The sequence below is a fragment of the Corylus avellana genome, chromosome 2 (assembly GCF_965113065.1).
Source record: "Corylus avellana chromosome 2, dhCorAvel1.hap1.2, whole genome shotgun sequence".
In the NCBI taxonomy this organism is placed as follows: Eukaryota; Viridiplantae; Streptophyta; class Magnoliopsida; order Fagales; family Betulaceae; genus Corylus; species Corylus avellana.
Window position 1 is genome coordinate 8,355,295 of NC_142491.1, and position 264,784 is coordinate 8,620,078.

General features: G+C 34.4%; 25 protein-coding genes and 1 long non-coding RNA gene across 38 annotated transcripts; 13 read left to right on the forward strand and 13 right to left on the reverse strand.

Moving 5' to 3' along the window:
* Window positions 1-32,122: 32,122 nt before the first annotated feature.
* LOC132166471 (uncharacterized) lies at window positions 32,123-33,569 on the forward strand. Its single transcript, XM_059577291.2, has one exon. The coding sequence runs from the start codon at window positions 32,374-32,376 to the stop codon at window positions 33,316-33,318; it is 945 nt and encodes a 314-aa protein (XP_059433274.2). The 5' UTR covers window positions 32,123-32,373; the 3' UTR covers window positions 33,319-33,569.
* Window positions 33,570-40,141: 6,572 nt separating this feature from the next.
* On the reverse strand, window positions 40,142-43,326 carry LOC132188457 (putative purine permease 11). Its single transcript, XM_059602915.2, has 2 exons — window positions 43,117-43,326; window positions 40,142-41,458 (listed from the first exon to the last, which is right to left on the reverse strand). Exons 1-2 carry the CDS (start codon window positions 43,121-43,123, stop codon window positions 40,368-40,370), a joined length of 1,098 nt encoding a protein of 365 aa, XP_059458898.2. The 5' UTR covers window positions 43,124-43,326; the 3' UTR covers window positions 40,142-40,367.
* A 3,097-nt stretch (window positions 43,327-46,423) lies between these two features.
* RAB6A (Ras-related small GTP-binding family protein) lies at window positions 46,424-51,904 on the reverse strand. Its single transcript, XM_059579286.2, has 6 exons — window positions 51,602-51,904; window positions 50,857-50,927; window positions 49,591-49,679; window positions 48,547-48,658; window positions 47,442-47,532; window positions 46,424-46,784 (listed from the first exon to the last, which is right to left on the reverse strand). The coding sequence occupies exons 1-6, from the start codon at window positions 51,716-51,718 to the stop codon at window positions 46,638-46,640; spliced, it is 627 nt and encodes a 208-aa protein (XP_059435269.1). The 5' UTR covers window positions 51,719-51,904; the 3' UTR covers window positions 46,424-46,637.
* A 4,717-nt stretch (window positions 51,905-56,621) lies between these two features.
* MTACP-1 (mitochondrial acyl carrier protein 1) lies at window positions 56,622-60,606 on the forward strand. Its single transcript, XM_059605253.2, has 2 exons — window positions 56,622-56,877; window positions 60,138-60,606. Exons 1-2 carry the CDS (start codon window positions 56,671-56,673, stop codon window positions 60,312-60,314), a joined length of 384 nt encoding a protein of 127 aa, XP_059461236.1. The 5' UTR covers window positions 56,622-56,670; the 3' UTR covers window positions 60,315-60,606.
* A 3,959-nt stretch (window positions 60,607-64,565) lies between these two features.
* Window positions 64,566-65,339, reverse strand: LOC132167063 (putative invertase inhibitor). Its single transcript, XM_059577957.2, has one exon. The coding sequence runs from the start codon at window positions 65,212-65,214 to the stop codon at window positions 64,681-64,683; it is 534 nt and encodes a 177-aa protein (XP_059433940.2). The 5' UTR covers window positions 65,215-65,339; the 3' UTR covers window positions 64,566-64,680.
* Window positions 65,340-68,134: 2,795 nt separating this feature from the next.
* On the forward strand, window positions 68,135-73,196 carry LOC132167779 (TRIGALACTOSYLDIACYLGLYCEROL-like protein). The gene is made up of 5 exons (XM_059578804.2): window positions 68,135-68,670; window positions 70,176-70,425; window positions 70,717-71,098; window positions 72,321-72,637; window positions 72,875-73,196. Exons 1-5 carry the CDS (start codon window positions 68,399-68,401, stop codon window positions 73,070-73,072), a joined length of 1,419 nt encoding a protein of 472 aa, XP_059434787.2. The 5' UTR covers window positions 68,135-68,398; the 3' UTR covers window positions 73,073-73,196.
* Window positions 73,197-73,763: 567 nt separating this feature from the next.
* Window positions 73,764-76,971, reverse strand: LOC132188474 (10 kDa chaperonin 1, chloroplastic). Its single transcript, XM_059602937.2, has 7 exons — window positions 76,833-76,971; window positions 76,658-76,716; window positions 76,417-76,467; window positions 75,415-75,480; window positions 75,260-75,307; window positions 75,036-75,065; window positions 73,764-74,057 (listed from the first exon to the last, which is right to left on the reverse strand). Exons 1-7 carry the CDS (start codon window positions 76,912-76,914, stop codon window positions 73,989-73,991), a joined length of 405 nt encoding a protein of 134 aa, XP_059458920.2. The 5' UTR covers window positions 76,915-76,971; the 3' UTR covers window positions 73,764-73,988.
* Window positions 76,972-80,088: 3,117 nt separating this feature from the next.
* On the forward strand, window positions 80,089-83,599 carry LOC132167344 (ferredoxin-like protein). The gene is made up of 2 exons (XM_059578289.2): window positions 80,089-80,362; window positions 82,852-83,599. Exons 1-2 carry the CDS (start codon window positions 80,281-80,283, stop codon window positions 83,439-83,441), a joined length of 672 nt encoding a protein of 223 aa, XP_059434272.2. The 5' UTR covers window positions 80,089-80,280; the 3' UTR covers window positions 83,442-83,599.
* A 1,173-nt stretch (window positions 83,600-84,772) lies between these two features.
* Window positions 84,773-87,231, reverse strand: ATL4 (TOXICOS EN LEVADURA 4). The gene has a single exon (XM_059578288.2). It carries the CDS (start codon window positions 87,032-87,034, stop codon window positions 86,027-86,029), a length of 1,008 nt encoding a protein of 335 aa, XP_059434271.2. The 5' UTR covers window positions 87,035-87,231; the 3' UTR covers window positions 84,773-86,026.
* A 3,421-nt stretch (window positions 87,232-90,652) lies between these two features.
* Window positions 90,653-93,554, reverse strand: LOC132185501 (small ribosomal subunit protein uS17). The gene is made up of 6 exons (XM_059599270.2): window positions 93,446-93,554; window positions 93,081-93,121; window positions 92,873-92,973; window positions 91,432-91,576; window positions 91,122-91,211; window positions 90,653-90,984 (listed from the first exon to the last, which is right to left on the reverse strand). Exons 1-6 carry the CDS (start codon window positions 93,455-93,457, stop codon window positions 90,894-90,896), a joined length of 480 nt encoding a protein of 159 aa, XP_059455253.1. The 5' UTR covers window positions 93,458-93,554; the 3' UTR covers window positions 90,653-90,893.
* Window positions 93,555-95,065: 1,511 nt separating this feature from the next.
* LOC132166253 (ALG6, ALG8 glycosyltransferase family) lies at window positions 95,066-100,558 on the reverse strand. Its single transcript, XM_059577042.2, has 4 exons — window positions 99,064-100,558; window positions 97,135-97,341; window positions 96,496-96,733; window positions 95,066-95,489 (listed from the first exon to the last, which is right to left on the reverse strand). Exons 1-4 carry the CDS (start codon window positions 99,763-99,765, stop codon window positions 95,086-95,088), a joined length of 1,551 nt encoding a protein of 516 aa, XP_059433025.2. The 5' UTR covers window positions 99,766-100,558; the 3' UTR covers window positions 95,066-95,085.
* An 826-nt stretch (window positions 100,559-101,384) lies between these two features.
* On the forward strand, window positions 101,385-107,327 carry LOC132167725 (ATP synthase subunit delta', mitochondrial). The gene is made up of 2 exons (XM_059578751.2): window positions 101,385-101,774; window positions 106,752-107,327. The coding sequence occupies exons 1-2, from the start codon at window positions 101,508-101,510 to the stop codon at window positions 107,094-107,096; spliced, it is 612 nt and encodes a 203-aa protein (XP_059434734.2). The 5' UTR covers window positions 101,385-101,507; the 3' UTR covers window positions 107,097-107,327.
* A 4,503-nt stretch (window positions 107,328-111,830) lies between these two features.
* Window positions 111,831-112,911, forward strand: LOC132162540 (senescence-associated family protein (DUF581)). Its single transcript, XM_059572786.2, has 2 exons — window positions 111,831-112,210; window positions 112,413-112,911. Exons 1-2 carry the CDS (start codon window positions 112,089-112,091, stop codon window positions 112,609-112,611), a joined length of 321 nt encoding a protein of 106 aa, XP_059428769.2. The 5' UTR covers window positions 111,831-112,088; the 3' UTR covers window positions 112,612-112,911.
* A 2,164-nt stretch (window positions 112,912-115,075) lies between these two features.
* Window positions 115,076-119,399, forward strand: LOC132176227 (uncharacterized). 3 transcript variants are annotated; one of them, XM_059588389.2, is made up of 3 exons: window positions 115,076-118,498; window positions 118,579-118,646; window positions 118,857-119,399. In XM_059588389.2, exon 1 carries the CDS (start codon window positions 115,193-115,195, stop codon window positions 117,824-117,826), a length of 2,634 nt encoding a protein of 877 aa, XP_059444372.2. In that variant the 5' UTR covers window positions 115,076-115,192; the 3' UTR covers window positions 117,827-118,498; window positions 118,579-118,646; window positions 118,857-119,399. The 3 variants fall into 3 exon arrangements, with proteins under 3 accessions (XP_059444372.2, XP_059444366.2, XP_059444358.2); XM_059588383.2 differs by having other exon boundaries at window positions 115,076-118,646; XM_059588375.2 differs by having other exon boundaries at window positions 118,579-119,399.
* Window positions 119,400-119,615: 216 nt separating this feature from the next.
* LOC132176247 (putative serine/threonine-protein kinase PBL19) lies at window positions 119,616-126,346 on the reverse strand. 5 transcript variants are annotated; one of them, XM_088514018.1, is made up of 6 exons: window positions 126,084-126,346; window positions 125,612-125,714; window positions 124,485-124,913; window positions 122,032-122,292; window positions 120,771-120,893; window positions 119,616-120,314 (listed from the first exon to the last, which is right to left on the reverse strand). In XM_088514018.1, exons 3-6 carry the CDS (start codon window positions 124,833-124,835, stop codon window positions 119,766-119,768), a joined length of 1,284 nt encoding a protein of 427 aa, XP_088370144.1. In that variant the 5' UTR covers window positions 124,836-124,913; window positions 125,612-125,714; window positions 126,084-126,346; the 3' UTR covers window positions 119,616-119,765. The 5 variants fall into 5 exon arrangements, with proteins under 5 accessions (XP_088370144.1, XP_059444400.1, XP_059444384.1 ...); XM_059588417.2 differs by having other exon boundaries at window positions 125,620-125,783; XM_059588401.2 differs by having other exon boundaries at window positions 125,612-125,783.
* An 11,617-nt stretch (window positions 126,347-137,963) lies between these two features.
* Window positions 137,964-147,731, forward strand: EIF4G (eukaryotic translation initiation factor 4G). Of its 2 annotated transcripts, none has more exons than XM_059578989.2 (10): window positions 137,964-138,093; window positions 138,198-138,418; window positions 138,640-138,794; window positions 139,024-139,173; window positions 139,321-139,394; window positions 139,522-139,578; window positions 139,876-141,309; window positions 141,408-144,580; window positions 146,829-147,023; window positions 147,111-147,731. In XM_059578989.2, the coding sequence occupies exons 2-10, from the start codon at window positions 138,255-138,257 to the stop codon at window positions 147,439-147,441; spliced, it is 5,733 nt and encodes a 1,910-aa protein (XP_059434972.2). In that variant the 5' UTR covers window positions 137,964-138,093; window positions 138,198-138,254; the 3' UTR covers window positions 147,442-147,731. The 2 variants fall into 2 exon arrangements, with proteins under 2 accessions (XP_059434972.2, XP_059434971.2); XM_059578988.2 differs by having other exon boundaries at window positions 137,964-138,075.
* Window positions 147,732-148,748: 1,017 nt separating this feature from the next.
* On the forward strand, window positions 148,749-155,934 carry LOC132177718 (zinc finger BED domain-containing protein RICESLEEPER 2). Of its 3 annotated transcripts, XM_059590159.2 has the most exons (6): window positions 148,749-148,908; window positions 150,645-150,753; window positions 153,538-153,882; window positions 155,044-155,172; window positions 155,270-155,579; window positions 155,677-155,934. In XM_059590159.2, the coding sequence occupies exons 2-6, from the start codon at window positions 150,700-150,702 to the stop codon at window positions 155,781-155,783; spliced, it is 945 nt and encodes a 314-aa protein (XP_059446142.2). In that variant the 5' UTR covers window positions 148,749-148,908; window positions 150,645-150,699; the 3' UTR covers window positions 155,784-155,934. The 3 variants fall into 3 exon arrangements, with proteins under 3 accessions (XP_059446142.2, XP_088370145.1, XP_088370146.1); XM_088514019.1 differs by lacking the exons at window positions 148,749-148,908; window positions 150,645-150,753; window positions 153,538-153,882 and having other exon boundaries at window positions 153,892-155,172; XM_088514020.1 differs by lacking the exons at window positions 148,749-148,908; window positions 150,645-150,753; window positions 153,538-153,882; window positions 155,270-155,579 and having other exon boundaries at window positions 153,892-155,172; window positions 155,677-155,774.
* Window positions 155,935-169,170: 13,236 nt separating this feature from the next.
* Window positions 169,171-174,826, reverse strand: MC1 (metacaspase 1). The gene is made up of 5 exons (XM_059590148.2): window positions 174,266-174,826; window positions 170,678-171,008; window positions 170,009-170,129; window positions 169,643-169,855; window positions 169,171-169,465 (listed from the first exon to the last, which is right to left on the reverse strand). Exons 1-5 carry the CDS (start codon window positions 174,633-174,635, stop codon window positions 169,406-169,408), a joined length of 1,095 nt encoding a protein of 364 aa, XP_059446131.1. The 5' UTR covers window positions 174,636-174,826; the 3' UTR covers window positions 169,171-169,405.
* Window positions 174,827-179,710: 4,884 nt separating this feature from the next.
* On the forward strand, window positions 179,711-182,085 carry LOC132183867 (large ribosomal subunit protein eL43z). Of its 2 annotated transcripts, XM_059597338.2 has the most exons (5): window positions 179,711-179,815; window positions 180,915-180,954; window positions 181,482-181,570; window positions 181,664-181,746; window positions 181,841-182,085. In XM_059597338.2, exons 1-5 carry the CDS (start codon window positions 179,813-179,815, stop codon window positions 181,902-181,904), a joined length of 279 nt encoding a protein of 92 aa, XP_059453321.1. In that variant the 5' UTR covers window positions 179,711-179,812; the 3' UTR covers window positions 181,905-182,085. The 2 variants fall into 2 exon arrangements, with proteins under 2 accessions (XP_059453321.1, XP_059453313.1); XM_059597330.2 differs by lacking the exon at window positions 179,711-179,815 and having other exon boundaries at window positions 180,909-180,954.
* Window positions 182,086-185,116: 3,031 nt separating this feature from the next.
* On the forward strand, window positions 185,117-189,876 carry LOC132185427 (uncharacterized). 3 transcript variants are annotated; one of them, XM_059600972.2, is made up of 4 exons: window positions 185,117-185,246; window positions 185,370-186,406; window positions 187,242-189,236; window positions 189,367-189,876. In XM_059600972.2, exons 2-4 carry the CDS (start codon window positions 185,407-185,409, stop codon window positions 189,510-189,512), a joined length of 3,141 nt encoding a protein of 1,046 aa, XP_059456955.2. In that variant the 5' UTR covers window positions 185,117-185,246; window positions 185,370-185,406; the 3' UTR covers window positions 189,513-189,876. The 3 variants fall into 3 exon arrangements, with proteins under 3 accessions (XP_059456955.2, XP_059455495.2, XP_059456204.2); XM_059599512.2 differs by having other exon boundaries at window positions 185,393-186,406; XM_059600221.2 differs by having other exon boundaries at window positions 185,393-186,397.
* A 2,641-nt stretch (window positions 189,877-192,517) lies between these two features.
* Window positions 192,518-196,980, reverse strand: LOC132168046 (uncharacterized). The gene is made up of 3 exons (XM_059579115.2): window positions 195,554-196,980; window positions 193,749-194,010; window positions 192,518-193,140 (listed from the first exon to the last, which is right to left on the reverse strand). The coding sequence occupies exons 1-3, from the start codon at window positions 196,636-196,638 to the stop codon at window positions 192,964-192,966; spliced, it is 1,524 nt and encodes a 507-aa protein (XP_059435098.1). The 5' UTR covers window positions 196,639-196,980; the 3' UTR covers window positions 192,518-192,963.
* Window positions 196,981-207,804: 10,824 nt separating this feature from the next.
* LOC132185916 (putative casein kinase II subunit beta-4) lies at window positions 207,805-214,124 on the reverse strand. Its single transcript, XM_059599732.2, has 5 exons — window positions 213,509-214,124; window positions 211,308-211,526; window positions 210,474-210,583; window positions 210,208-210,373; window positions 207,805-208,359 (listed from the first exon to the last, which is right to left on the reverse strand). The coding sequence occupies exons 1-5, from the start codon at window positions 213,762-213,764 to the stop codon at window positions 208,229-208,231; spliced, it is 882 nt and encodes a 293-aa protein (XP_059455715.1). The 5' UTR covers window positions 213,765-214,124; the 3' UTR covers window positions 207,805-208,228.
* Window positions 214,125-217,154: 3,030 nt separating this feature from the next.
* LOC148587275 (Cox19 family protein (CHCH motif)) lies at window positions 217,155-220,465 on the forward strand. Its single transcript, XM_088513833.1, has 3 exons — window positions 217,155-217,321; window positions 219,662-219,738; window positions 220,048-220,465. The coding sequence occupies exons 1-3, from the start codon at window positions 217,231-217,233 to the stop codon at window positions 220,093-220,095; spliced, it is 216 nt and encodes a 71-aa protein (XP_088369959.1). The 5' UTR covers window positions 217,155-217,230; the 3' UTR covers window positions 220,096-220,465.
* A 1,820-nt stretch (window positions 220,466-222,285) lies between these two features.
* On the forward strand, window positions 222,286-228,882 carry LOC132167420 (cytochrome P450 714C2). Its single transcript, XM_059578388.2, has 5 exons — window positions 222,286-222,738; window positions 223,972-224,198; window positions 225,497-225,738; window positions 226,220-226,589; window positions 227,979-228,882. The coding sequence occupies exons 1-5, from the start codon at window positions 222,447-222,449 to the stop codon at window positions 228,402-228,404; spliced, it is 1,557 nt and encodes a 518-aa protein (XP_059434371.2). The 5' UTR covers window positions 222,286-222,446; the 3' UTR covers window positions 228,405-228,882.
* An 11,627-nt stretch (window positions 228,883-240,509) lies between these two features.
* LOC132172691 (melianol synthase CYP71BQ4-like) lies at window positions 240,510-242,967 on the reverse strand. Its single transcript, XM_059584245.2, has 3 exons — window positions 242,613-242,967; window positions 241,931-242,481; window positions 240,510-241,127 (listed from the first exon to the last, which is right to left on the reverse strand). The coding sequence occupies exons 1-3, from the start codon at window positions 242,965-242,967 to the stop codon at window positions 240,510-240,512; spliced, it is 1,524 nt and encodes a 507-aa protein (XP_059440228.2).
* A 7,258-nt stretch (window positions 242,968-250,225) lies between these two features.
* Window positions 250,226-251,760, reverse strand: LOC132180441 (uncharacterized). Its single transcript, XR_009440153.2, has 3 exons — window positions 251,656-251,760; window positions 250,446-250,517; window positions 250,226-250,304 (listed from the first exon to the last, which is right to left on the reverse strand). It is a non-coding gene; the product is annotated as an uncharacterized LOC132180441 (long non-coding RNA).
* Window positions 251,761-264,784: the final 13,024 nt, after the last annotated feature.

Sequence of the window (264,784 nt, forward strand, 5' to 3'; positions counted from 1 at the left end):
AGACACGGATGCATGGCCGCCCTCACCAAAAAGATAGCCACACATACCAAAGTAGACAAGAGGAGAACGTGCAAAAGTCGGTGAGAAAAAAGATCTTTAATTATATATTCATTTCACACAAAAACTGCCTATTATCATACGTAGAACAGAAGGTTTGGTTGAGAGTAAAATTTTGGCGTCTGAGTTTTGAGTCATTTTATCTTCAATATTTTTTGAGTTCCATCTTTAGAGTATCTTCAGCTATAAACATCCTATAATTCATTATATATATATATATATATATATAGATAGATGCTACTCAATAGGTAGGGAACCAAAAGAATTTTTCTATACATTATTTTAATATAAATATTTTACTTTCATCTTTTTGCCTTTCATTGGAAATTGTGAGGATAGGTATGACCGTATGAAACTTGTATTTTGTAAACAAATAATATTATAATGGTATAGGGAAATGGAAGAAAATCTATTGTGAAGTATATTTGGATAGGAAAACAAAAAGTAGTTTTGTTCTCTAAACTTAAAAATCAAAGGGAAGTTGAAACTAATGCTCTAAAATGCCTAATTAAAAAGTGCATTTTTTATTTGTTTTAATTATTATTTTTTATACAAACTCCAACAAATTTTCTATTATCTTCTTTGTTTTCTTTTAAATATTATTTTTTTACATTTTTTTAATTATATTCTTAGCCACACTCGTATTTTATTATATTCCTACTCATTGAATTAGATGTTAGTGAATATACATGACTTTATTGCATTTGTAATTGCGGTGGTGATCAATTGCAGTTGCATCTCTATGTAATCACAAGGAGACACATGTTTTCTCCAAATTGGTTTGGGAAAAATATTCTTTAACATATTTTAATAAGTGACAAGCATCATTCAACTTGTTTGAATTTATAAAATATCAATGTTTGAGTTTTTCGGTTAGTAGAATGACAATAAATGATTGTTAAAAATATTAAAGAACACATGTGAGAGATAACACTTGGTACTTACTAAACTAGGTCGGACGAAATTTATGTCCATAACATAGAAGCAAGGTTAGCCATCATGGTTTTCTAGATAATAACACTCAGAAATCTGAAGATCATTGACTGTTTTCCTTAACCTCAACACCGGAATAATCGAGAATCATTTGTGGTATTTAATGCACACAAAGATATACATAGAGAATATTGAGTTATCTTCTTCTCCAAGAAGCAAAAACAAATTCTGTTGAGAATAAACATGCACAAATTAGAGTATATATACGACGCAAAGAATTTATAATCTGCCTCAAGAATCATTTTCCGTCATTTTTAGCATCATTTTTCCAAAAGTACATGAAAAATATTACAAGCATGTCATTTTAAATATTACAAAAGCTATCAGGAAAGAATCATCAGGCACAAATCCTTAAATATACCTAAAATATTTCAGAAACTTCCATGGAAGAATCATCCGGTGCAAATCAATACAAAAAACGCAGAATAAACATAACTCAAACATGTTTTGATTCGTCCTTCAACTCTCAGGATGGAACACTCCAAGAGTTCAGAGACCCTTATCCCAAAATCCAAAAGATGAAAAAGAAGGTTAAGCAAAAATTCATTGCATGGTTCGGATCCCAAACCCAAGGGATCGTTTATTTTTGTTTCAGATTTGATGGCCTGCATTAACAGAAAGAAGAGAAAAGAATGAAAACAGAGTGTATTCGATGAAATGAAAACTTGATTATTACAAACTAATTACAGTAGTGTATTTATACACACTGAAAGTACAGCTAAAATATCACACGTGCTTAACTGAACTTCTATCTCAACTAATCAACTAACAAGCTTAACAAACTGAACAAACTAATTAACTAGCTTAACTAAATTACAGCTGTTAAGATATAAAATATATATACACTTGATATGCATGCATGCATGATTTGTTAATAGCTGAACGTATCTAGTCGTCCATAGCATGCATGCGGATGCAGTGATCAACCGCATGCCACTTGACGACTCTCTTTTAAATATTTTTGTCCATGCATGTATTTGTGAATACTAGCTTAGTGGGGTAGCTATATATAAGGTCTAATTAATGAATAAACAATCTTCGTTGTGGCGGCGGGGGGAGGAGTTGTCAGAGAGGGTTCAGTATGGAGTACCATCTTTGTCGTTGACCTGTAGAAGGTGAGGCTGGTATGGTCTCGGCGGAAATGTTGAGGTGCAGTGTGCTGGGATGCACCCCCTTTCATTATAATAGGATCTTAGTTATGGTGGAAAAGTATTTTTGTTTTTATTTTTATTTTTTGAGAAGACAAAAATACTCATCCACTATAATTAATTGAATATTCTCTATAGTCGTAATTCCCTTCCATTGGGATAAGGTCTTAGGGATAGTGGCCTTAAGATAAAACTTGTAAAATGCTTAAGACACTTGTAAAATATAATGTAACAAACCACGAATATCTTCTAATAAAAATAAAACACTTATTACAAATTACTATTCTATAAATAAAACACAAGATTTTTCTTTAAAAATAACTAGACATAGACTTAGATTCTTTCCAAATGTGAAAGTAGCTTTTTTAAAATCACCAAGATATTAAAATTAAATAATAATTATTTCAAATTCAACAGTAATTTTAAAAATCACGTCACATTTGAAAGAACTCTAGATGACTTATAATATTACTCTATTTTTTAGAAAGGAAAACGAATCCACATTGGATCAGGATCCACAACAATTTTGAAAATTGCCGGATCGAGAATGTTGACAATCCAGGCCATTCCTTCCATTGAACAGCCTAGACTATGGCAAGTGTATAAAATAAAAAATTAAAAGTTTCACACAAACGAGAGTAATCGATTTGGTAGGTACAAAAGACCTGGGAAAATCCTGCCCTATCTCTGAACCCAGTAGCAGTACACATCAAGAGTGCATGCAAACTTTAATTATAGGTGCTTGGACCCAAAACTACTCTACCAAAATGATAAAATGGGCTTGAGAAGTTATTTGTTCCAAAATAAGGCTTGCACTTAACCTAAAACCCCAAATCAAAAGAAATTAGCCAAAGTTCTTTACTGGACTGATCATTGTCATCACACGCAAACAACTAATTAGGTGGCGAAGATGTCAAAATATGACCCGTTTCACTAAAAACTGCCTCTTCAACGGGTATTGCTGGAAACAGGGCATGTTTCATAGTGCAACCGGCTAGCAACAATGGTGAATCACAAATTTCATAGTTCAACCAGCACAAGCATCACCACTGCTTCAAATCAGGTGGCGACATATGTCTTCCTTCCACCACTGATCACAACTATATCCAGACATGTCTTGAGTTTCACGGAGGAAACCCTATATGTTAGGGTCCAAACAAAAATTTCACAAAAACAAAGGGATACCTATCAGGAAGTCAAAGCATTTTGAGTTACTAATTTATATAACTTCTAACTAACAAACTAATTCAGTTAACTTAGTTGCATTTAGTTAATTGTTAGTTAAACTTATAATTAGTTAGTTAGATTAGTTTATGTCTTATATAAACTCCCTTGTAATTACATGAATCAAGCAATACGAACAGAAGCTCTCTCTCAATTTTTGAGTTTACAAGTTTTCATTCTATCAGTTTTCAATTCTTGTTATGGTATCAGAGCTCTTTACGAGTTTGTGAAGATTCATCAATGGAGTCTATTCCATCATCCTCAAGTGGCATTCCTTCTGTTCCTTCTTTTGATCATTCTTCAGCTAAATCAAGTCCATTCTTTCTCAGCAATATTGATAATGCAGGCATTCTGCTGGTATGCACACTACTGTCTGGAGATAATTACAATTCTTGGAATCGATTTATGCTCATGGTTCTCAGTGCTAAGAACAAGATTGGATTCGTAGATAGTTCTTTGAGAAAACCAATGAACACAGCCAGTATTGAGTTTAAAATTTGGACTCGTACGTTGCAATGATCTGGTTGCATCATGAATTATGAATTCCATCTCCAAGGAGATTACAATTTCTCTTATCTACATGACTAATGCTAAAGATATTTGGTTGGATTTGAAAGAAAAAATTTTACAAAAAAATGGTCCAAAAATTTTCCAGTCGAAATCTCTTTCCACTCACAAAAATTGAGTACAAGTACTTTTTGTTTTATATCCTGTCACTATATATGCGAATCCTGACAAAGAGGATCTATAAAATGCAGAACCACGGTCCACTTATATTGAAATATATGAGAATGAGAAAAGGCTAGCTGGACATGCCAACCAAGAAGGAAACATGTACAGAAAACCCTCAGGACGTACACCAAAAATACCATAAAAAATTAAAAATTAAAAAAAAAAAAAAAAAACCCTCTAAAAGCAAAAGTACATATTTATCCAATCCTACCAAATAACAAGAATTCTTATTAATCCACGACAAACCCTATTGCTATTGATCACTGGCCGGACTGCTCTGGTTGAAACTCTAATTCGCCTCCACGTCAATCTCCACGGCGTCGGCATGTGGGAAATTAGCAGGTTCATGTTGGGCAGCGGCTGGGCCTGAGAACAGTTGGCTCAACTTGGTAAAGACGTAAATTGCCACACTCTTGACGATGAAAGTAATGGCCACGGTGAAGATGATAAGAACCGCGACCACGGCAAGGGTGCGAACAGGGGAGCTAAGAAAGTTATCTGGGCTTATGTGTGCAGTATAGACTGCCATCTTTGTCGTTGATGTGGAGATGGTGATGGTGGACCGGCGGTGCAGTACTGGTTGTGGACGGTTAATGTATGTATGGTATGTTAATTAAGGGATATTTATAACTTTTTTTTCCAGAGCTAATAGATTGTGGCAAGATTGAACCAATTAAAGAAACAAAAGGTAGTTTCCCCAGCTTGGGGAAGTCATTGGGTCGAGACTACATGCATAATTTAATCAGAGTACGACAGACAAAAACTAGTGGGACTCGACAGACAGAAACTAGAGGGACTCAATCGGATTAACATTATTTCTGATAAGGCAACTAGTTTCTGTCTGTCGAGTCCCACTAGTTTTTGTCTGTCGTACTCTGATTAAATTATGCATGTAGTGACTTCCCCAAGCTGGGGAAACTACCTTTTGTTTCTTTAATTGGTTCAATCTTGCCACAATCTATTAGTTCAATCTTTCATGTGATGTTGAATTGTGCTTTTCATACCTTTTTTTGACAAATGAAAGGGACATGTTTTTCCTTGATTTTGAACATCATTTTTGTTGACTAATGTCGTCAACTATGCGAGCAAAATTTTATTATAAAATCAGATATTTCTCAATGGATTTATTAGAATTACTACTCGTCATAAGCCACATGCACTAGTATTCATAAAAATTAAAAACGGAGATGAAAAGAGTTTGGTTTCCAAAAATTGCAGAAAGAAACTGGGTCAGTGGCATCAATACGTCAGTCCAAACCAATATATATATAATGATTCAAGGTATATATATATATATAGATAACTCTACCATGCGTGTACATATATACCTCCGTCAGAATGCTATATATATGAAAACCTGTAACTTTATATGTGTTGATATATTTTAAGGTACTATATATATATATATATATATATATATATATATATAGAGTACGGAAGAACTTAAAGTATATATATAAAGGAGTACTACTAAATAAAATAAATTCTGAAAATTTTATGAGAAAACATACCTAAATATCTAAGTAAGTTCATTCTCAATTGATTATCAAGCTAACTCATAATAGTAGTAGAATGTTTTGTTGTGACGTGTATGAGGGTAGTAATGTGTTTGTATTTCCTTCAGGAGATTAGTTTGCAGTCAGAGAAAAATTTTATTGCAGTCAAGAGGTAAGTGAATTTGTTATCCCTTCCAAAAAAATTATCATGTCATGCTATTTATGCAATTTTGTTTTCAATGGCAAATGATTATTTTGTTTATACTATGGAATTTTGCTACATGCATGACAAGTTTGAGAAAAAGAAATATTGTGAAAATAGTGATGTTTATAAAGAGATTTTTGAGAAAATGATCATAAACCCTCCTACATGTTGCCCTAGAGAAGTACAAGAAATGAGAAAAAAAAAGTGTTATAAAATGAGGGCACATGTAGGGAGGACTGTATTTTTGGCCCAAGAGAAACAAGAGAGAAGCTCGGTACCGATGCTAAGGATGGAGGCGCAACCGCTGAAGGAGGCTCTGCCAGAAGGTGGTTCCCTCATAGTTTTATTTTTACCATGCTGAGTGCACCCAGAGTTAATCGGCTGGCCAGGGGACGGGGCTGCGGCCACAGTATCTCATCATAGGTCGCAAGGACCACGCAACCCTAGTATATGGGGGTAATAGTATACATGGACCCTAGTATGAGATAAAGACTATCAAAAATTTTATTGATGAAAATATATTTTATTTGCTTTCTGTTTTCTTTAAAAATATACTGGGAACATATGTAGTTATGAGTTCCATTTTTCAAAACGGGACAAGGAGTAAAACTGCTCATGGTTGTGGATTTCACTTACTGGGCCCCCTTTGGGTTCATCAGTTTTTATTTCTTGTTTCAGGTGATGACCAGGCTGCACTAGGAGGCCGGAATGGGGGTGAGCGTATTTAGGATTTCTTATGATTTCATATTAGTCAAATTAATAAGTGCGTTGACACATTTTTCTTTCAGAGATTGATAGATTTATTTTAATAAGGATCTCTATCTCGTTGTGAACATATTTCTGTTAAACAAGAATATTTCAGTTTAGTTATTATTTTTAGACATGATATTTTAGACTTTCATGCATTCATTGTTATACTAGTATTGTTTAGTTGATAAACGTTATGGATCTTTGCGAGTAAGAAAATCATTAACTAACCTAACCCTAACGGGCTGGGGATGTTACACCTTATGTGGTTCTTACACTTGTAATTAGGGTTTGTAAGTTTCATGAGATTTATGACTCTTGATATACTCATTTTGCCTTTAAAACTGCTTTATGTGGCCCCTTTGAGAGGACCGGGCTAATTATTTAGCCCATTTCCTACTTTGTTACTGTTACCTGTACTGGTAATTTCTGTGTTTGGGTCTATTGTAGGGGAGCCCACCCATTTTTGGTATTTTGATCACTTATAACATTTTCCCTATTTGATTAGAAAATATATATATAATTTGAGATGAAAACGAAAGCCCAATTTTTTTTTTCAATTATTCCAACTAAGGCTCCGTTTGTTTCGACGTAAAATGATTCATATAAAATAATTCCCTATTTTTGGTGTTTGGTGCGACGTAAAATAATAGTCAACGAAAAATATTTTCCGTTTGACCCAAAAAAATTTCTTTAATTTTCATAAAATAGTTTTCTTTTTGGAAAATTGTAAACCATTTTTCGAGTTTGAGTATTTAATTCTCAAATCTATAAATCAAGTTGAAAAGTTGCCGAGACCCGCCAAGGACCTGACCAGAATCCGTCCTGAATTCAACCGGGACTTGACATAGACTTGTTTAAGAGCCCTCCGGGACTTGCTCAAGACTAGCGACGGGACCCCACCGAGACCCGCTCAGGATGTATCCGAAACCTTGTCATGACACGCCCAGGACCCCTCCAAGACTCACCCAGGACCCGACCATTGACCGCTAAGGGATGAGAAATTTTAGTGTAGATTCCTGCTTGAGAGAGAAATTCATAATTTAAAGAGATACGAGGTCGTCGTAGAAGGAAATTATTTGCTAATTAGCTTGGTACATTATTGCCCCAACTGGCTATATGGGGGTGATTGTATTAGTCTATTAGATGATTATTTAGTATTTGTTGAGCGTTACTTAAGACTAGGAAATGAAGCACTTCAAAAAGAGATTTTGTTAATTGCCTCATCAGCATTATTGTAGTCAAATTTTATTCAAAAATGACATATGATAGAATTTAATAAAAACTCTATATTTTACTCATAAAAATTCATGTGGCAAGATGCCACATCATCCCTTTTTTTTTCTTTTCTTTTTTTCTTTTTTTTTTCTTTTTTTTTTTTTTTTCAATTTTGTTTATTTCCTTCCACTAAAAATAGAGATATGCTATAGTGCAATAAAAATATCATTTTTTGTCCATAAAAGTCATAGATAGCAAAATGTCATAGGCTTATCAATAGACGGGGCTGTTAGAGATAATGCAAAATGTGTTCCTATTACTTAGCTTGTTTGTTGAGTAGTGGGTTAGTGGTTCTTATTTAATAGCTTGTTATTTATTTCAGCATTATCTTAATTGTATGCACGTTGAGTCCTTAAGTCTAGGAGTTTAATTACTTAGTGCTCCATGTTATTAGTAGTAGTTAAAGTGGATCCTTGTTTTTAGGACTAAGTGGTTTAATTGCAGTCTATTTAAATGTTTTATATTAATGAATTATTACATCAGCTTTATCCAGAATATATCTTTGTTTTACCTCTCTCATCCTAATAGTTGTAGAGAAAAGACTATTGCTTGTGCATCTATCTTTTTTTTATTTCCAACAGGGGCCACAGCAACTATAGATGAGGCCTATGATCTCTTGCCACCTAATACTTTTATGAGCAAAAAATAATCATTTTATTGCATTATATCATTTCTCCTAAAAATATGATGTGACATCTTGCTACTTAAACTTTTATGGGTAAAATGTGAATTTTTTATTATATTCTAACATTTTTCTTAAAAAATTTAAGAGTTAATTGTCACGTCAGCATCAATAAGATGTTGACACATGACATGTTGCTCTTAATATAAAAATATAAATATATTAAATATATACAAGTAAAAAAAAAAACTAAAAAATAATTTTGAAAAAAATAAAATAAAAAAAAAAACCCGAAACTACCATGGGTTTTCAATATAGCCTCCGATGTTTGTGCGGCAACTGGCAAGAGAGTAAAGTTGTTTGCGAGCTTGGATGGGAAAGGATCCAGGGTGACGCAAGGAATGTTAGGCAAGTGAGCTCGCTTATGGAAGGCTGCCGGTGGTGGTGGCTGGAGGAGTGCCGGAGGGCTGCCGGATAGTGTCCGGTGGAATGCCGGATACGGTTAACGGAGGAGGCTCCCAGGGAAATTGGCCGGAGGGACGCTAGCTAGAGGGCTGCTGGAAACGGTCGTCGGAGAGAAGAGGCGCCGGAGGGCTACAAGAGGGGTTCGCCGGGGGGATGCCGGAAGGGTTCGCCGGAGGACTGCTGGAGGGGTTTGCCGGATAAATTCCGGAAGACTGTCGGATACGGTGGACGTAGGAGGCTTCCAGAGAAATTTGCCAGAGGGACGCTAGAGGGCTGCTGGAAACAGTTGTCAGAGAGAAGAGGCGGTTGCCGCTGGAGGACAGAGGCTGTGGAAGGCCGGTGAAAGGCGGCCTCTGTGGGCCTGTGGCATGCTGAGCTGAATTGAATGGGAGTGAGATGAAATGGACCGCTGATCGGAGTACGGTGCTTTTCTGTCGAGCTTGTTGGAGAACTTCTATTTGGGTTGGACAAAAGAACCAACTCTTGTCCAACCTCCTCCTGGCCGACCGGAGGTGGTTGTTCCCGGAAAGTCTTAAGCATGGCTTTGAAGCATTTCAACATAATGCTAAAGATTAATTGACTAATGATACCCGAGACGATCCCAGTTCCCATTTCCTTTGCAATATTGTACCAAAGAGAGCTATTGCATACAGAGGCCGGAAGACCCGCCAGAGGTGGAGTTGGGTTCCGAAGGCCTTCCATTGCTGAACGTGAAGGTTCATTCTGAGGCAAATCATTTTATAGTTGATAATTACATGAACTGATAAGTACGTGAACTTATCAAAGACGACGCCGACACTGATTATACGAAACCTCGAACCCCCCATTTTTTTTTCTATGAATGTTGGCCGCTTTCTCGGAAATTTTGTAGATGGGAAAAGATCTAGATCTTCCCTATATATTATGTCCAATATATATAATATATTGGACATAGAATAACTATATATAATATATTATTAATTCTTCCTATATGTAAGATTCTATCTGTACAGATGATCATCATTTTTAAACTTCTCTCCAAGAAGATGATCATTATTTTACATGTTGTTGAGCACACGTGAGCTATTGTATCTCATGTTATATATCCTTAAGTACCTTAAACCGTTAATTTGCTGAATCTGATTAATTAGGCGTTGACACTCTAATATTGTAAATATTGTCTTTCAATTTTAATGTTAAGACAACTCATCCTTTTACATTAAATGAATATTTTATATTTCAAATGAAATGGAGAGAATCATATTCCCTTGATGCTTTTGTCAGATTAATTGAGCTAGTTCGTCTCTATTAAGAACCAATTAGAGGTGATAGGATGATGTAGATCGAACAACATTTACCTATATTTTCGGTAAAAACAAAAATAAGAAAAATGTCAAAAATAATATTGGAGTAGCTCTGCTTGATCAGAATTTTACATGTTGTCACAATTACAATTTCCAACTGATTGTCAATTATATTTGATTTTCTACTTTAGATTCCAATTTTATTTGTAGACAATTTTATTTGATTGAGTCTTTATTTCTTTTCCTTACTATGATTAAATTTACTTTAATTATTTTATTTCTTTATTAGGATTAGGTTTACTTTATATATATATATATATATATGAGAGATATGCTAGAATCTAATAAAATCCTCACATTTTGTCCATCAAAATCCTAGGTGACAAAGCGTCATTTGCCATCAACTTGAGCCATGTGCACTTACCTAATTGATATTTTTGAACTTATAGTTTCTCAAGCAGAGGTGAAGATGCATGGTTATGTATGTTTACATCACTTTGGCCCCGATTACTTTAACATCAAGATCTAGATTTGGAGCATAAAACTTTCACAGTACTGATTGAACGGTGATGCTGTTTAATGCCCAACAGAGAAGCTTGGCTTGGAAATTGGGAAGTGTAATGATGTTGTCATTTGGGATGATTGTCTTACACAAGCATCCCACTGAAAATGTCAACAATTGAGAGCATGATTAAAGATGATTTCCCTTTAGGGTCTTGTTTTTGAAAAAGATTTATTTTATGAAGTCATCTATTAAAATTAGAATCGAGGTTTGGAGGTTATTTGAAGTTAACTTTATTTTCCTTCTTAAGCAGTAATTTTGTATCGTGGGTGTTGGACGAAACAATGCTTAATATTTTGCTTGTTGGAACACAGTTTTGTAGAAGATGTAAGATTCTATATATATATATAATCGTCAATTTTAAAGTTCTCTACAAGAAGATGATCATTATTTTACCTGCGCTGTTAGCTCGATCTCTATTTTGATATTTCCATTTCATAGCATTTTAGTTATTTTATTTTTGAAAAAAAAAAAAAAAAAAAACTGAAGCCTTAAGGCAGCAGTTGTAAATGTTCTCTTGATACATGTTATGGTTATTTATTTACTAAATACATCTAAATGGGAATTACAATGGGGATCTAGGTACACTTGGAAACTGTTTTCAGCATCCGCCAAAGTTTGACTTGGTAATTATATTTCTATTATTTTTTCAGAATGCATTAAGATATCTAAATACAATGCTTTCTATTGTGATCTACTTATGAAGATATCTAAATACAATTAAAATATAATTGTAATTTAATGATTTTTACAAGAATATAAAGGTCATTTTACCTTTTGATCATCTAATTAATTTAATGTCAAATCTTAACCGAATGGGCAAAATTACGGAAAACTAAAAGTTCTGTAATTTAATGATAATTTTGTAATTTTATAACACCTATAAGAATATAAGGGTTAGGTTACCTTTTAACCATCTAATTAATTTAATTTTAAACCCTAACAAGGAGATGGATGAGATTTTCCGTAAAATAAATCATTTGTAAACAACCAAACAAAACTTAATAATAAAACACAGTACTTCTTCGTTAAATACAATAAAACATAAATCCCAATTCATCGATATATAATTAAGTAGCATAGATAATTAGGATGAGCTAACTCTCAATATATAATTAAGTAGCATAGATAATTAGTTAAAGCTAAGTAATGTTTCACAATTCAAAACGCTGTGACTGTGAGCCAAACAAATTTCACAAAATAATATATATATATATATATATATATATATATATATATATATATATATATATATATATATGTTTGCAAAGAATTTATCCAGGCCAGGTCACATGATAGCTAGGGAAATCGCCGTTATACCACAAAGACATCAATTATCATCGACCAAGGATAATTGTATATATGCTCACATATTTAACTTTCCATGCAAAAACTCAACAAACCATAACCAAAAACAAAAGAGAAAAGCACTCCGGTCGGATATTGTATTAGGTTTGAAAAGGTGAGTTGCTGGAAAGGAATACTGAGACGAGAATATATAATATTATTAATTCTTCCTATATATAATGTATTGGACATAGAATAACTATGATCAAACATGAAAACATAAAAAGGGTTGTTACACGTTCTAGCTAGCCCACAACATGCAGCAGCTATTCGTCTGGGAAGGAGCTAGGTTGAAGGAGGGGTAAGAAGTGGACTGGCTTATATGGAAGTGCTCGCCCGTATTCATATATGGACGGTCCATCAAACAGCTCCCAACTATTTCTAAAAACCCTAATTTTTAGGGTTTTTTTTTTTTTTTTTTTCAATTAAGGCACAGGGAAGAATTCTTAACATACCTTCTAATTAAGAATTCTTATTCATTCACAACATACCTATTCAATGGCAAGACTGCTCAGATTGACATTCGGAAGCGCCTCCTCATGAATCTCCTCGGGTTCGGCAGGTTGCCATTCCCCATCAATCTCTTCCGGTTCGGCAGGATGCCATTCCCCAACAATCTCCTCGGGCTCAGCAGGTTGCCCAGCTTCTGGGATCTCCACGGGGTCAGCAGGTTGCCCAGCTTCTGGGACAGCAGGTCGGCGAAACAGTTGCCTCAACTTGTTAATGACGTAAATGGCCACAATCTTGACGATGGCAGTAATGGCCAACGTGAAGATCGTAAGAAGCCCGCCCATAGCGAGGTTGCGACCAAGGGAGCTAAGAAAGTTATCTGGGCTTATGCCGGCGGGAGGAGTCGTCGGCGCCGCTGCAGTATCGAGTGCCATCTTTGTCGTTCAAGTGGAGAAGGTGATGGGTATGGTGTCGACATACTGTGTGATTATAAGTCAAAAAGGTAATGGTGTGGTATCCGGGTAATTATTTGGTGATAATATGGCTTATTTTAAATAAGCCTGGATAACTTTTGATAAGATTTGACTTATAGTCACAGAGTGTATCGAGATTAATCTTCCCTGTGTCTTTCGTCGTGGTGATCAACTACAATATTAACCACAAAAGTTAATATTGTGGTTGATCACCACGACGGAAGGTGCAGCGCGTGCACAGATCCCCCGCCAGTACTGCTCCCTTGGTCGCAACTAATTATGTATGCTACTTAATTATTGAGAGTTAGCTCATCCTTATTTCTTTTAAATTTTTCAGAATAATTAAGGAGATGGTCCCTCAAGAACTTGAGATCGATACTCAGGTAGCTGAAATCTGAATGTTGGATCGAAGTGGCCGGGTTCTTGGAGTCTAATATATATACAAGTACAGGATGTTTCAATCAGTATATATGTCGGAGTGTTTGTTATTTGTTTTGTTGGATTTTGAAACTTGGAATAATTGTAATATACATCTAAATATATATATTGGATAATCCAGATTATGCTGCTGGCCTGGGAATATATCTTATATAAGTGTGTTTATGTTTGGGATTTATGTTTTATTGTATTTGAGGAAGAAGTGTGTTTTATTATTAAGTTTTGTTTGGTTGTTCACAAATGATTTATTTTACGGAAAATCTCATCCATCTCCTTATTAGGGTTTAAAATTAAATTAATTAGATGGTTAAAAGGTAACCTAACCGGCCCTTATATTCTTATAGGTTTTATAAAATTACAAAATTATCATTAAATTACAGAACTTTTAGTTTTCCGTAATTTCGCCCATTCGATTAAGATTTGACATTAAATTAATTAGATGGTCAAAAGGTAAAATAACCTTTATATTCTTGTAAAAATCATTAAAATTACAATTATATTTTAATAAAGGTAAAATAACCTTTATATTCTTGTAAAAATCATTAAAATTACAATTATATTTTAATATTTTTAACCATATCCATTAATATGAATTAACAGAAACTCCCATGTTTGAGATTAATGTTGCCCATGCACTTACATGTGGTTGGTGTGCTTTTCACATGCTTAAATGACATATATATGACACATTTATAGGAAATTCTTACAATCCAATTTGTAAGAATTTTTTTTTTAAAATTCCTTGGAGCCATAAAAATAATTCCTAATAGGAATGACTTAAAAGGCAATTAAGGATGAAACGTGAAAACTCATAGTAAATTTATCTCATAATTTGTATTTAATATATATACTTCATTGTAAGAATTGCTTACCAAATTCTTCAATTCCTATTATATGATTAAAGAAACAATTTGATACTTTTGGTAGAAACAATTAGAAGAAGGTTAATTTGGACAGAAACAGAAGTAGGCTGTGTAAATGGGCGTACATGCATGAGTATGAGAGAGCACATGCCTTGAAAAGAATGATTGCACCACTTTTACGCTCGGTAATATTGACCATATATAAGTATATAACCTCGATAAAATTAACTGTAAAAAAAGTCGATGGCCTAACGCCTTGGAAGTTGGAAGCAATAGCAACATATATAGGCTATAGCATAAACTCAATGTGAGAGAAGCAGGTCACTTTTGGTTGAAACAATTGTTTCTTTGACAGACCAAAGTAAATAAATTAAAATGGCACATGACGCGTTGGCAGTCTATTTTAATTCCTTTGATTGATGGAAGTGGGTTTTTTGTTATAAAATTATAGTTTGATAAGGTCAAGTGTCACAATTGGTAGTTCATGAAAAAAAAAATGTCAATACATTGTAGTTCATGGGGGCAAAAGATAGTTTCCGCCGAAAATTTTGTCCCCATACTTGTGAGTTGTGGTGGGATATGAGAATCCCTTCGTAAGATCGGATCCGCAATAGGAACTGGAGTCTCATATAATATTAAGGAAAAAGGACCATCGATTATAATTAATGGTCAATGGGATGAGATTGAACAAATCCTTACAATAAAATATAATAACAAAAAATAAAAATATTATAACATAAAAATAAATAACTTATTAAAGAAAATATTAATAAACCTAATTTTAAAAATATAAAATATTCCAACAAAATTATGAATTTCTTGCCCAAGAAGGTATCTACACCAAAATTCTCATCCCATTGACCATTGTAGTCCACAGTGCTTGCTACATATATAGCCACTTTTTGCTCACGTGATCTCAAATAACAAATCGAAAATTTCAAAACAAATTTTATCCAACCGCGTGGGACAAACATGCATGCAGGACAAAATCATGGTCAATGATCAACGTCCGGTAATTTACTGCCATTTCATTAACGATGAGAAAGATTAATACTAAAATTATAGTAATAATGCGCAATAGCTCTTTCTTTTGATTTTTCAGAACTAAACTATTTTTGCGTTTTTATTCAAATAAATCTTACAACATATTTTCTTGTCATTTTTTTTATACCATTTAGATATTCTTTCAAATAAATGTTAAAAAAAAAAAAAAAAAAAAAAAAAAAAAGGCCTTTTCATACTAATTAAATGGAATTTGGTGTTTTAATTTCTAAAGGAAGCAAAAAAGCTTCCATTTCTTTAATTAGTGTTTTCTAAACCTACGAAATACCAAAAGAATATATATGTTAGAAGTGATTTGGTGTTTTCTAAACCATCGAGACCTTGCCAGGACTCGATTGGGACCTGTCCGAGACCCCGTCGAGACCCGCCCGAGAGACCAAATTTGGACCTGACTAAGACTTGTCCGAGACCTAACCGGGGCCTACCCAAGACCTAACTAGGACTCGATTAGGATCTCTGGCGTGTCCCAGTCAGGTCCCGGCAGGACTCGGTTAGGATACCTCCAATTCCTGGTCGTGCCATTTTTCGTAATTTAGAGTTTAATATGATTGAATGAAAATATATATAATTGTGATTTTTCGTAAGCGCCAAACCCCGTAAAATGTTTTCCAGTAAATCATTTTTTAGAAAAATGCTTTCTGCTGAAAACATTTTCCGACGGAAAATATTTTACGTTGAAACAAATAGAGCATAACTGTAACTATTTTACCTTAGCGTGAACAAAATAATATTTTCCCATTGAAAGCCGCATAAAAGAGGCTTAATCGGTAAGAACCGTATGCTAATACCCAAGGCGACAAATACTAATATGATTGAGAATTCTTATTTCAAAAGTCAAACTCTCATCCTAATATTTATCCATTCACTTGAAATTTTTTTTGACGCTACTTAACAAGGGGTGGAACCACCCCCAAGCCATAAGAGCATTTCCAACAGTAGTAGCTACTTTACCTATTCAAAATGCAACTTTTTTTTCATTTTAGCTACTAACTTTTTATTACCAACTCCAGCAGACTATTTATTCCACTATCTAGTTTTTTTAAATACTATTTTTCAATGTTTCTTTTATTATTTTTTTAACTCTCTGTTTTCTTCTTTCTCTTTCGTCTCCAACCATGTTTTATCAGCAACCATGGCCAAAAGGAAACCAAGCAGAACAAAAAACTAAAATCAACCAAAATGTCCTCAAATTAACAAAATCTATTCACCCAATCGGTTGTATGGGGAACCTAGTGAGAAAAATCATCCCAAAAGAAATTTTCCTTCAACACCCATGTTTGATAAAGGGAAATTAGCATAAAATTGGTACTAAAGCTTCATATACTTTCGGCATAAACCTAAAATTAAGTTTCAAGACCGAAAATCAACCCAAACCCCCATGGCTTGCCTCTGCAACCCTCTCTTCCTTCTCCTCTCTCTCCCTCCACACCACCAAATCCACCCCACTCAAGCAACCGAAAGGAAGGTTGAACCATGGATATTGGCACATCTTTTGTGATAAAAGCTTTGCTTCCAACTCTGGATGTTTACAAAATAGTTGGCTTACAAAATCCTTAGCATGGGGAGCAAGTCTGTGTAGATGGAGCTCTCGATTTGGCAATGAATGGTGAGAAACAATCATGGCAGATGGCGTCGTCTTGTTGAGAAAGTGATGGAAAAGAAGGGAAGCAAAGGAGAGGGAGGGAGCAACTGAGGGAGAGAGAGAGAGAAAAATTATACAATAAAAAGTAATCATTGAAAAATAATAAAATAATCATTTACTACAGTAAATAATAAGATGATGTTATTTACTGTGGCAAAATATCCACTTTAACTACTATAATGTTAGAGACCGAAAAAGCTAAAAATAATTAAATATAATTAATATGAACCCTTTAGCTAACCTACCGTGAATGCTTATGTGGTTAAAAAAATAATTTTTTTTTAAATTTTACCCCAAACAAAAAGTTTTAGTTCGGCATATGCACTTAACCGTCACCTGTCACCAACTGATAGTCACGTGGCACGTGGTTGCTTTTGGATGGTGTAGTTTATTTTTGTTTCAGACGTCATCCATGACCGTATCTCAGTTGGTGGACTATAAAGTCAAAAGTTCTAATAAATGAACGAGACTTTGATGATCCTGCAGCCAAAAGAAATATTTATTAAAAAAAAAAAAAGGTTAAACCTTGGGCGTCTCCCGACGACCTAAACCCCTGGGACTGGGAGACTTCCCATTGGCTTAGATCCTGCCAAAATAAATTGTAAATTAATAAGATCGACTTTGATACAATATTTTCGAAAAATTTAAGATAAGAGGAAAAAAACACAACAACTTGCATTTCATTGAGTTCTTGATTACATTTTAATATTTTATTATTATTATTATGAGTTTAGTTTATAGAAAATCCTAACGAATTGGAGAAAATGAAAGAAAATCAAAATTAGACACACCAAAATGAGAGATTTTAAACTTTGAAGGAATGTGTGCAAAATGCGCATAATTTTGAGTATGACTCCAAAAAAAACTTAATGAGTATGACTAAAAAAATTAAGAATAAGATCAAAATTTTTTATTGGATAGGCTAACAATTTAAAAATAGAGTCAAAATTTTTTTTTAGGAGAAGGGGATCGAGCCCAAATGACTAAAATTAAAACTTTACTTTATTTTTTTTTATTTTTTTTGTTTTTACGTAATATATATATATATATATATATATATATATATATATATATATATTTTACGTAAAAACAAATGCAAGTATGCAACAATGGCAAACTACCCAATACCAGGCTCAAGCCCAAAGCTTAAAGCAGATCTGTGGGTAACGCTGATTTTAGAACTCTTCGTATTTCATCTTTGTACAGCCCACTCTCACAATATATGGGCCTCTTCTCAACTGTTTATGATATATGCATGTGTGTTTTTTATTCTGAGCAGTACATGGACGAGATAGGGATTCGGGGGAGCTTATGATATGGGCTTAATAGTACAAAATATATATACCCTTTTTTTTATTAAAAACAATATACACCCTTTTTTTTCTTCGTAAAAGATCTCCAGCGATATCTTATTAGAGGTAACCCAAAATCATAACCGAATAGGCCTTGTTGTTCAGGCCCAAAAAGGCCTATATGGCCCTTCAGGCCACTCCATGGCCAGCCCACCAGAGAACTGGGTTCAATTTGGTTGGTGTGAGCCTTGAGCTGGGCCTTTGATTCGGGCACTACTAACAATCATTTGGTTGTACGTTTAATATAGGTAGATGTTCGTGTATATATATACATATATAGAAATTTTCTCTCGAGGAAATATCGTTCAATCCATTTAAAATAGTATCAAATGTCTATAAATAATTAAAACGTTAGTCTAAGTTAATAAACTGCTATTAATGACCTTAAAAATTTAATGTGCATTTTAAATATTTATAAACACTTTACACTATTTTAAATGGGTTGGATGATATTTTCTCCATACGAGAAAATTTCTGTCTATATATATATTATTAAAAAAAAAAAAAACAATCAATTTTTCTAGTAGGATTCACTTTGGAAAAAAGACATTATATATAGAGAGAGAGAGAGATTATTTGCTAGATTATGCCGCCATGGGGTTTAATTATAGAATAATTATCATCATGGACAATGATTAAATACTTTATTTGGGACAAATAAGACAAGAAGAAGTGACAAATTAGGTGCTAATTAATACAGATGGAAATCTCTTTTTTATAATTGTAAGATTAAAAATGCTTGCAATTATGTCAAGCTTTACACTTCCGACTTTCCATCTCTTTCCTTTCAAGGATTTCTACCTGCAGGACCATCACTGCAGCAGAGATAAGCCGCTATCAAACATTAAGAACTCATAGTTCTCCAAAGTCAATAATAAAAAAAAATAATAATAATAATAAATAATAAATTATTATTATTATTATTATTATTATTTTAAAAATGGGCACTTATCTGAAACACTTAAGTTCATATATAAAAAATAATGAACTTAATCATTTGAATTATTATTTTAATACTTCTCATTACGCATAGATTCAAACTCCCCTTCAATAACCGATGTCCAACACGTGAAATACTTAACTGAAATAAGACACGTACAACATCATGAATGAAAACAAGAAAACCTACGATCCAAATTTGATCTAGAGATTGATGTATCGCCTTCTTTGCTAATCTATAGGTAGCCATATTAATTTGCACTCCTCCTTACGTGTCACACATCCCGGAAGCATAATCCTCATTATTTATAAAAAAAAAAATCATCACCTAAGAAAGGTTAAACTTAATCATTTAAATTAATATTCTAAGACTTTTTCATAGCAACCGAGCCTACATATTCCATTTTGAACCACGGGTTGCTATTATAAAATGATAACTTATGGTTTTGGCTTTTTCTCTTTTATTGGTTTTTTTGTTTATTGTTTTTTTTTTTTTTTTTTGAGGTAATATAGAATGACTTAACGTGATTTGCGCCTAACACAACATTTATTTTGGTATTTTAATATTGCTAAAACCACACATTTTCTTGGCACGTCTCTTGAATAATCAACAGTTTGTACATCACATATGATCAGTTTCGGGTTAAATTATCAACATTTAATTAAGTTAAATGTCCAAATCAAAAAAAAATATTAATAATTTATCTGTCTATTATACAGAAAACGGTCCACCTAATTGGTCTCTTAGACAAAAACACCATATCTAATTAATTATTTGTTATTATCTTATTTATTTATTTATACACTAAAAATCCTACTTTCAAGCCGGAGCAAATTCCAATAGAGAGCCCCTACCATGCGGATGGGCTGCAAAAGTGGTGTTTTGCAGCATCCAACCACCTTGTGACACTTCATCCATTTAAGAAAATTGCAGAAAACCAAAATGAGAAAAAACACAGCAAATCACAGTGAAAAAAATATCAAAAATACCCCTGGCCGCTGAACCCAGCAGACCTATGCCGTGGGTCGCGAGACCCACTAGAAAACGCAAAACCAACCTCAAAAATTGATTCTAATGCCTTAAAACTTATTTTTTGATTCAAAACTAAATCCTAGAGGACAAAGTTAACCATTTAGGAATTTTATCATCCTAAAGGGATCACCTTTAAGCCGCTGCTGTGACCCAGCCGTGGGTCACGGCCATCGTTTCAGCATAAGGAAGAAGAAGAAATGGGAGAGGAGTTGTCGGCACGAAGGAAGAAATGAGAGAGTAGAAGAAATGGATAGACGAAGAAGAAATAAGGAAAATCTAGTGTTTTAAGCTGTAGAATAATTTTGTGCTTTTTTCCTATGTGTTAATCTCCTATTGGTGGCTGCAAAAGTGGTCTTTCGCTGCCCATCCGCATTGATGTTAAACTCATTCCGACATAAGCAAACGGGCCCAGTGATCTTAACGGTCCAAATTGTCAATTACCATCAGAAGATGAAATCATCATCCTTGATTGAGATGGTCAGGTTGAAAGTTCCATTTACGGTTAATTAATTAAAAGAAAACAACAACAAAAGCAATAAAGATAGTGACTAGAGAGAGATAAACTGGGACATATAAGAAGATTTGGTACATACTAGGGCCGAAATAAATTCGTATATATATATATATTTAGTTGGATTAATTTAACTTTGTAATGAAAATATTTGAAGTAACTAAAAAGATAAAGAGAAAATTCTCGTCCTAATGTGATAAATATAAGTTGAATTTGTGAGTTTGATAGATTCAAGTGTTTTTGTATGGGTATAATGAATGTAAATACATATTATAAAACATACATATGGACTCCATAATAGATTGTTCAATATTCAAGTTAATTTATCTAATTAACTTTAATGATTAAATCTTAATAATAATCAATTAACTAATAATTAGTATAAATTTATAAAAAATAAAACAATCACAATATTTACTTTATAAAATGTATGAATAAATTTATTGTCCAGCTCGTAAACAAGCTCGAATTTGTTTTAAAAAATAAATAAATTGAGTTTGAACAAATTATCAAACTCAGTAAACTTGATGATAAGCTTGAATTCGGCTCGTATTCGAACAAAGTTAAACAAATTGAACTTTAACATCTAATATAAAATGACTCGGAGTGTAGAAAATCATTTAACTTGCATGATTTGCACTTAACCCAACATTTGTTTTAGTATTTTATAGCCAAAACCATACATTATAACAGAAAACGGTCCACCTAATTGGTCTCTTAGAAACAAACAGCATAACTAATTATTTGTTATTGTCTTTTTCTTTTCTAAGTCGAGAGCTATTATAGTTGGATGTGACCCATAGTTTAACCTAGATTCACTAAATGATCAATTAGATCCAAAACGACTAACACTAATCAGGCTAATATAAAAATTCTTATTGCAATATTCGAATTCACGTCCTAATTTGTGTGCCCAACCACTTTGAAAGTTTTTTTTTTTGTGACCACTACTAGTTATTGTCCTATTTATTTATACACAAATACAACAAGTTGATGATGGAGCAAATTCCAAAATAAGCAGTAAAAATGGTCCAAATTGTCAATTACCATCAGAAGATAAGATCAACATCCATGATTGAGATGGTTATGTTTGAAAGTACCATTTATGGTAAAATAATAATAAGAAAAGCAACAATACTCAGTTTTAGTAAACTGGGTCATATAAGATTTGGTACATATTGAAACTTGAACACATTTTTTTATTTGTTCTTTTCCAGATTTGATGGCCCCCATGATTTGTATCAAGTCTCATCACAAATGTAGTTGTCCATTGCATGTGTCCAGTGAGAGCCCACAGGAAAGTATGGACAACCTCTTCTGTTGTAAACATTTTTTGTCCATTAAATTCCAATGTCATTTCATGCTTCCACCTAATTAGGTCATCTCAAGAAACCCCCGGAATATTTGATAAATGTGCATAGAAGGGTCAAAAGAATTTTTGAGAATTGACATATTTTAAAGGGAAAATTATATTTATCACACACTATTTATCAGTATTTTTTTTTAATTTTTTTTTTATATGTTTGCATGAAGGAAAGAAAAGAAGAAGAGAAATTCAAACTAGTGACCTTCACTTCATAAGATGTGATTATTAGCTCAATTTTATCAGTATTTTTTTTTTTACATGTTCGTACAAGGAGAGGGAAAAGGAAAAAAATTCGAACTAATGACATCTGTTGTATGAAGTGTGATTAGCTACCACTTAGAAACTATTTATTAGTATTCTACTATGTTTACATGGCAAGTGTCAATTTATTTTTTGAATTTTTTTTTAAATAAAGACTTATTAAAAATTGATTGACACTGTTACATCAATATAGTTACTACAAAAAAAAAAAAAAAAAAAAGGTTTTAGTGACGTGGCAACTGTTCATTAGTTATTGCCACGTTAGTATATTGTGATGTTTGAGTTGTCGACACGTTACAAGAATGCTTACTAACGTGTCATTTTCCACATGTCACCATTTGGTGACGTGTGGAAAATGCCACGTTACCATAAGATGACGTGTTAAATCAACGCGTCATCTTATGGTAACGTGTGCAATGGACACGTTATTAAATAGTCACGTGTCACGATGTTACGTTACCATTTTTGTAACGTGTTAAATTGACACACTATCAAATGGTAACTTGTCAATTTAACACGTTACCAAAATTGTTAAAAATTTTAAAAAATTAAAAAATAAATTGTTTTAGAAATTTGATGATAAAAAAATATTTTCAGTAAGAAGTACTATTTAGTGATTCCTTGCATTATTTGCTAGATGAGAAGTATTTTTTGACGGGTCGAGATGTATGAGCTCCGAGCTGGAGGTGATGACTATCAGGACTCCGCAAGACGCGGAGTCCCCAACCTGAGTATATATATACTTAAAATAATCTACTTAAAATAATCTACTTTATTGTTCTTGGTTGGTTTGGTTGTGGTTGAAACTTTGCATATTTAATCTTACCATATATGTTAAAGCCGCCTCATCGAATAAATGTATATATGGATGTATATGTGTTTGTGCATAAGTCGTGCAAATATATATGTTGAGGTTGTTTATGTGACAATCATTCGATTTTTTGTATCATTTACTTGGGCGTTGCTCATCTCTTAGGACTCGATAAGATTCCGTCACAAGTGTCAATTTGCTAATTGATTGTTTGTTTTATCATTTGCAGCTAGTGCAGAAATGTTCTTTCGGGAGATAATAATCATGATGATGTTCACTCGGATTTCGTCGGAGTAGTGTTTGTTTGATAGATTTTTGTGTATAATTTAACGCTTAAGCTTTTTGTAAGACGTGTACAACGTAAGTTGTATTGTCTTTTACTATTTTCTACGTTGATGTGTATATATTTAGAGTTGGATTATTTGTGTTAGTTGGATTATTTATATATATAGTTGAATTACTATATTTAGATTGATATTGGATTGATAGATTATTTACATATAGATTATTCGATTATTGGATTTTGGATTAGTTGGATTATATAATGTAACTCGTATATCAGGTGCCGATCGGAGAAAATTCTAGTATAACGAATAAAAATAAAATAAAAATTTCCTGCCAAGTTTACTAATGTATCAATTATAACACATTACCAAATGGTAACGTGTCAATAATTGACACGTTACAAGGGGGTTGCAACGTGTCAATTATTGACACGTACTAAACTTGAAATAGTTACAACCAATTTTTTAACCCGTCAAACACGTTACCATAGACACGTTACTAAACTTTAGTAACATGTTAACACCATATACACGTTACTAACAGTCCGTAACCAAAAAAATATATTCTTGTAGTGAGTTAAATAATAATAAGATAGCGGTGTGCTATATAGCATTATTGATAAGAGTGAATGCCAAACGGAATTGATAATATCTATTTCATGATCATGATTTAAAGTTAGTATATTTAACTGTGTATATAAAGTAATGTTAGTACATCTTTTAATTTATTTATTTTAATAATACAGAATCATGTATACTGTTAGATACATTAACTTTAAATCTTGACCATAAAATAAATACTAATTCAATTTCATTTAAAATAAAGAGAATCGTTATCCGGGTCTCAATGTGGTGCATATGAATTAGTTAAGCCATTACTTCTTAAAAGATTTAGCCTAACTTGATTAGGATTCCATTAAGTCCTTAATCCTAACTTTTATAATCTTTTCAAAAACGTTAAGCAACAACCCAAAGTAAAGGCATTTGAATAAATTGTCTAAAAAGGAATCACTCAATCGATTCAATATAAAAACAAACAAACAAAAAGAAAAAAGAGAAACACCAAATTGCAATCTGAATATTTAAGAGAAAGATATACGGTTAAACTAACAAGTAATTATGTGATATTATAATAATAAACAATTTTAATTTTTAATGGTCCTGCGTGAACTCCATCCACATCCACATGTAATGCGTGGGGCCCTGCACCCACATTGTGTGGCAGCAGCAATGGCTACGATTGACGCCGCCACGCTTTAGCACGCGTGCAGTCCACAATGGGGAAATCAAATGCCTTTGTTTTAAACATAATAATGGGTCAATAGGTTGTTCCACTTTTCTTTTCTTTTTTCTTTTCCTTTTTTTTTAAAATTTAATTTATTATTATTATTTTATTTATTTAATGAAAAAGGGTTGAAATTATATGTAGATTACTTGGATTACACCATTATGCTTAAAGTTATAGAAGTGTAAATACGGTTGTAAGAGTGAATGAAAAGAGCACGCAGCGTGCTCAGCACGTCAGTGCAATTTTATTATTTTTTTTTTGCATTAAAATATTAAAAAAGTAATAATTCCTTCACGATGTGCTGCACGCCATGTACTCTGAATCACGGCCCCGGTTGCAATTGTGGTTGCAGTCATTTTAAAAAATATATTTTTTAGGATTTTTTGTTTTTTCTTTTAGTTTGAAAAAAAATATATTTATATGACATAATGAAGAAAACAAATTGGAGAAATGTTTTCTAGAGGGTTCTATATTTCAGAAAATATTTCCATAGAATGAAGCGTTACTTGTTAAAAAAAAAGGAAATTAAAAAAAAGTGTTTTTTTTTTTAAAAAAATTTAAATAGAAATCATTTTAGTCTCATTAATTGATAAAGAATCACGAGCATAAAGTTCTAACATCATAAAGCAAAAATTCTAAGAAAATCATAGCCGAAACTATAAGGTTACAAGTCATAGATACATACATACATAACAATATGACATTCAAGACCTATCTATGACATCAAAATCCGCTAACCCATGACTAATCTTCAGTTGTAAAAATAATCAGTTCAAACAGACTCAACTCAATATATAAGTAGCTTATATTCCTTGACCATGGGAGTAGAAAACCCCAAGCCGAAACTCAAAAGCCAAAAAATTATTTACATCTACAGTCCAAGCGTCTAAACAAGTGTTTTTTTTTTGGAACAAGAAAGACAATTTTGTGTTGTTTTTAAAGTTGAAGATATGTTTGTTATATTATCTGTTTGGTTTAGATTTTATTTATTTATTTATTATTATTATTATTATTATTTATTTTTATTATTTGGTTTTCCCACCATTTGAGTAATATCCAAAATGAATAAGCTATTACTTTGGTTTTATTCTTATGTTAATTAAATAGGTTTGATAATAATACTTAACAATTAAGCCATATGCTCTTCGTGTGTAATTAAATTGCAATATAAGAATGATCCTACTTTTAAACCTCAACCCACCTTTTTTATTTATTAGAAAATTGACTTATTACTCTTCACTTTTATTATTATTATTATTATGTTACAACTAGACCCGGCAATAAATAGGCCCAACCTAAATCCACCTGCCATTTAACATAAAAATTGATTAGTGTCATGGGTATTTACTGTTTTTACTATAAGATTATATATATATATATATATATATTTTTTTTTTGAAAAAGATTATTAATAAATTGATGTAACCATTTGTAATTAAAATAATTAGGCAAAAAAGCTGATATGTTAATTTAATTAATTAATTAATGATTACTTCAATCATACACTCTTAATTATTTTCATTGATTATGAACTGCAACATTAGTTTGTATGAAGATTATTGTAAAAGTTACAGTACTTCAAACATTTTCCTACCCAAGCATTAAGTAGATTAGTTACGGGTCAAATTTGCTCAATCGAAACCGAAATTTAACTGACCCAACCAAATTTATTTAATACTAATTCTATGTTATCATTAAGATGTTGAAGAAATCAAAACAATCTTCTTTCTTCCTTGTCTTACTTTGGGGAGGTGGCTCTCTCAGTCTCTCATCCTCAATTTGACCTCATCCACACTAATTGAGAGGGAAATATCTCCACAGTACACGTGATGCTTGCTACAAAATTTGACATTTTTGTTATCAGTAGACTTTTTCACTTTTGAATTAGATTTCTTTGAAGGTGGCAAGATTCAATGTAAGAGAAGCAACCTCCTAATACCTTTCATTTGCAATTTATTCACTCACTATTAAGTGAAATATTTTGTTGAAATGAGGTAAATTATAGAGTAAGGGTTTGATTTCGAAACTTTTCGAATCTCGACTCAATATCAAGTGAAATATTTTGTTGAAAATTATAGAGTCAAGGTTCAATTTTGAACCTTTCCGAATCCCGACTCACTAGCAAGTGAAATAAGTTGAAATGAGGTAAATTATAGAGTCAGGGTTCAATTTCGAATTTTTTCGAATCCTGACTCATTATCAAGTGAAATATTTGGTTGAAATGAGGTAAATTATAGCACTAAGGTTTGATTTCGAACCTTTGCGAACCTTGACTTCTAAACCGCTAGTTATTTTATAATTATTTAAGAAGTTTAAGTTCATAAAAAAGGTGAAATTAATCATTAAATTAATAATCTAGCACAAGCTAACAAGATACAATTATGATGGATATGATTTTTGCGTGTAAATATCCTGCCATTTGCTTTAACACTTGATGACATGTTAATGGCTTTGCTGGTTACCACAACAATGGGGCCAAGTTCCAATCCCTAACATGTGCACTAAGGAAACATAACAAAATGGGGTTGAGATTTTGTAATTATAGGAAACAAAAAGACTTGTGACCACTAAGGATAGGTGGTCTTTAATGGGACTTACTTGGCCCTTGTTGCCATTATATTTGACTTAACTAACTTCTACTAATGATGATTCAAAAACCTTTTCCTTCCGAATTTTGACTCGGATATTGTAGTTTTTTCAACGGTTTAGATTTAATCTCAAAACATTTTTATAAAAAAGAGAAAAAATAAAATAAAATTTGGACCGTTGAAAAAAATAAAACACATATGTTGTAATTTTTTTTTTTTTTTTAGTGGTACCCGACCTAAATCCTTTCCCACTATCCAATTCTAAAAGACAAGCAAACTAATTTTTGATCCCCTAGGAATGAGAACTTGCTTGAAATGAGTATTCACCGTTAGATGCAATAAAACAATATATCGATCATAAAATGGATTATTATTATTATTATTATTATTATTTATGAAATGGAGAGATTGAGTTATATATGGTGCCAATATTATTATTATTGAGATAATCACATTTAAAATGTGTATTTGGATTTATCCCAAGTACTAAAAGTGACAAGTTTAACTTGTACACTTGGTGCTAATAACATTATGAGTCATGATTCAGAGCACGCCTGGCTAAATTTTTTTTTTTTTTTTTTTTTTTTTCAAAAAAATTAAAATAATAAAATAATAATAAAAAAAAAAATCACGGCCGGCGTGCTTCACTGTTGAAGCACGCCGGGCGTGCTCAATATCTTTACCCTAACATTATTGAGATAGTGACATTTACAATTATCCATGTCAATTTGTCTAATAATCTGTTATATATATATATATATATATATATATTAAAATTTTAAATAGAATAATTATCTTCTGTTTGACCATAAATTGATGGGTTTACAATGGATCTCCTAACTTATTATTTTATTTTATTATCCTTTGAAATAATAATAAAATATATCAAATCAAAATTATTATTTTTTACCAGCATTAAAAGGGAGATTTCAAAGGTATATATATGCATATCGAAATGTCTGTATTCAAAGTACTGCAACCGTGCAAATTCATTTTCATGCATGACTCAAATGCATCGACGTCGTTTTGTGGGGGTACGATATTGAGTAATGAGTGGCGTGGGAAGATATGGGCCAATTTGGTGGCTTGTGATGCTGAAGATTTTTTTGAAAAGCCCATAAAATAGATAGAATTACAAAGTGGCCTCAACTTTCTTTCATATTGTAGATTGGAATTACCAGCTCCTCTTTGACAAGCCATATCCACAGGAAATGCCTTCATCCATCTTATAGTTTACAAGTAGGGTAACGTGGATTTAATGTAAAGTTTCCTTTCACTTTCAAATTGAAAGTTCAGGCAGGGAGTTAAATTGAGAGTTTTTGAAATTTATGGAGATCTTTTCAAAACGTGCGGTAGTTTAGAGGTCTAAAGTAAAATTTCCTGTAATTTTTTTTTTTAATAGTTTAGATTTAATTTCAAATTTGTTATAAAAGACCAACAATGTGTGAAATTAAATCTGGCTGACACCTAAGCCAAATCTGAGTAATATTACTCTTTCTTCACACTCATTCTACACTAGCTGACACAACGTGTTTTAAATGACTGACATGAAAATCCATTTAAAATACGACACGTTAACAAGTGTGAAATGACTCAATAAATGAGTGTGATTATTGAGAGTGAAGAGTAGCGTTTCTTGTATGAGTATTTGGCAGCCAATTTGATAAAAGATCATATTAAACTTAGAATGTCAACAAAATTTAAATTTCTTAATCAATTGTTGACTTATTTTTCGATTGTAATTATGGTGAAAAATTAATATAAAGGCACATAACAACTCTGTAAAGAGCCTTTTTTATGTTTTCATTCAATTATTTTGCCTTACACAATTAATTAGACAGCAAGAAAACCATAAATCTTACAAGTTAATTAAAGTCCATTGTCTAAGAATAATGATGTTGAGCTTAGCTTCACAAGTCAATGAAGACAACCCAAAGTAATCGGCACTCAATGGACTTCACAAGACAATTTAGTTGTTTGATTTATTTATTTCCTTATCCTGTTTTCGTCTTTATTTGCCTTATTTAGCATAAAACTCACATGTTTAAATAAATTTTACTCCGATGATCCTCTTATTTGAATAAATACACTTCGGACAGTAAATTATTGGGATCGGAATCTATGTTTTTCATGTCTCCGCTTAAAGTATTAGTTGAAACATGTTATGTAACGTGGAAGAAACAACACAAAAGATCAAAGAAGAGGAAACTTCTTGGATTTGACAAGGCATGCAAATGAGATTGTAATATTTATTGTGTTGGTTGCTCAAAAGATATATTAGGTGGTGGAAATTACTTATGTAAGACGTCAAAGGTAGCGGGGCCAATTCCTCGCCCGACCATTTCAAATGAACCTACCCTACGACGGTGGGGCTTATTAAGGGACAATAAACACCAACTTGAACCTACGAACAAGTCATAGCATTGGCTGTCAAAATACCCCACAATTTTTATTTATTTATTTTTTTTGGGGGGGGGGGGAAACACTACTTAAAGCTTAAGGACATGTTTGGGTTTTTTGAGTGTTAACGGCACTTTTAAGCTCGTTAAACATACACGCACTACTTAAAGCTTAAGGGCATGTTTGGGTGCATGTTTAAATTTTTTGAGTGTTAATGACACTTTTAAGCTCGTTAAACATACACGTGTATGTTTAACGAGCTTAAAAGTGCCGCTAACACTCAAAAAACCCATTTGAAAAAAGAAATACATGTTTGGTTAAAAAAATTGAAATCGCTTTTAAGGGTTTAAAAAGCCAAAAAATGGGCCAAATGGCCAAAACAAACTTTATGCTTTTACCAAAAATCATTTTTTTGACTTAAAAGCTTTATTTCTCAAATACAATCCCGAACATGTTCTAAACCTAATACACTCGATGTCCTTCCCATTTTGTAGGGGTAAAAATTGTGAAAAATTTATTCTTGCTCCTTTTGTTTTGGTTAAAGGTACATGAGAAGTGACTTTTTGTCCGAATAGGGAGCCCGCTGCCCGTGCCCTGCCCAAGCTCCCTTTACAATTTTTCATATCGTAAGGAATCTGAACTCACTTGTTATGGAAGCTCCAATGCGATGCCCCCACATAATTTATTTACTTTTCAAACTAAAAAAAGAAAGAATTTTAACGTGAACATAACCTTTTTTTTTTTTTTTCAAATTAGACTCCAATTTAGTTTATGAAAATGTCACGTGTCCTCTAAGCATACGAATAACATTAACAAGTTGTTGGAGAAAATTTTATTACAAGAAATACGTGTTTTTTACGTGCCAAAAAATACGTGACATTTACATAATTTGTGTTTGAAGAACTCCTTCTATCCTAATTTGGATGAAATTTTTGTCTAATCCCCGTAAATCAAGCAAAAGTCATTGCTACCCAAGAGCCATGGCCTGGCATATCTATTTCAAGTCAAGAAGTCTTGACTCTGCCCTAAATTCCTAATATCACGTTAGACTAATTCCTTTACAAATTAATATATAGTGGTCAAGATTAGAAAAATAAAAAAAATAATATATAGTTGTCAAGGTCAAACAGATCACTGTCAAGCTCTTCGTTTCTTACTTTTTTTTAAAAAAAAAAATTTATTTATTACAAATATTAATTTGTAAAGGATCACAAGTCAAAATTATCCTAATGTTGCATTAGGCAATAGGAAATAGATGCATTTGTTGGTATTATTTAAGCCCAAATATGTTAAAAACATCATTGCCTGTGGAGTGAGGGATTTAATAAGGCTTCGTTTTTAACATTCATGCCCCCTTTCTGTCAGGCTTTTGGGTTGTACGCAAAAAGTGCATAGTACTGTCAATACATAGACCTACATCTTGTCCAATGGATATTCATGTATAATTCTCCTTCATTTTATACAATTTTTTTTTTTTTTTTTTTTTTTAGTAACATGGTATTAAGGTTGTAATCATACCTTCAAACCCATTTTCCAAAAATAATAATAAAAAAATTTAAACCCACATATAATAAGTATTAAATTTACTATTTACTATCGGTTTAAACTTTTGAAATAAGTTATTTAACTTTTTTTTTTTTTTAACCATCTTCCAATTTACATTCTTTAGCACATGTTTTTGGATTGGGGTTTTAAATATTTTAAAATCAAATCGTGTCTTCATCTAGAGTTGATGATTAAGGATAAATAATAATAAAATAGAGTTACTCATTTGTACCATTAATTATTACAACCTGATTTTCAATTAAAAATATATATATATTAGGAGAAAAAAAAAAGGGGGGGAAGAACCAGTCAGGCTCCTCAAATTTATTGGTCTTTAATAAAGTCCCTTATCCGTAGAAAAGTTCAACGACTCCAGTCTCGGACAGTTAAAAGTAAAAAGAGTAAATTAGGAAGTAAACGAAGAAAAGATAAAAAGGTAAACAACGACTTGTTAATTAATCACTCACACCCCTAATCATTACAAATCAAACACAAGTCAATTAACTGGAGTTACTCAAAAATAGGTGCCTTTTTATGGTGATATTAAGTTTAACCCAACACCAATTGTTTTTTACGGCCTGCTTGCCTTTTTCTTAATTCCTAACATACCCCTGCACACCGTGGCCTTCAATTTAATACTCATCATCCCTCCTCCCCCTCCAACGCCCTCGCACAAGTACTCCTCCTCTATCACTTCTTTTCACATCTCTCTTTCCTTTTTCCTCTCAGAAACTACGAAGAAGACAAAGCTTTCCCCTTTGATTTCCTCTTCAAAAGTCTTCGGTTTTGCACAACGGTTAACACCCATATGATCACCTACTAAAAATACATATTTATTTATATATATATTTTTATATATATATATATATATATACACGTAAATTTGTAGATATAGTTGATAGTGTTAAATGAGGTGTAAGAAACATACCGCCGATTTCAGCGGCACCGTCGGCGTCTGCGCTTCCTGTCTCCGGGAGCGCCTCTTCGAACTAATCGCCAAGCAGGCGGAGGCACAGCAGAAGGCGCAGCTGTCGCGAGCGGAGTCACGCGCCTCTGCTTTGACGGAGGATCCCAGGAAGTCCGACGCGGCTCTGCCACAGCCGCCTCCGCTGTCCTTCCCTCGGTCCGTGTCGCCCTACGTAGCTCGGCGCAAATCGGACGAGTCTACGTGGCAGCACAACACCTGTTCAGACCGACGATTCTACAGCACTCCGCAGGTGGGTCCTACCTACGCGGCCAACACCTTTGCCACCGTTGAGGCTTGTAGGAAGAAGAACGGGGGGAGGTTCTCGCTGTTGACGAGACTGTTCAGGTCCAGATCCGAGAAAATCGAATCGGATCCTAGGGTTTCGTCTCAGGAATCGTGCGGGCCCTCGTCGTCGGGGACGATCGCTTCTTCTCCCCAATGGTTCTCCGCGATCTTCTCCGGCAGCCGGAGAAAGAATTCGCGGCTCTTCGTCGTAGAAGAACCCTCTGCCGCCGAGAACAGAAAGTCTCGCCCGATAACCGATCGAGGAATGTCTCCGGTGAGGACGGCGGATTCGGACAATGAATGCGATCGATCTCCTTCAGCTAGCGGGTACTCTTCGGAGTCGTGGAGGTCTCCGGCGTTCGCGGTGCGCAAGGCGCGGCAGGGACACAGCCGGAACGTGCCTGGAATGGCGTTCTGCCTGAGCCCGCTGGTGAGGGCGAGCCCTGGCCGGCACTGGAGCAAGAAGGGCTTGCCGCCGGATATGGCGGTCTCCGGAGAGGCCAGGGCTCCGATGAAGCCGCATCTCTCCACGGCAGCGTCTTTTTGCAAGAACCGGTCGAGGAAGCTCGCGGATTTCGGGAGAGTCCACCACAACCGTTGATTCTATTGACCGTTGACATTTCCCTCGCCGTTGATGGTGCTCTCACGTAAAATTACTCTTTTTACCCCTATATTCCTTTACGTTATTCGTTTTTTTTTTTTTTTTTTTTTTGGTATGGTTCATAATTTTAAATTACAAATGAGAGAAAGAGAGAGAGGATTGCGTGTTTCCTTCATACGAATGTTCATTATCACAGACAAATTATTATTTTTTCTTTAATGTGAATATGTGATTCTTTCTAAATTACCTCATTACCCTCCTCTTTTTCACATCTATTATGCTTTTTGATTCCGACCGCCCAAGGCACTCTATGGTTGAGAAAGTATTCGGTACGTCTCAGGAAGCATAGTGGCTGATGCTCCTCTTCGCCTACTCTGAATAATAGTGGTACCCAGAACCTTAAGCAAAGATAAATTTGGGGGGTGGGGCCAAGTGGTTGAAAATTGATCTGAGTGGAACTAACAATGAGGTGGTGGCATCCTGTCCGTCAACTGTGTTTGAAACCTTTCTGGCGTACAGTGGTGGTGGGGCCTCCACAAATTTAAGCGTGTCCTGCGCAACAGGGAATAGTATTGCCTTTTCACATTTCCTTCCGTGTTTGATCATTAATGGGGTGGAGGCTGTGTGTCTGATGGGGCAGCGATGCAGTGTTACACAGAATTTAATGCTCCCACTGTGTCCGTTAGATCAGAATATCATCAGATGCTGTTGGTGTTATGAGCGTGTGGTGCGTGTGTGTTTTCGTGACGATTGCTGGGACCCGATCTAATGGACCAGACAAGATCTTCTTTATCTAACGGTCAGGAAAAGTGGGGTCAAATGGTCTGGGAAAAATGGGTTCTTTGTTTGGTCTAGATCTTCAATTTAAAGGGCTTGTGGTGCTTCCTAGGGAATGGGAATTGGTACGGCCTTTGTCCTTCTAAACCGTTAGATTCTATGACTCTTTTTTTCTTTTTGCACTTTTTTTCAAAATAAATTTAAAGGCACAATCTGGTTTTTTGAATTTCCTGGGGATTTTCTCTTGTGGGGGCATGGGTAAAGTTCTAGAACTTATGGGTCTTTTCTTCTTTTTCTTTGCAAGAGATGGGATTTATGGTCCGCCTTGGACTTTGAAATTTCTAGCACAAGTGAACTTAAATGTTGATACCTATATATTCTAGCCTTTCCATGTGCCATCATTCATTGTTCTTTTACTACATTATTACGTGGCCAACTCTTAGCGGCCAATTTGGTTTCACTTTTTCCCTTTTTTATGTGTAGATTAATGTTGCTCTCTACTCTCATTTTATATAGACCGATGTAACATAATATGTTTTAAATATATATTTATATTAATCGTTTAATAAAAATCACTTAAAACATATGACTAGTACCCTGAAGTTTATGACACTTAATACACGCTGCATTCCCATTACTCACAATTTGATTTGGGAGACCATATAATTTTTCAAATAAGTAATAAAAATTGATAGATGTGATAACAGATAATCTATCCTCTCAAAACTTGGAATTAGTCTTTCAAATCGTACTGCAATTAATGGCTAGGCTAATTTCCAGCTGGCAAGATGTGTGGTCCTAGGGAAGCCAGGTATGATAATTGATAAAAAAAAAAAGTTGGTCAAATTGAATTATGCAGCATTTAACACACTTATAATGTTTGAATCTTAGCTCATTACACCCTGTAGTCTGTATGTAGTCTGTATCAACCATATACCAACCCTCATGAATATATTTTATGACAAACTTCTGTATGCCCACTATCTGTCTATTTTGGGTTGCATTTTTTTAAAACGGAAATCTATAGATTTCATTTATAAAAAATAAAGATTGGTTTGCAAGTGATTAGTTTTTGGTAGACCAAGTTCTAATTTTGAGAGAAAAAAAAAAACTACCAACCAGGGAGGTTTATATGTTGTAACTATAGTTTTTTTTACTGCACTTAAGCCAAATCTAGTTTTTCTGTGGGGGTAACACTCTGGTTGATTCCCTCTATGTGCCTAAGGGCGGATCTATGCGTTGGGTTGGGAGGACGAATGTTCCCCAAAATGTTTAAAATTATTGATAAAATATCCATATTTTAAGAATTCGTCACCCCAAAATGATATATTTGTCCCCCCAAATTCAACATATTATGAGTTTTTCTGTTTCTCTTGCATATATATATATATATATATATATATAACAAAAGTGTAGAATATGATGAAAATATCTGTTTTTTTTTTTTAATTTATTTTTCTGAGTGATTATTATACAGTCATTTGGGTTCACAATATTTATTTTTTGAACCATTTTTCTTGAACCTCAAAGATCATATTTAGTTTATTTTGCTAGTTGTCTATATTATTGTGTGTTTGTGACGCCATGAAATTAAATTTAAGACTTTTATGCTTTTATTTTATATAAACACACACGTATATATATATTTGAATGTGTGTGTTCCGTCCCCCACACCAAAAATCTTGGTTCCGCCCCTAATTTTTTTTTTACAGCAATTAGGTCAAATCAAATTTTTGCGGGGGATAACAACCTACTTGGCTCTCTCTCTTCCATAAGCTTCCATAGATCATATATAACCAAAATGCTGACTGATAAGAACGAAATGGAATCATTTCATCACCAAAAATAGAATCTCCTACTATTAATTTGAAGTCTTGATGACTATTCTCATAGCAGCAACCGCCATGAGATGACATCTAGAAAGGGAGAGCTATTTTTGTCTCTCATCCTCCTCTAGAAAACAACAAAAGGAAAACAATAGGGCAATCCAAGCTTAAAGGCAATCGGCATATCCTTCAAGGCAATTGTCTTTCATATCTAAAATGAAATTATTCCATTATCTATATATGGGACATTTGTCTTTCTTCAATTGATGGCAATATCTTTTTGTCAAACATTTAGGTGAATGGTTTGTTAGGAATTTGTTTGTCTTACATGGGGGTGGGTTAAAATAATTTAACCAACTTACTCAAGCACTCCATTGATTTCATATGGTAAGAGGTAGACACCATACAAGTGCATTGTCACCTAATCTTGTTGTCTTTCTCAACTCTTCTTCTTATTCTTCTTTCCTTCAAGTTGAAACTTGAAAATTTTAAGAAGGGTCCCTTATCATCGGCTTAATGATACAGCTATTGTAGAATGAACGTTGTTAGGGAGTACTATAGCTTTTACTACAAGCCCCTTACAAATTGACATAGCAGTTCACATGGTACTTACCATGTCAACCACTAAACATTAAATTTGATTTTGTTTGTAAGTCCGTGTGACACTTAGAGTATGTTTAGAATTGTATTTGAGAAATATAATTTTTAAGTTAAAAAATAATTTTTGGCTAAAGCTTCATTTTTAAGCTTTTGCCAAAAGTGCATTTTAGCCATTTTAAAGCTTTTTAAACCCTAAAAACCGCTTTCAATTTTTTTTTACCAAACGGATACTTTTTTCTTCTACCAGACCTTTTGAGTGTTAAACACACTTTTACACACCCAAACAGACTCTTACTACATCAGCTACTAAAATAATTAAATTTTATTGTGTTTGATGTAGTAAATGCCACGCGGACATCAAGTCAATGTGGGTTACCCTTGTTAAATTTGCGAGGTTTAAAAAGAAAATATAACCTAACCCAATATATAATAAGCTTCTTGCATTGATTCGAGGAACATTTACCATTCCATTCATATAGTTATTTTTTTATTTTTCCTCATTCCTTTATTCTTTGATGTTGTGTCTTTCCTAGGAAAATGTTCTTAAAACCTTTGTTTAGAGACAATCACGGATTAACCGGTTTGGACACCAAGTCAATGTGGGTTAGCCTTGTTTAAACAATCTAGGTAAATCAGGAGTTAAGGTAACAATATAATTAATTGCCATTTAACATTGAAGTCTTCTTTTTTTTTTTTCTGGTTTATTTATTTATTCATTAATCATATGTTTATCCAAATCCCAACATTTACGTAATAATAATAAAATAATAATGTATAGAAAAATAATAATAAAGTCAACAGAATTAACAAAAAAAAAAAAAAAAGGATTAAAATTTACCGACAAGCCTTAACGGCTCAATTTTTTTTTAAGTGTTTTGAACTAATGATGTTAAAGAATTATAATATGGCTTTTGTTTTGTCAGCCACGAGGCTCTCGATTGATCAATGGTAGTGAATTTGTTTGTTAATGATTTTTTTATTTGTTGTTTTTAGAATAAAATATTGATAAAAAATTCAAAATACAAGATGTTTACATATTAAAGCAATACAAATGAAGTTACTGTATATATATATATATATATATATATATATATATATATATAATTTTATTATGACTGACTTAATAAAATATATTCCAATTACTTTACAAAGCTAACCTGAAATGTTAAAAAAAAAATTGGTAAATTGGTTCATGTAGTTTGTGGTTCTGACAAATAATTTCGTGTTGGTTTAAAAGTGAAAACTATCTCCATGTGATAGATATGGTCAACTTGTGGAAGACACTAAGACAGTTTTACGTTCTTTTGCTAAATGGGAATGCCTTCATGTATGTCGCCAATCTAATGGGGCGGCACATGGCTTGACCAAAGAGGCTTGTAAACGTTTCATAAAGAAGACCTGCAGGTTTGAAATCTTAGGAGTTATCCGTGATATTGTATTGATGGAAAAATCTGTCTCCGTCTAAATTTTATTCAATGAAATTGAATTCCTTGTAAAAAAAGAAAAAGAAAAAGAAAAAGAAGAGTACCCAACAATTGCTAATTTCATACAAGAGAACAAAGTTTTGTCTACAAATTCATTTATTGTCAACAAAGAGAATGCGAGACCGCAACCACTGCAAAAATATATTAATTTCTTTTTCATTGACTTATTTGTTTTCCCTCTATTCCTTAATTCCCCTATCCCTTTTTGCACGCAATTTTTTGCATTTCCTTATCATAAGAAAGAAAATCTAAAACCAGTCCATTCCATGTAATTTATCTTATTAGTAATTAACTTTTTATTGTATCAAAAATGTACTCAAAAGTCTTAGAAATATGTTAAAAAAATAATTTAGTCTCTACAGTCAAATTCGGTTTATTAATTTAACAGATTTCGTTAGTGTGACACTAGCTTAAATAAGACAAATTTCACAATTTTATTGGCTATGACGTTTCACGCTATTAGAATATGTTAAGTCAGTGAACGGAATTTGATTATAAGGATTCAATTATTTTTTTGACACACCTCAAGAACCTCTAAACTCATTTTAATACCATACAAAGTTAATTACAAGTCAGATAAATCACTGATATTTTGCATTTTTCCCTTATGATAATGATACTGAGAATCCCTCCTGTTTGGGAATTTATGGGTTTTTCTTTTCCTACCTCAACAATAAAAATCAAATACAAATTCCCCAAAATTTCTTACACATTTAAGAATGAATTAATTGCAAACGACAAAATGTAAGCAGGAATTGTCTGAGTCAAGCATAGGAGTTGATTTACTTCTGCTTTCACATGTATTATTCTTCATACGCACACCAGTTTAGAAAGAATATTCTGTGATCAGTAAATCACATAAATTTTTTTATTTTGCATTTTCATGTAATATAATATAATTTACATGAAAATGGTTAAATTCCCTTTAATTACCTAACCCTTTAACTTAATCCTTCTATTATAATTTTCATCTCACTTTCATAAAAAGAAGATCACACGCGCAATACGCGTGACTCAAAATACTCATTATATCCATGCGTCATATAAAAAATTCGGGAAAAAAATTTAGTCGTGGGTCTCTAAACCATTGGATCGATGGCCAAATAAGCCTTTTTTTCTTTTTCTTTTTTAATAATATGAGGGTATAATTGTATTTTCACATATACGATAGATAACGTGATTAAGTAGAAACCAGATTAATTAAGTAGCATATCATACTCTAGGGAGCTTGGTCAACTTATCCGATGGTCTAGATTAATTGCAATTTTTCATAGGCTGCCATCTTTGAATCTTCTAGGGCAGATCCATCATCAAATGATAAATATCCAAAGCTCGATTCTTAAGTACTCTGATGTAAGTGATGTTACTTTGCATCTCCTTAAATATTTAACTTGTAAACCATTATTTTTGGCAGTTGGTGAAAGAGACTTTACGATAGAATACTGGACAAATGCTTCTTTCTTCTAGAAGGATAAATTCTTCTTTGTTCTAGATGGATACAATGATACAAATCTTGTATTTGAAATACAAGATTTAGTGATATGAGGTAGGTCCAACTTGTTTGTGAGGCCGATATAACGCGAGAGGAGAGCACGGACTCGGGTACCCCATAATTTGGGCAAAAAATGCTAAAAAAATCCCAGTTTCGCTAGGATTAGGGTTTCCTAAAATTCGGGCAAAAAATTTCAAGAGACCCTGGTCTGATTAAATTGTATCCTCCCTTCCCCAGACAATAAATTTCCCATTAATCTGTCAACAAAACCTAAATTCCGACTAATTCATACCATTATTATTATTTTTTTTTTTAATTTGGGAAATAAACCCACCATCTCACCCTCTAGAGAAAGAAAAACTCAATTCTCTCAAGAAGAGGACTGGAAGAATCTCTATAATAGATCTACCCCCACAACTGTAATGGCCAGTCATATATTTACTAAAGACTTTGGTCATATTGGTTGAAAGTTTATAGAGCTGAGGATGCAATTTCAACCAACAAAAATACCAAGTTAGCTTCACTTGCACTCATATCAGAAATTGCATCAGCTTCTGTGTCCTGTTGATAATGGTCAATATCAGAGAGAAAGAGAGAGAGAGAGAGAGAGAGTTCATCAAAGTTGCTTTCAAATGTACCAATCATAATTCAATGGGAATCTAATAACTTCATTTCGATGGGGTTTTCAAAATATACAAAAAAGATAAATAGCTGTTAACAGGATAATTTCCCTAATCCTAAAGAACAGCTACAAAGCAATAAACCTGTGAGCAATATGCTTCAATGTGAGGCTGGCATCAGTTGCACCAGGGGACAATTAATCAAAGAACAGCCACAATATTCAGTTTCTGGGCAGCCTTTCCCAATTCATCAACATGAAGAATTATTCTGAGATTCACTAACATCATTTCGTGCTCTTCTTGCCTTAGCATCATCAATATAATTCTGGTAAATATAAGATGCAAAACCCCAGAAAGCCAAAAGCATAGCAATTACCTTGACGCCATTCATCTTGTCATGGAAAACTATCACAGAAGCAATAGGAGTAACAGCCAAAGAGGCAGTACTGATAACATTGGAGAAGAGAGATGACACCACAAAAATCAAGCCCACAACACCAACAGCACAAATCTGCCAAGTCACAGCTGTCCAAACCAAAGTCATTACATAAGAAACTCTTCCTGTACCAAAACCCTCCATTTCCCCATGCAAACTGTTCCATTCTCCACTTGCAAAAAGACCCACAATAGAAACACAAGTGGCAACAAGTGATGTATAGATTTGCATTTCCAAAACCACAGAAAATGTTTCCCTTTTTAGAATTTTTTGGAAGGAAAGCTGCATCAGGGAAAGCAAAAGAGAGTAGAGTGCGGAAGCTGCAAGGGTACAAAGGAAGCCAATGATATATTTCCACTTGGAAACTCCTGACGGTCCTTCAGAGTCATCATTGACTGCAATCAGGGCAGCAGATAATGAGAGGACAACCACAGAGTTCAGAATTAACATAGTGAACTTCTGGGAATTAATGAAGTAAGAGAAAACAGCATTAAAAGCTAATTGGGATGCACATGTGAGGGAGTAAGTAGAGGCAGAGAGGTACAAGAGTCCAACAGAATACATCATGTTATCACCAGCTATGAGCACTCCAAGAGAGAAGTAGATCATGGCAAGAACCTTGATAGAGGTTGGGGTCGAAGAAGTTGAAGGCTCTTTAGAGGAAGGAATAAGAAAGAGCGGGATAAAAAGGACTGGGAAGGCCGCAGTTTGGACAAGAGTAGCCATCCATTTACTATTTCCACCCTGGTCATAATAAAATCTCCCAAGAAGAACAGCAGCAGATTGGCCCAAAATGAGGAAGAAAATGTTTATTGCAACCAAAAACCACCAGTGCCACTGGTTGAGTTTTCTCAATGGCAACTGGTTAGTCGAGGGTTCATCTTTGAGCATCGGTTCCTGATTATCTGTAGTTGGGTATTAAACACATAAACAAGTTTAGTACCTTTGTAAGAAGATGGATTTCATCAATCTACTACAAAAATTTAGAAGTGGGAGAACTACTCAAACTTAAAGGGGTCAATCATAAAATATTGAATCAAGTATAGAAATATTTATACAGATTCTGCCCACAAACTTGAGGTTTCTGATACACCAGGTACATAGCTAAAACCACCATATCTAATATAAACTATTGGTTACTTATCAAAATAGTTTGACATGAAGAAGACCTGCATCAAGATCTAGTAAGAGTATGATGTGGCAATATGGTTCTCCAGTGGAGAAAATATCTCATACATAAGATGCTCCTCTACTTAAAATTCTGGCGAGTATATTCTTCCATAATCTTTAGAAAAGATTACATAAAAATTGCTAATGGTAAACATAGTCGGATTTTTTTTATTATATATATATATATATATATATATATATATATATATCAAATATACAAGATGTCTTCTTAACAAGTTGCCTGCGTGCAAGCATCTATCAGTTTGACCACCCAGAGTAATGATACTCAAATATAGCCTAGAGTAACATGATGGTTTATCCAAAGTAAGAACTACAAAAGGAAAGCAGAGAAGCCTTTTTAATCTTTATAATCCCAGAAAACTAGATGGGAGTACTTGATTCATACACACACACACACACACACACACACACATATTTAGTCTCCAAATCGCATGGACAAATGGTGAAAAGCAAGCAGTGCTATCATTCTAAATAACACGGTAAAAACTGACACTTTCCACTTGTAGCCATTTTTGTGATCATCCTTGTATCATTGACAAGATGCAAAATTAGGGTCGTTCAAGGAATAACCAAAGAGCATGCAAAGAACCTCATATGCCTTAATTTGATAGGATAGAAAAATTCACACACATGCTCTCTATTAACTGAAAAGAAAACAAAAACTGTTGGTATATGGCAATGACAATTAACTACACTCTCAATTTTTTACTTTTATTTCTATTTCTAAAAAAAAATGCAAGGCGTTTTTTTTTCTTACGCTAAGTTAAAAGTGTGCAAAACAACACTAAAAATCAATTTAATTCAAGAGAGGAGTAAGAAAAGAGAATATCTAATCTTACAAATAAAGAAGATTTTTATGATTGTCAAGATTCCAATGCGTCCAAAACTAAAGAGTTATACTAGCAAATCATAAAAGTTGAGCCTTCTCTCCGCTTAAAGACAAGAACAAGGTAGAAAAATGAGTACCAGATACAGGACTTTCTGATTTTCTGCGGTACCAAAAAATTAAAATTATATTTTCTTTGCTTTTTGCATTCTCTCAGCAACCAAACAGAGCATTGAATATGATTCGATGACAACCCAGAAACATATAGATTAAAACAAACTAAACCCATCTCTACTTTCTGTTCCAAACATTGAAATCCGACTACAGACTACTTACGTCAAATTAATTGATATAACAAGTAACAAAACGAGAGAGAATTGGCATGGTGATTGGAGCATCATATACTGATTTGGTGACGACCCAGAAACATATAGATTAAAACAAACAAAACCCATCTCTAATTTCTCTTCTAATCGCTGAAATTTCATAACTTGGTTAAAATTACTTAATATGACAAAAAGCAGAGAGAGAGAGAGAAAGAGAGACCTGTCATGGTGCTTTGAGTCACTGGGATTTAGGCCTCCAAAGATAACGATTAAGATTAAATTAGAGAATAGCGGAGCTTTTAAGAGGGTATCGCGTAACACTGATTTTATGCGATTCCCACTTCTTTTGTTCTTTTAGGTTTCTGGAGAAGAACAGAGTTGCGCTGGTTCGTGGGCGGGCTCCCAATGATGACAGCTGAGAAATTGGGAGCCAACGTGCACACACCTCCACAATTAGAGTGTGCCACGTTTAAATATGGTCGAAGCCTGAAGAGTGGGTAAACAGAAACCAAAAAGCACTCAAAAAGTGTACGACCAGCAGTAGAAACCTTGTACCAACTTTATAATGATAAAAAGGGTATTGTTGGGGTGAATATTTTCTCATAATTTATTTTCTTATCTTTTTTTTGTACCTGTATAAATATTCTTTCAAATAAATATTATAAGAAAAAAACGAATGAGAAAAGCTTTTATCATCAAAATATGATGGGAGCAGCAAAAGTAATATCCTAAATCTAGGGTCGCAATTTTTTTATTCCCTTTTTAGGTTTACTTTGGTATAAGAAACACCGATGAAGTTTATTGTAGCATGCAGGTAGGGGTGCGTATCCGTTCGGTTCGATAGAGTCATTTTCGATCAATTAATTAAAATTATTGGTTAAATCAGTTAATTGAAATTATCTAGGGGAGTCAAGGCGGTTACAATAACCGCTAACCGTAACCGCCTTAACGGTTAGTAAATTTCATTAACCGCTAACCGCTTTTTTAAAATTGGGCTTTTTTGGGGCTTTTTAATCCTTTTTCGGCTTTCTTTAGCGCTTTTTGGGCTTTTCTTTACCCTCATTTTTTTTTGTTGGTATTTTTAGTGTTTTCTTGGGCCCAATTGCTATAAAAATAGCCCATATTGAAAAATAAAAAATATTTGACCCAAAATTTACATTTACTTGTACTTTAAAAAAATTTCCTTAAATATTAAATCATAACTGGTTAACTTTTTTTTAAAAAAATAAAATAAAAAAATAAAAAACACAACATATAAAAAAAAAGTTCAGAATTCAGACAACTGTCACAACATATAAAAAAAGTTCAACACAAAACATATAAAATAAATTCAAATAAAACATTAAATGATACAAATAAAACATTAAAACTTCATCAATCATCTCATTTAGTCCTCTAGCAAATCCTGCGGACATCAAAAGAAAAAAAGTTATAAACTTAAACATAATAATATTAAGGCACAAGCATGTACACATATCAAAACGTGCTTAATATAATTGTATTGTAATTAAAATATTATGACAATTCAAAAAATGATAACCTTCGTTACTAACAAACCTCTAAGCAAAAGATGAAGCAGCACTTGAACTTGAAGATTGAGTCACATCTATGAATAAATAATTAGAATAAATTAATAAATAATGAAAACTAAATGAAATTGCAAATAACTAATTTATAAACATTTACCAAGCTTATCAAATTCTGTCAAAAACTCCTCCAACTTGCCATCGCTTAGGTGGTTCTTCATCCAGTTGTGTGTACAAATCAAGGCTTCAGCGGTAAGCGGAGACAATGAACTCCTAAAGCAATCCAATACTCGCCCACCGGTGCTAAATGCGGATTCATAAGCAACAGTGAAAATAGGAATGCCAAATACATCACGAGCTATCTCTATGAGGATAAGGTATTTGGACGCATTAACCTTCCACCAACCTAAAATATCAAAATCTTTTATTGTTTTTTCACATTCATTCAATGAATACCGATCAAACTCCGACTTACATGCCAAATCATCATCTTCCTCAACGTGTTGGGAAAATATATAAATTACTAAAATTATAATGATAATACATTAATAGTTAAATTGCGTTTATAAGTAACACATTAGTCATTATTTAATCCAATGTCAATTACTGAATTTGATATTATACGAATCATATCATCATTGTACATTAATAATATGATTCACTTGAAGTCTTTAATAAAGTATTTAAATTGTCATTTAATCATATGATTAAGTATTGATATTATACATTTTTATTATTCATATGCATATGTAGACTTATATAGACTTATAACATATATAGACTTATAAGTTTATAACATACATTAGAAATAAGTTTCTAGATATTTAATTGTTGTATTAGTATGAATTGGTATACTTATGAGTTATGTCATATTATATATGTATAATTTGTTATTATATAATCAAATGATTTAATGATCAATTGATCATGTGATATAATCATATAAATTATAGTGATAATATATTAATACTCAAATTGTGGTTTAATTATTTAAAAAAAAATTGTGATTTAATGATCAAGTGATTATGTTATATGTATAAATATTTTTATAATTATAATTATAAAAATATATTATATAAAAAGGTGGTTAGTGGTTAGCGGTTACGGTTAGTAAACCCAATAACCGCTAGGCGGTTATAGCGGTTAATACGGTTAAGCAGTTAACGGTTATAGCGGTTAGCGGTTAAAAACCGCCCGCATTGACATCCCTAAAATTATCGGTTAAATCAGTTAATTTACCGATTATATTTCAATAAGGATTTATTTTGAATGTTTTGATTAAACGGATATTTCGGTTAATTGGTTAACCATGAGTTTGTTTAATTAGGCCAAAAATTGATTGTTTTGGGGTCCCAAATTGTTTTTTTTCGGCTAAAATAGTTGATTAAACAAAACAAATTTTAAATGGACCCATTAATTAATACAATAAGAGTCTACCATACATATGTTCTACACTCCTACTAATAAAATAGTCATAGAATATTTATTATTGGTTAATTATATTTATTATTAGTTAATTCGGTTACTTATCGGTTAAATGATAAAAAACTATTTATACCGATTAACCGAACTGAATTGACGTCGGTATAAAAATTCTTAACCAATTACCGACCGACTTCTGGTGGTAGGCGATTAATGTCGGTTCGATTGCAGTCGGTAAGCAGTCTATAGGCGGTAAACGGTTAATCTGCCACTCCTTCATGTAGGGGGCTTTTCAAGAGATTTTGTTGCTACTAATCTAAATTCTAATCCACCAGTTATTTTTTTTATTTTTTTCAAGATTTCTGAAACTAATCTAGCCCAACTTATATTATTATTATTATTTTGGTTGATAAAAGCAAACATAAATATTTATATTCACCCACTTGTCAATGTCCTCCTTCCATTTGTTAAATCTTAAAAAAATGGGTAAAAGGTGTTTCCCATCGACGTGAGATATGCAAACAAACAAACACAATCGCTTTTCATTTAAGAGTTCCAAAAATGGACCCATACAACTAGGGCACACAATCGCTTTTCAGAGTTCCTGAGTGGTTCCATTAATTTTCGTAAAACGTAGCCAAATGGGGCCTAAATCTTTTAACAATCAACCAAACAAAAAAGTCCGACGCTACAAAAAGGGACAGCTAGAACTTTACAGACACCTGATATGATTAGAAACGCATCAAGGAAATCCAGCAACAAAGTTGGAGCTTCGATAGATCCAAGCTGTGTATCAACAAGCACATCCGCTTGACGCTGGTTGTGACTGCGTCCCTGCCGCATTGCTTGACTTGAGATTGACGTCAACCATGTCTTCTTGCTTGGTCGAAGAAAGTGTTTCCATTCCAGGTAAGGCTGCTGCAATCTTCCGAAACAGTGCCTGCAAAGGGTTTGGTAATGAAGACTCAGTAGGTTGCACAACAATGAGATTTGTAAAAAAGTAACGTTATTTAGTAAGCTATTACACAACTGCCATACAACTGAAATAATATAACAGTGAAATCAGTATTTGAATCAACAAAGGCTTCTAAAAAATAAGAGCTAATTTTTATTACCATATCATCCTAATTGTATAACAGTCGTATAACAATCTATTTCTCTCCAAAAAGAAATATATAGACAATCAGAAGTTAACATAATCTAATTTGCACAAAGATGGTGCTTTTCTTTCTTTCTTTCTTTTTTGGCTGGCACTCCCATTGTGTTAATTACATTATGCCAGCTTAAATGTTTGGCAGAAAACAAACCAACTTCATAAAATAATTTCAGAGACCCCAAATTCTCAAAAGCATAAACTACTTTGTGACCACCTCGGCCGATGAACTGTTGTCATCTAGAAAATTCTCCCAATCCAAAAAGAGACCAATCAAATGATTTTAACCCTCTGAAGAAAACAAAATCTTCAGGACCTTTGCCAAAAAGGAAGTCAGTAGTATTTGGAGTGCACCCAACTAGAATCATGAGCATTTAACATTCCATCATCAAGCCATAACATTTGTATAAACAGCCATCCAATTAAAGAATATCAATAGCTTACCTTTATATTGAAGCCAGCCTTGGCACTAGTTTCAATAAACATAACATTGAGCTCACGAGCTTTGGCTTCTCCTTCCTCTATAGAAACTTGCCTGTCCAACCATTCACATGATGTCCATGTCATAATCACAAAAGATGGCAACATATATTTAACACAAACAAACTAGCATAATTAACATTCACACACGATCTATCGGAAAACTTTGAACAGAAAGTGATCTCTGTAGCTTACATGTAGGTGAACAAAATATTCCCCATTACCTAATTTATACAGTTGTGTAAGTTTTCAATTTTCCAATGGTAGTTCAGAGTTAGCCATGTAGGAAATAAGGTAGAGCTCAATTTGGTGAAGCATGGATATGAAAAATATAAGAGCACAAATTAGTCAGACATATATATAAAGACGTCCTAAGGCAGAGTTGCAGAGAACGTAGAGCTCAACATTAGCATGAAGGCCACCTTTTGCAACCTTACTTTTTGGCACTGACAAAACGTTTTCCATTTTTTCTCTCTAGCTGACCTCACTTCTAAGTCGTTTCATTAGATCTACAGAGTCTATAGAGAACCATGTTACACCATTCACATCTTAATAAGAATAATAAGTAATACCATTATGATAAGGAAGCAACAGTTATTATGGAAAAGGGGTTGTCTTTGAAAAATGGGAGAATTTTCAATGCATGCTTGCTATTTCCTCCAAAACCACTGGAGAACCCATTTTTGAATTAAAATAATAGAATTTTTCCAATTACTTTTTCAAGTTCACATAATCCATGACATTTGACGAACATCTTCTTCTTATATATATATATAAATAGGCTGTTAACAATATGTACTGGATATCATACTCTTCAAAAGCATGAAACTATTATTTTGCGTTATCACACCTCTATCAGAAATGGTTAACCACTTTCAATTATGGGATTCAATATAAATAGAAGAGGTCTGTTAATGTAATTCAAAACTATGTACTATCCATGTAAACACCTAGCATTTGTCACTTTTTTAAGAAAATTTCTCACTTTTGATGGCAACTAAAACTGCCATTTAGAAAAAAGGGGCAACTAACATTATCCATAACTGTGGACAAGGCAGTATATCATTACCTTTTTTCCACAAGATCTGTTTTGTTGCCAACAAGTACAATGATAACATCACTTCCACGCTCTGTGCGAACCTCTTCAATCCATTTGGAAGTGTTTAAGAATGACTGTCTGCCTAAGGAAAAGATATGCCTAGATTTTTAGCTTGATTATGCATATAAAGCCCAATTAATCAATTTAAATATAGTAGGTGCAAAACTATTTGGGGCATGTTTGGTAAACTTTTTCAGAACTCTGGTTTTTATAGGTAAATTACACACGCACCCGGTGGGACTTGAACCCACGGCCTCATCCTCCACTTTGCTACAAAGAGAGGAAGTATCTTCACTTTTCAAACACTGAAAAACACTTTTCAGATAATATTTACCAAACAATTTTCATATGCGGCCTCCACTACAAACACTCTTCAAAACAAATCCCAAAACACTTCTTTGAAACGTTCTCACACGAAACTAAAGGAATATTTTGAAAACATGTGCTTTTTTTTTTTTCAAGTATGGAGGCTAACTTAATACTTGTAAAATAAAATAAAATAATAATAATAAAAAGAGTTGGTCATGCGATTACTTCCAACAGAAGAGAAGCGGTGGTCGTGCGGCGCAGCCACCCTCAACCGGAGAGAGGGGTGGCCAGCCACCCTTGATTTTTCGCTTTTTTTGGTTTTGTTTCTTTCAATTTTTTTAAAACACCTCTCATACTTTTTTATTTTCAGAAAAACTTTTCAGTTTACCAAACAAATTTTCTTCAATGGACCCCCACCACCAAAGGCATTTCTCAATTTTCACCTTTTCAAAAACTCTTTTCAAAACATGGAACTCAAAACACTTTTCAAAAACTTCACCAAATATACCTTAAGTTTCTGAACGAGCACCTGCTAAGTCAATACATTTTAGGCTCATAAGATTGACATATTAGCTCAACAGTTGTATTTGTTCAAGAGGCTATGATTAAATCATTCTACAGGATGCATGAACAAAACATGGATATGCAAGTGACTAATTGAGACAAAATTTTCCACAAGAAAGAAAACAGAGTATAAGAACGTACTTGCAACATCGAATACAATGACCGCCACAGAGGAATCCCTGATATAGCTTGGAATGAGACTCCTGAACCTTTCCTGCCCAGCAGTATCCCTGTCATACATTTCAAGATTCGATGTTTCAACCATGGAAATGAATTAAGTTTAAAGAAAACCATTTCCAGAATCTATAACTGCACTAGATTTATGGAAATACTAGACATGCTTTTCAGTAAAAAAAAGCAACGAATATACAAGTTCACAAAGAATAGCAATTAAATGCTCTTCCGCTCTAACAGGAGGCATTTTAGGATTACCAGTTTGTTTAGTGGAGGCTTTTAAATCTTGACAAAGTTTCTACCTTGTGGGGATTTTTTTTCTGGGGGGTGGTTAAAGGAGTAAAGTTCCAAAAGCAAGTGCGCCTACTACATCATATTTTTCACCCCTGAAAATCCACATCACAGTGTTGAATAATAATGTTTAAAGCATGGAATGAGTGCTAACCAAACACAGTAGTTAGAAAAAGAAACAATCCCATGCTTCCCATTGAAAAAATAAACAGAACCAAGTTTCCACTCACCACTTCCTAACCCTTGACATACATACTCTATAAGATCATGTTGCGCTTGTATGGGACCGGTTTCAAATTCTGAGGCAGGTAAGTTGGATTTCAAAATTTTTTGAAAGAATTGTATCCAGTAGCAACGAATTAGAGCTTTCATTGAGATGCTATGGGACATATATGACCATACAATTTTTTAGATTACACAGTGGCGGAGCCAGAATTTTTCTCATAAGGGGAGCCAAACTAATGAAATAATACTAGTAGAAATAAAGTTCAAATATTATATAAAAGAAAAGGTTTCAAAACATAAACTTTTGTTTCAATAATGAAAAACTAAACATCTTATAACTTGAAAATAAATAGTAAAAAAATAAAATATCCAAAAATATATGAGAAAATTATGAAGGCTTTGCTAAGGATAAACCAACACCCTTTATGTAACAATCCCAAACCAGATGTCTCTAATACAAAGTAGTCTGAGCACAAGAACAGTACAGCTGGATATATTTTTTTGGATATATATATATATATATATATGCATGCATGTACAAGACTTTTGTTCGTTTATTGTATTTTCCCTAAAAAATTGGTCAACATTAACAAATTAACACAAGACTTACAACCCCTTTAAATTCTTTATCATCATGGAAGGGGATTGAAAACAGAAATATAAATAAATTTTTAGTAGTACTATACGGATATAAAAAGTCAATTACTAGAATCTCACCAGAGCTGCAACCGGACTGTTCGATCTTCAAGGTACATAGTCTTTGACAGGAAATCGATACCAATTGTAGCCTGGTCATCAGTAAATGACAAATATAAGCTAAAAAAAAAAGTCTAACTGATGAAACTTATACTACACACAGAGATCTCAAATAAAGCAATTGAAAAAAGAGAGTATTATCTCTCAACTAAAATAAAAGGCAAGTTTGAAACCTTCATGATATTTAACTTGAATGAGAGGTATAGGGGTGGAATTAGAGTTCGATGTTAGATTATCTATTCTGATATTAAATTAAATTACCAATTATTCTAAAAGTTTAAGTTAATAGGAAATAGTAAACATAATTGCTTAGCCAGTGCCTCCAACCTGGTAGAATAATGATTAAATGATTAATTCACCATTTCTCATCAGCTTAGCTGCAAGCAATCATAAAGAGAGGCGTCGTTAAGCACCTTGATTTGTTATTCTGAGAAATTTCCTTTTAATTGCTTGTTATCTAAAAGACTCGACTATTGAATTATGATTCAAATATAGTTCCTTCAATCTCTCAATTCATAAAATCTACACACAATAATATAACAGGGGAAAAAAAGCCTCTTCAAGAAATTCAGTTAACAGTTAACACCTAGATCAACTATAACACAAAAACTTATACATCACACAAATCTAAATTGAATCACAATAAAACCTAAGAATCAACCAAAGCCAATGAGATCCAAAATTTCGGGTTAAGAACAAAATTTACTTGATAGGTGTTGTCGAACTTGTCATACATGAAGCGCGTGATTATGCTGGTCTTGCCCACGGACTGGTCCCCCAAGAACACGAGCTTGTATTTGGCCAAAGCCGATACGGGAGCCATTTCGGATCGGATCAGGTTCGAGGTCGAGATCTCGGCGGGGAATTATCAGCGGATTTCGGCCGGAGAGTCCGAGATTCCGGTGCCTCAGCTTTAGTGTTTTTGGTTTATATTAATTACGCGTTTTGGGTACGTTTTTACTTGCTGTCTTGAAGAGCTCGTGTGTTTTGCGCGTGAAATGGTTTTGCAGAGACGTCTGCGCTACGAAGTTCCCGGGTTGTGTGTTTTTATATTATATTGGATTCCCCATAATCTACTATAATAAGACAAATGTTATATCTCGCGTATTTTATTTAATATTTTAGTAGTTATTTATTGTCATTTTATTAACATAGAAACCTAAATATTAATTTTTTAGAAATAAAAAAATATTGAATGACACTTATTACAGTATGCTGAGTGAAGGAAATTTGTTTCCTTTTATAGCTGTGTGTTTTTATTTTCTCAAGGAAAAAATGCAAAATTAATCCTTGTGACCTGATTTACAATTAACTCCATATGGTATCAAAATGAACTCAAAAGTCCCTGAGGTATGCCAAAAATATAATTTAGTCTCTAAAATCAAATTCCGTCAACTAATTTAACAAATTCCTTTAATATGACACTGATTTAAATAGTACAAGTATCACAATTATATTGGCTATAATGTTAAATCAGTGAACGAAATTTGACTATAGGGACTAAATTATTTTTTTGGCATACTTTAGGAACTTTTGAGTTCATTTTGATACCACAAGGAGTTAATTGCAAATCGGGTAAAACACAAGGACTGAATTTACATTTTTCCCTTTTCTCAAAGATAGGTGCTAGGTCTATACAATCTTTTTTTTTTAAAAAAAAAAAAAAAAAAAGACAATTACAAAGTGAGGTGACAAAACATGATTGAATTTCTCAAAAATTGGATTTATTTTCTTCTCAATCATGTTATGCCATATTATTTTGTAAAATATTTTGTAAGTGTAGCATTCATCTTTTTCAAAGAGAATGAGTACAAAAATTTCTTCAAATTTACTCTATTAAACTAGTATCTATCATTACAGGAATGATAAAGTTCTTGCAATTTTTATGTTTGTATTGTTAATAATTTTAAGGGTTAAATACTTTTTTGATCTTTGTTGTTTAAAAACTATATTTTTTACTCTCTTGATTTCGTTTTGTATCACAGATGATACCTCAATAATAATTAAAAAAAAATGGTTAAAAATGAAAATGGTACTTCCGTCTAAAAATTTACAGAAATCCACGTCAATACCATTAAAAAATTGACATATGCCCATATACATAATTAAAAATTAAAAAAATTAAATTTTAAAAATTAAAATGATTAAAAACATTAGAAAATTAAATTTAAAATAAAATAAAATTGGCCCTTGGTGGTGGCCGAAACCACCCCCTAGAGCTGGTCTGGCCGGCTAGGGGTAGCCACCCCCATTTTGCAAGTTAAGGGTGGTCGAACCACCCCAAAGGTTCTTGGGGGCCGGCTAGGAGCCAGTTTTTTTTTTTTTTTTTTTTTTTTTTTAAATTTAATTTAATTTTTTAATGTTTTTAATTGTTTTAATTTACAAAAAAAAAAATTATTTTTAATTTTTAATTAGATATATGGACATGTGTCAATTTTTTAGGAGTGCTGACGTGGATTTCCGTCAATTTTTTGACGGAATTTAGACTAAGGTACCATTTCTGTTTTTAACCATTATTAAGGTATCTTCTGTGATACAAAATGAAACCGATGGAGCAAAAAAATAAAGTTGTTAAACCACATGGGGCAAAAGAGTATCTAACCCTAATTTTAATAACAAATATGCGAAAATCTTTATAGGGTACACATGTCTGAACAAATCTCGAACAGTCAGCCTACTTGCTCCAACTAATAGGAACATGAGCGCTTTCTCATATTTGTTGTCTAGACCGTCCGAACAACAAATTATTTAGAATCAGGACAATCGAATAACTTATGTGCATTTTAAATAAAGCACGTGATTCTCATTAAATAAAACATATATGTGAAAATCATATGTTGTAAGAACAAATGTCGGTTTAACAAATTGGATCGAGAAAATTTTCTCATCCAATTTGAAAGACAATTTTTTCTATTAAAATGGCTCACCTTCAATTAAAAGTCTCCCATTGACCCTCCTGGAGAAGACTAACTCAATAAATAGTGATTCAAAATCTTAATATCACGATCCTATTTTTTATTTTTATTTATCAAACGTTCAATTTTTAATGCATGCATTCCTAAAACATTTTATGAATATTTAAATCAAATAAGCAATAGTTATGACTTATGGCTAGTATCTTATGATATCATGCCATTAAAATTTTAATAGTAATTAGAGAATTAGAATAAAAAAAGAATTAATAATTAGAGATTTACATCACAGCAAGAGCCCCCAATGATCAATGACTATTAAAAGGTCTATTTTTTTAGTCGAATTTTTTATTCCCATTTCCATCATGCATTGAATTTTCTAGAATAATTTGTTTGCTACCAAAGGTAGTTATTATTACACCATATTATGCTGCCACTCATGTTGTATTATAAATTAGAGATTTATATCCATTATCACCAAGAGATCCGTATGATTCATACACAAAACTTTATACTATACTTATTTTTTGTTACCAAAGTTCAACCAAAGGTCACTATTAAAATTAAGCTTAGGCTCTTTATTATTTCTTTATATATATATATATATATATATATATATATATATATATAAGGAAAAAAATACCCTTTAATCATTCAAACTATCACTATTTTGCACTTACACTTCAAAATTTTTAGTGAAAAATGCAAAATCAGCTCATATGGTTTACCTGATTAGTAATTAACTCCATGTGGTATTAAAATGAACTCAGAGGTCCTTGAGGTTTGCCATAAAAGCAACTTAGTCCCTACAACCAAATTTCATCCACTAATTTAATAGACTTTGATAGCGGAAAATGTTAAAACCAATAAAATTGTGACATGTGTCATATTTAAATAAGTGTCACACTAACATAATTTATTAAGCCAATGGACGAAATTTGGTTGTAGGGACTCAATTGATTTTTTTGGCATACTTCAGTAACCTCTGAATTCATTTTGATACTACATTGAGCTAATTATAAATCAGGTAAACCACGGGGGCTAATTTTATATTTTTGTCAAACTTTTAAAAGTGACATCGAATCCTCCCATAATACCGTTGCATGTCGAAAACACAAAAAATGTGGCTTGTAATGAGCAACATAAAAGTGTTAGCCACATCACTCTATCACCCCAAAATGATCAGTTAATTTGAAACTTTCCTATAATTTTTTATAAAGTATAGTTTCATATAGTAACTAAACAATGCGGAACTTAGTACTTATGACTATTTTTATAAACCACCCACTTTATGTGGGTTATTTCTCATATTACTAATATAGGACCAAAGTGTTGCATGGCCCTTTTCATATTAGCCCCCCCCCCACCATTTTTTTTTTTTTTTTTTTTTTTTTTCATATGACTATTTTTATATATTTGTTAATATCTTCAATAATATTTTGGAGAGAAAAAACAAAAGTATATAATTTAACACGAGATGGTAGAATGAAGGACATCGACATCACTCTTTAAAGTTTAGAAGCATATTATTCATAAGCCAAAGTATATTTTTTTAAAGTTATCAATACTCCATAAGGTTATAATAGTTATCAAATAGTTCATTTTGACTAGAGACAGAATTTTCCTCCGAACTAGGTTGGCTAAATTTTCTCTAACTCAATTTATAAAAATTACATGTGTCATTTGAACATGTAAGATGCACATATTTTTTTAATAGCAGGGATACAGTTGGAATAAATAATATTAAAAACTTATGTGCATCTCACATGTTATTAAAAAAAAGAACACATCTCATTTTTATAGACTGGGTTGAAGGATGTTCCTCCAACCCACTTTGGAGGAAAACTCTTTCCTTTTAACAACCTTCCATTAAACTATTATCAGTGTCGTCATGCCATACCTAATTAGAGGGCGAAATTTGTCATTTTTAATGAAAAATAAAATTATAAATATAAATATAATAAATAATAAAGAAATAAAGAGTAATGCTAAAAACTATATTTTTTTTCTTATGATGATGAGGTAGCATTCACAGCCAACCCTTGAATCAATCGTTATTAAAAAAGAAAAAGAAAATTAAGAATTAGTTAGAATTACGACATCATCATTACAGGATGATTGTGAAATACAAACGTAGTATATAATATTACTCAAAATAAATTAATAAATAAATAAGTTTTATGGGGTTAGTCGAACCACCCCAAATTGGCTAGATAGGGTTGGCCGAACCACCCCATGCTTTTAAGGGTGATTTTGAGCACCCCTTTTGGCCAAATAAGGGGTGGCTAGAGGGGGTAGCCGAATATGGGAGGTGGTCGAAACACTGTTAGAAAATTTTATTTTTATATAAATTTATATTTGTTTTTCTTTTTCTTTTTTATTTTTATTGGAAGGAACATGTATCTCTTTCTAATTGGGTATAACATGACAACACTATAAGAGATTTAATGAAAAGTTGATGCAATGATCTATTTGATAAATGTTCTAATCTTAGAGGGTAAATTAAAAACTTTTGAACCTTATAGAGTGATTTGATGAAAATACACTTCAAAAGTGCGTTTTAAAACAAAATCGCAAAGGTATAATGTTTGGAAATGTTGACAAAAAATGGAGCAAATCATAGATATAAAGGTGAAAAATGTATGATTTTGAAGGCTAAATCATAATTTTAAAAGTTGAATGATAATTTTTCCAGATACTTTAACTCATTAATTGCATTTTAAAATTGTGCAAAAAAAAAAAAAAAAAAAAAAGGTAGGGGGTTAATCAGCACGTGCGAATCACCTGGTTCTGTTGTCTTATTTTACTGTTCTGTTTCATTACCAAGAGAGTGAGCGTGTGTGCGAGAGTGAGAGAGAGAGAGATGGCATTGAGGGCAGCCATACTTCGCCACGTCCGAGTGCCAATCCAAACCCTAACCCTAACTGGACCGAAACCGCAGGTACGGGGTCCGAACGGTGGATCCCTCCGCTTCCTGTCATCGCACGGCGACGATCATCTGACGAAAGGAGAGGTCATCGACAGAGTGCTCTCCGTGGTCAAGAGCTTCCCCAAGGTCGATCCCTCCAAGGTCTGCTCCGATTCCCACTTCCTTTTCCATTTTTCCGCGAAAATGCCTGTTTGGTTCTTGATAAAATTCACGAGTTGAGAAAACCCGGTCTAAATTAGCTCATCAATTCGTGATGTTTTCATTCGGCTGCGTGAGCTGAAATCTATCTTGATTATGCTTATTTTTTTTTGGCTAATTGATGGTATTTTTGTGGAGAAAGTGTATGTATGTCTGGTTGCTGAGAATATGTGGGAAAAAGTAGGAAGTGAAATTGCTAATGAATCGTATTCTCTAATTTGCTTATCAATTCGTCAAATTTTCTTTTGGTTGTGTAGAGCAAGCTTAAATCTCTCGATTAAGCTTAGTTTGTTTGCTAATCATTCGTATTTTTGTGGAGATAGCTTCTGTTTGGTTGCTGATCGAATGTGGGAAAAAGTAGGATGTGAAATTGGTAATGGATCGCATTCTCTAATTTGCTTATCAATTCGTGATATTTTCTTTCGGTTGTGTGGAGCAAGCTTAAATCTCTCAATTAAGCTTTTTGGTATTTTTGTGGAGAAAGTGTTTCTCTGATTACCGAGAAAATGTAGGGAAAAGTAGAAAGTGAAATTGCTAATCTATCACATTTTCTAATCTAGTCATCAATTCATGATCTTTTTATAGAGAAAATGTTCGGCTGCATAGCCTGCATAGAGCAAGCTAATATTTCTGTCTATTAAGCTTAATTTGTTTGCCAGCCGATCATATTGTTGTAAAGAAAGTGTCTGTCTGATTTCTGAGAAAATGTGGGAAAAAGTAAATGAAAGTAAATATTGAATCCTTTAAAGTGAAATTAAAGCTTGACTGAGGTGGATTTACAGATATTATGGAATATTTTCTTGATTTTTTCCATTTATGTTCTCAGCAACCAAAAATAAGTGAGTGGCATTGTTTTGTTTGATTGCTGTGATATATTTTCTAATTGCTTCTGAGGATGTTTATCTGTCTAAGATCTTACAAAGTGAAAAAGTTTTTGTGATTGTTCAGCTAATTTGATTCCTTACCCAAAACCATTTCTAGATGTGCTTGGTATGAGAACGAGTTCAGAATTTCCTTGCTATTATATTTGGTTTGGGTTTCATATCCTGATTGCAAAAGAACCAAAATCTTGTGTTTTATAGCTAAGTATAAGCAAAACAAAGAAAATAAATTTGAAAAATGCAAGGTTTAGACTAATCAATTAAACAAGTATTTTTAGCTTAACTTACCATAATTGCTTAGAGCATTCCCAATGGAAGAGCCAAATGTTACTTTTATCTAAAATAGCTTTTCAAATGTTTAAAAAACCTCCTACATTGGATTAGCAAAAAAAAAATGTAAAATAGATATTTGATTGGAAGAGCTAAAAAAAAAGCTAAATGTAGTAGCACTTTTCAAGAGAGCTATTTTATTTTTCATTGCTTTTCTCACTTGTTTTCTCTTTTTTCCAAATCTTTTCCTACTTTTTCTCTGCATGTTCTCTTTTTCCCAATTTTTTTCTCATTTTTCCTCTCACATGTTCTCTTTTTCCCAAAATTTTTCTTACTTTTAATAATATTTTAATAGAATAGATAGAAATATAGCTAATCGGATGTAGAGACATTTAAAAATGGCTTATCTAAACTAGATAAAAGTGAGTTTTGAGAAGCCATTTTACATAAAAATATGGCTCCTCCATTGGGAATGCTCTTAATGGGTCATGATTGTTTGTTCGGAATAATATGTCATAACTCTGGACTTACCATGTGATGAAGAAATGCTAGTGCATTGCTAAACCTAAATTCGAGTAAAATTCTGGTTTTCTTTGTGGAGAAGTTGCTCTATCAGTTTTTTGTGCTCAAGAAAGCCTAATATTGGAGAGTTCACAACCATGTTATTGGATCAACATCGGTTTTAGGCCCTGTCAAATGCTTAAGCAAAAAGATATACATACCACTTTTTATTTACTTGTTATTTTTTCCTTCCTATTTGATTGGCATTTCTTTTCTGATTAGATTTCATTGGTATATGTCATTGTTCTCTTTCTCCACCTCATATAATTTTGAGAAAACATTTGTGTTACGATCTAGAGAAAACACTAGCTATATTTGCATTATTACTCTAAAAGGACTAATCAAAGTTACAATTAGAGCTCCCTTAAATCGTTATAAAGTCTAGTTTCACTTACTAAATAACCAATGTAGGACTTTTCATTCATACACCGCTTTTACAATCTACCCACCCAATGTGGAACTATCTTTTTAGGGTGTCACAGTCTCTCTTACAAAAATGCTTAACCTCCTCGACAAGGTCCACATAATGTTGTAGTGTCCCAGCACAATATTGTACTATTAGGTTGCTATGATACCATTTATCACGACTAGGAAAATGTGTTAACCATTTGCACTATTACTCCAAAAAGATTAATCAAAGTCACAATTGAAGCTCTCTAAAATCAATTATAAAGCACAATCTAACTTAGTAAGGAGCCAATGTGTGATTTAGCACCCATGCAACACCTCAACATTCATCCAATGTGGGACTAACTTTATGGGGTACCATATCTTGAATCTTGTGAAACCTAATTTTCGCACAAATATGGTTTTGAAGGTTGTGTTGCTTAAAGCACAGACTTCATTGTATTCTGTCCCTGAATGAGAGATTGCTCACTGTTGTAGCTACAATTGAGCGCGGATTAAATTCAGAGAGATGCCTCAGTTCAGCATTGTCCTGTCTCACACCTTGACTATCTCCAAAAACTATTTTTATCTTGTTATTTGAACTTTTGCTGTCTCTACTTGTTTTTGTCTATCACTCGGTACTGTATCGTGGTTATGTGTAGTCCTAGATGAATCTCTAGATTATGGGTTGGGAAGTTCTGTATAAAATGAATCAGTCCATTGTGCTCCTTTGTGTTATATTTGGCACATGATTGATGTCTTGGCTTGGTGGTAATCCGTGGCTTCCATTAAATGGATGCTGTGGTTCAAATCTGTCCTTTAACAAACATCCCCACCCAAACACACAAAATCTTTGTAAAATGTAATGGACCGATTTTGTTTCCAGGGGATTGCGAAAAGATACCCTAGCTTTAATTCTTTTAACATAATCTTTTCCCATCATCTAAATATAAATGTCAACTGATGCTCCTCTTCTATCTAATCTGAGTCACTCTTTTTGTTATTTTCTTTCTAAGATCAGCACTGTTATTTCTTCTACTTAATTACAGTCACAATATCTTGGCTACTGTATTGCTGGGATTACAATTTTGCCTGCATCTGCAGGTGGATCCTGATGTACATTTCCAGAAGGATTTGGGCTTGGATAGCTTGGACAATGTGGAAATTGTAATGGCTCTGGAAGAAGAGTTTAAGCTGGAGATTCCAGACAAGGAAGCCGATAAGATTGACTCATGTCTTCTTGCGATTGAATACATCTATAACCATCCAATGGCTGGTTAACTTGTCTGAAGCAGCGGGTTCTCTTTTTTCTCATTGAACTACATGTAGAACAGTAATCTGTTCAGCTTTTGTTTTGTCTGCTCTTTGAGTGCCTGTAGAAATTTGATCCCCAGATTGTGGTGGAAAATAATTCGAATCTTTTTGAAAAAGAGTAGCCTTTTCAGGACTGAGCTTTGTGATGCTTCGACTTTAAACAGTAAGGGTTCATTTCCAGCAAATATCTGTATGATTGTGTTCTTCACATGAGATGCCTAAGATTTTCCCTTTTTCATGTCATTGGTTCATATTTTCAGTACAATTGACGTGTTTACATGTCTCATTAATATATATATATATAAAAGGGATATTTCAGTATTATGATTTGTACTAAATATTGGTCGCATCCATAACAGTTGTCTATAAAGATTTATGCACCATATTGCTATTCAACCTGTCTATTTGTACTAGGATGGAAGATCTGAATTTTAATTTTATCATAATCAAGATTCTTTCTTATTTTGGTATAAATCTTAATACATTCTAGATAATTTTAGTTGTGTGTAGCATTCAAGCCCTAGAAGCTAACAAAGCATCAATCACGAATGACTCTTCCTTTTAAAGTTGCTCCAAATCACACCAACTTCCTTAATGATTGTTGCCCTTGCAAAAATTTCTTTACATATTTTTTTGCTTCCAAAATTTATTGGATCAAAGAGTAAGATGGCTTCTGTATAGTAGTACTTTTTCCCCTTTTGGTAAGACTTGTAACACTAAGACAAGATTTCTAACGGAATAACAAATGACCTATTAAATATATCAATTTAGGAAAGTTTGAAAACATGAAAAAGGTCAGAAAAAAAAAAAAAAAAAAAAACTATACTATATGAGGAGGTTAGTTGATCGTCGAGTCCTAGATCAACAATGCGTGCAAGGTAAGGAAAAAAGAAATGTAAAGTGACTTATCGGTGATCCAACAGGAAGTCACTTCAATGCTTAAATCTATGAAGGGCTTTGAGAAGGAAAGTAAGCAAAGAAAATATGAGTGTTTGGCAAGAAGAATGAGGGTACCTCTCTATGATCCATTCCCTTCCCTTTTATAGAGTGTTTTCCGTGCACAGTCAATTGAAGGAGAGACTTGAGGCTAACAAAATCTAATTATGTGGCCCCTATTCTCTTAGTTCATACTTCTATCATTTTTTAGTTGTAATAGAATGCCAGTAATTCAAGTGATAAAGGCCAAGATACTATGAATACATCTTCTCTTGATGCTCTCTGCACCTGCTTTTTACTTAGAAAAATGCTAAAGGCCCAACTTTTTTGCCCAACAAAAGTCCAACTTTTACCCTTTATTTTTTTTCTAAAAAAAACAAAATGAAAAATGGAAAAAATGTCTGAAGCAACCCTATCTATTTTTTGCCTTTCTTTTATTTAGTATTTTTTTAAAAATGAAAAATAGTATTTTTCTTCATAATAATGACATTTTCTTGAAAAAAATGACATTATTATGAAAAAAATACCAATTTTCATTTTAAAAAAAATACCAAATAAAAGAAAGACAAAAAATAGATAGGGTTGCTTCAAACATTTTTTTCATTTTTTATTTTATTTTATTTTTTAAAAATAAATAAGGCAAAAGTTGGACTTTTGTTGGGCAAAAAAGTTGGGTCTCTATCATTCCTCACTTACTTATTACAAATCTGGTACAGCCGACCTATTCGAGTTAGGTTCAGCTAGCCTAGAGCCTAGATTAAGTCAAGTTTGGTTGGTCTAACATAAATGACATTTGGCCGGCTTGAATGTTTTGTTGCCAATAGGTTGGGCTTAATTAAGGTCTTATCGAAGGTAGGCTGGTTTAATAACAGGGAAAGATTACTCTCAAGGGTATATGGTACACCACTATATATATATAAAGCATATTCTTATCTAAGACCCATAATTGTTATCTCTATTCTTCAATAAATAATATGGGTCTTAAAAAAAATTAAATTAAATTAAAAAAAAAAAAAGAGAGAGAAAATGAATAATATAAAGAAACTATAACACCTTTCTTTTTCATGAATACATCTTGTATTGAGATTTAGACTAATCCTTCAAGGGAAGTTTGAAGGTGGGGTAGGGACGACATCCAAATAGAAATGAAAAATCAAATCCATCATTCATTTCTTGGGCACTACATTTCTTTCGTTATCCCATCTTAATCACTGTTGTGAAGTCCACAGACAGTCAATTATTTTGTTATTGAATATGACTTTCTCCCAATTTTTTTTATTTATTATTATTTATTTATTTATTTTTTATGGCATTCTTTCGTTATCCCATCTTAATCTTAAGCTGTGCAGTACATTGGCTTTCAATTATTTTGATCTCGAATAAGACTTTTCCCCACTTTTGTTTTGGTCTATGTTAGTAAGGATTGTTAAGTCTATTTATTAGCAATCTTTCTGACGATGGGTCTCCCCTTTGTATTTTGTCTTCATGTAATTTTTCTAGTGGAGAAACTTTACAAAACCCTCGTGCAACTTTCACTCGTTTTGACCTTTTCCTCTAAAGTTTAGAAACTCTCAGTTAAAGATATCGAATTTTTAATTTTTTTCAATTATCCCCTTCCGTTAGGCTTTTTCATTAAATCTTATCAAAATTTCAAAAATACCCAATTTTTTTTATTAAAAAAATATACCTTTAATTGAGAGTTTTTGAACTTCAAAATACTGAAGATTCAAAAAATAAAAAAAAAACAATTATATATATCAGTTACATATCTATTTATTTATTTTGATAGTGCTTTCGTATTACCAGTAAATTAGTTATTGTTTGCTCTTTCCTTATGCTTCACCATAGTCATCATGGAAATATTATGTTTTTCTTCACCTGCTTATATACAATTAAGCACTTTTTGTCTTCTAACAAAACAAAGCAAGAATAATTAAGTTCTTACGTCATCTTGCCATTATTTCATCCGCAAATATTGCATCAATGAAAACGAAAGACTTTCTTACAAAAATAAAAATAAAATAAAATAAAATAATCTTGGCACCGCCATTTTTATTAAGAACATGATCTTCTCCGGTTCAAATGAATTAGATAATATCCCATTAGATATAGTAAAAAGGTATTTTTGTCTTTTCACCTTTTAAAAGAACAAAAATACACATTCACTATAACTAATTGTATAGTACCCAATTTAAATAAAATTGAGTAGGATCATAATTCTTTCCGTTAGGTTGAGCCATTTCAATAGCATAGACACAGTGTCTTCATCCTAGCCATTGGATTTGGATAAAACACAAGGCCAAATCAATCATATTAGGTTGCGATTGACTTGTCCTCTCACATTAGGCTGTTCATTAGCAGTAAGACTGTTGCTAGTGATGTTACAATTGCCAGGCATGAAAAGGACACGTGTGAAAATGATACTATAACTTTTATTATAAAGTTAGGAGAAACTTCATTAAATTCTTTTAAAATTCTACTTGTTTTGACACTACTCCTACAAAGTTTAAAAATTTTTCAATTAAGGCTTAAAAAAAACTCCTCAATCTTTACAATTTTTTATATTTATTTTTTGTAATAAAAAGTTAAGGGTATTTTAAAAATTTTTACAATATTTAATGGAATTGGGTAATTAAAAGAAATTCAAAGTTCAATACCCTTAATTCAGAATCTTTGAACTTTTTCAAATGGTACTTTCAAAACGAGTGGAAGTTTATGGGGGGTTTATAAATTTTTCTCATAAAGTTATTTACAAATTGATATGATGATCACCATAATTTATCAATTATTTCACTAATTATAAATTATTAAATTAATTTTTAAATCAATTTATAATAAAAATTGTAGCACCCAAACAGTTCCCTTAGGAAGAATATTAGGTGAATTTGGAGACAAAGAAACATGAACCTACTTTTCTTTACTTGCATGACAGAAAAATGTGCTAATGGAACTTACTTTTTCTCTTCAAGGCATGAGGAGAAAAAGGGTTGGAAAGGGGGGGAGGGATCTAGAAGCTTATATTTTAATTACAAGATAAATATTTCATATAATTACAAGATTAATTAGAAGACACTCTTTCTTGAAGTTAGCTTCAAAACAAAACATTATACTTTCTTTCTTTCTTTTTTAATTTGATGAATAAGCTTTATTAAAAGAAGAATAAAAACACATGGAAGGGCTATACCAAAGCAATAAGTCCCCACCAGCCTTCAAAGGGAGGGAGAACGTACAACTTGGCCATGGCCTACAACATAGAGTGGCAGCCTTAAAATAACCTCCTAATTAAGCATAAGAAAAATCACTTATATAATTTATATTATCAGAACAAACCTGACAACAAAAGAAAATTAATTAAAATCAACATGAAACAATATTTATGTAATCTACTAAAAGAATATTAACTTAGCATATTGATAATCGAAAGCGCGATAGCAGAGAGCTGAAAGGTGTCATTATTTCTCTTTGTTAACGGCGAAACGATGCCGTCCTGTTCACTGAACCCGTCTTCGCAAGTTGTGGCAGCGTCGATGACAGAACTCACAGCGATGTTGGCATCTTGATAGCGCTTACCCTTGTAAGCTTTCAAGGCCTTTTTTAGAGAAGGAATGGCGTCTGAATAAAGTTCAAAGCAGTCATTTAAGCACCCTTTAACAAAAGGGTCTAAATTTTTCTTCTCCAAGAGCTTCTTGATGCGGTGCCTCGTCGCTGTAACGTTCTGCTTCGTTAACTTGATCGAGATAGTGCCGAGATGGCGGAGATTGGCGCAGCCGCTCTTCGGAACCGCTTGGAGGGAGGTTACGCAGAAGTTGTAGCTGAGGTTCGGATCCTTCTGAGCGCACATCTTGCAGGTTTCATGGATGAGATTGTGGCCGTTGATGGCGTGGAAGAAGAAGAAGAAGAAGAAGAAAAAAGAGGTGCAAAGAGGCCTCATTATCTTGTTGTGGGGTATTTTCTTGGCCTTATTACTTAGGAGAATGAAGGATTTATAATTGTGGAGGTATGGGTAGTTGATGGCAGTTTGGATAAAGCTTTCAAAAGATGTGGGAAAGAAGTGACTTTGTGCTTCCACAAACTGCTTGAAATTTTGTATAAATATCACCGAGCGTCATCTAGTAGATCCAAATATCCAATGAGGAAGACGTTTACGACACATATAAACATGGGCCCCATGTATGGAAAAACCAAACATATCATCATGAATATGGTTCACGTTAATTGTTTTTTCTGGAATGAGTTTTTGGAAGCGGAAAACACAAGGGTTTGTTTGTGTATGGTAAGTTTTAAGAAAGGGTTTTGGAGATTTACCCATTTTAAACGAGGCTTCAAAAAGAAATTGAAAATCAACCTTTATATATCAAAATTTGTGAGAAGTTTTTCTCGGAGAAATTTTTTTCAACTTAATCTATAAAAGTGACATTTGTCCTCTGAACATGTAAAAAATACATGTTTTTTTTTAATAACAGGGACAAAATTATAATTAATTTTATTAAAAACTCATGTACATCTCATACGTTATTAAAAAAATGGATATATGTCACTTTTATAGACTAGGTTGAAAAAAATTCCTCCAATTCAGTTTGGAGGAAAACTCTATCTTGGAGAGAGTTTTCCTTCAAACTGGGTTGGAGAAATTTCCTCCAACACAATCTATAAAAATGACTAGTGTCATTTGAACATATGAGATGCACATATTTTTTTAATAGCAGGGACAAAGTTGGAATAAATAATATTAAAAACTCATGTGTATCTTACATGTTATTAAAAAAAAGTGACATATGTTATTTTTATAGATTAGGTTGAAGGAAAACTCTGTCCTATTTTAAGAGTCCTACTATTTAATAAACTATGATGATGTGACAGTAAAAATGATAGTGTTGAAAATGATATAAACCTTGAATATAATTCACCCTTAAAAACCCGCTTGTAAAGAGGGAATAGGAGAGGAGCCCGTTAATGTTAAAAGACGGGCAAAATTATCTTAACATCAAAATTGAGACAATTTTGCTCCTCATATTATTTGCACTAACGGGCTACTCTAAATTCATATAAAATTGAGATGATCATTCTCCTGTAAAAAGAGGGCATCAAAAAACTTATATACACATAATTAAAATTGTATTTAAAGTATAGAGAACAATTATCGTATAACTGAAAGTATTCCTTTTTCTTTTTGGGATTACGAATTGTTCTGCACGAAACAATTCATTTCTTTTAGAGTAATATCTTCATCTCTCTATCGACAACAATCAACATACATCACACAATTGAACTAGTGTGTCCTATGTTTTTCTTTTTTTTTTTTGTTTTTTTTCGGACAGCTTAGATTAGGACTTGAAAAGCATATTTGGAAGAGGACAAAGTTTTTATTTTATTTTTTTCCCTAAGCTGGTCGGATGAATTTTCTTTTAACTCAGGTCTATTCAACTGATATGAAATCAAAATACATGTGAGTATTTCGAGAAATGATTTTTTTTTTTTTTTTTTCTCCCATTGATCATCTTCTCTCCAACAATTGCTAATTCACCATTAAATTTGTAAGACCCAGATGAATTTGATGAGGGTAGGAGGAGGACCAACAACATGTCTCGAGTATTTCTCATAATGCATTTTTTTTAAACCCAACCTATTAAACTGACATAATAATAGTCCTTGTTATCCTATAATACTGATGTGGTAATCCCAATTAACCTTTGAATCAGTCATTTTTTTAATAATAATAAAAAAAAAAAGAAGAAGAAGAAGCAAAAATCAAAACAAAACATTGGTTGGAACTATCACATTAACATTACATAATTGTGGGATAAACAAGTAGTTTCTAGTGTGTGTATATATATATTTTCTAATTGAAGAGGAAAGAGGATATAAGTGAGGATCTTTCCCATTCTTGATTCTAATGGAAGAAAGAATAAGGGATCCTATAGGAATGCAACAAACACTAGGTGGGTATAGCGGCCCATTTTGCTAAAGCATGTGCACGATAATTGGCACATCTAAAAACTTTTAAAGCATTTCAGCTTTAAAAGGAAGAGAGCTCAAGTCTCAAATCAGAAACAATAGGAGCAAACTACCAAGTAGCAAAAAGATGAGGCTGATTCACAACTAAAATAATTAAGAGAGCATCCCCTATAAGCATAAAAATCCTAAAGCCGGAAGAAACTGCTAGTCGGGAGGCAAGGAGGGCAGCAGAAGCTTCTCCTAAAAGAACATCGGGGGAGAAAAGCTTTTGTGTAAAAGCAACAATAACTTTCCCAGAAGGGTAACTAATCATAGTTGCTGCCACAGCAAAATTTCCACGGATAGCTACATCAAAATTCCCTTTAACACTTCCTGGCTGAAGAGGAGACCAAAGAGAGGAACAGGTTGAAACCTGCCAAGCCGAGATATGGTACTCATTAGTACGTAATCTAGTATTACTCTTTGAAATTATGTCTAATAAAATGAGGAATGCTACATACCACACAAACATGTCACAAATAAGCACTAAGAGTTTGAGATATGGAGACTACACAAAAGTTTAATAGGCTGGGTTTGAATGCGATATAATGATAGACAATTTTTTATATGACCCGTAAATGCCGACATAAACCCAATACAGAAGTAGAGGGTTAGGGTTGAAGTGTTTAACCCGTTTAATTAAATGTGTTAGGTTAAAGTTAACATATATAATCTTATATACATGTTTCGACACAACTCAAATTTATCACGTAAATACGAATTGCGACCTCTACTCGAAACACAAAAGCCCATTTAAGTCTTATTTACCTTCGACTATTTTGTTGCAATAACACTAATAAAACAAAACTCCCCATAGAATCATCTTCATCCCATTCCCCAAAATACCACCAAAGCAAAATGCCAAATCTGATAAACCCCTAAAACAAAAAGGCCACCAAGAAAGGCATAATTGATAATAACCCTAAAAAATGCAACAGATACAAAGGAAACAACCCAAAAACCCCAGCCAAAACCTCACCAAAAACCCAAAACAACAAAGATAAAGGAAACAACACAAATCGTTTCAAAAAATGCAACACAGATAAGGAAACCCACTAAACACCAAAAGCCTCGCAACTCAAACAACCAAGCCAAACAGTAGAGCGAGAGAGATAGTCCAAATGGCGAACCTAAGGACGGCAATGGACTCAACATTCTGGGACCTGAACGTGTCCTCGCCGAGGACCCTGGAGGGCGCGGCCCGGACCGTTCCAGGCGAGCCGTTTCCGCTGGACGGGGCTCGAGCCAGCCGAGCCCTCCGGATTCAGCAGCTCTCGCTGCTGGGAAATGGGTTTCCTCTGGGGATTATTCCCTCCTATGGCCCCGCTGCTCACAAGGAGTTGGGCTCGTTTTCTCTCCAGACTCTCTTGCTCAAACACGCAACTTCTAGGTGGTAAGTGGTGTGATGAACCTCTTGTCTCTTGGGTTTTGTTTGGTTTCTGGGAAAATGTGGGGAATGAGAAAAGGTATTAAAGTTTTAATTTTTAGTTGAGTGGGTTCTTTTTTTCTTTTCTTTTTTTCTTCCATTTATTATGATTTTTGAGAAAGAAAAGAGTGAAGAGATAAGAAGTGGAAAAGTTCTATTATTTTCGGCTGTTTACTCAGTAAAAACATTATCACTCTGCTTTCTTTGGAATTTGTTTTGATATTTTGGCTTAACTTGGCTTAGTTGAATTGGTTGTTTTAGGGGGAAAGAAAACATAATTCTCACAATGTTTTGAAATTGGATGAATAAGAAGTTTCATTCAACCAAACTGAAAAAGTACATGAAAGCTGTTGGAATTTGTTTTGATATTTTGGCTTAACTTGGCTTAGTTGAATTGGTTGTTTTAGGGGGAAAGAAAACATAATTCTCACAATGTTTTGACATTGGATGAATAAGAAGTTTCATTCAACCAAACTGAAAAAGTACATGAAAGCTGCTTCAGCTGTACAAATCACAAGCAGCTTAATGTGTGTAAATCATAAACATTGGACCAGAAATTCCATAAATCGCATAATACAGATGGTCCTGACTTTCCAACCTGCTTCATCATAAACTGCATAAAATCTCTCCAGTATAGCCGCTGTTTGCTTTAATATCCCTTGTTGTAAGTTTGGTTTTAGAAGCTAACCATCTAATAAACTGTATACTTAGGGATATTTTTTTCTTTTTCATACCAATGAAGTTTCATAGATTGACAATGGGCAATTGAGATGAAATTACCTCCTAATTCGTAGTGCAATTATGCTTCCCTGTAATCAAAGGACTCCAAATAACTGCATCATCTTGTCTTATCTGCACTTCATGGAGTTTGCTTTGAATCAACACTAAATCTTACAACCTTTCTGGAGGTAGAAATTGTAGAATCAGTTGCCATTCTAATTTTTTAACAAGAGTCTATTTGGATTCCGATCTCCCCTTATAATTAAATTCCGCAATAGTGTTACTTTTGTTTCCATTAAAATTGAAAAATCTTTTCACCAATGACTGCTTTCAATTGATCCTTATCATTATGTTCACTGCAATTAATCGTCTTAGTTACAGTATATTGATGTTTGAAACGTATTTGAAAATTCAAAACGATCGAATTATCTCATGATCTTGTCTTGACCTTTTCCACTTTTTCAATTCATTGTTCTTTGCTCATAATTTCTTATGTTCACCTTGACACATTTTGTCTGCATTGTTTTTTAGAATTTATTTGTCAATGATGTAAGTTTTTGGAAATTGACATCCTCATTCCTTGATCATTTCTCCAAACCAAGAGATGCATCATGAGTTAGAAATGACGATCTGAACTTGTTAAAAAAATTATTATCTATCAATTTTGTCAACTAAGGATATCTCTCCGCTCCTTGAATTCCTACATTTATTGTATTACTAATAGGCACCTTACATAATAAATGTCTGCACAGGTGGCTTGGATTAATTGGGCAGTTCCGTCCAAAGAAATTAATTTCTTCTATTAAAGCTGAATTTTCTGATATTGATGATTTGGAGTTCCCCGGATTCAAGGATGTGGCAAAGCATTTCATTGACAAATCACTCTATTCGTTTGGATTATGTTCACAGCTTTCCTTGACCCCCTCATCATCCTTATTGTTGAGCACAGAAGGACATGGTGAGAAAAATGGACGCCGGCACAAAATGATGCTCTTTCAAAAGGCACGAATAGCAGCCATCTTTTTATATTTATTTCTTAAATTTTATAAAATATCATACAGAATCGCTCAGTTTTCTCTTTCAGTATAATAGTCTAAGTTATTCCTCTACCTTGCTTCTAGTAGTCTGTGTCTTCTTTCTAAAATAGGTTTCCCTAATCAGGGATATATATATTAATATATACAGGAGCTATTGAGTTTTTGGACATTGTATGGCCTCTGTATAGCAACCTGCTTTAAACATTCTTAAAAAACTTGTAACCATTTTTTCTAAAACTTTAATGTACATTTGCAGCTCCCTCTTCATGATCTTACCTTGGAGGCGGCATGGCCTGAGTTGTTCATTGACCATAAAGGACGATATTGGGATGTGCCTGAGTCCATATCATTAGATCTGTCATCACTTGTTTCTAAATCTGGATTGCGTTACCGCGTTGGTTTACACAAAAATAGTGGCCATCCCAAGGCACTTAATGCCACAGATGGTGAGGCACCTTTATCTCTAATGCCTGGATTATGTGCAAAGGCTGCATTTTCATATGAGAAGAGCCGGGACTTTTGGAGAGAGGAGGAGAAAGAGGAAGATGTCACAGTAGAGACAGAAAAGGGTTCATTTTGGCGACCTTCATATGATGTGCGCCTCAGAGAGCCACATTCAGCTATATCTGGAATTATTGGTATTTTCTGCCCTAAGATGTTTCTATTTTTCGGGTAGCGATAAGTTTATAACTGGTTTTACTTGTTTTGCGATATAAAATGAGGTGCAACCTTTTATCTTTATGATGCTTTTGATTACCAAATATACACTCCAGTATCTTTTTTCTATTTATTTTTTTATCTAAGAAAGTAGCTTGGTGAACATTATAAATGGGAAAGAATTACTACATGTTATTGATAATGGAATTGTCATAAACAGAAGATAGAATGCACTATTCAATGATATGGTGAGAACTGTAAAAAATGTTTGGTTACTTAGTTAATCCAAGTAGATACATGTGCTTGTGTATTTGTTGCTTAAGATACAACTAATTTAATGCATGCAATTTGAAACGTGTAATCATTTACCACAGTCAAGTGGTCTCCAACCCCGCATGCACGGATTTCAATGTTTCTGAAATGCTATTGGGCATGATTAAACTATTTTGTCAATTCAATGTTGGAGATTATGAATTACTAGTCAGATCAGGAAAACTATCTTAGAAAAGAAACAAAAGTAACCACTTTCTTACCCATCAATCAATTTCTAAACACTGGGCTACCATTAGCCAAGAATTTATCTTGAATTAAGATCTTTTGGCTCAAATATTTCCTGGCTTTGCCAACCATGCCATCTTTTCACCCATATTTGATCAAAATACTTGGAGTTTCATGCTTTTGTATTAGATTTGGTAACTAAGGGACTATGGCTGATTGATATAAACGCACAGTCATTTAGATTGTCTGTGTTGTTGTCTAACTTAATTCCACATAACTCAAATCACACAAAACATTTTACTTAAAGAAAGCCAGTTTCCCATTAATTAACTTTTATAGCACTACCCCATTGATTAAAAAGGAAAAAGAGAAAACTTTGCCCCTTTGCTTAGGTTTTTATTTTTATTCTTGCCCCTAACTGTCTAATAGGGACTTAAGTAAATATAATACTGATTGGATAATCATGGCCTCATGATATGGCTTAAAATCTGAATGAACAATTATATAATTAGACCCTTTTTTTTTTTTTAATTAAGCACGGTGCAGAATACGACAGAATCAAAAGTAAACAATAAAGTGCACGTAATTAATAGCAAGTATTAAACCATGGTGCTCAGATTACCATTTTTTTTTCTTTTATTGTTAGTAGAGAAGCTTTCTATGTAACCTTTTACTTGTTTTCTATCTACTATTAACACAACTTAGGTGGCGCCTGTGCGGCCTGGTTTGGGGGCAGAGAAAGCTCAGTGGTTGCTGCATCAAGGGGAGATGATGACATTTCTATAAATGCTAAGAAGAGAAGTCCATTGAGCGCAGATTTATTTGGTTCGGTTTGCTATACTTTCCAGCATGGAAATTTCAGAAATCTATATGGTGACCTGACCAGGGTAGATGCTCGCTTGGATATTTGTTCAGCATCAGCTTTTGCTTCAAGGGTTCTCAATGGCTTGAAGAGGTCTTCCGTTGATAGCGTAGAAAATCCGGCCTCTTCCCCGAGGCTCAATTTGATCTTTCAACAGCAGGTATCCCAACAATCCCAAATCCCAATATTTCCAATCCCACCCCTAATTGGTTAAACACACAACATCCGGATACCTTTGGCAAATTATTACTAACACATATGATTCATGGTAAAACATTGAAGCCAACTCTATCATTCTCAATAAGTAGCTCAGCTTGAAGCCAGTTTTCTATGCTAATTTTTGGTTGAACAGATTGAAGTCAATCAGACAATTCTCATTGAGACTATGTTTTTGCAGGTTTACGGGCCAATCGTCTATCGAGTAGATTCTAGGGTTTTGCTGGATTATTCATCTGGGAGGCGTGGCCCACATGTAGAGGATTTCATATGCAGCTTAAGTTACTCATTGAGGCTTCTAAATTCGGGAAAAGTTGTTGCTTGGTATTCTCCAAAGAGGAAAGAGGGGATGATTGAGTTGCGCCTATTTGAGTTTTAACTTGTATTTTTTTTCTTTGCTTAATGGCTCTGGCTGCTTGGCCTGAGAAACTAACATTTTCAGCCGGAAATTGACTGCAGAATTCTCAAGCAAATTTTCTTCTATCAATTTAATGTTGCCTCTGCATGTAGTGTGTGTGCATGCTTCTGCTCGTGCACGACAAACCAAAGCTTCCTTAAGGACACATTTTCTCCAAATTAGTTTCGAGAAAATTTTCTTCAATCTATTTTAATAAGTACCAAGTGTCATTCAACATCTTTAAATTTATGTATAGGTTCCTAGGTTAGTAGAATACACTCTTATATATATATATATATATATATATATATATATATATATATAACACTTGTTACTTGAAATAGGTTGAAGAAAATTTCATTCAAATTGGTTTGGACGAAATTTTTGCCATTTCCATAATTTTGGATAACCACAACTCTCACTCGTGCCTTTAATATTCATTTATCCTTCAACATCACTTGCCTATAAATGCAAATTGCATTGGGAAGTAGAATTTTTAAGGTCAAATAGAACTATTTAGAAGAAAAAAAGAACTTCAATTTTAAGGTTTTTTTTTTTTTCCCCCAAAAATACGTTTTGATCAATTTTAGAATAAAAAAGTCGAAATTTTTTTTTGGTCTAGCATAGCATTCTAAGTATTAAAAGCAACACAATCTCAAACATGCTTTAAAAGTTAGGTTCCAATCATGATCGTCTTTCATAGCACAATTATGTTCCACTGCAAGGTAGAATTCTCATAAGAAGGCCAAATTTTGATTTCCACCCTGCATAAATTACAGTAGTACGAAATTCAACATGCCGGATAATTCTCTCCTACAGGGTGTCAAAGAGATTGATATGCAAGAAGAAAGCATCAAACTTAAAAGAAAGTGCACAAGCAGAGAAATCTTAGAGATTGCTACTCAACCACAGCCAACAAGTCACTTGATCTACAAAAGCAGTGCTTAGCATCCGTTCCCAAATCCACCTGAAATAGCACCAAAGATTTTTTTTTTTAATTTATGATGATAACACTAATTTTTTGATTGGTAAAATAACCACACATCCCATGATAATGCTAAAGGTGACAAAAACTTCAACAACAACAACAACAACAATAAAGGAAAACGGACTATTGGTATATGTAGGCAAGTTTGCCTATGCCTACACATGACACCATTAATAGATAAGCTGCAGATAACTGGACATCAATGTCGGCGAATATTCACGACATGGCTTATTACATAGTTATCTGACCAAAAAACACTACTGTGACTAAATGATCATGAGCAGTCAAAATTGGACAGGTTATCCAAATATCAAAGCCAAAGGATTAAGAGATGCTGTGATAGTTGATACCCAAATTTACTCTAAATCATGGAGATAAAGGCAAACAGATGATTTCGCCAGAAGGTAGCAAAAAGCAACCGCAGCATGTCATATGTATTAGATTCTCAAAATAATTTCAGGCTAGACCAAAAGGCTTCCTGCATTGTGATTAAGAAAATTTACTGTCTGACAAAATATGATCTAAAAAACTCTCTAATAATCACAACCCTTTTCCCCTTATCCTTAAAATCCATATAATTGGTAATCTCAGTCTTTAAGCTCCAAGTAGGGTAGAAGTAATAAAGTGCTTAAAACAAGGATTAAGAAATGCCATCAGCACATGTCATGACAACTCATTGCAAAGCACCATGCTATAAAGCAGAATCAGCACAATACGACCAGTCTCTACAACATCCATACTCTCCACATTTCACCATTCTCAAAATGAGTAGACAAGAAAACCTAAAATTATTTAACAGCACAACAAACTTTGAATTGAAAATCAATGACAATTATAAGGACTCCAGTTTTTGTTCAGAGCACAAACATAAGAAATAGTACAGTTGATGAGAATTGTTTCCTAAGTATATCATTTGCAAAGGGACATATGATAACTTCACAGTAAAATAATACTAACCTCATAGGCATTTATATCTGAGAAAAGAACCTGCAACAAAATGAGCATCACCCATTTAGATGATAAGGCAACCAACCAAACATTTCTTAGAAATGGTATAATTAAGCATGGGAAAAAGTTCATTCATCAGAAAGTTTAGGGCGCCAGAAGCATCAATGTTGTTTCTGGCTACAGCTGCTCGCTGCATAATCATTACCAAAACTGAACACGTTTTGATTGCTTACCTTCTTTCCAGCCTCCACTTCCCCAACCTCAGCACCAACAGAGAGAATCTGAAACATATATTAAATTGCTCGTCAAAACATCTAGAGAAACAACTTATTTTAAAAACAAAAAGAACAAGTTTTCACAAGACAGCATGGGCCGGCATTTTGCTTACCTCTCCCATAAGATACTGCTCAAATTTAACAGCTGATTTGGGCAGTAAAACCCCACCAGATGATTTCTGTAGCATAAGACATTTCATCCATCAACATGACAGCTTACAACAGATCATACATTAGTTGCTTATTTATACAATGCAGTACTGTTGGCAACCATTACTTGCAAAGTACCATATGACAACCAATCAACTCACAACCCTGTACAAGTATTATGGTCACTATGTGAAATTTGTTTATTTTTTTCGTATCCCCTAGGCAAAATAAATATCATGGACTGAATGATCAAAACCCAAAAATCTTTTGTTTTTCTATTCTTCCCTTTCTCTACCGAAATAATACCAGCTCATACTAGGCTAATGGCCAAGAGATCAGGTCCAGATCAAATTTTGCAAGAGATGCTCTACATATCATATATTGGAATTTATCCATACATGCAAGCTTAGCCCAGTCCATAATTGAGAGTTCAATTTCACTGGGAAAATTAGATAGGAAATCAACTCATTCACCTCTGGCCATAAAAGGATGACATACAGAGCTTATTGCACACTACTTTAAGTTGAATCAATCAGTTTCAAGTATAAACACTTAGGGGCCCATTTCAAGAAGCTTGTGTCAGCACCAAAAGCACAATCTCTGTGCACTTGCAACACACATGAAAGTTCTTCAGCGCCAAAACAGGTTGCCACAATTACTAGAACTATCTATTAAATCCCACATTGCCATAAATCACTGATTTTGCCGTCATATATTTTTCGACACAACACAAGTATGGGACTTTTCAATAGTATTGTGGACATTAGGTGATGGATTTTTAGTAGTCTTGTCTCTTCTGTTGTTCATATAGAGGTGTTATCTTTGTGATGCTTTAGTTCTTTTCCATATTAGTATCAAATTCTCTCTTCTTGTGTGGAAACTCTACAATTATAATAAAACTTTTGCAGCGATAATCTCAACAGAAATCACACAACAAAACATAAGCAGTGAAAGAGAAGGCAAACCTCGGGCAGCTGCTCAAGACGAATGAGAACTCTATCAGCCTGTGGAACCACCTGCAACACAAAGTTACCACCACTAAGTATCAAATTAAAAATCCATATAATTTTTAGCAGCAATAAACAAAACTCAGATAATTTACGACACAAATATTCTATCTTTGAATTCAGCACAGAATATATATAAGCCTCTTTTGTGTATAAAAATTAAGCAAAAAAAAAAAAATTATAAATGAAAATAATAAACCTTGGAGGGCTCCCATTTCTTGGAAATTGCGTTGACTCTCAGAGAGCTTCTCCGCAGACCTGTTCATGACCCAGATAGAAAAACATTCAAAAGGAATTCTAGAAAGGAAAATTCCCAAGAAAAAATGGGAAAAAAAAGAAGAAGAAGTGAAATTTCAACGGATTTAACGTGGTACCTAGTAGTCTCTGGTTAGAGAGAGAGGGGCTGTTGGTTTTGTACACAAAGGGTTTTGGTACAGTGACGAAAGTGGAAGCCATGGATGATGGATAAGAAACGCAGAGAGAAATGGAGGCACGCAGGTCTGAAGTGTTGGTCTGGATACTTCGGAGGGCGCAAGCGCAAATACAAAACCTTTAACTACGCACGCGTAGGCTCAACGTGCACGTGACAGTAAACTAATTGCTGGGTTAATTTTTTAAAAAACATTTTTGTATTATCACATAATAAATGTATAAATAATAAATTAAATATAATAAAATTCGGAAACATTTGATGGTTCAAAATATATTAGACCTATTGTCCCAGTGTTCAAGAGGTAGTTCAATTCGCTGATATCACACCCAATGAAGCAAAGGTCACTAGTTCGAATTCTCCTCTCCTTCTTGTGCGAACATATCAAAGAACTATTGTCCCAATTTAAATAATTAATTGTTTAAATTAAAAAAAAAAATGTTATAAGATCATAATTTAGAATGATAAAACTTTTTTTTTTTAACTGCAATTTGCATTAAATCACCATTAATTGTATTGCCTATTGGATGAAGTTCACTCTCACATGGTTTGAATATAAGAATTAGTTGCAATTCACTGACTTAGTTACAGTTAATTTGGTTAGTCCATAAAGTAAATGATGGATTTGGATCAAATTCATTGGGCCTGTACAAGAATCCATTCTTAAGGGGTAGTTGATCCAGGACTAGCTTGGCTTTCCGGCCCATCCCAACCGCTTTACCCAACAAGGGTACATGATTCTTCCTACTACCAAGAAAATGAGAAAAGTAATTATCACATCCGTTGGATTTTTTAAAGTCCACGGTAATAAATACTCTCCTCACCGTCAACGGAAAAATATTCAGTTAGTTATATTTAAGAATATTTTTATTTTTTTATATTTTGATGAGACAAAAATAGCTTTTTAATACAACTAATTGGATATTCTTCAATTCATTTAAACTTGAAAGAGGATTCTAATTCTTATCAACAAACCAGGTGAAGCATTAAATGCATTTCTTACATTCCTAGTCAAAGAAGCATGTTAAGGCATTTAACGCCGCCTAACTCACGGTAAAGAGAGAGACCAAGAACATCCTCTTGTTGAGCCAGTAAGCAATCCCCGAATAACTGTTACAAGCAATCCAATCGAGAGATGAGCATCCGTCTGATTAGATAGGTGAGCAGAGATATAAGAAGGTAGGTAAACTCATGTCCAATTTACAACACATATCTACATGATAACGCTAAGGGCTACTTAGGCATCGAAAGTATTTCCTGCCAACTCACCCTGAAAGCCCTATGAACTTTTCTCATCTTTGTCTTTGCAAAAATAGCGCACGTAGAGCAGCTTTGCAAATTTCGGCACTATTAGAAGATAAGTGTGAGATCTGCTATCAAGACATATCGACTTTCTACTTGCCCAAATCGATTGCAATTCGATTAACAAATTACAACCGACATGATTTGGTAGATTAAAAGTCATGAGTTCGAGTCTTATTGTAGGGGGTCACAAGACTTTTTTTTTATTTTTTATAAATTAGTAACTTTCATTAACCAACAACTAAACACTTTACAAAGAAAAGCTAAAACACTTAGCTAAAGCTAAAAACAACTATACAAGCAAAAAAAACTCCCCACAAGATTAAACCAATATCACATCTATACCCCAAGCATTACAAAGAATATCATTTCCTCTAGTCTTTTTAAATATACATTTTGTAGCAAACCAGATCCTCACCTCCCATCTAATACGTTGAATAAGCTTTTATTCAGTGTACAGATTATTGTTATGTCTCAAAGCATTACGATTCTTCCAAATATTATATAATATTGTAAAATCAAAAACTAGCCGATACAAATAAGTCTTCATAGTTTTGCCCCTTCACTTCTCCAACCCAAAAGGAACTACATATTCCTAACAAGTAGGCAGGTTAAGCACGCTACATAAACTCATAACTTGCTACCAAATTCTGCTACTATAACCACAAGCAAAAAATAAATGATCTTTATCCTCAATTACATGTCTACAAAAAATGCATTTCACATCCCCTTGAAACCCCATATCAACAACTTCCTCCCAGTGGTCAAAGCATCCCTCATTGCTAACCAAGTAATGAAAGCTTGTTTAGGAATTGAAAAAGGAAACCAAACCAAAGCCCATCAATCCACAACATTTTTCTTAACCTGAATGGAATCCCAAGTATCTGAGCAAGAAAACTTACCAATTTTTTAAGCATTCCACTTCGGCTTATCCTTATCACCACTAGGAATCACACACAACCTACTTTGAATATTAACAAGATGATCCAAACGAGTAGCAGGCCAATACCATTGACCAATAGGTCACAAGACTCATGCCTATTATCAATATCCGTCGGTTTCTCACCATTATACCTTCAACTGAACAGTAGTAATTTATATAATGTTGATCTTCCCCTGGTTTTATGTATACTAAGGCATAAGAAGGAGGAGGAAAGCAACTAATCCTTGAACAATGATTTACTACATGCTGCAAACGATGGTCTTGATTGGAAAGAATTCTTATTCACCTGTATTTGTGCTAATCAGATATATTTAACTTTAAACCCAAGGCTAAATGAAAGAAGATATGACGTCTAAAGGTGTTTTGAGAGTTGGGATCACTTCTTTTTTTTTTTTTTTTTTTTTTTTCTTTTGGGTTGACATATTGAAACTATTTGTTAAGTAAATAAATTTTACTTTTGTTTTATGCGAGAATACAAGGGTTCTCATAATTTTTTGTGGGTGCAACTATTAAAAATGTTCTTATAATTAATCCAACAAAGTTTTTTAGTGGGTGTAATAATAAGAAAAAAAAGTTCATAAATTTATAATACACATACCCAATTTATATTAGTTGATATATTGTGCTTTAAAAAATGACTAATATTTTGAATTTTTTAAGTGATAATTCGATATAAAATGAGTATAATAATTGGATTTGAAGATAAATGTTGTTTTCAAACCTCGACTTAAGGAAAAGGTGTAGATGTGGTGTGGCATCCATATTTTGCCTCATCATATACCAATATCTTCCAAGAAACACGCTCATCTTGCCCTACCAAAGTTCTGTCAAAGCTGGGCCCATTAGAGTTCTATGTTTTGAAATCCGTTCAATTTCTAAAGAAAAAGAAATCCAACAACAGTACACACAAACGGCTACCTGGGACCACCGCTTGCCCATCTTTTGTCCTCAGCCTCTGCAACACTCAATCAGTAGTCACTCACTTTCCTCCCTACACTTTTTTTCCTGGGAAAAAAAAATTCACCCCATTTTCCATTCCCACCAAGCAAACACCTCCTATAGAAAAAGCATACCCTTTTGTTTTCCTTTCCATTCTCTCTCAGATACCTTGTAAAGCAAAACCCACTTTAGCTCACATTTAGTGATAATGGTGAAGAAGCTCTTTTACTGTGAGTTGATAGTTCTCTGCCATCTGCTGCTAGCAGCTGCTGTGGCCGCCAAGAACCATGGTAATGTAAATCTGCAATCGCCCTGTTTCTTTGTTTGGTGTCAAAGCATTTATCTGCCTTCTACTCTGTTTTTTTCTGGCTGTTGTTTCTGTTTTTGGCAATTTTAATTATTCATGAGGAGGTGTAGCAATTAGCATCTAACAAGTAACGCTCTGTGCCTGTGTATTATGTTACTTTTCAAGTGTAATTAAGGTACTTGAAAGAATTATTTGAAATGGTGTTGGCTAATTGGAGTAGATTTTACTCCTTTTGAGGTTTTATGCTCTGTTTTGTTGTCAAAAAATGTGTAGGGAAAGGATGGACATTTGTACTTTTGTCTCCTAGTTTTCAGCTATCTGTGACCTGATAGGAAGAAAGCTCCTAGAGTCAGTTGACACACACAGAGGCAACATATTGGATTGTCCTGGTTCCATAACAAGATAAGAATACTATTCTTTTTAGGGAAAGTGAGTAGGATCCTTCAGGAGTACTACAAATTAGAGCGATGTGAGGCCTCAGTTAGATGTTGCAATGGATATGGCTACTTATACTAAGAGTCGTCATGGAGATGTGTCGCCTTAGTCCCAAATTGGGAAGATGATTAGTCTGTATGAAGGAGCTCATGAGTGCTAATTGCTAAGTCTCACACTGGTGCTTTACTAGGTGAGACGGGGCTTTGTAAGCGTTTTTAGGGAGCTCCAATTGCAACTTGATTAGCCCTTTTGGACTGATGCAAATGTTGCTAGCGCTTTAAACTGCTCCAGAGAGACCACACTACGTTCGGATCTCTTGGACTCTTGCCCCTCCCCTTACATTTCTCCAAATTACCTTAGGATACCTCTTTAAATTGGCTCTGCTACCTCATTACACAGCCTGACATGACAAATAAATGGAGATTTGATCCCTATTTACTTCACCTACAACTTCTTTAAATTTGGAGCAGAGACATGGCTGTTATTTTTGCGGGGTCAGAACATTTATATGGGCATCACCATACTGTTTCCATTTACTTTAAAGATCGAACCATCCACATTTTGTATAGAAATAGACAAGCCCTCCCTTGATTCAAAGTTTATTCTGAGTTATGGGTATGATTAAGTGACCCCTTTCTGTGGTAGCAGTGTCAATGTCGATGTCACTGCAACGTTCATCGATATCAAATCAATCGAACAAACTTCTAACACTTGTTCCACTTTTGAAAGACCTTGTGTTATATCTCTAGATCTCGATTTATCATATATAAATGTAACTAACGTATCTCCTTCGTAAAAGATTTCTCCATAATGGCAATCAAATACAACTTCACATCTCCAACTTATTTCCAGCCATGCTTCTTATACTAATAGTCTATGACCCTCAACCTTTACCATGCTAGGAAAGTAAAAAGTACTTCAATCAATCTTCAATCAATCAATCTTCAATCTTCAACCTTTACCATGCTTTAAATTTTTTTTTGCTTGTGTTCTATATTTAGTCTTCTCATGGATATAACCCATCTTTTTCTGTGATATTTGACGACAATTCAATGTAGTAGACTAGTAGAGCCTATTGTATATTCCTTCTGAATGCTATTATAATCCTGAAAGGAAGCCTATATAGTGGCTACTACATTGTTCACAATGCTACAATGTTATGTTGCTTTATCTTTAAATTTTATGTAGTAATAATTCAAACCTACTTGAACCATTTTCTGTTTGTTTGATGAAGGAAATTAGTCATTTGAGGAGGCAAATAATATTAAGTTTTTGGGTCAGTTGTACTTTATACAGCTTTGGTCTTGGGTGATTATGATTTATTGATCAATTTTGATTCATCTATTAGGAACTTTTTAAATGCTTATTGTTAGAACAGTTTATGGTACGACTGTGTTGAGCGTAATCTCCCTTCGATGCTCAAGTAAGGTTTCTGGAAAGGTGTTGTAATCTCTCAGATAATTCAGCGTGTCATTCATACTTGGGGTTCGGCCTATAAATAGGCTAATAGATTCACCCGGATTACACCTCTTCCTTTGATCTTATCTGAGCCTTGTGGTGATTTTATCCGAGTCTCGTAGTTTGGTTTGGACTGAGAGTAGCAGCCGTATGCAAACTCTAACATGATCTTTATGATATTTGGATAATCATAAAAGGGAGTCCGTAACTCAATGAGACTCAATCCCTGCGTCTTAGAAGTTGGTTTAGCCACTGTATCTAATTATAGTGATGAGATAATCCCCGGGAAATCAAGGGATTGGCAGCCCCCGGAAATATATTCCCGGGTGATCCATTCCTGGGTGACCGTGTTTTGGTGATATCTTTCTTCCTTTCACTGATGACTTGGGCCGAGCCTTCATCAACTTCGGGTTATGTTAGTCAGGGCTTAACCTACAACTCTGTTATTGGACTATGATCTTAGAGCCCACCGGGCATAAGAAAGAAGGATATTTTCCCAACACTTATATCAAATATGCATGCTTATATTCACCCAAACATTTTCTTAACTTACATTATTACTTGCTGTTTGTCACACAGGAAATCCTGCAAGCGATCTTGTGGACATCATCAACAACAATCGAACTGCACAAAAGCTTTCACACCTAAACGACAGCCCTGGTCTTGGGTGCATGGCCTTGCAATATGTTGAATTTTGCAAGGATAACTGCACCAGCAACAACACTGTAAACTGCAAACCCTCAGAAGACGACTTCACCGAAGTTTTTGCTCCCAATTGCGGGGTGGAGCTACCGACTTTCGATATCCTAACTGGCCACATTGTCGGTTGCCAATCAAAGTATCTTGAACCATTGGTAGCCTTTTCCAATGTTCTTGTCAAAGACAATAAATCATTATCTCTTGTGAGGAATAAATCACATACTGAAGTGGGTGTGGGCATGGTTGGGGTCCATAAAGGGCACTTCTTTTGGTGTGTTTTGTTCAGCAGTGGACAGACAAACTCTACATTTGTTCTTGAAAATCATGGCTTAGGGATCAAGCAAAAGAAAGGGTGCTACAGTGGAAGCAGTATTCCTTGCAATGGGGGGCACAAGATCAGCTCCGTGTTTTTGATTTTGAACATCATATCCATGGGCTTTTTGTTTCTTTTCCTGTTGCAACATTGGTAACAATTTGTTTTGTGACCATGAAAATCTTCATCAGACAATGCTCGGAAGTTTTGTCACATATTGATTTCATTTAAGAGTAGTAGTAGTAGAAAAATTTCGTCATCCAAGCCGAAAATTCTTTCCACTTTAATCCGATATGATTTTTTAGGTTATTGGTTTAGTGTTTCTCTGTTGAGTTTGAGTTGATGCAAAGAATAAATCTATGTTTCTTGATTGGATGACATGACCTGTTAGGTTGACCAATTGTATTCACTGCGTAATTCAAGCAAGAAATCTTGGAAATCGTCATTTGGTAAGAGAGAAGGCCAAGCCAAAGCTGGAATTATTAAACACTTGCAAGTATAAATACATACTGAAAAATTATGTATATAGGATTTGAAGTCTAATTATTTTGGGAAAACTTCACAAAGGGTTCATGAATTATCACGCGATTTAAAAAACCTTCTCAAATTTTAAAACCTCTTAATTTTACCCTCCGAACTCTCAATTTGATGCAATTTACCTTCTTCCGTGAGTTTTTGGATGTTAAAAGTGATGAAATGATTTTTATATCCCTAAAACTTTTTAGAAGTTTTCGTTTGGGTTTAACGAAAAAAATTGACGAAATTAGGTTAATTGCATCAAATTGAAAGTTCAGATGGTGAAATTGAGAGTTTTTTAAATTTGTAAGGATCTTCTCAAAACGTATGGTAATTCAGAAGTTCTAAGTGAAGTTATTTTAATTATTTATCTCCCAAACACCCCCACAATCACAAATGACCCGATTGGACGCCCACAAACATTTGAGCAAAAGTAGATTCTAAAATCATGTGGAATATTAACACAAAAGTTGTGTGTAAATATGATATGGAGACATCATACACCAACAAAGTTACAGGAAATGTAAAAATACTCCTGTGATCAGAACATCTTTTCTCAATTCTATCATTCTTTATTCAAAGGAATTCTCACTTTTTTAAATTTTAAAGGAAGAACCGAAGGAAAGAAAGGCAGGGAGGAAAACGTTTTGGAGTGAGAGGAAGGAGAGGGGCAGTTGAAACTTAATTTTTTTTTTTTTTTTTTTTAATCTTTAAGAAGCAATTTTACTAAAAATTTGATTTTGGCCAATTATATTTTCATCTTGTGGGGTTTATAATTGCTATGAAAAACACTTGGGTTGTCTTGGTCCTAAGCACACTAGCTGGGCTTGAGCATGGGTTGTAGCTTAGGGTAGCTCCACCCCAGACAAGCCCAATTTTTCATACCTCTAAAGTTACAATTTACATATTACCCTACTATTATCATAACAATAATAACAACTATTTTATTAGGTAAAGAGAAACCCACCTCATTCAAAGCCTTTACAATGTGACAAGACAACTAACTAAACATGTTACAGTAAAATGATTAAATTCATTCACTTTAGAAAAAGCGGTAAACACGACATCAAAACAGAAATCATAAATTCAAATCATCTGTATAATTCACCGCCTACTATATCAACTTAAGCTTATTTTGAGATGAATTTATACAACACCTCATAACTTGCCTCAAAACTCATACAAATGTGAGATAAAAACTGATTCAGACAGGATGCCGTAAAGTAATTGGATTAACAAACATCAGGCGCAAAAAGGAAAGGAAACCAAGAACAAAGTTTTAAAAGTTGCCCTAACCATTAACCAATATTAGAATCTTTGAAAGCTTTAATTCCAGGAATTCACTTTCTCTTTCTCAGGAAACAACTTCAGCAAGCTAGGAATCTCAAAAGAAACAGCAAAAGAAACGATCCGTACCCATAAATTTGTTTTGTGTCAGGATAAATAATCAGCAAAAAAGGGATCAAAGTCAACAAGATCAATTGTTTTTAGATTTTTTTTAAATAATAAATAAAGATTTTAAGGGATTGATAATTAAGGTTCTAGAAGTATTTCCAGGCTTACGATAGAATCTGTGAGATTCTGAGTGACCAAATCAAGTCATCAAATTGGTAAGCTCCAAACTAGCGTTACCATTTAAGTTGGTTGGTGATGTTACTGATGTACCATAAATGAGTGCAGGAAACACCGTACGCCATCAACCACCAGATCATAAAAACCCACATAAATAGCACCGAAACTCACCGTTTTACCTTTCTCTTAAGACCACTGACAAAATCAAGGACGTCACCAAAAACAGCGCCAAAAGCCAAATTCCAAAATCATTTACTCACAAAATATGGTTTAAAAACAGCGCCTATTGCTAAAATCACAGTGCTAATTAATATTTTGCTAGAATTTCGAACATCCAATCACAACCGTGGACCTTACGAAAAACAGAAACGAAGACCGTCAGATTTTTTGAAGAATAATTTCCTAATATTATGTGACAAAAATGGCATCTTCGTAATATAATGACAAATCCCGTTCAATACTGAAGATTTTCTTATTTTCACTCAATATTTTGCTACATCCACTCCAAATTTGTATTACCTCTGTCATAACTACGGAGCGGATATAGCAAAAAAAAGAGTGGAATTAACTGTTTAAAAAAATCAAAAATTGTTTTTTTAGATGAATAAGCAAAAACAAATCAGAATTGTCCTAAGAAAACGTTGTATTTACGATTCATACCCCTGAGAGCCATCGGAACATCTCACTGATCTCTTCGCCGACTCGATTGGCTTCGAGGTCTATTTCTCCGGCCCCGGTGATATTGCTCCGGCGACTGCTTCCGGAGAAGAACCTTCCGGAGCTCCGAAATGACAAGGCGCGTGACGAGAGAGAGAATGAGAGCCTATCGACGTACTCCTTGAGCCAGTTCCTTCCGCCGCCTACCTCAGAAGCCAGACTCGCCTCCATCGTCTCTGGCAAAGCTCCGCTCTCCTCCTTATCTGACACGCTCCACCGGTGCGCGTGGCTCATACTGATCTCTGAGTCTTCATCCACAAGGTACTCAAACGATCCGATGGAATAGGACCTCCGCGCTTCGCCGGATTCTCCTTCGGCTCTTCTCCTGCTCACATTTCCAATCTCTAGGCGGAAACTCTCGCCGGCAGCGGCTCCGTTAGACGAAGCGAGCGAGGCCTTCATGAGGTCGGACTCCGAAGCAAAAATGGCCGATCGGCAGAGCGGACAGCTCTGATTGGATTCGAGCCAGGCATCGATGCAGTGCGCGTGGAAGGCGTGGCAGCAGAGAGGGAGAAACCGCAGCTGGTCGGTCGGCTCGAACTTGGACAAACAAACCGCACAGTCCTTTGACGATGTACTTGACGAGCGTCGAGTGATGGAGGAGAAGGTGAAGAGAGGGAGGGAATCGGCGATGGAGGTTCTAGCGATTTCGGGGGACACGCGGCGAGCGGAGAGAGGGTGAATGTCGGCGGTAGTACTGACAGTGGCGGTGGTGGTGGTGGATGAAGAGGACGCGTGGCGGAGGCACCGGCGGTTGAGGTGGCGGAGGAGGAGGCAGAGGGAGATACAAGCAACTATGGTGATGAAGAGGATCAGTACGATGATGAGTACGCTAGGGTTAACGGATGATGAAGACGATGCATGAGGCGGCGTGGAGGAGTCGGAGGGGATGTAGGTTGTGAGATCGCTCAGGAATGGAGGCGGTGGAGACGAAGAAAACGACATGGAGATTGGAGAGGATTTTCAGAGAGAGCTGAGAGAGAAATGGCGCCGAGGAGAGTAAAAATGCGGAGGGGGTGGGGGGTCATGTGAGAGGTCACGTGAGCGTGAGGAGGTCTACGGACCGTGAGTTTATGGTCCTTATGGAGGAGGTGAGGCTGGGTCCGGGTCCGGGTGGGTGAACAGAAACTCATTGATCAGTGTGGGTGGGTTGGCTATGGGGCTGTAAAAACTGCTGCTGCTGTTGGTTTAGTAACTGTTTGGGATTCGTTAGATAAATATAGTTTTTAAGTTAAAAAAAGTTTTTAAACAGAAATTTAAGAGTGTGTTTTGGTAATTTTTAGGTTTTTTTAATCCTTAAAAGTACTTTTAATTTTTTTTACCAAATTAATATTTTTTTTAAAACAATTTTTTTAAGTGTTAAAAATATTTTTAAGCTCTTTAAATACAAATATGCTCTTAGCTGTGCTTAGGTGGAGGTTAGTAATGGGGTGGGTGGCCACTAGCTAGCACTGGAGGGTACCTTACTCTTAGCAAGGTGACTTTCTTTCTAACTGTTTCTTTGTGTTTTTCTTTCTTTGCATGGGAAAACTGAAGAGTTTGCTGCGTGCATGTCCTTCGCAAGCATGGACTAGTGTCAATCAAACATTTTGATTAATTAAAATGGATCTCTTTTTTTTTAAATGGTTTTAAAAATGTGTTTTGATTTTGGGTCCAAAAAAATGTTTTGATATGATCAAGAAGTGTTTTAAATTGTTGGTATTTTTTATTTTTTATTTTTTTCGGAAACTTCACTTTAAACCCTAAAATTATTGCGCGTTTTGAGAAGACCCTCAAAATTTAAAAACTCTCAAATTACACTCCTAAACTTTCAATTTCAATCAATTTACCCCATCCATCAGATTTTAAACGTTAAAGGTAATAAAATGATGTTTATACCCCTTACTATTTTATAAAATTTCAAATTTACTCTTAATTTTCTTTTAAAAAAAAATAAAAAATTGAAGGGTAATTTGGTATTTTTAGGCATTTCCGGCTAAAACTAATGGAGGGGGTAAATTGATTGAAGTTAAAAGTTTAAGGGTATAAATTGAGAGTTTTTAAATTTTTGAATATTCTCAAAACACGCAGTAGTTATAAAGTGAAGTTTCTCCTAATTTTTATTTATTTTTTACCGTACTTAAGTCAAATTCATGAAACAATGCATGTACCTATTCACAATAATTGAAACTAGACTATAGTTAAAATTGCCATTTTATTTCGGGTCGTTAAATAATTAATTTTACCTGTAATACTTTATAATTTTTTTTTTCCTTTTATCTTATTTTACTATAAACATTGTGTGAGGTTAAAATGAAAAAACAAAAAAACATTTGACCTAGATATGTGAAACCTATTAAAATTTGAAAGTCAAAGAAATTCGATACACTAAGAAATAGAAAGGCAACATAATTGCTTGTGTGAATGATAGGAGATGTGGCAAAGCCATATAATCTCTAACATTAAATTGAGTTTTTCGATAAACCGAGCCGCTAATCTATTTGTTATTATTAGTTGACCTACTAAATTATATATTTTCAATGCTACAAAGGACACATAAGCAATATTGGAACATTAAATAAATAATGTACAATTGGATAAGAGTTAGGTGGTATACTAAATGGAGACGCAAACCAACAAGATAGGCGGTCCAATGTTATTCCATAATAATATAATATAAGCATGTAACTCTCATTATCCCCCTATTAAGGGTAAAACAAAGTGGCATGACCATGTCATTATTCTCTTCCATTATGTTAATATTATTATCTTGTCGCATGATCATCATCTCTCTCTCTCATGCATGCATGATGCATGTGTGCCGGGGTACTTGCTTTCTTGACAATCTTGGTATGCTCCGAAGACAAAGAATCCTTTTTTGTGCCAAAAAATAGCAATGGTTGTTGAGTTTACAAGTGGTGTTCCTAATCCTCAGAGAAGAAAGAAAAGGGGAATAATTAGAAATGCTTTGAAATATAGAGTGAAAAGCGGCTCATTTAATAATTAAGTGTACTCGAGAATTGGCACATCTTGAAACCTTTGAAACGGTCCAAAAAGAAAAAGAGAACCGGAGGTGATTCTCTAAAGTATAAGTAAATTTGTAATCATAACCTTGAAGTTAAAAATTTTGTGGTGTCGGCATCTCAAGTTTTGGCCTCTTTTAATTTTAACAATTTATGTTAAAATGTCCAAAATGCCCTTTTAAAAAATAATAACAGGGTAAAAATTCACAAAAAGAAAACCAAAGCGTTTCTATTTTTATCCAACTTAATGCTGTTCTTATAGAGATGATCTAACAAAAGTAGTGAGAATTCCATATATAAAAAGGGCAAGGTGGCACAATATTTATTCCCAAAAAAAAAAAAAAAAAAAAAAAAAAGACAAGAAGAAAGCCCCAGAAGACTTTCAAAAGGACAACTCCTAGTTATGAATGTATATAAACAGTGAAAAACTTGAATGCTAAGATCAGTAGTTCAGAGAGAGAGGTGGGTGATGGTTTTAATTGAATCAGGTGAGCTGCAGCCACTGCCCTAAACAAAGCATTAAACTTTGGGGGATTGAGAAACTGCATCAAAGGTGAGGAATGGGCCACCTGGCATGGTCATTAAAAAATGCAAGTTTCTTTCTGTTGAACATGAACATGATAAGATGGTATTCAATGCAAGTCATCCACCTCTTCCCACTTTCTTCAAACTTATAATTATTGAAAAAGCTGTAAATACACAACCCAATACCATGTAATATAATAATAACACCCCCATGATTTAAAAACACAAATAAATAAATAAATAAAAGTAACAGCCCTTCTCTTCTCTGTCCCTCTGTCTTTGCTTCCTTTGGTCTCCTGGCATGCTTTCCAAAGCTGTGAATGTTGGTCTTGTTTTTGTGAATGAAAACTGAAAAGCTCTCCTTCTTCTCTTTGTTTTTTCAGTACATGTTTATTGTACTTGGGATAGAAAGATCCCCAGAGACAAGGGGTGACACAGGCACCCTTTTCTGTGTTTTTTATTTTTTTAATGTGGTTTGGTCGACTTCACTGCTAAGTCATGGTTATAAAAAGTTTACTGCAGTGTGCTCAATTAGAAAAGAGGCATGCCAAATGCCAATGCAATCATGGTACTAGATTTTTGAGTTTGGCTTCCTTCCACTGAAAAATCACCGAGTGTTCCTGTAAAAAAAAAAAAAAAAGGGGGTAGAGATTGTTTCCAGCAAGTCTTCCCTAATCATCTTATTTCCACCGTTAATTTAATAATTTTGTAGTGGAAACAAGCCAAACTCTTTTCTTTTATGCATTTACTCACTTAACCAGCAGCAAAGACTTCATCTTGTACTAATTGTTTTTTTCCCTCTCCTCAGAAACATTAAAAAATAATTGATATTTGTATTTGGTTTTTCTAACGTTAAAAAATTACAGAAGATCTCGTTCTTTTTACGGCACCTAAACCAAATCCATCAAACCAAACCAATATCAATGCAGAAGTTGGTTCATGCTTAATCCCCACATCAGACGAGCATTGCAAGTATCAATTTATTGTGTTCACATTCTAGAAACGTCAAAGGCAACTTGCAAATCAAAATAATCACTGCGAAAGAAAATATTATTATTTTTAATCCCCCTAAACATGTAATCAAGAAAATACATCTTATCCATAAAAAATCACTCAACCAAGAAGTTTCAGGAAAAGTAACATAAGATAGATTTCTAATCCATCCATCAAAAGTACTGAGAACTACCAAAGATATAGATAGAAATCGATGGAGAAAAAAAAAAAAAAAAAATCGAGCAAATTCCTACAAAAATTTAATCCTCTAAGGACCAAACTCTTCACAATCCCGTGAATGCCTTCTTCCCACCACCAGAAGAGCCAGCTGGAATGACTTTCAACACATTGAACCTCACTGTCTTTGACAATGGCCTGTAAAATGAATGAACATTTTAAAATATTAAGTTATAATAAGTACAGCCTGACCGGAAAAGAGTAATATTGGAACACAAGAAACCAGTGGAATCATTTTAAAGGGGGGAAGAATAGGATCAGCGGTTAATTTAAACCTGCATTGGCCGACAGTAACATGATCTCCTTCTTTCACACGGAAGCATGGAGAAATATGTGCTGGAATGTTCGAGTGCCTTTTTTCATATCTGAAAAGCAATACCAGAAAGATGGACGATGTAACTTATAGAAAGAAATTGAGAATGGAAGATACGGCAACGAATCCAATATTACGATCATGCATTAAGAAAACTTCTTTTTGCAAGCACAGATTTATCACTAGTCTGTTAGAACAGATAACGAAGAAATGGATTTTGAAGATGAGAGACCATGGTATATATATATATATATAAGAAGTTATGTTCATGCCTTTGATATTTCTTGACAAAGTGAAGGTAGTTCCTTCGAACAATGATGGTCCTCATCATCTTGGCACTGTTGCAAGTGCCAGCAAGAATACGTCCTCGGATAGAAACATTGCCAGTGAACGGGCACTTCTTGTCTATATATGTTCCTGCAAACAAGCGACGCCATCGGTTGCAAAAATCATTCTTCAAATGGGAATTTGAGAAAAATCGTGAATTCTTAATCAGTACCAAATTGGCGTATAAGAATATGGAAATACATGCATGTGTATCGGATGCCAATGAGAAAATTACAGAGATTTAAATATTGCAAAAAAAAAAAAAACACTGCTGCCTTTGTGCGAGCAATGGCCATGTGTGTAAATTAGCTATAATGAGACAAGTTCGGCTCAAGTTTACAATTTATAGATTATGATTGAAGAACAGGATGGAGCCATCAAATCTGTAACAATCTTAGCTCACATTTGATCTCATAGAAAAATCCATTAGGCTAGGTCCATCAGTAGTTCTCCAAAATTATATTGTGCTAGTGCTTAAATTAAGTCATTGATTACATATGAAGCTGCGAACTTAATTAGACATGAAGAGAACATCCAATTTGGAAGCCTAAGACTACGGGCACTACAACAACGACGAAGAACTTTATTGTCCGGAAACAAATACCTTGCTAGTTGATTAAGTTGTTAGTATCTTATATTGGTTTATGACCCTTGTATCATTGCACACATAAGTGTTAGGGCTGGTAATTTTGACACAATCTGAGAACTCGACATGAACCTAACATGAAATTAGCAAGTTAGAGTTAAGAGATATGCATGTTTAATTAAATAGGTCAGGTTAGGATTGACCTATATTGTCTTATACCCATGCCTTGACACAACCCAAACCCGACACACGGTATAAAGGTTTGCAATTTTTTATACAACTCACGAACCCAATATGAAATTAGCGAGTTAGGGTTGAAGGATCTGACCTATTTAGTTAAATGGGTTGGATTAGAATTGACCTATATAGTTTTATATTCATACCTCAACACAACTCGAACCCGATATGCGAATACGAATTGTCACCCCTAAGTGCATTTTAAGATAGCCTAACTAATCAACCAATTAGCATAACAGGAACAGTTTTAGGATGTGGATTTACATCTTTTTTTTGGTAAGTAGGTGTCGATGTGGATTTACATCTTAGGTGCTAAGAGTAAAAATTATGTTACCATCAAATGCTCAGAATAAACCTTAGATACCAACGAGTGTGGACTTTGGCCTATGCATGTGCAGGTGTTCATACAAGCAGATAATGGAGTTTGATCTATCTAAGAACAAGCATTGGGAAAGGCAATCTAAAAATCTTTAATCAAGTTCTTTCACATTTGGAATTAGTTTGCCCACAAACAGAAACTTATAGAGAATAAACATAAACCAAATCTGACAAAGCAAGCAAACCTTCAATTGCCTCTCTGGGTGTCTTGAAACCCAACCCAACGCTCTTCCAAAAGCGGTTCCCACCCTTTCCAGGCCTCTTACCCTTCCCAGATTTCTTTGAGCTAAAACCAAACACATTCCCAACAAAATCAAAAACCACCTCAAAAAAAAAAAGACAAATAAACAAATAAATGCAAGGTAATGAAACCTAAATCCATTTTTTCAGTACCATAGAAACACCTTGGGCTGCTTCAGAAATGCCTTCTCAGTCTGCACTAGTAACACATAAAATAAGCATCAAAGCAACACTTTCACTTAAAAGCTTGGGAAATTGTAATATCTTAGCCTCAGCCTATAAATATCTTCTCAGTTAGATACCAAGACTCAATATATATTTTACATTTTCTAGCCAACCAAACAGTGCATAAACACCCAATATTCAGTCTATTACAACAGTACATGAATAACGCCGCAAAACCTAACATGCCATAAGAACAGCAATACACACACGGATATATATATATATATATATATATATATATATATATAGAGAGAGAGAGAGAGAGAGAGAGAGAGAGAGAGAGAGATCTGAACCTGTTCAGCCATGGTTGAGAAGACTGGGAGAAAGTGAGAGGAAGAGTCGACTCCAGAAGCAGAAACCCTAAAGGAAGCCAAAGGAAGAGACAGCAGCTTGTTTAGGAGCTTTATAAGTGGTCTCTTATGTGGCACTTTAGTTGGACGGTGGCCAAATGAGTTGGGCTGTGACATGGGATTTTTTTTTTTTAATGGTTTATAGATTTTCTAGTTAATTAGGGTTCTTAAAATCTTAATTATTATATTTAATTAAATACTTTGAATTTTACATTTTTAAATATAATAAAAAAACATTTAATGAATTACAAAACTTGTAGGATTCATCTGGTACATTAGAATGATGATTACCTAAATACGTATACAACAAACTAGAATGTAATGACGATTTATATTTATTTGTTTGACAACAATACAAATTTTAACCAAAAATAAATAAAAATACTGTTACTTTAAAAAATAACTTAGTGTCCTAGTAATGATGACGCAACCAGATAACAAAATAGCTATTTTTGGGTCTATTATTGCCTACATACAAATAAATGCGAATCATTTACTTAAAAGCAATAACTATAATATTAATATATTATAATCTGACTTAATAATATTGGTTTGTGATTGACCTACTAGGGTTCTTGTTGATACCTTTTTTTTCTTAAAAAAAGAAAAAGAAAACCATGTGTAGGGTTTGGACTTTGATGCCCGAATTAGTTTTATATTATATTTGAGTATGTTTAAAATGGTGAAGAACACACAAAGGCAGTCATTACTGTCCCAAGTATGATCATAGTAATTTCATTTTGGACAAGGTTATTTATTTTAATTATTTTCTTCTGTAATTTCGTTGAGTAGACCAACTTCCATACTTATATGCCCAATTGCCCATGGGCTTCATGTTTCCTGAATAACGTAGGATTCGTAGCATGTCAAGTTCTAAAAAAAGTTCTTCGCTATGCAATGAACAAAGCCTTCTTGTGGGCGTTATTCCAAATAAAGAGAATCAAAACACAGTATTAGTATATATGGTCAGAATGCTATAAATTTTGCCAAATTTAGTGATTAAATACAACACCATAAATGGGAATAGGATCCTCTCTGGTTCAAATGAACTGGATAATATCCAATCAATTATAGTGGATAAGTAATTTTGTCTTTTCAATTTTTAAGGAAACAAAAATATTCCTCCACTATAACTAATTAGATATTCTCCAGTTCAAATGAAATAGAGAGGATCATAATTCCTGTAAATGATAGTCAAGAATTTATGGACAAGACAGTAATTCATTGATGAACCTCCAAACAAGAAGATGATTTCCAATTATAGAACCCAAATATGCAAGACATTTGACAATATCATATTGCCAGATAATCTTCCAGTGTCATAACTGCCAATGATATGTTGACATGCCATAGACTAATGTATAGTGCTTTACTTTTGTCATTATATATATATATATATATATTGTGAATCAGAATGGTAATAAGTAACATGAGACCCAATAAAATGGTGGAGGAACTTGTATTTCTTCCAAATTTGAGGATGAGTTGTGTTTCCTAAATGGGACTTTATCATCATCAATCCATTCAACATGGAAAATGCACCTTTTTGAATGTCATATTACAAGCAATCCAAACACAAGAAATTATATATTGGGGGATCTTATGATCCATCTCAATTGCCAAATCCAAGAGTACATGATCCCTAATCCAGAATATATAGAAATCAACATAAGGGGTACAAAAGAAAGCTTATCACCAAAAAGTAAGGGATGCAAAAGCTGGCCCCATATCTCGACCGCCAAAAGACCTACCAAATAACTCTTCTCAACCCCTCCTATAACAAACCCTCCTCCTCTCTTGGCAGTCGCATTGGAACTTCTCTTTAAGTCCAATTGATCAACTTTTTTCTTTATAGGTGCAGTTTCTTCCTTAGTGAATTGTGCAGAAAATGCAAGCCACATTATAATGGAGTGTAGCAGCAGCAAGAGGACTTTTATTGGGTATTCTTGGGCTTCAAACAGAAGAGGGAACAAGGAGTAGCAGGATACTGCAAAAAAGAATAAACGCATTGCACAAATTACCGTACAAGTTTGAAACCCCGCCCCACGGAAAAAAAAAAGAACTGAAGGAAAGGAAAAAGTGAATGCAGGAAAAGCTATTTAAGGAGGACAAGTATATTAATCCATGCCATACAATGTCCTAAATTATGAATATTGCATCTATTTAATTGTTTCCAAGGTTCTAATTTAAGTAATTCAGAAAAGCTTCACCGCATCAAAATGTGTATTATTTAGACACTCCCATCCATAAAACTTACACAATTACCAAAAAAAAAAAGAAGGAATTTTCAGGATTTTGCTTTGGCCTGATATAAGATTCAAAATGCTGTCTTTTTCTTGCCAAATCTATTTGGTAATTAAGCCCAACTCAACACAGCCCAAGCAAAGAACTATACCATTACTTGTTCATGATTCCCACTCAATTCAGTGCTTTAATTTTCAAGACTCAATATTTGACTGAAATTTTAGACTCTAAGTAAGGGTAATAAGAATAACAAGTGATGATTCACAAAAAGAAAAAAAAAAGAGAACAAGTGATGAGAAACTATGCAGTTGGAAATTTATCCATAACAGCAAACAGTAAAAGGAGTTTATGGACAAGGCAACATGGTGAGAGCAAAACATAAGTAATGTGCCCATGAAGGTAGTCTGGGGTTAAGGAGACAAAAGCCCAAAAACAGAACTCATATATGATGCTAGTTCTACCATTTTTAGCACACACAAGAATCACGCTAAGAGGTTATGATTGTTCAGAGAATTACGTAAATCCCAAGAGCGGTGCACAACCAAATTTCAAACTAAAGACAATTTCTAAAATCAGAAAGACAAAAGAGACAGCAGAAAGCAAACACTGAAATAAAACTGCAGCATCTAGCAAAATCCCAGGTCAAAGCAAATGCATCTTAAAGTATAATAACCTAAACAGAAACAAAAGGACCCACAAGTAACCCCTAGTAGCTTGTAAAGAGATGGCACAAGCAGGAAGAAGCTTACCTATTGATAGCAAGAAATAATGCCTTGCATTGTCCAAATTTTGCACCGCAACAGTGGCAAGGGGAATCACAAAGTGGAGAGATGCTTTCTCATGAACATGCCATCCAAATAAGAAACCACATGTGTAAGCATAGGCTACCCATCTAGTAATCATCCCTGGCTGGGGATCTCTCCAAGCCTTAATAAGACAAGGAGATAAGGCAAGCAGGACCATTGCAAAGGTTGTCAAGGGGGTGATCTGCCATTTCATTCATTCAGATATAGAAATGAAGTCTCACTGACATTTAGAAATTAATTTAGATAAAAAGCAAAACCAAATTTCATCAACCGACCTCCATGCTGAAAGAACAAAAGGTCAAATCCTCAATCAATAATCTCTTACAAAGTAACCAGCTCACTACATGGAGACGGTTAATAATTAATTAATGAGCTTCCCTCCTATGGCTAGCTTATATTGTCAATAAACTAGAACAAGTAACACCTGGCAGTAGAGCCAAGGAAATTTTTTTCTAAACACCAAATAACCAATGCCAATGAATTTAACCATCTTTGATCAGTTTGGTAGGTTTACAGCATCAGGTTCAGTCTGATTACTGCCCAATTATGTGCATCTTAGTCAAGCTTGCCTTATAGAATTACCTGAGGTAGTATAGCGAAAGGTGAGGAATCCCCCACTAGCCCACCAGTGAATGAAGCTGCTGGTATCTGAATGGCAAACCCAAGCTTTTTAAGGAAAAAGGCAAGTCCTTTATCTAAAATAATATAAAATGTCCAAAAATTTGGAGCCCAATATGCATGGCAAAGTCCTCTGCCGAAAGGAAACATACGGCGAAGGACTTGTTGTATCTGCAAGGAAAGAATTAAATTATCAACACATATTTAAGAATAATACAAAGTAAGGAGTGATGGCTTTCAGCTGTTAGTTGTTAGGCTAATCTGCTAAAACATAAGCTTTAGGCAAATTGTTCCAAATGCCATTATCATTAATTGTCCAAAGGGCAGCATACTTGCGTTACATAGATCCCATAGTAACTCTTTCAACAAACTTCATTTGTTTCTCATAACTTGACTAGAGATGTCATAGGCTTGATGAGTTCCACATTATATGATTAAGATGTGGGTAAACGTGAGAAACTGATGCAATGTTCAACAGGAACTTAGAAGTGCATCAAGCTATCCTTTAGTGAAGACTGCCCTAAATTATGTGAGCTCGTGCATTTCCTTTCATACTCCACCTTTATTTATTCTTTAACCATCTAAACTAATGATTGTTCAAATCCAATTCATATTCACATAAATCAAGGGTAATTCAAGAAAAATATTGAAGAAAAGATGCATTCAATCCTATTGAAAACCATTTCATGTGATAAGTACATAATGTGTCAAAAATACGATGTGCATAGTTAAAAATAAGATTGGCTCATAAAATATATATATATGATGTGGCAAGTACCCAATACTACTTTGAACTAGATGTGATTAATACAAATTAAGATCCTTGCAAGTGAAAAAAAAAAAAAAAAAAAAAAAAAAGAAAAAAAAAACCCCACTAAAACAGAGACATTCATTCTGAACAGTTTTCCAACTGCATCAGTTAGGTTTCTTATGTTGTGGAATAAGCCTTCCCAAACCCAATCAAACATGTTAGAATTGTATAAAACATATATCCATGTGTAATTATTAGCGCAAACAATGATTGGTTCTTCATACGAAAATTTGTTATTTGTACACTTTAACACTATAAACAAGTGCGTTTTCTTTTGCTTGCCTACAAAAAAATAACTTTACTTGAACAATAACAAAGAGAAGCTTCAGTTAGTTTCAATCTAAAATTCAAAACATAATTAATAAATAAACAAATATAAGACAAAGAAACCTGTATTTCTGTCATAGAGGTTCAAGATCAATGTTGACTATTTGGAACAGAATAGTCTAAAATATTAAAAAACCATGAAAGAGATGGAATATTTTGTTCCTCAAATTCTTCATAAACGCATTCATTACTGAATCTTGAACTTGTTGTACTTGCACCTTCAGGTTCTTAAAGCATTTTATGTGCAATGAAGATTCCTATACATGATTTCCATAGTTTATTTCTCTGAACTAGAACCCAGTAGAATAGGAATTCAAAATGTAGTTAAGAGACAAACTATTACTTTAACTTAAACACGCTGCATTTAGACCTACCTACAGTCACCTTATGGGAAATGTTTTTGTTCAAAAATCATGACTTCAGCTCTTTCCTCAAGATAATTTCTTAACTGAGAACTTCCAAGCCAACTCCTTGGATTCACATTAACAAAAGGAAAAAATAACTTATTTCTCATCTAAAAAGGAAAAAATTACCAAAATAACATAGTACATTAAACAAAATTACACACCTATACATCATTTTGCAAGGTTTCACAAATATAAACTCAAGTCCAAGGATTGAATAACTAGCCACAAGAAAGGGTTACTATGATACAAGTTTTTCCAACAATGGCAAAGATAAGAGAATGGCACATAAGAGCAACATTACCACCTAAAACAAAAGCAGCATAAAAAAAAAAATGGGAGTTCATTCACCTGCCCTTGATAGACAAACGGTGCATACGCCGCTGCAAAAACCGCTACAACCACCGCCCCCAAAACCGAAAGCCGCCTGAAGCCCCTCAAAAATCCGCCCCAACAGTAATGCCGCAACAAGTACACAAAATAAACGGGCCCCGCCACCGCAAACAAGTGCTTGAAGCACAACAGAACCGCAAAAACAAACCCGCCCATCAAGTCTCTCCTTTCCTCCAAATACGAAAGCGACATCAGTAAGAGCCCCAACAGAAACCCATTGTACTGGAAATGCATATGGTCCACAATCACAAGCATCGGGGACCAAATGATCAATACCCAGATCGAAATTCGCCTCCTTGAATCCAATTCCTTGGTCAATCTATAAACCCCATATAACAAGCACAAATCAGACAAGATCACAGTGATTCTTTGGAACAAAACCACAGTGTCGGAGCTATAGTTGAGGCCCTCATGGAGATGAACGATTTGGGTGTCGATGAGGTTGGCGAAAATGGAAAGAACGCGCTCGAAGTAGGCGAAGAAGGGAGGGTAGTCGAGGGTCCAGGGGCTGGTCTCGTCGGAGTACCATTTGGAGAGAGGGAGGGAGTGGGTGAGAGCGAGCCAGTGGCGGTGGACCTCGAAGTCTGTGCTATGGTAGGATGGGATGAGGAGGAGCTTTACGCAGGCTGCCACCCCGAAGAACCATAAAAGCTCTGACATAGATGCAGGTTTGTGAAAACCCCAGGAACTCTGCGTTTAACGAAGCCAAGTAGCCAAGTTTCATTCAAGCATCCCATCCATCAAACACCTTGAGAGCGTGCGAAAAGTTGCAGCTCCATGTATACCTTAACTTCTCAAAGCAAACTAAATTCTTTAACTACTAAAGGCCCCTCTCTTTTATTTTGCCTGCTCAATTTTAAATTTTAATGTAAACTCAGCAGATTATTTATTTTAATTTCTAGTTTTTATTTTTTATTTTTCGTTTTTTTCTTTTAACACCACAAAAATCTTCATCTATGGTCTCTCTCCATTGTTTTGGGGATGAAACCTCCGCAAAAGAACCGGCAATGTTGAAAGAGCAACCCAACAAAATCAACCAATACAACTCAAGAATACTCTAAACCGAAAACCCAACCCTGAAATTTCAATACAATCAATCACCTATTCAGTCTAAATCTATAGGACGAAGGGGGATAGAGAGGGAGGAGAGAAAGGAGCGTTTGAGGAGAGAAGCACCGGATTGTGGGCGGCGGCACTGTTGGTCGTCGTCCTAGGGTGGCGTCTTCGATCTGGGTGGACGTGGCGTCGCCGGAATCCGAAGGAGTGGGGGTGGGGGAGAGAGAGCACAGATGTGTATGGTTTTGGGGAGAGAAATTTTTTTCCTTCGGAGGCTGAAGGAGATAACGACAGGCCTGGCCAATTTGGCCGCCTACTGACTTTCGACCACCTATCGCCGACCGATTTCTACCGACACCGATTAATCAATCGGCGGGCAAAACATTTATTTTCTTTTTCCAACAAATTCAGTTTGGTAAACGAAATAAAATTTGTTAACCAAACCGAATTTACCAACCGACTTCGTCGATAATTTTCAATTTTTTTACATACCGACTTTACGGACCTCCTATCAGTGTCAGGACAAAAATTTGGCGAAATAAGTCGGTGAAATTTTCGACTTTACCAACATTTTGACGAAACAAAAATTTTTCTACCGACACCAACCGACGCCCAGCCCTAATAACGTGGGTCTATGTGGGAATAAGCTGGTGCAGATTTTGGTGAAAGGACAAAACAAACCGAAATAAAATCATTTATTCCTCACCATTTGAATGGACAAGTCAAATAATAAAGGGTAAAATTGTAATTAAACACTTAAGGGCTTTGCCACTTTTTATATATCTTTAGGTAAAGATATCCAACAAATTGCATGGCTAAATCGACACTACAACCATCGAGAAGGTGGTGGTTCAATAGTTTAAGAAAATTCTCAAATGGTCGGGGTATATATTAGGGCATGGATTTGAATTTCTACAATGAAGAATCATCGTATATGCCTAATTAGTATTAGCCGTCTTGAATTCTTATTAATGTCCTGATGAGGCTGGATATGACTCAATCGGACTTGAGGGAGCATATGTAGTTCCCACCATCTAGGCCCCTACTATGCGGCCCCCAGCAGGTAGGTAGGTAATATTATGGTCATGTCCAGCTATAATATCCACAATTGATCTCTTCGGCTTACCTTTCTTGCTTTTTTAAAAAAAAAAAAAAAAATCCACACTCCACCCCAACACAAAAAAGGCCAACATCTGCAGACTTCAGCTGCCAAACAGCCCAAGAGCCCACAACTACAAAGCCTAACCAACCAAGCCATCCCCTTCCCCATTTCCACACGGCACCCCATAGCCCCCAAACCCCTCTCTCCGACACTGCGAGACCCGAGCGAGCCCCCCGAGCCCACCATGTTCCGCCGAGCCACCGGCCTCCTGGCCCGACCCCTTCTCTCCTCCGCTAGAGCCAGGGCTCGACCCTTCTCCACCGATCTCCCGGTGGCTCCAACCGCGGACGAGAACTTCGTGGAGGCGTGGAAGAAAGTGGTACCCAACTTGGAACCTCCCAAGACCCCTCTCTCCTTCATGCAGCCTCGCCCTCCCACTCCCTCTTCCATCCCTTCCAAGCTCACTGTCAATTTCGTGCTCCCCTATGCCTCTGAGCTATCAACCAAGGAGGTCAGTCTCGCCCGATTTTGCTTCCTGGGTTTGGTTTATTTTGATTTGAACTTTCCCGATTCTATTTCCTGGGGTTGGTTTAATTTAGCGTAAAATTATGTGGGTCGGGTTTATTTTGATGTGAATTTAAGTGGGTTTCGTTTTAATTTTGATTCTGACGTCGATAGTACGCTTTTTTTGTCAATGTGAGAGATTGTCTTTTGTGGTTTGTTTGTTTTTTGTGAGATTTCAAATGGGTTTGCAATAATTTTGATTTAAAAGGTTTAGCATCTCACATTTGTTTGTCTATAAGTCGCAAGCTCATTCACTTAATCTAATCAAGTGATCATTGTGGGAAATTGGGTTTCTGCTAGTTTTGACTTTGAGTTTAGATTACACATTGTGCTCTATATGAAACACAGTCAATTTCTCACTTTTAATAAAGTGACAATGTTGAAAAATTGACATGCGCCTAGTTTGATTTTGAGGTTGGATTACGCATTTCGATTCTCATAGGGCTTATCCCGAGAGAAAATGGTAGTGGGTTGGGACTTATCCAAGCTAAAGAATGAAAGATATAAGAAAAAGAAAAGAAGGTAGTAGCTTTGGTGTGAGCACCTGCATTCCTGCATGTCATAACGTTTTCTATACCTGTTTGGCATTGGGGTCATTGGGGTTCATTACTTATATAGAATTATCTGGAAATGTTTTTTGTTGGCCACCTTTAGCTGAAGAACTACATTGTTTCTCATGTATGGATTTTGGTGGTCATTGTATTATCAACCATTTGTTTTTGTTTTTTGGATGAATAACATTTCTTTTCTTCTCTCTATTAATGCTCCTTTCAGGAATCTTCTTGGTTGAGATATTTGGGATCAAAAAATACATAGCTGTTAAAATCAAATCAGTTGTCCTTTATCACGATGGCAGTCTGTACGAGTCAGTAGAGTTGCCTAAGCATACAACCAATTTTGATAATTTTGAAGTCGTTAATTATAGAAACAAAATGGGCACATTATGCTGATTCTATAGGCAAATAATTGACCAGAAAAAGGTTTATCCATTTGGCACCATTACTTGCTGCCCCCATAACTTGGTTGGGATAGAGCTCTTGTATAATATGGTCCTGCTTACCATAGTGCCTCTATTTTGCAAAGATGCAAGCAATATCTGATATAGGTTCAAAGGGTGGCATTGAAGAGAAGATTTTGAAATGATCAAGAATGTATCAGTTATTTTTCAAGCAAAAGTCAGAGAGAAAACTTTCATTTAGAGACTGAAGTACGCAAATGATGTCTGAAGTGAGTTTCAAAGAATAATTTTGTTGAAAAATTATGCTGCTATAGCCTATAGCTGGTGACTGTCTAGGTTTAAGGTTTTAAGTTATGTTTCTTAAACTTTTTGTTTTTTGTTCTCAAAACAAAAACATTAACAAACAACCCAATACACAAAATACTCCTAAAAACACAAAAACAACTTTCACCTTTTAAGTCGCAACAAAATCCATTTCAAACCAAAAACAAAAAGCACCCTCCAAAACACATTAACAAACATCTATTTGAAAGAGGACTTTTTAATTTCTTAGACTTGGAGCAGAATCATAGCTCCAGTAAAATCTGGCAGAAGAAGGCTAGGCTGAATGTAAAGTCATCTGTTTTTGTTTTTTGTTTTTTGTTTTTTTTTAAAAAAAAAAAAAATTCTGTATTGCTTAGACATGACAATGTTATTGGCTAGATTTCCCTTAGAACAAAAATCAAGTTCTCTTTCCACTGGTTGTTGTGCTTTATCAGTCTGGATACCAAGAAAAGCCAGCTGTGAACTTCTCCCACCAGTTACAAAGAAGTTCATTATAAATCAATACTAAAAGCAATCTCAGGCTAGCTATTTACACTGGTTATTATAGTAAACTAAAAAAGAAATGTACTATCTAGCCACACACACAATGGAAGAGGAAATTTTTCCTTGATTATCGTGTTGTTTTCATCATTTTTTTCCCCTATAAATTAGAACTTGCTAGGTGTCTACACTCTAGATTATTGTCTTCTGATACTAATGTCAATGTGTTATTTTGGTATTTTGTTTGGTAAGGCTCACGAATTGTGGAATAAGCACTCCAAAGTGAATTGTGGCTTAAATTAGTAAATTAACTTTGCTTAACCTTTTTTTCGTTTATAGCACATAACACTAAAATTTATTGAAAACATGGTTTTGACTATCAGCTTAACGCATTTCAGTTTTGGTGGGTTCCATAGAAAATGAAATGAGATGAAAAGCTACCTTAACCTCTTTGATTTGTCCAATGAATATGGATCCCTTCGAGAAAAGGGAAGTTTGAGGTTCGCTCTTTTTATAGGAAGCTTGCCTCCAAAGAATCCAATCACTTCCCTTGTAAAAGTATTTGGCGCACCAAGGCTCCTTCGAGAGTGGCCTTTTTTGTGTGGTCGGCCGCCCTTGGGAAATCACTCACCCTGGATAATGTTCGGAAAAGAAGTATTGTAGTGATTAATCGTTGCTATATGTGTGAATCGGATGGGGAGTCTGTGGATCATCTCTTTCTTCATTGTGGGGTTGCACGCAAGTTGTTGGATGTTATTTTCTTCCGCTTCAATTTGTGTTGGGTTATGCCTAGGGTGTTAAGGAGATGTTTGCCAGTTGGTGGTCGGGCGGTAGAACCCGTAGCGCCGTGGTTTGGAAGATGGTTCCCCTGTGTCTTTTATGATGCCTTTGGAAGGAAAGGAATGCGAGATGCTTCGAGGATTTGTCGAGGAACTTTGAGGACCTTGTTCATTTCTTTTTGTACACGCTTTTCACATGGACTGCAAGCTGGCTTGCTCCTTTAGTGATTAATTTTCCTGATTTTCTCTTTATGTTCTCTTCTTCTTTCTCCCTCACTTAGTCGCTCTCTTGTATACTTCCTGTATACTTGGGTTGCGCCCCTCTGCGCTCTTTAATGCATTATTACTTATCAAAAAAAAAAAAAATGAATATGGATTTAATCTACTCTCAGTTGATCTTATTGAGTTTGGGCTACAGATATTGGTTTTGGTGAGGCATCTTCTGCAAGAAGAATCAAATTTTAGGTTCTTTTTTTTCTTCTTCTATATATATAACTTTTGATTCTGGTGAAAAGGATCTACTTTTGGTTTATGTAGATTGTACCTTGGTAAGAATCAAGGTTTAAGCCTCTGTTGGCAGTCATGATCAGGTGGCTGCCAGTCACTACAGGCAGGTGGAATTGGGTGAGTGAGCATTAGATAGACGAGAAAGATTTAAGAAATTTTGTGGCAATAGATAGTTGTTGCCCACAAATCCATAGTTACCTATCATTACAAAGATTGTTTACACTTTTCTATTGTAATTCTACCACTTCTTTCTATTTTTTAAAAGAGAGTCCTTTATATAGTTATCAACGGGGAACCGCATATTCCTAGTATTTCCTTTAAGAATTGGTATTCTGAAAGTGGGACTGTGAGTAACTTTCTTGTGGGTTCTGTTGGGTGTATTGAAATTCCTTTGTCTTCCATGCAAGTCGTGATCCTACAAATTTTCCCCATGAGACAAACATTCTGTGTGTTTTCTGCTTTCCTCTGTTGAGGGTTAAATAATCTGCAGCTAGGTGTTAAAGATATTTTGGTACAAAATTTCCTCTATTAATTTCTCTTAATAAGTAAATTGCTAAAGTATGCTGTAACTATAATGTTATACAAATCCTAGTTCGTATTAACACTATGAATCTTGGTAGAACTAGTCCTAGCATATTATTTAGGCTTAGGATTTTCAAATTAATTTCTTGGGACCCCTGAATTTTATATCTCTACCTTACTTACATATAGAAAAATGTGGTCTTCCCACTCCTATTTTGCTCATCTTCCACCCTGTCTATAAAGGGGATGTTGATGATACTTATAGTGCAATTTACTTCCATTGTGCCTTAATTTCAGTAGTTTTTAGCAAACCATGGAGGTGAAGGAAGAAGTTTGTTTGAAAGCTGTAGGTCAATGAACTCAACTCAATGAATCCTCTTCCCCCAGAAGAGTTAATTGGAGGGTGTGTCATAAGTTTCAAATCCATTGGGTGCATGTCTAACATACCAATCAGGGAAAAGAGAAGGAGAAGAAGAAAAGAAAGTGTGCTTGGAAGATGTATGATTTAATGAGGGAAGGACCATGTTATGAAAGAGTTATATTGGCATCAACCTTCCTTTTTTTTAATTCTCGTCTCTCTTCTCTCCTCCCATACTCTTAACTATAGTGGAAAAGACCTTTGCCTTTCTTCTGTATATGCTTTGAGGAATGTTTTTTCTACAATCTTGCTTAGAAGAACAAAGCTTTGTTGTATTATACATGTATATATATCCTTTTAGTACGAGTGACCACAAAATGTTCTTTATTCATGCATGCATTTCTGAAATAGTTCACTAGGATGTTGTGTCTCCCATTGTTTGGTTCTCTTCTAATTGAAAGGATCTTGTATTGAACTTGTTTGGATTTGTAACTTGTGAAATTAAATCTATTTTAATTTTTCCGCTTGAAGCTCTTCTGGCTAAATCGCATTTGAATTATGATGCACACCTATTGATTACACTTATTATTTTGTTCTTTGGAGAGCAAAGACTGCGTACACCTTTATCTCCTATCACATAAGTCGAGAATTTCCAACTAGCATTTTGGAATTTTACTTAGGATTCAAGTGGTTGCTTAAAAGTGAAATAAATTTGTGGGGGCTTTTAATAATGAACAGTTCAATAACCATAGCTGATGATTGGCCAGTATAATTATATTGTTCATGGTATAGAATCATGTTAAATGCTTTGAACAGCAACATGACCCATTTCAAATGCCATTAAACTCTGACCAGAATACATGCATTTCAACATGTTTAAGTGGATGAAGTATATATTAACACTTACTTGGAGTGCATAATACTTTTATAATGCACCTGAAGGAAGCTTTCTTTCCCCCCATTATAACTTACTTTTCATGATTTTTGTGTGTACAGGTCGACATGGTCATAATACCAGCAACTACTGGTCAAATGGGTGTTCTTCCTGGACATGTAGCAACAATTGCAGAGTTGAAACCTGGTGTTCTGTCAGTTCATGAAGGGAATGAAGTGGTAAAGTATTTCGTCAGCAGTGGCTTTGCTTTCATCCATGCAAACTCATATGCAGATATTATTGCCATTGAGGCCGTGCCGATTGACCGAATTGACCCGAGCCTTGTCCAGAAGGGGCTTGCAGAGTTCACTCAGAAGCTGAGCTCTGCCTCAACTGACTTGGAGAAAGCTGAAGCTCAAATTGGAGTTGATGTGCATAGTGCTCTCAACGCTGCTCTCACAGGCTAGTGTTGCTGATCTAGCCATTTTCTCACTTTTTGCTTCTTTAAGGCTGCCCAGTGACACTTTGATTTGTCTCCTGGAGCCAATGTTACTCAAAACATTTTGTTCTTGTATTTCTGTGTTGAATGTGAAATTGGTGGAAATAATCTCTGAAATATTTATTCTGGCATTCAGAAAGTTGGAGCAGAACTTCCATGGAACAAGAGATTTTACCTCTATTCTTTTGTTTTGTTCTCATTTTGTGGGCAACTCATTGATTAATTAACCTGTAGAAGTATCATCCTTATCTTTTTTCTTCCTTGCTTCTATTTTATCTCTCCTAAAGTTGACGTGGCTTATCAATAATCAATCTCAGATCAAATAGTGATTTTTAAAATTATATCAATTTTGAAGGATAAAATGATGATTATATAGCATTACTGATAAATTAAACTTCATGACACGCGATTTGCTACCACGATCCTTTCAAACTACCCCATAATTTCAATTTAAAGTGTAATTGCCATTTAATATTGTCAACTACTCAATTCAACAGTAGCTCATGTAAAATCTGATCGATTAATTCCAAATCTGTCACTTTCAGGTGGTTGTGTTTTCTTTTTTTTTTCCTTCCTTTTGGCCAACCGTCCAAGTTTGAGTTCCTTGTTGCCAACAAAAACTTGGAACAATCAAGTATTAACACGTTTAAACAGGACACAACATGACATGATGCTTTCTAATTCTAAATTATGTGTTTGTTATGATTTTACACTTGTTTATGTAAATAAATAACATAAAAGAAATTTACAAGCTCACATAAGTCTCAGCTGTTACTGTCATTAGGCGTTTCATACAAGGGAGATGATAGTTATAGTTTGATTAAATATTACAAGAAAAATAATATTACTATATTCACAAAATAAAATATAAGGAGATTATTTTACAAAGGATATAGTTTTCTTTTGAGTTAGAAATCTAATAAATATGATTCTCCCGTTCTCCCGTGTATTTTTTAAAAAATTAACAAAGTATGTTGCATCTGTTCTTAGAACACGTGATTCTCATATACATTGTATCTACTCTAGTGACAAATGTCAATTTAATAAATTAATTTATAAATTTTTTTTTTTTTTTTGGTTGTCATTTTACACATCCAGATTAAGATATAGGGTAAAATATTTAACAATGAAATCATGATGATATGTAATATGCCAGAATCCTAAAAGAATTTAAAGAAATCTTATGCACATGTCTAAATTGATTTCCTTTGATTAAATAGAGGAAAGGAAAACCACTAACTTTAAAAACCATTGACTAATTTTTCGTAAAACAATTAGGGGGCCATCTCACTAAAATAAATACCATCAACATGTAATTATAATATAAATAGAAAATTAGTAGTAAAAAAATAATATTAATATTAATATTAATTTTCCCATTGCATTATTATTAAAATAAGACCATCACAACCGGTCTACCGTGGCAAAATCTCAACTGTAGATGCCACTAACCTCGTAGGGTGTGCCAGCTCCAACAACATAGATCAAGGAATTTCGTCTTTTTTTTTTTATTATTATTATTATTATTATCAAACAGTTGCCACGTCGCACGTGCAATAATTGTGTGTGCTGCGCTGGCGCAGGCAGACAGAACGCACGTGTGGCACGCACTGAGGAAGAGACACGTTAGAAGCTGACCGGGCGACACGGGCATTGGCCGTGGGTCCGCAAGACAAGGACCTATAATGGGCCCACTGTCAAAGTAAGAGCCAGCACGACCGTGCGTCAGGTGGGTCCTACTTTGGTGGTTTCTGAGTGTTGTGGGTCCCGAACCTACTCAGCTCCAAGGTTGTTTTTGGAATTTTAGTTTGTTTTTCTTTTGTTTATATTGGGGTTGTGGGGCCTACGGATTAGTTGGACACTGAATTGGGGAAAGTATGGGCTATGATGTGGTCCGGGGACCGGGACGTTGAGTTGTGGAGAGATCAGATGTGAGTGGGTGTAATTAATATTTTTGTTAATATCAAATTTATTATTTTTAGTAAGTGATAAATATATAATAAAAATATTTAAACGATAAATATTATGTTACTGAAAGTATTATAAATTTTAATAAGGGACAATATAAATATTTAATAATCGTCTTATTATGAAAATAAGATATAAATAATTTTAAAATATCTTAAATTTTTTAAAATATCCCAGATTATTTTTCATTTTATCTGGAATCTTCAAGAGTAATATATTATTCTCATGAAAAAGTAAAATTCAAAATTATTATATTAAACTTAACAATTGAATTATCGATTTTTATTATTTTTTTCCCATTTTGTTGTGGGTACTATTGTGATTTTTTCATCTTTTCATAGATATCCCGGAGGATTTGATAAAACTCATTTCCTGCCCACAATGTTTATCATATTTCAGTTTTTGACACGTGTTTTCATGTTTATTGTTTAACATCTTCGGTTGGGTTACCTTTCTTAAAGTAGCCGAAGATGTAATGGAAGCACATGTCTCTCCTAGATTCTCCACTCGTGTTACTTTAAAAGTATTACTTGGGACTTGCGTTTGTTTCCTCAATTTTTCTTTGTAAGATAGATAACATTAAAGGGTCGATTTGTTTAACATCTTAGACAAAGTAATATAAGTTGACACGTGTTGAAGCAGAATGAGGACGGTGAGGTCGGTGATGGAACTCCTTATGCAAAACAAGTGAGAAGTCGTCAAAAAGCCCTCGGTCTCGAAGGATCGGGAGCACTCCAACATTCAAATTAATAAGGGCTCTTTTTTATAAAGTAAAGCTAAATAAAAATGGGTAAGTATATTTTTGTGAGTACTTGGTAAGGAGCCTTCCCTCCTTTTTAGATTTGTCGCTTCCATCATTACTCTCTAGAGTTTTAAGAATTCCCACCAATAGTTTGTTACCGACATGAATATCCCTTCGTGATAATATTAGGGATGTGTACTTGGTGTGAGTAGGAAGTTGAATAAGCTAGCAATGTGGGAATTGATTATAAAGTGTTGCACCTGAGTGAGGGTGTACTCAAGTCTGAAGCTGCTGGACCGGTCAATCAGTTTTTGTTTTAAATTTGTTGGTATGGGCATTTTTTAAGAGTTTTCTGAACTTCTTAACAGTCAGGCCTTAAGGGGTTTATCCACGTTTATTTAAAAATACAATTAAACGTTTAGTAAAAACAAGGTTCAACCTTTAAAATTTTGTGTTTTTAAAAATATTTTTTATTACTTATCTCACAAAAATGTGAACTTTTTTTTTTACGTTTTCAAACTATTATTTTTTTAAAAATGCACTTTCAAATAGAATACTTTATACGATTTTGTTTAAAAATATGTGTTTGATAGTGAGATTGTGGAATCAAACAAACTCTAAGACAACTCAAAAGACCACTAGAAACGCATTGACAAGTTAATAATTATAGTTTGATTATTAAGAGTGGAGATAAAAGGTGAATACAAGAAGATTCAATGAAGTTTCCAATACATCCAAATGGGCATGACAAAGAGGCTTGCTACAATCTCTATGCTCTAGCCACATCCCACATGCTAACTAGGTTTAGGGTAAACATGCCTAGGAAAAGGAAAAGATTCCCCCTCTATTATTCTTTTCTCCTTTGAAATTAAAGAATGCTTAGTCCTTTAATCTACATTAATCTATGTAAAAGAGCCTAGAACAAACAAAGGAATCTTGTGAAAAGAAAAGGTTTTACCATCTTTCAAGAGAACCTTGTAGTTACAAAATCCCATTCATCGAACAAGGAAATGGTTGTAGGGAAAACCTTTCCTAATTCCTAGACATTGTACATAATTTTGCCGACAATCGAACTGCCGAGAGATTTAGTAATTCCAACAATAAATATAAAATAATTAATAAAAATAAATATACTTTAGTCTCCTCAACTAATAGTCATTTTTTATTTTGCCCTATAAACGGACCGATGTGATACTTACATATATCAAATTATAATTTTGTTGCAATTAAGTAATTTTTTTTGTCATCCTTTCAAAAATACCCTAATTTTCTTAAAAAATAAAATAAAATATTAATTAAAAAACTAATATCAAAAATCAAAATTTCATGTAAATTCTTTCTATACTAATCGAACTTTACTTTATGTATTTTAATATTTAATCAAAAAATTTAAAGAAAATTAAGGGTACTTTGGAAGAATGACAAAAAAGTGGTTAATTGCAACAAAATGGTAGTTCTATGTACCTAAGTGTCACACTTGTTAGATCATAAGACCTTTTTTTTTTTTTTTTTTAAGTAACTGATAGTTCAAGAGAGTTAAGTATATATAACCCTAACTAATATGAGTCTATATGTCCAAACAAATTTTAGGTTACAGGTTAACCCTATATGGCTATATGGCTACAATGACTTTCTTGCTATCCAAACAATAAATTTACTGAAAATCCTAATCTAAACTAGAAAGTAGTCCAGATGAAGCCAACCCAATTAATATATAGAGACCATAAAAGGAAATGCCAAAGTTCATGGATGTACAACAAATACCCAACACAAAAGGGACCAATTCTGAAAATCACTGCAGAAAAGGGAAAAAGACAAAGACAAAAAAGCTTTTTTAAAAGAGAGATGCATGTACTTGAGCCAATAGATTCAATCCCACTGGATACTAAAACCACTAGTGGGCTTCAAAAAAAAAAAAAAAAAAATCTTTGTTAATGCTCATAATTGTAGTAAGAGCTTTTTCAGGAACTCCCATGAACCACAGATTCAACCAATCAAATTATAATATCAAGAAAAATGCTTGCATTTAATTGGAGCAGCCCACAATTCCACAGTAACCCAAGAAGCACCTGATTCTGCCAAGTCAAGAGAGCCAAGTCTTTTTATATATATGCCTGCTCTGCTTCTTCACTCTCCTCCCTCCTACACATTAACGTTCAACTCATCTCTTGGAAATTAAGCCTCTTCGTCCGTCTCAGAGCTGCTCTGGAATCTTCATCCCTGTAGTTTTTTTTCTTTTTTTTTTTCATTATGAGATCAAGCATGATCCATTATGTGGGATGTGAAGATCATTTCAACGAGCCCCACTTTCTTGAATCTTGTTTTCTTTGCCGGAAACCGCTTGGAAAAAACAGTGACATCTTCATGTACAGGTGAGCTTCTATGTTTCTTGTTTGTTTGATTGTGATTTTCCTACTGTTCTTGATGAGAATCAATGGTATCAGATCCACTTAAAGATATCTATTATTATAGAAGTATGAAGATCTAGAAAATGGTAATCCTAAATATATATAGATTCGATTTTGGATGCTGAGATTACTTGGATTCTGATGGGTTTTATGGGAAATTTTGCAGAGGGAACACACCTTTCTGTAGCAAAGAGTGCAGGCAAGAACAGATAGAGATTGATGAGTCAAAGGAGAAGAAAAGCTGGAAACTTTCTTCCTCTTCTTCATCATCTTCTTCTTCTTCCAATAGAGCCAGCAGAAAACAAGACACCAAGGATTCTACACCAAGCAAGACTGTACGGTCGGGTGCTGTTGTAGTGGCCTAGTTTCTACAAGGTGGCTGCAGAGGATTAATTAATAGTGATCTTTCCATTTTTAAACAGGAAGAAAAGAACTTTCATGTAAAAAAAAAAAAAAAACAAAACAAATATGGGGGAAAAAGTGGGATGGATCTTGTAAAGGGATGAAATGAAGATGGTGGATGGTGGTGGGCATGCATGAGTGTGTGAAAAAGAAGCCCATCTGTAGAGAGTTTTGTTTTGTTCCCCTTGGTGGATGAAGAGCATCCAAGTGGGGGGTGTGGGCTGGTTTTGTGTAATGAGAGATCTTTGTTTACTTTTTCCTCTTTTCCTAATAGTTTTTGGCCAATGATGCATCAAATAGATTTTGCATGATTAATGATCTTAATCTGAAATTTTATGTTTCTTTTTTTACTTTTTTTGCCCCTTGATTCCCCCATTTATAGCATAAAAAATTAAGATCGGGATTGGTTGCAATTCAGATCATAGTCAAGGCAGCGTTCGGACAATTCGAGACCTATTCGAACATAAGATTTTGTTGTGGCATACGAACAATTTGAAATTTATTGTCTGAGTCTTGATTGATTTCCTTTTGTTTCTTGCTTCAATAATTAGTATTAGAGTATATGATTAGCTTTCGTTGTTAATACGAGTGTCTTAATTTGACACGTTTGGTTTAATTTTATCGCTTATGAAAAATTCAGCTTAAAAGAAAACGACACACATGGATTATCTTTTGAGTTACTTTTATGTGAACATCATTATTCAACTCAAAAAGGGTTGGCAAGAAAGAAGAAAGAAATGGAAAAATAAATAGAGAGCAAAAAGTCTTTTTCTTTTTTTCTTTTTTTGGTTGAATGGGGGAATAAAGGTAGGCTACTTCTTCAAGCGATGGAGCTTTGTACAATTGTACTGCATACCCACTTTTGGACGTATTGACGACGTGTCGTACTTTTCTTTCTTACAACCTCGATACGATAATCAATGATAGATAAGCAGCCGCAGTAGACCTAAAAGTCTCATTTTTCAATGCACTTGCCCACCTAACCAACGTCACTTTTGCTCTACTTTGGCTGCTTCTGCCGTTGAGAAATGATTTTCTTTTACTTTTTCTTAATTTTTAAAATTATTATTAAATTTGTGCGACTAAAATTCATCCCCACATATTCAATAATAATTTTAAAAATAATTTTAAAAATTAGAAGACTAAAGAAAGATATATACACGTCGTAGTTGCCGTAGTAAAATTGAGGTATGTTGTACTAGGTCTGGTGGCACAACCTTGGATAATTGCCCTCAACAAAATTATAGGGGGGTTGCGTACGTTAAAAAGTGTGATTTTAAATAAAATTATAAAATGGGTGTTTGTATTTTTTAAAAATTATGATTTAAAAATGTAAAAAATTATGCGTTTTTCAGTCGCAAGCAATTGGGTGAGTCTTTAAAAACACATGATTTTAATGGTCAAATTACAATTTTAAAGACTAAATCGTTGTTTTACCATGTACTTTAATTGTGTTTTTAAAAATTGTGTTTTGAAATTACAAATCCAAACAGACTTTTGGAGGCCGAATATGGCCTTTAAGTAACCATTAAGGGTGATGGTTCAATGGCCTAAGAAAATTTTCAAGTGGTCAGGTACTAGGATGTGGGTTTGAATCTCCGCAATGGAGAATTTTCACATATGCCTAATTAGTATTAGCCACCTTTGATTTTCATTAATGTCCTGATGGACCTGGCTCCGGCTATGGCTTAATTAGACTTGAGGTAGCGCATGTGTTTCTCACCGTCTAGGTCCCTCCAGTGCAACTCCCAGCAGATAAGTCACTTCTGGTTATGATAGCCACAATTGGTCTCTCAGGCCTACCATTTAAAAAAAAAAAAAAAAAAAAAAGTTTGGGTTTGGTTGCTTATAGACTTAGGGTCTATTTAGGATTATGTTTGAAGGGTCTAAATGTGCTTTTAACACTCAAATAGCCTGTTTGAAGAAAAAAAAAAATTCGTTTGGTAAAAAAATTAAAAGCTATTTTAAGAGTTCAAAAAGCCTATAAAAATGGTTAAAAAATATTTTTAGCAAAAGCTTAAAAATAAAGCTTTTGCCCTAAAGCTTCATTTCTCAAACTCAATATCAAATATGCTCTTATAGTAGTGAAAGATTGATACCAGAATTCTTTAGGGGAAGTCAAAATATGAATGAAGGGATAAGTATATAATTTTAATAAGGATTAAGTCTAATTTTAGGTTTAAAAATATAATATATTTAGCTATATATAAGTATTAAACAAAAAAAAAAAAAAAATCAAAACTAAAGGGGCTATGAAGTTTAACAAACTTACCCTTAAGCTTTTTTTTTTTTTTTTTTTAATCTGTTTTTTAAGTCATGAAGCTCGAGTAGTTAAACACCAACCCATTTAACTGTCTGAAGAGGCCCAATTCCAGCCCATTTAACTGCCCAACTCCCTCCCAGCATTTTCAAAAAGAAAAAGAAAACTCTGCAACTCTCCCCGGCTATGCACGGTGCTACAATGCGCCGCCGAGTCCACCGCTCCCATTTCCCTGAAAAAGCATAGAAAAAAAAACATCTGCGACCGCACTCTGGCACCTTGGGATGCCTGCTAAAATACGCCGCGTGGTGCGCTACACTCTACAGGTACATTGTCCCTCTCAAACCCTAAACCCTAAGCCCTCACTCTCTGCCCCCTTTGCTTCTTCATCTAAACCCTATAACTCTCAGAAATTTGATTTTCTCGAACAATTTTTGCCGCTTAGCACTTCGAGTTCCAGTAGTTTTAGCAGAATTAATTCAAATGAGCGGCGAAGAATCGTCGTAGGGTTGTCGAAGATGATCAAAGAGCGAAAAGGCTATGTATTGAAGGGCTTTTCGCGGAATTTTTGCCCATTTTTCTTAGTACAGATAATGAAACTGTTTGGAACCCGAGAAACCGCGTATGCGTTCTTTAAACTCGCGTTTAGGGACGGTTCCGAGGGGACCGTCCGGTCGTGTTGTGTTGCCGCGCATGTTTTAGCGGCGGAGGAGCTTCGGTTTCTCGCACAAGACGTGGTTTCGAGGGTAATTGGGAGGATTGGGGTGGGTAGGAGTGAGGAATTGGTAGAATTTATGTGGAGGGGTCACCATGAATACGAGTCTGATTTCTCGGTTCTCGACACGTTGATGCGTGGTTTTGTGAATGTGGAAATGGGGAAGGAGGCATTGGGGGTTTGGGGTAGGATGAGGAAGGTTGGACTGAGCCCAAGTTCGTCGGCGATTACGATTCTTTTCAAGTTGTTGCTTAGAGTTGGTGATTATGGTAGTGTGTGGAAGTTGTTTAGGGATATGGTTCGCATAGGGCCTCGCCCTTCTAATTGTACATTTAACATTATGATTCTTGGGTTTTGTAGAAAAGGCTTGGTTAGAATTGGGGAGAGTTTGTTACATGTTATGTGGAAATTTCAGTGTGAACCGGATGTCATTTCGTATAACATTGTGATCAAAGCATACTGCATTAGGGGATGGACATCTGATGCACTTAGGTGGGTGTATTTGATGATTGAAAGGGGTTGTAAGCCTAGTGCTATAACATTTAACACAGTGCTAAATGCCTTGTGCAAGGATGGAAATGTGGTGGAAGCCAGGAAGCTCTTTGATGGAATTCAAGATGTAGGTGTTTCTCCGAATACCATAATCTATAACACTTTGATGGATGGGTATGTTAAGGCAAGGGACATTGTTCAGGCAAACATGCTTTATGAAGAAATGAGGAAAAATAGTATACCTCTTGATGGGGTAACCTTTAATATTTTGGTCGCTGGGCATTACAAGTATGGAAGGGAAGAGGATGGTGACAGGTTATTGAGGGATATATCTCTATCGGGATTGCTTCCGGATCGTTCACTGTATGATATTTCGGTTGCAGGGCTGTGCTGGGCAGGTCGGTTGGATGAAGGCATGGAGCTTTTAGAGGATATGCTTGAAAAAGGAATAACTCCAAGTGTGGTTGCTTTTAACTCAATTATTGCAGCTTACAGCAGGGCAGGGTTAGAAGAAAAGGCCTATGAGACCTATAAAATTATGGTTGAATTTGATTTAACTCCTTCATCTTCAACATGTAGTTCTTTGCTTATGGGTTTGTCCCAGAAGGGGAGCCTACAAGAAGCCAGAGAGCTTTTGTGTAAGATGATAGAAAAGGGTTTGCCTATCAATAAAGTGGCTTACACGGTGCTTATGGATGGATATTTCAAGATAGGGGATCTGGAAGGGGCTCAAAGTCTGTGGAATGAGATGGCACAAAAAGGGGTATCTCCAGATGCTGTTGCCTTTTCAGCCTTTATAGATGGACTTTCTAAGGCAGGTCTGGTGGAGGAGGCATATGGTGCGTTTCTAGAAATGTCGAGGAAAGGGTGTGTGCCAAATAATTTTGCATATAATTCTTTGATTCATGGATTTTGTAACCAAGGGAAGGTGAATGAAGCATTGAAATTAGAGAGAGAGATGAGGCAGAAGGGACTTCTTCCAGATATATTTACCACCAATATTATCATTAGTGGGTTATGTAAACAGGGTAGAGTGAAGTCAGCGATTGATGCCTTTATAGATATGCAGCGGACTGGGTTGAGCCCGGATATTGTCACATATAACACTTTGATTGGTGGTTTCTGTAAAAATTTTGACTTGGTTAGTGCAGATGATTTTGTGAATAAAATGTATGCCAGTGGTTGGGACCCAGATATTACAACTTACAATATTCGCATTCATGGTTTCTGCTCCAGTCGAAAAATGAATCAAGCTGTGATGATGTTGAATGAGCTTGTTTCAGCGGGTATTGTTCCAAATACAGTGACATACAACACTATGATTAATGGCGTTTGTAGTGATATGCTGGATCGTGCTATGATTTTAACTGCAAAACTGCTGAAGATAGCTTTTATTCCGAATGTGGTTACAACCAATGTGTTGTTGTCTCACTTTTGCAAGCAGGGGATGCCTGAGAAGACCTTAATGTGGTGTCAGAAGTTGAGTGAGATCTCCTTTGATTTTGATGAAATTACCTATAGAATAATGGACAAAGCCTACCATAATATACAACAACAAGATGCGGAACTTTTTAGAGGAACATCTGCAAAGAGCCTGTTTCTGGATTTCCTCATGTACATTACATATGATTATTTGCATAGAAATAATCCTCACAAAGAAACAATCCAGAATCCTCTTAAACTAATTGAAAGTGGTTTTGGTGGGCCCTGAAAGTTGGCTTAAAGATAGCAGTTCAATTCTTGTGATCATAATCTTATGCAATCATGAGTGTGGTACATGCATTCTCAAGGAACTAGGGCTTTTTTATGAATTTTGTGGTGATGAGAAGTTAGAAGCAGCGTCAATTAGGGAAAAACATTGGGTTTAGATGGTTTCAGTGGAGAGTAACTCCACTACAACTGGTTGCACTACAGGGAGAAAGGAATTGCCACTAAAGATGGGGTAAAGACAATGAAAAAGACGGTGGCTGGTGATTTACAGATGAATTGGCCCTAGATAGAGTAGAGCAATTGAAAAGAATTTATCTGACCAGCAAAAATGTTGAAGGATAACGTCTTGTTCAGTTGAGTTGTTTTGGTCTATTGAAGTACTAGCTGGTGCTTACCTTTTCCTGTTTTGGTATTGGCCTTTTGTCTGGTACTCTCTCCATTGTGCTTTTTGGCCGGTATCCCAGCCTGAATTTCTTATGGTTGAATGCAAAGGGGAGTTCACTAGTCTAGTTTGAATGGGAAGCAAGAAAGTTCAATCAACATGGAACCACAAATGAATTACAAAGTCTTAGCAGGCCCTCGGAGCTGATAAACAACAATGGGTTAAAGTGTTTTTTTTAGCAAATGGCCAACTTTACAGCAATGAACATTGCTGCTGAATTATTCCTCTTAGGTAAAATGGTGGTATATTTTTGGAACTAGCAAACAGTCAATTAACATTGCACTTACATTTCTTTGCCTGATTTACTGTAGTTGTTTTTCGGCATGGAGGGGGTTATTATGGGAAGTTTGTTGTCAAAGTGGTGCAGAGGTTTTGCGTGGTAAGTAGCTTATATGACTGATAGAACTTCAACATGACCTTTTGTCCAGCCAAAAGAAGCTGACATATTACTAACATTTTGACTTGGCAGAGTATGATACACTTTATAGTTTGTGACATTGATTTTTTTTTTCATGGTTCAAACTTCAAATTGCTTGGGAAATAAGTGTTTTGACATCCTTGTCTTCAAATGACTTTGTGTATTGAATAGGAATCTGAATATTGAACACCTTTCCCTGAAGTGCACCAGCTATAAGCTTACAAGCTTCAGATCATGATTAAACTTAAATTTTGAATTTGCAACCACCCATTTCCTTTGTGCAATGGCTTGAGAACTTCCTACTTTCTTCTTAACCCCAAGATTGAAAGTGACCATGATTTCAATTGTCGTTTACTCAATTGAAATGATAATTGGGAGGACTTATGTGGCTTCTGAATATTAAGAATTGCACTGTGGACCATCATCTCCTTCATTGCGTTGTAGCAGAGAATTATGGTCATCGGATTTATACTTATTTGGTGCACATTGGGCGATGCCTCAAGATTGTGATAGTTGGGGGGTTCCTCTGCGCATTATTTGAACAATTTGATGAAAGAGAAGCATCCTACTTTCAACGGATGCAGAGCTGAATGGAGTCTCCCGCAATACCATTTTCTTATGTTATGCTCTTTGGAAAGCATAGAGTATCATTCTTTCTTAGATTTCAATTCTCTTTCGAAATTTATTGTAATTTGTTGAGAGGATGTATTTCAATCATCTTGTGCACAAATTCTTTTTTCTTCTAATAAATTTTGTTACTTATCAGAAAAGGACAAATGTAGCACAAAGGCAATGTTCTTTCACTTTGATAATTGGATCTTCAGGCACTATTTTCATTCATATTAGTTTTTTCTTTCTTTTTACTAATTCTCGCAAAACAATTCATTAATAATGATTCAGAAAAGCATATCATATGCCGAAGAAGCTATGGAAGAAGAAAAGGAAACATAAGCCTGTCATAAAAATGTCTCAATACAAAACCTGTACAAAAAAAAAAAAAAAAAAATTCTACCTTACTAGCAGTGTCTCCCTATGACTTTGCACACCTTCATAAATGAAACATTGCAAGGCGTACAGCTATTAATTCACTACGGCCCTCTGCATGATCATAAATCTTCTTCTATTTGCACCCTCCACATTCTCACCCAGTTTTTCCAGTTGGTTCATCCGCCTTTTCCACGACTCTGCAGGCTCTATCTTTTTCGTCGTCTTATCCGAGTCAACCGTCTCGTTTTCGAAGGACTCCGGACTTCTCTCAGACGGGTTATCTTCTTCGGATGGTTGGATTATCTGCTTCAATCTCTCTACCACCTTACTCATCGTTGGCCGTTCTTTTGCGCTCTTTAGTAAACAATTCTCAGCTAACAGGGCAATTTTTCGAGCTGCACCGCTAGAATACTGGTTTTCCAGTCGAGGGTCCATCATCAAGTTGAACTTTTTACCCTCAGCAGGGTACTGTTTCACCCATTCCAAAAGCTTCTGTTCTCCCTTTGGGCGGTTTCTTTCTAATGATCTCCTGCCTGTAAGAACCTCATACAATACCACACCAAAACTCCACACATCACTCTTACTTGTCAGATGACCCGTCTCGATGTAATCTGGAGCAGCATACCCGTATGTTCCGACCACCTGATCACCAAAAATTTCCTAATGAGCACCACAACAATCTCCCATTTTTTTAGTTCAGTTGTTCCAATGGAACCTGAATTTTCTTCTAAAACCATTAGTATCTTCAAAATACATAAAAAGTTTTGTGCTTAAAACAAATCCAACATGACAAGATAGGTTTCTATAAGGTATTTTTAATTCTCTCAAACACACCTTGCTGGTCTCACACAAATTCATTCTTGAATTTTACACGATCATTTCCACTTCAATTACAGAAATTTTAATCCTTTCCTGTATTAAAAGGATATATAACATGATTTGTAGTATTATCTACTAGGTTTTTTCTCCCCTTTTTTTCCTGTTTGTCTGAGCATAGTGTGCCCTGATTAAAGAAACAATTCTATGAAGTGATTTTTTTCCTTGTTATTAGTGATGCTACCTAAAATGCTAACAAAAACAAGTGCACACAACACTTACAGCTGTTGAAACATGAGTTCTCCCATCCACTGGTCCCTCCCTAGCAAGCCCAAAGTCCGAAAGCTTTGGTTTGAAATTCTCATCCAACAAGATATTGGATGCCTTGAAATCTCGAAATATTACCTTCAGCATGAGCATAATGCATGTTAGGTTGACAATGATGAAGAGCAAAGTTGAATCTTGAACACGGCATGTTGTGAAGGTGTAATAGAAGGCATGAAGTAGAATTGATTGGGCAACAATGCTTGCCACATACCATCTTTGAATGCTCCTTCATGACTGAGCTCTTTATCAAATATTTTGAAATTTCTATTGCAATAAATGATAACATCATCAAAAGGCAGTGAGGGATGTAAAAGCTGCTAGCTTTTGCAATCGACCAGAAAAAGTAACCTGTATCAGTCATCAAGTTTTCACTCACATCCACCAAGGGTAATTATTATATAGATATGGGTTCAGAGATCTAAAAGCTAATTGGTCAAGATCTTCTCTTAGAGCATCTCCAGTAATGTTATGCATTTTAGCTAATAGAAAAGCATCATTTTCTACTTTATCTGCTACGCATCATTTTCTACTTTATCTGCTACTTTTCAATACAAACTCCAACAGAATTTCTATTACATTCTCTATATTTTCTTGAAATATTATTTTCCATTATTTATTTTTTTATTGTTTTTTTAAGCCACCAAGAGAGAACAGAGAGAAATTATTGTAGCAAAGAGAGAGAGAGCAAAGAGAGAAATGATTAAAAGAAGAATACATAAGCTATAGTGCTTGCCTAATCAAAAAGCAAAATATGCTTTTTAGATAAGGAAAAGACAAGTTGATGGACGTGATTTTCATATTAACTCAATATGGAGGTTTGAGAAAGCAAACTATAATTTAAATGTATACAATAACATTCTATTAAAAGGCATGTATTTCCAAGTGTCTCTATGAAGTGATTTTCTCCTTTTAGCTAGGTGTTTCTCTTGTATACTTCTTATTGCGCTTTTCGCTTTTAATTTCGATTACTTAAAAAAAAAAAAAAAAAAAACTGCTTGATTGGAAACAGAAAAAAACATACAGTTGACAAGAATGGTAAACTAAGGTGATACTGAAACCATCAAAATGCCAAGAAGCTGCAGCACCTATAACATCAGGCTAACAGGTTGGGGAGTGCAAAGAACCAAGGTTATGTTTCAGAGGAAAAAAATTGTATCACTATAGACATTTGTATGGAATAACTAAAACAATAAGTGGAATTTTTTCAGAGCAGAACCTGAACTTCCAATCCTTCATGCAGATAAAGTAGTCCTTGAGCTGCTTCCAGTACTATCTGTAATCTCGTTTTCCAAGAAAGAGCTGGATATGCCTTGTTGAAAAGATGATCGTCTAAGCTTTTGTTCAGCATATATTCATATACAAGCAATCGCTGGATCCCTCTTTCACCATCAACAGCACAGTATCCTATGAGTTTAACGAGATTTGGGTGCTCCACAACACCAAGAAATTGAACTTCTGACACCCATTGTTTGTGGCCCTATATTGGCAAAGAGAGAATTATAGAACATTATCCATTCAGGAAATCAAAATCCTTATAATCACAGTTAAAATCAAGGAAAAATAACTGCGATTATAGAAAGAAACAACAAGAATAAGAGAGAGGAAATAAGATCTTTCATCAAGTTCAAGCACAAACAGGCTTTTTTTGAAGTGTGTTTGCGTGCGGACAAATAGATGGTTCTTTTTTCCTTTTTCTTTTATTTTAAATTTTGAGGTATGGCGTCTTGAGAAGGAAAATTAAGGAAAAAGGCTTGCTAATCACACATCTCATTCATCTCATCACATAATTTTTCACCCTTTAGTATTGTTAAAATATTGATTAAATAATGAAATTTACTTCTTCCAATTAGTTTAAACTTTTGGGACAAGCGGTGATTTAACATGGTATGAGAGTCAAATGTCTTGAGTTTGAACCTTGACTCCATCATTCACCCCCCATTTAATTAAAGTATTCCATGTGTTGAGCCTCACCTATTAAAAGGAAGTTCGAGCCCACATGTAATGGGAGTGTTGAAGTATTGATTAAATAATTAAATTTACTTCTTCCTATCAGCTTAAGCTTTTGTGACAAGTTATAATATAAAAAGTATAATTAGTAAGTAAACACAACAGTCTATGGTTCTAAAACCTTTTCTGCTAGCTGAATACTGTGTTTCCGAAGATGTACAAAATGATAAAATCTGAAATAATCTGCTTTACCATGTGATTAGAGCTACTTAAATACATATAGAATCCTAATTCCAAATCCTTCATTCTATACACCAATCAAATTTTGAAACCTGTATATGTACCAGTTGTCCAAAAAGAGACAATCGTTGGACTTCAGGAAACCTTCCTCTTGGAAAATAATTCAGGCTTCAGTTCAGTAGATCAAGAAGCAGCATTATTGCCTGAAAAGGAATCCTACAGGCCTTACTAGAATAGAAGCACTAACTGATAATGAGTTGTGTCTCTGACTCTCTGGGACTCAAATTGAACCAGTTTTATAAGATTTTTTTTTTCAATAAGTAATCGAAATTTCAATGTAGGGGAGTCTTAAAGTGGGAAGAAAAAGAAAGCAATAAGCCTTCTAAGTTACACAGTTGCAGGATCAATGGAGAAACATTTACAGTGGCAACAATGCTGACAAACCATTTGGACAACCAGCAAAAGAGTGGATCAGTGGTAAGGACAACAGACAAAGAGCAGCGATGGATGTTATTTAGATACGGTACGATATTGAAGTTCGTGGTCATGGAGTGCTGCTATGTATCACTTATGGAGACAAAGAAATGACATTCGGCATGGCAATCAACCAAAAACATAGGAAAGGCTGATACAGAGGATTGTCTGGGATGTGAGGTGAGAAGCCGAATTAGAGGTAACGGGAAGTTTAGGAAAAATGATTTGAATGTAGAGATTTGTAGTAAATGGGGGTATAGTAAAAGAATTTATAATGCAGAAATAATAAGACACAGAGATATGTGTAGTTCGGTCTATGACCTACATCCACAAGATCAAGCCCTAAGGCTGCATTAAGCTCTTATTTCTCTGGATAATATTTACAATATAACATGCTCCTATTTATAAGATAATCATGTTGAATACAAATAGACTTCTACTCTAGCTTGGTTAGCTGTGATATTTTTCAACTGTAAGTCAATAATAGTCTTATACTGTGACTATTATTCTTGAACTCCATGGTATACTCTAACATATAGTACATAATGTTTTGTATTGATAGGGAAGTTAGGTTGGGTTTGTTGCTCTATTTTGATAGTTTACTGTCATTGTTTTGTTAAAGTTCTCACATTGCTGAGGAAGATAGAATGTGGTTAGGTTGATTTAGTTGTTGTTGTTGTTTTGGTTTGTAAAGCTTTTATTGTTCCAGTTGGCTACTGGAGTGTCGTGTAATCCGAGGTTTTGTGGTGATACAATATTCATTCATCCAATATATATACATTGAAGTTCATGTTATCCACTACTGCCCTTAGGTCTATGAAAAAACAATCAAAACACATCCCTATAGAATGTGTAAAACCAAGTCAACAATATTTCAACATTATTCTATAGACCATTTGATCATTTATATTGAGCATGAACTCAACAGTCAACACTATTCTTACACGCATTAAAAGAATATACCTCATCATATTGTCAAACAATATTCTTAGAAGTCCAATCTCATACCTGTAAGCCATCTTTATTGAGCTTTTTAATGGCAACCATAATTGGATCGCCATTCCCCTCAGCAGGCTTGATTGAACCTTTATACACATTCCCAAATCCACCTTCACCAATCTTAAGCAGCCTATTGAAATTATTTGTCGCCTGTCTGAGCTCTGAGTATGAGAAAACGCGCAAATTATGAGCCTTCTCCTCATACAGTTCCGGTATACTACGCGTGGAAGAGACAGACCATGAAGACTTAGTGACCCTATCAGCTCCAGAATAATCAGATTTTCCTTGCTCTTTCAACTGTGGTGCTGATCTTCGTTCCCTGCCTCTGGATTTGTCCTTAAAGTAGTAGAAACACTTCATCTTATGGAATTTAACAGCAAGTTCCTAAATTTAAATGTTAACTTTTTTTACTGCCATTGGATCAACCGTGAAAAAGGACTGCAATTGAATAGACAAAAATAATCACAAAATATCAGTATCCTGGGCTAATTTAAACATCATAAGAGAGAGAGAGAACTAGAACAAGGAAAATTTTGATAAATAAATGAAAAACCAGGGAAAGTTGGGAGATTTGGTGAATAATCTAGAAAGAGAGGGGGGGGGGGGGGGGGGAGGGGGGGGGGGTGGAGCAATGGAATCAAAGAGAGAAAATCAAATCCAAAGAGATGGCTATTCAGCAGGAAGAAATCAAAACCAAGGCAGGGAAGGGAAGCCAAGGTATAAGGGAACTGTAAAATGGAAGCAAACACGTAAATGCAGAAGGAAGACTACGAATGGTACAAAAAATGAAGCAATCAAGGAGGACAAAGAACAGCCAGATAGGCAAATTGAAGTTGCCTGAGAGAAGAAGGATACCAAAACTGAGAAAACCCAGATGGGGAACCCAGTAAAACAATAAACTTTACAAAGATTACGATAGATGATGCAAATGTAAATTGAAGTTCAAGGAAGTCAAAGGGTGACCCAGATGAGAAAACATAAGCAAAATCAAGCAAGCATAAGAAACACAAGCAAAACATGATAAATAAGAGAGACAAAAAGTCCAGAAACTGCAGTATTTTTGTATGAGATGAATGAAAGAAAGAAAAAACACAATACAAATGCAAATAAAGAGAGATGGTGATCATGTAGTTTACCTATGTACCTATGGTGTCGAGGCAGAGTTCCATAGATTTCTTCTCTTGCTTTGCTTCTCTCTCTGACTCTCTCTCTCTCTCTCTCTCTCTCTCTCTCTGTAGACTACGAATGGTACAAAAAATGAAGAAATCAAGAAGGACAAGAACAGCCAGATAGGCAAATTGAAGTTGCCTGAGAGAAGAAGGATACCAAAACTGAGAAAACCCAAATGGGGAACCCAGTAAAACAATAAACTTTACAAAGATTACGATAGAAGATGCAAATGTAAATTGAAGTTCAAGGAAGTCAAAGGTGACCCAGATGAGAAAACATAAGCAAAATCAAGCAAGCATAAGAAACACAAGCAAAACATGATAAATAAGAGAGAGACAAAAAATCCAGAAACTGCAGTATTTTTGTATGAGATGAATGAAAGAAAGAAAAAACACACTACAAATGCAAATAAAGAGAGATGGTGATCATGTAGTTTACCTATGTACCTATGGTATCGAGGCAGAGTTCCACAGATTTCTTCTCTCGCTTTGCTTCTCTCTCTCTCTCTCTCTCTCTCTCTCTGTGAAAACCGAATTAATGCTCTCTCTGGGTTCTGTTCGGCTTGCAAATAAAGATTGGTGGAGGAAATACTGTAGAGATATTTATTCAGACCCTTTTTTATTCTTACACTTTTATCGAAGAATTCAACGAAGGAATAGAAAATCAACATAAAAGTTTGGCTCTTTCAGCTCAACGTGCCAGACGAAGCTCGCTTCTGTTGGAGAAGTCCTTCGAAAATTGGACTTTTTTATTATTATTTATTTATTCATTTTTTATTCCCCGAATAAGATATCTCTCTCTCTATATCCCCAGTTGGGGAATGGCAAGGACATTTGCAAGTGAAGTTTGCTTGTTCAATTTCAACCAAAATTAAAAATTAAAAAGAAAAGTGACTTCTTCCATATATAGGAGTAAGAGTTCCAATATTCCACGCGGCATTGTAAATTTATTATTGATTTTTTCTTTTAACAATGATTAATCTAAAAGTTGATCTAGTTAATAGTTAAATAATGGTGTAATATATAACACTACTTTACGAGTAATGTAACTATTTATATGTATTTATTACACTCATTTCACATAAATTGAAGTGGCGTGTTTTAAGTAGTTTATCTCATATTAGATTATTAGTCACTTAAAAAAAAACAAAAAAAAAAAATTACTTAAAATACGCTTCATTAACCAGCATAAAATGAATATGAAGAATAGTAATATGGATTCCATATAAATAGACAATATTGTGTTTTCTACTCGCATCAATATAAATAGACACATACATGTAGAGCTCATGTTCATGCTTTTGGGTAGGCATGAAACTAAAAATTTAGAATAATACTATTTTTTACGCTAAATTTTGACATCAACTTCAAACCAGATTTTAAGTTGCGAATATTCTTAATTTGAAAAAAAAAAAAAATAGAGTGGCAAACATAGAAAGCATATTAAAATATGCCACATTGATTGTATGAGGAGTAACATTACTAAAAAAAAAATAATAATAAATTTGGACGGTTCTGGCATCATTAAAAAAAAATTAAGGGGTTATTATTAATAAAGTAAGAGAAAAAACTTAAATATATTTTTTTAACAAATCTTTTAGAGATTAAATTGAATTCAAGGTGGAGGGGACTTCACCTAGGGGTGTAAATGAGCTGAGCTTGAGCGAGCTTTCTTTATTTGGGCTCGGCTCGTTTAAATTTTACTCGAGCTTGAGCCGAGCTTAAAGACGAACAAAAAAAATCGAGTTCAGGCTCATAATAAGTCGAGCCAAGAGCTGGCTCTTATATTTAATTTATTTTTCTATTATAAATTTAAAGTTCAAGTACTCTTAAACGGCTCAAGAAGCCAACTTGTATATGAGCATTTGCTTAGCCTTGTTAGCTGAACATGGAGCCTGAGTTAAGACAACAAGACACTTGGTTTCGAAGAGAGAGGATATGCATCATTTTATGATAAAATGATGCTATTAGGAAAAAAAAAATCATCAATTTTTAATATTAATATGAGCAACTATGTGAACAACTACTAATTCAAACCTTATATGAGCTGCTCAGAGTTCAACGGGATCGAGCTGAACTTACTTTGTTTAATATTGGAGCCAGTATTTACATTCACGAAACGCCTCATTTAATAATCGAGTCGAGCACAAGCCAAGCTTATCCTCGCTCGCGAACCACTTGCTCGTTTAACACCCCTCCACCCTCGCCTCTCTTTGCCTCTCGCTGCTTCTAATTGTAGGAGTAAGAAAATCTACAAAAAGCTAAACGTTTGGAAATATTTAAAAAAAAATAAATAAAAATATTAACAAATAATTAGAACATAAAAAAACTCTTAAAAGTACAAAAACAATTTTTATTTTTTGTTAAATCATAACGCTTATTCAAATTAAAAACCATAAAAAATAAAAATAAAAAATAAAAATCCAAAATAAATTAACAAATAGAACCTTCTACAAGTATTTGTGTCCCAACTTTCACGTGATCTTATCTTTGTGCATTTAAGGCATGAAACCTACCCTTCATTATTATATATTTATATATATAAGAGTTAATGAAGAGTCAATGAATTAGGAACTTTGGAAAATATTAATTATTCAGAATAATAGGAAAAAAAAAACTAAAATTATGGGTAAAAGGTAAAACCAAAACAAAGACATTTGAACTACCATACATTTTGAAAAGATTTCTTCAAATTTCAAAACTTTCAATTTAATATTTTTAACTTTCAGTTTGATGCAATGCTCCTTTTGTCAAATTCAACCGTTAACCCCTAACGGGCAAGATTAAAAAACCAAATTACCCTTCAATTTTAGTCTTTAATTTTAATTTTTAATTTGAAATTAAAAGTAAATTTGCAATTTTATTAAAAAAAAAAAAGTTAAGGGTATAAAATGTTATTTTATCATATTTAACGTTTAAAATCTAACAGAGAGAGTACATTGCATCAAATTAAAAGTTCACGAGCTAAAATTAAGAATTTTTAAAAAAATTTAAAAATTTACTCAAAATGCTTGATAACTAACTAATAAAAAATAAAAAAGGCTCAAGGGCATTGACTTGACCCGTGATAAAATTTGAAAGAAACAGTTGAGAAGGCAGGGAAGCTTCTAAAAAGAATGAACAAGACAAAGAAGGTGTCAATGTTTGACGATTCCTTCCCATGCAAAATTGACATAACATGGCTGGGTTGACTTTTGGCATTAACTATGAAGACAGACACATATGACAATTGGAGTTATGTTTATCCTCGCAACATTAAAATCATCAACACTTGTTACACAAAGTCAATGAAATGTTGGTATGGAACTCACTTAGTCAATTAAAATGTCGGGAAAATTTGACCTACCCTTTTTATTTTATTAAAAGGTTATTAAATTGGTTGGGTCGGTTCTTTACTTTTCGGAGAATGTTAGGTGTTATTTTTTTGTTTTCTTAGTAATTTTTTTGGTTTTAAGTAAATATTACTTTCTAAAAAAAAAAAAAAAAAGTGATCATTATTTTTCTGACTATTTTTTTTTTTAACAAAATAATATACACCTAAAATCAGGAGAACATAAAGAGAACACCTAGCATTTCTCCTATCTCTCTCACTCGTTTTTTAGAAAATAATATCCACTTAGGATCAGAAAAACACCTCCCTTTAAAGTTTATAAACTCTTAATTTAGTGCACTAAACTTTTAAGTTTTTGCAATGTCACTATTCCATTAGTTTTTTTCGTTAAATCCTAACGAAAATGTGTCAAAATTACTAAAATACCATTTTTTAATTTTATTAATTCTCATATGCTTAAAAACACATAATACTTTTAAAAACTGAATTAAATTTTCTTTCTACGACTCAATTTCTATTTGATGGAGTCAAGTTGGTCAAGTTGTGTACCCTTTGCCACGAATTGAACACAATCATGAGAAGGAAAAATGGCAAAATCCTGTCCCCTATAAAACAGTGTAAGTTTCAGCATCAAACAGGACTTTCCAAGACCTTTAATTTGGCCATTTCTATCAATATTTCCTTCTTTTATAATGAATTAATTATCATCATCAAATAACTTACAAAAAAAAAAAAAAATTATCATCATCCAATTTTGTTGCGTGTGGCCAAAGACAAGTCCCCATCTACATTTGAACTTTGAAGACTTGTGATCAAAGTCATTCCTGCTGTAACCTAATCCTCAATTCTTTGACTATACCAATCTCACCCCCCCAAGTAATCCTCTATACCATTGTCAACACGGTAATCCTGCTTTGCACGCTAACCCTATTATTGAGTAATATTATAAATAGGACTTTCTTTTTTTTTAATCGTCTCAAAGTTACGTGGCTTTTAAAATCACTATTCTCTAATGTTAACACATGAATAGTGAATGACGCCTCTTGATGTCGTCTTCACAAAACGAAGCCTTTTTAGGGCGTCGTTAATAATCCAATTTTTTGTAGTGACATCACTTTTGAGGATATAATAAAGTTCTACTTATAGCATGATTCCCTATTATTACCAAGAGTCGAGGGGCAATTAAGAATGGCTTGATTATAGACACATTTAGTGTTATGAAATTTATCATTTTTTATCAGTTTAAACTTTTGGGATAATTTATGATATCATAACATGATATCAGAGTAAATGTATGATCCGAATAATGCCTTTGTAATTTACCTCACATTTTAATTATTATTCTATGTGTTGAGTCTTAATTATTAAGGGAAAATGTTAAATATTAATTAAATTATTAGAATCATTATTATTTTTTATTAATTTAAGCTTTTGAGATAATTAATAATTTAATACTTAGTATAATTATTGGATTACAAGTACATCCATTTCCAGATTCCATATAGGAAGAGCCTCAATGAGGGACAACACTTGCATATATAGATATCCAAACAATTAACTTTCAATGTTTTCTAGTAGCATAAGTCAAACCCTACCATAAACAATGGAATTAATAAATTAATAAAAACAAGATATAAGCATTTGAATAATCCAACCAAAAAAAAAAAGAAAAAGGGTAATTAATACTTACCCACAAAAAAGAAAAAAGAAAAGAAAAGGTGTATAAAGAAGTATTATGTGCAGCAGAACTGTTATTACTTGTCACATATTGCTTATATTATCAATTTAGTTTTGATTAGTGTATTTCAATTGGCTTAAGCTTCTTTTCCAATCACATGCCTCTTTAACAACCTCCACATGGTTAGTGAGCTGCCAATCTTGAAGGCTTCTCCTTGCTCCGTGCGTATTAACAGTTCAAGTGCTTTCTTTATGGAGGTGTTGATGTCATACACTTGATGTCATCCTCTTGATTTTTTTTTTTTAATGTAAAATTATAGTATTTCAAGTGGTATTATATTAGTTATCACCAAAAGAGTTAGAATAACTTTTAGATTAATGTTAGGATAAAGTCCACTTAACCCCCTCAAACTACCACTCCAATGACAATCTACCCCCTAAACTATCAATTGCAACAATTTACCCCACAAACTACAAAAACAATGACAATCTACCCCCAATTTTAACAAAATGACAAAATTACACTTACTAAAACAAAAACAAAAATACTAAAATTTATTTTTATTTTTTCAAAAATTTAAGGGTATTTTTGTCTTATTAAAAATTTTATAGCGGTAATTTCATCATTTTGCTAACATTGGGGGGGTACATTGTCATTGTTTTGGTAGTTTGAAGAGTAAATTGTCGTAATTGATAGTTTTGGAGGTAGATTATCATTAAAATGGTAGTGTGAGGGGGTTAAATAGATTTTTCATACTCATTTATCACACTTATTTTATATTGATTGACGTTACGTATTCTAAGTAATTTTTCATATCAGTCATTTAAAAAAAAATCATTCAAAACACGTTAAGTCGATATAAAATGGGGTACAATAACTCTTTTTATCTTAACTGAAGTATAGGAGAGATTCAAAAAGTTTGTTAACTTTTTTTTGACAGTTATTAAATCTATTAAATCATTAACTATTTCAAAAACTCAAGTTAATAAAAATTAATGAATTTCATCATTTAATTACCATTCTAACATTAAAGCTTGCAAATAATTATATAAATAAAGAGGTGGTATTTTCAAGTTTAGAATTAAATATTTATTTATTTTCCTAGGAGAATTTGTACACAATCAACATAAAAATTAATTGAACCAAGAACACATGAACCCACAAATTTTGTTGGGGTTGCACACTACTCTTCAAGACCAGAATTTCTTTGAACTTTTTTTTTTTTTTTTTTGAAAAAAGGCCAGATTAGTTCTTAATTAAATAATTGCCTCTTGTGTTAATAAAAAGGAAATGACATATTCTTCACTATTCAATCTTATCTTCCATATGGCATGAGTTAACAATTCAATTTTATATGTGGAAATTGCACTTATTATTATTATTATTATTATTATTATTATTAAATGATTAGGACGAATATGATAAAAATTTGAAACTCTTTTTTTTATTGATACTACCTTTGTCACGTCTCTAATTTCCGGCCTACATTCAGAGAGCCCAATGATGTCAACCGCCTCTCACCATCTTTGCACTAATGAATAATTTTATTCATTAACCTTTCTTTTATCCCTCTCTTGATTTTTTTAATTAAAAAAATTAATCTCTATACACTAAAGCTCCGTTTGTTTTGGCGTAAAATATTTTTTGTATTTTTCGGTACACCGTCATGACTTCACCAGGACCCGGTCGGGACAATATCATAATTTAAAGTTATAGATATATATATATAATTTGTGACTTTCCTTACGCATCAAACACCAAAAATGTTTTCAAGGAAATCATTTTTCAATAAAATGCTTTATGCTGAAATATTTTTCGATGGAAAACATTTTACATTGGAACGAACAGAGCCTAAATACTATAAGAGACCACGACACATGGGTTTTGTAAGAATGAGAGGAGAATAAAAGAGTGATGTATATGATAACTCCATAATTATGCATACGAGGAGTAGCAAGAAATTTAAAACGTGTTGCATACAACATCAAATATTTGGAACGGGATCCTCTCAAGTTTATTTGTACTAGAGAGTATCCCATTAGTTATATTTGAAAAATATTTTTGTCATTTTACTTTTTAAAATAATAAAATTATTCTTCAAATATAACTAACTGGAGAAAATCTTAATTTCAAATGTTTTCAAGTGCCTGTTGGTAAGATATTAATTGAATAATAAATAATGTTAGTTGTGAACTAGAGCCTAGTAGTTGAGGATGTCATAAGTTCAGTTGGTCAGTTGGTCCCAGCCAGTAATGTTGCATGCAACAAAACAAAGCTTTCCAGCCAAGTCCAAGACATCAAAAAAATGTACTTTCAATGGACTACTACAGTATTTTTCTTCGGCTTCAATCACTTTCCAGTGGTTGTTGCTGATTCCTAGCGGGGGTCCAGACTACTATTGGTTGTTGCTAGTTTCTAGTCAGTCTGGACCCCTTTTGTTTTTGTAGCCGCCTTGAGCGGCCCATTGAGATGACCGGGTCATTTGTTTGACCAATTTCCTATCTTATGTAATTATTGTTGCACTGTTTTAGTTTGTTTTGAGTTTGTTGTTGGGGTACCCACTCCATTTTCGTTTTTTATATCTCCTACTTCTTCTTCCTTTCGAATCATGAGTGGTAAAAATCTTCCCCTTCAATAATAATATGGCATGGACAAAAGTACTCCAAATTTACCTTTATATATGTATATACATATTAGAGAGAAAGAGAGAGAGAGAGAGTATTTGGAATAATTCAATAACCTTTATGGTCCAACTCGGTCTTCAAATTTCGGCCCCAACTCGGTCTTCAAATTTCGGCCCAAACCGATACTGGACTCAAGCGCCCAGAGGAAAAAGACAATAGGCCCAACCACATTGTTGGATTCTTTTTTTGTTTTTGTTTGTTTGAGGTAACCATATATTTTGGATTTGCTTGAAGAATCTGATCGTCCAAAATTAGCCCTTTTAATATTCTCGCCAAAAAGTTATGCTTCCATTGCCACGGCCCACGAATCTTTGATGAATTTCTTGAAAAAATATAATATTTAGCATACTGCTGTATAATTGAAATGATATGACAGTAAAAGTTAATCTTTAAATTAACAAGGGCATGTAAAAAGAATAATTCAAAGGCTAATTTTTACTACTATGTCATTTCAATCGTATAGCAATATACTAAAATACCATTTCACTTTTTTAAATTAATACAATTATCCACAATTATGAGATGAAATAAACCGAAAAAAGGATTAGTGCTACTTAGTAGACCATTATTCGATTGTTATATAACTGAGATAATGTGGCAGTAAAAATTAACTATTATTTTTTTGTTTTGTTTTTACAAAGTGTTAATCTAATGACAAGATTTTTACTTCTACAACACCAAGTTATAATAGTCTACCAAATAATATTACTAAAAAAAAAAAAAATTATATCATCTTTTACTGCTTGGTTTTAAAGAATAAAGATAACATTTCTCTACAAATTCCATTCATTTTGAAGAACATGTTAGCAGACTGCCGAAGTTACTGCCCTAAAAGCTTAAATTAATTAAAAAATTATAAATTTAATTATTTAAATTAAAATCTTAACTAAAACGAGCTTACACATTGAAGTGTTTTAGACAAGGAAAAAAAAAACAAATAAAGTTGATGTTACTTGCTTTGGTTAGCAAATGGGTTATACTTAATCCCGCCTCTAATCAACCATGTTCACACAAGGGAATATGAATAAAAACAAACAAAGAGTAGCCTGATGTGCATAGCCAGATAATGTAAACTTTGTTGGCATAATAATATGATAATGGATGTAAACTTTAAAACTTCTTAGAGTTTCTTATGAGGTCTTAATTATCGTCTTCGGTGATTTATTCCTGACCTCCTAAAATTGAAGCCTCAATCCCTCCTCCACCGCTTTGGAACTCCCTTGGTTTTCATATTCGGTTTTTTCAAATCTTCATTTGTTATCCTCCATTAGCTTCTCCCACCAACTTCACTAGCCTCTAGGCCCCTCGTTGCCGCCTTTGCTTAGCTTTCACGCGCCAGCTCGTTCCTGCCGTCTTTGTCGTTGGTGTTGCACAATTATGGGATTGATGATTTATTTATGTTATTTTCTTTATATTTCTGTGGTGTGTTGTTGTAATACCCACAATTTGAAAACTTTTGTGGTGTATTGGCATAATAATATGATAATGAATGTAAACTTGAAAACTTCTTAGTGAAGTTTTCTCTCCAACTAAGACTTATCTCGCAAGTCGCCTATTTTTGCTTTGTTTGGAAAAAAGGAATAACTTACCCCCCTTTTTTGTTTTTAATTAAGATTTATCTAAAGGTGGATTGAACATGCCAGTAAATAATGCAAAATAACATTTTTCTTATGCAATTTTGTTTAAGATAAATGTCATTTAATGGACTATTATACAACAACCATGTAATTGAAATGACTTGATAGTGAAAATTAGTTTTTTATTTTTTAAACAAATTGATCAAAATACCGCATTGACAGTCATATAGCAATCTAATAAATATAATTTTTATTTATTTTAAAATATATATTTTGCTTGTAAAATCGCATTGCCAAACGCACTACTGCTCTCCTTTGTAAACAAAGTAGTTCTTCTACTACTTTTTGGAAAGGTATGCTTGACTTTTGCCTGACACAATTTAGGCCAAGGTTTTATTTTATTTTATTCTATTCTATTCTATATATGTTTATTCATTTGATGTGAACTTTAGACTTATTTCTCCCTAAACAAAATAAATAAATAAAGCCACGCCAAGAATCATCTCCATTTATACATATGGATATGATACATTTAAACCTAAACTCAATTTCAATCTTAATTGACACCAACCCACCAATACAAAAAGAAAAGAATCCAAATATAATTTAATATTGGTTGACTCTCACCTCTATTTTAATGATAAAAAGGAGAATTATGATTAGATTATAATAAGTATCTATAGTGGACTTAATCATTTTACTTCAAATAAAAACAAGGAATACAAGTAGTTAGTTAAATTGGATTAATTTATGTTAATCTAAAATTAAATATTGATAAATATGATAAAAGTGGAATAACATATCAAAAATAATAATAATGGGTGCTTTTGTAATTGTAACACAATACAATTTTCGTAAGCCTGATTGCTTATGTGATAATAACTATACTCCAATTAAGAACCCAAAATAAGAATTTAGTAGGGAGATGGGTTTTTATGATATAATAATGGGAGCAAATATGGTCATATAGTAGATAGATTTAAGAAGATAATGTGTCTTTTGAGATTTCGCAGAATTGAACATGTTTTAGCTAAATAAGCTATTATTTATATCATATTGATAGTGTTTGGATCGAATACATTTTCTATTGATCATTAATTTATCAATAAAGTACATCTTATGTTCAAAAATAGAAAAAAATAATAATTAAGAACCCAAAAATGAATTTTGTTAGAACAATTTTATGTCTAACAGTTTTCGGTATGATGTGAATTGCGCATTATTTGGGGAATCGGGGCGTTCTTGATCTTTAATACGTCATTCGCGTTCCCACAATCGCTTCAAAATAACAAGAGCGTCAAAAGATCCACCAACGTCAGCCTAAGTGAGTTTATGAGGGAAATAGTTCAGTTTGCCCAATGTACAATAATTGAGCCATATTCTGTATTCTTGAGTATAAGAGTTTGAGACTGTGAAAATGTATTTTTATGCCTTGTGTGAGTTAATTTGGAAGTTCTAAGAGCTAGAATTGGACATGGTCTCTTACTCCAATTAAAACCTTGAATAAACTTCTGTAGCTAGATTCTCTCAATAGAACCCCACTTGAATTATATCTTCTGCTATTTAATTAATAGCTCTGAGCCTATCAATGACCTCGAGGCCCAAAATCTAATGGGCTTATAGTGCAATTTATTCCCAACAAATTTCAACCTAATATAAGTTGTAAACCTTGTAAATAGCTACACATGTTAATTTTCATAGAGACAATTTTTTATTTTATTATTATTATTATTATTTTTTTAAGTTGGGTTAAAAAAATTCTTTAAACTCAGTCAATTAAACTGATATATGCCTTTAAAATCAGTTAATTTATTAAAAATACATGCCATAATCACATGCCCTAACGACATATATGAATTGAATAAAGTAAGTTAAAATAAAGTATTCCAACTCAATTAAAAATAAAACTTTATCTTTTTCACATATCTAGTTGCTTTTAAGGTAAGAGGAACCAGTTAAATACTAGCGAGTATTAGAAACCCAAATGACTTTATGGATCCAACTGCCTTACAACTTTGATTGCTTATCAAGATGGAAAAACCTAACTTTTTAAAAGCTATTTCTTTTGGTTGGGTAATAACCAAGTGTGCCATCCTTGGAAATTGGTCCATGTGTTCGACGGATATATAGTTCTTATTGAGTTGTACCTTGACTTTTGCCTAATCATAATTCTGGTTTTATCACATTTTATTAGGTTTAATGCTGTTGAGGTATTTGTGGTAAAGTCCATTATCAAACGATGGCATTGGTTTCAAAAAGTATCAGTAATGGTACTTGTATAAATTCAAGAAACATAAATGATATTTTCGTCTATAAAATTTACAATATATCCCATATAGCTTATTAACATCATTAAAGAGGCACCTCCACTGCCTTTGGCCTACGAGTATCTTAGCCATCTCTGGGGTCTCTCTCAGGCCATTCTCAGCTTTTAAGGGTGGTCTGTGAGCTACCCTTAGCCACCCGTGAAATGATTAGCCAATCATAAATGAGTCATAGGAGGTGGCTGAAAGCCTGAAACCACCCCTAGATGGCACGAGAGTGAACCTTCGGTGGATATATAATATTTTTTTGAAATCGAGGCTAACACCAAAAAAGTTATTAACCTTATTTTATTTAATGACCTTTTTTTTTTTTCTTTTTTTTTTTTCGGATGAAAATGGAGAAGAGGGGAACTAAAAAGGGGGTCTTTTCCTATTCTAATGCAAGTTTAATTGTGTGATTTGAACTCTAATCAAACTCATAATTTATTTACATAATACATAATTGTACAATTTAGTTTCCCAATCAATCTCTTATTCGGAATAATATTCCAATACAAGAAGTACCATAATTAGGTGGGCGACGCAGTAAAAAAAAAAAAAAAAGCATATAAAAGAGCGAGAAGAGCTCTGCGATCTCCTAAAAAACCTGGTCAGTTTGTTACCACATCACACCCCCACAAAGCTCTCTCTCTCTCGCAGTAAAAACAAAATTCCATTTAGTTTTCTTTATTTATTTATTTATTACCAAATCACCCTCACCCAATTTCCCTTATTGCTCTCCAATTCCCTCTTTTCTCTTTTATCTCTCTTTCTTTCTCTTTCTCTCAGTTTCCGTTTTTCACCTTCTCTGATGAGCGTCCAATAAACCCTAACTTTCGCTACACTCTCACTCCGCAGGTGCTTCACTCTCTCTCTGTATGTGTGTGTGTGTGTGTGTGTGTTTGTGTTTGTGGGAGATTGTGTTTTGGTTTGGTTTGTTGTGGCGGGTTTTGATGTGGTTGGATCTTGTTTGGCTGCAGAGAAAGTTGGTAAGGGAAAGAGAAAGCAAAGGCAAGGGAATCTAAGGGCTAGGATATATGTCCTACAATCAATCAAGGTCGGACAAGAACGATTCGACACAGTACCGGAAATCCGATAGGCGATCCACGAGCTCCAACCAGCAGCGGGGCTCCTCAGGCGGTTACGTTAAGGGCGGCGGGCCCGCCCCTTCTCCGTCATACGGGTTATCCTCCAGCCGCGGGTAAGGATTCCTGGGGTTTCGGATTTCCAATCTTTTTGGTATGTTTTTGGATTGTGAGGGTTTGTTAGAAGTTAGGGTTTTGATGGCTGTTTTGCGGTCGATAGGGGAATTAGGGTTTGGTTTTTTGTTTGTTTTGGTGGTTTGTGATTTGGGTTTTTTTTTTTTTTTTTTTTTTTTTTTTTTTTTTTTTAAATTTATTTTTTTATGTGTGCTTGTTTCAGTTTTAAGAGGAATAACAATAATGCACAAGGAGGAGGGCAGTCTAGGGCAAGCGTGCCCACTGTGAATAATTCCTCTTCGTTGGAGTCTAGTAATGTGTCGACGCCACGTAGTGCTGCTGTACAGAATGGTTCCCATGTGCAGCCCCAATTTCATGGTAAGATTGTTTTTCTAAAAGAGTTTAATCAAAAGAGAAAAAAATTGTCTTTTAGAGTTATGGTTTGTTGCTTTGTGAATTTTGTTTGAGAATGTTGATCCATTTTTTTTGTAATTGAAGGAAGCGAGTTTTATGATGGATATTGCCTGTTTGATTGGGATGTAATTTGTTCCTTTTTTGTTTTGTTTTTTTGTTTTTATATGGCGTTTGTTTTTATGGTGTGTGGTAGGAGCCTCTGATATGCCGATTACAAGCCCAGCTGCCAAGCCAGCTGAGTTGCCGGCTCCTCAGAGAAGCAACCGGACTGTTCCGAAGGTTCCAACTCCTCAACCTAGCTCCATGAACTCTGACTCGGCAGCTCCCAGAACACCTATAAAGGGTATGACTAGAAACTTTGGATATATTTCCACTATGCATGAATTATAAGAATTTTGTTATAATGTGGGAGACTATTTATCTTGACATTGACTTGCAGTAGTAGAATAATATAACTAATGATATGCTTTTAATGGTTTCTACGGATCAGCCACTGGAGATGCGTCTAAGGCGTTCTCCTTTCAGTTTGGGTCCATAAGTCCTGGTTTCATGAATGGGATGCAGGTATGCTTATGGTCTCACATTCACTAAATGTAAATTGTGAATTTTTTTTTTCTCTATAGAATGGCGATATACATTTTTCTAACCTTATTTAAAGATTCAATTGGTTGTGTGATTTTCGTGTTTGTAGGTTCCTGCTCGAACTAGCTCAGCGCCCCCAAATTTGGATGAGCAAAAACGGGACCAGGTCTGTACTTAGTTTTTTTTGTGTCTCGTCTTCTGGTCTGCTTGTTTATTAAAAGTCTGTCACTTAATGGTAGCACCCTCTGTCCTCCCTCCTTTTCGTCTATTGTTTCAGGTACTATGGAACTTTGCATGATGTACTTTTCAAACTTGGCATATTTTTTTTGTACCGTTTCCTTTGTGCTTGGTCAGATGGTGTTAGGATAATTCAACTACTCAGTTTGGGATGTTGGAAATTTATGGCGCTTGGCATTTATATTTTAATAATATAAGAAACCTTTGTGTGATTTTTGATCTGCAGGCACGCCATGATTCTTTTAGATCTGCTCCTCCATTGCCAACTCCTTCTGCTCCCAAGCAGCCGTTACTGAGGAAGGATGCAGGTGCTGTTAATCAACCTAATACTGGGGAGGCATATCCAGTGCCCAAAGCCAAAAAGGATGCACAAGTCTCACCTGCACCACCAGTGAGCCAACAACAGAAGCCTCCTGGTCTTCCTATGACTGGGATGTCCATGTCAATGCCGTTTCACCAGTCACAGGTATCTGTGCAATATGGTGGCCCCAACCAACAGCTTCAATCCCAGGGTATGACAGCCGCCCCTTCGCTTCAAATGCCGATGCATATGCCTTTAGCGATGGGAAATCCGTCCCAAGTGCAACCATCTGTGTTTGTTCCAGGTCTCCAACCCCATCCTATGCAGACTCAAGGAATTATTCATCAAGGCCAGGGCATGAGTTTCACCACTCAAATGGGTCCACCTCAGTTGCCCCCTCAGTTGAGCAGTATGGGAATCACCATGTCCCCACAGTACCCCCCTCAGCAGGGAGGAAAATTTGGTGGTCAGCGTAAAACTACTGTCAAGATTACTCATCCAGACACACATGAAGAGTTGAGGCTTGATAAACGGGCAGATTCTTATTCTGATGGTGGGTCATCTGCTCCTCGGTCTCACCCTAATGTGGCTCCTCAATCCCAGCCTATTCCATCATATGCACCTCCTCATTCTCTGAGCTTTTATCCTTCCAATTCTTACAATGCCAGTCCTATATATTACCCACCTCAGAGTTCGGTTCCTTTAACAAGTAGCCAGATGGCACCCAGTTCCCAAGCGCCAAGATTTAATTATCAAGTTGGCCAGGGTCCCCAAAACATGACGTTCATGAATCCTGCTCTTAGTTCCCTACCTGTTAATAAGACTGGGACCCAAATGCATGGTGTGGCTGACCTAACAAACTTGGAACATTCCCGTGATGTACATACTATAATCTCCTCTGCTCCATCAACAACGATACCAGTTACAGTTAAGCCAAGTGCTGGTTCTATTGGAGAAAAGGTTGCAGACTCAATGCGGCCAAGTAGCTCACATGGTGTTGAAAAGGGTGAATCTCCTAAACATGTGAGGCCATCTGGTGAAGCTAGCTCAACACATCCTCAAAGGGATTCGGAGATTTGTTCAGAAAGCTCTTTGCAGCAGTCTAAACACGGCACTGAATCATTGGTGTCCAAGTTGTTGCCGGTGGTTACTAAACAGTCAGCAGTGTCTGCGGTTGTTTCTTCTGAGGGCCTGGTATCCAATCCATTATCCTCTGCTTCAGTTTCTCCATCTGAGGAATCTACAGTAGTTGTGCCTAATAATGAGGGCAGAAGAAGGGAAATCCTTGGTAGATCAAACTCTATGAAAGATCATCAAAAGAAGACAGGCAAGAAAGGACACATCCAATTACAGCATCAGGTACTTTTGTGCTGTATTACCCTTTCTTTTAATTATTTTCCAATTTAGTTTAGCCCTTTTTCTTTAATCTTTATGCAAAAATTTACACTTTTCTACAGGTTGGCTCCCAATCTACTTCATCCTCACATTTGCATTCTCGGGCTCTAGAGCACAGTATATCTTCTAACAGTGGAGTTCCTGGAGCTGTAGAAGCTAAACCAGCTCTTGCTACACCTACAACTAGTGAAGGTGTTTCATTATCCGGGCAATCACTGTTAACAGTTGGTGGTGCTACTGATGCTTCTGAATTAAAGGTTGAAAGTGTTGGAGAAGGCTCCACCAGTGTCTCATCTGAAATTCCTGGTCCTGGAATCATTGTTGATACCTTTGAGACTGCTCACCATGCTAAGCTAGATGAATCATCATTGCAAAATGAAGAATTACTAGATGAAACTGTGGGAAAGGATGAACAAGGAGAAAGCAGATTGCCTGAAGTGGGTTTGAAACAAGATGTTAAGAGTAGTGAGATATCATTGGATCCTATTTCGTTAAAATCCTTGGAACATATTAAACATACTGAGGGCAAACAATCTGGACAGGATTCGGATCTGAAGGCAATAACTATAAGTGATGAGGTCCTAACTTTAGAGACTGCACAGATAGAGATCACTGAACTTGTGGACTGTCATGCAGAGATGGATGGGACAACTGATTTCACAGATGTTGGAAGTTCTATTGGTGAGAAGACCTCAACTTCAGATGTTCCTTCAAGGAGTGATAGCATAGACAGTAAAGATGTTGTTACAATGTCTGGTATATCAGATCAGCAGTCTGCTCCTATTTCGACTCCTGATCTTCTGGAAGCAACTTTAAAACACGAAGGGGAAGGTGCAGAGAACTTTGGCGGTGATTTGGTCTCTTTTGCAGCATCAGTTTCGAAGGATAAGCCAAGCCTTGATCTTAGTAAGGCAAAGAGTAGTACTAAAGGAGGAAAGAAGAAGAGAAAAGAAATTCTTCAGAAAGCCGATGCTGCTGGGACCACTTCTGATCTTTATAATGCATATAAGGGCCCGGAGGAAAAGAAGGAAACTGTTGTGTCTACGGATAGTACTGAGAGCACTTCTAATAGTGCCGATGTGAAGCAGGCATCTGCTGATGCTGTCGAAGTAGATGCTATAGAAAGTGAAAAGGGTGGGATGAGCAAAGCTGAGCCTGATGATTGGGAAGATGCCGCTGACGTATCTACACCAAAATTAGAAGTTTCAGATAATGGACAACAGGTTATTGGAAGACTGGATAATCATGACAAAGATGAAGAAGTGATTACAGCCAAAAAATATTCCAGAGATTTCCTCTTGAAATTTGCAGAGCAATATAATGACCTTCCGAAAGGTTTTGAGATTACATCTGATATAGAGGCCTTGATGAGTGCTAATTTCAATATCTCTCATCATGTTGAACGTGATTCATACCCTAGTCCTGGGAGAATAGTAGACAGGCCAAGTGGGGGATCTCGAATTGACCGTCGTGGTAGTGGCGTGGTCGAAGAAGACAGGTGGAGTAAAGTATCTGGTAATTTTAGTTCGGGGAGGGATCCACGTCCAGATCTTGTTTATGGAGGTAATGCAGTAGGGTTTCGACCTGGACCAGGAGGCAATTATGGTGTTCTCAGGAACCCACGTGTACAGACACCCATGCAGTATCCAATACTGTTGGGGCCATCCATGGGTTCTCAGGGAGGAATGCCTAGAAATAACCCTGATTCTGAAAGGTGGCTGCGTGCTACCAATATTCAAAAGGGTTTAATTCCTTCTCCTCATACTCCATTACTGGTGATGCACAAAGCTGAGAAGAAATATGAAGTGGGTAAAGTGACAGATGAGGAACAGTCAAAGCAAAGGCAATTGAAAGCTATTCTAAATAAGCTTACTCCACAGAACTTTGAGAAACTTTTTGAGCAAGTGAAAGCAGTTAACATTGACAATGCTGCCACTCTAAATGGTGTCATCTCACAGATCTTTGACAAAGCTTTAATGGAGCCTACTTTCTGTGAGATGTATGCTGATTTCTGTTGTCATCTGGCTGGGGAGTTGCCTGATTTCAATGAAGATAATGAAAAGGTAACTTTCAAGAGAGTGCTTCTGAACAAGTGCCAGGAGGAATTTGAGAGAGGGGAAAGAGAGCAAGAAGAAGCTAATAAAGTTGATGAAGAGGGTGAGATCAAACAGTCTGCAGAGGAAAGAGAAGAGAAGAGAGTCAAGGCTAGAAGACGAATGTTGGGTAACATTCGATTAATTGGGGAGTTGTACAAGAAGAGAATGTTGACTGAGCGAATAATGCATGCATGTATACAGAAATTGCTGGGTCAGTTGCAGGATCCTGATGAAGAAGATCTTGAAGCTTTGTGCAAATTGATGAGTACTATTGGGGAGATGATCGACCATCAAAAAGCTAAGGAGCATATGGATGCATATTTTGATAGAATGAAGACATTATCCAATAACATGAATTTATCTTCTAGGGTCAGGTTCATGTTGAAGGATGCAATTGATTTGAGAAAGAATAAATGGCAGCAGAGGAGGAAAGTTGAAGGGCCGAAAAAGATTGAGGAAGTGCACAGAGATGCTGCTCAAGAGCGGGCTCAAGTTAGCAGGATGGGTCGTACTTCGAGCATAAACCAATCGGCAAGAAGGGTACCTATGGAGTTTGCTCCAAGAGGGTCAACAATGTTGTCTTCCCCAAACGCTCAGACAGGTGGTTACCGTGGACTGCCTACTCGTGGTTATGGTGCTCAGGATGTTCGGACAGAGGAAAGACCGTCTGGCCCCTTGCCGCAAAGACCTATTGGTGATGATTCTATTACTCTGGGACCTCAAGGTGGTCTTGGGAGAGGAATGTCAATTAGAGGATCGCCAGCAATGTCAAGTGCACCTGTGGCTGATATACCTTCCGTGGCTGCAGACTCCAGAAGAACGGCAGCTGGTTTGAATGGTTATGGTACTGTATCAGAGAGGACAACTTATGGCACAAGGGAGGATCTCAACCCAAGGTATATTCCGGATAGATTTGCAGCTCCAGCTGCATATGATCAAATAAGTCCTCAAGAGCGAAATGTGACTTTGGGTAACAGAGACTTAAAGAATGCAGATCGAAGTTTTGATAGATCTCTTGCAACTTCATCACCTGCACGAGGACAGGGAACATCTTGTCCTCAAAATGTTCCTTTGGAAAAGGCGTGGCCTGAAGAGCGCCTTCGGGAAATGTCCATGGCAGCAATTAAAGAATTCTACAGGTATCATCTTGTTTTGTGCATGCATTAATCATCCTGTTATTCTTGTCATTTTTACATTTTAGTTTAGAAAATTTTGCATCATCTACATTCTAGTGTATGGGTGCTTACATTAAAACCTCTGTGCATTTATCTAGTACTGATGTATCCAAAGAATATTAGCTTAAAATGGAAAGTAAGGCTGAACAGTGAATCTTCAATAAAATTTGATGTGTGATTTTCAACTTCCGTAATCTTAGATTGCTTGATTTAAGTACAGAGTAGTCTGCGTATTATATTTTGCAACTGATGTCCCTAATGCTGCATGTTGTCAAATAAAATAATCGAGCAGACTATGGGTCTTTTTGCTTCTTTGCTTTGAATAGTCAATTTTTCTTGGAGTGGAATTAGACAAAGACGGGCTAGAATGTTAAATTATGCCCATGTTATTTGTTTTGAGGCATTTGTCGATGAAAGTGGTGGCGAGTGTGTTTATGGCTTATTTATCTGGTACTGTGTTGGTGCATGCTTGTCACATTTGGACCTCAGGAGTGTGGAGTAACAGATTAATAGCTTTCTTAAAAGTTGTAGGTGTGCTTCCCATTTTTTGGTCTTCCATTTTATTGTTTTTGGAACAGTGCATTTCCTTGGATTATTTAGACTTGGAAATAACTAATTGTTCTGACTTGTACTACTAGTTATTCTAAGAGGTTTTTTTTTTTCCGACTTCATAACAAATTATGGGATGTAGTACTCAATCAGAAGATGGGCCTTAAGAAGTCTATGATTTAGGGTAATTTACTTCTTCTGTGAATTGTATTGTGGAATTCATACTTTGCTGCTTGTGTCACCAGCATTTTTTTTTTTTGTTAATTAGTTTTAGAAGAATAAGAGAACTCTTAGCCTGCTTTTAGGGAAAGTAACTTTCAACATGTAGATGTAGGAAATATTAATTAGAGGGTATTTTATGCTTTTGGTTTAAAAAAGTGTTATGACATGACATAAAAGTTAAAACTGTTTTTGTGCTTTTTTTTTGTTGTATTTTTAATTGTTTGTTCATGTATTTTTCTTGAGAACATAAAATAAAAGACAAAAAACAAAATTTTAATAAACATGGCCTTAGTTTCTTTCGGTGTCTTTGGGTCGAGGGAATTGGGTGAAACTTGTTAAATCATTAATTGTCCCTAAAGCTTAAGTTGATAAAAATTATAAATTTAATTATTTAATTAATATTTTATAATACACTTTCTTACATGTGAGCTTAAACTCCTTAACAAATGAAAACACAACACGTGAAATATTTAATTAAAATAGGTCTAAACAATAGAGTTAGGGTCTGATTTAAGACCTTTGCTCTGATACTGTATTAAATTACTACTTATCCCAATAGTTTGGGTGAATTAATTAGTGTTCTAACAAAACTCCAATTTGAACAAGCCGAATTAGATTTTATTAGGTATGCCCAAGGTTTTGGGAATCAACCTGGTTAATAGTCTATATATATTTTTTTCTATTATTTTGTGTTTAGTATTTTCACCCTTTAATTAGTGGTGCCATAGTTCAGTGACTTGATGAAGGTTTTATTCTGATACTATTGTGGTAATGATTTCTCATCTTGTTGGATTTTTTGAAATGATCTAGATGAGACTCGTTAACAATGTGCTTAATTCATATTATCTGTGGTGTGGTCTCCAAGGGTTTCAGTGTGTCATTTTTGAAGCATTTGTTGCTTTCAAATTAGAAAGAATGAATAAATAATAGATAGTAGTTGTTCAAGAATTAGGTTGGTGGCAAAAGGTGAAGGTCATTTATTACTTTCAAGGAAGACATTTGATGTACAAGAGTGAACAGCACAAACTGTGTTTCATGAAGGGGTGTATTTAATAATGCTTAGGCAACAACCAAACAACATGATGCTAGGCCTTTTCAGCTTGTTTTTGAGAACTCTCTTTCTTTTGGCTGTATAATAGGACTCTTGTCATTTAAACTGCTTTGTGAGATAATGATGTGGGGGTTAGTACCTCTTGCACCTCAGCCAAGGCACATCGCAGAAGGTTTAAGGTGCTTGCCTAATCCAATTGAACTGTGATTGTGTTGATTTATTGGGCTGAGGAATATACTTGAATTCATCTGTGTATTTGTTTCTTGGTATCTACCTGCATACGTGTAGTTTTTGCTGTTGGGATAGTTGTGATATATGGCTGTCAATAATAATATAGAGATTCCATACTTGTTTATCAACAATACTTGATGGAAGTTATTTAATTTTCAGTGCCAGAGATGAGAAAGAAGTCGAATTGTGCATTAAAGAGTTGAATTCCCCAAGCTTCCATGCATTGATGGTATCCCTATGGGTCACAGACTCTTTTGAGAGGAAGGACATGGAACGGGATGTTTTGGCGAAGCTTCTGGTCAATCTTACAAAATCTCGGGATGGTGTCTTGAGTCAAGCCCATCTCATCAAAGGGTAAAAGACATTTAACAATAATATCCATTGTTGTATTGGCACACTAAAAATTTATTTACATTCTGCTGCTTTCCTCCATCTGGGCAGGTTTGAATCTGTTCTGACTAATTTGGAGGATGCTGTAAATGACGCCCCAAGAGCTCCGGAGTTTCTTGGTCGTATATTTGCCAAAGTCGTTACAGAAAATGTGATCCCTTTGAGAGAGATTGGGATGTTAATACATGATGGAGGAGAGGAGCCAGGTCGTCTTCGAGACTTGGGGCTTGCAGGAGATGTTCTTGGAAGCATTTTGGAGATGATAAAATCAGAGAAAGGGGATTCTGTCTTGAGTGAAATCCGTACAAGCTCCAATTTGCGTTTGGAGGATTTTAGGCCTCTAGATCCTAACAGATCAAGAAAGTTAGAAAATTTTATTTAGAGGAGGGATATTGGTGCTCATTGGATCTTCTTAGGAAGAAAAAAAATGAAAGGAAGAGATAATTCGCTAGTGTTCTTAGGGTACTTATTAATTAATTTGCAAATGAATTATTTTTCTTTGGGTGGGTGGGGATTTATATATTTGGGTTGTCCTCCTCCTTGTCTTAATATTATTCTTCAAATGTTAACTGCAATTATGAAAGGTTCAATTGAGCATCAGAAATTTTAGGTCTCCCAACTTAAATTTTCTTGGTCTTGTTGCGTGAGAATGAGATTGTCAGTTCAGAGTCATATCAGTTCTCATTATTTTATGAATAATGTTGCTTGTTTCCATTTTTCATGTTAGGGATGACAGTATGACACTAGCTCTTCCAAACCCGAACTTGTTATTAACAATTCATGTGATATCAAATAATATATTTTGGACTTTTTTTTTTAAAATTGTTTTAATATTAGGAGATATAGTTGTATTTTTCACAACTTTAGATTCGTGAGTCAGATCATCAATTTCTCTAAAGATGTTAATTAGTTTGATGAAGAGAAGGATTTTGACATTCAAAATTACTTTTTCTTGGGACAAAGATGAAACCTGCCGAAATTAGTGACATTATTAGTTCGACGAATGAAAACGACTGTCGATGAGAAATTTAAAATGACTTTTGACATTCACTAGACTATTAACAAACGAATATTTTTTTTTATTCAAACAGAGTTTTTGAGTATTAAAATCACTTTTAGGCCTCTTAAACGTAATTTCAAACAAGTCTTTAGTATTATAGACATCGCTGTATTGCCTCTCACATATTGAACTACTTATTTGTGACACTTTCCTGTGAGATATTCTCTGTTGCCTAAAGTTAAGCATACAAAAACACAAATCTCCCCCAAAATCCCAAGCAGTAAGAAATTTTAATTTGCTTTTTCTGGTTCTTGTTCCCTGAACAAGAGAACAACTTTTTTCAATCAGTCAAGACCTTCTTTTCCTTTCCCAATTCCCACCACAACTGCAAAAATATCAGCTAAAATTGAAACTTATGACTAGATAACCAGCCAGCAAGATTACCATTTTTATCAACTCTCAGTTAAACAACAAACATGAAAACTGGAATAATAGTTAAGAAATAAAGACGGAAGGTGAAACATGGAGATGCGGGGTATCGATCCCCGGGCTAGAAAATGAGTATCCAACAAAATTGAAAAAAGAAAAAAAAGAAATTCCTACTTTTATTACGCTTATGCCATTGCCAGGTCACATCACCAGATAACTCATCGAAAACATTTTCCCCCTATTCTGTTTCGCCAAAAACTCTTTCCCCCCATTTTGTTCCGCCAAAAAACTCCTTCCCAAGTCGTGCGACGCCTCACTCGCCGACAACCACCGTACGCCACATTCGCTGTACGGCGCCGCCAACATCTACTTCCAAATCGTACGACGCCAAACATCCACAACCACCATACGCCCCCTTCTGTAAGTGTGATTTCTCATATTTCTCAGATTTTTCCTAACCTACCTCTCTTTCAACTTTGCAACAAAAGTCGTAGAAGCCTTATTCGGCAGTGAAAATTTTCTAGGCGGTTAGCTGTGATTTTTTTTTGTGTGTGTGTGTGTGTGTGTGGGTTTGCAGCGTTTGCTTTAATTTTTATTGTGAAATTTTCCTACGCGCTGGTTTGTGACATGATTAGAGTGATTGATCGTTGAAAAATCTAATGAAAGTTCATATGAATCTTGGGTTTGTTGATATTTTTTGTGGGCTATCTCTGTTAGTCTGTAGTGCTTTTTATTGTGATCTGAGATGCTGAGAAATGAGAGACTATGAAAATGACTGTTTTATGGTTCATTTCCTAAGATCGACATGCCACTACACCTCAAAATGTGAATGTGAATTATTGCCTCAATTGATGGTCCTAATTACTACAGTAAACAGTGTGTGCCAGAACTTGAAGTTGCCATTTCATGCATCTTAGTAGAGTAAGAATCTCGAAGGCTTGTATATATACGAATGCTTCTTGAGGTATCAAGGTCCTTTTTTTACCCTCTTTGGTCTACCCCTAATAAGACTTGCCAAAAGATAATCCAAAATCAATGTAAGGAGGATGAAAAACAAAAAAATGGTCAGCTGAAAAAACATGTATGACCGTTGCATTTAATGAATGCATAACATGCATAAGTTTTAGCATGTGGCAAACTGTTAGGAGGGACAGAGGCAGAGCCAGCTTGTGTTTGCGAATGCATATTTCTCCATGAGCGTGCATATCAGGAAATAATATCATATTACCATGTTTTATCCAACATTTAAGAGCACTTTATGACATTTGTTAGATGTTTGTTGTCTTTTATATCTAAGATGGGGAAAACATGCATAGTGTTGCCACATATCTTACTTTACTTTTGGTAAAGGCTTCATTTACTTTATAAGCTTTTTTGTTTGACATATTGGAGTTGGAACCAAAATTTGGTATCACATAATAAAGAATTTGAGAATGCAATATGTAAAGTTTCATGTTCGCATCAATGATTAATCTTTTAAGAAGCAATATCTGTATATGATTCTTTTGTGAGGAAGAGAAAGTCAGGAAGTTTAGTTTATTTAGTATTCAAATTAGTGTTGTCTATGCACAAGAAGCTGCAAGGAGCTAAAAAAATGGGACTAAAAACCATGTATGTATAATATATGTACTTCTGAATTCCTATCGATGTTATGTTAAAAGGTTTTTTTTTTTTTTTTTTTTTTTTACGTATTTTACGATGAAGACAAACCAACTAGTTGTTTATGTATTGTTGATGTACAAGTATGGGTATAATATTTGTGCATGCATTTCCTAGATCTATATCATTTCCCTATGATTAGTGAGGGTTCCTTTTCATTAACTGGATATGGTAATTTATTTTACAACAATGTTAGATTGGTGTTCTAAGATGTTGTTTTGATTAGACATTGTGATCGATATGGATGCTTAGAAAATGTTCAGAGGGGAAAGGAACTTAAATTTTTATATTTCATTATTTGGGGCATGAGAGGATAAACATTTTTAAGTTTTCACAATTCAAGGATAAATATTTTTATATTTCATTATTCGCTCTTATTGTGACTTCATAAAGATGCTGCTGCTTATGCTCATGACAGCCAGCCCCTGTTCATTTATTATATATGCTATGGATATCATTTTAAATAATGATTTTTGATGGATACATTTTTCTTTCAGTGGTTCCTCCAGCACATAACCTGTTGTTACCCATCCAGTGGACCCACAAGAAACCATGTCTGAAGAAAGCAATGCATCTACTGGATGTTCATATTGTGTAAACTTCAAGGTAATTTGTGAATTTTATCTATCATCTTTTTTTTCTTTTTTTCGTTGGTAATTTGTTTTTTGTTTTTTAAATTTATTTATTTTAAATTGTGACTTATTAGAATAGGTGTGAAGCTGCAGCATAATCATTTTTTTTTTTTTTTTTTTTTGGATTGGATTGATCTCCCTATATAGGGCTGGCAATTTTTAACAGACCAGTAAACTCGACATGAACCATCATAAATTAGCGGGTTAGGGTTTTGTATAATTAGGTTTGATCAATTTTGGGTTAACTAGAATTAAATTGTTTAATATATGGGTCAATTCCAGATCAACATGCTTAACCCATGGTTGATCCCCATAACCCTTATAAAATATAATTTAAATTAGATTTTATTTATATTTATATTTATTTTATTATTATTATTTTTTTTTACAATTAAAAAACAAAACCTTAATTAAAAGAGTAAAATGCTAAAAGTTGCAATGCTTTCGAGTTCTCACCTCTGATTCTCAATCTCATTCTCTCTTCTTTGAGTTCTCTCCCACTCTATTCAAGTGAAGGCTAAAGTAACACCAACTGTCCAACACCTACCGACCACCGTGACCACTCAGAAGAAAAGAACAGCCACCCTAAGTTCGTGACGGTGAAACCCATATATTTCTGTATAGTCCACGAGGTCTAATTATCATTCTCTTTTTTCTAATCTTTTTTGTTCGTTAATTTTTGTGTTTGATAGCTAAGGGGACAATGTTCTCATTCTATGTTTTTTCTAATCTTTTTTTGGTTATGTAATTTTTGTGTTTGAGAGCTAAGGGGACGGTGACGATTCTTTGTGATTAAGGTCTCTGCGTTTTTTATTGATAGGCTTGCATTACTTGTCCTTGTGCTCTAGTGTTTGCTCTATTTGGATCTAGCGTGATTGGCTTCAAGCTAACAGTATGTCCTCATTTCTTTTTCACCACGTCCCTTCCCTAAGCTTTTCTAGATTTAGTAGTACTCTTCGTCAGCAAAGCTTTGGAGTTGTTTGCTGTTGTTGAAAAGTGCCCATGGGTTTAGAGGTCCCACTACAAAAAACCTTTGTGTTAGGGACGTTTTGGAATGGGGTCGTTTTAACAAAACAACCCCACGAAGGGTTATTTTAATAGTAAAATGAACCCTCTTAGTAGGGCTAGCAATTTTGACACGACCCGCGAACCTGATACGAATTTAACAGGTATTGGGTTTGGGCTTATCGGGTTGACCCGATTAAGACCTGGTTAACAATTGTGTCTGGCATGTCGATCTGACGGGTAAACCGGGTGACCCACCAGACTCCTTTTCTTTTTAAAAGAAGAAAAAACCCTAAAAACTAAAGCCCCTAAGTTCCTAACCCTAAACATTCACTGCACCAGGCTCCCCCCCCCCCCCCCCCCCACCAAAACCCATAGCCACTCTCTCTCTCTCTCTCTCTCATCTCTGAAATTCTCTTCACCGTCTTCTGCGCCTCTCTCTGTGCACTCTATCTTTGAGTCTTCGTCTTCGATATCACGATTCACGCCTTCATGGTATGTCTCTCTCTCTTAAACTGGAGTTCTTAATAGCTTGATCTACGTTTAGAGGCCTTGGTCTTGGGGTTTGCTCCCTTGAAGATCCAAGATTCAACACCTCATGGGTGCAAATAATTCCTTGGAGTCACACCCCCTGGTGAAAAGCCAGCGATTTAACTAGTTCCGTGTAGCGAAACTTTCGAAGGCGCAGTGCACGAGACCAGGATTTACTTTGCATGTGTGGGTCTGAAGAACCCTGCCTTGGAGAGGTTCCCCAACATCAAAAAGTAAGACCCGATTAACAAACTGGAGCCACGTTTATCATGATTCATGCCTTCACCACCGTCTATTTGAATCAATTAGTTCCTATTAATTCTGGAGTTCTTTTGTGCTATTTGTGAAGTATTGGTTGGTTGGGAACTAGTTGCTTTGTCTTGCCATGATTTTTTGTATCAATTAGGTTTCTCAAATCTAATTGGACATTTTTATGTGAAGGCAGCATACATCTGGGTCGTTATTTTTTCAATCTTATGATTTCCACTTTGCTTGTATGATTGAATGCTAGAATAATATTAATAGCTTTCATAAATCTATTTTGAAATTTTTTCTTCCACACTCCGTTTTCTTTATAACCAAATGGAGTGTGTTTGGCTGCAGTGCCTAAGATTTTGGTTTGTGATAGAATTTTCTATGTGGTTCCCTATAGGTTAAAATGTTAATTTATTCAAATTAATATGTTTCAAGTATTACATTTTGTTTTTGTTTGGAATTAAGATAAGATAAAAATTTCTGGCATGCCCAATAATGCAACAAATCATTTTTGTTAAATTTTTCGTACTAATTGGTTGGTTATCAAATGGATAGAGTTGAATATACAACTTTGAAGCCAATATGCTGTATATTCCCATGGATTATTCAATCATTTAGATATGAACGATTGTGTTGCTGGGGGAAAACCTGCCAATATAACTTTTGCCTCCAGCTATTGGCACTTGTAAGTAAGCCATTATTGTTGTATACTTATGGAAAGAAGTTAGTTAATGGGGAAGAAAACAGTATATATTTGTGCTGTTTATTTTCTCCAGATTATATCTCACTTTGTAACAAATTACATTTACCTTTAAGTGCATTTTGGTTTGTCTTTCCTGAAGCTTTCTTGACTTATTTGATTGCATCATTTTTAAATCTTGCAACCTGAATGTTGTATAGTCATTGAATCTCATTAAACTAGTTGATACTTGATAGCATATATTTTAACTAATGATTATGTGTGTAGATGAATAATGAAGAACTTGTTGAAGATGCATTTGAGTCATTCGAAATTGACGATGATGTGGTTGAATTAAATTCACTAGAAGATGACTCTATTTCTATGGGGAATAGGAAAAAGACAAAGAAGCGTAGGAAGACTTCAATTGTTTGGCAATATTATGATATTGTTCCTAATATTGATCCGAATGACTCAGAGGTATGGGTAAAATGCAAGACGTGTGGTAATAAATATAGGGCTCGAAGTTCATATGGAACTGAAAATTTAAGAAAGCACAGTAAAGTTTGCGGGGGGAGAAACACTCATGATGTTGGGCAAATGCTCTTAGCTGGAAAAGCAGAATCTCTATCAGTAAGTGACTCTAAATTTGATCTTAAAAGATATAGAGAATTGTTGGTTGCTTCAGTTATTAAGCATGATTTGCCTTTTTCATATGTTGAATATGATGGTGTAAGAGAAACACATCAGTACTTGCGTGGTGATGTACCATTTATCTCTAGCAATACTGTTAAGGCTGATTTGGTTCAGATGCATCTGAGGGAGAAACAAATGGTTAAATCTATGTTGAATGTTTGTCCTGGGAGAATTTGTTTAACATCTGATTGGTGGACTTCTTTGACAACTGATGGGTATATGTGCCTTACTGCACATTTTATTACCAAAGATTGGGTATTAACTAAAAGGGTGTTAAACTTTTCATTTATGCCCCCACCACATACTGGTATATCTTTGTCTGAAAATATATATAATTTGTTACAAGAGTGGGGGATTGAGAACAAGATTTTCACTATAACATTGGATAATGTTTATTCCAATGATCTTTGTGTTGGGTTATTAAAACAAAAATTGAACATTAAGAAACCCCTTCCTTGTGAAGGTGAGTTCTTTCATCTGCGTTGTTGTGCCCATATTGTTAATTTGATAGTGCAAGATGGATTGAAAGAGATCAATGATGCTATCCAAAAGGTTCGAGATAGCGTGAAGTATGTTAAGGGATCACAAGTGCGAAAAAAAAAATTTCTTCAGGCTGTGAATCAAACGTCATTGGACAGTCATAAGGAGTTAAAACAAGATGTGCCAACCAGATGGAATTCTACATATCTTATGCTTGAGAGTGCTATTCACTATCGGCGTGCTTTTAGTTATTTGGAGATGACTGATAAAAACTATAAGCATTGTCCTACTGCACTTGAGTGGGAAAAGGTAGATAATATCAGTAGTTTCTTAGCTTGCTTTTACGAAGCTACATGTGCTTTTTCTGGTACAAAGTATCCCACTGCCAACTTATACTTTCCCGTAATTGCCATGATTTATGTGACCTTGAAGCAAAACCTTGTGAGTGAAGATGAGCATAAGAGCTTAATGGCAACTCAAATGATCTCTAAATTTGAGAAATATTGGTTAGAATTCAGTGAAGTGTTGGCCATAGCAGTTATCTTAGATCCTCGTTACAAGCTTCACCTTGTAAATTATTACTATACGAAGATTTATGGAGTTATGAATTCTGTACAGTTTGTGAATGTTCGTGATAAATTAAGGAACCTTTTTATGGAGTATAATGCTTCTTCTATAACTTCAAGTTCAAGCTCCATAGCTGTTCAGCGGCCCCAAGTACCTCGAGTAACACAAGCTTGGGAAAAGGTGAATAATATTATTAATTTATTATCTTATTAGTAACTTAGTATATAATATATATACTCTTAATTATTTATGTTTATATTTTCTCTTTTTTATGTAGGAATATTTAGCATTTTGTGCAGTTGATGTTAATTCACAAAAGAATCAATTGGAAATTTATTTGGAGGAACCTAGGTCTATGGATATGGATGATTCATTTGACATCCTTTCATTTTGGAAAGGAAATGAATTTCGCTATCCTAAAGTAGCTGCTATGGCTCGTGATGTTTTGAGTATTCCTATTTCTACTGTTGCTTCAGAATCCACTTTTAGTATTGGTGGACGTGTGATTGATCAATATAAGAGCTCACTCAAGCCTGATATTGTTGAGGCATTAGTTTGCACTAAAGATTGGTTATATGGAGATCAAGGTAATATTAGTTATTTGCATATTTAATTTATTCATTTACTTATATTATTTTTTTACTACACTATAATAGTACTAATTCTTTTTATTTTTTGATATAGAACTCACACAAATGAAGTTGGATAGCAAAGAAGATGTTTTGACAACTGATGTTAATTTTTGTGACATTCCAAATTCAGTTGGAGCACAATCTATTAATATTTTTTAAAATAAGCATATTTGTAGTGTTTTATAATTCATATATTTGATTGCATGGGATGGATTATGGATCCTTCAAGTGGACAACACTAGGCATAATGGCCCATGGGAACCTAATTTGTAATGAATCTAATGATGATAGAGTTTTGCTCTTTTTTTTTTATTATTATTTTGTTTTTGTTAGCTCTATTTTCTCTCTCTTTTTTTTTTTTTTTTTTTAATAATTTTCTTTATTGCTATGATGGAAATAGATTATCTAATATGTATAGAGTTGAAAATTGCTAATTTTTGTGAATGTTTTTATTCAATGGCAATTTGTTATTACATTATTTTTTCTATTTTTCATTTAGGGTTTTTTAAACGAATTGTGTCGGGTCGTGTTACTTGCTAAGAACACGGGTTATGTCGGATTATGTCTACTTGATATGACTCGGTTATTTTAAACGGGTCGTGTTTGTGTATAAGTTTATCGTGTCTACTCGTTTACTCGTTTTGCCAGCCTTACCTCTTAGAGCATTTCTAGCAAGAGTAACTATTTTAGCCATTCAAAATACCACTTTTTTTCATTTTAGCTGTTACTTTTTCAATTAAAACTTTAACAGATTATTTATTCTGGCTATTCTCAATGTTTTTTTATTGATTTTTATCCCAACCGTTTTTCTTCCCTTCTCGTCTCTCTTGTCTTTCTCTCTCTACCAGCAATGGAATACTGAACCAAACCATCAAATGATGAAGAACCCAAATGAAGAAAAACACAAAGCATCTCCAAAAAAGAAAAAAACAGATCGTGAAGAACCCATATGAAAAACCCACACCAGGCGAAGAACCAATATGAAAAATAAAAATAAAAATAACAGATTGTGTGAATCCATATTCATTAGATCAGTTTTCCCTCCAACTAGATCTAACCCAAACCCATCCTTTGTTTCCACCAAGCCACCGGACTTCATAGCCAAACACCCCCTTTTACCAATCGACCAAAAAAAACCAGAAAATCAACCCTCCAAAATCACCTTCTCCGATGAGTTTTGAAATTTTAAAAACGAAAAAAAAAAAATCAAACAGTAGGCGAAATTTCAATGAGAAGAGCAAGAGGGAGGGAGAGTATCAGAGGGAGAGAGAAAAGGGCTGGGTTGTTGGTATTGGAGCGAGTGAGAGAGAACAGCGAAAGGGATGGAGAAAGAAATGATTACAAAATTTTGTAGTTGTGAACAGTGAATAGGCTCTTTTGCCTATTTACTGTTTATGTTTGAAGAAAGAAAAAAAAGGCTGAGTTGGCTACTCTTATGGAGGTGAAAAATCACTCAAAATAGGAAAATTTAGCTATTATCACCCATTTGCCTATATAGTTAGAGATGCTCTTATTGTTGAAACAACCCCTTTTAGAAGGAGGGGTCGCTTCAACAGTGACGTGTGTTACTGATCTGCTCGAAACCCTCCCCTCCCTCAATCAAAACCTTCCCTCGTCTGCACTCGCCCTCGCCCTCCCTCTTTCACTCAGCTCTCTCTCTCTCTCTATGTATATATAATATGTTTGTTTAGTTACAAATTTATATGTGCATTATTTAAATTGATATACATATAAAATGATTTAAAGGACTTATTAAATTGATTAGGATTTTTTTTTTTTATATATGCATTTAATATAGGCTAGAAGGACTTACTAAATTGATATGCAATTAAATTTAAATGCATTTGTAATATGTTAATTAGATTTTATACTAGATTATTAGATTTGTAATTGCATGCAATTAAATTATTATTAAGTTTTCTTTTTGTTTTTTATGTTATTCTTTTCTAATTAACCTTTATTTCATGTCATGAGCTGCTTGAAATTTTAGAGAAAACTATCCATTTTGTCTCATTTTTTCTAATTTGGTAATTAATAATAGTATAGGGTTTTAGTTTTTCAATCATGTTATTTTGTCCCATTTTCTATCAATTTAATTTATATAAAAAACCATGTAAAATTAGGGCTGGCAATTTTGACACGACCCGCGAACACAACACGAAGTTATCGGATTTGGGTTTGATCTAAACGGGTTTCACGGTTATTTCGGGTTTGGTGGGTCAACCTGTGGGTTAAGCAGGTTGACCCGTCAGACTCGTTTAAAAAAAAAAAAAAAAAACCCCTAAACTAAAGAGTAAAGCCTAACCCTAACGTGTATCACATCCCTTTCTCTTCACTCTTCAGCCGTTTTTCAGACATCTACACCTCTCTCTCTCTCTCATCTCTAATTCTCTGTGCCTCTTGTTCCCTCTCTTCTCTTCACTAGTTCACTCTCCTCTTTCTCTCGCATCTTTGATTCTCTGCGCCTCTGCTCCCTCCCTCTCTTTTTCTCTCTCTCGGACCCTCGGCATGTACAAATCGCTACACTCTCTGTCTCCAATATGTCTTTCTATCTCTTGCTCTGAATTTGTTTTTCATTTTCTGTAATATTTTTTTTTCATTTGAAATCATTGGCAATTGCTTGTGGAACGAAAATGAAGTTGTGACATGTTTTTATAATTATCAAGCGTATTTTTGTCATTTATTTGCACAAAAGGACCCCAATAGTAATTTGAGAGAACATTGCAATAATTAAAAAGTCTAGAAATAATTGCAAATTGTTAGAGAGGATAAATGTGCTTTTCCCAAAATTTAAGGAACCTAAGAACTAAGAAGAAAGGTGGAAGAAGGGATAATCAGATTAATCAGTGGTTAGAGGGAAGTAGGAGATGTGGCAAGGTAGGAAAAAAGTGAAATTGAGGTGAAGTGAAATTGAGGTGAAGACTGAAGACTCGAAGAGTTCACTAGGCCTTTAAATAAATAAATTATTTTTTCTTCTCTATTTAAATAAACCTCATATTAAAGCCCTTTTACATTAAAATAATGTTAAGAAGAACAAAAAAATGCTACCCCAAATTTAGAATAACATTTTTAATTTCCTAGCTATTCTCTTTGATTAAAGAACACCAGTTGGGAATCATTTGGCTGAGACCTTCGTAAACATAATGAAGGCAGAGAATTTTTTCATCCATGAAGTCAACCCCTATTTTAAAATGTATACACATGCCTCGCACTATATCCTTCTTTTAGAAATGGAGCCATCATTAAAATATTAAATATGATATCTTCTACAATAATTATATTTTTTTTTGACATTTCATTTTGATTTGATTATCCAAAATAAGTAGCTTTATGGAAGTATATACTTTAACTAATGATTATGTGTATAAATGAATAAAAAAGTACTTGGGAGAGATTCGATTGAAGATGCATTCGACGACGATGTCATTGAATTAAATACACTAGAAGAAGATGTTTCTATTTCTATGGGGAATAAGAAAAAGGTAAAGAAGCATAGGAAGACCTCAATTGTTTGAATTTTTTTTTTGATATCGTTCCTAATATCGATCCAAAGGACATGGAGGTACAGGCAAAATGCAAGTTGTGTGGTAATCAATATAAGGCTCAAAGTTCATACGGAACTAGAAATCTAAAGCGGCACATTGAAGTGTGCGGGTGGAACAACACTCTTGATGTTGGGCAAATGCTTTTAGTTGGAAGTAAAGGGTCTCTGTCAGTAAGCGCCTCTAAATTTGATCCTAAAAGATATAAAGAATTGTTGGGTGCTGCAGTTATTAAGCATGATTTGCCTTTTTCATGCGTTGAATATGATGATGTAAGAGAAACACATCAATACTTGTATAGTGATGTACCATTTGTCTCTAGAAATACTGCTAAGGTTGATTTAGTTAAGATGCATCTGAGGGAGAAACAAAGGGTTAAATCTATTTTGAATGTTTTTTTCTGCGAGGATTTGTTTAACATCTGATTTGTGGACTTCTTTGACAACTGATGGGTATATGTGCCTTACTGCACATTTTATTAACAAAGATTGTGTATTAACTAAAATGGCGTTAAACTTTTCATTTATGCCCTCATCACATAATGATATATCTTTGTCTGAAAATATATATAATTTGCTACAAGAGTGGGGGGTTGAGAACAAGATTTTCACTATAACATTGGATAATGCTTATTCCAATGATGTTTGTATTGGGTTATTAAAACAAACATTGAACATTAAGAAAGTCCTTTGTGAAGGTGAGTTCTTTCATCTGCGTTGTTGTGCCCATATTCTTAATTTGATAGTGTAAGATGAATTGAAAGAGATCAATAATGTTATCCAAAAGATTCAAGATAGTGTGAAGTATGTTAGATGATCATAAGTGCGAAAACAAAATTTTCTTCAAGCTGTGAATCAAATGTCATTGGATAGTAATAAGGGATTAAGACAAGATGTGCCAACCAGATGAAATTCTACATATCTTATGCTTGAGAGTGTTATTCACTATCAGGGTGCTTTTACTTATTTAGAGATGATTGATTTAAGCTATAAGCATTGTCCTACTGCACTTGTGTGGGAATATGTGAATAATATCAGTAGTTTCTTAGCATGCTTTTACCAAACTACATGTACTTTTTTTGGTACCAAGTATCCCACTATCAACTTATACTTTCTCATAATTGCCATGATTTATATGACCTTGAAGCAACACCTTGTGAGTGAAGATGAGTATAAGAGCTTAATGGCAACTCAAATAATCTCAAAATTTGAGAAATATTGGTCAGAATTCAGTGTAGTGTAGTGTTAGCCATAACAGTTATCTTAGATCCTTGTTACAAGGCTCAATTTGTAAATTACTACTATACTAAGATTTATGGAGTTATGGATTCTGTAGAATTTGTGAATGTTCGTGATAAATTAGTCCAACTTTTTATGGAGCATAGTACTTCTTCTAGAGCTTCAAGCTCCATAGTTGTTCAGCCCCAAGAACATCGCAAAAAACTAGATTGGGAAAAGATGAATAATATTATTAATTTCTTAGCTTGTTAATAACTTAGTATATAATATATATACTCTTAACTACTTAATTATTTATGTTTATACTCTCTATTTTTCATGTATGAATATTTAGCATTTTGTGGAGTTGATGTTAATTCACAAAAGAATCAATTAGAAATTTATTTTGAGGAACCTAGGTCTTTGGACAAGAATGCAACATTTGACATCCTTTCATTTTGGAAAGGAAATGAATTTCGCTATTTTGAAGTAGTTGCTATGGTTCGTGATATTTTGAATATTCATGTTTCTACTGTTCATTTATAATTCACTTTTAGTATTGGTGGACGTGTGATTGATCAATATAAGAGCCCACTCAAGCTTGATATTGTTGAGGCATTAGTTTACAATAGAGATTGGTTATATGGATAACAATGTAATATTAGTTATTTGCATATTTAATTTCTTCATTTATTTGTATTGTTTTTTGACTACACTATAATAACACTAATTCCTCTTATTTTTTGATATAGGGCACACACAAATGAAGTTGGACAACAAAGAAAAGGATATTTTGACAATGGATGTCAATTCCTATGACATTCCAAGTTCACCTGGAGCACATTTCTGTGTTTCATAACTTTGATTGCATGTGATGGATCATGAATCCTTCAAGTGGACAACATCGGACATAATGGCTCATGAAAACCTAATTTGTAATGAATCTAATGATGATGGAGTTTTGTTTCTTTTTTCTTTTTTCTTTTGTTTTTGCTAGCTTTTATATATATATATATATATCCTTTTCTTAATATGATTTTACCTTGGTAAGTGATTTGTTGTTTTATGGGTTTAATTTCAAGAGATGTAATTGTTATTTGAATAAACAATAGATACATAGCCATAGGTACATACCAGCGACCATTCAGGATTTGAACGGCCATGGTAATGGCGGTAAAATATGCAATTTATAAAGGTGCAAAAAATGAACAAGAAGAAAAATAAGCCATCTAGAGGCAATTTCAACGTGAAAAATGTTATATATCACATTTTTATCTATATTGACCATACAATACTGATATGATACTCTTATTTGATTCTTGTTTTATTTAACCATGATTAATCTAATGAATTGTTGGGAGCATCACATCAGTATTAAAAGATGAATGTTTGATATAAATATTATCTAGCATTACTATTAATTTAAAGATTAGTTAAAACAGCTACATAACTACGTCAGTGTAGCATTACTCAGAACAAAATCATGAAAGAATAAATATATTATTCACTCATTTTATTACGAGTAATACTAAATACTTATATTTCATCTCACTTTTATACCATTGAGTCGATATGATATTGTTCAATAACCTTTTTTTTAAAAAAATAAAAATAAAAAATTGATCAATGAGTTGATGGACACCGTCACATTAGTCCCGACGCATTATAGTGAGATAGAAAATGAGTAATGGAACAAAATTGAAAGAAGTCAAGAACACTAGGAAAAAAAAAAAAAAAAATGCTAGTTTTATTACGCTTATGCCATTGCCAGGTCACATCACCAGATTACTCGTCCGAAAACATCTTCCCCCTATTTTGTTCCGCCAAAAACTCTTTCCCCCCATTTTGTTCCGCCAAAAACTCCTTCCCAAGTCGTGCGACGCCTCCCTCGCCGACAACCACCGCACGCCACATTCGCTGTACGGCGCCGCCAACATCTACTTCCAAATCGTACGACGCCAAACATCCACAACCACCATACGCCCCCTTCTGTAAGTGTGATTTTCTCAGATTTTTCGTAACCTCTCTTTCAACTTTGCAGCAAAAGTCGTAGAAGCCTTATTTGGCAGTGAAAATTTTCCTACGCGCTGGTTTGTGACATGATTAGAGTGATTGATCGTTGAAAAATCTACTGGAAGTGCATATGAATCTTGGGTTTGTTGATATTTTTTGTGTGCTATCTCTGTTATTCTGTAGTGCTTTTTATTGTGATCTGAGATGGTGAGGAATGAGAGACTATGAAAATGACTGTTTTATGATTCATGCCACTACATCTTAAAACATGAATGTGAATTATTGCCTCAACTGATGGTCCTAATTACTACAGTAAACAGTGTGTGCCAGAACTTAAAGTTGCCATTTCATGTATCTTAGTAGAATAAGAATCTCGAAGGCCCCTTTTTTTTTTTTTTATTGACTTTACTTGTGCTTGAAACAACGCCATCCCCAAATAGAAAAACTAGTTAATTGAAATGCTTGTATATATACTAATGCTTCTTGCGGTATCAAGGTCCTTTTTTGACCTTCTTTGGTCTAAAGATAATCCAAAATAAATGTAAGGAGAATGAAAAACAAAGAAATGGTCAGCTGAAAAAACATGTATGACCGTTGCACTTAATGAATGTGGCAAACTGTAAGGAGGGACACAGGCAGGGCCAGCCTGTGTTTGCGAATGCATATTTCGCCATGAGCGTGCATATCAGGAAATAATATCATATTACCATGTTTTATCCAACATTTAAGAGAACTTTATGACATTTGTTAGATGTTTGTTGTCTTTTATATCTAAGATGGGGAAAACTTGCATTAGTGTTGCCACATATCTTACTTTACTTTTCGTAAAGGCTTCATTTACTTTATGGGCTTTTTTGTTTGACATATTGGAGTTGGAACCAAAATTTGGTATCACATAATAAAGAATTTGAGAATGCAATATGTAAAGTTTCATGTTCGCACCAATGATTAATCTTTTAAGAAGCAATCTCTGTATATGATTCTTTTGTGAGGAAGAGAATGTCAGGAAGTTTAGTTTATTTAGTATTCAAATTAGTGTTGGCTATGCACAAGAAGCTTCAAGGAGTTAAAAAAATGGGACTAAAAACCATGTATGTATATATGTACTTCTGAATTCCTATTGATGTTATGTTAAAGGCTATTTTTTTACGTATTTTAGGATGAAGACAAACCAACTAGTTGTTATGAGGCTGTTGATGTACAAGTATGGGTATAATACTTGTGCATGCATTTCCTATATCTATATCATTTCCCCTATGATTAGTGAGGGTTCCTTTTCATTAACTGGATACGTTAATTTATTTTACAACAATGTTGGATTGGAGTTCTAAGATGTTGTTTTGATTAGACATTGTGATCTATATGGATGCTTAGAAAATGTTCAGAGGGGAAAGGAACTTCAATTTGTATATTTCATTAATTGGGGCATGAGAGGACAAAGATTTTTAAGTTTTCACAATACAAGGATAAATACTTTTATATATTTCATTATTCTCTCTTATTGTGACTTCATAAAGATGCTGCTGCTTATGCTCATGGCAGCCAGCCCTTGTTCATTTATTATATATGCTATGGATAAACTTTTAAATAACGATTGGATAAATAATGATTTTTTATGGATAAATTTTTCTTTCAGTGGTTCCTCCAGCACATAACCTGTTGTTACCCATCCAGTGGACCCAAAACCATGTCTGAAAAAAGCGATGCATCTACTGGACATTCATATTGTGTAAACTTCAAGGTAATTTGTGAATTTTATCTATCATTTTTTTCATTGGTAATTTGTGGTTTTTTTTAAAAAAAATTGTGACTTATTGGAATGGGTGTGAAGCTGCAGCGTACTCATTCTTGTGTTTTTTTTGATTGGATTGATCTCCCTATTTAGGGCTGGCAATTTCTAACATGACTAGTCAACTCGACATGAACCAACAAGAAATTAGCGGATTAGGGTTTTGTATAATCGGGTTCGATCAATTTCGGGTTAACTCGAATTAAATTGTTTAATAGGGTCAATTCTAGATCAACACGCTTAACCCATGGGTGATCCCCATAACTCGTATAAAATATAAATTAAATTAGAATTTTATTTTTTTTTACAATTAAAAAACAAAGCCTTAATTAAAAGAGTAAAAGGCTAAAAGTAGCAATGCTTCCCAGGTCTCACCTCTGATTCTCAATCGCATTCTCTCTTCTCTGAGTTCTCTCCCACTCTATTCAAGTGAAGGCTGAAGCAACACCAACGGTCCAGCACCTACTGATCACCGTGACCACTTAGAAGAAAAGAACAGCCACCCTAAGTTCGTGATGGTGAAACCCGTATATTTCTGTATAGTCCACAAGGTCTAATTCTCATTCTCTTTTTTCTAATCTTTTTTGTTCTTTAGTTTTTGTGTTTGATAGCTAAGGGGACAGTGTTCTCATTCTCTGTTTTTTCTAATCTTTTTTTGGTTCTGTAATTTTTGTGTTTGAGAGCTAAGGGGATGGTGACGATTCTTTTGTGATTAAGGTCTCTCTGCGTTTTTTATTGATAGGCTTGCATTACTTGTCCTTGTGCTCTCTTGTTTGCTCTATTTGGATCTGGCGTGATTGGCTTCAAGCTAATAGTATGTCCTCATTTCTTTTTCACCACGTCCCTTCCCTAAGCTTTTCTAGATTTAGTACTACTCTTCATCAGCAAAACTTTGGAGTTGTTCGCTGTTGTTGAAAAGTGCCCATGGGTTTAGAGGTCCACTCATTCAGTTCAAGTCGAGAAAAGGCCAGAAGCTGGGGGGTGTAAACTTAACTCGGAGTCTCAGATCTACCTTGACTCTTGAGGACTCAGGGAGTCTGAGAGTGGGAGATAGCAGAGTGCTTGATCATTTGGGCTAATGGGTTTGCGTTTTTTCTAGATGATATGATAGAAGTGTGTGCTGTTAGAGCTGGGTTATTGCTAGTTGAGGCAATGGGTATTGTGTATCGATTCCCTTAGTGGTGGAATGGATGTCAAAATAGTGGGTTCACTTGATTACTAGAACTAAAAAGCAAAATAAAAGTTATTTCAATCTCAGCCTGTGTTGGGTTTCCTGGTTGTGGATCAGTCAAAAATTGTTTAGCAGACCATGCATACCTGAAGCATAATTTCCTTCACCAGCTGGCCTAATCTAATAGGTAATGACCTTAACAATAAATCCAATGGAGTACTGTTGTATGAAAGTCTATGTTGTTCTCAACCTGAAATAACTCTTCTTTTTCATTTGGTTAGAAGTTATTGAAGGTTACACATTCTTTATCACCCTTATCTTTAGTAAATGTCTTCCATGCGTGCTTGTTTCAGTCATGAAGGTTGCTTGATTTGCATATATGTTTCAAAACCATTAAAACCTACTTGTTTGGTATTAATTGCCGTGCTTAAAATGTTTGCAAAGTGTCACCAATTATACCTTTTTGACAAAAATGGCTTTCGGCTGCAAAGTGTCACCAAGGAAACCATGCTTCACACATTCTGCCGTTAAGGTTTCCTTCTTGGGAAACCAAGGTTTTCTCATTCTGCCTCTCATGTTTGTGATTCTCTCTTCCATTAACTTCTCTTCAAAAAATGGTGAAGAATCCTTGGCTACAGTGCCCTTTGACAGGGTGGTTGAACAAGTCTTTTTTTTTTAAGAAATGATGTTTCATTTTGGTTAGCTTCCTTTACTTCCCCTCCGCTCTTCACTCTTTCCATATTGTTATGTTATTGTAGTCCTTCACAATTTGTTGATGTATATGCTTCTCCTTTTCTTCATATTATTGTGTATAAAATTCATTTTTGTTATGTAATGAATGTTATATCATCAATTGTAGCTGAATTTAAACATGTCACCACATTGTTGGTTCAAATTTTGCTTATTATGTTTTTCTCCTTTTTCTCCTATTGTATTCTATTTGTTTCTGTTGAATGGATCAATCAGCTGTTTCTTTTCTTTTTTATTTATTTGGGGGTTTGGGGTGGGTGCCAGGTCATTTTAATGTTGTTGATCTAAATAGGGATGATGAGTTTAGATCTTTTCATGGTTACGTATTGATGTGTGCAGATGAGTAAAAAGAAGGCAAAGCGTAAGAAGACCTCAGATGTTTGGACCTTTTTTGAGCCCCTTCCTATGGGTCCAAATGACGACAAGCCATGGGCCAAATGCGAGTATTGTGATGCTACATTCTTGAAAACTTGCACGAGGAGAGACACACATGATGTTGGGCCGTTGCACTTATCTCAAAATAATGAATCTTTGTCAGTATGTGCCTCTAAATTTGATGCTGAAAAATTTAGAGAATTGTTGATTGCAGCGGTTATTAAGCATGACTTGCCTTTTCCATTGGTTGAGTGTGCTGGTCTAAGAGAAATATTGCAATACTTATGTAGTGATGTACCACTTATCTCTAGAAATATAGTTGAGGCTGATTTGGTTAAGATGCATCAAAGGGAAAAACAAAGAGTTAAATTTATGTTGAATGCATCTCTTGGGAGAATTTGCTTAACATCTAATTTGTGGACTTCTATGATGACTAACACGTATATGTGTATCACAGCACATTTTCTTGACAATAATTGGGTCTTACAGAAAAGGGTATTGAACTTTTCTTTCATTCCCCCACCACATAATGATATATCTTTGTGTGAAAAAATTTATAGTTTGCTATGTGAGTGGGGGATTGAGTACAAGGTTTTCTCTATAACCTCAGACAATGCTTCTTCCCTTGATGTTTCTGTGGACTTGTTGAGAACCCGATTGAACATTAAGAAAGCCCTTCCTTGTGATGGTGAGTTCTTTCACCTTCATTGTTATACATATATTCTTAATTTGATAGTACAAGATGGGTTGAAAGAGATTGATAGTGCTATCCAAAAGGTTCGCGATAGCATTAAATATGTTAAAGGATCACAAGAGAGTAAACAAAGGTTTCTTGATTCTATGAATGAAATGTCTTTGGATAGCAAAAAGGGGTTGACACAAGATGTCCCAACTAGATGGAATTCCACCTTTAGTATGCTTGAGAGTGCTCTTTATTATCGGCGTGCTTTTTGTCATTTAGAGTTTATTGATTCTAACTTTAAGCATTGCCCTACTGCATTTGAGTGGGATAAGGTGGAGAAGATCATAACTTTGTTGGCTTGTTTTTATGATGCTACATGTTGCTTTTCTAATACTAAGTATCCCACATCCAACTTATACTTTCCAGCAGTTTTTCTGATTTATGTGACCTTGAAGCAACAAAATGCGAGCGAAGATGAGTATAAGAGATCAATAGCAAATCAAATGCTCTCTAAATTTGAGAAATATTGGTCAGAATTCAATGTAGCGTTGGCCATAGCAGTTATCTTGGACCCTCGTTACAAGCTTCAATTTATAGATTATTGCTTTAAGAAACTTTATGGCGTTGATGGTGCCATAAAGTATTTGCATGTTCGTGCGAAATTATTCTCTATTTTTATGGAATATAAAGATACTTCTACAATTTCAAGCGACATTGGTGTTGAAAAACATGTTGATAGCCAAAAATATCCCAATTGGATGGAGGTAAAATTATATGTTTATTTAGTGAATTTTGTGATATTTTTATTCTTTTAATTAGTAAACTATGTTTATATTCTCTCTTTTTCATGCAGGAGTTTGCTACATTTGAAATGAATGATCTTGGTCCACAAAAGAGTCAATTGGAAGTTTATTTGGATGAACCTAAGCTGAAGAGTAATATGGATTTGGACATTCTTGCATTTTGGGAAGCAAGTAAATTTCGTTATCCTGAAGTAGCTTGTATGGCTCGTGATATTTTGAGTATTCCTGTTTCTACAGTTGCCTCAGAATCCACGTTTAATGTTGGTGGGCGTGTGATTGATAAATTTCGGAGTTCACTCAAGCCTAATATTCTTGAGGCATTAGTTTGCACTAAAGATTGGTTATATGGAAAGGAAGGTAATATTATTTTTATTATTAGTTATTTGCATATTTTGTCTTCATTGACTTGTATAATTTTTTGACTATGCTATATAATAACACTAACGCCTCGTATTTTTTGATATAGAACACACACAAATGAAGTTGGATGAACTACCAGAAGATATTATAGCAATGGATATCCACTCCAATTCCAAGGACATTCCAATTTCACTTGGAGCCAAAGCCAATTCTGTTAATATTCTTGAACATGATTAACTTGAATACTTGATGCAACTTGAAGTGTAACTTAATGTATTAAACTTGAAGTGCTACCTTAAATTCAGGATTTGAAATATTCCATAACAATTCCAAATGCCAGAATCCAATTCCATAAAGATTGGATAGCTTTTTTTTTTTTTTTTTTTTTTTTTTTTTTTTTTTTTCTGTTCTGGTCCCAGTGCTCGAGTGGGTGATGTAATTCATGGCTGATGCTGACTAAAGTTTCTAAAGATTCTCTTTAAAGTGGCCACATTTCTTCTTTTTGTTCGATCAACATCCTCCATTTGGGGAAAGAATTCTTATGCACTGAGAAATCCCTTCAGGAGGAAGACAATGCTCGACAGAAATTCGTTTGCAGAAGAGAAGTTTTCTTGTACTTAACCCATTGGGAGTTCCAAATCTTAGGCATGCAATGGAAGGTACCAGTTATGCTGCAGCTTTTTGATGTTTAAGAAGATGAAGGCCAAAGTTATGCTCAGGATTTACAGGTAGAAGTGGGTGTGTTTTATATGATTGTTCTTTTTGTGGACTATTTTCTGTTTTTGGGCATATTTCTGTAGGGGAAAATAAGGTGCATCCTATGTATTTAACCATCTGGGCTCAATGACTAGCAATTTGCCAAATCTGCTTCAAGCAATCTAGCCATGTCTTTTGTTGACTGTATAAACCATGAATGTCATGTAGTGAATATGGGGTTTGGAGATACAAAACTTGTTCCACACCAATGCAATCCATCACATATTCATATCCAATGGGGTTTCAACAATAAAGAGAATCCCTTTCTTCAATATAATTATTTATTTCTAACTCTAATTAATCCGTAAATAGAATATTAAAAATCATAGGGAAAAAGGTCTTGAATACACATCAAATGGCTGGAAGGCGGTCAACTGTGGTTCCTGTTAACAAACACAACAAATGAATGGAATCAGTCCAACTACTAAGGCAGTCAACTGTGGTTCCTGTTAACAGGATCATTTTTTTTTTTTAATTGAAGAAAAATTCCCAAGGGAACAGGCCTGAATCATAGAGTAGAAATCATATACAGAACTTATAAAATACCATGGAGCAAATACCTGTCTTAGTCCACCACTAAGAGTACTGCCTCCTGTCAAAAGCATGGTGAGGAGAGATGTCACAACACCACCACCAAGGTCATTACTACCCGTGCTTCGAAGGACAGAACGCATCGAATTTAGCATGCTCCCATATGTAGACGCATGTCCACGTTCAATGGCTTGGATAAAGCAGTAAGTCATGGCACCTGTTGATGTGATCTTTGATAAAGCCTGTCCCCATAAAAGCATCACATTTCATAACTATTACAGTTGTTGTGGTTGATGTTGGTGTCATTTCTTTTATCATCATGTATTCTAAACTCTTAAGAATACTAGTGCTGTAGAACTGTACCAAAAATTCTACTTAAATTTTCAGAAACTTACAGAAGTATCAGCGGAGGTCTGATCGTCGTCACAACCGCTAAATGAAATAGCTTCTCCACCATTTGTACCTTTCCATACACCTGATCGAGGGCGATGATCCTCCCATACATATTGTCCAGCCCTATTACCAAGAAGTAAAGTATAAGTGCAGCAAAAAATAAAAAGGGAACTCTGGGTACTTAAGAAGAACCAACTGCAAAGAGGAATAATTTGGTCATCGAGATATATCAGAGTGATATTGCTAAACACAAATAAGAAGGGGAAAAAATCACGAAACCAATGGAACTACAGAATAATTAAGGAAATGTTTACAAAATTTAGGTTGAGAAAAGAAAACTGAACTCAATGAAAATATTAAATATGTACGCAATCACTTATATTTAGATCCTACATGATACCACAATACATTCAGATAACCCATAGTGAAAGACTGCATGTTAATATAGTTTTTCTTTCAATACTTCAGAAACCATTATCAGTGCTCCACCAAGGTTCAAGCAGTTGGTAAAAAGCAAAACTGGATGTCCCTCTCATTGGAAGTTCAAGATTTCTGATCAGTCTTTGGTCCTCCCATACGCCATTACCCCATGCTAAGTGCCAACAATATAGTTAAACCGCAAAGAAAAACAAAACTGTTTATTTATAGACACGAATTTAATAAAAACTAACCTGTTCATCCGGCAAAGGAATGGCAAATCTAGTACAGTGCCACTATGACAAGCATCTATTATTGCATGAAGCTTAACACCCTGAGGAAGAGGTCTGACAATTGTTGCATTAATCTCATCATCAACAATCATACCCTGAGTTTCATAGTCCAAGGGACATAAAGTTTCATCATATCCATCAACTTCATCACCGTTGTAGTTCCTCTGTTGTGAACCATGGCCAGAATAGTGAAACAGCAAAGAATCTCCTGGTTGACAACCTTGTACAAGCCAATATAATGCCATCCTCATGTTGTGTTTAGTTGGAATTCTGTATGGATCAGTTTCTTCTTCTGCATTTTGTATTTCAGGTAAGAATTTCAACTAAACAAGTTTTACAATAAAGAATAAAACATACTCTGCCTAATGGCTCCAAAAAGAGAATAATAATGAGAAACAAAAAAAAAAGGTTGCTGTTAGAGGCAACAGGCATGTGTCATTCCATGATTTCTATTGAAAAGGCAAATGACATTTTAGCAAATTCATTTATGAACCTTGATTTCTAGTTTGCTTCAGTCTCATTTGATTGCCAGGAAAACTTGAAAGAAAACCATTTACAAATTACTTTTACTTTTAGTGAAGACATTGGGGATTGTACATCAGCTGCAACCCCTCCTTTCTGCTCCTTTTGGTGATAGAGAGCACGAAGTAACAACAGGAAAACTATTTCTGATGATTCAGTGTTTGAATTGATGAATAGTAATCCTAGGAAAAAAGAAAAGCAATCCTGATAATGAAGCCACCCACCAATCTTAGGTTGCAGTTCATGACTATTTGAAAAGCATATTGCAAAAATTGAATCATAGCAGGACAACACCTATTTGCAAAGTCCCTGCCAATGTGTACTGAGCCATGCTTTATACCAGGTTAATTGTTCATACAGCCTTGTTGGCTAGGGAGAATATAGACATGGTGTTTTCTCTTTAACCTAAATGTATGGGATACCTTTGGGGAGATTCTCAAAGGTTCTTCAAAAAAGATAAAAACAGTCGTGCAACCATATTCAGTTAAAATGCTACTAGCGTGAGTCACAATTAGAGACAACAATAGTAATTGGTTTAACTTGTATCCTATGTTCATTTAAAACAAACATTCGCACAAGATCAACCTGGAAACTAACACCTTCACATGGAAAAATAAATGCCCGAACACCCTCCATATATAGCAGATATGAACCTCAGTAATAACTTTCAAACTCCAATAATATGTATAGGATTTATTCATTAGATTGATGATAAGTGAGACCATGATACAGTGATGATTTGTATTAAGTATTAATACAGCTGACTTGATTGCCTCTCAGATTTTGAACCAGTTATTTGTAGTACTATGCAGTGAGATATCCATGGATATTCCCTCCTGAGGCCTAAAGTAAGCATAAAAACCCTGCAACTCATGCCATTAGTAAAACTCCAAGAAAATTTACCATTTTCTGCTTTCATTGCCAAAACATTTTATGTGGCATAAATACATGCAAGTGCACTTTGATAATTAAAGAATATAATGAATTCTGAATTGCAAAAGCCTAACGACAACATAATCATATCATATATGGAAAGAGAGCTAACTAGTGGTTCCTATCACATTTTTGTGTTTTGTTTAAATAGGGAAATTGAATGGACAATGAAAGACAGTACATTATTGTATTTTTATTATGTGGATTTTGCACCAAATGTGATGATAAAACATAGCTACAAGCAAATCATAATTTACACATGCATCTGGTGGATGAACCGATAACCTCACCACCTGTCCCATTCTTATTGGGAAAGGAGGTGCCATTAGAGTTAGAGCTTATTGGAAAATATAAGATGATGATAATGATGGATGGAAAAACCTTGGACTTAACAAAAAAAAAAAATTATTGAAGATTATACGTGCATACTATTGGTTTATAACTAAACACCCTAGTAGTTATTACTGCAATTCTTCAAACATTTGATACTAAAAACTAGGAAAACTTTATATATACACAATCTAGCACGAAGTCCTAGGTGACATGTGTTCAGCCGGTTAGGATCCAGGCAAGCGGGTAGTGGACAAACCTACATCATAATGAAGGAAAAAGGGAACCAGATCAAAACACAAGCCTTTCACTCAACTACTGTTCCCTCAGGTTTAGACATTTCAAACTGTTGGAGCATGGAAGCAGACTGCTATTGGGACTTCTCCAAACAGAGCATAAGCAACACTACTCTAACTTCAAAAACTATACACACTTCATAAAGACATCATTTAAGGGGGTAATCCATCCAATTTAGACTACAGAAGAACTAAATAGCAGTCAGTACTTTTCTTTCCTTAATTAGGACTTCGATTTGATAAGACCTCTATTCTCTTGCATATAGAATATTTGCCTTCCCCATCTCGTAGAATAGATACTTCAATGGCTCTACTGCATTTCAGTTCTCTCATTGATACCCATTCATAAAAGGGAGAAACTTAAGCCTGGCATCTGCACAAGGCTTACAATTCGATCGATAATACAAACACAATTTCCTGTTGTTACCCCAAGTAGTCAGTCATTTTTATTACCTATTTTCCGGATCTTCTTCACTGAGCAAGAGTATAAAACTTTTTTAAATCAGTCAAGACTTTCTTTTCCTCAAAACAACTCCCAAGCACAACCTTGCAGATGCAGCTCTCTTTAAAACTTACATCTAAAGCTGAAATCTCAGAGGAAACTTTTTTAAAACTTTTTTCGTGAAACTTCTTGCTTGTCCAGCAGATGTAAAAGGAAAAGACATTAATCAACATCATACGGATCTGAAAAACATCCAAAACCCATATCACAAATGGTAGAAACTACATTTGGAATTTGCTAACAACAATGACAACAACTATAACCTAAAATAACTAAATCTGGACACATACAAAGTGATCTTGAAATCAAACAAAAATATTTGCTTAAAACAAAACCTAAAAAGCAAGCAAATTCAAAATTCATATACATTCATACATATACACATACACATCCATATTATACATATAACAAAAGAGGTCTTGTAAATAAACCAAACAACCCCTCAAACACAACTTAAAAAGTAATCACATTTACACATGCACATGGATCAGGATGCTCTAATTTTCTTAAATAACTCCACTGCAGAGCTCTTAATACCTCAACTAGTTCAATTTTTACATCTCAGTAATTTACCGTTAAACTGGACATAATAAATAAAGAAACAAAAAAAAAAAAAGAATCTTTTAAAGACAGTAAATGATCAATTCAATTTAAAAATAATGATTATAATTTTAAGAACTTCGGCCTAAGATTTTAATTCTGAGTTAATGCGTCGATTAGGTATTTCAGTAAGTACATTTTTTCAAATTAAATCATAAAAAAATTTGTAAAATTTATCATATTTATCTCTTTCTTATCGTTGTTATAGTAAAAAAACGACATGATCAATGATGATAAATATAGTAAATAACGAAGTGCTAATATAATATGACAAAATCACGGCCATTTAATTCGAAAGCAACGATCGAGACGCGAACAAATCTAATCTTGATCCGCGCAAATACAATTACCCACAAACGAACGTACCGGTGAGCATGAGAATGGAATCCGGTGGAAACTGGTACTTGTTGATGAGGAGATACTTCATGCACTTGGCGTCATTGATGCACCCTTTGAGCTCGTGCCGCGAGTACTTGTACGATATCCCGCATATCACAGCCTTCTTCCTCCCGTGCACGTTCGGCGGCGGCCCCGGCGGCGCGTGGCTGTACGGAGACGGGGCGAGGGGCGCCGGCGGCGCGGGTGAGTGCGACGGCGCTTGAGAAGGCGGATGAGGGACACTGCGCGGGTCTGCCACGTTGGTGACGGCGTGGCAGATGGCGCAGCGGATGGACTGCGCGCCATGCGGGAGCTGCAACTGGGTGCGGCAGCTGGAGCAGTTGATGAGCATCAACATGGCTGGATTGGCAAACTTGGTGGAGGGTTTAAAGGGTGGAATTGGGATAACGAATTTGTGATCTAGGGGAATGGAATGGGTTGGGCGGGGTGTTCCTCCGGATAGCCGGTTGGACTTTCGAAGATGTCTACGGCCGAAAACGAGATTGGAGAAAGGAGAGAGGAGAAAGCGTGTTTTGCTTAATTTTTGTATGACGTGGAACCAATATCTGTATAATAAATTAATATTTACTCATTTTCTAAACTTTAATAATTCATTTTTGGGCTTATATCATTTTTAATTTTTTTATTTTTTATATAATTTTTTATCATATGCCGACGCGGTCTCTGCAAAGTATCATAATTCATAAATGTTATATGGGGTGGGGTCCATTAATTATTGGAGGTAAAAAGAACTTTTTCCTATTATTGGAGGTAATTATTTAGTTCATGTTATATCTAAAAGCTTCACGACGTTTGATCTTTCGGAACCCGTTTGAATTGCGTTTGAGAAATATAACTTTTAAATTAAAAAAAAAAATTAGAAAAAAGCTTAATTTTTAAGCCCTTGCCAACAGGTTTTTTTTGTTGTTGTCATTTTTACATTTTTTAGATCTTTAAAAGCACTTTTAATTTTTTTACCAAATGAATTTTTTTTTTTGACATGACAGGGAAAAGGAATTCGAACTAGTAATCTTCACTTCATTAAGTGAGTCCCAGTCGATTGAGCTAACTTTTTAAATGTTAAAAGCACTTTTAGATCCTTCAAACACAATCTCAAACATGCCGTTAGAAGCCGACAAATGTCTTAACTGTCATATCAAAATTATTTAAAATTTTCAAATTAAAAAAATAAAATAAAGAGGAGAGGAAAATCTTCCTCACCTGCCATCGGTGGGGAGATCCTCAATGGGTGGTGGAGAACCCACCCGAGGAGTGGGATCCTTTTGCAACCCACCCCGCTAGTGGGTCGCACGGTAGGATCCTACCCTGGGTGGGTGGCGAAGAACCCACCTAAGGGAGGAATCTTCCCGCGGTAGGTCATGAGGGACATCTCTCCTACTACCCACTATGGGAGATCTTCCATGTGTGTAGGTCACAAGGTAACCTCCCGGGTGGGATCTCCCTCGTGTTATTTTTTTGTTTGTTTGTATTTTTCATTAATATCTGATGTGGTACCGTGTGCTAATTCAATGGTCATGGATGGTCCTCCGCAAGGCCCTTCTAAGTTCTATCTATCATGAAATTTCTTTGATGTTTGTTTGAGATTAAAATAATAACTTCATATAATTCTTCAACTATCGATTAATTTGATATATATATATATATATATATATATATATATATATATATATATATATATATATATTTTTTCAAATATTTTTTACATTGCTTTTTAAATCATATATAATGATATTAGGTGAGATTAGGTGAAAAGTGAGAGAGGCTAGTTCGAGGTAATTGTCTTTTTTTTTTCTTTGTAATTAAGCAATGTAATTAAATTACTTTAAAAAAAAAATACTATTATTGGACCATCTTTTTAAAAAAACTGTAATAGAAATGAGTAATGTTAGAAACCATCTTTTTATTCTTTTAAAGTTGATGTGATTTTTAAAATCATCATGTATAATTCATCTAAAATTTAATGGTAATTTTAAAAGTCACATCAACTTCAAGAAGATAAAAAGAAGATGAAAATATGATATCTAGCATTATTAAATAGAAAGTGTCCCTATCGGGGAAGGAGCTTGGAATTTCCATGTCCTTGTCTGATTTTATTGAATTTAATATTTTGTCTTAATAAGACCAACAACTTTGGAAAGTTCTGCTTTGTCTAGGGGTGTCAACGACGGTTTCTAACCGCTAACTGCTATAATCACTAACCGCTTAATCGCATAATTGTATTAATCGCTAACTGCCTAACCGCTATAACCGTCTAGCGGTTAGCGATTAGCGGTTAGAGGTTATTAGGTTTAGTAACCGTAACCGCTAACCGTCTTTTTATATAATATATTTTTATAATTATAATAATATTTATACATATAACATAATTATTTAATCATTAAATCACACTTCTTCTTTTTTTAGATAATTAAATCACAATTTGAGTATTAAATGTATAAGATCAATACTTAATCATATGATTCAATGACAATTCAAATAATTTATTCAAGTTAATCATATTATTAATGTACAATGATAATGTGATCTGTATAATATTAAATTAAGTAATTGATATTTGATTAAACAATGTGTTACTTATAGCCACAATTGAAGTACTAATGTATTATGATTATAATTTTAGTAATTTATATATTATCACTATAATTGATATGATTATATCACATGATGAATTGATCATTAAATCATATGATTATATGATAACAAATAATACCTATATAATATGACATAACTCATAAGTCATAAGTCTACAAGTTAATCATATGATTCATATTATTCATGTACATTGTACAATGATCATCACAATTGAATTAAACAATGTGTTGCTTATAACCACAATTGAATCAAAGCATTATTATTTATTAGATATTTTATACTTAGAAAACATATATCACATTATCTTAGATTCTTAGATCTAAGATAGTTTTATTATATTAAAATGAATTGTGGTTTGTGAGATAATAATTAATATGATCATATAATTTAAATATGAGTGTATGACCATTAGATCATTAGGAATTTAGGACTTAGGAGTTTGAGCATTACCATAATACCATTAGATAATATGTTCAATTCAAAAAAAAAAAAAGATTATAGGTAAATATGATAATAATTTAAATCATTAATCATATGATCTAATTTAATGGGATCAAATGATTATATAATATTAAATTAAGTAATTGACATTAGATTCAATAATGTGTTACTTATAGGGGTGTTAAGAGAGCAAGGCTACAAGTCGCTCGCACGCGAGTTTGGGTTTGGTTCGCATAAGCTCAGCTCGAATATTAAATGAAGCATTTCGTGAACATGAATCCTGGTTCTAATATTAAACAAAGCAAGCTCAGCTCGATTCGGCTAAGCTCGTATAAGGCTCGCCTCGTTTATTAGGCTCAGCTCTTATATTTCTTAATAAGTAACAAATAACAATATACAGTCAACATTACTCAATAATAACAAATATATTATATACCTTTGTTTTTTGTTATTTATGCATATATATATATATATATATATAAAATGAGGGTAAAAAATGCTACAATAATAAAAAAGCTAAAAAAAAAGCCCAATTTTGAAAACTTATTTCACTAATCGCTAACCGGTTGTTAGTAGCTAACCACTAATAGCGGTTAGCGAAATCTATTAACTGCTAAGGCGGTTACGGTTAGCAATTTTTGTCAATAACCACTAATCGTAACTACCTTGACACCCCTAGTTTTGTCAAATAATCCAATATGGAAAGTTCTGTATGGGCCATAGAAATGAGTAATGTTAGAAAGAGAATTAGAGAATTCTACTAAATGTGACGTAATTTTTAAAATTATCTTTAAATGTAAAATTATTATTATTAAATTTTGATGTATTGATATTTTTAAAAGTTACGCCATATTTAAAAAGATACAAAAAGCACCAAAGTCCCTCTCGGCATTATTCGGAAAATAGTGGTGGCATAAGTCTTTTTCATCCATTTTGGGGGTAGGGATCATCCATTTGTTCTTTCACTAATAGGCCCATAAAATTGTTCTCTATATAAGGACAAATTTTAAAGGGCGCTTTTTTGTTAATGGGTTTTAGATAATGTTTTTTTGTTTTTGCTTGAAAAAATATTTTAATATGACATAAAAGCGTTTAGTGTTTTATAGTATTTGTTAATATTTTTATTTCGAAAAGACAAAACAAAAATCAACGAAACCTTTATCTTTTGTTTCTGTCTTTTTTTTTTTTTTTTTAAATCTTAAATACTCTTGGGCAAAGTGATGGAATTGTTGTGTTGCATTTGAAAAAAAAAAAAAAAAGGTGATAAAAATTTGATTTTTTTTTTGTTTATTAAAGCATTTTGAAAAGTTGAAAAATCCAGGAGAGAAAAACATACTTAAGAAGTCAACCATTTTAGTGAGCCACCACATCGTCTTTAAGATATTTAAACAAATTCAGAAAATACTTGCCAATGTTATCATTCTTTTCTAAAATATTTGGACCATTTTTTTTTATATATATATTTTTAATTTATTTGATTTAATATAACACACGAATCAAGGGAAAAGGGAAATAGCAAGAATCAATTAATACGTGTGTCAGTTATAAACTTGGTGCAATATTTTTGTCTTAAGAAATTGCTACACTTTTCAAATTTGTTATCCAAAAGTTTATTTCTAAATAATGTATCACTATCACATGAAATTTATTAGGCTGAAAAATGTGTCACCAACTCATAAAATGCTGACTCATCATTTGAAATATATATATATAGCATTTCTCTTTTGTCCTATTGTACTGCGGGTAGAGACTTGCAAGTGTTGGAGAGGGCCTTACTTATTTGGACAAGTTACAAGTACCCGAACAACTAAAACAAGTGAAACCAAACTAGCTTAGTACCTACTCACGTACTCCTACTTTATTGCAATGCAACAAGGTAAGGGCCTAGTGGTATTGCCTTTGCACCGGGATCTTAATCGTGTTGATGCATATTTACTTGAAATTTTTGAATGAATAATGTTAAAAATTACATTTTTATTTTAGATCTATTCAAAAACATTGAGATAACACTCTCAACTAACCTATGAACTTTTTTTTTTTTGGTTATTTTTTTTAACAATAACTAATTCAACGGTTAATTAGAACTACAACGTCAATATTGTAAAATAAAAATATAATTTATAGCGTAGCTTTTTCTCGAAGAGCCTCGAGTCTAGGAATTGAAATCTTGATAGAAGATAGAACTCTGGCCCTGTCTCTGCATGCTGATGGGCTTGTGAACCTAGTTGAACTCGCAGGCCTAGGATCCACAAATCCAACCTTTAAAGGCCCATTAATCAGATCATATCGGGCCTGAAAACCCATTTCATGGTCCATGATCCGAAACTCCTAAACCCTAGGGCAACAAATGGCATTCATCTCGGCCTTCCTTTCTATATATATATATAACAGCAATCAACGAAACGAGACGCTTCGCTTGGCCGCTCGATCAGGAACACTCAAAGAGAGCTTGAGCTTTCTAGGGTTTTCTGCTCCTCCAAAATGGTACTCTCTCTCTCTCTCTCTCTCTCTCTCTCTCTCTCTCTCTCTGTGTTTTTGATATAGAAGTTTGATATTGAATGTGAAGGTAAATACCCTTTGTGGAAATGGGATCCGAGTTTTACGGTGTAGGGTTTGAGAAAATGGTTAGATTGGAGTGTTGAACATGTTTGGTTGCTGAGAAAACTGTAGGAACCTTGAGAAAACAATAAGTAAGGAAGAAAGTCTTCTATTTTGGTGATAAATTATGTGTTTTACTACGTTATGCGTGGTTCGATGTTAATCTGATGGTTTTCCACTGTTTCGGTGTTGTGTCGTTTTAGATTTGATTGAAAATCATCTTTAAGGAGGTTAATTGAAGTAGATGGCTAGCTGGTTAAGAGGCTTATGGCAATCAAATAGTCTACTGGGTCGTTTAAATTTGGCCTGTTAGCTAATTGATTTTCGTATAGCTCTAAATGTTCGTATATATTTTTGAATTTGTTCATCTTGGGATGATGCTTTAAGGTTGTATGGTGTGATATTCCGTTATATCTCTGTGATGTAAAGGGTGGTTCTGTATGTATGGTCTATGGGTTTTTATATTGTCGATCATGCCTTACTAGGTGGTAGCTAATTATTTCAATTACTGTGGGGTTTGCGTGTATGGGTTGTGTCTTGAGCTGCTGAGCACTTGTTTTACAACTTTTATACTTTTCTTTTGAAAATTTCAGTGCAGCTTAACTTGTGCAAGGTCAAATCGGTTTGATTTCTAATTTGATATCCTCAGTGGCTGTTTGATTATAATGTTCTTGTAATTTGTTCAATAATTAGGCCATCAATTTTTGAAAGTCTGCCAGGTATATGTGATTTCAGAACAATTTTAGATTTGTTTGTTAGTAGTGACATCATTTTTTGTCATTTTTTTGACTTATGTTTTCTTATAAGAGGTATGGCAGTGCCATATTTTTTTGTTGAGCCTCGAGTACTTTTATTGTTGTTTTGATCCTTGAGACCAGCACTGGATGAGCTTCATGTGAAATTTACTATTTTTGTTTTTTTCATGTTATCTATTCAGCTTTCTTTATTCCTTACCTTCTATCTCAATCTTTCTTGTGTTATGCAGACAAAGAGAACCAAGAAGGCCGGTATTGTTGGGAAGTATGGTAAGTTCGATTAACAAATTTGCCCCTTGCTATAAAGTTTTTGAGACATGCAGAGTAATGGGAAGATGATTTCTCTCTTCTCTACTTTTGTACCGCTGGGTGAATAATGTTAGATTATATAAAAAGGAAGTGGAGTTGTGGTTAGCATGATATTTTGGCTGTCCATCATCTAAGAGGCTGGTTTGAAGTGAATTGAGACAAATAATATTTCTTGCTCATGAATTCTTGCATATGATCCTGGATTTTGATTTTATAGGATATACCTTTTTGGTGTTCTGTACTGATGCATCTAAGTCCTTGCATTGGGGTGGTAATCTTTGTCAGATTGAGGGCCATATAACCCTTTATCTGTGTGGGATAACATGTTCATATCATTTACCCATTTCCCATTTTCCATTTTCCATTTTCTGTTAGTCTGTCTCCTTGTGCACCCATGTTCTTTTTGATTAGGAATGTGTAGGACATGTTTATACACTGCACATATACGCAGTTAGAAAGGTGCTGATATTTATCTTCTTTCATTTCAGGCACCCGTTATGGTGCTAGTCTGAGGAAGCAGATTAAGAAGATGGAAGTCAGCCAGCACAGCAAATACTTCTGCGAGTTTTGTGGGAAGGTATTACCCTTTATCTTTCCGTACTGCATTGTGGCATTAGAGTTTACTGGGGTTTCAATGTAAGTTAGGTAATGAACGGGTGTATTCTTGCAGTTTGCAGTGAAGAGGAAGGCCGTTGGAATCTGGGGTTGCAAGGATTGTGGAAAAGTGAAAGCAGGAGGTGCTTACACATTGAAGTAAGGATTTTCTTAAGCTTGATTGTGTTAGTCATTTACCAGTACGTCTTTAGTTGAAGGTTTCTAATTGTTGTTTTCTGCGTGAATTTGACAGCACCGCAAGTGCTGTGACGGTTCGGAGCACCATCCGGAGGCTGAGGGAGCAGACGGAGAACTGAAATCATATGTTTTTGTCTTTAATTTTGACATTAGCAATCAGAATGTAGTTCTTGGTGAAAGATTTTGTGACACAGTTTGTGGCTATTGTTTTTATTTTCATAATTCGTTACATGCCTTGATGCAGACTAAGCAGGATTCCGCTGGTTATTGTGTTTAATCATTGCAGTTTTGATTTTCTTCTCTGGCTGGTATTCCGTAGTATGTAAAATCAAGGTTGGCACGCTATCACAAAGTGTGCCCTTTTTTTCAATGGAAAATGTTCAATCAGGGTCATTGAGAACGGAATTAACGTTTATGGGATTCTATTATCTTTATCCCCCAGTCGTTTAGGCCTGGTTTGGTCTCTTACATGGTTATTCGTGGCTGTTTCTATGTTGTGATGTTTTATTTACAACCTTAATTCCTATTTTTATTAAGGTTTTGGAGTTGCTCGTTCGCCAATCTTTTGGTAATAGTAGTATGAATCCGTGGGCGAAAGAGAAGTTGAGAATAAAAACATTGATAAAGAGATTTATGGGTATAGCTCTATAAAGAATTATAATCATTAGATCAACTAGAAATGGGAGATTCATGTTAGGAATTTAGAAAATTTGGATACAAAATGTCCCGTCGAATCGACAAAATGTCAAAGTGTCATTTAGGCCGGATAACAAATGATTGGTTTGGAGCAAGTCTAAATTGATAGCAGTCGGTGCCACATGCAATTTGAACAGAACATCTCCACATTCGATTAGAAAAGCATCTATATATATATATATATATATATATATTATTTTTATTTGGCGTAATTATCTTTTCACGTTTAGGTTTCAATTCGTATAGTAGATGGTACTTGACTTATGGCTAAATATCAGTTTAGTACATCCGTCACTATTTTGCCAGCCAAACTAACAAATTGTCATGTACCCTAACATATACATGTCACATGTTCTCAAAAATATATAAATATATATGAGGTGGCCCGGTCACCCCCATTTTGACTATTGGGAGTTGCTTAGCGACTCTTAGGGCCATATTTGGGTGGCTGAACCACCCCTAAGGCCATTGGAGGTGGTTTTACCACTTCCTGCGGTCGATTTAGGGGTGGTTTCGGCTACTCCTTGACCACCCCAAACCAGCCATAGGGGGTGGCTGAAGTCACCCACATGACTTCTGGGGGTGGCCAATAGCCAAAATGAGGTGGCAGCCTAATATTTTTTTTTTTAAGGGTTTAGTATTTTTAATTATTTTATTTATTGGTTTTAGGACATGTGGCATGTTTATGTTAGGACACGTGACAGTCGGTTAGTTTGGCAGAGGTATTAGACTGTCTTTTGCCTATAAGTCAAGTATCATATGTGATACAAATTGAAACCTAAGTAAAAAAAAAAAAAATGTTAAAACCTAAGTACTCTACATGAGATTCGGGGTAATGTATAGCATTATTGTATCTTATGGTAATAACTTCGTAGTCCCAGTCAACCCATTGCTCACTCCTTATTAAAAAAATAATAATAATAATAAAAAAATTGATTAAAATTGTCACGTCAACATTATAGGGTAATTATAAAATAAAAACTGATCTTTCATGTACCAAATGCTTCATAAAACACGCCATATAAGGTTTTGCGTAATGAAAGATAATAGGATAAATTATGTTTCTTCTGAAAGAATCAATGAAGCAAGCACCATGTCCCAGATGCTGGTTTGTTATTTTATTTTATTTATTTACTTTTTCTCAGCAGGCTGGTTTGTTAATTAATAATAGGGTTAAATACTAAATTAGTCCCTAGGGTTTCACAACTTTATTTTTTCCCCCCTGAGTTTTCATTTTTATCACAGGAGGTCCCTGTGGTTTTGATAAGTGACCAAATTAGTCCATCCGTTAGTTGACCGTTAGTTGACCGTTAAACTGGACACGTGGACCAATCAGACGTCGACACGTGGCACATATATTAATTTTTTTTTAATTTTTTTTAATTAAAAAAAATGTTTTTTTTTTAAAAAAAAATTAAAAAAAATATATTAAAAAAAAAAAAAAAAAAAAGAAAAATCGGAAAAAACTGGGGGTGGCCGAGCCACCCCCTTGGCAATTTGGGGGTGGCTCGGCCACCCCCTTTGGCCATGGGGGTGGCCAGGCCACCCCCATCTGGCCGGATGGGGGTGGCCGAGCCACCCCCTGGGCACCAGGGGGTGGCCGAGCCACCCCCTTGGGCCCCAAAGGGGTGGCCGAAACCACCCCCTTGGGCCCCAAGGGGTGGCTCGGCCACCCCCTGGTGCCCAGGGGGTGGCTCGGCCACCCCCATCCGGCCAGATGGGGGTGGCCTGGCCACCCCCATGGCCAAAGGGGGTGGCCGAGCCACCCCCAAATTGCCAAGGGGGTGGCTCGGCCACCCCCAGTTTTTTCCGATTTTTCTTTTTTTTTTTTTTTTTTTTTTAATATATTTTTTTAATGTTTTTTTAAAAAAAAAACATTTTTTTTAATTAAAAAAAAATTAAAAAAAAAATTAATATATGTGCCACGTGTCGACGTCTGATTGGTCCACATGTCCAGTTTAACGGTCAACTAACGGTCAACTAACGGATGGACTAATTTGGTCACTTATCAAAACCACAGGGACCTCCTATGATAAAAATGAAAACCCAGGGGGGAAAAAATAAAGTTGTGAAACCCTAGGGACTAATTTAGTATTTAACCCTTAATAATATCGAGAGAAAAAGTTTCATGTGTGAAAAATAGTTGATAAATGATACACAAACTTTCTTTTTTTTATACTCTTTTGTATCTTAAAGTAAGATACTAACTCTTTTTCACTCTTAACTGCTTACCTATTAAGGTATCAGTTGAAGAAAGAAAATAAGTAGATGAGATTAAAAAACATTGTAGTAAAAAGTTGACCTGACAAATCTCACATAAGGGAAGTAAGCACTTGACTTGACAAATTTTATATGTACTTTTAAGTGCTTACTACTTTGACGTGACAATCAACATGTAATTCTAAGTGTTTATTCACAGTAAAAAAACATTATTAAATTTTAGATAGATTAATTTACATAATTTCAAATCATTAGTGATTTTCAAAAACAATAAACACTTCAAAATGATTATAGCATTTCTCTGTATCCTTAACCATGACATTTGGCAATTATTGTACTTTTTCCTACCTTTAAGACTTTATTGTACCAAGTGTGCCGTCTGCTTTAAGGAAAGAAAAGAAGGAAGAAGGGAATCTCTTAGTTTGTGTTACCCAATACCCTCTTAAAGCCTCGCTCTCATTTTCTCATGGAATCTTAATGGTTATCTTTGCAGGGCCCAAATCTTGCTTTACTCCCAGGAACTCTAAGCACCATGCCATTGCCAGGTCTCTCTCTCTCTCTCTCTCTCTCTCTTGATTTACTGTTCTAGGATTGATCACTTCAAGTTATCATGAATTTTGTGGATTGATGAAACCCATGTTATAATGAGGATGCTAAACCTTGCTTAGACTTGCTTAATATCCAATTACAGATAATAAGGAACTGATGATGCACAAAGCTGAGAAGAAGTATGAAGTGGGTAAATTGGTGGATGAGGAAGAGGCAAAGCAAAGGCAATTAAGAGCTATTTTAAACAAACTTACTCCAACGAAGTTTGAGAAACTTTTTGAGCAAGTGAAAGCAGTTAACATTGACAATGTTGCCACTCTAACTGGTGTTGTGTCACAGATTGTTGACAGAGCTTCAATGGAGCCTATTTACTGTGAAATGTATGTAAATTTCTGTTGTCATCTGGCCGGGGAGTTGCCTGATTTCAATGAAGACAATGAAAAGATAACTTTTAAGAGAGTGCTTCTGAACAAGTGCCAGTGGGAATTTGAGAGGGGGGAAAGAGAAAGAGAGCAAGAAGAAGAAGCTAATAAAGCTGATGAAGAGGGTGAGATCCACCAGTCTGCAGAGGAAAGAGAAGAGAAGAGAGTTAAGGCTAGAAGACGAATGTTGGGTAACATTAGATTAACTGGGGAGTTGTACAAGAAGAAAATGTTGACTGAGCGAGTAATGCACGCATGTATACAGAAATTGCTGGGTCAGTTTCAGGATCCTGATGAAGAAGATCTTGAAGCTTTGTGCAAATTGATGGGTACTATTGGGGAGATGATCGACCATGAAAAAGCTAAGGAGCATATGGATAGATATTTTGAGAGAATGAAGACATTATCCAATAATATGAATTTATCTTCTAGAGTCAGGTTCATGTTGAAGGATGGAATTGATTTGAGAAAGAATAAATGGCAGCAGAGGAGGAAAGTTGAAGGGCCGAAAAAGATTGAGGAAGTGCACAGAGATACTGCTAAAGAACGACATGTGCAATTTAGCAGCTTGGGTCGTGGTTCGAGCAAAAACCAGTCAGCAAGAAGGGCACCTATGGATTTTGGTCCAAGAGGGTCAATGAAGTTATCTTCCCCAAATGCTCAGATGGGTGATTACCGTGGAGTGCCGCCTACTCAGGATATTCGGTCGGAGCAAAGACTGTCTGGTGAGGCTGGTCTCTTTCTGTCTCTCTCTCTTAAATTTTAGTTATATTAATTAATCATCAAATTTCAATGATTAGAATTCCATACAAGTTACAGCAGCCTTAGTGTTGTTTGTTTTTCACCTCTTATTGACCAGACTCTTCTTTGTTTGAGCTGCTCCCATTGATAGCACATATAAATATAGTGTACCCCCTTATTATCTTATTTCCTCTATGAGGGAGAAAGAAAATTACATGCCTTTTGGAATCTAAATATGCGTGTATGAAGCAAATACTTCCCTCTAGTTTTCTTGGATTATAAGGGCTAACGAAAGCTTCTCTGCCTTCCTTTGGAGTTCTTTACTTTGGCTAAGCCATCGTTTTACTCTAGGCTATCTTTTAGTATCATATATACATGTGATATAGACAAAAATCTCTATTTTTGACACTAGATATGTTTTCTAGAGATTATTGGAAGAGTGTACATCCCCACAATATGAAGTAAAGGAGCATCTTACATATTTTGATCGTTTCTACACTAGAGAACCATGCATTTGATCTCATATTGCCACATAAGTATTCTTACTAGACCTTGTTTAAGGCCTTCTGCATATCAAACCATTTTGATAAGTGACTAATAATTTCAATATATGGTGGTTTTTAGCTATGCAGCTGGTGGGTGTATCAGGAAACTCAAATTGTAGAGAAAGAGTCTTTATAAATGTTGCTGTACTTGATGTACTGTTCTAGGATTGATCGCTTTTAAGTTTAAATACTACTCCAATCTGTGAATTTTTTGGATTGATGAAACCCGTCTTTTAATAAGGATACTAAACCTGGTTTAGACATGCTTAATATCCAATTACAGGTAATCAGGAACTCATGATCAAAGATCTAACCTTGACCAACCAGTTATTACTGAGAAAACTCGAGCGGTGGCAATGGTGGTTTTTTGTGGCACTCAACATTTTCTTCCTCGCTGTGGGTCAATCTACTGTTGTTCTTAATGGAAGATTTTATCATGACCAGGGTGGAAATGGTAAATGGATGGCTACTCTTGTTCAAACTGCTGCCTTCCCAATCCTTTTCATCCCCCTCTTTCTTATTCCTTCCTCTCAGCAGCCTTCAACTTCATTGGCTCCACTCTCTATTAAAATTCTTGCCTTGATCTACTTCTCTCTTGGAGTGCTGATATCTGGTGACAACATGATGTATTCTGTTGGACTCTTGTACCTTCCTGCCTCTACTTACTCCCTCATATGTGTATCCCAATTAGCTTTTAATGTGGTTTTCTCTTACTTCATCAATTCTCAGAGGTTCACTGCTTCAGTTGTTAACTCTGTGGTTGTCCTCTCATTATCTGCTGCCCTGATTGCAGTCAATGACGACTCTGAAGGACCATCAGGAATTTCTAGGTGGAAATATATCATTGGCCTCCTTTGTACCCTAGGAGGTTCTGCACTTTACTCTCTTTTGCATTCCCTGATGCAGCTTTCCTTCCAAAAGATCCTGAAAAGGGAAACATTTTCTGTGGTTTTGGAAATGCAAATCTATACATCACTTGTTGCCACTTGTGTTTCGATTGTGGGTCTTTTTGCAAGTGGGGAGTGGAAGAGTTTGCATGGGGAAATGGAGAGTTTTGGTGCAGGAAGAGTTCCTTATGTAATGACTTTGGTTTCGACAGCTGTGGCTTGGCAGATTTACTCTGTTGGGGTTGTGGGGTTGATTTTTGTGGCTTCATCTCTCTTCTCCAACGTAATCAGTACTGTCTCTTTTGCTGTTACTCCTATTGCTTTTGTGATAGTTTTCCATGACAAGATGAACAGCATCAAGGTAATTGCTATGCTTTTGGCTCTTTGGAGTTCTGTATCTTATATTTACCAGAATTATCCTGATGATTCTAAGACAAGTAGAACGCTAAATGATGTCATTGAATCTCATAATGACTATCACAAGGCAAGGAGAACACAAAATGATGTTAGTGCTACCAATATTCAACACAAGGGTTCAATTCCTTCTCCTCAAACTCCATTACTGATGATGCACAAAGCTAAGAAGAAGTATGAAGTGGGTAAAGTAGTGGATGAGGAAGAGGCAAAGCAAAGGCAATTAAGAGCTATTTTAAACAAACTTACTCCAACGAAGTTTGAGAAACTTTTTGAGCAAGTGAAAGCAGTTAACATTGATAATGTTGCCACTCTAGCTGGTGTTGTGTCACAGATCTTTGACAGAGGTTTAATGGAGCCTATGTACTGTGAGATGTATGTAAATTTCTTTTGTCGTCTGGCCGGGGAGTTGCCTGATTTCAATGAAGACAATGAAAAGGTAACTTTTAAGAGAGTGCTTCTGAACAAGTGCCAGGAGGAATTTGAGAGAGGGGAAAGAGAGCAAGAAGAAGCTAATAAAGTTGATGAAGAGGGTGAGATCAAACAGTCTGCAGAGGAAAGAGAAGAGAAGAGAGTTAAGGCTAGAAGACGAATGTTGGGTAACATTCGATTAATTGGGGAGTTGTACAAGAAGAAAATGTTGACTGAGCGAATAATGCATGCATGTATACAGAAATTGCTGGGTCAGTTTCAGGATCCTGATGAAGAAGATCTTGAAGCTTTGTGCAAATTGATGAGTACTATTGGGGAGATGATCGACCACCAAAAAGCTAAGGAGCATATGGATGCATATTTTGATAGAATGAAGACATTATCCAATAACATGAATTTATCTTCTAGGGTCAGGTTCATGTTGAAGGATGCAATTGATTTGAGAAAGAATAAATGGCAGCAGAGGAGGACAGTCGAGGGGCCGAAAAAGATTGAGGACGTGCACAAAGATGCTGCTCAAGAACGACAGGCGAAAAAATTAGCAGGTGAATGACGACGGATACAGGGTTCTAACTCAGGACCTTTGCTTTGATACCATGTTAAATCACCACTTATCTCAAAAGCTTAAGTGTATAAGATATCGTTGATTTAATCTTTTAATTTATATTTTAATAGGTGATTACCGTGAAATACTGCCTACTCTTGATGTTTGGTCGGAGGAAAGTGAAAGACAGTCCTATGAGGTTGGGACCTTGTCAATTCCCTTGCTGCAAAGACCTATTGGTGATGATTCTACTTCTCTGGGACCTCAAGTTGGCTAGTAAGAACAAAAACATTTCTAATGTCTATTCGGACATCTTGTTTCATGTTAGGATTATGGTCAATTTCTTCTTTGGCTTTAAGCCTTTTTTTTTGTTAATGGGATGGTTGGTTAGTTCTTAGGATCTTGCTGATGGTGTTTTACTACTACTTGTATGCACGAGGAAAATGATATCTTGCCTCTAAATTTGGTGCTAAATCGAGACGGCGAGTGAGATTTGTGATTAATTTTTGGTTTGTTTTCGGCACATTTAAGCACCGTTTGTTTCGATGTTTAGCTGAAAATACTTTTCAGAAAAACGTGGCATAAAAATAGTTCTCTTTGCTGCTTGAGCTTCTTTTGTCTTTGTTTGTTTCCTAAGGAAAATGAGACTTGAAATGGCTTTTGCCAATTCACTGTAAAATGAGAAACACAATGGAAAGTGTTTGTCTTAGATTGGTTTCCTCCAGTTTCTCTGCAACCAAACCCTAATTTATACTGTATAGTTCAATGAGATATCAGACTCTGCAATTTTAGAAGGAATTTTTAATTGATTTGTTAATGGGGAATTAGTAGTTTATACCCTAACTCTCACCTTTTAATTTAGAAACTCCTTCATCAAGTTTATCTATCATGTTATTATGAAAAATGCTAGGTGTTCTTCTAATTATTATGTGACTTTTAAAATTACCGTTGAATCATTATTGACTTTTAATCTATTGGTGATTTTAAAAGTCACATCACAGTTAGGAGAATACTAGAAGAACACTAGAAAACATCAAGCATTTCCCTGTTATTATTCATCTAAAATAATTGAAATGTTTTGTTATTTTTCTGAATCTTGATTCGAACAATTGGAAGGCATTTCCAAGAAAATCTTGCAACAAAGAAATAACTTTTTTTTTTTTTTTTTTTTTCTTTTTTTAACGATGAGTTTTGTATGCGTAGTGCAATTCATTGAATTCAATGAGGAAAAAAAAAAAAAAAGTTTTCCCAAAATAAAAAAATAAATTAGGAAATATAAGTAAAATTCAATGAGAAATAAATTTGAAAATTAATTAAATTTTGTAAGTAATCTATAGACCTACTTTGGTCATGTGGGTCTATGGCTAGTGATAATGGATAATAATTCCTTAAAAGATAAAATTGTCATAATTTCTCAACATTTTATATTATTAAACCTTGTATCCCTGTTTCCAACTGCCAAAAATAATGGTTTAGAAATTAATAATTGACAAGATGCTAAATAATACTATATTCCTTAAAAGTATCGAATTGGGATTTTTATCATTAAAGATGGGCATGGCCTAGAAGATTCAAAGAAAGAGAAGCCTATGATTGCAAATAATTGACTAATTTAGGCCATCTGAAGTGTTGACTAATTTCTTTAGAGTAATTTGGTTCCTAAATGTGTATTTGCAAAGATACTCTTACATTCATTTCGATGGTTGATGTTATATGTTTTAAATCACTCGAAACACTTCACATTAATCGATATGAAATAAGTATGATGAGTGGTATCACTATTTGACAAATTAGAAAATGCAAAAGAAAGTTTTGAAATGAGTAGTGAAAAGAGTTTGAGGTTATGATGTATTATGTAGCTTTTCACTTTTTTATTATTTATTGACAAAGTTTTCCTCCAAAATATTTTCTCCAGATATCTTTAGAGCATGTGAGATTGTATACTCCAAAAAGTAACATGATTCTCTCAATTTCTCTTGAAATGGGAAATAATCATTTCATGGTCCGGATTAGATTTCGCAGTATCTAACTTTATATACCGATATACGTTGGTATGTCATACTGCAAAATCTAATATGAATCATGACATAAAGATGGTCATATTCATTCTAAAGACAAATATCAGTTTAATAAACTGGACCGAAAAAAACTTTGGCCATCATTTGTGGCACATTCACTCTCCTTTTGAGTCTTGGAAAAGAGCAAGGTAAAGCAACAAAGGAATGGTGAAAATGCATGAGAAATGAAGCTGACTCTAAATTTGATTTTTCTAATGAAGATTGTCAACTTATTTCAAAAAAAGAAAAGAAAAAGTAAAGCACTATAATGATTTTTTTTTTTTTTTTCCCTTCCTTGTGACATCAAAGATTGCAGTGGAGATACAAGTAAGCAGGCCTTTTGTCCTTTACTATGCTTTCATATGACAACTAAATTTAGCGAATAATAGGCAATTTGTATGATGATATCTATGTGAATGGGTTGCGACAATCATGGGTCAAATGGGTGCACACCACCCATTTCAACACCCTCCGATAATTGTTCCTCGGATTACATTATTTTGCCTTTTAAGGTAACAAACTCGCTTTGCCACACATTCTCTCATTTAGTAAAAAATAATTTTTTTTAATACTTGTAATGATTGATTTTTACAGTCAGATCATCTAGTTGTATGATAATCGTATAACGGTATACTAAATAGCGTTTCTCTCGAACAATTTTTCTTCGGATAGCACATTTTGCTTTGTTAATAAGAGGTGTGTTGGTAAGAATATTACAATTTTTACTACAAACGGAATATAATCCTTTTTGTCTCCGCTCTAAGTGAAATGGAGATGAATCATTTTATGATCCAAATTTTATTTTGTTTCATTTAACCGTGTACATATTATTACATCATTTAAGAAATTTAAATGATGTGACAACATATTCACCATGTGACAATATATACACCATTAGATTTTTAAAATCTGCTCTAGACCATAAAATAGATCCACTCTATTTCACTTATCATTTATCACATCAGCTACTAAAATATAATACGCCAAATAACAGTTCACTTGACACCCGTTCTCATAAAATATTAATTGTACAGAAATTTGTAAAAATTTGCCTAAAAACTGCAATACCCCAAACATTTTCCAAACAAGAAAATAAGAAGCTAACCAAAAAAGAAAAAAATAATAATAAAGAAAAAGAAAAAGAAGAGAACAAATAGATTAGATGGACTTTCTTTCTTTCTCTCTTTCTTATTTCTTTGGCTGGATAGTTAGAGAATTTGTCACCTCCATAAAAAGCCAACAACTTCGCATACAACAGTGGCTGGGTTGAGGTTTAACCTCGGCACCAGCACTTTATATTACATCTACCTCATCTTTACAAAACTGTACTGAGATGGAAAACTAAAAGAATAGTTGAACAAATGGATGCCATCATCATCCACCCTCTCTTTTTTTTTTCTTTTTCTTTTTTCTCTCTCTCTCTTTCTCTGTGTCTCATCTCTATGTATACACAATCTTCAAGCAGTATAGATGATCATTCCACCCTTCTTTGCCATTTTCTTCTCTACCACTCACGTTCCAAAGAGGCACAGCAAATTGAATCCTCCCCAAGCAAGACGCCAAAGAGAAGATTACAACATAAAACACAAAACTACATTGGTGACATAAGCAATTGTCCCGATGCTGCTGCCATCTCATGCGTTAAAATAGCTCGAGCTACAGTTGAAAGTCTCACACAATTGGAATTGGAATGTTGTTGTTGCTATTATGGTGTATTTGTTTTTGAACGGCCTTAACTGCCGCTACTCTAGCCGCATTGGCTGCCCTATTGGCTGCCGCTACTGCCCTGTTGACCCGTTCATCCACCTTGGCCACATCATAGGCTCTCTCTGCTGCTCGCCGAGCTTCCTGATTGTAAATCAAAATCATAAAACTAATTAGAAAAAGAAAACCCTTCAATAGTTATTCGATTGCTTAGTTAACTGTCTGCAGTGTGTTATCCTGTTTCCTCCTGTGCCTTCTGCCAGGTGGAGCTTAAATGCTCTTCTCATTTTTTAAATTATAAGACAGAAATATTTGTGTTGCATTCACCAGTAAGGAGGTTTGGCCATGGAACATACAAAAATGATGCTTGAAGATTAAAATGTTATAAGTAAGAGGATAAGTAGAGAATTATAATAATTGCCATGGTCCACGCAAACAAATTCGGGCAGAAAATAATTCTTTAAATCATCTTGAAGTAAAGTGTTACAAAAATGAAGTGGAACATGCATGGAAAATTGAATACGTATGCCTGGTGACAAATATCAACAGTAAATGGCAAATGAACCATATAACATAAGGATAATAGCCCAAGGCAACAGCGTTCTTTTGCGGCTAACTTTAACAGTCAAGGGTACAAGAAGACGGGATCATCCAGAGTATTATAGCAAAATGACAATATAAACAGGCATCAGGGTATAAGCTGCAGCTAAGATATTTGGAGCATTATGCAATTAAGATAGGAAGTAAAGTACCTGCACTGCATTAAGTACTTTGGAATGATAAACAGCAACAGGAGATACTGGATAGCTGGTGTTCTGTGTGCTTGGTATGTCAAGAATTCCATTTTGCCAGTGACCAGATTGTGTTTCCCCATTTCTAAAGGTGTACATTCCAAGGCCTTGCCTTCTACCCTCATGCCAGGCTCCCTCATATCGATGCCCATTTGCAAAAGAATAGACTCCAAACCCATGCATCTTGTCCGCAAAATATTCCCCAGCATACGTGTCCCCATTTCTGAATAAAACAAAAATACATGAGCTGGCAAAAAGAATAAGATGAAAACTTTTAGTATCTACATTTCTGTTCTTTTTTTTTTTTGGGGGGGGGGGGGGGGGGGGAGGGGAGTGGTATTTATGAATGCTGCAACAGAGATAGTAATAGATGCAAAATCAACAATGAAACTTACTAAGTTATACCCATTAGTGAGAGAGATAGGAAGTCATTCCAAAAAGGAAACAAAACTTGATGCATGGATGTGTCTGCATAGGTGTACACACACACACACACATATATAGAGAGAAGAGGGAAATCACATTCATAAGCTGCTTAACTTTTGGAACACAACCTAAGTGTAAATGAAAAGAGTTTAAAAGACATAAATGGCTGACATGGGCTGACGTGGTGTGTTTTAAGTAGCTTTCCATTTGTTTTTTTAAAGTGGCGGATATGAGAAGCCACGCTATGTCAACCCATGAAATAGGTGTGATAAATAGATGTAAAAAGTAGCATTGTTAAATAGTGATAAATACCGTTCTTTCCATTTTGCCTCATGAATTAGTGAATCAAACATTTTCTAGGAAGAAGTATAGATAAAAATGACACGTCTTAGTGTTGGCTCGTTTTTTCAGATTGGAAACGCTAACTATCTTCTTAACAAAAAAAAAAAAATGTAATGAGACAAGTCAATCATAAGTGTGTTATTTTATCCTGACTTGTGCACTATCATAAAAAAACTAACAGCAACTTCATTCATACATAGTATCATTGGCTCATCCTTGCAGTTATAACCAATCACACTGCTGCCCTGCTATGCATGGCATTATGATTCAGTCAAAAGTACAGCATTAAGAATACAAAACTAATAATGATTTATGACTTTATGTCACCACATCAAAATCAATCAGTCATCTGAAGACGCGTCAATGCTGATGCCATTATGCCTAAAAGGTACAGGCAGTAAAAAATACATAATACTCAAGCTAAAATTTTTTTTGATAAGTAAATAATACTCAGGCTAAATTATCAAGATAACAGATAAATCCAATCTAATTTCATATCTGGAAAGATCTCGAAGGACCTGACAGAAATCACAACCTAAAACAGAGCTATGATATTATAGAGCTAAAAGATCCAAACCTAAGCTGCATCATCTACGCTAATTCTTATACATAATAAACCTACCAATACAAAATAACCAACGAAAGCATTAGCAACTAAAACCAATCATAATACAAAGAACACTCAATGAACCACAAATTATCATCAAACCTACACCAAATTGAACGTACTCATATGCTTCAACCACTTATTTACAAATAAAAACATCCAATAATTCCATCAAGAAATTAGAATGCAACTCTAATCCATTGACGAAAAATTCATTCCCTGTAAATGCCAAGACATCAAAAATGTAAACCATTTACTTCCAAACAATGATTAACATTTTAATAACTTCACCGTCGAGTTATCCTACGAAATCTATAGCATCCTAGTCCGATTTACAAACAACAGAAACAACAAGAATCCAACAATTCTATTCCCATAAAAAATCAATCACCTGAAATGGTAGTGGCCAAGGCCATGCTTGACGCCCCACTTGAACTCCCCAACATACCGACTCCCATCCTCACAAGTATGCACTCCACACCCATGGCTCTGCCCATTGGCCCATTCTCCGGCATAAACATCCCCTGTATAAAACCGGTACACCCCGAAACCGTGCCGGAGCCCCTGCCGATAGTGCCCCCGATACCGGCTCCCCCTGGCCCACGTCTCTACCCCATACCCATCATACTTCCCATCCACCCAATCTCCCTCGTACCTCCCACTCATGTAATAGTAGTACACCCCACTTCCCGAACACTTTCCCTTGTGAAACTCGCCCTCGTACACGTCCCCGTTGCTGTAAATCTGTACCCAACACCCCGAATTCACTCTCTTCTCAGGTTTTGGCCGAGACCCAATTGACCAAAACACCGGTAGAGGGGACCGAGATATTGGCGAGCCTTTGCAGAGCTTGATCGGGAAAGAGCGGGCAAGGAAGAGGCGTATTGAAGGGAGGCGAGGGAGCGCGAGGTTGAGGGAGAACAAGAGCGCGGCGGAGAACGCAAAGGCAGAGAGGAAGTCCAAAAGGAAGGAGCGGCTCGGGTTGGACACCAGGAAGTAGAAGAACGGGATCGAGAGCAAGAGGACGAGCCGGATATGGACCTGAAATCTCCGAAAGTGCTTGGCCTTCCGTAGCCCCCGATATATAAACGCCTTGACAGCCACCGATACAGAGAAAAAGGAGGCGTTCTGGGGAGCGAATTGTGGTGGGTGAGAATGGAATTGGTAGAGGGTGGGAGATTTGGTGAGAGAGGAGTGGGTTTGCGTCAAAAGGGTCCTCTTGTACGGGGTTGGAGAAGAGGAAGAAGAAGGAGATGGAGGGTCTATTGGGTCATTGTGTTGTAGTTGGTGGTGGGGAGGAGGAGGAGGGTAGGGATGAAAAGATAGTTCGGGATTAGGGGAAAGGTGGGAATTGTAGGATTGCTTGTGGTGGATGGAGGAGGGGGGAGGGAAGAGGAGAGGTGGGGTTGGGTTGAAATCGGAAGAGACGCCGCTGCTTTCTTTTCCGATCTGAACTTCGGATTTCTTCTGATGCATTACATACAAAATATGAAAAAGAAAAAAGCCTTTGCTTTCTCACTCACCCTTCTTCTTCTTCTTCTTCTTCTTGGGTATTTGATTTGTGATTTGATGACTTGACTTTGGCTTCGGTTTTGGTTTATGGAATTGAATTGGGTATGTGGGTTTGCCGTGTTTTTCTACGGGAAATTTTTGTGAAAGAGAGAGAGCGGTGTGTGCGTGAAGTTTATGGTAATGGGGGAAGAGAGAGAGAGACAGGAAGAAGAAAATTTGAAAGCAGGAAGAGGTGTGACGGAGGAAAGAGCGTATGACCGACCTCTACCCTTTCAACTTCGCTAAGGGATTGGGAGGGGAGGATCCATGTGATGTCAAATCTTTGTGTAAATTCACCTCTCTCTCTCTCTCTCTCTCTCTTTTCTTTATTTTATTTTTTATTTTTTATTTTTTTATTTTTTTATTTTTATCTTTTGTGTGTTTCTTTTGGGTGTCATGTGCGAGAGAAAAGGTACTTGAAAGTTATACTAAAGTCTTGGTTATATATCTATTAAAAATGTCAATCATCTCAAATTATTGTTTCAAAAGTTGATTTTTAAATGATGTGTCACCGTCTCATAAGTCAGTGATACATTATTTGAAAATCAACTTTTAAAAAGAAAATTTAAGATATGTAGAACTTCTTATTATCTATATGATTGCGGATTCTGCTTACATGCCATAAAAAAATTATGTTGTTTTCTTAACGGTTTAGATTTATTTATTTTTATCTTTTTATTTCATAAAAACTTAGAACTAAGTCTTAACCTTTGAGAAAACTACAAAACACACACACACACACACACACACACACATATATATATATATATATATATATATAGGGGTTTGATGCTATTCTCTTGTACCAAAAAATATGTAAGATAATGAAAACAAATGGTACATAGAAATTTATTTATTTATTTATTTTAAAGCAGGATATGTTTGTTAACGTGTTTTTTAGGGTGTATTTTGTTTGAAAAAAAATGCACTGATATAACATAAAGATAAAAACAACTTAAAAATTTTAAACAGTATTTTGGGTTATTTATTAATGTTTTTAACTTAAAAAAAAAAAAAAAAATTGTTGACAAATATGGCCAATTAGATTATTATATGCAAGACAGATGGAGTTATTACAAGTATTAATGTTTTTACTTGTTAACTAAGAAATTGAGGTTTGACTCTCATTACTTGTCAAAGGTGACAAAATACTTGTAATTAATTGTCGAAGGTGTTGTTGGTAGTTTTTTCTCTTTTCATTTTTTAATGATAAATTCAAATCATAATGTGTATTTCATAATAATAATAATAATAACAATAACTTTGCCATCAAGCGAGATACCTATACAATTATTGATCGAAGAGGTGAAAATAATGAGTTCTTGAGATATTTCTATGAACAGAAAGAAATTTGTATAATGGGTATTTATTGTTCTTGAGACTATATTTCATAATTATTGTTTGATGTGTATACTTTACCTATTGCATTATTTGCTTCTCTTAAATTTAAATTATATATATATAATTATTGTTTGACAATTTAAGAATAAATTTAAATTTGCTTCTCTTCTTAAATTTAGGAGTGTTTACGTGAATAAATTCGACTCATGTTTGATGATTACTTACATGAACTGTGTATTAAAATATTAATTAAATGATTATTTTTTTTAAATTTTTTTTTGAGCGTATAACATAATTTCTTAATCCCAAATTCATGCATCACTGTAAAAAGGTCTCATTTTCCTTTATAAGTAATTTACTTAATATATGACACGTAATTGTGTACATACTATTTAGGGATTGAGTGATGCTATACACCACATATGTGACAAAGTTTAGTAGCCATTGAATCAATCATTGTTAAAACAAAAAATATTCAACAGTTACTAAATCTTGCCACGTCATGTATATATTGAAAAAATTTCAGTCTCATTGAAAAAGGATATCACGAGCATAACGCTCTTACATCACAGAGAAAAAAGCTCTAAAAAATCATAGTCGAAACTACGAGGTTACAAATCATAGATTCTTACATAAAAATCAAACATTTAAGACATATCCATGACATCAATATCCGTTAACATATGACTACTTTTTAGTTGTAACACTAGATCTGTTTCAAACCGACTTAACTCAATACATAGGTAGCTCATCTTCCTCGCTCTGAAAACAGATCACATCTACAACCCAAAGGTCTGGACAATCCTTATTCAAATAAAAATACAAACAGCAAAAAACAGAGAAAACTCATCCCCAATAGAAAAACAGTCATAAAAGCACAGATCTACTCCTGAGAAGACTAGATCTACTCCTCATTGACCCAAAACGGTTGGAAAACTACATTATTTTTCTCGTAGATCGCTCATAAGAGCAGATCTAAAGAGAAAATTATTATTCAAAACAAGTAACATAGCCTGCAAATAAAAAACGATCGAAGTGGAGGAGGCGATTGGCATTGGCCAGCGTTGGCATGTGATGGAGCGGATGGAGGAGAAGGGAGGCGCAGCACCTTGGAGGGCGGTAGCGGTAGCGGTCGAAATTGCTGATTTCTGGCCAAAAACACCCAAAAATAAAAATTAGAAAAAAAAAAAATACCAAGAAAAAACGTGTAAAAAGGGAGGAGGGGATTAGGAGGGGAAGAGGGGGAAGGGTGAGAGTCTTCGACGGCTAGGTTTAGTTTATGTTCACTCAAAAATTGAGTTTATTGACCCTAACATGAATCCAATGGAAAAATTTAAATATAATTATTATTAACAAGGACTATATATATATATATATATATATATGATAAAAGAGAAAACGGTCTATTTTACTAAATTGTGAGCACAAAAATTTGCGCTTGTGTTAATCTTGGAGGCTGAACAACTATCTAGGAAAACAAACACACCAAGAATGTCTAAAACTAGATTAGAGGTCTTCCAATAAGAGATTAACATAATATTATATTAATCCAGACATTTATGCATAACTTGACAATCCAAACATTTGTCAAAAAACAATAATTCCACTTAATTACCAGCTCAAGCTTAAATTATAATCTACCAATAGAATCTATACAAGCATGGATATGACGAAATCATTTTTTTTTTTTATTATATATATATCAGGAGAGACTAAAGTATGAATGAGGGGCCAAGTTTAATTTTTCAAAAATATTATTTAATACACTGTTATACAACTGTCATATAACTGGGATTGTGTGACACTGAAAATCAGCATTTAGATCAACAAAGCTTGTAAAAAAAATAAATTAAGAGCTGATGTTCACTACAAAGTCATCCCAATTATATGACAATCATATAATAATCTAATATCTAATATTTTTCTCAATTTTAATATATATATATATATATATATATATATATATATATGATTCACAGCATGCTATGCGTGCATGAATAGTCATGCACGCTTAGCAAATTTTTTTTTTAATATTTTAATTATAAAAATAAAATAAAATAAAATAAAAAATTAGTTTCATGCACGCCCAGTGTGCTGTTTATCATTACCTCTCTCTATATATAATTTGGAATGAATATCATAATTAAACCCCTCTAAATTGTTGAATATATCAAGATATTACACCTGCACTGGACTCAACAATTAAAAAAAATAAAAAATAATTTGTTGCAGTTGAAATGTTTGAAAATAGAAGCCTACATGTACCTGCTCCCGAACCCTTGATTCCATTTCCTTTTTCCAAGTTTCATTTGGAAAAATTTGGCTTCCCGATATGCCCCTACTCATGCTCACAATTTCATATTGTTTGGATAAAAAATTTCTTCAAATTATATTAAAGATTTTTTTCTTTTTTTTCTAACTTAACATGCATATAATTATTGACAAATACTATTTAGCATAACCCATTCCATAAACTTATTCTTAAAATTACTCTCGTGTCTCTCTAAAAATGAGATGACTTTTAAAATTATTATTTGATCAAAATTCAATAATGATTAATTACAAGCTCAATGATAATTTTAAAAGACACATTATTCTTAGAAAGAAACAAAAATAACTTTTGATGTAGCCTTTATTACATTAGCTTACTAAGCATTGTCACGTCGGTCCAATAAGACAAAGGTATGCTAAGTAACATTTTTACACGCATTTTCATATATATTTTAGACACTGTTAATTTAATAACATAAATTAAATAACATTCATCTATCCCAATATAAAACGAAAAAGCTTTTTTTAAAATATATATATATATATATATATATATATATATATATATATATATATATGTGTGTGTGTGTGTGTGTGTGTGTGTGAAAGGAAAAAAAAAAAAGTCCTAATCGATTATAAGTTTGGTAATTGATATGCATGGGTTCTTTCTAATGACAAGATAGCTATTGGAATCTTGACATGATTTATGATAGCTTTTAGTTCACGCCAAAAGATCTCTACTTTTATTACGAGTTCATGACCAATCAAAAAGATTTTTTTTGAAAAAAGGAAAAGAAAAGATAAAATAAAAAGAAAAGATTTATGTGCGGTTGTTTTTCAACCGTTTAGATTTAATTTAAAGTTTCATAAAATAAAATAAAAGTAAATTTTTTTTTTAGAGAAATTTCTTTCAAATTAGTTTGTAAGAAATGTTATCTAATTCATGTAAAATAGTGTAAAGTATCTATAAATATTTAAAATGTATATTAAATTTAGTCTAAATTAGTAACTTGTTATTAATGAGGTTAAGAATTTAATGTACATTTTAAATATTTATAGACATTTTGGCACTATTTTACATGGGTCGGAGGATATTTCTTATAGACTGATTTAAAAGAAATTTCTGTCATTTTTTTTCTTTTTTCTTTTTATAGCAACTAAGTCAAATCTATGTGCATGTTCAGATTGCAATTTGTCCTATTTCAATTGAAAGAGTGTCTTAAGGCATGTTTGGGTGTGTGTTTGAGGAGTTTAATAGTGCGTTTAACACTCAAAAAATTTGCTTGAAGAAAAAAATATATGTTTGATAAAAAAAAATTAAAAGCGCTTTTAAGGATTAAAAAATGATTAAAACGCATTTTTAGAAAAAACTTCATTTGAAATTTATGCCAAAAAACATGTTTTTAACTTAAAAACTCTATTTTTCAAACGAAATTCCAAACATGCTCTTAATGAAACTCATTTATCTAAACAAGTGGCTAGCAATAGAGATTGTTTGGGTAATAGTACTAGCAGCAGGTTCTCTAAATTTTTTTTTTCTTTTTTTCTTTTTTTAAAAAATACTCCCATGGTGTTTTTCTAAATTTCTCTTTCCTCTCTTATTTTCTTATCATTTATTTGAAATAATAGTAAAATGGTATAAAATGAGAAAAAAAAAAAGGTTATTAAATTTCTTAAATTTAAGAAGAAAAAAACTGCTATTAATGCCATAAATAAACTTGATGAAAGATTTATTTTTTTTTTTTTTACATGTCCACACACAAGAAGAAAAAAGAAAAATTTAAACTAATAACCTTTATTTTATGAGACGTAATCTACTGCAAATTGAACTGTCCCTTAAGAAGGGTAAAAGATTTATGTTAATTGCCTAGGACAGGCATTGAAGGGGGGGAGGTTCAGATAACAAATGAGACAAAGGCAAAAGGGTAATTATTGAAAGGAATAATATTTATATTTTGTCTGCTTGGTGTTGGTGCACTAAATTCTGAAACAAACGATAAAGTACATGGTGAAAGATTTCTCTGAAGACTGCTCAGGCGTCCTTCTTTGAATCTACAGTAAGAATAATGAATAGTAATAATAATCAAAAGTGAAATATATTATAAAGCAAAATAAATAAATACTAAAATAGTCGTATTCATGGCCACCTTGGGCATATCGGTTTTCCCACAAAGGTCGATTGCTCATTTCACCAAAGTTAATATAAATAAAATTTGAAAGCAACTTGTACTCATTAAAAAAATAAAAATATTAATAAAATTTGAAAGTAACACGCATTTCAGCCATTTTTCAAGTTTTTTTTATTTTATTATTATTTTTTTCGTATTTTGCCAACTTACTTTTCCCCGCAAGAGGACAATTTAATCACAACTTTTTCTTAAAAGCTTAAATTAATGAAAAGAAATTATTTAATTAATACTTTAATACTTGATCTCATGTGTGAGTTTAAAACTCTATTTTTTTTAATTAGGGTTAGTAATTTTTAATACGATCCGCGAATTCGATACAAAATTAAAGAGTTAAGGTTGATGAGTCTGACTCGTTTAATTAAATTGATCGAGTTAGGGTTGACATATATAATCTTATTATACTTATGATTCGACACGACCCGAACCCGACATACGACATAATGACAAACAATTTTTAACATGGCTCGTAAACCCGAGACAAACTCAATACAAAATTAGAGAGTTAAGTTGAGGGGTTTGACCTATATAGTCTTATACATATGTCTCGACACACGAACACAAATTGATACCCCTATTTTTAATAGGTAATGTTCAACATGCGAAATATTTAATTGAAATTATGGGTAAATATGATGGAGTCAAGTTCGAATTCAAGACATTTGACTCTTATATCATGTTAAATTTTCACGTGTCTCAAAAGCTTATGTCACCTACCACACGTGAATGAGAGTATTTAAGTGTTGATTAAATGATTCGGCATGTGAAGCGGGAGGCGAATAAGGCTGCCCATGGTTTAGCCAGGGCGGCAATTAAACAAGTCATAGATACAATTTAGATGGAAGAAATTCCTTCATGTATCAGTGATGTTGTTTTGGCATAACTTTCTACCTTGTTGATCGTTTGATTAATGAAAGCTCACAATATTTATTGTTTCAAAAAAAAAAAAAAAAAAATCAACTTTAACTTCATCAATTCACTCCCATTTAATTTAAATATTTCAACTATAAGCTTGATCTTTTAAAACAAATAGTGATTTAACAACAAGGCAAATAAATCGATAAAAAAAAAAAAAGAAAAAAAAAGAAATTACACCCTAAGTTTTTAGTCATCAATTAACCCACCCTAACAATCACTAATGGGCGGCACAAAGAGAGCATATCAAAGTGGGCGGAGGGAGTTACGACTCCCTCCTCCCCGCCCCCTTTCTCTTTCCCCCTTCCCCCTCCATTTTCCCGCCTCCACCATAAATCAAACAAGATGCATGTTTCAATAGTCTTCAGGGTGCTTTTTAGCGGCGCATGACTAACCGGCGGTAGCGGGTGGAACGTGTGAGGGTGTGTTGGGTTTTAGTTATTGTATTTTTGTTGTTTTTGAATAATAATGTATTCTCTCTAGATCTGCTTTTAGTATCGATCTATGGGGTGATGTTTCTTAGATTTTGTTTTCACGAATTCTTAAAAATAACAGAATTGGTTTCTGGTCAGTCTTTTGTTTTTTTATAGTTCATTTTTTAGGAACAAACCATGGACCGATGACAGAGGAATTATCTAGCATAAAGAAGACTTATCACTATAGTAAAGGCTGCGAAGGGGATTGCGATTGATAAAGCACTAGTAGCGGAGATAAAAAAAAAAAAAAAAAAAAAAAAAGAAAAAAAAAAAAAAAAAAAAAAAGCTAGAGAATCAAGGACCTGGCAGCGAATCGAAATGTAATTTGTCGAAATGTGCTGTAGATCTGAAACTGATTGAGACGGTGACTTTTCATAGATATTGTCTTATAATAGTCAAAGAGGCTATTGTGTATGTCATAGATAATGTTTGAGTAGTGAAAATTCCAAATTGTATTTTTGGCATTATACGGAGCATTTTATCCTATTTGATTGTTATATCAATGAAGAGATAATTTGTTAAAAAAAAAAAAAAAATCACTAATGGAAATATAATTCTTCACAAGTCTAGTCTTCCCTATATGCTTTTGTTGTTGATAGAAAGCTCTTCAATAATTGGAGAAAAAAAGATAAAAAAGAAAAACAAAAAGGCCCTTCAAATATGGAAGCTTCGGATATAATTTAATCATATTAATTTGAACCCAGTAAATCAGGGTTGCCTTAGACAATTTTATTACTTTTGTGATTAGAAATATTATCATTGTTGCCATTTAATTTAAGAAGCTAACAGAAGTATAACAGATAACCAAATGGTAGTTTGAAGGGTGAAATGTTATTTTTTTTAAGTTTAAATGCATATTTATAAAACAAATAATAGTTTGAGAGATAAAGTCTAGAACTGCGTTAAGAAGTACTATAATTTTTAATTGTAATTTCCTTATAAACTAACTTAGCGGTCCACGTGATATCCGCCACTAAAATATGAACTACAACGTGTCACTTATCACATTTATAAATGATATAGTTCATGTAACACTTATTATGTTAGTCACTAAAATATAGACTGTCATGTGACCGTCCACATAACATTCATTTCCATAAAATGTGACTATCATGTGAGTTTGTGAGGAGGGCACTCCAAGCAACTTTTCTTAAGTGTTTTTTTTTTTAAATTTTGAACCCAAACTATTTTTTGCTTTTTTATTCAACTACATGGGTATAAAATTATATAGGTTAATCATAACTCGATTTATTTAATCAAAGGGATCAGACATCTCAACTCTAACATACTAATTTCGTGTTGAGTTCAAGTCGAATTCATAAATCATGTAAACAATTATCAATATTAAAGGGTTGTTTGGCAAACAACACCCCATCTCCAAACATTATTTACTTTACTCATAAAAAAAAAAAAAAAAATTAACTTCAAAACATTATCACTTTTATATCACATCATTTATTTTTTACTACTGTGCAAATAAAAAAATTACTATAAAATAAAGCTTTTCTACTTTTTAATACAACTTTTTCATTTTTTTATACCATTTATTATTTATTTATTTTTTTTAACAAAAAAATGTGAATAGTATGATGGTGTTTAACGTTTAACAAACACCTTCTAAATATCACGTGTCAGGACCGAATTTGCTAGTACAACCCTAAATTGCTTTGAGTGGGACCCTAGAAAAATAGCATGCTGGAGAGTAAATTAGAAAGTGCATGGTACGGAAAGGTTTTCAAGGAGGAGGGTCTGAAAAAAACAGAAAAAAAGTCATTTGTCAGCAAAAATAGAAAGTTGCTACCAAACACACCTTTAGGGGGGGTAATGGAGGGACTGAAGTGTACTGAAAAGGAGCCAAAATCCAAATCTTCCTTGCTAACGTACCTTTCCTGAATTAAAAGTCAGTGTACAATTCAGTGAACAGTGCACGTAAAGATCAGGATAAAGGAAAAAGTAGAAGAAAATAATTTTTTTTTTTTTTTTTTTTCAAAAGGAAGAGAAAGTAATGAAAAGGAGATTTTTAATCCGACGGAAGAAGAAGGAAAGAGATTTTCAATAATTTTATAGCGTGAGCAGTTAGTTATTCGAGTAATAAATATGAAAAAGTCTTTTTCGAACCTGTCTGTTTTAGTAGGTGGGCAAACGGATCGAGATTTGCTTGAATATTCGATTCCAAATAGAAGTAGTGAAAGGAGATTTTTTAAGGAAAAGATTGTAAGACTACAAGCTAGCAAAGCTAAAAGATTATTTTGGCTATTCCTATAGCAAATAATAATAATAATAAAATCCCATATAACTAGTCACTTTGGGTAAAGATTTGATTAGCTGATGCTCAATAAATTTGTTGAGCACTGTAACTCAACAATGCATAAGTTAAATTAATTAAACAATCAATCTAATTCTTTCTCCTTTCTAAGAATAGTGAAAATAGATAAATATATATATATATTTTTAAAATAATGAAATAGTAAAAGTGAATAATTAAAATGCTGAACGGTACTTTGAACAAGTTAGTAGCAAAAGACGAAAAAAAAAAAAATATTATTTAACTAAATTTTAGCTAACGCTTACTACACCAAACTTAAACGTTTTGAGATATGATAGCTAAGAGTCATCTTCTTTTGGTGTTTCTTTCTTGTTTTAAATTTTGGTAGTGAAGTAGGTTGATGATCTTTTACTGTACACAATCTTGTGAAAATGTTGTTGTCCCTATCACTCACACATGCCATGAATGCCAAACAAATTATGATGATTCAAGTTGCTTTGACTTTTAGCCACAACTCTCATTGTACATTACCTACAACATTAGCAAGTGGGTATTTTATAAGAGGACTTGGCTTGGGTCCAATTCTAGTTTATGACTTGAATTGGACACGTGTGTTTTGTGTTCTATTATGAAACACATGTTTTAATCTTAACCATTGAGTTTCAACAAAAATTGGCTCCAAGTCAAACCTTTTAAAATATTTCTTGGCCTCTCATCGACCTTTAAATAGAGTTGCTCCCCATCGGCTCTTATTTTTGGGCTAGGAAGGTGCCATTATTGAACAAATCTTGCCTTATCTTCCTCAATTTTCAGCACCACTCATTTGAATTAATTTCCTAAGCGAAGAGCATCTTCAAGAGAATAGACAAATCCTTCATAATATTCAGATTTGACTATTATTCGAATTTTTTCCTCTCCAGCAGAATAGTCATTTTGTAGTTTTTACTTTTAGTATTAATAGTAAATAGGTTGATTAGCATCTCCAAGAGAATAGACACGTTATTCACACTATAAACTTTGTTTATTATTATTTTTCTCTCAATTTCTTTCTTTTACTCTCTTTAATCCCTTCTTCCACACTTTCTCCATGAGTAGTTAAATTAAAAATTTACACTTTTTCAATAGTTATTTTACCTATTTCTGTTGGAGATGCTCTAACAAAGCCTATGTATAACACAAGTTAACGAATATTTTATTTTTTCCTTCTTAATTTTATTTTATCGACTAAATGTGTCCCGAAAAAATAAACTCAAGTTCAATTTGAAGTTTGTTAGGGTAAAATAAATGAGCTAAGCCTTTTAGTACTTTTACCTTCATAGCTTTCTTCACTTAACCATAACATGAATTTAGGCCGTAGACCATGAGAAAAACTGAAATACATTGAATGTTATATCATGTATAACAGCAATATATCAAAAATTTCAAAATTTTATCTAACTTTTTGGTTATGATGCTAAAAAGGGACCAATGTCTCAGTAGATTCGCTTTCATAGATTAATGGAGATAAACCATTTCATGATCAAGATTTTGTTTTGTTATATTACAGTGCACATGTTAACACATCATTTAAAATTTTTAAATAGTGTGACAACATATTCACTGTTTGGCAACATATACACCCATTAGTAGACCTGTGAAATTTAATATTGACCATGAAATAACTCTTCTTCATTTCACTTGAAATTGAGAGATGATCCTATTCTCCCACTTTCATTGGGCTATCCAATATCATCAATAGTTTATAACCTTAAACCCTAGGTGTATGCTCAACCATGATAACTCAAGCAAAGGAAACTGCAAAGCACTTGACATATCCTCAGCGGAAGAAGAAGAGAGAAGCTTACAAACGCTCTGTTAAATTCACGAACAAAAATAAGAAGATAAGGTTTGCTCTGCTTATAGGCAAATTTTCATTGGTAAATCAATTGTAGTACTCTTGCATTTCATCTTGCTTGTTAGGCCATTCATTTTTCAACACAGACATGAGGCAAGATGAGAGAACCACCACAAATGGACCATGGAAGTTCATCACAAATAGTAACAACTTGCACCTTTTTATGTCATGGCTTGTGGATCTTGAAGCCAAAAACTCTTGGAACATAGCTCTGTGTCGCCTTTTGTGGCTTTAGGTGTCCATATGTCATTAAAAATAAGTGGGGAAACGTAGTTCCGAAATAAGCTCCATCAATATCTTGATATAGTCAAGGGAATTTTGAAATATTTCATAAATAAAATGGTAGAAAAAGAAAAGAAAAAAAAATCATTATTTATGCAAATCTCAAACAGTTCAAGCGAAATCTCCAACTGCACTAGATGAACAAATGTCCAATATTGACATATCTAACCACCAATAGTATATAGATTAAGATTATTGTCAAATAAATAAAACTACGAGATAATTTAAACAAGTTAGCTTTGCCAATGATTATTTTTGCAATTATAAAGAACTGATTCAGATTCCATCAATATAGCTGTGGGCTTATGGCTCACAAATGATTAACCTACTTTCAATAAACCTAAGCTAAATCCATGGTGCCAGTCCTAGTGCAACAGGGATAAGGAACATAAAATTTTACCCCCGTTCCAAGATTGGTCTCCTAAAGATATAAGTGGGTCAAATGTAAATTTGAACTAAAGTTTCAGTCAACAATTATAAACTGTTGCCAATGAACCCTAGAGCACAAATATATAACCTATTTTTTTTGGCACTAGATCAGCTTAACTACACGTTACATAAAGAATAATGATGATAAGAACAAGCAATCATATAATACACAACTATATGTAATATAAAAAACCAATATATTTTGAAGGACAATCAGGTCAGGCTTTAGATCATTTTGACTTTTAAGACTTGAGTTTTCAATTTGATAGATTAGAGACCCAAGTTTGGGCTTTAGTGTAAATGCGAGACTTCCATCCAGTCCTCCATCAAATAGATAACAAAATTTGCATAAAAATACCAGTATGCTTCTCATAAAATAAGAAGAGGAAGAGAACCATGGCTTCTATGGAGGACAACCTCCATGGCCATGGACGCACCCAACAATGCTCGTGGCCATGGAGGCGTCTCCTCCATGGCTGCGGAGGTTGTCTACAGTCATGGGCTGGGTGTCATGAAGGCACCTAGCCACGCCCACGGCGCACGAAACCAACGGCCATGGATGTCCATGGAGGCGCCTCCATAGTCATGGGCATGGCCGGGCCACCAGGTGCCTCCATGGCACCCAGCCCACCACCACTATGGAGGTCCTCCATGGATGCCATGGTTATCTTCTTTTTTTTTAAGGTAAAAAATTATTATTCTTTTTTTCAAAGATTTTTATCTGAGAGGCATAATAGTATTTTCATGCTATTTCTATCATCTATTTGACAAAAAAAGTGGATGGAGCTCTTGCATTTACATCGAGTCCAAACTCGACTCTCAAACATGTCAAATTGAAAATTGGGGTCTTAAAGTCAAAATGACAATCTTGACCTGATTTCCCTATTTTGATTTTAGAAGGGTAGGTGTATAAAATCACAAGTAACATATAGCCTATATGACAAGATATACAATTTTGCACAGATGAAAATGCCATAAAAATTCACTTTTAAAGAAGGAACAACAAAAAATTCTCTTTTAAACTTAAGTTTAATAATTTTTTTTAATATCGGGGAACCTCTACAAGGCAGGGCCCTTCGGACCCACCCCTGTAAACTTCGGTCCCGTGCACCGCACCCTTAAAAGTTTTCTTACACGGAATTGGGTAAATCGCTAGCTTCTCACCAAGGAATGTGGCCCCAAGGGATTGTTTGCACCCAAGAGGTGTTGAATCTTGGACCTTGAAGGGAGCAAACTGCTAAGACCAAGGCCTTCACAACTTGGGCCAATCCCTTGGGGTTTAAACTTAAGTTTAATAATAATGGTATATTAATCAATTGGAAGACCACATTTAGCCGAAGAAAAGTTTATCAATGAGAACTCAATCTCATGTAGATGCAGGATGTATGCACATAAAGTTTCAAAGCAGCAATAATTAGTGCAATAGAAGGATACTGCCTTGGTACTTGGACCGAGGGTAGTAAATGTCTTCACATTTGGGGCAGTAGATTTTTACGGTGCTTGAGCGAGGAATGTCTGATTGACCAAGTGGGAGGCAGGGTTGTCCACAGCAGTAAACTCTCGGGCACCTTCCAAAATCATAGTTTTTGTACTTCTCTAACTGTAGAAGTTTTAACCGCTATTTTTTATGAAAAAAACCTAGAAACATAAAAGACAAATTTTTTATAAAAAAAACATTTTAAGTTAACTCAGAATATTACCATTGCAGTCATTCCCTTGCTGGTCAGTATGTATCGAACATGTATAAGACCATACAGCATCTCCGCTGCTGATTCAACCAATTCATTCTGCTCTTCAGTGAACATGTCACCTGAGAAAATCCATACCAACGTCCATAAAAGAGGGCTCAACAGCAAGATCCTTCAAATAAACACACGCACACAAACACATGCACACACACATTTATATGGACACGCATGCACACCCACACCCACACGTGAGCGCGCACACACATAAATACATAAACATATATGTATACACTTTATGGGTTAAATACTTTGAGGGTTAAATACATAAACATATATGTATACACTTTATGTGAGTTTCACCTAGAAGCCCCCATATAAATCCTTTGAATGAATTTTAGTTAAGTTCTGTTCTAATTAAGTCATGATTTAAGGAGGAAAAGAATATTATATTGGTTTCTTACATGCTAAAGGCAATAGAACCTACTAAATTCTTACTTCTTAAACTTGAAGGACCAAATGATTGATATTGATAATTCACAAATTAGAAGAAACAATTAATTACAATAAACCAAAATAAATTTTGTTGATATACTAAATCTGCTCTTTATCATACATCTAGAATCAGATAAAAAAAAATTAAAGTAGTTTATATGAGAATCAAGTAAGACTATGCTCAATAACTTATTGTTGACAGAAGCTACATGTATGAGGAGATGAAAACCTTTTTCATGAAATTAGTTACAAATTCAGCAATTCAGACTTATCAAATTATAGTTGGCAAACAAAATTACTTCAAAACTTGTAAACCAAAATACAAGTTAGAAGTTAGCATAGGACAATTCTCACCATGAGAAGATTCAACATCCAAAATCAGATCAAGTGCATAATCATAATATGGAACTTGACTGCTCAAACCACAAAGATTGAAATCATCTTGAATGTATTCATCATCTACTTCACAGAAAAATTCATTTCCTCGCAAATTGCAAAACCACGAAATCCATGATGTATCATCTCCATCAGAACCACTAACATCTGATTCTTCACTGTCTGTTTCAGATTCCTCTGAAATTAATGCAAACAAGGCCATCATTAGAAAAACAGATGAGAATGACAATTAAGTTTTCAATCAATTGCATTCCAAATACCTAGAGTACTTTTTATATTCATAAATAAATTGTCATACGTTTTTATCACTCGAAATTGTACTTAAAATTGCCAACTACAACCCCCTCCCCACTCTCCAAGAAAAAAGCTGGCGCTAAAATTACCATGAAACCAAAATTTTATCATGTTACCCTTAAAAAAGATCATTTCATGTCAAGAGAAACAAAAAGAATTTATAAGCACATTTGCTAGCTACTAGGCAACATCTAATTATTGTCACTCTTGTTACAGGTTGGATCTAAGTAGAAGTACGTAGGCAATGAAAGACTTCATATCAAAACTTCAGTATAACAATATATCACTTGCTTTACCATTGGGAGACAGTTATAAGCCATCCAGGAGGTAGGGATGGGAAATACCACCTTATCTGTTATGTCAGACCCTCAAATAAGAATCACAATAAATATTAATCTCCTTTTTGCATGTAATGAATTTTTTTTAAAGAAATGAAATTAGCTGACTCATTACGCCTTCAAGCCAGATAATCAAATTTTAGATTCCATTCATAAAAGAGATACAATTGCCTCATAATTATCGAGAGAGAGTCCACCATAAATGCAACTACACGACAATACAATTCCTCCAGGATTTTAGTTCTTCAGATCTATATCCTGATAGGCCATCATATAATTCTGCATATGCTTTGATGAACCCATAAAAGTCTTTGCTTACCATGGAATTTATGCATCTCATCTCAACTTTTTTTTTTATATACAGGTAACCTAGGAAGCAACACAGTAAAAATAGGTGATAAGAGAGGGAGGGGGGAGGAGTGGGAGGTCTCCATGGCCTCCTCCTCAGTAACGAATGAGAGGTATCATGTGGCTACAAGGGACAGTGGTAAATAACTTTCAACACTCCAAACATGTTATAATTTTTCTGCATAATAACCACTTCTTGTGACTACCAGTTGAACCACTGATACATCCATTGCTCCCATCGTGAAATTTACACCATGTATAGTTACAAGTCCTTCACCCGCAAGTTTTTGAGTTTTACAGTTTTACTAAAAACTTCCAACATCACAAAATTCACATCCAACTACAACATATTAAATAAGTGACACATGACTAAACAACATATAACATACTGGTCTAATTCAATGCTCACACATTTCAAGACCAAAAACGTAGCATATTTAAAGGAGGGCCAGATCTTAACAAAGAATGAGAAAGAAAATAATAATTGGAAAACAACTCAAATCTTCAAGCAACAAGAGCTCAAGCGCTTGAGAAACTTGCCAACATAAGTTGCTTAGTCCAGCACTGCAAATTCCATTAATGACTATTACGAAAAAATAATACCTTGCTTAATTAAGATCTAATATACTAAATTTGCTTCCTAACAAATCATTAACCCCATTAACATTGAAATTAAAACTTAAAATAATGAACTTTAAACAGATACCTAATACAAAACACCTTTTTCTCTTTTAGCCCAACCTAATATAAATGTTGAAAGAGAAAATAATCAGCAAACTCAGATCCAATAAAGTTGCTAAATGAATTAGTTAACTTCAAAAACCGAATAAGCCCAGATCCCCAACAAAGTTCTATATCACAGAGTTGCTTCACCAATCACTAAAGTCCAAAATCCCAATACCCAGTACTAGCTATTTACTTCATATAACACATAGGAAACAAATAGCTCCAGAAATGAACACCAATTTACAAACCAGAAGCTGAAACTACAAAAATTGAACAAAACTCAGATCCCCTACATAATTCACTTCCACTAACCAAGCACACAGTTCACCAACTACCCATAAAAAAAATCTAAACTTTACCTTTCCCTAAAAAATAATAATAATAATAATAAAAAAATAAAAAAAAAAACCCGAAATTGAAAAGATCAGAACAATAACAAAGAGAATGGCTGACCATCAGAGCACTTGTTCTTGGAAAGTGAAGCGGAGCGAGAATCGCGATGATCGAGCGGCTGAGATTTACCAGTGGAAGTGGAGGGCACGGAGAGCCTCTCCTTATCTTTACTGTTGATGCCACCACCCCTCGAAGTCGACGGGGACGACTTCTCTAGATGCTTGTCCAGCGCATCATTGATGCGCTTGCGATCCAACGGCCCTCCCACGATCTCCGATCTCGATGACCCACCTCCGCCTCCTCGCTCCCTGTACATGACTCTGCCAAATATCTCTCTAGCTCTCACAAGCTGGCTCGGATTTTGGTAAACAATCCCAAGATTTCAAGCCCTGCGACAGTACTTCAGAGAAAAACCCCTAGATTTGGACAAGAAAATGGTGAATTAGGGTTTTGGGGATTGGACGGGCGGCGTTTTGGACGGGGAAGATATATCGAGACTGGTAGAGCACTGGTTCGAAGGAAAAGATTGGGTTTCAAGAGAGAGAAACGAAGAGAGCTAGGGTTTGTGATTGTATGAGAGAGAGAGAGAGAGAGAGATACAGGTGGGAATGGGAGAGAGGCACCTGAGCTCCTCTTGGGTTCCCTCTGTCTCCCCTTGTTTTGTTGTACTTCCTGTGTCATCTTCTTTTTTTTTTTTTTGTTAGACCAAAATGTTTTTTTTTTTTTTTTTTTTTTACTTATTTATTTTTTCATTTCAATAATTTATGTCATCTCATCTTTTTTTTTTTTTTTTTTTGTTAGAAATTTAAAAAATATATACATTTAAAGGTGTGTTTTGTATGATTCTCCTAAGTCCTACCATCTTTTTTTTTTTTTTTTTTTTTTTTTTTTAATTTATAAAATTTACCATTGAATTTGTAAGACTCAGCCTCACTCTCACTATTCAATGATGAATTTGTTTATCTCTTATAAAGAAATAGACAAAAAAAAAAAAAAAAAACAAAAAGCAAAAACAAAGACAACAAAAAAAAAACAAAAAATAAAAATTGAACATTTCTCGTACATTTTAGCTTCTAACTTTTAATCAATGATTTAAAAACAAATATTTAGACACCACTACCGAATAACTCTTCTTCTACGACGATTTCATTCTCTTCATTTCAAGTCAAATTGAGATAATTTCATTATCTTTCTTTTTCATGGTGTATACACCATATTGCCACACCATTGCAAGAATTATACACATCACTAGATATTACAAAATAAAATTTTCACCGTAAAATATAAATTTTTTATTAGTAAAAGGATGCTATACCCTTTCCACCAAAGGGGCTTAATGGAGAGTAGGATGGAATTGGGAAGTGGCTGATAAAGATAAATAATAACAATTTGTGTAATATAAATTTGTTGGCCTTGTCATCCACAACAGCTTTCAATTGCTTGGATTGAAATTTCTAAGTTATATGGAGCACTTAGATGGTAAGCAAAAAAACAATTGATAAAAAAGTTAAGTCAATTGTTGCATGAATGAAGATAAAAGAAATGGAGTTAGTGCCGGAGGCCCATTCAAGAAATGGGTGATGAATTATATTGAAAGGAAGGTAAATTTAGAAAACCATCAAGGAAAAAGTGTTAGTCACATGTGCGTTTTCACTTTAAAATAATTAGTCAATTTTGAGCTTCATTTTTATAATTTTTTTTTTTATATAAAGCTCAATTTCACCTAGTAATTAGACAATGTGAGACTTCCTTCTTTATGGGAGCTATTTCTCATATTCTTCAGGGTGTTACAGTATGCAACTCTTTATACCGAGTCGATTGTCGTAGCATGTTTAAACTGGCTTCATGTCAATTACATAAGTACAATATTAACTATATGTATATAAATTCTCAGACATTTTCTCCTTACAAGCCGATCTTCGAGGGTGAGTTATACGTAAATTTTTTATTATTTTGTATCATAGCCACCCATCCCGTCAAGTATGTGATCCGAGCGATGATTGTTTTCTTAAGGGGGCTAAAGTGACAAAATAATAGTATTTTTTTTTTTGTCTTTCCATAAATTATTTTATTTCATGCATCTGATAAGAATACAAATGTACCCATCTTAAAGCATAACTTTAGGTCAAGATAGAATCCATCACAATCTTTAATTGAATCAACAGAAATGAACTAACCTAAATGTTCTATCATACAACTTGTTACATAACTCCTCTCAGAACAAAATGAGCTTAGCAAGCCCTCAGATACTTTATGATTCCTTCTCTAGAAGACTAGAACTAGCAGCTTGAACAGAAAATCTATGGAAAAAGAATTTATATATATTTACATAGCATTTAAAGCATATGCATTAAAAGGAGGAAATAGACATGCATTTAGCAACCTTTTTAACATTCCTTGAAAGTGGAAGAAAAAAAAGAAAGAAAGTGAAATTCCTTGTAGAATTTTGTTATTAAGCTTCTTGTACTGCATGCAACTATACAAGTAGTTGGGAAAGCATTGATTGGGCCATTTCCAAGGACTAAATCTTTGGCAAATAATCTGTCTTTTAGCAGATACTATATATTGTAGAATAGGTATAGCCTAGAATATAATCCGAAACCATAGACTGAGGACAACCCATTAAGGGTTGTTTGGCATTAGACTTTGTTTAGTGGCTTGGAACGATTGATGTGTAAAAAAAACTAGAATGTTTGATGTGAAAAAGTGAAAAAAAAAAATTTTGTTTTGTAGTGATTTTTTAGTAAAATGTGATTGATGTGATGCAAAAAGTAAAAATGTTGAGAGTTGAATTTGAGATGAATAGTATGAGGTTTTTTTTGGGTCAATTGACAAACAACCCCTAAATATAAGCAAATCAACAAAATACCCAATCTAAAGATAACTAGGACCTTATTGCTCCATATAACTTAGTTTCTGATCAGTTTCCATGGCAACTTAATTGAGAGTATGTTTTTCTAATACATATGATGGGATTTTCTCCTTTTACCATGTTGATAGAGCCACCGGCTGCAGAGTAGCCATGACCCTTTTTATCTTTCCCGTTGAGCTTTCAATCAGAAACTGAATATACGTTGTGCTAAATGACTTTGTGGGTATTGTGTCTCATGAATGGCATTTGGCGGAATGCTGGTGTCAATTCTCTTTGAAAGGGAAATGGGGCTTCGATCCATGGTTAAATATATGAATTAGATCATCTAGTGTTTTTATCCAAATGGGCTTTGGTGTTACAAGTCGATTTAGCTCACTGTTATTGATAGGCATAAAGTATTTAGTTTATGCTAGATTCTTATAGAAGTTATTTCCATATACATATTATAAGTTAAACATATATAAATTCGATATTAGATTATCTAATATTTGAGTTAATTTATTTAATTAACTTAAATAATAGAATCTTAATAAAAATTTCTTAGCTAATACTTGGTATAGAATTACGGAAAAAAAATTAAATAATCATAACATTTACTTTATATATACAATGAATAAGTTATTTAAGTAGTTTATAAATAAGTTTGAATTCATAGGAAAATATAAAAAATATAATTTGAATAAATTATCCAGTTCGAGAATAAACTTATTTTCAACTTGTATTCAAGAAAATTATACTTTCAACTTGTATTCAAAAACATTATTCGAATCGAACAAAAAATTCAGATCCGGGTTAAAACCCATCAATTCAAACAAAATTCGGACCCAATCACAGTCCAACCCGCCTTCTCTAACTCTTCTCGGCCTAAAACTACAGAAGAGAGAGAGAGAGAGAGAGAGAGAGAGAGAAAATGGAGTCGAAAGCTTCAACACCGCCATATCCAAGCGCTGCAAGAATCTCTGATTCTCAATGTTATCCTCAATACACTGCTTCTCTCAAATGTAAGCTTCTTCCTTTCAGACCTTTCCTTTCTTCTCCTATTCATATATATATATTTTTTAATTGTTTTGTATTTTGTGTATATCTTGGTCTTCTATTGCCTTTTAGCCTTTATCCTCTTCGCTTATTCAATATTACCAACGAAACCATAGAATTTATCTTTCATATTACTTTTCCTTTGATGGGTTTTCTCTAAATTATCTAATTTGCTTGACTTTTGAGTTACGAGTTATTGAATTGGGAATGTCAAGAACATAAGGAATTTTTCTTGTGATTTTTAATCCGATGCAACAAAAATAATTTGTATCAGATTTTAGTTTACTTAAAAATGTAACCTTTTCTTTTCTTTAGAACAAAAAGTTCAGATAGAGTGCACAAGTTAGACAATTATATATCAAAAAATAAAAAAATAAAAAAGAGTGCACAAGTTAGACTAGAATAAGTACTCAAGAGAATTTAAAGTCTCAGAAGATAAGAGGAGATGAGAAAATAGAGATCTTTTAGGCTGTGTATGTTGTAAAAGAGGACAAGCTTCACAAAGGAAGTTAGAACTGGCGCTTTTGAGACGATGGGCATGATATGCAATAGTACCTAGTGAAATGGTAGAGTATAATTAACCAACAATTACTTTTTCCCTTTCCTTTATTTTTTATTATAGGAGTTTCAGCCTTGATGAAACTATTGCGATTCTAGTAACACAATTTTGGTGGATAATTTAAACAGCTTTTAGTGTTATTTATGTGGCGGAGTTATCATGTTTTAGTCAGAATTTTTGGTGGAGCAAGTCTTGTAGAAGATAATGGAGTGAAGGATATAAACTAGTGTTTGCCTCTTGATGCCCAGCCATATGCATGTTTGTTATTGGCAACATGGCTTATGCCTTATCGTGGCCGATGAGTTCCATGACTATTCAATAAGAAAAACCTTAATCATGCTTCAATTCTGTCAGGGCCTTATAAAAGTTTGTTTTTGTACCGTCGCATGGTGTTTCTACAAGCAAATTTCTGTCAATGGTTTCTTAATAAAAAATTTATTTGTGCAATGTAACTTAAGTGCTTTTTCAAGAAATGCCGGTGAGGCCCATTTTTCATAGTCTTAAGACCTCTCTCTGCACATTGAGAAATCTTGAGTTGAAGATTACTGATGGCTTTGTATAAAGCTTGCAGAGGCCACATGTAAGTTCTTATGCCCATTACGATCTACATTCTAAATCATATGTTGAAACATTGGAGATCCGTGTAGTCCCACTGGGAGCTTATTTAGTGACTAGAACAGCTTGGTGCTAGCAATGCGTAATCTCATCTGCAAGCTCATTTTTTGCAAGCAAATGACCTTGACCCCCATGAGTTTGACTTGGGTTGTGGGAGACTTGTATAGAGTCAAACACATTTTTGTATGGCATTCGTGAGGATATTGCATATTCTTTCTTTATTACAATAGATTTCTAAGTTCCTCTTGCATCCCTATCATTATAGGGACAATCTTTATGGTGGTTCAGTCAACATATTTTGCCACCCAATCTCAAAAAACTCTTTAAAATTTTAAATGAAGGTTAGTGGCAAAGGAAGATAATCAGAAAGAGATCACATGATGCTTCATTTTGTTAAAGACCACATATCCGTTACTTCTATAACCCTCTAAGTGTTAATAATACTAGCTATATTGAGACTTAAATTAGGGAAACATACAATTTACCCCCTGGAACTACCCACCTATTTCACTTTTAATCCAAATGTTTAAAAAGTGACACTTTACCAAAAAAAAAAAAAAAAAAATCTGACATTGACACTTGACTCCCTAAAGTATTGTGAGTTGACACTTTAACCCTCCTGTAACAAAGTTTTTTTTTGGAGGGGGGGGGGGGTAAAGTGCCAACTCAGGGGGGTAAAATGTCAATTCAAAATACTTCAACGGGGTAAAGTGTATTTCATGGGGGTCAAGTATCAATGCCAGATACTTTAGAGGGGTAAAATGTCACTTTTTAAACATTTGAGTTAAAAGTGCAAATGAGTGGATAATTCAGGGGGATAAAATGTATTTTCCCCCTTAATTTATATCACACCAGACAGAACGTCTAGAATGCACACGTGTCAGCTACTCTTTATATAGGAACCCTTTTATAATCGTGTAAAACAAAGCTACTGAATTTACTTTCACAATTACATCCCATGAGTGCCGTAGTAGCATACAATTGATGTAATTCAACAATATATAAACTGAAGCTCTTTCCAATACAGCTACTCTTTCACAAGCCTCATGGACTACTGACTACTTGCCAGTTTACTCATTCCAAAAGAATTTCTCACAAGTATTATAAATTAATTTTTCTGCTAAACTCGCAGGTTTAGAAGAATTTAGCTCAGACAAGAGCAAATGTCAAGAACATTTTGATATTTACAAGGAATGCAAGAAAAAGGAGGTAATGGATCTTCTTTGAATATTCAAATGCTCTGTGCTTTTCATTGTTATATATGATTGAGATTCATGAAAAGTTGTACTTGGAAAGACAAAATGTTCAATAACAACAGTGATGCCATTCCTGATGTAAAGTATGCTACTGCAGAATTTTAGATCGTTGGACGGATTTTGGAACATGTTGACACTGTCATAAGCACACACATGCACAGAAACTCCCTCCCTCTCCCCCCTCCCCTCTCTCTATTTCTATTTTTCAATGGCTTATAATTCTATGACAAACTATATGATTATTGATTCTTCTTTTCAATAGAGAGAAGCTCGACTGGAACGCAACAGGAATAGGTCTTTCTTCTCATGAAATCCCTTTTGGGATTTGCCACTCAAAACTGTAATCAGCAGGGGCTAGATTTGAGCTCACTACCAGTATCAATCCCCTTCTCTTGCAGCTTTCAATTTGTAGATCTTCACTGAGTTCCAGCACAAATTGTAGAGCTGGCTTCATGTCATCACTAGAAAAGTTGAATAAATTTCTTCTTGTTTGCACAATAATTGTCTTGCTCTTTCCATTATGAAATCGAAATTTTCGTTAACTGTAATGCATGTGCCGTTTTGTTTGAACATGTGATGGAGATTGCATTTGCTTGTGTGGCATTTACTGTATCTCAGCTACTGAGTATATGCAATCTGAATCATATAAGGTGACTAATAAAAATATCATTTGATAATTTTGCATTAGGGATTTAAATTTTTCTTTAGTTGAAAAATATGTTTCCAACCAGAGGAAATTGATTTTATATCTACTTTTTTCCTCATATATATGATGGAGTTGTCTTCTATAAAGAAAATTTATTTCATCTGGGTTGCGTCTCTTGAAAACAAAACACATGTTAAAGTATTCATTATTCAAGATGTAATGGACATGCTCTATAAACAACAGCCGTTCATGCAAATATGCAAGGAACTATCTGCTGCCTTCTGTTGGGAACATATGTGTGAGTTAATCACGTCAGAAACAATGGAATGTCCTCAAGAAAGGAGCTCCATAAAAGCATAGCATCAGATTTTTTTTAAAACGCAAAATTGCATTCAAGGAAAGGTATGAACACATTCCTTGGAGAAAGTCGGCTAGGGCTAGGTTGATTTCTCTTTGGTGTTGCATGATTGAGGCTAGGGTTTTGAGGCCTCAAAGTTTTCTTCTCAATTCTGATTATTTAGACCAAAGAGTTGGGCTCTCATGCACATAAAACCTTTTAAATAGGCATGTGAATCCTAGTTGAAATCAGGCTAGAAAAACCTAGTCCTCCACCACTTGAATACATTGCCATCTTGGATTCTACTCCTTGTGCATTTAAGTCAAGCCCAAAAGGGTAATAATTAGCTATAAATAGTCGTGAGTTTAAGTTATTCAATTGCTAGAAGTTTATAGAACAACTTATGTGGTCTAATTCAGTGCATTGTAATCATATCAACATATCAATAAGAAATTAGAAATCTCCACTTTCATAGGATCATCATGATTTATATGTTATAATCTAATCAATTTGAATGTTTAATTCCATTCACCGACTATGAGCTATGAACATTATGGTTTAAATCTTTTGTGTGGTAATCTTATTAATACATCTAAACCATAGTCAACGTAACTTAATGATTTTTTTTTTTTTTTGACATGTCCACACAAGAGGGGGGAGGGGGGATTCGAACTAGTGACCTCCGTTTCATGAGAAGTGGTCTCCAGCCGATTGAGCTACCTCTTGGGGACACATAACTTAATGATTACATATGCATAAATGTCACACACATGTATATAAAGATATGCCCAATATTCTAATTAATCTAAAAAAAATAAACAAACTTCTAATAAACCGAAAATATCATACGAGTCAAATTGGGTTTTTGAGCATTATTCCTAACAATCTCCCACTTGCCATCAAATCCAATTTGACATACTGGTGACACCCCCATTCCCTCTAGGTGAGACTCAAAAGTCCACTATTAGGATTTAACCAAAAATCCTAACGGATAGGGTAATATTGCAAACTTTTGAAAAACGACGATCTGATGTTGAGAATTTTTAAAGTTTAGGAAAATTTTAGCAAATCGATGAAAGATTATGGAGTAAGTGAACTTTCTCCAAAAAATAATAAAAATAAAGTTTTGCGAGTTTATACGAGCTTGTCTCGTTCAACAAACGAGCTTAAATTTTTATTCAAGCTCGATCTTGATCCGAAATTGTTTGCCACTGGCGTTGTGCATTTACAAGATAAATAAATAATATTTAAATAAAAGTGAAAATATAAGCATTATAATTTAAAAATAAGCGAGTAATTAAAATAAAAAAAATGATGATTATTTACCCAACACATCACTTCATCTTTTTTTATTTTTATTTTCCTATTAAGCCGATCATTTCATTTAAGAGTAGTGATAATCATAACACTAGCGTGAGTGAACAGTCACTTACCCGGTGTATTATAATATTATTATATTATTAAAATTTTTTTGAATAATAATATTTAAAAAATAATGTGATAAAATATACCGACTATTCACTCATTCCGGTGTTATTATTATCGTTACTCTTCACCTAAACATCACATGTCACTGAGCATCCATTGGTGAAGGAATATAAAACTAGTCTAGGGGAGAAAGAAGCAAAGCAAAGGGCAGCAAGATATTTACACAGAAGCAGAGACTGAGCCAGATCTGATGGAAAAGATTACAGTATCAGTGATCTTGGGAGGTCTTCTGGTGATGTTGGTGCATCTCTACAAGCTTTTGATATTGAAGCCAAAACTTCTAAGAGGAAAGCTTGGAAGGCAAGGAATAAGAGGACCTTCTCCTTCTTTCCTCTTTGGGAATATCCCTGAAATGAAGAGAAGTCAACTGCAACTTCATTCAACACCAACAACTGCCGCAGAGGGCAGCCTTGTCGCAGCAATTGCTCATGACTGGCCTTCCACCGTCTTTCCATATTTAGCGCAGTGGAGAAATGAATATGGTACTACTGCCCTTTACATTTTTTGTTGTTGTTGTTGTTGTTTAAGAATGAATTAAATTAAAACTACAAAGAATTACATAGGGTGTCTTTACTAACCCATTATTTCTTTTCTTTTTATCGAAAAGAAAAAAAAAAGAGAAAGAAAAAGTTAAAAATTCAAAATATCTTTCAGAAAAAAGAAAAGAAAAAGCTTCCCAGAAAATATCAAACACATCCACAGACGCAGACACTTTGAGCATAATACGTGCAAACACATGACTACAAAAGTGGCCTTCCTTTTTTAATTCTGTTTATCTGTCGTGCTTTGTATTTGATAGTAAAACAATCAATATCCAAAGAGAAACAAACAAAAACTCAGTATAGCATTAGCAGACAATGTTCCTTTACTTTTCTGACAATGTTTTGGAAACGGTTTAAATATGGTTAAAAGGTGGAGAAATCATTTACTTAAAACCGCCCCCAAAATATAATAATAAAATTTTGGGTTAAATTCACTTTACTTCCTAGAAGTTTTAGGAGTTTTTCAATTCGAACCCCAATGTTTAAAAATTGGCAATGTACTCCCTAATATTTCAAAAATTTTCAATTCAGACCCTCTCTTACTATTTGAAATAGAGGGCATCAAAATCCCATGTGAGATGCACGTGAGATGATTTCCGTCCAATTAGACGGAAAATAGTAAGAGAGGGTCTGAATTAAAAAATTTTGAAATATTAGGAGGGTACATTGCAAATTTTTAAACATTGAAGTTCGAATTGAAAAACCTCTGAGCTAAAATTTTAAATTTTATTATTAACTGTTAGTTTTTAGTTTCAATTTTAAACTTTTAGTTTTTTTATGGGGATATTTTTTGTTTTATTGAAAAAGTTGTAAGATCATTTTTGTCTTTTTAAGGGACAAAAGGGCTACTTTGTAAATTTTTTGATAGTTTGGGGTGACATTGATACAATCTTTAATTTGTGGGACATTGCAAATTAGGTGTTATTTAAGAGCAATATGTGTACTTTTCCCAAGAAAAAGCTGGTGTATGATAATTCTTTATAGAATATGAGCCTTCTATAGGAATATGATGGAGATGCCCCCATTCTGTAATCTTTAGCAATAAATTCAAGATACCTGCCTGAAAGTTAATAGAAGGAAATTCTAATGTAATCAAGTTTGCATGTCAAGACTATCTCTGCATTTCAAATTTTTCTTTCCCAAATTTGATCATCTTGTTTGTATTGGTGGCAGGGCCAATTTTCTTATATTCAACAGGAAACATACAGCTACTATGTATAACAGATGCAGAGATGGTGAAGGAAATCAGTCTGTGCACTTCTTTGAGCCTAGGTAAGCCTTCTTATCTATCCAAAGATCTTGGGCCGCTGCTGGGCCAGGGCATTCTGTCGTCAAGTGGCCCAATTTGGGCCCACCAAAGGAAGACTATTCTTCCTGAATTGTTCATTGATAAGGTTAAGGTAAATTTCTGGCTATCTACTATGAATAAATCTATTCTTCACACTCATTTTATCACGCTCATTTTATCACACTCATCACATTGGTTGACGTAGCTTGGGTTGAAAGACTACTTGAAAAAATAAAACTTTTTACCTCAATTGAGCTCATGTCACATCAATGGCATGAAGTGCAGCATTACTCACCTACTATTTTTTTGTTTTTTAGAGATGTTATGTTTTTTTTTTTTTTAATAAGTAATAACCAGTCTTATTAAAAGTGTAAGGCGCTCCTAAGTATACAGGGAGTATACAAAGGATCACCTAACTAGAAAATGAAAAACGAGTAAGGAAATCATTATAACTAATCGACAACGGAGACAAATGTGCTACAGTCCAAAGATACAAAGTATGAAAACAAGAGGATAAAATGTCCTCCAATGACCTCTCTAAATCCTCAAAGCTCCTATTGTGCCTTTCCTGCCATAAATACCAAAAAAGACACGTAGGCACCATCTTCTAAACCACCGCACTCCTCTGCCTCCCAGAAGACCACCAACATGCAAGCAAATCAACTACATGTCTAGGCATCACGCAGGCCATCCCAAAGCGACTAAAGATGGCAAACCACAAAGCAGAAGCAACCTCACAATGAAGAAGGAGATGATCCACCGTCTCCTCGCTTCTCTTACACATGCAATTCCTGTTTATCATAATGACCTGACGCTTCCTGAGATTATCCAAGGTCAGAATTTTGCTTAGAGCCGCCGACCAAACGAAAAAAGCCTATCTCGGAGGAGCTTGTGTCCGCCACACACTCTTCCAAGGAAAACTCCTACTCTCATTACAAGCTAAACAATAAAAGAGGGCATTGACCTTGAATAGACCTCTTTTGGAAGAGATCCACCACAATCTATCTTCACACCCTCATCACACTCATTTTTTTCCTTTTCTGATCACTATGGTATTTGAAATAAGAGTAATGCTACATACTATACCTCCATCTTACTGAGCTGATGGATACTAATAAATGAGTTTGAAACTCAATTAATACTTGTTGTAAAGATAATGTTAGCCACAACAACTGAAGAGCTTCTTAACAATGACCTTTTGGTAATGTTCTATATGTTGTTTTTACCAGATTAAAGCACCAATTTGTTTCAGTTTCCTGATTGTTTGAAGACTGCATTATGGTGTTGTTATTTCAAGAGTTCAGCTTTTTAGGCTTTTCTACTATATATGCTATTATTTATAACTTTTCAGTTAATACATTTTTTAGACTTTTAACCATTACAAATAATCTGTATCATTCTTTTGAATAGGGTATGGTGAATCTGATGCTAGACTCAACAACCTCAATGCTACGAACTTGGGAGAGTAGAGTTGAAAATGAGGGAGGAGTAGTGGACATTAAAATCGATGAAGATTTGAGAAGCTTATCTGCTGATATTTTATCAAGAGCCTGTTTTGGAAGTGACTATGCCAAAGGGGAAGAAATATTCTTAAAACTCGAAACTCTTCAAAGAATCATGTCCAAGAAAAATGTGGGAATTCCCGGCTTTAGGTATGATAACATTTTCAAATTCATTTACCTTAATAACAATTAGGGGAAAATACACATACTCTCTTCAAACGAACACTTAATTTATAATGTAACATCCAAACCATCCCTATGAAAATTGAGGGTAGTTCAACTACCCCCAAATATGGCCAAAGGGAGTGGCTGAACCATTTCCAAATAGCCAGGGGTGGTTCAGCCACCCCAGGTTGGTTAGAGGAGGTGGCTGGGGGTGGTTCGACCACCCCCCATTTGGCCAAAGGGGGTAGCCGAGCCACTCTTCCAGCGTTTTTTTGTTTTTAAAAATTTTTTTATTAGGGGTATTTTGTTATTATATTTGAGGTAGATTGATGCAATCTTTAGTTTGGGAGACATTGCAAATTGTGTTAGTTCGAGAAGGGTATGCGTATTTTTCCCTAACAATTACATGGAGACGTTAATATTGAAAATTTTCTGTTTGATATTTGTGGCAAAATTGATGTTTTAGATTCTTGCCGAGCAAACATAATAGAGCTATATGGAAAATCGAAAAAGATATCAACTCAATGATATTAAAGGTGGTAAAACAGCGCATTGAAGCATCCTATGAGAAGGATCTTTTACAAATGATTCTTGAGGGTGCCAAAAATTATAATGACTCTGATGGCCTATCAACAAAATTTTCTCGGGACACGTTCATGGTGGATAATTGCAAAAACATCTACTTTGCTGGCCAAGAGACCACTTCCATCACGGCATCATGGTGCTTGATGCTACTGGCTGCACATCCGGACTGGCAAGCTCGTGCTCGTGCTGAGGTGCTTGAAATATGTGAGGATAGGGTGCTGGATGCCAACATGCTCCGAAACATGAAAACGGTATTTTCTTTGCAATTTTTATTTCTAATTACTGAAGAGCACTATAATTAAGTTGTAGTTGTTCTACTCACTTTATATATCAAGTTATCTTCCAAGAAAGTACGCCCACAGTTTGGATACAATATCATAGGAGTGCTATGATATTGTTTCTGCTTATATATATATGCAAGGTTTCCTTTAATCCACTCTTTCTTCTTGTGGTTGGCAATCAAGGACTGCCTTTCTACTGGGGATAGGTTGTTAAAAAATGGGGGACTTAAGGAGAGACTAAATGCCTTTTTGGTAGAAGTTGTATTGAGAGTAGAAATCACCTGTTTTTTGAAAGTAGTTTTAGTAGGAGAATGTGGCGGAATAGATGTTGAAATGTTTGCAAAATCCTGCTCCTTTTGGCTGGGATGAGATTCTTAGTAATTGTTTGAAGTGGGATATTGTTATTTGTAAGATTGCTTGGGGTTCCTCTGTTTACAATCTGTCGAGGTACAGAAATAATATTAGATTTGGTAATAATCCTCTTTCTAAGGAAAGGATTTGTTGGGAGGTTAGGTCCTGCATTGAGGGTAAGGAGCAATTTAGGTTGTCTACTGAGAATGAGAATCTGGTTCTTGCTGTGGAGTGTTTTTTGAGATAGTTGACAGGGTTGAGGTTGTAATAGTTGTTCTGTTGTAGTTTTGTTTCTAGCTTTTGAGAGAGTTGTTTTGTGTCTATAAAAAAAGTAATTCATCCAAAAAATAAAAAGGTTTCCTTCATAATTTGAAGTTGTACCTGGAAAAACTTGCTACAATTCTCATATCCATCAAGGGTATCAATTCTCATACGTACTCATTAAGGGTTCCATCTAACATATTTAAGGGTGTCAGTATATTATGAAATTGTTCTTTAAATCATTGCCTACAAATATTTTCATTCTTTGACATTGTATTATATATACAAAACTGTGGCAGCCATGTCTAAACCATGCTCTATAGACTATTCTTATGACTTTTAATAAAGGAAGAGTGACTTCTAGTGGCTTGTCATATATGGTGGGAACTATTCCTTGTGAAATGCTTCAGAAAATTGTCGTTGATGAACATCGACAGTGTGCATATCATTAGCGATGACATTTTAAGTTATCGCTAATAGGATCAATATGAGTGACGACTGTGTGTCGTCGCTGATAACGTGATAATAGTGACGACTTTGAATGCAATGGTCGTCGCTTATAGTATCAACTATTAAAGTCATCGCTATTGACTTGTTAATGACGGGGCAACTGCGACCACCCCAATGACGACAATATGGTCATTAGCGACGACAGTTAAAAGACCTTTTTCCTGTACCGTGATCTTTCATGTAAGAGACACCCATATATTGATTGAGGTACTCCGCTAACCTTGAATTTGCTGGCAGTTGACAATGGTGATCCATGAAACGCTGCGTCTTTTTCCACCGGCAGCTTTTGTAGTAAGAGCGGCCTTGGAAGACATCACATTCAAAGACATTACAATCCCAAAAGGTATAAACTTCCAGATTCCGGTAGCAATATTACATCGACGATATGATCTGTGGGGGCCCGATGCACACAAATTCAATCCTGAAAGATTTTCCAATGGCATTGTTGGCGCTTGCAAGACTCCACATGCTTATATGCCATTTGGGGTAGGCTCTCGCGTCTGTGTTGGCCAACACTTTGCCATGACAGAATTGAAGGTGATTTTATCACTCATTCTATCCAAGTTTTGCTTGTCACTGTCGCCTGCATATCTCCACTCCCCTACATTTAGGTTACTTATTTTACCTGAACATGGAGTTATCATCCGTCTGAGGAAACTTTGACATTTCGTCGCTTTGGGAAAGGCTTTATTAGAATGAAGAAAAATTTGAGTGAGGAGAAAAACTTTGACACAAATTTGAGGGCTTCTTGTGATGCTTGAGATGCCTTTCAAAACATGTTTTTTCACAAACTCTAATTTCATCTTTAAGGCATTTATGCAATGTTTTAGTAACTTCATCTAGTTTAGATGAGTGCAGATACAAGAAGGGTAGTGGGGAGGGACCAAAAGAGGTAGGAACATGGCTGTTAGTTTTAATTTTATCAAGTCTAGAGAAGTGACGATGCATGATGGAAGGTGACAAGGGACGGAAGGAAATATGTGCAAAGTCATTAGCTTGCACTTTTAAGAGAATATGGATAAGTAACTCCACCATCACTACAATAAGTTTTTCAATACATTTACAGGCTATGAGTTTTCTTCCACTTTAGAAACATTTTATTTTAATGTATAATAAAAAAAGATGATTATGGTTGAGCATTTATATATTGTACGAAATTGATTCATTCTTAAAGTGCATTAATTCAAACAAGTATTGTTTAGCAGTTGTCACTTTTGAAATTATAAAACGCTTTTATGTTAAGTTCCTTTTGGGTTAAGTAATATCTTTTTGCTATTTGAAAACACGTCCTTTCATGGAAATGAAGAATTATTTTTATTTTTATTTTTTATTTTTGTAGGTGATAAAGAGACATTTGAAGTAAATATAGTAAATTAGCTTGATCAAGATGAAAATAAATGTAGTGATTCAATACTTAGAGCAATGCAAAACACTGTCACATGAGATTGCATAAAGAAATTTATTTAAACGGAAAGCTGTTTAAAAACAAAATAAAATTATAATTTAAGTGCCCTTCTTTTTATTTTTATTTGTTTTTTTAAGAAAAAAAAACAATATTGTCCAATGTTTGGGTTATGAGCCTTCCAATAAATTTATAATTTAATTAGTAATTAATTTACATAAAAAGCTCAAAATTTTGGTATTCGTATGAACATGTGAAGAGTCTATCAAAAGATCAAAAATACATTAAATAAAATTATTTTGTTTTATTTACCGTACGTAATCGTGGTATTTTGCGCAACAAAAGACTATTTTGTAACACATTCAAGTTTTATGCTCAGAATCAACCAGTTATTTCATGGAATGCATGATATAATTATCCTCATTGCATTACTCATTAGTATTGAGCTTAGCTTTGATTTGAAAATAGGGAGGAGTTAAAGATACTTAGCCCATTGTAGCCAAATGAATATAGAGCATGATAGAGCCATTCGTTTGTTTGATGGGAATTGCACCTTCCACACTTACAATTTTACCATTATGTGTAAGTAAAAGGTGTTGGACTGAGGTCTAATGGATCCAACCTAAATAGGTACCCATAGTGAGCCCAATTACATATAAAATATTGATTCATATATGATATAAGTTTTAGTACTAGTAAGTATTTATATAATATCTTATATAAAAAGTATATTATTTTTGGGTTTCAATACACCAACCAGTAACTCTAATGAGACAAGATCAACAAATCCCATATAAACTTCAACTCCCAAATCACACAATTTTGGGTAGAAAACGATGGTCCAACTTGTAAACTCAAAATTACAATGGTATCAAATTATGTAGTACAACATCCACAATGAACATTGAAGACTGTTATTTAGCAAGTCTCTCTTGCATATTCCCTAAGAAGCGTCCACATGAACCTGTAACTGTAGCATTCTTTATGTATAAATTCATCTTAATAAATAAAGTGCGTAGCGAAAAGCATGGAAAAAAAAAGCGGTGGAAGGGTCAATTAGATAAAATATTATGCTTATTGCACAAATAAAACATAAAAAATTGTAAAAGCTTATTACATGTGTGGTACCGCTAAGCATGGCTATTGAATAGCTAAAGCCATCAAGTGATCATCATCTCATCCGTCAACATCAACGGTTAGATTTTTAATTTCTTAATTTGAAGTGACTTTTGTAACCATAATTAGGGTGATTTTTATTTTGGGAAAACTTCACTGAAAACCCTCAAATACCACTCATTTTGAAATACCCCCTCTAAACTTCAAAATCTCTCAATTTAGTCATTTGAACTTTAATTGTTCTCAATTTGGACCACTCCGTCAAATTTTAAATGTTACATGACGTTTATACCCCTGACTTTTGTATAAAATTTCAACTTCCAAAATGTTTTTTTTTTTAAAAAAATTTAAAAAAAATAAAAATCAGGGATATTTTAGTCTTTTTTGGTATTTTTAATGGCAAAAATTGACGAAGGGGTCCAAATTGAGAGCAATTGAAAGTTCAGGAGACTAAATTGAGAGATTTTGAAGTTTAGGGGGAGTATTTCAAAACGGGTGGAAGTTCGGGGATCTTCAGTGAAGTTTCCCCTTTTATTTTCTCCCATGAACTACTATGCGATTTTAAGTTACTGTGTGAACTAGCACTTGTCACACTCAATCGCACTGTATTACCATTTTGTTACAAAACCTCCCTCCGTTTGTCAAAATCGTTAAAAAATATAAATGATGAAAATACCCTAGGTTTAGAAAATAAATTTGCATAAACACCCTTAAAATTAAAATTTTCAAAAAAATAAATAGAAAGTTAAAAAAAATATATATATACTAACAACAGGGAAAAAAAAAATCCTATCCTCGAGGTGGCCGAAAGAATTGCTTTATGTCCCTTTCGTCCAGTGGGGACATCGTCTTTTCATCTCGAAGACACGAGTTTGATTCCGGTGGGTGTGTTTGGCAAAGGACTTAAAAAATGAAGTGGACTGGAACTGTAGCAGATTTGATTGATGTGAAAAAAAAGTAAGAATGTTTTGTATGAAAAGTGAAACAATTTGTTTTGTAGTGATTTTTTTATTTGAATAATAATAAAAAGTGATTGATGTGATGTAAAAAGTAATAATTTTGGGGTTGATTTTGAGAGGAATAGTGTGAAGAATGTTTTGTATAAAAAATGAAAACATTTGTTTTGTAGTGATTTTTTTTATTTGAATAGTAATAAAAAATAATTGATGTGATGTAAAAACTAAGAAAATTGGAGTTTATATTGAAAGGAATAGTGTGAGATGTTTTTTTGGGTCCGGTGTCCATTCCTTTAGCAAACAGAGCATATAGGTATTCATTCCCGACCGCTCCTATCGATAAAGAAGAGGCATAGGCATCACCTCTCAATCCAATCCATCTTCCCACCAGAGAATAAGTTCACCCTATTAACCAAAAAATCCATAGCAGCTTTTTTTTTTTTTTTTTTTTTAGTTTTTTAAATTTAAGTTTAATTTCTTTTTGGTTTTTTTTTTTCTTAAAAAAAATTTATTATCTTTTTTTTTCTAAAGTTTTTAAGTTTTAAGTTTTTATTTTTTTTTTTAATTTTTTTATTTCATTGTATAAATAACACTTAAAAAATTGATTACAATAAATAAGAGAATCAAATAATATTAAAGACATTCTTAAATAAAACTCATTCTTGAACAATTTAGCACTATTATCTCAAAAAAAAAAAAAAAAAAAAAAAACACTCATTCTTGAAGGTTGTCGGTAAATATTTTTTTGGCCTTGTGATGAGCATTGAGCGGCCAAAATTCCGGACATCAATGAATTAACTGCTAATTGGATTGTTTGTATGAGACAAGGGCTGCTTCAACATTCAATCATAATTACGCTACACATGTCCACGCCCAGACAAAAGATAGAATTTAGCATGTGAGAAACAAGTAATGATATAAGGAGGAGGACTATAGTTCTCCCAAATATGATATGTCATTTAAAATCACTAAAAAATCAAAATTCAATAATGATCCTCTCAAATTTATTGGTAATTTTAAAAGACACATCACATTTGAGAGGATTTTAGGAAGACTTTAGTTTTCCTTATATCATTACTCGTGAGAAACACACAACTTAAAGGATATTTTCCTTTAAAATTTTCCTACTGAGCAGCTTGTAGGATATTTGTATCTTAATTTAAGGAAGTTACATGGATTTTTTTCCTTATTTTTGTTATTTATTTGATAAAAGAAAAAAGCGAAAGTCTCAAATTGAAATTGATTATAAACTCAAGTCTTAAATTTACAAAATTAAAAACTAAAATCTAAAAGTCAAAATAAAATAAAACAAAAAAAGCTTCAAAAAAAAAAACGTGAGTAGCATACCAGAGTATAGCTTTGATGTGGTTTCTCCCGATATCAAAGTCAAGGCCGCCTGTCTCTCGGAGTTTCAGAAGCACACCGACAATATCATTATGATCACTAGAGCCATCACTGCTGGCTGAAGTGGCTCTTTTTTCCATCTTATCGTCGATAATCTTGTCCATCTTTTTGTGTATTTTCTCTAATGCAGGCTTCATTCCAGTTAGCAAACCAAGGAACTTTAGTGAAGGGAATGGAACACATTAGGCAAGTTAAAGCCTCCATTGAGGCTAAAAATTTCATTCACCAATGATATTGTTAGAATGCTTTAATAGCATGTTGGAATAATGGAGATATATAGAAGAGCGGAAGGATAATAGGGAGAGTAGAAGCACACAATGGACTACATTGTATTGATATTCTGTTATGATAATAAATACAGATGCCTTTATTTATAAAGAGGCAAGTAACCTAATAAACTAAGGAAATGTAAACCTACTAAACTAAGGAAATGTAAACTTAGTAGACTAATAATACCTAAGGAAGTAAATAACAAGTAAATAACCCTAACATAATATTCTTAACATCCTCCCTCAAACTCAAAGTATAAACTTGAGTTTGGATAAAAGAAAAGGGAAAGAAAAATGAATTTGCCAAAAAAATTGCTTGTGCCGAAAGAGTTGTCGGAGTAATGCCATAAAAGTTGCTAGAGACCGGTGGATTCTGCCTGAATTGCGTTATGCATTTAAGTTGGAGCTTGGTTCACTTGGTGGTAATTTGACTTAAAAACCATATACTAGTAATGAAATAATTGGCCTCGTCTGGTCGAGCGGAGAGAAAGCAGGGCCGGTTATAAGGGGCTTGTTTGGCCTGTAACCCTTGGACCGTCTCGCCTAGTCGGCTAAGCTAAAGTCTGACCCAAAAATTCTAACTAGTAGACCATCTTGCCTAGTCAGCTGAGATAAGCAAGGCCAGTTGAAGAGGCTAATCATGCCTGAAACCCTTAGACTATGTCGCCTGGTTGGCTGAGCTAAAGTCTGACCCAAAAAATTATAACTAGTAGACCGTCTCGCCTAGTCGGCTGAGCTAAGTAGGGAGAAAAATGGCCAGTTGAAGAGGCTAATCATACCTGAAACCCTTGGACTATTGAAAGGTCTGACCCAAAAAAATTCTCACTAATAATGGATCAATGGCCTAGGAGAGGCTGCAGTGACTGGTGATAGCGGCATTTGACAAGGTATAAGTGGGCCGATTGAAATAGGCTTCTTTGGCCCGAAAACCCTTGGAGTGCCTACCACAAGAAAAATGAATCGGATTGAACTGCGCCAAAGAAAAACGCTATGGAACCGAATTAAACAATGCATGAATTGACTTGAACCGCATAAAACAAATGCCTAAATTTGGAGAAGAATCTTGTTTTCTACCATATAGAGATGCCAAAAGCAAAAATAGACCACAAATTTTAAATTAGGATGAAAAATTGAGTGGGAAACACCTGGTTGGTCAACTTTGAGTCTAGTCAAAATCAACAATCAACATTGTAGAAAGTCAAAAGTCAATACAAAAAGTCAACTTTGGCAAGGTGCTGACATGGCCGATGTGATGATGTGGCAAAGGCGCTGACGTGGCAGTGAAGTTGGCGTGGAAGATCTGATGATGTGGCAGCTCCGCTAACATGGCGCTAGATGACATGGCATAGGGCTGATGTGGACAAGGGCTGACATGGCAGGCTGATGACCCAGGCATGTGTGGTGCATGCGCGGAATGGGTAGAGGCACCGGAGATCGTGAAACCCACGCGCAGGAGCTACCACCGGCGCGTGGAGGCGCATCCGATATCTTATGGTGGCGTTCTTGGGGATTTCTGACCGGCAGCACTAGATCTGTAAGGTGGACGTCCAACCTTATTGAACGGGCCGACGGGGCGGCGTGTAGGGAACGGTTTCATCTTCGAGTGGCGCGTGGATCATTTGTTGAGGCTGTGCTAGATGGATCTAGACTTGTTTGTCCTAGATCTATCGATTGGCACTACCGCGGATGTGATTGGAGCTTTGTGGAGGCACGTAAATGAACAAAAAGATTATTAGGCGAGTCTTGCCGGTGCATGAACTACTCTTGGGACGTGCGTGGAGGCGCGTTTACTGACGGACAGAACCTTCTGGTTGCCCATGTGAGCGTGGAAGCTTGGAAGATTTGGACGATTCAACGCTCTTTGGATCTGTACTTGGCAGTGTCTAAACTGTCGTCAGCGAAGGAGCGTGTAGCTCCTGCGAGGGCAGCGGTGGCGCAGGCTAAGCGGCTTTGGATTTATAGGCTGACACGATTTTGAAACTATGGGTAGCAGAAATTTTGGCGGCGCTTGATGTAGGGCAATGAGACTAAAATTCGACAAAAAGGAAAACATGTTTATTGAATGCCACAGAAAAGTGGCTTTGATACCATGTTAGAATGCTTTAATAGCATGTTGGAATAATGAAGAGATATAGAAGAGCGAAAGAATAATAGGGAGAGCAGAAGCACACAATGGACTACATTGTATTGATATTCTGTTATGATAATGAATACAAAGACCTCTATTTATAGAGAGGCAAGTAACCTAATAAACTAAGGAAAGGTAAACCTAGTAAACTAAGGAAAGGTAAACTTAGTAGACTAATAATGCCTAAGGAAGTAAATAATAAGTAAATAATCCTAACATAATATTCATAACATATATGAACACTTTTTTCATATTTGCACTCCTTCCCAAATGCTGCCTTGGAAATTTATCTATTTATCATGGAGAAGACTTTCTCACTGAGATTTATTGGAAATCCCCCAGACATGGAAAGGGAATATTCAATAAGATTACACATCTTCTCTTCTCTTATTGATCTGAATGACTGGACGCACTTTGCACTTAGGAGCTCCATCACACAAATCTTTCGAATTTGTCTCCAACAATTGTTGTACGGAGCAAAGGCGAGACCTTTTGAACCAACATGTGAGAGTGATGTTAGACTGAATTAAAAGACCTAATGAATCCTCCGACATATGCTTTTGTCTTTATTTTCCTTGTATTTTTCTATTCTTCGTGTTTTTTGTCTTTGGTTGTTTTCGGTTTATTACTGTATTGGAGATGGTCTTTTGCTGATTTTTTTCACTTTTTTGGGTTGTGCTATTCTCTCAACAACTGACTACTGATGGTCATGTTTGTTACCTTTAAACGACTATTGATGATTGTGTTGATACCGTCTTCTGCTGGTATAAGACCGCCCTTTATGGTGGTATCATTTTTTTAATGGGCTAGGTTGTTTGACCCATTCTCAACTATTTTATGATGACGCAGTTCCCTTTGTCTTTTATGTTTATGTCATTCCCCCGTTCCCCTCTTGAATAGGAAAAAAAAAAAAGAAGACTTAATTCATCAATTCCTATAACTATAAGTTTTTGGAAAAAAACTGCGATTTAACATAGTATTATAGCAAAAGTTTTGAATTCGAATCCTAACTCCCCAATTCAGTCTATTTATGAACTTAAAGACTTTGAAATAAATGGTGATTTAACGTACCTGAATAATTGTAAGTCACAATTTCAACAACATGAATGGCAGGCCGATTTGCAAACGAAGTGTTATGTGTGTTTAGCATCTGTTTGATTACTGTTGTTGATGAAATGACTATAGCCAACACCTCACCCAGTTGCAGTTGCATAATAGGTCCATGTTTCTTGGCTAAGTCTGTAATGGAATGATGCAGTTGTGATGAAAAAGCCAACTGGTGCAAGTTCCCTATAAGAGGCAGTTTCCATTGCCCTGGGGGCAACTTCTGGTTTTGGCCTTTGGCTTTATATTTCTTCCAACACTTGACCAGGATAAATAGGAAGAAGAAACAAGTAAATAGAGGAAATGAGAGACTTTGGATCATCCTCTTGCCTTCTCAGGTGCTGGTAAAGTTTTGTGTTCAAGAGATCTAGATGACCAAATCTAAATTTTATACTCTATTTTGAGAAGCACAGAAACAAAAAAATGGAAAAAAAAAAAAAGAGAGAAAAAAGAAATCTTCCACTTCTGAACCGGTGCTCAAAGCCAGTAAAGGAGGCAAGTTTCTCTCAAAAACAAATTCTGCTCAAAACTAAATCTCAAATAAGTAAAGGAATTCTGTTAACTAAATGAAGCCCATGATCACAAACATAAAAGGAAAGAAGAAACAGAGTAAGAAGAGAAGAGAAAATGCAGAGTTCTTACACAGTGATTCCCCTTATTTTTTCTGCGTTGAAGAAGAAGTGGAAGAGGGTTTGGAGGAAAATGTGAGATTTGGGTTGACCTATGGCATATGCCTCTGTAACACAAATAGTAAGTTTCATGTTCCTGGCCTTGGATAATACAAAATGCTATCATGGCAAATTGGCAATATTTTTAAGGGCTTGTTTGAAATTGCGTTTGATAAGCCTAAAAGTGCGTTTAATATACAAAAAGTTTGTTTTAAAAAAAAAAAAAAAACTCGTTTGGTAAAATAATTAAAAGCACTTTTAAAAGTCTAAAAAGCTTAAAAATAGCAAAAACACACTTTCGACAAAAACTTAAAAATGAAGCTTTTTCTGAAAAATATTTTTTAACTTAAAAGTTCTATTTTTCAAATACAATCAGACTCTAAATTGTGGGGATGTTGATCCTGAAAACTTGGTTCATAGGGGTAGTGGTTTGTACAAAATCATATTTGTCATCATTACTATGTTAGGTCATTAAATAAAAGGATAAAATTGTTAAAAAAATTTGTAAAATAACAATTTTATCCTATTTTTGAAAGAACAGGTTTTGAACCGGAGATCTAGTTCCATAATAATTGATTATAGCGCATAATGTTTTGTATTGATGGGAAAGTGAGGTTGAGGTTGAGGTAGTGGCTGAGATTGGTGTGTTACTGTCATTGTCTTGACAGAATGTTTGTTGATGAGATAATTACTCTGTTGATTTTAGATTGGATGGATGTAATTTGGTGTTGTGGTGGTTGTTTTGTTTTGTTTAGTTTGTATAGTTTGTTCCAACTGGTTGTTGGGGTTGGTGAATTAAATATTAATGTTTTAAGAAATAGACTTTGGAATATGTATTTCTTTAATTGCTGGTTGAAAACCTCAATTTAAATTGCTATTCTTTAACAATTTCCATGATTGCATGCAAGAAGAAAGAAGAAAAGAAAGTTGACGCCATTGCCAATGTAATCACTAGTATTGCTGAATCCTCCAGTCGATTAGGCATCACTAAGAAAACTCATCCTCTCATGGCTACATATTTTTTTTTTTTTTTTTTTTTTTTTTTTTTTTTTTTTTTTCAGTCATCATTTATCTATTTAGATAAGGCTATCTTCTCCCATCCAACCAAAGCCTATAAATAGAATTTCCTTATCAACTTTTTATTATTTTTATTTTTTGTGTGAGTTAATTTCCTTATCAACTTGAATCCCCAACTCTTCAGAATGCATGCAATAACTACCACTAAAACCTACGACCCACTCCATTTAGTTTAAACTACAACTTAAACGTACAAGCAACTATATATTTACCACTAAAACTTATTTCCAACATCTTAATCACTTAAAATCTTTATTACTTAAATGCCTCATCATTAAATAATATTATTGTTATATTATTACTACACTAGTGCTATTATTATTTAATCTTATTTCTATTAATTTCATTAAATCATTCTCATGTTATTAGGAGACTAGCTTTGGACCACATTACTAAACTCATCTTGGGGGAGTTAATTTTACTGAATAATTCTCTGCTCATACTTTATTCCAATACTATAATAATTAATTAATTCTTAAGTTATTTTAGAAGGATCTCAAGACCTCACAACGCAAGTGTTGATTTTACTGAGTAATTTTCTGTCAATACTTTATTCCAATACTATAATTAAATAAATGTTAAAACTTACAACAATGACTTAGACTAGGATTCCAATACTATCAAGGGTGGTGGTTCAATGGCACAAAGAAATTTTCAAGTGGTTACGTAAGTACTAGGGTGTGTTTTCAAATCTTCGCAATTGAGAATCCCCATGCCTGATTAGTATAAACCACCTTGTTTCCCATTGACGCCTTGGTAAGACGGGCGGTTAAGCTATGACTCGGCTGGTCTTGAGGGTGCACCAATGGTTTCCGTCGTCTAGGTCCCTCCTGAGCAGTCCCCCGCGAGTTAGTGCTACTATGGTCACGCCCAAGTAAAATAGCCACAATTAATCTTTTCCTCCAACCTTCTTTTGATCAGAGAGAAAAAAAAAAAAAAAAAAAAAAGACTTAGACTAGGATTAGGAATTATAGTCCCTCCTGGACTTGCACTCTTACATAAGTAGGATTAGGACTTACATGCTCCACTTTTGACTAGTCCCCAAAGAAATCCTCTCAAAAGAGGTTGGTCTATACCTAGCATGGAGGTCATCTTTCAAAGCTTCTCATGTGACCTCGTGCACCATCTCGAAAGAGTTGTTATCACAACTGAGCATCTCCATGAAGGTGGTAGGTTGCTAAGGGTAGCTTCTCTTCCTCGTTGGTGCCTACCCAAAATATCCAACTAATCTAGTCCTCGTTACAGTAATAATGTGGAAAATCTAACTTAGCCACCTTAGGAGTTGTGGATCCATTGGTGCTTGAGCCTGTTCGGCTCATTCCTGATCCTCTGCCATGATTATTAGATCTGTTCCCTGTGTTAGTGCATCGATCATCAAACAATTGCTCGAACCTTGAATTTGTGGTTGTGAATAGCTCCCACATCTTAGAACCAAATTTAGTCTCCAATTGTTCCAGCTATTCTCGGAAGGTGAAGATATTGTTGGATCTAATACTAAATTATACAAACTTTGTGTAAAACTCACATTTGAAAACCAGTTTGTAATGGGAGGGTGCCTAAAAGCTTATATAAACATGATCAAGATTTATTTAAGTCATATGGGACACTTGGTGAAGATTATATTTAAACCATATAAGATACTCAGAATCACAACATACTACTATGCTTTTGAATCCGATGTCCACAGTGGCCCAATTTATTCTATAAGTTGGCCCTTCTGTGACTTGAACCCGAGATGTAGAGTCAAACCAAGTTGTTACGAGCCTTTAAATAGATTGCGTAAATAGACCTTGGGTTGGAAAGTTGGCAGGATTTCTTTTGCGTAACTTCCCTTTGGTTACCATTTTTTTGTTTTTTTTGTTTTCCTAATCAAATAAGGAAAGTAATTATATGGGAGGATCTTTCCCACTCCTGATCCAGAAGGAAGAGAGAGTAGGCGATCCTAAAGTCAAAAATAAGGGAGGGCTCCCCAACAACATTGCCAAAATGAAAATGCACTGCAGTAAATACAAGCAAATAATAGGAAATTGGCCAAAAAATGGCCTGGTCCTCTGGATCTTGGTTGAAAAACCAAGAAAGGTCACCATAAAGGGTGTTTGAAGAAGCTGGCCAAGATGTTGACCAGCTTGAAGAGGCATTGCATTTCAATCAGGAGCTGTTGGAAAGGAGAGACCACCCCTATATTTCAGTACAAAAGTCTCCAAAATAAAACACAACAACAGATCAGGGAGACAAAAGCCCAAATAACCTACAAAACAACACAGAAATACAAGAAAACTAAAACATAGATAGCACAACAAACACAAAGGAAATACAAAGCAGAAAATTAAAAAACCACAAAACACCAGTAGCAGTGGAGCGAGGCGATAGCGGGGAGTATCGGAGAAGCCACGGATAGAGGAGAGCAGTCCCCTCGAAGGTCACAATACTGACTTAGATTAGGATTAGGACTTATAGGCTGCATTCGGACTAGGACTAGGACAAGGATTATTACATAGAAATAAAGACCAACACAATGCTACTCTTTAGTAATTTGAGAGAGGTAGGGAGAGATTCCAATACTAACACCTAGAGGATTGTAACATAAAGATTTCAATTGCCAATACAATGCAATCCCAGGTACGACATCCCTATTTAGAAGTCTTTAACTTAGACGATAAATGGAAGGAGTGGCAACTAGGTACAAATCATTCCTCCTCTTACAAGACAATCCGAGAAACTCAGACATGTCAAGTTCTTCTGGTTTAATCTCATTGGGAAGTTTCCAGTTGAAGTGATACAACAACTGAGAAAGAGCAAGTTCAATGTTTGCTAGAGCAAATGATATGCCTGGACATATCCTCTTACCACTTCCAAATGGAATGAATTCAAAGTTGGTCCCTTTAAAATCAGTGCAAGAACCCTGAAACCTCTCTGGGGAAAAGGAATCTGCATCAATCCAATATTCTGGATCTCTTCCAATGGCCCATGCATTAACGAGTACTCTTGTTTTGCTTGGAATGAGATACTCACAAATTTGAGAGTTTTCCGTTGATTCTCTTGGGATTAAGGCAGCTGGAGGGTGTAATCGGAGAGTTTCTTTGACAACTAATTTCAAGTAATCTAGTTTATGAATGTTTGTCTCATCAATGTTCCTGCTCCCCCCAAGGACTCGTCTCACTTCGGCTTGGGCCTTTTCTAGCACTCTTGGGTTTCTCAACAATTCTGACATTGCCCATTCTATTGTAGTTGCTGATGTCTCACTTCCTGCAGAGACGACGTCCTGGAAAAAGGATTTTCAATTACAAGAGCACAACGGCATGTACATTTATGATTTTGTAGGAAGTTAAAACTCTTGTATAAATATTACTTTTTATACCGTTGCCCAACAAATGTTTAATTTTGAGGAGTGTTACATACACTCCTTGATGTGATAATGAAAATTAAATTTTCTCGTTAGATAAAATGACAAATAAAAGTATATGTAGCATTTAATGGTAATATTTACTGACACGTTAGGGGGTGAGCACTTGGGAGGATTAGTAGCATTTTATTTTTTATTTTTCACTCCCATATAACAAGTATACTTTTATGTCTAATCTTTTTAGTTTTAAACGTGATTTTTTTTTTTTACATGTTTTATATCAGACTAGAAAAATTTTGTATTCTAAAAGAAAGTTCTCTTCTAAGATATTTAATAGACATATAAGTTTTGGGCAAAAAATGTGTAAACTAGGTAACTTCTAAACCAAGTACTTTACACCTACCAATAATAGCTTACAACATCAGTTTGAACCACAAAAACAGATGGAGAGGAAAGCAAGTGATCACACATATTCTCAGAATATGAGTGATCGGGTGTTTTTCTCTCCACGTGTTTTGGTGTTCTAAGCTGATGTATGTAGCCAGTTATCATTAACGGGCGTAAAAAACCTAATTTACACTGTGTCTTGATAGAAGGCTCTCATACTAAAACCTAAAAGTCAAAATCAAATAAAATTGAAAGTGCTTCATTGTATTTTATAGAGAACAAAAAAAGAAAAAAAAGAAATGTGGCCAATAAATTTGTATATTTTAGTTTCATACCAGAGTGACAGCTTTGATGTGGTTTATCCCGACGTCAAAGTCAAGCCTGCCTGTCTGCCGAAGTTTCAGAAGAACATCAACTATATCATTATGATCGACTGAGTCGTTGCCATTGCTGGCTGAAATGGAGCTGCTTTGCATCTTATCCTCGATTATGTCATCGAGAATCTTGTCTAGTTTTGTGTGTATTTCTTCCAAGGCAGGCTTCATTCCTGTAAGGAAATTAAGGAACTTGAGTGAAGGAAACAAATCAGATACATGGAAGCCTGCACCGATGCTAAAGATTTCCTTCACCAATGATATGAACTCTTTTTCATATTTGCACTCCTTCCCAAATGCTGCCCTGGAAATTACTCTATTCATCATGGAGTGGACTTTCTCACTGAGATTTACTGGAAATCCCCCGGACATGGAAATGGATTCAATAAGATTTAACACCTCTTCTTCTCTTATTGATCTGAATGACTGGACGCGCTTAGCATTTAGGAGCTCCATCACGCAAATCTTTCGAATTTGTCTCCAATAATCGCCGTACGGAGTAAAGACGATACCTTTTGAGCCGACATGTGAGGAAGAGTGTTAGTATATATATATATATATATATATATATATATATATATATAATCAAACTCGTTTATTTTTATTGGCTTGAGCTTTTAAAATAAATGATGATTTAACGTACCTGAATAATTATACGTCACGACTTCAACAGCAAAAATGCCAGGGCGATTTGCGAACGAAGTGTCATGTGTCTTTAGCACCTGTTTGGCTACTGTTGGAGATGAAATGATTATAGCCAATACCTCACCCAGTTGCAGTTGCATAATGGGTCCGTGTTTCTTGGCTAAGGCTGTCATGGAAAGATGTAGTTGTGATGAAAATGCTAGCTGGTGCAAGTTCCCTATAAGAGGCAGTTTCCATGGCCCTGGGGGCAACCTATGGTTTTGGCCATTGGGTTTGGATTTCTTCCAACACTTGACCAGGATAAAGAGGAAGAAGAAACAAGTACATAAAGGAAAGGAGAGAGCTTGGAGCATCCTCATGCTTTCTCAGGTGCTGGTAAAGTTTTGTGTTCAAGAGATCTAGATGACGAAATTAATCTATTGGATCATTGATATTTATAGTACATTTTGCATTGATGGGAAAACTAGGTTGATTTGGTGTGCTACTGTCATTAATTGTGTAGAGTGGGGCTCAGCAAGTATTGTCATATTTGTTTTGACCTTTTGAAGTTGTAGCCGACTGTCTTCTTTTCCTTTTTTGAGTTGGTTTTAAATTTGCATTAATTCTAGGAGAAGTAAACCGACTTTGCTAACCATAAAAGAGAGGCTGGACATCCTAATTAAGAAGCCGTAATCTCACTTGTGTGTTCTCACTTTGTTGTGTCCTAAGGCACTTAGGGAAGAATATAGTTTATTTTTTATTTTTTTGAGAGTGAGATTTGAATGTTTGAGGTTTCGGGTTTTGAGTGGTTTTCTCCTTACTGTTTTGTACTCTATTTTTTTATAGTGAATTTGTTTTTGGGTTGTCTCTGTCAATGAATATAAACTTCTTATGCCGAACCACTTAAATCTTAATATCTTATGTGATTTATTTATTTTTTGTTTTTTTCTTTTCTACTTCTTTGAGATCCCGCACCTTAGTTCCATGTACAACAAGATTACTGAGATGAGATACATTGTTGATTTTACTGTCTTTGTATTTTGACAGAGATTTGTTGATGAGGGTAGATCTATACGATCTAATTATGCCTTGTGGATGTTGTTTTGTATGGTTTGTATTGTTTGTTCGAGATTATTTCTAGAGTGTGTGGTGTATTCTGAGCCACCCATATTTTTAAATAATTGAGCCACCCATGTTCTTGGGTATTAGCCTTCCAAATTTTTTTAAAATTCTATAAAAATTTTAAAATGCCTCCAAAATTTAAGTTTTTTATTTTTATTTTTTATGGGTTGTACCTCAAAATCAAATTTTTACCCAAAAATATCTTCTTTTTCTCATAGTTTTGCTCCTCATAAAAAATTCCTGCTCTCAAAGTTTGGGACCTTAGTCCTCCTAGAAATGTGTTTGTCAAAGGCTTGAAAAAGGAAGTGGACCGAAATTGTGTAGTAGATTTGATTAATGTGAGAAAAAAAGTAATAATGTGTTGGGTCCTTTTGGACCTGATCCAGAATATGTTATTGCTATTGTTTTTGTACTGCGTTTACCTTTTGAGCTTTGTTGTTAGGGTACTCATTCCTTTTATTGTCAATTAGTCCGTTAACCTGCTTTCCTTTTTTTTTTTTAAAAAAAAAAAAACAGCTATGATTAAAGAAAGAAAAAGAGATATTCCAATTATGTCTTCTTCTCAGTCGACTGCTATCCCGACAAATGAAGAATGAATGTTCTATTTCCAGCTGACATGATTTCAAAGCTAACAGATCTAGAGGAGAGAAAAATGCAGCATTCAAGACATAAAAGTCTCACCGTTTGTTATTATTTATTTTCTGGTGTGTATATATGAAATTAAGCAGTCTTGTCTTGACACTGGTTTTTATCATCTGAAAATTTTACAAAATAATCTAGTATTTTGAAATAATTTTTTTAATGTTCAAAAACTCAATCTTTTTTTTTTTAATTTTTTTAATTTTGTCAAAATTTAAAAAATATTCATTTTTATTATAAAAATATATTAAAAAATTGCAAAAATTCATATGTTGGTATTTTTGAAAATTTAGTTAAATCGTGAAGAACGCCCGATTGTTTTGCAATTTTTTATTTATTGTTTATAATAAAAACATGAGTATTTTGAGAATTTTGACTAAATTTAACGAAAAATTCTAATAGAGAGAGAAGGGACATTGCAAAAATTTAATAGTCCGATACCCTAAATTGATAATTTTTAAATATTAAGAAGTTATTGACAAAATGTGTGAAACTTAAAAAGAGTTTTTTTGTAAAGTTTTTTTTTTATTATTGTTATTATTATTTTTTATTTTTTTATTTAATAGGTCAGATGATGAAACCAACAAATGTTGGAACCGGATCCTCTCTAGTCTATTATAGACCGGAGAATATCCAGTTTATGGCTAGGATTTATTCTCCTAAATCTTAGGATCACAAATAGGACACATATCCCATTAATAATAATAAACATAAAAAATATATATTCATTATTTAAAATTTTTTTAAAAAATTAATAAAAAAATAAAGGGGTGGCCCTCCCCATTTTTGGTAGGGGTGGCTCCAATGGCTAGCCAAGGGGTGGCCGAACCACCCCAAAGAGCTACCCCTTTTGGATTAGGGGGTGGTTCGGCCACCTCCAAAGGCCAAGTTAAAAAAAATAAAAGTAAATGGGGTTGGCCCTTGGGGTGGCCGAAGCTACTGCCTAGCCCAAAGGGGGTGGCTCAGCCGCCCCCAAGACTCTTGGGGTGGTTCGGCCACCCTCTTTTGCAAAATGAGGTGGCCGAACCACTCCTGGCCCGCCATTGGCCCTTACCCAAAATAGGGGTGGCTCATTTTTTTATTAATTTTTTTTTTTTTTTTTAAATTTGAAATAATTTTTTTTATTATTATTTTTATTAGTGAAATATGTATTTTATTTGTGGTCCTAAAATTTATGAGAGCCCTGAATATTCTCGGAGGATTTGTTCCGCAAATGTTTTTTTTTTTTTTTTTTTTTTTGAGTAAACAGATGCATTGTATTTATTGCAAACTCTACAAAGCAGAAAACTCTGCTTGCAAGATATCACGTATACAATCCGGTGGGTTATGGTGCCACACCATATTCATGGTTTCATGCGTAGTCAAACTAGCCAGAATATGGGCCACCTTATTTCCTTCTCTATGTGTATATCGCATTTCCCAAACAGGGATAGAGCTCAAAGTAAATCTAATATCCTCTGTAAGTTGGCCCCTCCCACTCTCATCAGGGTCATCAGAGTTTATTGCAGCAATGATATTCTTTGCATTTCCCTCTAGTTGAACACTTGAACCTGCCGTATCCCCATATCAACACAGAGTTGAGCGGCCATAAAAGCATCCACGGCTTCCGCTGCTGTGGGATCCAGAAACCCATAGCGAGTCTGACTTTTCGAAGCCCACATCTGCCCCAGGTGATCACGAATAACTATCCCAAAACCCACGCGTCCCTTCTGCCTGTCAATTTTGGAGCAACGTGAAACACTTCTCACACTACTGTTGTACCTATAAAAGGAAGAAATTTTCAGTCAAGATGGCCTCCTTTTCGACAAAGTCAACAATAATCAACATCCGCTTTTTCAATTCATTGGGATAGCTTAACGTGACATACCATTTAGGAAAAATTATATTTAATTATTTTTTTTTTCTTTTTTAATCTAATTTGAATTTTATTCTTAATAAGTTTTCAATTTCAAGAATATAATCCTTAAAATTTGCCCAAATTTAAAATAGGTAACTCTATCATTTCACCGTTAAAGTTAACAATTTTTCATCTATCACTTATCTTATTTGACACTTCATAAACACTCTAATGCAATGATAGGTCAACAAGTGTTAAGTCATTTATAGAAAAAAAAATTCCAAAAAAAAAAATTCAATCTAACACGTAAAACTTAGAGAAACATAAAACATGAGAACCTAAAGAACAAATTCACTAAAAAAAAACTTTGGTTCTGTTGGCATGACATTGCGTTAAGATGTTGAGATGAACATTGACGTGTTAAATGAGACACGTGGCCAATTATAAATTGTTAGTTTTGACGGTGAAGTGACAAAGTGGCCTATTTAAACTTTAGCAAAACCTAAGAACCATATTATTGAAATTGAAAACTCAATAAATAACTAAATCCAAATTAGATAAAAACTTAAGGACTAAATACGATTTTTCCCTTAAATATATATACATATTTAATTAGTCCTAAAAATAATAAATTTAATTATTTCGGTAAAATAAACACTATTACTTATGGTACTAATTGACCGGTTATATTAGTAAGGTATAATTTGTCTCTTTGAATATGCATGAAACACATGAAGCAAGTATCTTTGACTATCATCCAAATATACTTCAATTCAAGATCGGTGGCATGTGGTTTTGATTCACGAACAAAGCTCGATCAAAGACCCTCTCCACACTCACCCACCCACCGAACATGAAGACACAAAAAGTCACATCAGCCCTAGTACTCCCCCTTTTTTGATAATATGTTTTTTCATGCTTTTTTTTTTTTTTTTTTTTTTTTTTTAATAGCATCAACCAGAAAGGGTATTATTATTTTTAGAGGTTGGTTTATAAGAAATTACTATAGTTCAGTTTGTATGCAATTTTTGTCTATTTCGTTTTATTGTCTTTTAGGGAAAACTTTATGAAACTGTCATGAATTTTCACGAGTTTTGAAAGCATCATTGAAGTTAAAAAAAAAAAAAAAAAAAAGAGTGGAAGTTCATGGTAGTTTTCTAAAGTTTTCCCTTATTTTTATTTTTTATTTTAAAGAAATTACTATAATTCAGTTTGTATGAAAGTTTTGTCCATTTCGTTTACTGTTTTTTTAAACCGCCAAGAGAGCTAATTATTAGAAAAATGATTAAAACAAAAAGTACCTTTAAAGATCTCTAATGCAATCTTAAACAGACTCTAAATGTCTCTAAGCCCTAATATATATAGCAATATTGTAATAAATTAACATTATAAAAATGTTGTAATAAAAAGTAGGGCATTATAACAAGACTTAAAATTGAGAGTAATTAACAAGAAAATTAAAATAAAATTATATCATAATTGAATTAAAATTTTATTTAAATTAAACAATAATTAGATAATAAAATATTTAAATTTCATTAAAAAAGTGATTAGGAAAGTGCTTACCAAAAATTAGTCTCACCCTTATCTCTCTCTCTCTCTCTTTCTAAAGAAATGTCCGTTAGGATTATGAGCATCCAAACATGTTATCATTAATTGAATAAGTAATCAAAAGTCATCTGAACTATTTGTTTGAGGAAACTTTACAAAGGATTCTTTAACAACTCTGTATTTTGAAAAGATTCTCATAAATTTTAAAAACTCTAAATTTGATGCAATTAACCCCCCTTCATCAATTTACCCCTAAAAGACAAAATTACCCTTCGATGTTCATTTTTTTTTTCCAAAAAAAAAAAAAAAAAATTTGAAAAAATGGGTCACAAGGTGGCCCAACCATGGGTCACCTTGTGATTTTATTTTTTATAATAATTTTTTAAAAAATTAATTTAAAATTAAGGGTAAATTTGAAATTTTATATAAAAAAAAATCCATTGGGTATAATGGTCATTTTATCACTTTTAATGTTTAAAAATTGATTGAGGGGGTAAATTGCATCAAATTGAAAGTTTTAGAGGGTGAAATTGATAGTTTTTTAAATTTATGGGGTCTTCTCAAAACATGTGTTAGTTAAGGGTCTAGAGTGAAGTTTCAAATATTTGTTTTTATAAATTAACCTGATCAAGAGATTTTAAGCAAAAAACACAACGTATTTAAATGGAATCGCCCCATTTGAAAGGTTGAATTGGCCAACTTCTTTTAGTCCTAGGCATGATTCCATTATTAAAACTACGAGTATGCATAGTCATGTGATAATTCCTCAGTCTTTTTATTATTTTATATCATATCATAAGTATTTTATTCCTCGTAACATTGTTTGAAAAGTGATTATTTTCATGCTAAAGTATTATTTTTAGTCAAAACAGATTTTCATCTATAGGTTATAAACAATGTGTTTTTCATCTTCCAATTTTATATTTTATAATGACATTGTTAAATTGTATTATTCCCATTCATATTGAGTAAAAGTTATATTTCGATTAAATACAATAGCCTTTTGATTATATAGCTAGAGATGCTTCTTTTACGAGCACTTGCTCTTTCACCTTTTGTTAACACCACAAAAAAAACAAGGTTTAGTGACATGGTTATTTGGGGCATTTTTGGCTAAAAAAACGTCCCTATTGATTTCGCAACGCTTGATTAGGGGCACTTGGGACATGTCGGTTTTTATGGCGACTAGAATTTAAGATTGAGACGTTTTTTTACGAAAAAACACCTCGAAAAGGGGACGTTTGGCTTAGTTGTGAAAAACGCCCCCTTTTTTAAATGGGGGCGCTTCCTAGGCAAGCGCCCCCTTTTTTAAATGGGGCCACTTCCTAGGCAAGCGCCCCCGTTTTTAAATGGGGGCACTTCCTAAGCAAGCGCCGCCATTTAAAAAAGAGGGCGCTTTCTAATCAAACGCCCCATTTTTAGAATAAGGGTGCTTCCTAAGCAAGTGCCCCCTTTTTAAAATAAGGGCGCTTCCTAGGCAAGCATCCCATTTTTTAAAAGGGGTCGCTTGCCTAGGAAGCGACCCCTTTTTAAATGGGGGTGCTTGCCTAAAAAATGGGGTGCTTACCTAGGAAGCACCCTCATTCTAAAAAGGGGGCGCTCAGGTGGGCAAGCACCCCCTTTCATAAATGGGGGCGCTTGCCTAAAAAAGGGGGCGCTTACCTAGGAAGCGCCCTCATTCTAAAAAGGGGGTGCTCAGGTGGGCAAGCGTCCCCTTTCATAAATGGGGGCGCTTGCCTAAAAAAGGGGGCGCTTACCTAGGAAGCACCCTCATTCTAAAAAGGGGGCGCTCAGGTGGGCAAGCGCCCCCTTTCATAAATGGGGGTGCTTGCCTAAAAAAGGGGGCGCTTACCTAAGAAGCACCCTCATTCGAAAAAGGGGGCGCTCAGGTGGGCAAGCGCCCTCTTTCATAAATGGGGGCGCTTGCCTAAAAAAGGGGGCGCTTACCTAGGAAGCGCCCTCATTCTAAAAAGGGGGCGCTTAGGTGGGCAAGCGTCCATTTTCATAAATGGGGGCGCTTGCGTGTAAAGGGCCCCTATTTCTATATGGAAGCACTTCTACGCTGCGAAGCGCCTCCAATAATTAATATTTAGATAAAATATTTTTCCCATGCAATCCATATATATTTTTTATTTTCTTCTAATATACAATATGCAATACAATATTGTATTGCGTATTTTCTCCATAAATATTGGATTAATCCATAAATATTTTCTCCATTCATCAATCTCATACAGTCTTATACATATATATCTCACAATACATATCTAATCCATATATACAATCTCATATCTCATAAGACAATTAAATCCAAAATGATGATATCATAAACACAAAGTGTACGTACCACATCTTAAAGAGTTAACAAAAATTATACCATACATATGAAATAAAATATCCAAAACGATATCATAAACACAAAGTGTACCACCTCTTAAATGAGTTCACAAAAATTGTTTATTACATATGAAATAAAATATATCAACGAGTTCGCTTAGCACTTGGCGTCAAATACGTACTCAACCTAACAGGTCAAGTATACGTACGTCACTTAACGATTACCTGCAAATGATAAAACCAAAAAAATATATATATATATATATATATTAAATTACAAACTTATATCTAACTATTTTGAAAGTTCAAACCTATATATAATTAGATTATATTACAATTGACTAAGATATGAAGATCTACACATACTTTGTGATGATCCACAATGGTCGCCTTCTGCATCAGCTGCATCCTCATCTTCATTTGTTAATTCATTCTCACCTATATATAAATAGATGCAAATGTATATTATGCAATCATATATATGTTCTTAAGTCAACAGTAATGAATTGTGTTTGAGCAGCTAGTTCCCCTATAAAAGGATAAAAGATAAAAGAAGAACAGCATAAAATAATTTTTATTGTGTTTAAATTATATAAGCCAACATTAAAGGATAAAAGATAAAGGATGAAAGATAAGCCAACATTAGAATTTCAAATTTTATGTTGTTCTTCCTTTATCTTTTATCATTTATACAACAATAAAATAATTTTTATTGTGTTTAAGTTATATAAGCCAACATTAAAGGATAAAAGATAAAGGATAAAATATAAGCCAACATTAGAATTTCAAATTTTATGTTGTTCTTCCTTTCTCTTTTATCATTTATTGTGTTTAAGTTATTTTTATATAACTTAATGTTTGAGCAGCTAATTCTCCTATATAACTAAAAATAATTTTGATGCGTCTGCTATCCAGGCGCCCTTAATTAAGTGCGCCTGGATAGCAAGCGCCATTAATTAGGGGTGCCTGCCAGCTAGGCGCCCTTAATTAACGATGCCTGGCTGGCAAGCGCTCACCTAATTAAGGTATATTCTGGACTCCAGAAGATCATCATGTTTCTTCCACAATGGTATATATACAACTTTTCCAAAGAACTTACATAAGGCAATTAAAATTCAAAAAAATGGCACCAATCTCGACGAGTAATTTTGGATAGTAAAGTGGACTATTCTGGCACTACCAATAAAGAGGAAAAACAAAGGAACATGATAATAAAGGATAAGGAAAAACAATAAATTTTTTTTAAAAAAGAAAAGAGGTATTCCGATCCACTTAATTCTGCAATAATAATTCAATACTAAATGTTAATATGAACGAACTGCACAGTGAAATCAAAACTGAATTAAATTTGAAAGAACACTCCAGGACAACCACGGAGATTCTTCAAAATTGTGATTGTTGCATTCAACAAACCAACTACACCCTAAAAGTAGAGAAAACTTTGTTGAATTTAAAATTCCTAATTCTCATAAAAATCATAATACATAAAAAATCTGACTATTAGAATCCCAAATCAACAACTTAAAGAGACAGCAGATACAAAGAAAAACAGAGACAGAGACAGAGAGAGACTCACTAGTACAGGAACATAGAGAGAGGCAGGCCGGTTTCGACTGGAGAAGATGGCCAGTGGGTTGGCCAAACGTGTGGGTCACTGGGCCCCGAAGAGAGAGATAGGAAAATCGAGATTGAGAGAGGGGCGACTAGCGCCGTAGAGAGAGATATGGATCAATATATATTGAGGGAGAGGGGAGAGGCTAGGGATCTAATATATATATATATATATATATATATATATATATATATATATCCTGATGCAGAGAGGGGGGACAGGCGGGCCGCGCGGGGAGAGGTTAGGGAAAATATATATTGAGGGAGAAATTAAGTCTTAGAGCGGGAGCTGAGGAATCAAAAAGAAAATTAAGTTCCCGCTCGCAAAAACAAAAAATATAAATATATTAAAATTAAAAAACACTTATAAATTTATTTATAAAAATAAAAAGTAAATACTAAAAATTAAAAAACATTTAAAAGAGACTTAAACTAAAAAATATATAAATGCAAAATCAGTTAATGTGGTTGTCTAGATTAAAAATTAAACTATGTGATATAAAAACAAAAATAATACTAATTCAGAAATTATCGGGATAGGCCACAATAATAATTTAATTCTTGTAGGCACCCTTAATTAAGGGCGCCTAGCTGGCAGGCGCCCCTAATTAAGGACGCCTAGATGGCAAGCGTCCTTAATTAGGGGCGCCTGCCAGCCATGTGCACTTAATTAAGGGCGCCTAGCTGGTAGGCGCCCCTAATTAAAGGCACCTAAATGGCAAGCGCCCTTAATTAAGGGTGCTTGGATAGCAGGCGTCCCGAAGTAAGAGCGCTTGCAAGCCAGGTGCCCTTAATTAGGGGCGTTTGCCAACCAAACTCACTTAATTAAGGGCGCTTGCCAGCCAATCGCACTTAATTAAGGGCGCTTGCAAGCCAGGCGCCCTTAATTAGGGGCACTTGCCAGCCAAACGCACTTAATTAAGGGCGCTTGCCAGCTAGGCGCCCTTAATTAGGGGTGCCTGCCAGCTAGGCGCATTTAATTAAGTGCGCCTAGCTGGCAGGCGCCCCTAATTAAGGGCACGTGGATAGTAGGCGTCCCGAATTAAGGGCACTTGCCAGCCAAGCCCCCTTAATTAGGAGCGCTTGCCATCCAGGCGCACTTAATTAGGGGCGCCTAGCTGGCAGGCGCCCCTAATTAAGGGCGCCTGGATAGCAGGCGTCCCGAATTAAGGGCGCTTCCCAGCCAAGCGCCCTTAATTAGGGGCGTTTGCCAGCCAGGCGCACTTAATTAAGGGCGCCTAACTAACAGTCGCCCCTAATTAAGGGCACCTGGATAGTAGGCGTCCCGAATTAAGGGCGCTTGCCAGCCAGGTGCCTTTAATTAGGAGCGCTTGCCAGCCTGGTGCACTTAATTAGGGGCGCCTAGCTGGCAGGCGCTCCTAACTAAGGGCGCCTAGATAGCAGGCGTCTTGAATTAAGGGCGCTTGCCAGCCAAGCACACTTAATTAACTAAATTGGGGCATATCCTATTGGAATGTCCCGAATTAAGGGGACGTTTTTTTGCGCAGGCGTTGCTAATTTTATTTTGTGTCATTTACACAATAAAACGTCCCTATAAGGGGATGTTTTATTAAAACACCTATATTCCAAGCGTTACTAAACCTTGTTTTTTTTGTAGTGTAAAGATGGAACTATATATAGTCATTGAAATGAAATTATCATTTCAGCCTTTGAAACGTCTGCTTTCATTTAATGTATTTTTGACTTTTTCTAGAATCTTCACATGTTCGTATGAACACCAACCTTTTGAGTTTTTTTATATTTTTTTATTATACTAGTTACTTACTAATTAAATAATAACTTTCTTAAAAGCTTATAGCCCAAACTATGAGACAATATTGTTTCTTCCTTTCAAAAAATAAATAGTATTGTTTTTGGCATGTCCACACAAAAGAGGAGGGATATTCAAACTAGTGACTTCTGCTTTCTGAGGCATGGTCCCTAACTGATTAAGCTACTCCTTGGGAACAAAAAAAAAAGATCACTTAACTTATGATCTTTCTTACCCTATCAGAAGTTTTTTTTTTTTTTTTTTTTTTTTTTTTAAACAATTCATTTAAATATAATTTCCTTATATATATATTGCTTTAAGTATTGAATCACTAAATTTATCTCCATCCTTGATGAAGTTGATTTACTATATTTACTTTAGCCGTCTCTTTATTATCACTTACAAAAAATCCCTTTTTTTCTAAAATTGTCCAGTTCCATGAAACCATGTGCTTTTCAGTAGTAACTTTAATTAACAATATATACATCGTGTATTTTCATAAATTAATAGTATTGATTGTATTCAAAATATCCTGCACTTTTATCATACATATATATATTTTTTTTAAAAAAAGTATTTTTAAGTAGTGTTTTGAAGTAATATATCTTGAATAGGGAATCATCTCCTTAACTTGCTCATTTGAAGCAAATTAAGTTATTATCCGTACACATGTTTTGTTAAAAACCGCAAGTTAATATAATAAAATGTTTCAAAACAAATCTTGAAATCAAAACAAAAAGATATTGCTTAACCCAAGATGCATATATTCACTTTAATTAACTGAAAAATAGTCATTGTTTGAAAAGTTACAACTATTACACAACATTTATTTGAATCAAGTTACTTTAAAAATAAATCGGTTTCGTACAATATATAAGGGCTCAATCTTAATCATCTTTTTTTTTTTTTTTTTTTTTTTTTAATTTTTTTATTAAACATCAAAATAAAAAGTTATAAAGTGGAAGAAAAACCATGACTTGGAAATGTATTGAAAAACATATGGTAGTGATGATGGAGTTACTTATCTATATTTTCCTAAAAGTGCAAGCTAATGACCTTTCCTATATTTCTTTCAGTCCCTCTTCACATCCCATCAAGCATCTTCATTTCTCTAGACTTGATAAAGTTCAAATTAATGGCCTTGCCCCTGCCTCTTCTGGTCCCTCCCCACTGCTCTTCCCATATCCTAAATCATCTAAACTTGGCGAAGTTACTAAAACATTACATACATGCCTTAAAGATGAAATTGAAGTTTGTGAAGAAAAATGGGAACATGTTAACATCCCTCAATTGATATTTTGTCTTGGTAGAACTAATCATAAATGCTTGAAAGAATATGGCGCAAGCCTTGGTGTAACTTGCTCAGAATGCTTGCTTGATTGCCAAATGAAAGAAAGCAAAATTATTGGGGCCTGTTTCTTTACATGTTATGAAAGGCATCTCAAGCATCGCGAGAACCCTTCAGATGTCGTTTATACTCAAAATCCTTAGTGCATGGTGTGATAAAGATTTCTTAACTACTTCTCTCTCTTATTTATTTACTGGTTAGGCCAAGTTTCCAAAGTCCAATAATAGAATGTGGAGTGCCATAACTTTTGGGCATTTGAGAATTTTTATAGCAATTTACCTAAGGTGCCTTTTTGTTGAGGTAGAGCATATTTGGGATTGTGCGTAAGAAATAAAGTTTTTAAGTTAGAAAGTATATTTTGGCAAAAGCTTTATTTTTAAAATTTTGTCAAAAGTGCATTTTTGCTATTTTTTAAGTAAAAAAAAAAAAAAAAAAAAAAAATCAAAGAACTACTTTTGAAATTTTTTACCAAACAAGCTATTTTTTGTTTTGTACAACTTTCTAAAAGTACTTTTTAAACCCTCTACTGCAATCCCAAACAGGCTTGCAGTCATTGCATCTAGTTTTTGCTTGAAAATGTAGTCACTGAGTTATGTTAACATGGTATTCAAACCGACAAGGATTTTTTCAATCTTGCAGCTTCTTGGATGCCATGGACGATGGACCTTTGATGGTGTGTCAAGCTGGAAGAGCATTTTTGCCTGCTACTGTTTAGGATATATTTTGGATTATTTTATTCTTAGCATTTGAGTTTTGATTACTGTTTTAGCGACCGCTTTTGTTGTCACTAAAGACCAAAATTCTTGTAGTGGATCCCCTTTCTTTCTCGGGTAAAAGAAGAATTTTTAACTCTTATATATTTCTGAGACAATATTAATAGAAGGTTTATTATGAATTTATTTATTTTCATTCAATACAAAATGTTGAACATTTTTGGCATTTGCTTGGTTACACCAACAATTAACAGGAGCATACGAAAAAAAATGCCAAGAAACATTACTTTAGTGGCACGAGCCTTTTTTTTATTTATTTTTTTTTAATTTTTTAATTTTATTTTATTTTTTATTTATTATTATTATTATTATTATTATTTTTTTTTTATCACAGTTAGCCCATGGTTTTTACCACTATTTATACAATGTGTGGAAACCATTTAAAAGTCACTCATATTTCTCTTATAATGCAACCAAGCATAGTTCACAAACAAACAACATGAGCTTAATTATGAAATTTTAAAAGTAAAAAAGAGGGTGTTAGGGATGAAAGACAGATGCACATGACAATTTTTCATCTATTTTAACGTCTAAATAATGTTGATAGAGTAGCCTATTTGATATGAGATGGTAGTTTGACGTATCCGTTAATGCCACTAGTTGAAGGGGGGAATTCATAATTGTATTGTCTCTCTATTTTTTCTTGACTTGGTCTTCCCTTTAATAATGGAATTAAATATAAGCGGGATCCTCCTCTTAACAAACTTTCATATTTTTTTTCTTCTATGTTTTCTCATCTCATCTATAAAAAGAAAAAGCAACATTAGAAATAGATAAATGGATAGTTAAAGGTGTCTAAAGAAACTAATATAAAGATTACAAGCAACAAAATGCGTAAAAGAGCATATAAATTTAAATGTTATCTACCTGAACAGCATCTTTTTGATAACATTTGGTTAAAATAGCATATGTTGACGACTTCCATTTCTTTAAAACTTTATCGTCCCTATACTTTTCACCACTATATATATGTATACTGTGCGTAGAGGAGAGAATGTGAAAGTCAAACCGACCGTTGATAAAAAAAAAAAAAAGATGATGATTGATGTCATCCGGTAGAAATGTAACGTTGGTATTGATTATCACATGGGTTATGTTTATGAGTGGATCATTTAAGAGTGGCATTGAAGCAGGCCTATTCCAAAAAATCCGAGTGTTCGTGACAATAAGAAATAATTTTTACGGCTAATCTAGCGGTTGGCTGTCATTCATCGGAAAACGACCTCGGTGCCCATACTCTCCAACAGAACCTGACGTACGGTCTCAACTTTAGACCCAACTTTTTTGGTTCTACAAAATTCGTATGCTATTTTATTTGGCTCCACAACAATCATTATGTAGATCATGAAAATTTTCTAATTTACAAGTGTAATCGGGACAGGGAGGGGTGCGGTACTAATTGCTGCCTTTAGGGGATTAATCAAACAACTGCAGCTCAATTTGCCCCAAAGAACCCAACGCTAACTAATCAAGTCTATCTTTGGCATTGAAGAAGAAGAAAAAAAAAAAAAAAAAAAAAGGTCAGAAAACGCTAAGGTGTCTTTTTGTTGATGTAGAGCATGTTTGTGATTGTGCATAATAAATAAAGCTTTTAACTCAGAAAACACTTTTGACAAAAACTTTATTTTTAAGATTTTGTCAAAAGTGCGTTTTGACCATTTTTTGAGTAAAAAAAAATAATAATAAAGAACTACTTTTGAAATCTTTTTACCAAACAAGCTACTTTTTGTTTGTACGACTTTCTAAAAGTACCTTTTAAACTCTCTACTCAATCCCAAATAGGCTCACAGTCATTGCATCTATTTTTTGCTTGAAAATGTAGGCACTGAGTTATGTTAACATGGTATTCAAACCAACAAGGGTTTTTTTTCAATCTTGCAGCTTCTTGGATGCCGTGGACGATGGACCTTTGATAGTGTGTGAAGCTGGAAGGACCATTTCTGCCTCCTACTGTTTAGGATATATTTTGGATTATTTTATTCATAGCATTTGAGTTTTGATTACTGTTTTAGCAGTTACTTGAAAGTATCTCTTGGCTTTTGTGAACGTTAAAATTTGTTCAAGATGGTTGTTTGCTGGATTTACAAGTTTCATTTAATGTTTGGAATAATTTGGTCTTAAGCGTATTTGAAATTATTTAGTTTCTTATTAAAGCAGTATTAAAAAAAAAAAAAAAGCAATTGGCAAATTTTTTTTTATTAAAGAAAAAAAAACGCATTATCAACAACGACGGTGAAGACTTATTGGACTTTTAGCGATGACCTTTTGTTGTCACTAAAGACCAAAATTCTTGTTGTGGATCCCCTCTTTTTCTCTAATAAAAGAAGAATTTTTATCTTATGTGTGTGTATATATATATATATATTTTTTGACATGTCCATAACACAAAGAGAGGGGGAGGGGGATTCGAATTAGTGACAACTGCTTCATGAGGCGTGGTTCACAGCCGATTGAGCTACCCATTGAGAACAACTTTTATACATTTCTAGGACAATATTAATAGAAGGTTTATTATGAATTTATTTATTTTCATTCAATACAAAATGTTGAACATTTTTTCTATTGCATTAATCTTAACGTGTACTAAAAGTTGATATAAATACCTAAAGTTAATTGAAGTTGATATAAATACCTAAAGTCTCTCTATAAATTGAAGTTGTTTGATTCTCAAAAAACAAAAAAAAAAAAACAAAAAAACAAAAAATACCTAAAGTTAATATAAATATAAATACCTATAAATACATTTTTTCTATTGCATTTAAGAATTAATATAAATACCTAAAGCTATGTCAAACAAAATTTTATCATTATCACAACCACCGATTTAAAACGCTAGGAATTTTTAATTTCTTGGCATATGCTTGGTTACACCAACAATTAACAGGAGCCTACGAAAAAAAAATGCCAAGAAACATTACTTTAGTGGCACGTGCATTTTTTTGTTTTTTACTTTATCACAGTTAGCCCATACTTTTTACCACTATTTATACAATGTGTGGAAACCGTTTAAAAGTCACTCATATTTCTCTAATAATGCAACCAAGCAACGTTGACAAATAAACAACATGAGCTGATGAGTAATATTATGAAATTTTAAAAGTAAAAAAGAGGGTGTGATGGGATGGAAGACAGATGCATGTGACAATTTTCCATCTATGTTAACGTTTAAATAATGTTGATCGATAGAGTAGCCTATTTGATATGAGATGGTAGTTTGACGTATCTATTAATGCCACTTTTTTTTATGTTTGGTAGCGAAAATTAAATAAATGGTGATAGTTGAAGGGGGGAATTCAGAATTGTATTTTCTCTTTATTTTTCTTGACTTGGTCTTCCCCTTAATAATGGAATTAATTATGAGCGGATCCTCCTCTTAACAAACTTTCATATTTTTTTTCTTCTATATTTTCTCATCTCATCTATAAGAAGAAAAAGTCACATTAGATATAGATAAATGGTTATATAAAGGTGTCTAAAGAAACTAATACATAGATTACAAGCAACAAAATGCTTAAAAGAGCATATAAATCTAAATGTTATCTACCTGAACACCATCTTTTTGATAACATTTGGTTAAAATAGCATATGTAGACAACTTCCATTTCTTTTTTTAAACTTTATCGTCTTTATCCTATAGTTTTTACCACTATATATATACCGTGCGTAGAGGAGAGCATGTGAGAGTCAAACCGACGTTGATCAAAAAAGAAAGAAAGAAGATGGTGATGTCATCTGGTAGAAATGTAACGTTGGTATTGATAATCACCGTGATTATGTTTATGAGTGGATCATTTAAGAGTGGCGTTGAAGCGGGCCTATTCGAAAAAGCCCGAGTGTTCGTGACAATAAGAAATGATTTGACGACTAATCTAACGCTTGGTTGTCATTCATCGGACAACAACCTCGGTGACCATACTCTCCAACGCAACGGGAAATTCGATTTCACCTTTAGACCCAACTTTAGGGGCACTACAAAATTTGTATGTTATTTTACGTGGAATCGGCCGGGCAACAATGAATATGTGCGTCATGATAATTTTCTGATTTACAGGTATAATCGGGACAAGGGGGGCTGCGGTACTAGCTGCCTTTGGGGGATTAATATGACAGCTGCAACTCAATTTGCCCCAAAGGACCCATTGTTTACTAATCAAGTCTATATTTGGCCTTAGGGAAAAAAAAAAAAAAAAGTCTATCTTTGGTGGTTTCAAGCAGCCTAAACAGAGCACCTCTTCATCACCTACCTGCCTCAACTTAATATGTGAATTTTCAAATAAAGTTAATTATTGTTATGTTATGTATTGTTGTTAGTCCCATATTGAGAAGGTATAAAGAAAAAGAACACTTAATACATATAAGTGCACCCATGCCTATTACGTGAATATTGAAATAAAGTTAATTATTGTTATATTATGTGTTGTTGTTGAGTCATATGGTAAGAAAGTATAAAAAAAAAAAAGAGAACTTAATATATAAACATAAGTACTGGACCCAAGCCTATTAGCGTAGGTTTTTGGTATTTCTCTCCCAGCCCAACATGTATATATATATATATATATATATATATATATATATTGTCTTATATATAAAGGAATTTTTTATTTTATTTATCTTCTTTTTGCTTTTAATTGTTTCAATTTTTCTATTGGAGATATTCTCATAATTAATCAAAGCTAGGAAAGGCGAACAATAAGATAATGAAGATATTCACGAGTCACTATTCACGTGTAAATAGTGACCCGTGAACAGTCTTGGCCACCTTTGGAGTGGCTCGCGGGCCACCTGCGAAGGCGGGGATTGAGCAAATCAGGATGGCCTTCAGGCCACCCTCAAGGCTAGGGGTGGCCCACCAATGTTCCGGCAGCACCCGTCTAATATATATATATATATATATATATATATATATATATATCATTTTGGTAAAAATTATTTTTTTTAATAATTTTTTAAAGGGTAGTGACTCTTGAATAGTGCAAAACGGCACATTTTAGAAGGTGTCGTGCACTGTTCAAATGACACCTTTTAAAAGGTGCCGTTTTGCTCAAAATGACACCATTTAATGCCGTTTTACACTGTTCAAACGAAATTAGCCCAATTTCTAGTCTATGCACTTTTTGTCATTTTAAAAAAGACACTATTTAAATGTCACTAGACAAATAATGACTTTTTTGGGCTAAAAACATCATTATTTGTGAGCCATTAAAGACCAAAATTTTTGTAGTGAGATTTTAGCATCTCTTTCTTGGATGCCCTTTTGCTAGAGCTATTTGGAGGAATAATGTTTGGCATCTTAATATCTCTATTTTTGCTTATCTCCCTTGGAATATTTGACTAAAGCATTCATCTGTCCTCATAACCTCATATCTTGGCGGCTTGCACAAAGAAACTGGTCCTTATGGAAGCTCTCTTAGGGGAAGCAAACGTTGCTTTGTTGGCCACTTGATTGGAGGGATTCCTTACTCAGTGTTTTGGCTATCAACAAAGGATAGCCTTTAAATGTATATTTTCAATTACATTTAAAAGGTTTCAAATGTACAAATTTTCGTGCACACTTAAGTTGCGCTTTTCGCTTAATGTTTGGAAGCATTTTCAATTTTTTTTTGTTCTTTCTTATATTCTTTTAAGGATCCATTTTTCCTTGTATTCAATTTTTTCCCTCTCTCCCAAATTGAATAGGGAAAAAAAAGGAGAGCCTGTTTTGGAATTGACCATTTCCAAACGGGAAGAAATATTCTTAAAAATCAAAACCTCTCAAAGAATTATGACCAAGAAAAATGTTGGAGTGCCCGGCTTTCTGTATGATAAAATTTCAAATACATCTATCTGTCTCTATACTTACTCCAATTTGCAATAAGCTCCATGCAGTATAAAAATATTATGAGAACTCCTCTTGCATGCACTGAAAATTGACGTTCAACTTGTGGTTGAACATGGAGTGGTGCAAGTTGACCTTCAAGTTGAACCCTTCTGGTTCATTTTTGACATTTTCTCAGAGAATCAGTGGACGTCATTGTTCAAACCGGTGAATGCCTACACTCTGCTAGTTTGGGAGTTTTATTTCAACATGGACCACATCGTGCTCAATGCCTCCCCGCAATTCAAGACCAAAGTTGCCAGGACATCTATTACCATCAATTCGAGGTTAATTAGTGACATTACTGGGATCCCATTGACAAGGCCTCTGTATTTGCTGATACGGAGCCTCAACCATCTAGAGCTGATATCATGGCGGTACCAAATCCAAGAGCGTATCCAAAATGGGACACCTCCAAGAACAAGATTCCCATTGGCTATGTTCGAGCACAAGAACGATTGTTGGCTCGGATTGTCATGCAGAATTTATGGCCTATCTCTCGCAACAGTGATGTGCCACTTGACCGAGCCAAATTGATCCATGCCATCAACATGCGTATCCCCTTCTGCATGTGTACCCACATGGTAATGACCATTCTCGAGCTTCATGAGGATCACTCGATTGCTCTACCATTTGGCGGTCTTATCTCCAAGATCCTCACAGCCAAGTTACCTCAAATTGATGGAAATGAGCTAGTGGAGATACTTGAGGGGTATTTTGGCAAGGGCACAATGATGAAGTCAAAAGCCTAGCTCCAGAGGTTTCAAGCTCAAGGAGATTCTACTCCTCCAATCATTCCCGACCCATAAGCTGTGTCTTCCTCGAGGTCATCTTCTTCAGAGGTATCCAATCAATTGAATACAATCATCGGGCTACTCCAAGCTCAAGGCTAGAGTATCGAAGCTATCAACAAACAGCTTGGGGACATGGAGAAAGATGTGGAGCAAGTAAAAAACAATATCATGACTGATCTTCACCAAGTTCTTCCTCACGATCAATGATACCTCGTTTCCGTGATTTGTTTTGTTTTTTTTTTTATTATTATTTTTTATTCTTCCCTGTTGTTGTGAACGGGACTGTTTTTTTTTTTTTTTTTTTGGTCCTTCATGACAAAAAGGGAGAGTTAATTTCACTCATGTTTGATATGTAATGTTTTGTCCCCGAATGGCCAAAGGGGAGTTTGTTAGTTTTAGATTGGCGCATTTGGTATTTCTAGTGGAATCAATTGAAAATGAGTTTGTAGGTTTGGCTCTATTGTGAGTGATTTTTTAGATTTAGCTGCAATGGAGAGGTTTTACTTTTAGAGGGTTTTGTAAAAGGTTTCCTCTTCGTAACCACATATCTGTATCTCTTTATTTACAACTTTTTATATATTTGGACTTGTTGCATGCTTAAGATTTTTATATCTGTTTATTGTTGGTAAACACATGTTCAACCTCCTTCTAGGTTTAGTTTGGAGTCTATTAGAATTTTCAGATATCATTGGAGAGATTCCAGTTGAAGCGGTACAAAAACTGTCAAAGAGTAAGTTCAATGGTAGCTAACTTCTTATCTCCATTTGGATACTTCTTGAAGTATATTCCATACTTCCTAACTCTTCTTTCTTCCACAATTCTTGAAGTATATTCCATTACTTTTAATTTTTAATTTTTATTTTTTTTTTGGGTTTTTTTCTTTATAGAATTAAATGCAATTTTGGCATTTTAAGTCAAAATTTTGCACACTTGCATCATGGATGCAACAACCTTCTTTATATTTTAACGTCAAAATCTAGTGGAGAGCTAGTGTAAATTGCAATGAAATAGTGATTCAAAAAGTTTGAAGGTGTCTTTTCAAAAAAAATAATAATAATAATAATAAAATATATATATATATATATATATATAAAAGAAAGAAAGAAAGAAAAGAAAAGGAAAGCTCCGTCTAGGAACTACTTCTGCCGATTTGTAATTAAATACAAGGAATTCTAGGTTTAAAACGCTAGGAATTTTTAATTTCTTGGCATTTGCTTGGTTACGCCAACAATTAATAGGAGCCCATGAAAAAAATGTCAAGACTTTAGTGACATGAGCATTTTTTTTTTTTTTTTTTTTAACTTTATCATAGTTAACCCATAGTTTTTACCACTATTTATACAATGCGTGGAAACCATTTAGAAGTCACATTTCTCTTATAATGCAACCAAGCATAGTTGACAAACAAACAACATGAGCTTATGAGCAATAATTATTCCATTTTAAAAGTAAAAATGAGGGTCTTAGGGATGAAAGGTAGATGCATGTGACAATTTTCCATCTATTTTAACGTCTAAATAATGTTGATAGAGTAGCCTATTTGATATGAGATGGTAATATATCCATTAATGCCACTTTTTGATGTTTGGTGTTGTAAATTAAAAAGTGGTGATAGTTAGGGGGAGGGGGGGAAATTGTATTTTCTCTCTATTTTCTCATCCCATCTATAATCCTTGTAATCAATTTTTCCCTCTCCCCCACATTCAATAGGAAAAAAAAAAAGAGAAAAAAAAAGGGGAGGATAGCCTGTTTTGGAATTGACCATTTCTAAAGGGGAAGAAATATTCTTAAAAATCAAAACCTCTCAAAGAATTATGACCAAGAAAAATGTTGGAGTTCACGGGCATTATGTATGATAAAATTTCAAATATATTTATCTATCTCTATACTTACTCCAATTTGCAATAAGCTTCATGTGGTATAAAAATATTATGAGAACTGCTCTAGCATGCAAATAGGTCCTGTACCCAACTTTCGTCCAATTTTTTGACAAAAACCGTTAAATACCACCTTAACACCAATCAGATTACAATACATGTCACTATAATTAAAGAAAATTTATAAACAAACACACACACACACACACACACACACATATATATATATATATATATATATGTTAGAATATTATGAATCCTCTCTTTGCTTGGTCCCTACTCTTGGCTTGGTTGCCAAGTTAATTTCCTTCTAGAGATTGTTTTCTTGCAAGTTACTTTATTTTGTAATTATTGTATTTCCTTTCTTTTAGGGCCTCATTCAACTATAAATAGGTCATTCCACTGTACAATTGAAAATACATCAGAAATACAAATTTCTTCTCCACAATTATCTTTCTGTTGTCCTTTTCTACATGGTATCAGAGACACCATTTTCTTGGTGCCTCTTTTAAGCCTCTGTTCCCCGTCCGTACAATTTTCTTGTTTTTCCGTTTGAGCGTTCTTTTTTGTGGTTCTTTCTATTTCAACAATACATCAAACGCTCGTTGCGGTTATTTTTTTGTATGTGACGGAAGTTATAGAGGTCTTGTTGTTCAAAATTGGAATATTCGTGCGAA

Coding starts and splice junctions, on each gene's coding strand:
- LOC132162540 (XM_059572786.2), top strand. CDS start 112,089: ATGAGATCAAGCATGATCCATTATGTGGGATGTGAAGATCATTTCAAC. Junction 112,211..112,412: donor AGTGACATCTTCATGTACAG/GTGAGCTTCTAT, acceptor GAAATTTTGCAG/AGGGAACACACCTTTCTGTA.
- RAB6A (XM_059579286.2), bottom strand. CDS start 51,718: ATGGCTCCCGTATCGGCTTTGGCCAAATACAAGCTCGTGTTCTTGGGG. Junction 48,659..49,590: donor CATTGTATTCGATGTTGCAA/GTACGTTCTTAT, acceptor TCTTTTCCTTAG/GCAGACAGTCATTCTTAAAC. Junction 46,785..47,441: donor AGGCTGGCTTCAATATAAAG/GTAAGCTATTGA, acceptor AACCCTTTGCAG/GCACTGTTTCGGAAGATTGC.
- LOC148587275 (XM_088513833.1), top strand. CDS start 217,231: ATGGAGTCGAAAGCTTCAACACCGCCATATCCAAGCGCTGCAAGAATC. Junction 217,322..219,661: donor ATACACTGCTTCTCTCAAAT/GTAAGCTTCTTC, acceptor CTAAACTCGCAG/GTTTAGAAGAATTTAGCTCA. Junction 219,739..220,047: donor AGGAATGCAAGAAAAAGGAG/GTAATGGATCTT, acceptor TCTTTTCAATAG/AGAGAAGCTCGACTGGAACG.
- LOC132167344 (XM_059578289.2), top strand. CDS start 80,281: ATGGTGAAGAAGCTCTTTTACTGTGAGTTGATAGTTCTCTGCCATCTG. Junction 80,363..82,851: donor TGTGGCCGCCAAGAACCATG/GTAATGTAAATC, acceptor TTTGTCACACAG/GAAATCCTGCAAGCGATCTT.
- LOC132166471 (XM_059577291.2), top strand. CDS start 32,374: ATGAGGTGTAAGAAACATACCGCCGATTTCAGCGGCACCGTCGGCGTC.
- LOC132167779 (XM_059578804.2), top strand. CDS start 68,399: ATGGCGAACCTAAGGACGGCAATGGACTCAACATTCTGGGACCTGAAC. Junction 68,671..70,175: donor AAACACGCAACTTCTAGGTG/GTAAGTGGTGTG, acceptor ATGTCTGCACAG/GTGGCTTGGATTAATTGGGC. Junction 70,426..70,716: donor AAATGATGCTCTTTCAAAAG/GCACGAATAGCA, acceptor GTACATTTGCAG/CTCCCTCTTCATGATCTTAC.
- LOC132188474 (XM_059602937.2), bottom strand. CDS start 76,914: ATGGCTTCCACTTTCGTCACTGTACCAAAACCCTTTGTGTACAAAACC. Junction 75,308..75,414: donor AGCAGTATCTTATGGGAGAG/GTAAGCAAAATG, acceptor TATATGTTTCAG/ATTCTCTCTGTTGGTGCTGA. Junction 74,058..75,035: donor CAGATATAAATGCCTATGAG/GTTAGTATTATT, acceptor GTGCTATTTCAG/GTGGATTTGGGAACGGATGC.
- ATL4 (XM_059578288.2), bottom strand. CDS start 87,034: ATGTCGTTTTCTTCGTCTCCACCGCCTCCATTCCTGAGCGATCTCACA.
- LOC132176227 (XM_059588383.2), top strand. CDS start 115,193: ATGCCTGCTAAAATACGCCGCGTGGTGCGCTACACTCTACAGGTACAT.
- LOC132167420 (XM_059578388.2), top strand. CDS start 222,447: ATGGAAAAGATTACAGTATCAGTGATCTTGGGAGGTCTTCTGGTGATG. Junction 224,199..225,496: donor TGTTCATTGATAAGGTTAAG/GTAAATTTCTGG, acceptor TCTTTTGAATAG/GGTATGGTGAATCTGATGCT. Junction 225,739..226,219: donor GTGGGAATTCCCGGCTTTAG/GTATGATAACAT, acceptor TTGATGTTTTAG/ATTCTTGCCGAGCAAACATA.
- EIF4G (XM_059578989.2), top strand. CDS start 138,255: ATGTCCTACAATCAATCAAGGTCGGACAAGAACGATTCGACACAGTAC. Junction 139,395..139,521: donor GTTTCATGAATGGGATGCAG/GTATGCTTATGG, acceptor TCGTGTTTGTAG/GTTCCTGCTCGAACTAGCTC. Junction 141,310..141,407: donor ACATCCAATTACAGCATCAG/GTACTTTTGTGC, acceptor ACTTTTCTACAG/GTTGGCTCCCAATCTACTTC.
- LOC132166253 (XM_059577042.2), bottom strand. CDS start 99,765: ATGTCAGAGCTTTTATGGTTCTTCGGGGTGGCAGCCTGCGTAAAGCTC. Junction 97,342..99,063: donor CGTTTGTCTATCAAGGGCAG/GTGAATGAACTC, acceptor CTTTCCTTGCAG/ATACAACAAGTCCTTCGCCG. Junction 95,490..96,495: donor TTATTTCTTGCTATCAATAG/GTAAGCTTCTTC, acceptor TCTTTTTTGCAG/TATCCTGCTACTCCTTGTTC.
- LOC132183867 (XM_059597330.2), top strand. CDS start 180,909: ATGCAGACAAAGAGAACCAAGAAGGCCGGTATTGTTGGGAAGTATG. Junction 180,955..181,481: donor CGGTATTGTTGGGAAGTATG/GTAAGTTCGATT, acceptor CTTTCATTTCAG/GCACCCGTTATGGTGCTAGT. Junction 181,571..181,663: donor TCTGCGAGTTTTGTGGGAAG/GTATTACCCTTT, acceptor GTATTCTTGCAG/TTTGCAGTGAAGAGGAAGGC.
- LOC132185916 (XM_059599732.2), bottom strand. CDS start 213,764: ATGTACAGGGAGCGAGGAGGCGGAGGTGGGTCATCGAGATCGGAGATC. Junction 211,527..213,508: donor CAAGAACAAGTGCTCTGATG/GTCAGCCATTCT, acceptor CATTAATTTCAG/AGGAATCTGAAACAGACAGT. Junction 208,360..210,207: donor TCGGTCCAAGTACCAAGGCA/GTATCCTTCTAT, acceptor GACTATATCAAG/ATATTGATGGAGCTTATTTC.
- LOC132185427 (XM_059599512.2), top strand. Junction 186,407..187,241: donor AAGACTGTCTGGTGAGGCTG/GTCTCTTTCTGT, acceptor ATCCAATTACAG/GTAATCAGGAACTCATGATC. Junction 189,237..189,366: donor ACAGGCGAAAAAATTAGCAG/GTGAATGACGAC, acceptor ATATTTTAATAG/GTGATTACCGTGAAATACTG.
- LOC132167725 (XM_059578751.2), top strand. CDS start 101,508: ATGTTCCGCCGAGCCACCGGCCTCCTGGCCCGACCCCTTCTCTCCTCC. Junction 101,775..106,751: donor CTGAGCTATCAACCAAGGAG/GTCAGTCTCGCC, acceptor TTGTGTGTACAG/GTCGACATGGTCATAATACC.
- LOC132168046 (XM_059579115.2), bottom strand. CDS start 196,638: ATGCATCAGAAGAAATCCGAAGTTCAGATCGGAAAAGAAAGCAGCGGC. Junction 194,011..195,553: donor CTTGGCCACTACCATTTCAG/GTGATTGATTTT, acceptor TGTTTTATTCAG/AAATGGGGACACGTATGCTG. Junction 193,141..193,748: donor AAGTACTTAATGCAGTGCAG/GTACTTTACTTC, acceptor ATTTACAATCAG/GAAGCTCGGCGAGCAGCAGA.
- MTACP-1 (XM_059605253.2), top strand. CDS start 56,671: ATGGCATTGAGGGCAGCCATACTTCGCCACGTCCGAGTGCCAATCCAA. Junction 56,878..60,137: donor CCAAGGTCGATCCCTCCAAG/GTCTGCTCCGAT, acceptor CTGCATCTGCAG/GTGGATCCTGATGTACATTT.
- MC1 (XM_059590148.2), bottom strand. CDS start 174,635: ATGTTGATGCTCATCAACTGCTCCAGCTGCCGCACCCAGTTGCAGCTC. Junction 170,130..170,677: donor TTCCTTTGCCGGATGAACAG/GTTAGTTTTTAT, acceptor TCTTGGTAATAG/GGCTGGACAATATGTATGGG. Junction 169,856..170,008: donor AGACCTCCGCTGATACTTCT/GTAAGTTTCTGA, acceptor TTATGGGGACAG/GCTTTATCAAAGATCACATC.
- LOC132167063 (XM_059577957.2), bottom strand. CDS start 65,214: ATGAGGCCTCTTTGCACCTCTTTTTTCTTCTTCTTCTTCTTCTTCTTC.
- LOC132176247 (XM_059588426.2), bottom strand. CDS start 124,835: ATGAAGTGTTTCTACTACTTTAAGGACAAATCCAGAGGCAGGGAACGA. Junction 120,894..122,031: donor ATGAAGGATTGGAAGTTCAG/GTTCTGCTCTGA, acceptor CTCATGCTGAAG/GTAATATTTCGAGATTTCAA. Junction 120,315..120,770: donor GAACTCATGTTTCAACAGCT/GTAAGTGTTGTG, acceptor TTTGGTGATCAG/GTGGTCGGAACATACGGGTA.
- LOC132177718 (XM_088514019.1), top strand. CDS start 154,060: ATGCATCTGAGGGAGAAACAAATGGTTAAATCTATGTTGAATGTTTGT. Junction 155,173..155,269: donor TAACACAAGCTTGGGAAAAG/GTGAATAATATT, acceptor TTTTTTATGTAG/GAATATTTAGCATTTTGTGC. Junction 155,580..155,676: donor TTGGTTATATGGAGATCAAG/GTAATATTAGTT, acceptor TTTTTGATATAG/AACTCACACAAATGAAGTTG.
- LOC132185501 (XM_059599270.2), bottom strand. Junction 92,974..93,080: donor CAGCCCAAGGTGTTTCTATG/GTACTGAAAAAA, acceptor GTTTGGTTTTAG/CTCAAAGAAATCTGGGAAGG. Junction 91,212..91,431: donor TTTGTCAAGAAATATCAAAG/GCATGAACATAA, acceptor ATTGCTTTTCAG/ATATGAAAAAAGGCACTCGA.
- LOC132172691 (XM_059584245.2), bottom strand. CDS start 242,967: ATGCTCCAAGCTCTCTCCTTTCCTTTATGTACTTGTTTCTTCTTCCTC. Junction 242,482..242,612: donor CGTGACGTATAATTATTCAG/GTACGTTAAATC, acceptor TCGGCTCAAAAG/GTATCGTCTTTACTCCGTAC. Junction 241,128..241,930: donor ACATCAAAGCTGTCACTCTG/GTATGAAACTAA, acceptor TCCTTTTTCCAG/GACGTCGTCTCTGCAGGAAG.